The sequence below is a fragment of the Platalea leucorodia genome (assembly GCF_965183815.1).
Source record: "Platalea leucorodia genome assembly, chromosome: 5".
Classification (NCBI taxonomy): Eukaryota; Metazoa; Chordata; class Aves; order Pelecaniformes; family Threskiornithidae; genus Platalea; species Platalea leucorodia.
Window position 1 is genome coordinate 89562611 of NC_138827.1, and position 288358 is coordinate 89850968.

At 43.6% G+C, this 288358-nt stretch overlaps 1 protein-coding gene across 1 annotated transcript; it reads right to left on the reverse strand.

Moving 5' to 3' along the window:
* Positions 1-17825: 17825 nt before the first annotated feature.
* Positions 17826-151754, reverse strand: SEMA5B (semaphorin 5B; the record flags this gene model as incomplete). The annotated part of the gene is made up of 21 exons (XM_082314454.1): positions 17826-17981; positions 33896-34101; positions 37307-37351; positions 38264-38413; positions 39322-39492; positions 41261-41479; positions 42140-42365; positions 43749-43896; positions 45397-45540; positions 48658-48839; positions 54954-55071; positions 69565-69772; positions 71959-72166; positions 75807-75942; positions 80222-80507; positions 83086-83299; positions 84053-84151; positions 93851-93913; positions 118292-118337; positions 134611-134710; positions 151601-151754. The coding sequence occupies 21 exons, from the start codon at positions 151752-151754 to the stop codon at positions 17826-17828; spliced, it is 3279 nt and encodes a 1092-aa protein (XP_082170580.1).
* Positions 151755-288358: the final 136604 nt, after the last annotated feature.

Sequence of the window (288358 nt, forward strand, 5' to 3'; positions counted from 1 at the left end):
GAGTTGCATTGTCATGGCAGAACTGCAAGCTCGGATGGCTCTTCGGAGCTCTGCTTCTGCAATTTACTGTAGCTATATTAAGATTAAAATTGCACAGCTCGGGCACTGTCCCGAGTGACAGAGATTTCTAATCCTTTCACTGTCCTGACTATTTTAAGATGGAGAAGCACTTCAGGCAGTATTCAGGCTATAACCTATTCTGCCTCTGTTCCAGAAAGCATCGAACAATTCAAAATATTTGTCAGTGCTGCCAGATGCAGACGCTTCATACAGTCAGGGGAGAAGAGTGAACATCTTGTTTTAAACCCCGTTGATTGTTTTTCTGAGTCGGTGTGAAATGCTCACTGCTCTCCTGAACTCTGATGCTTTGGTGGAAGTTTCCATCTCTGTCTCGGGTGCCGCAGTGCGTGGTCTTAATGCCAGCCCTCGATGCCTCTGCACCAAAATAGAGACGTTACCCAGCACTGGGGCTGCAGGCACCGTTCTGCAGTCAGGGCTCAACCAGACGTCCCAGCAAGCCCGATGGAAATCTGCCTGAGTGAAAACCAAAGGATGGCTCGCAAATTACTTGAAGTTCTGCAGGACACTGCTGCATTCCACACAGACAATGTTCAGGCTTTAGGACTTTATTAGATTAGCAAGTCTGGCTCGGGACGGAGGTGGGCGTTGCGAATGTGCTTGCTCAAATCTCAGAAAAATATTTTATCCTCATCTGTGCCCAGCAGCAGCATCTTTCTCCGGAGGAGCAGTCTTGTTTCATGCCAGCAATCCAACTGAACCTCTGGGAATATTTTTTGGATATGAGTTATCACTAGGTCCACCTTTGGGTTTACCAAGGGTCCAAGCCGTCAGGATAACCACGCTTTATTGGAAGTTAGAGTTTGAGATGGCAGGGAGAGCCCTAAGCAATGCTGATACAATTAGCAGTAGCACCGAACAGACTCAAAACAGTTAATATCTCACTTATTAATTAGTCCCTCTGTAACTTTTGAGTCAGTAACAACAGGGTTTTTATCGAAATGAGGCATTACCTTGCGCTGCCACAGAGTAGCCGACGTTGGCTGCTGCTTGGCCTGTGACTTGCCAGCAGAGGAAGGTGCCCTGGGAAGTCACAATATTTGCTTCTCTTCATGATACGTCCCTGAAGAACGTTTGTTTTTTTTTTTCCCAGCAGTTCAGAGCCCTCTAAAACACAAATAACTGTGCTAGGTTTTATATCAAAGATGCTAGGAAGGGTGCTCTGTAGTGACCGCTCTTTCTTAATAGTTCTTCATTTTAAGTATGGGCTGCTCCTCGGGTCTCTGCTTGGCTTGGTAGCAGCTCTCAGTTCAGCTTCCAGTGCTGCTGGCCTTTCTTCTTGCACGCTGTGGAGCTGTCCTAGCTTTCATGCTGCTAATGAGGAAGCTCAGGGTTAGTAGACGTAGGCTTCGCTTACGGCACTGTTTACTGTCTCTTGTCACTGCTGTTACCCATTAATTTCCTTTTGATTCCTTCACCTTCCCGTGTGGCTGCCCGCTCCCCTGAGCCGGAGTCCGTGCAGGAGGTATGGAGAAGAGCTTCCCCATTCCCAAGCCAATTTTAGAGGGATGGGCTGCTGGACCTTCTACTTAATATGCATAAAACAAGTGATTTTTAGAAAATCAGGCAAGCTTCCAAGCTTCCAGAAAGCGTGGACCCAAAGGATTTTGCACATATGTGAGCAGATAGTCAGTTATGGGCAGACTATAATTTGCCTGAAACTTAGCATTTTAGATCCCACACCTAGAGAGGCCGAGCTGACAGGCACCGTGCACGTTACGTATTCCGGTTCACAGCATCACGGAGTTACTCCCAACCATCTGACAGAGCTGAAATGAATGGGAGCGGGATGTCTTTAATCTTGGAGTGAGTTGGAAAGCCCCAGGCTGCGTCAGTGTTTGCATTGGTGACTCAGGGAAGCCCCAGGCTGATGGATTGAGTAAGGGGAAGGGGGGTTTCCAGAGGGCATTTCAACACTGAAATATTGCGTTGACTTCATCAAATCCATATAAAATTTGAAGTTTTGTGATGACAGGGATGTTAATGTGTGGCTTGTTCTGCAGTAAGCTTAACAAGTGACTGCGTAGCCTTACACTGCAATATAAACGAGCTGTATTGATTGATATGCATATATTGGCTGTTACTAGGAAGGGAAGTGCTATTTAATTGTGAGGATTGACTGAAATATGGGAATTCCACAGTTTGCACAGTGGATATCACTATCCTGTAATGCTATGACAGCAGGGTTTTAATTTTTCATCTTCATTTCTTTTGTTGGGTCACTTGCAAATATTAATAGTTGTCTATGATGAAGGCATTTTTATGTTTCATTAGTTTTGGGGGGGTTTCTTTTAGACTAAGTCTGGATCATTGTAATAATTTGGCAAGACAACTGCTGCACTGGTATGAAAGAATACATTAGTATTTGGTAGTATTTGATGTTGGTGCCGCTGTTCTCAGTGTTGTTAAAGTGCGGGGCTCGGGGAGCGGGGACGTGGTGTGTGTGAGCAGGCAGCCGTGCTCGTGGATGCGCTGTGGCGCAGGGCCGAGCCTGCCAAAGTGAACAAGAACTTCATCGTCCTCGTCAGTGGGTCCGGGATGTGGGTCCCAGCGTCGGGGCTGGGAGGAGGAAGGGAGCACGTGCAGGGGGGCAAAGCCTCGGCATGGTTGCTGCCTCCCTGCTGACGGAGAGACAGCCGCGAGGCTTACGGCCGTGCGTGTGAGAGATCGCAGGTATCAGCCCGGGCTTCCTTCGTTTCCCTGCAGCCAGTACTGCTGCGGGCCGGGTTGTAGGCAGCACAGGAATATCTGCCTTGTTTCCTCCAGCAGTGTCGTTTCAGACAGCAGAGGAGAATTGCCGCAGGCAGCAGCCCCAGTAAAGTCACAAGATGATGTCAATCCACTTACAATTTTTGCAGTTTGTGCTTCAAGACAGACGAAACTAATAAATAGAGGAAGAAATGTAACTCTGTCCAGAGTTTTGACAAGGAAAAGCAAGTATTTGCACAGATGTGCTGGCTCCTGCCTTTTACTTGGGATCGCAATGTGAAGCTTCGTGCCCGGGCCGGGGGGGCAGCGATGGTGCAGAGGGGAGAAGGGAAGCGCCGCGGCCAGGATGCCCAGAAGGTGCAACCTTGGTGGGCGCCTGGGTTATTTGCGCAGGAGGGCAGTCTTCTGCAGCCCAATTTTAGCAGAGTCTCATTTTTTACTTCCTCAAGGATGAGGTTCTGACCTTCGTTTTATGTTTGTGATGCGATTTGTGCCGCAGGAGCAGCTATGGCTGTGGCACACGGCGTAGAGGCGCTGGTTCTCCAAGGTGCGGCCGAGGAGGCAGGTGGGACGCGGTCTCTGCAATAACAGCTTTTCCTTCTGCGTTGTCTCTCCCCGCTATCTTCCCCGATGCAATTTCTCTGCTTGTTAGATCTGGACAGACTCGTTGCGCTCACTTTGTATCGCTACATGAAAAAAATACCATGAGCGAATCCTTTTTTTCTTTATGGGGAGCTTTTCCCTTTAGGCTCAGGCCACTTCTCCAACCTTAGTCCACTTGTTTGTAAAAGCCAAGGAAGCCCCAAACCCCATGTTTTCCTTTGCAGAGGGGATGTGCAGGTTTGTGTGATGCCGGGATGAGTAACGAGAGCCTGGGCGCTGCCCTTGCTCCCTTACGGAGCTGCGGGGGGGCTTGGGGAAGGGGTGCTCGCGCACGGGGTGCCTCGCTCTCCCCACCTGTAAAAGGGGAGGGGGGCACCCCATGTACCTCCGCCGGCAGGGACACACTGCGGTGGGGGCTGGGAGGTGCTTTGGGATCCCGTGAGGGACAGGGGCTGGAGCAGGGCCTGGGAAATGCCCTGTTTAACAGGCTGTGTGTCCTCAGCCTTGAGACTGCTGTGGGGAACGCAGACCCTGGTTTTCTGTCCCTGGGCAGAGTAAGTGGTGAGCCATAGACAGTACGTACTGTACAGACAGAAAACCCCTCTGGCAGGACAGGTTACATGAACAAACTGGTGGGAAATGGTTATGTTTAGGGAAGGGATGCTCAGAGAGCTGGTCTGCCTGGGGCGGTCGGGGGGTGCGGTGCCCCTGGGCTGTATCCAGCTCTCTCTGGACGTGCAATCAAAGCCATGATGCAAAAACGGAGTTGGCTGCCTCGCCCCTGCCTGCACCTTTCCTGCCTGCACCTCTCCTGCCTTCACTTCTGCATGCCCCGATCTTTCTGCTCCCACCCATCGCCTGGGCTGAGCAAGGCTGGCAAAGCCGCAGGGCATCCCCGCGGGTGGGCGGCCGCCAGCTGCTGCTTCCCCCAGGACAAAGATATGTTTTCCAGATACATTTATTTTCTCTGCCTGTGATATTTACTAGGTTAAAATCGCTTTTTCCCCTACCAAGTTTAACGTCTTCTGCTGTGCATTTTAGAAACAAGTACTTGATAAGGTGGAAAAAACAGCTTTTAATTATGTGATGCACCTAACGGTTGGGGATTTTGGAACATCATGAACATATGGAGAAAGAAGAGGGTTTTACGTGTTGGAGAGCATCTTTGTAAACTATCCTCAGCTGTAAGACTGTTCAATTTTACTGGAGTTTGTATGCATTTTACTTTTGTAATTTTTTTAATGATTTGATAGAATTTTATTTTAGGGCAAATTCTACTTTTTGTATGCGATATTCTGATGTGATGTATTTTTATTTTTAAGAAAATAATGTTGAAACCACTATATACTTGTCAATGTAACACATCCACCGTGTCATTTCTTTTTAAAACTGGAATCTGACCATGAAGTGCGTGTTACTTTACGTACTGGTTGTTGCACATTAAAGAGGTTACTCAGATGTGCTGCCATCACTGTTCATTAATTCCAAAAAAATAGAGGGGAATAGTTTATCTCTAATACAATACTGCTGAAAAACACTGGAGCTACTGCTATGAAACGGAGGGTGCTTAGTCTAAATGAACGTAGCCTCCCCCAAAGCCCAACCCGGCCAACAGAAAAGTTCCCATCGCTTTCAGTGGGGTTTTAGGGCGGGGGTCTGGCCCCGCTGCTGGACCGAGGGTCCCTGCAGAGGGCGGGACGCAGGGGTGGGCTGGGACAGAGGGGCACCCAGCAGGCGGGGACCGAGGGAGGGGAAGCCCCCGCTGCCCCACAGCACCGTCCCGACTCCGATTTCACATCCCGCCTCATCTGGGCTCACGGCTCAGTGTGCTGCAAGCCGGCCGATTTTGCTGGTTCCCATCGTTAACATCTCTGTTCATGCTTTTGGAAAGGAGACCCTTTGTAATAACCTTCCTTGTGTTTATTCTGCATTTAATTGAAGCGGACCCAACTGGGGATCTCTTGATCCATGTTTATTTTCTAGGATCAGCTCTTCAGTAACGCCCTGACTACTTACCAGGGTAAGTTTAAAATAGCCTCGCATCCCATTAGTGCTGGGAAGAAATCTGTCAACTCTCATATTGTGGAATATCTGGGCCCCACTATTCTTAGCAACAGTCTCTTTCCAGGCTATATATGGGAGCTTAAGTCTCCTCTAATGATACAGTTCCCAGTTGTATTTATCTTTGCAGTGTTACGGAAATCTCCGTCCCTGGGGGGATGAGAGCTGATCCATCCCTCATCTCAGATCCCTGCCACAGTTGTGTGTGTTGGTGAACCCTCGATGCTCATCCTTTCTTGAAGAGGTTTTTTTAACCTGGTTTCTATTTTATCTTTCCTGTTGTTGAAATCTGCCATCTCCCTGGCATATAAATAACATTTATTCTCTCTTTCCCAATCAGCACATCCTCGTTGGGTGCTCAGTCTCCGATCATGCTGGAATTGCACATGGCAGACAGGACCTGTGGGAGCAGCGGGGCTGGGGGCCAGGCTGGGTGCAGGCACTCTGTGGTGTGCCCAGATGTGCCCAGATGTGGAGGAGTCACTCACAGATACCTCGTGTCTAATGGCTGCGGGACCAGCAGAAGCCTGGGAAAAAGTCGGGACCACGTGTAGATGCCAGGTATGGGTGTTTTGGCATCTCTGGGGTGAAGCCCGGCGCCGGGGGATGCTGACACTGGGGAAGAGCAGCAGCAGCACCCAAATGCAGGTGGCCCTGCCTTTACTCTCCTGCTGGGGGTCACAAAGGCCGAGCGGCCGCGGTGCATTAGTTGCTGCAGGAGCATGGTTTGGGCCAGTGAATTTTGTCAGGAACGAAGGCATTAGCCTTTACACGCCACTGCCATTACTCTGTACCCACCACCATATGAACACAAACTTGCAACCAAGGGAATTTTTTTTTTTGCTACAGCTTGGGCTTGAGCAGGCAGAGGGGAAGCCCCGGAGCGTGCACCGTGCCAGCACGCCTCGCGCAAGCTGCCAGGAGCAGCACGCTCTCCTCTCCCGGCACACCAGTCACCCAGTGAAGTCATCCTTGCATAAGGGCTACAAAAACCACCTTAACTCTTCGGGAGCCAAACGAGCATGGGAGCACGGCCCCACGGCGGTGGGGCAGGCCCGAGTTGTCCCCGACTCTCAACAGGAGGCTTTGCAGCAGGTCCCACAGCCGCAGCAAGGTTTCTTTCGGGGAGCTTTCTGCTTTGCTCCATATCTGCAGGCAGGTCCCAAGGCTGGAGGGGCTCTGCCGGTGGCACCAGGATGGGCTGGACCCCTTCCCTGGGGGCTGTAAGGGCTGTGCTGTGAGTAAGCCTGTCCATCCATCTGTCTGTCCATCTGTCTGCTTGGCCATAGACCTATAGCCACGATAAGTACCCAGCTCAGGCACTAAAAGGTAGCGGGAAGGGGGTGCAAACCTCACCTCGGTGGGACCGCGGTGAGCGGGACTCAGGCGAGCGCAGGCAGAGGAAACGCCAGCAGCCGACGAACTGACCCCACCGTGTCCTGAACCTCAACCTCTCCCCGGTGCTCTCCTAAACCTGCCTTTGATTGCAGCACCAAGGGTCGGGATTACGGATGTAGCTTCGTGGTGCTGAAAGAGCATCTCTGGCGGGCAAAGGAGAGGGCGGCTCTGAAGGTTTGTGGTGAGCAGATGAGCAGCAGAAGTGTGAACTAAAACAGCACAACCTCATACAGAAATGACTTCAACTGCCACTGAAGTGCAGAAAAGACCTTTTTGAGAGAGATTTTTCAGAATAGGTCTTAGCCTTTGCTAAAGCATCGCAGCTTGTCCTACCTTGTACACTCATGTGGTACTTAAAGAAGATTTTTGTCTTGGCAGGGGTGGGACTGTGGGTTTCTGGGCTGGTGCACCGAAGTGATGCTCAGAGCACGAGTCCGTACCTATTAGCTCCAGACCCTCTTTGGCTGCGATAGCAGCCGGCGTGGCGGGGGCTGCCAGGGACCGAGCTGCTCGCCAGGACGGGCTGCCTGCGCCAGGCAGCGGGTTTGTCTCCTCCAGCGCCAGAGCAGTGATGGATCAGCAGAAGACAGTGGTAATTGCCAGGAGGCTTTCAGGCAGAAAGCAAGGCTCTCGCTTGTGGACAGGCTGATGTACGTCAGCATGTAAATTGGGTACAACATAAAAATAATTTCAGCCGAGCTCCCATGAAGAAACCTACGAACAAAAAAATGTTGTTGCTAAGAAATGTGAAAACAGAAAACAATAATGTGGCTCCTGCCAGGGTAATAAAAGTGTATCAGCGTTATGCCTGCTCTCTTGTACAGATCGCTTGCTAGTGACAGTAAATTAAGTACTGCAAAAATGGGTGCAGTTTTCTCTGTGGCCATTGATGCTTCACATCATGGAAATATCAAAAGTTTCTGAAGGCTGTTCATTACCCTGCGCGTGAGAGGGGAGCAATCCATTGCTGGCTCCATTATTTCCACGACAGCAAGGAAATGAGGTTTATGGGAGGTTTACAAATGAAAGAATACAGCAAGGTTAGATGGATCGAACCTCAACAGCCTGTTGCTGCTCACCAGGGTTGATGCTAACCCCAGGTCTGGGAGACACCACGCTGTCTCCAGAGTGATGGAAAACGGGGACTACTTTTTGCTTCTAGCTAATTGCTGGTTCATCAACTGTGAAGTTTGACCTTGAAAAATCTCCAAAAAACTTATTTTGAAGTGTGGCAGTGGTACAGCACAGCTCTTCAGCCAGGAGACACCTCTGCCCCACAGCCAGAAGGAGCTTTAAGCGTTTGCTGGACACCAGACCTGCCTCAGTTGGTGCAAGGATCCGATGAGCTGAATCTTCCATGTTTGGTAGAGATGCACACCATGGAGGTGAGGGGTGGACGTGGCCAGTGTCTGAGTACAGCATGCTAGCTTTTCCTTGTCATCTTTATAGTTTTAAAACTACAAAGAGCAAACTAATCTTACGTGCATCTGAGTTGATGCGATGTCAACGTAGGGTCAGGCACAACAAAAAATAAAGGGTGATAAAACTCTGGGTGGCAGTAGAAACCTGCCCTGTGAGCACCCCAGGGCAAATCAGGAAAAGGCGGGAGTCTACCCAGCTGCCGAGAGCCAGCTTCGCATTTTCATCTCAGCAAAGAAAAGGATCTTAGCCTGATTCAGTCCTTTCTCCAGAGGAAAACTCTTTGGTTTGGGGAAAATCATAAGCAGACTGAAGGGCTGAAACCTGACCAAAGCTGGGCTCGGGCGGGGGGGTGTCCTGGGAAATGGGCTGCTGTTGTACCCTCATAGCCTGCGTCTCTCCACGTGTGAGAGTGTACGGGGTTCATTGTCTGTCCTTACCTCGCACGCTGGGAGCGGGGGGTGTGTGGTGTGTGGTGTGGGTGTGGGTGTGTGTGTGGGTGGGGGGGTGTGTGTGTGTGTGTGGCAGGGTTGTGTGGGGTTTGTTTTCTTCTTTTGGAAACAGGCTTGGGCAGTGCTGAACTCTGCCCTCCTCTTGGTTAATTTGAAAGTCAGCTTTTTAAACAGAAAGTGCAGTGACAACCCCACGAGTGGCTTTTGATGAATGAGCAAACCAAACCATGTCAAAATGCATTTCAGCTGTTAGCAAAACAGCATTTTTAATGACTCTCCAAAGCTTTCAGTAATTGAGCTGTGTGTTTGAGAGCCTGCGGCCTCTTGGCTGTACACTCAAGGGGAAAAAAACACACGAGACGCCACAGGCACCGATGCCTTTGCAGCAGAAAGTGTTGACTCTCATGCATGTTGAGGTGGAGCTTGCTCCGTGCTGAGCTCTGCGCCGGCGTGGCTGCACCGAGCCGATTTAAACTGACTCAGGGACTGCCCCTGAGCTTGGGGACCATCCCCGGGCCCAGCCACAGCGGCACGGCCACGTGGGCTCTTACAGCTGAACAAAATGCCTGCACGGGCAGAGGGAAGTGCAAGAGTCAGAGCCAGGGCTTGTGGTCATGTCATGATGGGGGGACTGGGCGCACTGGTGGGGCTGGGCACACTGGTGGGGGTCTGGGCACAGCAGTAGTAAACTCACTTGGGGCTTTATTCCATCGCCGCAGCCTGACTGCTTTCCGAGGAGGGTGTCTGCGTGGTGCTCTGCCTGAGCGCCGCTCCAGGCAGCGTATGAGGATCACGGATGAGACAGTTGCAAGCCTTCCTAAATACCAGTCTGTAGGATATTTCTTATTTCTGCGCTATCCGCAGGACCTGGTGCCTGTTCAGAGGAGGAAATTAACTTGGTCAGACATGACGTGCTCTTGATAACGCCCTGGTGCCGATACACAGCTGCTCAGCCGCTCTGTGGTGGTCACAGCTCATTCATCCGAGTCCCTGCTCCAGCGTTTTCACAGGCATTGACGTTTACTGGGCTGGGCAGCAATTCCCTGCCCCTTGTTTCGTCCATAATGCCGAGTTTGGGCTGTGCCATTGCCCAGGCAAGTGCCCCACTGGCCACAGACCTTTCCAGCCCTTGATGGAGAAGAAAACACCAGCAAAAGGGCTTCATACGGAGGACAGGTTCGTCACTGCAACATCTGGCTCAGGGCATCCCTAAAGCATTTATTGCAGGGAGCTGGGAGGAAACACGTAGAAACAAATCACAGGGATTTCTGTTTTTTTCTTTTCCTCCATTTCCTACACTGAGCCTCCCGAGCGCTGCCGAAGGCAGGCTGGAGGGGGCCGCGGCAGCGGCTGTGGTCCCGGCAGAGAGCTCCGCGCCCTGGCCCGGGGCCCCGCGCAGCCCGCGCGCCGCCGGTGCTCCCCAGCAAACCCCGTGGGCCGCGGGTGCCGCTCGGCAGCCCACCGCCCGCAGCGCAGCCCTGAGGCTTTGGCTTAATAAAAAGTCGATGGGGAACCCGCAAGGTAACGAAATTTTTGCTGTTTACTGCACGCAGTTAAGAATTAAAGAGGAAAAAGGGTACAGCTGGGATGTGTAGTGGAGGTGAGAGAACAAAATGCACCGGGGCTACAAATGAAACTGTTATGTTAATGAATCAAATTAGCAACTAGAAAAAAATTGTTGTGGTAGGCAGATTTTAAGGAAATTGAAAATAGGTTCCAACGTGATACTTTTCCTCTAATTGTGCGCAGAGGTGTCTTGATGCAAAACAAAACCATTCAGAAATGGCCTCTTCGTGTTATCGTGCAAACTAACTGGGAAAAAAAATCCATCTTATTCACAGCAAGTTTGTTTTTACTGATCTTGTGCCTCTCAATTACTTTTTAATGGTCTGCATTGAAAAGAAATTCCTGTATGCACACTTGAGAATATGAAAACACCCAAATGATAGCTTATGATTTAGTAGGATTAAAGTATTATGTATGCAGGTGTAGCATGTTTCAGGTTATTAGTAATCCAATCTATTTTTTATGACATTATGGTGTAATTTTCTGTATGAAACTTCAATATAAGTCTTGAGCTGTATCGGAACATAAACTAAAATGTTCCTGACTGTCACTTTTCATGGTCTTTACTTTGATTAATAAAAGCAACGAGAGCTATAACGTTCTTCAGTACGAGGCTACGATCATCCCTCAGTCAAAACGTGTCCCTCAGCTTTTTATAACTTTGCACATCAATATGTAAGGCTTGAGAAGGAGCAGCAATATGATTTCATTGCAGCCGAACACGTACACCTCAAAGGCTCTGCAGAAGACGAGCGTATTTTTGCTCGCTGCAGCCAGCCATCTCCTTGGCACGGCGAGGAGTTGTGTCCTTGGAGACTCGGTGTCACGTGCAGAGAGCTGGGGAGCAGAGGCGAGCCGTGTACTGCAAAACTGGACGTGGATGTGGCACCCCGAATTTCAGACAGATTTGATCTTACCTCTTGGGGCACTTTACTCAGAAATACCACTTTTGAAATGCGCCCAAAGTTTGGTGCGGAGCTGTACGCCAGCACTCAGGCTTGTGTGGGAGGGGAGGTGAATCGCAGCGAGAGACTTTGGCGTTACACTCAGTAACACAATTTTGTAACCACCCAGTCTACAACTCGTGACAAATACAATCCACACCGGGGCCTCGGGATGCAGCCGGAGTGCAGACAGGGAGGAAGGAGGTACGCTGCCATTCCCCATCCCCGCACAAGCGGACAGTGAATTTTGCGGTGCCCTTGGCCCCCGCGCCAGGACGAGGCCCCTCGGCGTTCCCGCTCGCCCGTCCTGCCAGCGCGGCTCAGCAGCCCCGGCCCACTGCGCATCGGCCACGGAGGGGAAATAACTCACAGGTTTGCCAGGTTGGTCTGTTTTATTTCTGAATTACTCTTTACATTGTACAATATATAAAAATACAGAATACCCCAAAAAAATTCACAGTGTCTAAAGGCAGTGATTACAGTCTAGGTCACCTTTATACTAAAGTACCATCAAGTTCAATTGCATAGGAAGGGTGATGTGCCTTCACAACAGAGTCCAATAATACTCTCCAGGTTTTGCTGTTTTGGGGCAAGCATTCTGTGTTCGCATAATAATTTCGCATGTATCCGAGATCCAGTATTGCATCTGTCACTCTCCCACCTCAATTACAAATCCTGTCATTTCCATCTCACGTACCGTTCATCCTCCCTAAACCTTCCTCTGTGGGCATGCTCCTAATGAACCGCATCGCTTGTAACTATGCGCAGGTTTGGATGTTATCTAAGGAGGGGTGTGTGGATGGAAACCACACTGTCATGCAGCTGGCTGGCTTTTACGTTGTTTGACATTTTGGTACTAAAAACATTTTTGCTTCGGATATTAATGGCCCATCCACGCTGACCTCTGCTTGACTCCATGGCACGCGAATTAACAGCACCCCGCTCACGGAGGTTTCAGAACTGGAGTGCAGTATTAATACTTCTCATGATCTGATTTGTTTAAACCAAATCGCAGCTGGGACTTGCAGCAAGCCAAATGCTGCTCTTACAGCACTGAACCCTCTCGAATAGCAGGGGGGAGTTTGCAGCTGAGGTTAGACAACAGAAAAAAAATCAAGTTCAAGACCCAAACTTGTGTTGAATGATATTGAGCATTTATATTTGTGGCTATCTAAATAGAGGGTTGCTGGTTTTGCTTCTCCAGCCATGACTAATGCAGACACTAAAATTTCCCAAAGGGCCCAAAGGAGGAATTTCCAGGCAGAATGGCTGAGACTGGATAAGCCCCACAAGGACCCAGCTCCAGAGGGGTTTCCGTCCAGTTTTGAAGGCTCTGGCAATCAGGCAGCATCAACATTTGTGGATTTGCTCACCTAACCCAAATCTGCTCTTGAAGCTGCCTGAAGTTTTCTCCTAACAAGCCTAGGGGGAAGATTCACCTGTCTGGGCCTCGGTCACCAGGGCTTTAAAGTGATGAAAAAAACCCCAAATCCTTCCAACCCAATTTACCGGGTATCCTCTGTTATGCCGGACAGCACCAAGGGCGGCCGTGCCCTGCCGTGCACGCGGGCTGGCTTCTGGTGGGGACGGGGCGAGGGATGGATAGCTGCAGAGCCGTCAGTGCCAACGCTGGAAGCTCCGGAGACACCCGGACACCAGGTGCCTGACTGCCATGGCCTGGTGGCTTTTTTGGACCCCTCTGAAAACCAAAAGCCATGGGCTTGCAGGGTTTCTCTTCCTTAAATTTTGGACTAAAACCTCCTAGTGTGACTATAAGGCAAGGCTTATAATGCCGATCAATAACTCAGAAAGCAGCTGCTAACTTCTTTAACATGGAAGATGACATTTTTCACATTCTAATAGATGATGTCTTTTTCTCTAACGGTACAATATTTGTTACTCCTACTTGCTATTTTAATTTTCTTTGCACAATTACTCCCTACTTATAATTACAAAAACAATGGAGTGATATACATGAGCGATTTGGGAGGCTTATTCAGAAAATATAAGCAGTAACAAGAATCTTTTTCTTAATCATTCTTAACCAGAATGATTTAGAGGAGAATCAGCATCTAACTAGAAAAATCAATTTTCTTTTCAATTAAAAAATTATATTTCATTTACCTCGACTGTTTTTTTAACCCTAATGGAAAGGATACTAGATTTTTACAGTTTTTTTTCTTCACTTTGTCCCTGTGGAATTTGAATACCAGCACTGCCTTTCTTATTCTAAGTTTCCTCTGCAGGCATTTTGCTAAATATATATATTGTGTGTGTATATATTATAAATATATACTGTATCTATCCACTGATAGATGTATACACTATTACAAAAAAAGAGTAAGTTGTTACACAAACATTACATTTACATTTTTTATATATATATATATTTATATATATAAAACTCTCCCCCCACTACATTTGGTACAAAGAATAAATCAACCTCAGTGGACAGCAATTTCCTCTCCAGGTGGGCTTAACATCAGATTAACACTGGAGGCGTCAAATTGTCTGCATCAGACGTGGACTCCATTGCTACTCTCTGTTGATTTCAAACCAACCATTTCATCTTCTGAACGTAAGGCATTAGGAACAGTGGTGGTAAGACAATACACATTCTTCTCCTATAGTATCTGTACAGTTCATACATTTAAGAGCAGCCCGGGCTCATATGCTGAACATTCAAGTGCACCTTTAGAGCAACAGCACCTCTTACGCTGTGGGTTCATCGTCAAGTGGTTTGCCTGTTAGTGAGCCGCACGAGTTATTTCTGGTGGGTGACTGATAGCTGATCAAGTAAAGCCCAACAGCAACTGCACAACACAGCCTGGATAACGCCGTAATGCACACCCCTTCTGGAGCGAGAAAGGCAGCCAATTCCATGGAAAAAGAAAGAAGAACGGCCTAATGAAAGATGTTTCCGCTACATACTTGGCTGTAAGATTTCCATAATATTTTACATACTGTATACCTGAATCCTATCCAAAGGGTTTGCAGAGAGCCAATGTCTCTAGACCAACACAGGAACTGCCCAGGGTCCCCCTTCTCTATCTTAGACGTGGAAGAAAAAAAACCATATATATAGCAAGATGAGTCTTTTGGAAAGCAATGCTCCCGAACTAAATGAATTTCCAGTGTACTTTAAGATGGCCTTAGGAATAGGAAATTTTAGCAAGTTTAACATTCAGCCGCAGGAGCAATTCAAGCTGCTACAGATATTACAGACCTGATGATGATCAAGCTGCCGAATTACCTGGACTGCAAGAATATCACTGTACATGGTGTCATTAACCTGCCACACATTAGAGAGCCCATAAAAAAATGCAACCTTCACTGCATTAACATCATCCTTAAAAAACGGCACTCTCATGCAAACATTAATTGAGTAATAAGCGTTCTGATTTCTTTCTTTCTCTCTCTCTCACTCTCTCCTGGATGCTACTTTCTGCTCGAATGGAGTCTACAGACCCTCGCTGTGATTGCCAATTATATGAAAAAGGGCTGAATCTATTTGGATGGCTGGTAACAAGGAATGTCTTGATGAAACTATAACCACATGCACCACCCTCAAAGCATCTGCCCTCCAATAGCCTACAAAATATCCACCTCCGGAGTGCAATGGCAGTAATGACCTATCTTGGTGAGCTGAACATTTAAATCATTTCAGCTGCAATGTGGCACTTTGGGGAAAAAAAAAAAATCAGTTTACATCATGTTATTCTGTGAAGCCGAAAATGGAAAAATGTTTAAGGAGGGGGAAAAAAAAAGAAAAAGAAAAAGAAAGGCAAAATAGAAAATTAAAATAATTGCGAGGTCTGATTCACTCACATCCCCCCAAACTCCAGCTGCAACCCTGCCACGTGCATGGCAATTGCAGAATGTGTCGATACAGGGAATCTTCTGAAGGGGAAGCTTGGTGATGGCTTTAGTTTTACAATGGCTAGAGTGATCCTGGGAGCCAATGTTTTCTTCTGAATTACAAAAATTAAAGCTGGGAAATCCCATCCTGATAGTCTAATGTAATAATTTTCAACTCCTGGGCTACATACTTGTTAGAACTACTTTAAGTGATTTTCAGCGTTGCTGAAGGGGACGTGGAAATTCAGTGAGACAGGGTGAACTCGTTACTGCATGAAGCACAAAGGCATCGCTCCTCAAATGGCGTTTAGGGGCCTGGGGAGAGCCCCCCTGCAGGTGCTGGTACCTGCTCCCAGTGCTCTCCTGCTTCCCTGGCGATCCCGCTTCACTCCTGCCACCCTCGCCTGCTGCCAGGCAGGGTTAGGGCCGCCGGGCCGCTGTGCCTACTTGGAGGGTTGCAGCAGGTTGCTTCAGACAGAGCTTCGAGGTCTGCATCCACTCCTGACCCCGTTGCTTCAAATGCGAGTACATCTATTCAAGGGCACCTCTCTCTCTCTTCCTCTGTTCCCTCTCTTTCACCCACTGAGACCAGAGTAGAAGCAGGATGAGCTGCTAAATTAGAAAAACAACTGCAGGAGATGATGGGCACTGAACCTAAGGCGTCCTCGTGGCAGTGCTAATGACCCCACTTTATTAAAAGTATCCCTGCAGCCTTCAATCACTGCAAACTGAAGTCGAACAAAGTAATTTAAAAATGGGAGCCTACTTTATTCTTGCCTTCTGGTCAAACCACCGTAACACAGGCTTACAGAGCCATGTTGGCTTTTCCTCGCAGGAAAAGCAATATACTTGTCACGAGCAACACAGTCTTTCTTCATTTCCTACCAGCTGCCTACGTGAAAGAGCTGAGCACACAGCCCAAACTGGGCTTCCGAACAAGCAACTGCAAAGGAATAGCACCAAGAAACGATTGGCGTCGGCTTACAGCAAAATCTGAAATCAAGCGAAGACAAACGGGACTGCTGGGAACACGGCCGAGCCAATGGCCAAGCATGGGCATGGCAATTGCTCGAGTTAAGATGCAGACGACACAGCCAAGCTCGGGACCACGTGGAGCTCATGCGCGTTTCGGGGTGTACTTTTATCTCATGCTCAGTATTGCGACATTCTAAAATCCTTAGCATCAGGAGTTCATTATAAATATTTAGAAACACTGAATGATAACAGCGGTGAACTTGTTCACGTTGCTAACACATTGGATGTAATTGTACATTAAGCACCAGCAATAAGTTTCCTTTTTGCCAAACAATTATGTCAGACAAACATCTGGTTGTAGACAACATGGCTTCTGCATCAAACTAATACAGTTCTTATAGACACAGTTACACACATACACAAAATTACATTTCAAGGCTGGATATAGTGTTTAATAATGCTACCGCCCCAATTTACTTCAATAGCTGCAGCAGCATTTGTTTGTTGGGTTGTTTGTGTTCAGGAAAATTAAAGAAATACTGGCAAACAACGCACATTACTCAGCTGTGTTACTATTTCATAGAGTACTGACTGGAAGACGCTATAAGAATGTGCAGCAGACTTTCTGGGTCATGTCAGACTATGGAAACATTCCTTACAAAAATATCCTCCCCCTGCAAAGTCAGAATTATTCACTCTTTGAAAGTAAATGAACTAAAAACCAACAATAACGCAAGAGGAAAAATTAGCCCAAAGCATGGTGATTTCCCACAAGAAGAGTGTGGCCTCTAAAGTTGCCTTTCCTGGCAGACGCAATCAGGATCAAAGCTAGAACAAAAAGAGTTAACGCTGTCTCAGAAAAAAAAAGAAAAAGGAAGAAAGAAAAAAAGCCCATGGCTCTTGTGCGGCAATCATCACATCTTTTTTTTCCAGTGATATAAACATCTTTGTTTGTTAGGCACTCCAAGTTCATGTCTCCGATGTTATTTCAACATTTACTTTTCTCAATGTCTCACTGCCTGTATAATTTTCTTTTAATTAAGACTGGAAACATTCTGGAAAGCTTCTTTGGGTAACGCACTTTGTTTGTGTGTTGTTTCTCATCAGCTGAACTGCATATTACCAAAGAAGGCTGCGGAGAGTATTTCCTGTAATATGAAAAGATTCTGTTGAAGATATAGGGAACGCTGCCCTAGAAAGTTACTTTTCTTTTTCAGAAACATAAAAAAATCAAAAATAAAAAAAGGAAAAGAAAAATAAAACGTTCTTCAAGTTGTTGGCACGATGGAGTCCCGCTCGGCCTGTCTCGTGAGCTGCGTGTCATCCAGTGCACCGTTGCTACCCTGTCTCGGGAAGGATGCTCCTCACCAGACACCCCTGCCCCAGGAGGCCACCTCTTGCCTTGCTTAGAGTGCACCCATGTGTCGTGCGCTGCTGCATGGTGGCCACGGAGCCCAGCACACAGCCACCTCCTTGACAATGTTGGCCTTGGACAGCAACGCTGATCTTCCAGCCATAAACAGTTGCAGTAGTGAGAGCCATCTCCAGCCAAATATCCACAAAAGCTCTGCAGAATGGTCCATATGCATTTTTGTCCTTGTAAGGAGATGTGCTGTTTACAAGAAATACAATTAACCAAAGGAAAAAAAGACTCTACTGTACAATATTTACATCTAGAGGCTGGGCCAGTATTTGGTCCATAAAATCAATTAAAAAAAAATTCATATAGGAAGTGATCCAGTCCTGTAGGATCCGTCCATCATCAGCTGTTGGTAAAGGTCCTTCCAGGGGAGGCCTCAGGCCTGTAGTCATATTTATTCAGTGTACTGGGATAATAGGTTGTCGTGTACACATTGGTTTGCTGCAACGGGTAGAAGTTGGTCCTGTCATCTGGTATCAAATTGTTCTTGTTAAGTGTCTGTAAAAGAGAAGAGGAGATGACAGGCATGGCAATGGTGCCACATAATTACTCTTTGCTACCTGCAGACACCTCCCTCTCACCTGCCTTCTCCATCACGGTCTCTGCTGCAGCCACCACCGCCTTCCCTCCGGCTGGGAGAGTAAGACGGTACATCGTACTCGCTATGGGGCTAGTCTGCGGGGGACCACAGCTCCTGCCAGGTCTCCTTCGGTGGACCTGTGCTCAGCTACTGCTAGGGCCAGAACCCAGAGCCTTCTCCAGGGACCCGGAGTCTCCTGGTAGATGGCATGTTGTCTGAACATCATTGTCACACAAAACCATGCTGGGCCTACACAAAAGTTGGTGATTAATGGCAGCGCTCAATCTAATCTCTTCCAAAATGCTCATGTTATAGCCTGCAGCTCCCTCTCAAACCAGTTGCCAAATGGCAGCTTTTTCTCTTTGGAAGAGCAGGTGTGCATTTACCTGATCTCCATCTCCATTGGTAGATATCCAGGTTTGGACCCCCCGATATTAAGTGTGTCACTTCTGTAAGCTACAGTATAAGTAACAAATCATGGTCACTTTTGGAAAAACTAAAATGACTTAAAAAATTTTAACAACCACGTAACAATTGTTGGCAACAACATAAAAAATGAGAACCACAAACACCCCTTTTACCATAAAACTTTAGAGATGGGGCTTTTCTCCCTCCCCTCTTCCCCCCTCCCCCCTTTGCTTTTTGCAAGAATTACTATTACTCTTCCCACCAGCAAGCAGATGTCCCCCTCCCCCCAGATTAAAGCCCATTGCTATGCCAGCCATCCCCTGTGCATAAGGGTGAACTTCCATTTTGGCAGGGGGATGCAATAATTTTATGCAACTTTCTCCTTCATCTTTATAGTCACCCGATTTCTGTGAATTTGGCTGAGGAACATTTATCACAGTTTTTTCAACTAACCCCTGGCTTAAATTTCTTACGCATATCTCTGGCCTACGTCGCTCCTACATGCACCTTTAATGGTTGTCATGGAGGGAACTCACTCCTTTGATTTGGGAGTCAACCCTAGGCGTGTTTGCTAGAGCATCCTCATGATCAGGGCACAGCACATTCAAAGAGGGCATGAGCATCTCTCCTGTCTTGAGTAGGGAGATGGAGAGGTCTAATGAGGCAGCTAGTCCTGGGACCTGATGGTTGTTCTGCCACAACCCAGTGCTCCTGGGGGAACCACTTTATCTCAGTTTCCCCTTGAGACAAACAGCTCATACCCGACCGAGCTCAGGGAAAGATGAAAATTAATTAACCAATGCTCAAGCTCATGAGCTCCTTTAGCCTTACTCAACTCATCTAACTTCAGCCACCTAAACTTCAGGCATTGGGGCTCCATCAGCAAGCCAGGGAGAAGCCTCCTTCCCGCATGAAGGCAGGTGTGGATGAAAATTGCCTTCTGGGGGAGAGCCCCTGTCCCCCCCAGCCCCGGTGGCAGCAGGGCAGCCTGCTGACAGCGGGTGCCCGACTTTTAGGAGGCTACAGGTAGGTGAGAGGGGTCTCGCCCTGTGCACGTGCCCATGGCACAGTCAGGGCTTAGCCACATCCCGGCTGTGACTGCTGAAATGATCAGAGCTACCCCTAGGCTCGAAGACAAGACCACAGGCAGTACATTTATCTTCCAATTTCTTTGTAATCAAGTAATTTTACTGCATGGGGAGGGGGAGAGGAGGAGGAAGAAAATAAAATGCTTTCTTCTAATCCGATAGCAGACTGACAGCTACAGCTACCCTGGGAGCTGCGACTCCCAGTTTCATACAAGACATTAGGAGGAAAGGCTTTCCTATGGCAAAAGCACCCTGGCAAAGAAATTTCCCAACTGCTGAACTACTGAATAACTTTTTTGGGCACTACCTGAAACATCTTATACATGAAACCTGGAGGAGACTCAGCCTCCTCCTGGTCTGACTGTGATCCTTCCCTGCCTGGACTCTCTAAAATGACTCACAGCATGTCACTTGTAGGAGAGAATTTGTACAGGCATGCTCAAAGTGACAAATATTTCCAAGGAATGAGAATCTGTGCCCTTCAATGTGGAAGGAAGAAAAGAAACGTGGTGCTTTGCTCCCAGTCACCGAAAGAAATATTAAAACAGTGTGGGCAACAGTCTCCTGTTTTGTGCTGGAGGGTGGGAAACAAGGAAGCCAGGCTCGGTCCTCCACTGCTTGCTACGCTTCTTTGGGAAATCCAATTAACTTGCTCTCTGCTTCAATGTCTTCTGACCCAGCTTGATAAAAACAATTGAGATCCCCTGTAGAAATGCACTTTGCTAAGTACTACCACTGAGTATGTGGGAGAACTGCTCTCTGGCGAACACCACAGGTGTTCATACCAGCTGTACACGATGACTGCTATTTCCTATCGGTGTCTCTAGCCCAGGATACCCACTGCAGGCAGCGTAACCCCACGGCCACGGTCCAGCACAGCAGGAGGAAAAGGCTGATTCCCACTGCCGCATTCCCTGGGCTCTCTTGAAGGTGGTCCAGCACCCAGGCCTCATTTGGGTCACTTTTCAGGACGGTTAAGATTCACGACATGCCAGGATTACCACCTCTGAAATTTGGTGACATCAAAATCCTGACTTGGGATGGCTGAGGACCATCTTGATCTGAGGACAAAGACCTCAGGACTCTACTTTTTGGCTTTCAGTTGGAAAATCTGTATGAGTTTCAACATGTCTCACGGTGTTTAAAACTAGCCCCTTACAGCAGACTTAGCATTTAATTAACACAATTTGCATTTTTTTCCTCTCTCTCTTGTCTTACTTTCATATAACATTTAATTAGGAAAAAAACCCACAACTGCTCCTTTGCTCTTTTTGGTTTTATTTTTGATGGAGGGCCTATACCTTAGGAAAATACCTTATGAAAATGGTTTGCAAGAATTTATAATGTAATTAGCTGCAAAGAATTTGTCTCCGGAAACGCTGCGATGGCAGTACACTCCTAAATCAGCACGATCAATGTGCACTGCCTTAACATTTCCCCACACAAACTTATCGTCTGCCTCGTTTTAATAAATAGATTAGGTTTCTTGGCACTAGAAATTGGTTGATATGTTGAAGTAAGGAAATTAGGCAGCAGTGAATTTTAGAGATGTACACATACACACTCATGCATGCACTGCAGGAGAAGAGGCGCACAGTTCCATCTCTCTGGGTGGGCTCCTGTGCTCGTTTTACTCACAGCTTTAACCCTTGCTCTTGTCCTGCAATTCTTCGCCGTGAGAGTATAGAGCTGGCCAGTGACTTTCCCTTTGGAAGATATTCCCTCAACGCTATATGGATTTTGCCCTTAAGGTCAGAGCCTCCTGACAACTTGAACTCCCTGGAGTTACTGTGAGGATGAAAACGGCCTGCTTGCGCCCATAGGCGTTCCCACCAATATTTATCAGTCCCAACGGGAAAGGCCAAGAGTCGTCACCGCAGCGCAACTACAGTCGCTCACAAAAACTAACACAGAACAGACCCTCGCTCACAGCCCAACTCCTACGAGTGCCTCGTTGCCTCAGCCACCCCTGAGCCAAGTCTCCAACATTACAGTGGCCAGAAGTGGTTGCCATATGCCTACATTTAGTTTTGTTCAGCTTTCTCCATTGATACTTTTAGCCTAAGTCATCATTCAGATTTTCCATTTGTTACTTTTTCTCCAGCAAGGCCTTGCCACTACTCCCCCAAATTCTTCCTCTGCTCCAAATCATTAAGTCATAATCCACTGACCTACTTGCTTACATTCTCCCAGATGTATCAAAACATCTTCATGTGTAACACTATGGGACTTTCAGTACTACTCCCATCCTACAGCTGCATGTACAAGCTGTATAAACATTTTTTTACACACATAAACAGATTGAATGTTTCAATTTTCAATAAATAGTCATGAAAATTTCAAAACTTGATTTAAAAAGGGAATGAACATCTCCCCACCCCCAATTAAAAGAAATTCCATATAGTTTTTGAGGAGCTAAAGTGAAAAGGATGCTTCTAAAAGCATCTGATACACATACAACTAATACCAAAACAAGGGATATAAAGCAGTTCCCATTGGGTGACATGCAATGGCAAGATTTTCTTAATCTTCTCACACAGAAAGCACTCGGCTTTCTGGAGCTCAGCATTCTCTTTGAGCTCCAGATCTTCTCATCTATTTTGGGGGTGGTGTGGGGGAAGAGTCAGCAAGTTTCCCAAGAGTTTTTTAGGTTAATCTTCACCAGCTACGCAACACTACGGTCCCCGTGAAGTCAGTGAGCAAGGACAGTTTTCCCCAGCCTCACAGTTTCTCTGCTATTTCTCTGTCGACAGGTGTAATTTCAGTTCTTCCACCTCCCACCCATGACACTTTCCTCTTTAAAAAGGTAAAAAGAAGAAAGAAAAAGTTGGGTGACCTTCCTTGGCAGCTTCAAACCACTCTGTCTAGCATTTTTGGTGAACTTATCATCCCTTTAACCTCTGCAGAGGCTGAACAACGCAGTGCACGCCTTTCCAACGGGCATGACTCATCATCAGAGGTGTGTCGCCTGTGCCAGGACTGACTGCACAGTTGGACGTTTCCATCGTACAAGTTTGTTTGTAATATTGAACGTCCCAGTGTACTACAAAGAAAAACTTCCCCTTTCCTTCATCACAAAGTGAGCGCAGGCACTAAGGAACCAAGGGTAACAACTCCGATCGCTGCTAACCCTGGTCATCCACTGTGGACACAGGCAAAGGTCTAAGATTAGGGTCCTGATAGCAGACGGCAACTTTGTAGTCAACCCGTTCCTCTTAGCAATATCCAAGTCAAGCCTATGTGCATCCTGCATCCTGCCTCTGCAGAAATCAGGGACAGAATTCCCACTGAACTCAACCACACAATTAGCCCTAAAGGAATTAAAGTAGTGTTTCCAGTTTTCCTTGGAACAGCATCCAACAGACTTCCTGTAGCAACAGTGGGATGGCCATTACTCCCCCTCATCCCCCAGGAAAATGGTAGGATAAGGGAATTGTGCAATGATGTAAGAAAGCCAAGTTCCAACATTTAGCTTCTTTTGCGCTCCTTTTAAGTTGTTTGTTTCTTGCAGTGAAATCAGGTTGAGCAAAATGCATTTTCGATGCAGATCAGCTGTTTATGGAGCTAGCCTTGCCTTCTTGTTAAATGATGTTACTTTTTGTGTCCCAGGAACATTAGCCAAATGACTTAGGGTTGTGGAAATATTAATATTATGAAACATTTCCCACAGCTTGTACATCTCTGGAAGTACCAAGGCAGCAATCTCAGAATTACAATTAACCAGTAAATTTGGAAATAATTAGCATAATAATGACATTTCAACAAAATAAACCATACAACTAAAATAACCTCTTTTGGCAATAATTGACACGAGGAAAATAAATGACGTCTGGCCCACCCACATGCTCCCTTTCTTCTGATCGACCGGATGCCACAACACTGCTGTGCCTCTCCAGCTATGCATTACAAATGACCCTGGAAAGACAGAAAGTTGCCAGAAAGACCTTATGAGACCCGTGTATTTACTGCAAGCTAAGAGTGATTTTTAAGACTTTAATGATTCTTCTTTCTGATCTTTCTTAAAAATTTCCTTAGTGTCTTACACTAAACAAACTATCTCACCTGATGCTTTTATGAAATCTCTTGAGCTCTGCCTACACTGAAGTCAAAGGCAGCAGTGGCCAGGGTTTGTGTGTTGAGTTTTTTCTAATGAATTCCATAAGGCTGTTCGCAGGATTTACAGTGAAGTGTAGATGTACAGATGAGGAACCTATTTTCTATATGAGAAGGTTTTTTCCTCTCAAAAAGAGATACAAAAAAATCCCACTGGGACATTAAACTTATGATTGCATGTTCTTTTTGGATGGAAGCTTACCATATTTTTAGACTGGAAATTCTTTGTTCACTGTTATTGGTAAATAAATTAAACAACCCCCAAATGACGGCAGCATCTGTAGATGTGCTTGGGTTGACAATGGAACTAACATTCAATTATAAGAAAATGAATAGCTACAGTTTTCTATAGCTGTTTGAAAATAGCTATTTTATCCTTATACTTAGGAGGGAGTGAGGTTATATTACTGCCATTTTAAACTTATAAAAACCTTCAGAGCTGGCAACATAAAGGACTGTTGTCAGAAAGATGCTTTGGCACATCTCTGACTTTAAGCACATGAGTAAGATGACAAAACAAACTGTATGTAATAGTAAGGCAAACTGAAGTGAGTCCCCGCTTAGAGCTAAATCCAGGTTTAAGTATTTTTCTGAACTGGAAACTGAAGCCCGAGGAGTTGATGGAAATCTTCCCACTGGCAAGCGCAGGTGTCTAGCCTAAAGCTTGCTATTTATCCCTGGCTTGCCAATAATTTGGTGGTGGCAACACCCATGACGTGGCGTCCAGACACAAAAGAAGAATTCAGGGCTGCCCCAAGCTGCTTCCCAATATAGCTGGTGCACAGGATATTGCAGACATGATCTCAGCTGTGTGGGAAGGTGTAAACTGTCTCCTTGCTGCACTACTACGCTTCAATGTATGCCCTTCCTGGGTCCCTCACGTATACTATAGTGTTACTACAGGGGCTCATGCCTTGAGCTACAGCACCTGCCCTCGTGCATGCTCTAGTGCTCAGACTAACTCAGCAGAGGTATAATCACTGCCTTGTAAAACTAAGTTTAGTAATCTGCAATGGGTGCAGATGATCATCTAGAGCAACTGGGCTAGACTGGGCTTCCACTGACGGTAACTAGTAAGGCCACAGTGACCGGCTGTAGGTCTGTCCAGGGAAGGCAGTTCTCGTTGCCTCGTTGCAGTTATATTGGAGCAAGCAGCCCTGAGTTTTCAGAGGGCCTCAGAGCTGCTTATTCTGTGAATTACCACCACAAGTCATGCAGCCTGGTGCCAGCCCACAGCGCTACATTTAGACTCAGAGTTGCAAAGGTGTAACTGCAGTGGTGCAAAAAAAAAAAAAAAAAAGTAGTAAAAATAGAAATAAAAGTAAAAACTGGCCTAATTTGCCATCTGCTAACTCCATTCAGTTTCTTATAGTCTTATTGCTTTCCAAGTATCTGCCACCCTCTAAATAGCTGCCTTTTGGTTATGTTCCTCAAGACTGCTTTGTTTTCTCTCCATGCTGCATCTCACTTCGTTATTTCCTCTCTACATTTATAATCTCCCCAGGTCATTTTCTATTATTTCTATAGCAATGGCTGTTTTTTTTGACACACCTCCCAATTTAATATCTTCTGCTAGTTTAATTAACACACTGACTGCACCCTCTCCAGGCTCATTAATGAAGTATTAAATAAAGCCAAACCTTGCACTACTGCTTGCGGTGCCCCACACAACCCCTCCCCATAGCCCCGTATGTTCCCATTAACGATTGCCTGATGTTCACAGTCCATTAGCCAGGTTTCAATCTCTGCAGCAGTGTTCCTGTCCAAGCCAATTTCTACTTACACGTCACAAGATTATTTAAGACACCAATATCATCCGCTTTTCTTTAGGTGTATGGACCAGTGAAGCTATATTTTTAAGCAGCTGAGAATCTGCCCTTATGCAGCTCAGTCTTGTGCTTTCCTTTCATCCTCTAATGCTGAAACTCTGTGGAAAAAGTGATTGTGTTTGATTTCTTCCTGCTCAGCGTTAGGTCCCGGCTCAGCTGTCAGTTCAGCCCAACCACCTTTCATTTCATCAGTGTATGTGACATGTTGCCTCTCAAATATTAATTCAGATTTGCCTGCATATTAACACTGACACAGATTTGTTTCAATGAGCTTCCATCGCTGTAACTGAAAGCACAGCCGACTCAATGCCATTTGTTTCTTCTGGTTTCACTCTCTAGTATGGCCCCAACTCTGTCAAATTTTGAAGAGCAGGCGGGATTTAACACCCCATTGATACGCTTTGTTGAATGGGGAAGGTCCAGGTGTACTCTATCGATTGGGGGCCTGTATGATTACAGATAGTTTCTCTTATCCCCAAATCCAACCAGCGTTTCTCACACAGGCTTACTGGAGCTACTTGTGTGACTTCAGTGCATTGGACTTTGGTAGCTCAACAGTGACTCAATTAGCTGGGAGGAAATTGGCCTGCTTTCTTACAAACACTTTTGTATTACCTTTGCATTTCATGGCACTGGGGGTTTGCCCAAGATCCACGATATTTATAAAGGTAATTGGAGTTGTTCATTAGCTGGTTCTCACAGACTCTGGGATACAGTCCATCTAGATTCCTTCATCCGCAGATTTTCAGTTCTTTCGTTTATTCATGTGCTTTCTGCCAAATGTCAGAACGATGTTAGAGCTGACTTAATGAGGATTCCCCCAGCTATAGGGGAATGCAGGCAGAGCTACTCCTGCTTCCCCTACGCCAAACCTATTGTGCATATATAAATGATGCACCAGGGAAAGGTGGCAACGGGTGCAGTGCTGCTGCAGGGTGTGCAGCCTGCGTGGAGGCAGCAGCCAGCACGTCCTGAGCAGCCCTGCGCTCTCAATTGCTCTTTAGGACAGGCTGGTCATGGTTCAGGAAAAAACAGCTCAGGTATTTCGTCTGTCCTCTCTCAGAGCTGCCAAACATGTTCTGGACATTGAGCTCTAGTTCTGCATACTGACACAGTTATCTTTATTCTGAATGTATGCAACGAGATTCCTTTATAATTCTACTTAAAAATCCATTATTCACGAGTGGAGCCATTCCAGATGAATAGTGAGGCAGCTCCCCTCCAAATGTACCACAAAGGTTATATGTTGTCTGGTATTTATTGTTTGTCTAATATTATCCTCTCCCTTTACTTTAGCTCCCTGCCTCTGTCATGGCTCCCTTTAAACTCTTCTGCAAACACATAATTAATTCCTCCTGCATATCTTGGAGGCACTGAGGATTTCCTAGTTCAGCTAATGCACATAACACTGCCAGCCAGAGCTTCGAGGAGACAAGGAGGTAAGAACTACCTCAAGCACCTGGACCAAGGGAGAACCATTAAGTTTTAGCAAATGAGGCTAGGGTATATTTGAAATATTCCTCTTCTGACCAGTAGAGGGAAGTCATGTAAATACACAGCAGTCAGTGCGGTGTGATTTTGTTATTGCCATTCCTGCAGTTCTTTATTCAATTCTCCTTCTTCCAGCACAGGTGGGTGGGTGGGGGCAGATACATGTCAACCTCAGATAAATTAGAAAAAGCAAAAATTGCAAGAAAAAAAGTAATATCAATTATTAGATCAATTAGTGTAGCTGGAAAAATCAGATAAACTTTTGAACACAACTGCCTGTCTTCAGGTCTGAAATAGTTCACATGTTTAAAAACCTGCCAGCTTTTTTCAGCTATGCTCATTGATCTAATTAAAAACAAAACAAAATAAAACTTTGTCTGCCTACAAACCTGTCTTGCCTGCATCCACACATTATCACAGCTGCAGTAATACAACCCCAAAGAAAGATTAGTGTGAGCATCCAGGATGACCAGCCTAGCCTGTAAGAAGGCAGAGCATGGACCATATCCTGACCTGGGTGTAGAGGAGATACGCCTGGTCATACAGGGAGAAAGAGAGAAGGCTGAGTCAATAGAGGAAAACATGGCAGGATAAATATGAAGCATCTACCCCCAGCCACTTAAAACTTCTCAGTATGGCTTACAGAGGAAAATAAAAAATCATCCCAAAAGCTGGACTCTCTCAAAATGGTGGGGGAGGAGGAACAATGTGGATTCCCACCCCACGGTGAGCAGCAACAGCCCTGCGAAGTAATGAAGGGTTTGTATAAAAAACGGATGGAGCGGGGACCAGTTCCCATTGGGGACCATTGTGAGCAGCTGCTTCGCACCCCAGGGGGAACAGGCGCAAGGAAGCATTCCGATCCGAAGTGGCAGTTTCCCCTACTCTTAAATAATGTATCTATGAGAGGGAGATATCTGTGACTTGCACACAGCAACCTGCTGAGCCACTGCTGCCATGGGGTGAGGACACCTCCAAGAGATGCACATCACTCTGCAGGCACAATCATCCTAGGACAGCCACACCTCCAGGCATGCTTGACTGCTCAATTTGCCTCGACCCAATGATATAAAGGGGAGAAAAGACACTAATAGATTTTGACTGAGACGCACCACTTAATCCTTTTTTCCCCATCAGTAAGCTCTCTTGCTTTCCCTTCCTAGCAGGCATTATGTAAATTGAGAGTCCCCTGAAGTGATATTTGCAACTGCAGGATCATACAAGAAAGGGCACAATGCTCCTTTGCCAATACAACCCCCTGCCCGTACTATTCTTTTTCAAATAATACTATACTCATGGTAAGTACTAAAAATATGTACTCTACCATCCAAGCACTTAATGTTCTTAAATGCCACTTTGTTCAGGGGAAATAGTCTTTGTTAAACATGAAATTCACTGGGAACAAAACTTATGTTTCAATATGATTTACTATATTTTTTCTATATATATATATATTTTTTTTTCCAGCTGATTACATCAGCTAAATCTCTCTCTAAAATGCCATAAAGCTAAAGCAAATACTTAAGGAAGGCTGTTGATAACTTATTGACAATGTTGGGTATCATCAACTGCTGGCTTATGTCTGAACTTTACAGCCACTTCCTGGGGCTTAAATGATGCACAGTGAAAGGGTCACCAGGAAAAGAAAAAAGCTTATATCACAGTGCTATCAGTGTATGTGCTGCGACCACTACAAATAAATGTGTTAGCCAATTTTAGTTGAAGTAGCAACATTCAAATTAAGCACAGGACACCGAAGCCCTAAGTTTTCCATGGCAGAGAGAAACAAACATCCTCAGAGACCAAGGCTGACTTAGACAAACAGTCCTCTAGGCCACTTGACAGTAGTTAAAGCTCATTTAAACTTGAACCACTGGCTGTCTCCCCACTATAAAAAAGGTGTGATTTTCAGCAGCAATGAAAATGACCATCACCAAGAGAGAGACATTTAAAATCCATAGAGGGATCCACTTTCCTGTACCCTGAGCTTTATTTCTTTTTTCAATGTTGAAAGCCACACTAAACACCCAGCTTGTATTATTCAGAAGGATTCTTCATCCAAAGACAGAATTGGTTTCTCTTTCATAACCCTCCACGTTGGTATTTTATTGCCATGAATTATTTGGGATTAGTAATGAAGTGTGGATCACAGCATCCTCAGTTCTTCGCACGGGGTGTCTGCTCTGCACTGTTATTCGATTCTCAACAGCGGTGTTCTCACTTTATTAAAAAATATTCATTGTAGTTTCTAATTTATACAGAGTCCCAAGTGATCTACTCAATATTCCCCCCATTTTCTGGTAGCTGCATTTATATTTGCTGTATAACTTTGGGCAAGTGCAGGACTTGCAGTCCTACTGAAGTTAATGTGTATTGTTCTGATGCCCTCCTAGAAACCAGCTATCAGGTGATACATCAAATATTTAGTTTCCCTCTTTCATTGCCATATCCTGCAATCTCACTCAGTTCTCACCTCATCTTCCCCCACAATAAATGTGCTCATTGACATAAATGACTGTTTTGCTTGAGCACAACTTCAGCGTTTGGCCCCTAGCTTCTACCAGAGCAGCAGTGATGCTCCAGGGCAGATGCAACGCTCAGGTGCTTCCTCAGCTTATTTGAGGCATCAGTACAGATAGAGTTTGACTGTGTGACTCATGACTAAAGCTGCGTTTAAGGAAGGAAGGACAGAGGGAGGTCTGTCCAGCCCAACTGAGAAGAAAATCTGCAGAATCATCATCATCATAACCATCCTGCAAACTTACATTTCTCACTAATCCCATCTGGCCTGATCCAAAGGCCATTGGATTTTGGATTTGGACCAATGTGCAGGCACCTTTGTCTGTCCAAATCCTGTGTAGAATAAAATGTTGGCTCTCTTTATTGGCAGAGGATTTAGCAATAGGAAGAAGTTCAGTCCAAAGCCTTTCTCCATGTGTGGCTCTTCCAAGAGCTCCTAATTCACACGGGCTCAACCTTGACTGTACATCCTCCTGCTTCTACTGCAGGATCATCTGGCTTTCCATCAGCGTGACTCTAATAAGTAACTCACATGAGTAAGTCACTGAGTAGCTGGAGCAAAATGTTAAAAAAGAGGATCTCCTCTCTGCTTTGATAGCCAGTTATTAATTAATCGGCATGGCAGTACTGGGAAGGTTGTAGGTGGTTCTGTAACCCATCATGCCAAAATGTGAAGAGCAGATAATTTTTATTTCATTATGCTCTTGTTCTGCACAGTCTTCAATATTGTCAGAGTGTTGTATGAACTTTAACCAATTAATGAAACATGAACTGCTTATTAGGTGACCCAAAAGGTCTTTCCCCTACGATCTGTGAATAACAAATCAAAATCAACGTGTGGCTGGTAAATGCATATGCATGAAATCTTTTAAGACATCATGGCTAAAATGGCTAATAATAAACCTCACAGCACTCTTGAGAAAGCAAAACAGGAAGTGAAAAGAAGCCAGCAAAAATAAAACACTCTTCTGCAAAACACTGCCTAGGCAAGTTAGCGTCAGCTAAATGATCAATAGGTCACCATTATGTATGATATTTACATCTGATCTGCATTACTGCATTGCTGTGCTGAAATGTCCAACAAGGCTCATATCAGCTAGCACTTCCTTCATTAAAATCTGCCTTCATATAAAATTCACCTTGATTTATGAGTTTGCATTCAGTGCTGTACATTTGAATGTAACACTGCCAAACTTTCTACTGTGTTCACCTGCTGGTTGGAGAGCAGAGATATTTCAAGATGAAAACAAACTAAAGATGGTTGCTGAAGGCTTATTATTATCAAAGAATGGAAAATAATAGATTTGTGCATATGCTCAGCCTTCTGCTACCATCATGTCACTGTGTATTATCATTTTCTGTTACTGAAAATAGTCTACACACCGCATATTTCCTTAATTGTGGATTTATTGTCTTTCACAGACACACACACACACACCCCCACCCACCTACCATGATTCCTTTGCTTTCATTACCTAAAAAATGTTGGGGGCAGTTTTCTTGGTATATCTGCTGAATATAAACTTACTTGGGTATAGAATCTGGAATTTCAGGTGTTTTCACTTTCTTTCATACATACACTTTTAAATTGAGATGGGCCCATAGCCAAGCTCAGTCCAACCCTCATTTTCCAGAAGGTGAATTTTAGCTCCTTCATCATTTGAATGTTAATTGTGTAGCATCACAATAAAACCACACATGTTCCTTGAAGGCATGAAAAACTCCCTCCTGACCCTTAGAAAAATCTGCCAGTTATTCCTAAATATAAAGCTGGCTAATAACAAGTTCTGTAAGTAATTACACAGCACAGAGCACACACAGCCTTCCTCTTACTGCGCTAATGCTATATTCTTCAAGGGAACACTGAGGAGTGGCAAATTTGTAGCATTAAATGAGACATTTTCAGGCAAGAGTTTCAGAAAGGAGTGCCGATAGCGAAGATGAACATAAGGAAATATCCAACAGGAATAGAGAAAAGAGGCTTCACTTGATAAACAGATTTTACCTTTTCTGTAAATTTCTTTGCCTCATTCACCACTCTGAAAGTGTATGACTTCGAGTTCTTCTCAGCAAGTAGCCCCTTGCTCCTAAACATTTAGTTTTGGTCTGTCCAATGACTGCAGATTTATGCACTTGAACTCTTTCACTTCCTAACATTCTATAAATAAGCCCCATCTGGTCTATCTCTCCTTGTGTGCGAGTCCCTTCTCCCCCCAGCCTAACTCATACAGTCCCAGTTAGATAATGCCTTCCTTTAAATAAACGAGACTTCTCAAAACTTGATCTAATGCCTAGGCTCTTTATGTCCCTCGAAAGAAGGTTCTAACAGCTGCTCACTGTTACTACACACTAGATCAAGTATTCAGAGACACATCTATCAAAGAGGTCAACTCCCTCCTGATACTACATTAACTAACCTGCTGCTATTTTAAACTTTGCTTAGCTTTGTTTTTACTTCTACTCCACTGCACCATTCAGCACAGACATATTGCATTTCATAATCTGCTTACCCAATTGACCAAGATCGTTCTGCAAACAACTTCATCTTTCTGAATTTTAACCATTCTTCTTATTTTAGCATCATCTGATAACGTATGATAGCACAATATAAATCTTGAAGAAAATGTTAACACAAAGCCAACCCTGCAACTACCTGCTTTTGGCCACAAAAATAAATTTGTCTCTTTTCTTCATTATTTGTTATGTGAGAAACAAGGGGATACTCTTGCTCATCTCTATTCCTGCAAGTTTTTCTCATCTGGGTCTTCCTATTGACTTTTCCACAACTGCTCACATAACTGAAAGGATTACTTTCATAGTTTGAAGCTTCCAGGATCAGGTCCCAGTTCTTTACCTGTCTTAATAATTTATTACCTAACCCATATATGCAGAGTGTGTAGAATAATACATCCTGTGAAACTTTGTTAAAAGCCTCTGAAAATCCCAATATGTCTGCTGCTTCCCTCCTATCTAGATCAATATTTATTTAATTTAAAAAAGGAATCCAATTTGCTTGACATGATTTACTTTCCACAAATCCATGCTGACTTGCATTATGATGCTGCACCCTTATTAAACTGTATGCAACTGTAGCCTTATGCTGCTAGGAAATGTATTTTTGAGACTGCATTTATAGGCAGCGGGATCCTCTGAGGGACTGCAATGCCCAACACAAGGGATTCAGCACATGCTTACTGGCAAACTGGTTTGTTATTTTCCAGCTCAAACTGGTTTCCTTTAAAACACCAAAATAACATTGACTTTTTTCAAATTATTTGATGTAAGCTCTTAGTTCTGATGCATATTCACATTGCAAATCACAGCCATGCATCAGGATTCATCCTGTGCCCAGCATTATAAAATCCCTATGTAGAAACAGTCCCCAACACCCAGGGAGTTTAGACTATGGCAACGATCCCACCGTTGATCTTATTGTTGGGTCTCAGTCAGAGGCCGGGCCAGATCAGCAGAAACAGACAATCAAAATGTCAACAGCACATAGCTATGCGAAGGAGCAAGCAGCTGCAGGGTTTCCTTCTGTTTTGTGTTTGTGTCCCAAATAATGCTCCACACTGTTCAAGAGACCTTAGGCAGGCTGTTCCTCCCGCGGTGACATGAAGCCCCTTCAACCCATCATCCCACTGCTCCCTTCTCCGATCCCACACTTCACCTGGAGACTGATGCTCAAATACAATGATGTGCTACTGTCTCAGCATATTGTCTCTTGCACCCTTAGTCCTATCTGCTCAGATAATGGGTGATGTTCTCTTTAGCAAGCAGACATGCCAACAGAGTATGCCACTTCAACACATATCTTCTCCTAAGGCTTCAACTCCCAATTCTGCTGCTATCATTGAATTCTGCATGGCTGCCTGGGTTAAGTTCTGTCCAGTACTGATAGAGGGGGCAGAACCCTCTCTGCTTTCTCCTTCTCTCCAATTTGGCAGTTCCCAAAGCATTTCCAGAATCTCAACCTACCAAAAAGCATTTTCCCAGCTACTTGTCTAATGAAGTTTCCATTTTTATTCTTCCTCCCCTCCGTTTCCTCTTACCATGCACTAACAATGCACTGAACTGAGCTCTTACTGATTTCTGAGAGGACAATTTGTACGCATACAATAGTCAGAATGGGCTGGAGTATCTTGATATGTACTTGCCAGACTGGCATTCATCAGGACTGTGAAACAGAACAAAATCCCATTGCAGTAATGGGACTTTTTAACCCCTTTGTGACAGTACAGCTAAATACCCCTTCAACCCCACGGGTAATGCCAAAAGCTGGGCACAGAGACACAAACCTACCCAATTCCAACCATGACAGAAATACAGAATTTGTTCAGGTAGTATCAAGCTGTTTGTGGTATTTCTCATCAAGTACCCTACCTTGAACTCCATAGGGGTGTACTTCTCGTTCTTGGGGGTTGTGTTGCCCTTGTAATGGAGATGGTTGGGAGTGGTTGGGTGGATAACGGTTGACTCCTGGGACTGCCTCTGACAGCGCTGGCAGTACACGTAAATCACAAACGTTAAGAGGCTAGAGCCGAAGAAACAGGAGACCCCAGTGGCAATCAGATGGATGAGACTAAAACCTGCAAGGGAAATGACAAGAGATGCTATTTTTAAAGAACAGCCTTTTTCCCTCTCCCAACAAGACCACAGGTGCAAATCAGAGCTATGACATCTCGGGATCAACATTAATACGCTGTTGAAGCCAGAGTCTTACGTTCTAACATAAACTGACATAATCTCCCTGCAAATCGGTCTCCCCACTGCAGCTCTGCCTTGTGCGGTTTAACAGGTTCATGCATTGTTTTCTCAAAGCTCCCTCCCTGTCTCTCCTCGCTCCCCTCTATTGATATTGAAACTAAACATTATGTTAAGCTGACAGCTAAAGAAATGAGCCGTACAAACAATGCACATTAATGGATTCCAAAGCATGTGCGTGCCATGGAAATAAGGGGATAAAAATGCTCAGTGTTTCTCTGAAGGGGAAGGAAGGGAGGGGAAAGCCCTTTTTGTTGGCTGTCCAAAATGCCTATGGGACTGTGTGTGGGGTGGGGGAGATACACATTCCTCCCCCATGTAATCCAAGTGTGCTCAGCATTCTTGCTTATTCACAGGGCAGCATTGCCTTGGCCATGTCTGCACTACCTCTGAGGTGTATTTGTACCGCTATCAGTGAAACAGGGGTCCTCAGGGGAACAGGAAAGATAAAGTGGAAAAAGGAATGGGAGGAACTACTTGAAAACCGCTTCTTTGTTGGCTTTCTCCACAAACTGCAAAGATAGATAGGAAGCCAGTTGCAGGCAGGTGCTGGCGGGTAGCTACAGTGCAAATATTTCAAAAAGAAAAGCTTTTGGACTATAAAAGCCTCCTACAGAGATGTCTCCACATGAGATTGCAGCAGCACCCTCCAAGCACAGCGCTGACCTCTGGAAGGAGCTGTAGTTGTGCATCCCATGCTCTGGGAGGCACTTAACTCACAGCTCCGGCTGGTGGGGGGAAGACAAAGTCAAAGAGTACTCTTCATTCCTCCCTCACCTCAGAAAGTCTCAAACCCCATGGTAAAACCAACCACCAACAGATCTCCGCTGACAACAGAACAAACAGTAGTGACCTTTACAGCCACCAAGTTAACGAAGCAACCAGAAGCAATCTTGGGTGGCAAAACTTTATGATCGCTATTGTCTTTTGCTATGTGCGGGGGGGGGGATCTACAGAAAAAGAATCAGCGATGATGACTCCAAATGCTACTGCCTTTCCTCTGCCTTTGCTCTGTCATCTTTCAAAGAGGAGTAACAGGGGCCCTGGTGCCTGGGGGGGTGATCCCTGACTGCCTCCCCCAGGGCAGCTGTCCCAAGGGACAGCCACAGCGGCTCAGTGGCGACTGCAGTGGTAAAATTCCTGTAATACTTAAAAAGCCAATTCATTTGGAAAGACTGCTGCGTGGACTTGACTGGGTGCAGAGAACTGGAAGGGACTACGCAGAGAGTGGCTTTAAGTGAGGTTCATTCTTAGTCCGATCACGGCGTGCATTTTTTTGGTGCCATCTTACATTTTAACTGATATGCTTTTCAAATAGAGAATTCTGCCCATTAATCTACTGCTCTTCTCTAATCTTTAGTTAAAAAATATCCTCCTGAGTTTAAAAAGAACAAAACCAATAGAGTTCTACAGCAAAGTAATGCACTTCAATCATAATTACAGTAAGGAACATACAGAATTTATTAGACTGACGAGCTACATTTATTTTTTAAACCACACTATAAAATTCTATTGCAAGATTACCACTTTCTATTGTGTTTTGGATGATGGTCCAAAAAACCAGCAGAAAGATGATAATTTCCTACTAAATGTTATGAGACTTTTCCAAAAAGACATTTCCTTTCTAAAAACCTCTGCCTGCTTCACATCACTCATGAGATCTAAAACACAGAACATGCAATCGTGCTCAGTGAAGCCACATGACACTGTCACATTCTCCTCCTGTCCAGCTTTGCTCATATTGCAGTGAATGTTTCATTTCACAGCTACATTACCAATTCACTACAGTAAGAAATCTGTTCTAAAACATAAAGCTCTTACATTTCCCTCTCACCTTTGAAAGACCGATCTGATTTTTCAGGTGACTTTTACCCCCATCTTAGAGAAAAAACAAATTATTTTGTTTGCAGCATGTGAGTCCCCAGGGGGAAAGCTTTCTGGTTCATCACTCTGAAAATATAGATTTTCTGAGATGCATCAACAGAATTTCTATTGATTGGCTTCTTTGCCAAATATTGTAGAACACTAAGTAATAAATAATATTAGCTATGCTAAAATGGAGATTGCAACTGCAATACAATGGTGGTGGTAAAAGAAGGGAATGTGGATACAGTGCACAACAGCAGAGTGCAAGCCGTAGCAAGGAGTCCTGGAACTGAAGCAGATACGTTGCACCCTCTGAGGGAGAAGGAGTGACGCAGAAAGCCAACTGTTACAGTGCAGGTGCTGAAATCTTAATTCCATTGATTGCCCCACAGTCACAGACTGAGAGGCCACATTTCTGTGCCACAGGTGGCATGCCTTTTTTTGCCACGATCTCCACAGGGAGAAGAGATTTTGGCAGCCTGCAGATCATCTAGATTTCAGGAAAGCAGGGATGCGATGCTAGCCAGGACTGACGTGGTCATTAGTGTGAAACTAGCATTTTAAGATGTTGAAGGAACCTGACATTTTCTTCAGTCTGCATTTTCATCACAGGGGCTCCTAGGGCAGTGGAAAAGTGACACTAATGACTGGATCTTTCCAAGTTACAGGCAGAAAGGAGACACAACTTCTGTGAGAGGTGAGGACTCGAATGAAAGGAAAGGCTTGGAGGACAAGTATAAACTCTAATTTTATCCTATATCAGCAAAGGCTGTGTCTAAGAGACCCTAATCACTGAAATCTTTATAGGTTATTTAAAAACACCTGCCTCCAAACAGCTGGAGGCTTCCAGTAGTGGAATAAGGAATATCCCTTCCTTTCTCCTGAACCATTTACCCTGTGGGTAGACAGAGACAAGCAATGTGCTCCCTGGTAATTAACGACCCTCAGTGGCCAACCCAAGCACCAAAATAAATAAAAATCTTGGAACTGACAAATGGACATGCGATACATTCCTCCAGTCTGACTCAGACAGCAAGACTCCAGTGGAATTAAGGCTATCAGTGGGATATGAGCTGTATAGATTAATGGTTTGGTTGATACTACACAGGGAGAGAAGAAGCCAGGTTAAGATAAAAATAAGATATATAGTTAGTGGTACCCTACCTCCACAGTTCGTGCTCTCATCAATGCTGGAGGCTGGCAGGATCACTAAACAAAGAAAAGAATTGGAAAAGAAAAGAAAAGATTGGAGAAAGTTGTCATTTTGCCATCACTTTACTTCTTTAAGTAATTAAACCCCCTGTGCTCCAGACACGAGAAGCTGCTCACGTGTTCTGCAGCAAGCTGAGACTCCCTCTAAATTGAATGATAAGCTCCGAGTGTGAAACACATGCAACAAAACCTCTCCAAAGACCTGACAATTCCAGTACTGTTACCTGATCATTGTTTAGCTTCTTCAATTTAGGGGAAAGACGATAGCTGAGAAACCCATGAAAAAGAAAAGTATCATTGCCTAGAGATTTTTTAAGTCAGGGCACTGTAATCCAGAAAAGAACATGTGGAAAGGGGTTATTCAGTCTAGAGCCATATCAAATATTTGCCTGAGAGATTCAATTTCCACAAAACACAGGGTGGAAGATGTTGATGACCTGTCCATCAACAGTGTCGCTCTGTTAGACCCTTGGTTAATCTCCCCACTTCACACACCAGTTTTCTCCATCTGCCTCACCTTATTTCTTCATTCTTTTGGGATACTTCTTTTGATACCTGAACTTAAGGACCTTCTGTTGCCCATATCCATACTGAGAACAGAGATAATTTTTATAACCCAGCCTAAGATGAACTATGCAATGTTAAAATTCAGGTGAAGCTATACTAGATATTTATTACAGATCTAGGTAATTCTGTTTTAAAGAAAAGCCAACCTGCCTTAAAGGAATGCCAGTTACCCTGTGCCTGCCACAAGAGAGTTTATAACATGTTTGGTTTTTTGCTTGTTTTTCTAGAAGCATCCAAACCCAATTTATAGTACAGAAAACCTCAGCCTAGTTTGACAGTCAGGGCACAAGCTGCTCTCCTGAATTGGCCCACCCTCTCCCTGCTCCATGACACTGTACATACCAGGAATTTCATTATACAGGCAATCTTGGTACTGTGTGCTGTTTCCAACGCACTGAGAAGAGTCTGGGCTGTGTACCTCGCAGTAACGGCTGCGGTATTGGACGCCCTCTTCATTACACAAGCTCCACTCTGACCACTCTGACCAGCCACCTGAAACCCAAGATCAGGAAAACACACAGACAACGTCACCAAGAAGGAAAAGGATCCCTTGTACATACAAAACTTCTCCCATGCCAAAGGATGTCTAGATCCTGGCCGCAGCCTCTCTTGCACATCTAATCCAGGGGCTTTAATTTTCTCAATACAAATAACAATGCAAGCATCATAGCCTACTTGTCAGGTTGTATTTTTCTTAATATGGACTGAACACACCCTTGGCAGAGCACTGCGCACCACGGAATTTTCTTAAAAGCTCCTGTATCAGCTCTTTGGTTAAAGATGTAAAAGGAGTTGGATGGGGCAACACTGCATCAGGACCTCCAAGTTTTGAGGTGGCCTCCCAGGGACACCCCAAGCAGCCAGCACAAGTTACAGCAGTAAGAGAGTTTTGCTGATGTTCCTAAGGACAGGAGTCATTCTGCACTGGCTCAGAAATACACAAAGGCAGTTCAAAACCAGCACAGATCTAAACCCTGTCCTCTGAGTTGTAGCACATGCTCATCTGCTCGTCTGTGTAAGAAAAAGGAAGGATTGTCCTTTCAGCAACAGTACAGATTGATGCTTCATGACTCCTTTTGTTTGTCTTGTAAGCTTCCACATTGAAGAACCAAAACCTCCTGCTTTTTCAATTACTTTAAATGGATCAGCTGTTAACAGGATTTTGCCTGTCCGGCACCAGAATGACAGAGCATGGGCTAGTGAGCAGGTAAACAGAAAGGTGATGCAGTGCAGTTGAACACTGGGATGTCTCCTTTGTACCTGGCTCAGTAGACATTTACTGAATGGACAGAAAAGCTTCTAACTGGTGGTGTTTCTGATTTATTTTTTAAACATTTTGCAAATGTGTCTTGCTCCCACCACCACCCAAGCCAAGTGGAGCAGGGACGAGAACTGGCTACCTTCACATGGGTGCGTGTTGCAAAGGGCCTCCTCAGTGTGCAGACCAATGCAGATATCCTCTCCGCTAGACGGAGCTGGATTGGTGCAAGTCCGCGTGCGCTGGTAGTGTCCTCCTCCACAGGTTGCTGAGCAGTGAGACCAAGGAGTCCAGCAAGACCATGAGCCTTTCACTGAAGGACATTGAAAAGCAAGGAGAGAGAGGTAGATGCCGTTGATTATTCCTCTTACTGTGACAAAGCAGGAGAGCCCCAGTATCTCACCTTCCAGATCCACCCTGCCCAGACTAGCTAGCAGTTTCTTGCACCCCAGGACATTTGGGCCTGACAACAAGAACTTTATATCAAGAGAGGGTACAAATGTGCTGCACTCTGCAGATGCAGAATGAAGTCTGTGCACAAAACCACTCTGTGTAAAGTGCCAAAATAGAAATGATTCTTTAGGGTAGTCACTGAAATATTCTATTCTATTCTATTCTATTCTGTTCTGTTCTGTTCTGTTCTGTTCTGTTCTGTTCTACATCTTTCTATAAACCAGCACTGTCATTGTTATTATACTGTCTCCTGATGCTTCACCTACAGCAACAGCAGCTTTACTTGGGAAAAAAGAGCTGTACAACCTAAGTGGAGCTTATATGGCACCTTTCTGTGGGGGTCCCGAGTCCTCTAGTTCCAGCCTTCGGGAAACAGAAACTCAGAGGTTTTATCTGAGCACAGCCCCATAACAGGTTAATAGTAAAACTAGGGAGGGATTTAAGATCCCTGATTCCCACCCCCCCTTGTCAGGCTACTAGACTGCCTGATTTGCAGGTCCACATGCCATTACTTCAGAAGATAATAACCTGATGACTTAGTGCAAGATAAACCCAGGATTTGTGTATACACATTGAGTGAGGCAGGAAGGAGGGAGACACAGAGAAATAGTAATCATGCACTCAGAACAGATTGTAAAACATCATAGTGTCCAAGGGGAGAAAACAGCACAGAAGAAGAGCACAGACATTAGTGAAAAGCCACTGAGAGCTTCCAAAATAGTACTAATAGCTGCCGTTATAGTGCTAGAGTTATTTTCTTTTTATAGGCCATAGAGTGCAATATTTGACACTCCTGCTATGCTCTTGCTGCACATTCTGATCATATTTTCCTATCTGCATTGGAATTTTATCTTTGTATTGAATTTTAGAATCACAATAATACTATTATAATATAGCATTTTCAAGTCTAGGCCACAAACTATATTGCCAGAGGTCGATAATTGCTAGAACTGCAAAGAGGCAAGGTAATTTCTGTAAGATCACTTAAGTTTAGTTTAGATAGTTATTACAGAGCAAGGAGAAGGATAAGTGAGAGAGAATACAGTAGTCAATGGTCTATTATTACTATTCTGGACCAGGAGTGCAACATAAACATGAGGACAAACTCGAAAACCAGGAAACCAGGCAAGAATACTCCCTGCTGGCTGTGCAGGAAATGGTAACTGATGTCAAGAGTAGATGCCCATCGCAAGAACAATACGTAAGCAGGAGAGGGGGAAGAAACAAGTGTTCACAAGAAGAACCTCCACATCAAGCATCTCTACACAGTATTAAGCCACATTTATCAAGCCTGTCTCCTCATCAAGGTGCAGATGCACAGCAATGCCCTCCACTGGATGGAGCATCAAACCTTGAAGCCAAAAATTACTAGAGAAGCCACAATACTACTTCCTCTAGAGGATGTGGCTGTGTTACCCTCTGAGCCTAGGTGAAACAAGTCATAGCGCTAAAGATCACATACATGGGTCATTACAATAGCTTTAAAAAAAATTAAGGAAAAATCCCCCAAATTAAAAAAAAAAAAAAAGTAGCTTGGAAATACCAATTTTTTTTTTTTTTTTGTGGCTCTACCATTAAGATGGGGAAGTACAACTCTGAATTTCACACAGGAAGATGATCATGGTTACCTGGGCAGGGATGCGGATTGCAGTCTTGGTACTCCATCGCTGACCCCACGCAGGGCAAGCCACCATTTTTAGGTTCAGGGTTTGTGCATGTTCTCTTCCTGATCCTAAAGCCCAACTCACAGTCCCTGGAACAGGAAGACCAGGCCCCCCAAAAGGACCAGCCCCCATTGATAATCCGTGCAGAGGTCTTACCAGTCTTGAGGAGGTCATCAACAAGAGCTTCAAGGAAAACAAACAAGACATCACATGATCACAAATTAATCAGTTGCTGGGCTTTTAAAAAGGGCTTCAGCTCATGAATAAAATCAGGATTTATGGGCCCTGAAGAAGAGTTTCTGTTATGTGCCCTTAGCAAGAGTTTTGTTCCACAGGGTTACAGCTAAGCTAGACACAAAATGAAATCTGTACACACACAAACCGAGTCTACTGATAACTTTGATAAATGACCCTTCTGGGCAGCAAATTGTGGCAGTTGAGGCTGTGCCCTCAGGACACTGCCTTGCATCACAGCAGTAGTGAAGGGAATAACCCCAGAGGCAGTGCAGAAGGGGACCTCCAAAGAGAAAGAAGAGTAAAGACATACTGTTCTGTAGAATGGATCTTCCCTTCTTCTCTACACCTTCATTACTTGCCTGTTCTCTTTCAGGCAGCCTGGCAGTACCAAGAACAAATCTATACACTGCCATAAGCACAGAGCTCACAACTGTGTTGACCTCTAAGTCACAGGACTCTCTCCATCCCTGCTATTCTGCAGTGATACTAGTCATACATGCCGAGACTTAGGTAGACACAATCAGGTTCTGGTTGTTCTGAGAGGATCCCCTTTCCACCATCAAATCTAGGCTTGCCCTACGGTCCCCCAGAGCTGGCAAGACGTACAGTCAGTATCACACACTGCTGAGCCATCATTGGGGCAGAATCGACTCTCGGTCTTCTTCCTCCCAAACTGCAGCTCATGGGGATCGGACAGCTGGGCACGACACGTGTAGCGGAAGCGCTGCTCCTGGCGGGCACCATTCTGGGTGATGTTGACAGGCATCCAAGGGGTCCAGGGTGTGTTCCTGCGCACCTCCGGGCAGCTCTCTGGGTTGCAGGTCTTATATTCCTGCCAAGAAAGAAACCCACTCTCTCCTTACTTATTAAACAGGAGCAGCCTAACTAACAGAGATTTATTTACGCCCCAGAAAATAAGAGGGTACCCTCTGCATCTAAAACAACCTCTATCCACCTTATCTGACCTCAAAGACACAAGACAGTGCTGGGCACAGCACAAAATGTGGTGACTATGGAGACAGTGGTGGTGCATAGCTTCAGGTGGACTTCAAGGGTGAACTATGCTTGCTATTTTTATGTGTCCCTCAGGTTTGTGTTTCTTTGCTGACTCAAAGTCCTGTGGGGCTTCGAAAGCTTGGCACATTATGGGCAGGAGAATAATTCAGGCAATAGATAATAATAACAGCAAACAAGTTTTTTCTGCTGTGACCCTGAGATGCTGCCCTCAGGTCAGCCTAGAGGAGCCCCATGAGGACAAAATGCCAGTAAGATTTATTCCTTGAAAAGTTTATTGTTTTATTTTTAAGATGGGTTTAGATTATCTCTTTTTACAGCTATTTTTGTTTGGTTGGCTTTTTGAACTCTCTAGTGAGGGCTACAAACCATTAGCCATCCTTAGTGTAGAGCATCCATTGACTACAGACAGCATTCTGGTTGGATGGGGATGGGGTGATTTGGGGTCTTTACAATTCTTGCCACTAGTGGGAGGAATTCCAGTGACAAACATTGCGTTCTTGTTTATAAATAAATTAATAAACCGGTCTTTTCTGGCAGAGGGAAAGAAATGTAATGCTTCAGGACTTTATGATTCTAGAGTAAATGCCAAACAGCTTGTGAACAGATGGGAGGTTCCAGATCAAATCTGCTTACACTGAAAGAAAACTCTTCATAAAACTAATTAAAACAGCTGCATGAAACAGCTGCCAGAATAGGAAAGGGAAAATAAAGAGAGCAAATGGGTAGCCATTGCCTCACTGATGGGTTAACTAGGTGTTTGACCTGTCGTTTACTCAAGTACGACAATGAGACTCATTTCTGATGCATGTAGGGCCTCCTTGACTCAATAGGGTCATCCTTGGGAGTGGGACAGGAAAAAAAAAATGTATAGCGCTTTCAGGTAAAGGACTTGATATCTACGCTTACAGAGGCCTGAAGGAAGTCCTCTGTACACCAGTCTGTCCTTACTTGCGTGCGCATGTGCGCACACACACACACACTGATACACACACTCTCACACCAACTTCATTGACTTTGGGAGTCTGCCACCTCTCTGTTTCCCAGTTCATTTCAGCATCCTCTCCAGCAAAAGCTGAGGATATCATTTTCTTTTAACTTGAGAAATAAAACCAAGATGCAGAGAGGAGTTAAATACCAAGTCCCTAGATACTAGATGTCAATAGGTGCCCCTTACACAATGTCAGTAAACAATACCTACCACAGCACAGCCTGGACATGTATTTCCATTTTCACAGGACCTTTGCCTTGAATGAATCCCTCCACCACAATTCACGCTACATTTATTCCAAGGACCCCACGAAGACCAAAAAATCGGTAATGGACATGGACTGTTCTCATTACAGAATCTGAAAGAAGAAAGTGCATTGCTCAAAAAACATCCACGTCAGCACAGCCGACAAAACTGTAATGGACACAAGACTGCACGCTGCATTTGGGTGCAATTCATGCATGAACAGAAAGCCAGCAGAAGGCTGACACAACAGTCAGATTAGCAATATTCCTGTCCATTGCAAAGAACTGCACCCTTTGTACAGAACAGGGAGAGCTTACTGAGACAGTTGGAATAAACGGTGAAGATTAGGTTTTTGAAAGCGCTCTACAGTCATAACTTTTATGCACTGAATTCACAAAAGAGCTCATAAGCTGAAGCCCATGTGTCATAAAGAGAGAGAGTGGATGGTAAATATTTTCAATGGGATGACTAATGGGAGGTCAACTCAAGAGTGATCTGTCACTAATGGCAGGTGCTAAACACTTGACAATCTGCTCTTCACAACATCTGGCCCTTACTGCTGCTTGGACCCTAAAAAACTAGCGTTTGCAACTGGAACTGAACTAGATGCTATATGCATCTAAAAGCAGGCCCTAAATTAATGCTATTTCATGTTGCCTTTTCAAAAGGTAACTTTAATTTTGTTCAGCTTTTTAGTCAATATTGTTCTCAAATTGAATCATACAGGACTGCAATTAACTCAAATGTATTTTTTAAAACACAAAAAGGAACGTTCTGAATGGCCACAAATCAAAATAAACATGAAAATGTCCTGAATCAAGGAATTTAAATGAATTGCCCTTTGTATTCTGAGAAATGCAGAGATATCTGTCTAAAGTGACCACTCAAGGGACATGCAACAGCCTACTGCCGAGCAGAGGTGGCCTTTAATGAAATGTCAAATCTGGAAACCAAATTGGGGATGCCTTGAAGCACATGTTTAATGAGGGGCTGTGCTCGAAGAAGTGTAATAGTGCAGATGGCTCTGTAGGTTCAAAAAGTATTATCTTTTAGTGATTTTACATGAAATTTGCTTAGTTCAGAGGGGGAAAAAAAAGATGTTTTTCTGATGCAAAGTCCTGCAAAAACTCAACTCTGAATCTGTGAGTTAAGCTATATTCTGTCTTGAACTTCTTTTGGTGCATCAGCACAATTAATACAGACTTAGGAATGGTGCAACCGGCAATGAAAGCTGCACATATTCAACTGCCTCCTCAGGGACGGATCAGAACAGTGTAACTGCATCTATAAACTCTAAGCTGCTAACAGCAGGCACAGCTTCTCCTTTCATTGAGGAGGTCAGCCCTCTGTTTGGGGGACAGGAATACTTGTGAAGGTCTGAAAGGTCCTGCCTGAGAGGGGAGGCAGCTCTGAAGTCTCTGATGGTCGCACGCCCATTGAAAAAGCATGGCCATGCATGTGAGAAACCTCATCCCTCCCAGGCTCTGGAATTCCTTCCGCTTTGTGCATTCAGCCGAACAGCCTTAATCTGCATTCAGAGAAGAGCCACCACTTCCAGCTGCCGACATTATAACCACAGACGCGAACACCCAGCACTATGAACGCCTCTTACCTTTCTTCCCTGCTCTGTCCAACGCAGACCCTGCCCCCATACCGTGGTGCTGGGTTGCTGCAGGATCGCTGGCGGACCTGAAAGCCTATCCCGCAGGAGGTGCTACACGGGGCCCAGGAAGACCAGGGTGTCCAAGCGCCATTTCTAACAAAGGGGGTGAGAGAGAACAGGTTACCTAATGATCTGCCCACGTCATGCCGTGCTTAACAACTAAACACATAAGGCACTGACGGGGGAATCATTGAACTCATTGGAGAAGAGATTATTCATTTCAAACAGGCTTTACATCAGCAGAGATCTAGAAAAGGGAGTTTCAAAAGTGCTTAGCATTGGCCTAACTTTCCTTCCATTGAAGTCTCTAAGAATTGGAAAGGAAAAGAATGAAGCCAATATTGAATGATTTTGAAAATGCCTCCTAGGATTTGCTGGGCAACTGTGTGGTTGCTATAACTCTCACTGACTATTCCTCCATCATCTCCTCCATGTTTCATAACCCCCTTTTCTGAGCCAATAGCTGATCCAAAGTTGTATCTCCTGGACTCTTCTGCACAAAGAGAGCAGGTTTTGAGGCTCACCAATACTAGTTGTGCCAAAGGATGTAAAAAATCTACCCTCTGCTAATTCAGTAGGTACTGATGCTTTAAATCTCTTACAGCATTACTACTGCCAGCTCCCACGTTTTATCACAAACCTCGTAGTATTTGGTGTTTTCCTAAAGCCTTCAGCACTGAATCCTATTAAGTGAAAATCTCAAATTTCATTAAAAATAACAATAATTGCTTCTAGCTTTCATGGCCGCCTGCAGACGTCACTGTGGTGTGACCTTAAATCTGTAGAAACCAGAAGGCAATTAAGAGCTCAGAGGCAGGATCGAGTTTCACGGTTTAATGAGTGATCACATCTCTGCTGAGCAGTGGTAACTTAGCCTGAAGCAAATGTGATGTAAAACCCCTTAGTTCACACCTCAGCGACAGAGATGTCAGCAAATGCTCTGTGCCTCACTCCAGCGACAGGCTGAGCATGTGCAGGCGGCCGGCTCCTGTGACGACTCAACCGCGTGCTTACACTGAAGCCAACATTTTCATCTTTAAAATCTTCCATTTATTAAAGCTCACCTTCCTCTGATTTGGCAGCACTGCTGAACCTTGGAGCAGGAGAGGAGGAACTGTATCTCATCTCTTCTGTGCTGCAGGTTTCATTTTGTATGGAGCCAGTGGCAATGCTCTGTCTTACAGAACTGCCTAATCCTGACACTTCACTGCCTTAAGCCAAAAAATCTCATTTGTTTTTGTGTTTTTTTTTTTTAATAAAGAAAAACCTTTCGAAAAAGTCTAGTCAAAAAACAACTCAGGTGCTCTTTGGTTCTTGAAAGCTAAGCTTGAAAACAGATGTTAATTTTCAAAGCATTTGCTGAACTAATAACACTGCTGGCAAGAAATATTTTCTGGCATAGCACCAATCAGGGCAGAGGATGAAAGTTAAAACCCACATTGCCCTTCACAGTTTTTGTATTTGTTATCAACTCTTGCCTGTTCTTGGCAGCTTTATTTCAGAACCCTGTTAGATATTTCTCCCCTCCTCCTCTTGTTCTCTCATCCCTCTCCCTCCTTCCCTTCCCCTCTCCCACCCCAAACAAGGTCAAAGAACAAGAAACTCACTTATATAAAAATCCTACTATTCCATCTTATTCTGCCATGTTTTAACCCACCTACTACCTCCCCACTCCTTAACCCAAAAGACAGATTATATGTAAAATCACAAAAAGAAAAAATCAAATGGACGGTTGCTGTTATTGCACCAAAAAAGGGAAAGTAATTTCTACTAAAAATTCCTCAAAAACCCAACAATTCTCAGTATCTATTTGCATTTCAGGATTTTTAACAGAAATAAAGACACCTTCCATTTTCAGACCTCCAGCTTTCTAATAGAACTCATCTTTAAGCATCCTGCTCCCTCTTTGCAAAAAGAAATCTCAATGCCATATGAAGTCAATTAAAGGAAATTTGAGGGCTGAGGCGGATGTAGGATGACCAGATGTCCCTATTTTTCAAACCATGCTGTTTTCCTATGTCTTAAGAGTGAATAATCTATTTTTCATCCCCTTCTTAGAAGCTGTTCCTGCTCTTTTGCCATCAGAGCAGCGCTGAGAAACCCATCCCACTGGCATGCTTTCCATTTGCCACTGACATAAAAAGCCTGCCTTGGGGAAGGCTCCACTCACTCAGCCCACGGTGGCAGCACAGGGGCAGGAATGACTGCAGGCCTTTTGAGCAGCACAGCCCACAACTGGAAGGAGAGATGCCAATTAAAACATGAGTATTGCTGAATTTTTGGTGCCAAGATCAGCACTGATCTCCAGGGAGGAGTCAAGAGACAGCTGTCCTTAATGGAATGAACTTTTATAGAGAAGATAAAGCAGATAAAAACCGTATTGACCCAATATTTACCAAAATATTGGCTGGCCCCACCCTGGTTAAGTAGTGCTTACACTAATGCATCGTCTTTCCTTGAGTCATGACATGATGTAGTCAGGGTGGTGGGGTAACATGGACACAAACACCGTGGCTATGTCTGGGCACCCGATCGGAGGACATTAAGCTTCCATACCACTCAAGCACAAGCTTCAGGCTTCCCTGGAAAGGCAGCACTTCGACAGAGCTGAGCTACATGCGTTGTTTAAGTGCTGTCCCCGGCAGGCATGCCTCCTAAGCACCGTGCGCTGCCAGATGATGATCTCTTGCTTTCACCTAGCCAGCGTGCTGCAGACAGTTCACAGACTCGCAGAACAAGGCAAACAAGCCTTGCTCGGAGCTAGGCTAGGGCCTGTCTTTACAAGCATTGCTCTGAAGGAGCTCTGCTCGCTTTTGACAATGCAACCTTGGAATCCAAACTCCGAAAAATGATGAGCTTACTGGATTTTTTTTAGGTTATTGCTGTTCAGTTGGCTAACAACTACTTCTGCCTTATTTGCCTCCTCCTGATGGGTCACTACTCACTGTATGGTTGAGGGAAACCGAGGCACAGTGTAGGGAAGGTTAATGTGCACACTAATTTGGGGTGCTTATCTTCCAAGAGCCCTGGCTGAAGGCCCTTCTCTCAGAGCCCTTGAGCTCCTTCATTTTGCACTGACTTCAAGCTGGACCTCACATACTGCAGTTTGGCTGGGATACAACATGGTCACAGAAACACAAGGAAGGAGCTAAGCTGTGGACAGGCACAACTCTTGTTCCCTTCCCAAAAAGCACAAAGATGCTGAGGTACCTTGAGCAATTTGCGACCTCAATCCTGGCCCCTTCGCAGCCGCGACCTCCGCAGCGAGGACGAGGGCTGTCACATGAACGTGACCTACACATGCAGGAGCCTGTGCTGTCCCCATCCGAATGCTCACACGGTTGCCATGGGGACCAAGGCCCCAGTCTTCCATTTGTTGTCAGGTTCTTCACCTAATTTTAAAAGAAAAAAGGTCATTAGTAGCAAGTTTACATTTCTGGAGACAGCCCCACAATAGTAATGCCAAACAAAGCTGCCGGGGGGATTAGGATGCAGCTTAGATGGGAGCTGTCTGTGCTTGTGAGCAGGCTTCAAAACAGAGGGTTTTTTTCAGACAATGCTGCATCAATATTTACCCTCCAAATTCCACCCCGCATACCTAATGTGTGCGCACAGGCACCCGAGCCGACCCAGCCAGCACCACACCAGGCACAAGCATCCATCTGCCACACCACAAAACCGCCACGCTCCCTCGTCCCACACTGCGCAGCTTCAGCCTTTCAAGTAACGCAACAGCCGGTGCCGACTGTCCCCACGCCATTATGCTCCTGCCCCTGCAGTGCTTGGGACTGCTCCCGCAGAATATTTTCCAAGTTAGCATTCATATAACCACAGTGACCAGCTGAGCCCAGGGCCTCGCTGACTTTGGCCGTGTCCACACACACAGTAAGAACTGGCTCCCTTTCCAAACACAGCCGTAGCCTAAATGGCTAAGCTGGGTGAAGGATCGAAAGTGAAGGAGATGGTGGTGCCTGGAATTAATGCTGAGGATCACAGAGCGGGCTAAAGAGCAAGAATTCATCTCAAGGCAATTTATAGACCAGACCACACTGCTATCTGTCTCCTCTGCCCTTTGCTTCATGCCTGTACAGCTGCAAACAGGCTGGGGCTTGAGCTTTCTGTGTGCTGTAATGCAGAAGCAAAAATATGGCAGTTCTGGCAGAGCAAAAGCATGAGAAACAGAACTATTTCAGCCTAGGACTAGTGAAGACCTTCCAGAAGACAGGGTGTCAGAGCTTGCTCTGCCTTGTTTTTACCAGTGCTGCTAGGCAGGCCCCAAGCCGAGGGCCGGGGAGCAAGCTGCTAGGTCCCTCGCAGCAAGGCTGACTTGAGAAAGCGAGTGCTGCCTACGCCTCCTGGGATCGCTCCCAGGCCACCGCTGCCTTCTCGTGCCCGCTCCACCACTGCCGCTTGCACCAGCTCTGACGGCAAAATCCAGCAACTCCAGGACCATGTCTGGGAGGCTGCCCTGAACACCCCTGCCCTGGCTTCCCCTCTGCTCCTGACTTCAGAAACACAAGGCAGAAAGACATCCAAGCTGGCCCTCCCTAGGTACAGCTATTTCCTTGCTACAGTGCAGCACCATGATGCACTCTCCCCGGCAGCAACCTCTGTCCTCCCCACCCCATGTCCCAAAGCGCAGGGTCTCGCAGGTGGGGTGGCACTGATGGCAGCTGCCTGCAAGTGGCTCATCCCCACTCGTGTCACCCATGGGGTGGTGGGATGCTCAGCAGCTTTGGTAAAACCGCTGGCAAAGGCAATTCTGGATTTGGCCTTGGTATCCACACAACCAAGGGTGAAGAAAGGAAGAGGCTGGGGCCCTGGCCCCAAATCTGAGCCAGCTACTGCTGGCAAACCCCACTGCACCATGCTTCACTGAGCTCTGCAGTCAGCAGGATCAGTCCCCTGGGCCGCCCCACGGGGGAAATAATTTCTTCTGCTCTACAGACAGGGATACCAAGGCACAGAGAGGCTGCGAGCCTGCTCAGGAGCCCCGGAGGGAGCCAACCAAAGCCACAGAAGCAGTGCTTTCAAACACTCATCCTCTGAAACACGCTGTTCTGTGCTTATTCTCCAAGTCTGGCACTACGTTAAACACTCACAATGCACCTCTGGTGGGATGTCATCTTCCCCTCTCACCCATCTACAGCAGCGTCAAAAATACGGAGCAGTGGCACGGAAGTACTTTAGATCTGTTACTGCGCTCGTCAGACTGTAGTTGGGGGGTTTCAAGCATCTGTTGCAAACCTTTTTTTGCCATAGATTATCATGTCATGGTAAAAATTTGCTCTGGGCTGCAGGTTACAAGGCAAGATGCCCAGAGAAGAGAACACTGAGTTTTGTTGTTGTTGTTGTTGAGTTTGTTGTTTTAAACATGCATGCAGTCAAAAATCAATACAGTTGGGTTGCTAAAAGTCAGAGGGAAAAAAAATCAAAAGAACTACTTTGAGATATTTAATACTAGATTTTTATCTCCTTTTTCCTCCTGCCTTACAAAAGTCATAATCCAAGTATTGGATCATTTCTATTCATTTTTGAGCCAGAAAGCCTTGCTGATTCCAGCAGGGAGTTCTGTTCAGAAATCAATGGTATGATATGGCCCATGGCTTCAATTAAAAAAAAAAAGCTGACAAATAATTATTGGCTCATAAGTGATACTGGGAAGCAACCCAAAAATTAAACAAACAAGCAGCCATAACTGAAATGCTGAGATTTATGAACATGTCATGTTGCGAGTGTGGGAAGTTTTTATACTTAAGAAATTACATATGGATTATTATTCCATCTTTAAATTCATAAAAATATCTTCAAAAGAGCAAACTTGGGAAGTGGCATAAAAACCCATATGCACTGATCTTTTTCAGGAATATCTTTACAAGGCAAATCCTTTGTAGCCAACACAGTGCCCATCAGACAGAGAGGACATCTTTAAAAACTTCTGTGATCAAATGCCCTTCTCTCACCTGGCAATATTACCAATTCCAGAGTTCTCATATTTTGTAAACTGCCATACTCCCAGCAAAGGCATCATTTTTTCATTTCCTCCTCGTACCATCTCAAGGCTCATGTACAGGATCTAAAAATTCGGACTGACCATTCCTACCCCCCACTGCCAGGATATTTTCAATATTTATTCTGATATTACAGATAAGGCTAGAAGCATTCCTTGTTCTTTCCATTCATCTATGCTTCCTCTTAGGATTTAGATGTCAACTGCTTATAACTTTGCCAAGCTTCAGTTATTTCAGCTGGAAGTTTCCATGTTGGCTGTCTGATAGAAGCTGAAAATTCTTGCAAAGTTTCAGTCAAAATATTTCAAACATTTCTAAAATCAAATCTAGGGAAAAAGAATGTCCATAAGTAGCAACCTTTTCCTTGAAACAAGCTAGTGTTCAGAGCAAGGAACAGAGCTTTATGTCATTGTAACACCTTTTCACAATTTCCATGAAAAGCGATTCAGATCTGTCTAGGGTATAAAACCCTCGGGAGGTGGGGAGGAAAATTCGCAGCTTTCAGAGACTCACAGATTTTGATCTTGGCACCTGAAGTCCTCTCCGTGTACTGGGCATGCTCCAGTGTGGGCCAGAGCAGGATTATCCCAGACACTGCAGCTCTGAGTGGCTGAGCCCACATGAATCGAGAGCAGGTACAAGTCCGCTAGACGCCCCGAAAAAGGAGTGGGGAGATTGGCACTGATCAGCAAGAAAATGGGGTAGCATGGAGCAGATGTCAGATGACAGGGGTGGACACACAGAGTGGGACTGGGGTGAAAACCTGTGAGGAAGAGCATCATTTGGCTCGGGATAAGGAGGACTGAACACTTCATTGGGAATACTCAATTCCTCACCATCAACAGTGACCCCATGAGCTTGGCTAATGGAGTTTGTTAACCAAATCTAAAGTTCCTTTCCTCTTGGTGGTTCATGTTGGCATCAGTAAGATATTATAAAGTAGGATGTGACTTTTTTTCAATTTTCCTAAAACCAAAAAGCATCTCACTCCCTTCTCCCAAGTCTAAGAAGAAACATCACACAGTCATGTATTCAGGACTCCCTGATATGACACATGCACACACAGGGAAAAGAAGAGAAGCATGTGCAATTTGTGCCCTATCATTTCTTAGTATTAAAATGTTTGACATCATTGCAACCTTAGCAACAAACCTTTAGGAGGTTTTGGGTGTTACCTGCTAATAACGTATATTAACCATTGCCCAAGGTACTACGTTAACACTATATGATTAACCCTCTATCTAAGGTCCCTTAATATTAAAGCTGGAGACTGGGAATCTGTGGTACAATGTAGCGCTGTACAAAGATGTTCAGACTAGCTCTGAACAAGCATGTTTGCACAAGAGCAGCAGTCAAGTTGTGTTAGTGTTGTGGTTGACTCTCACTAATGCCTGGTCCCTGTAGGATATAATTCAATAATATGCCAGTTCTGGCTTTAAAAGTTGCTGCATGCCAGTCTCTCAGCTATGCCAGGACATCTGTTTGTGGGCTAGGCTGCAGAAGAACTCAGTGTCACTATCTGGGTTAGGAAAGGTTTATTTGGGAGGGGTGCTTTTAATCTACACCATGTCACACTGGAGTGTGATCTCACATACAGCTGTACCAGCACAGCTGAGCGCCTGGTGCTCAGCCCAGGAAAGTGGGATGAGAAAAGCCAGGACTTCTTGAGACAGTAACTCATCCAACTAAACTCCCAAACAGGCCTTTTTCAAGAGAGAAACCTGACACTGGGTCACTGCATTCCCCTACCTTTCAAGTGGTCATTTGTGCATGCTGCCCTAGACTCTTGCCTTTGTTGATCACAACCTTTATCCTGCACTGAACACAAGGAAATACTCAGATATTGCCGATGTAGGTGCTTAAATGAGCTACCCTACTCCACGCCAGAGGTTAATTCATTCCAGTGAGGGACAGGGGAGAACGAAAAAGAAAGCACTTGCATGTGGATTTTAAACAGCTTGGCAGCCCGTCAGTCGAAGAGCACAAGGCTGATGTATGCACCAGAATGAGAGCACCTAAACTGAAAATAATCTAAAATCGAAATGCTAAAACAAACGTAGAAGTAGCACCCCAAGAACAGCCAAAGCTCCTGAATATTCTGCGCTGGATTTTTATGACCTTGAAACAATGATCTGGAGTAGCCAGTTCCCTAGTGTGCACCACAGCAGACATGTTCAAACTAGAGGATTAACACCTCACACACCTATCAACAGACACAGGCATTAAGCAGGACGAGATAACAGCATGGGCAATCAAGAAGCACTGCATCCCAGTTCAACACAGGAGGGTTATAAACACACAAGCCTCTGAATCCAGCAGTGAAAAACTTAAGCCTGCCAAGCTGAGGATGGATTGAAGTAATGACTAATATTTCCTGGGAAAATATCTGAGAAGTAAGGAAGATAAGGGGAATAAACGTCCCAGCACCTCCAGACAGAAATAGCATACTGAAGATATAACCCAGCCAGTCCACTCTCTCTACTGGACTTAGCAGTATTAACACGCTAATTGATGTTAGATAATAACAATGGACATTAATGAGAATTTCTCCTCCCCTCCCCACCCCCCCAATTTATTTAACAAGACTGGTTTTCCTTCCCAGCCACCTTGCAGGTACAGTTCAAGCAGCAGGAATTAAATTTGGCCAGACGGCTTCTAGGGATCACAGCCAGGAACTGGATATTGTCGTCAGAGGAGGGTAGGTGGGTGGGTGGGAAGGGAGATGGAGAGCCAACTCAAACTGATTCAAGCAGAGACACTTTTTTTTAACTGCTGCATCTCATGGAGACCAGGGCAAGGAAAGAAGACCATCTCCTTGAAATACCACATAGATTTGGTCTTTGGTCTGCTAAGCTGAGGTTAGAACGGAACACTTTTTCTCATGCTCCCTCTCTTAGATACATTCTCCCCTTCCCTCTTGTTCTGTAGCACCCACTGCATCTTTTTGTTCCCTCTGCAAACCATCCATGCATGCCCTGTTTCTCTGCTGCTCCCTAGACGCCTCTTCCTGCCAGTGCAACACTTCACCACCAGTGTTTGGCTCAGCTCAGGGATCCAAGAGGAAAATTAACTGGATGCTGCCCGAGGATGCTGTACATCAGCTATTCCGATTTCCCTGACCTGCAGGGAAGCCAAGGAAATGGTGCAGACAGTGGAGCAGCCCTGAGAAAGCTCATTTAATCTGGGCTTACACTGTTCTCAGCAGAAACCCAACAACATGATCCAATATTCTTAAGGTACAGGCGGGCATGAGGAGGATGCTTACTTTGTGATCCCCCTTTTGGAGCAAACAAATACATTTGGGGTCTCTGTGCTCTAAACAAGAGGCTGTGCACAGATGTCAGGGTGTGCCACCTAACATCCAGTTAACATCCATGCTCTCCTAACATCCAGTCCTCATCAGGCTGCCACACACTCACTTTCTCTCTCCCTTCTACACATATGCACACACTCACACACCAGTATATATAAAATATTTCCACTCCTTCCACTTACTGGGCACTCAGTAATATTTTGAGTCCACAGGCTCATGTTGGAGCTGTCCTCAATGGTGGTGCATCGCTTCTGCTTGTTATCCCAGCCGCAATAGGGGTCTCTGGCTCCTAGGCATTCCCTGCATGTGCAAAGAGAAAAGATTAAAGCTCTTTAAGACTGTCTAGCTCTAAAGACACGTATTCAAGTATAGCGCTTGTATATGACAGCTGTCAACTGCACTGAGGCTCAGCAGAAGAAACAATTTCTTCTAAGCAGAGGTTTACCTGCTTGGAAGGGGAGAATGGCTGAATAAAAGGGTGATAGGACACAAAGCAAATATCACTCATAGAAGCTGTAGATTAAAAATCAGTTCACTCCTCTCCAAGGCCTAGGGAAAGAAAATGACTTTACAAATTTTAGTCAAAGAACACTTGTCATTGAGATATCTTTGTGCCCCCATGTAATCACTCAGCAGGCCAAATCTCACACAAAGCAACCTCTGTGAGTATGTTTTCTGACACTGTGTCCATCCAAAGGGGTTAGACAAGCAGAATTAGCCAATGGACCAGTAATAAAGGCTTTCTATTAGTCTTGGCCTTTGCTGGAACAATAGTTTCATTTATAATCCCAACATCAAGATGTCAGTTTGGAAAAGTCACAGCAGAACGTTATTTCTAAGTTTGGCTGCTTTGAACACTGCTGTATTCATTTTCCTCCTGAATCCATATTTACAGGCTAAGTGTGTGTTCCCAACATGTGAGCTGCTAAAGAAAAATAACTAGGGTTACTACTGCTGCTAAACAGAGTTGGTCAGTCACAGAATTAGTCTGTACCGATAAAATTCAGCTGTATTGGTTGTTCCCATGAGTTGCTTTCAAATTGTTAATTTTCATTAAGAAAACATAACAGTACAAGCCACATCATGCATGTATTAATGAAAGACAAAGAGAGGACTAAACCTAAAAAGATTCACAATGTTATTTTTTATTCCAGTGATCCATTCTCTTCTATCACACAAAAGGCTGATAGGATCTTTCCAAAAGTCCCAAATGATTTGAAAACTGCCAATTAGACAGCAGCAAGGGACCAAGGGGAAAAATTCAGTTCAAGAAGTTAAACAGGAGAGTAATAAAATTTATTCTAAGGGTACGTATCAGTATGATAAATGAAACATAAAAAAAAAAAAGAATCAAATGCAATGAGATGTGAACTGTTCCCTCCCAGAAATCTTTGAAATCCTATTAGCCGGTAATCAGCCGCAAATGAAAAAGCAAGTCCCTTAAGCACAGCTGAAAACACTCTATCAGTCTGTACTGACTCCGCAGCGATTTGTCCCAAAGCAAACCCTAGACTGTTCTGCTGTCTGGTACCCATTGCTTTATATATATATGTGTGTGTGTGTGTGTGTGTGTGTGTGTATATGTACACACACATGTACATATTTATATTTTAATTATGAGTTTCCAGTTTGCTCCTACATGGCAGCTCCTACATTTCCTCTACTAAAGATTTCACACACAGAGTTGTAAGGAACATAACTTTATCTTTCATGCTTTAGGAAGGTAGTTACAATGACTGTCTCGACTACATTCTTTCCTTCAGCTGCTTCAGCACACCCAAGAAAAAGGCAAAGATGATTTTGTCCCAGCCCTAGGCAACAGAACATCAAATATTTGCCTAGAAAAGACTTGGGATCCTCAGTCCAAGGACACAGAAGGGGCACGTGCTGCTTTGCTCGTTATTCTCGCTAAGGACCCCCATCCTGCTGCTTTGGCAGCCCACACCGCCCTCATCCATGAAGTGGGGCTGCCGCCACGTCCAGAGCTGCCTTTGCCGGCCAGCAGCCCCTCAGCAAGGGCAGCACCCAGTTAATGACTGAGCAGACGCAGGGGCATCTGCCCACCCTCTCGGTAACTCGGCCCTTCAGGAGGAAACTGGGCAGTTTCTATAGAGAAGAATAAGAATAAGAGAAGCAATGGGGGGCGGGGTGAAGAAAAAAGCCCCTGCTTTTAGTTAGAGAGCCTTTTGGTCAGGCTTTCAGACCCTGATACCGCATACATGCTATTGTTTCCAACTGCATGAAGCCATATCACTGGGCACCCAGTGAGCTGAGAGAGGTCATTGTAATTCATAACAGGGAAGGCTGTTGTGAGCATCACCCTATTATGATACACATTTTCTCTGAATTTAATTTATAGGAAAACATGTGCTGCATAAATTCAGGAAATAATCTCCATATGTTCTGTGCTGCAGCCCTCAGCCACTCCGCAGGCTGCAATATATCCCGGTTAGGCACTGACCACTTTGCTGGCACTATCATAATGTATGTCATGTAGCTAATGTGCTGCTCTTGGCTGAGAGCGGCGAGCTACAGATCCCTAACGGTGCACTCAATGAATCACAGCCTACGGTCCCCTGCCGCCGCCGCTGACCCCGGGCTGACGGGCCATCAGTAACCGAGCTGCGGAGCCACCAGAAGGCCGTGATGCTGGGCCCCGGGAAAAGCCCGGTGCAGTGCTCGTTGGTGGGGAGCTACGGCCGTCCCGCGCTGCGCCGTCCCTGCGCTCTGCATCCTGGGCGTAATGAATTCCTACCCAGCCTGGGCTCCGCTGGGTTGTCAAAACACATGCTCTGTAATTTAACAACCATCAAAGCCCAGGACTTCTCCCCGTCTGACGGCAGGCCCTCAAAACCATTTGAAATCTAAAAACAAAATAGCTACGCTGTCTGCTTCCCTTCAGGATTCGGAGCCCACTCATCTGCCTCAACTCTGGTGGGAAACCTATTATATCAGCTGACAGCGATACACTTACGGGAGAGGAGGAATGTATTTACTTACACACAATTTGCTCCATTTTTTGTCCTTTTGTAAGCAGGAAAAGCATTACAATGTGCATTACTGCAAGAGAACAACATTTCTGGCAAATACTTTAAGTGAACACTTCAAAATCCACCCTAATTTATATCCTTGCAATATCTTTAGAATATATATCCCTATTTATGTCATTAAAAGATAAAATGACACCAGCAAACACACACCAAAAGACGAATATATGTATTCATACATGCACACACAGATCAAAATGCTTCAGAAATATGCTGTCATTCTTACTAGATCAGGCACCATGGTGTGGAAAATGTAAAGGTATCACAGCATTTCCCTGTGCTCAGAACACAAAATAAATTGAAATGTTTATGTGTAAATACCATTTTGTACTATGATATTGCTGAAAAGTCTCACACAGGCTGTGGGACCCGGAGCCTTGCAAGGAAGTATGTAAATTCTGTGAAATAAGACACAAAGGAGTTTACATGCTATAATGAAATTCTGATGTTTCAAAGGCAATGGGACTTCTGCCACTGGCTCAGTGGGGCTGGATTTCATACCATACATACAGGGAGCACCGCACTTAGGTCTCCTGAGCGGCAGGCTGGGAATGCCTCAAGGAACTAACGACACACTATCGTTTCCCATCATAATTCACACAGGTAGAGGGAACCCATTATCCCAGAAGACTACCCAAGCATAGCAGGTTAACACTGGCTATATTAATGCTAATGACTTAGTTAATGAAATCCCATAAAGTGGGATGCTTGTGGAAGTAAGATCGTGATGACACCACATGGTCCATGCTCCCAGTTCCCCTCTGGCCATCTACTACCCGTAGCGCATTCGGTGAGGACTCAGGAGAATACCTCTTGATGGATATCTAAGAGGTTGGATTTATTATGACAGGCCATTACTATCAATAGTGATTCACTTTAATTCATTGCCGCGCAATAAATGTCTTATCTGAGGCATAAAGGCATACACTGAAAATGCTCAATTGAAAAAACAATTCCATTTGTATCTCCTATTCAAGGTATTTTTTTCTCCGGTTCCTTGTTCTCACTTACCAAGGACATTTGCATGAAAATAAGATCTTACTCATAAGAGCTCACCTGCTGACTGCTGTTTGGGAGCTGTAAGACTCCCTGTTGTTGGCTGTTGCAATCATTTCTACAGCAGTGATCTGGGATAACACAAAGGATTAAGACTTTGCAAGTGGGGCACTATCCACAGCCCACTGAAGTCAATGGAAACTCTTACCTATGACTCAAAAGAGTTTTTATGGGGCCTTTGAAGCCTGGTGCTGCTGAGCCTTCACTAATAGCATGTGCTGTAAAAAAGGTTTCTGCTTCCAAGATGTTGGTCCTGCCCAAGATCTCCTTTTTTGTAATAGGCTGAATGACATCTTCTTTCAGAATCTTCATTAAAGCTTAAACATCTGTAGTTCAAAAGTTTTTCATTCCCAATTTAATTTGCCAGAGCAAACAGGTCTAGATAACTTCATCTTTTGGTCATTTTTTCCCTGAGAGTTAAAACTTTAGACTGTATAATAAATGGATCATCAAATCAATAGAACCAGACCCAAGAGATTAGGCTTCAACAGACCAAAGGAAAGAAAGAATTACTAGAGTTTCTTCCCATTCTTACTACGAGACAGAAGACACACAAAAATGCCATTTTGTACCAAAAGCCACAAAACTGTCATCCAGAGCATTCACATGAAGGACTCTGCTCCTCTCATCTGCCAGGACATGCTTGCTTTCCCAGTTTTCATCCCCTCTCTTTACATTTACCTCTTTCTCACTCCTTTTTGATGACTAAAAGCAAACAGGAATGGAATACCAGGACGTGATGATCTGCAGAGGCAGAGCTCTAGACCCAAAGACTGATAAGCTCCCTTCCCAAACTGTGTTTGTTCACAAACCCCTGCCACTGCACCAGGAGAGGGTTCTGCATTTTTGCTGATGAGTTTGGAACCTGCAGCGAACATCACGTTTGCCAGGGAGATACGGTAACTGCCATAGCACCTAGTCCTTTAAACCCCCAGGAGCATCACCAGGTAGTTCATCAGAGGCACAGAGACAGCAGCGCTATCAACTGGTGCGGTGCAAACCTTTATAAGCCTGATCCTGCTAGGCACTGATCAACGCTCATCTGTGCTCAGCATCTCAGGAGCACGGGCAGCACAGGAGTTCACCTTGCTCTTTTGGGGAATAAGACCTCAAAATTTCACACAGGTTTGTTGCAGTTTTCGAGCAGTTAACTCCGAGGGAACAGCCCATTGCAAGCAATGAGGGGGTTTTAGCTGTGGCTGTTAGTTGCAAGCATGAGGCTGTGTTTGGCAGACAGGCATTTCCTGACAAGGTTAGCTTACTGTCCCATTGCTATCAACCTGCAGAGGGGATGAACTAAACAAATAATCGTATTAGCTTCCAGCCAACCAAATCATAATTACTGACAACCTCAATAGCCCGTGCAAGGAAGAGCAGACTTCTGTCTTCCCGAAAGCCAGATGGGCATGAAAAGAGAAGAATAAGAATCAAAAGGATGTTTGTGGCTTAAGAAAATAAGATTAGAAAAGGAGAAAAAGCACCAGACCTTCAAACAATCCCTCTAATTTTGATACCTTTAAAAATTCAAACTGCAGAGATGAGTTAGTGATCTGTACAAATCCATTATCTTTCCCCACTGAGAAGAGAAGCCAAGTGGAACTGAGCTGCTTTAGTCAGACGCTGGTCAAGTAGCAGCTTCATTTCTCAGCTGGTGAATACAACACATTCCGTGCCAGATGCTACTGCCCTTTCCTCAAGACAAGTAGCCACGTACTTCATAAGCAAATAACGGGGCTATTTGGGGAGCAGGGCACAACTTGGGAAGAGCACACTACAGCTCACAGGTACCACCACTGTGAGGGCTACAGCTGATGTTAATCTGGACAGACAAGGCTTGGTATTTTGGCATTTGATGTTGGACGTAGAGGCAGAGAAGCTGAAGTGTGCGTGTGTTGTGTGCGTGTGTAATTTATCACCCACACATGCTTAGCATCAGTGATTGCTGCTCTGCACATGATTTGTTTTGAACGCATAAATTAAAGCCATGGTGTAAAACGACCTCTAAAACTGAAGTCCATTTATGAGCCAAACACATGTAACTTATTTAAAAGAAACAGTGCACAGACAGAGGATTTTCAGAGGCAGTTTCACCTCATTTTCCTTTCCACATCAGGGACCTTGCCTTGCTAGTTTCCACCTCCTGCCCTACCATTTTCAATATCACTTTAATCGATTGTGGTTTATAGATTATGGCCTCGCACAATCTACACAACAAACTATTCCATTTCTTACTTTCTGACATCCCATTCCATCATCTTTTAGCAACAGTGATTTCTTTATTGGATAGGTGTTTATTTTTATTTTTAAAGCCGTGAAATAAAACAACATTGCATTCATTCAAATATGAAGATTAATGCCATCCCGAGAAAAATTCTGATTAAATCTGGATTTATGTTTACATCAGTAAAGCAGGTTATTAAAAAAAAAATGAATAAGTGTTCCTCCACAAACACTGTTAGAAACTCTTGTCACTGTGCCAAACAAAACTGACCTCTAATAAAAACAGAAGTACAGAGGGCCTCTGACTACCAGTGATGGGATCAGTCATCCACAAGAAAACTCGGATACTATTAAAGTCCTAATGAAAGGAATAGCCAGAAGGAATTCCTGAATGCAGGGCATGTTTGTCTGGATTGCAAAGCACAACTGTTTCCTAGCCTGGGCTGGCTTTTGAGCCTTAAGAAAACATGCGCCCCAGGGCTGCCATATGGAAAGAGGCAGAGGGGACGAGACATCCTTTTGGAAAGGCAGCTTGGGCAAATCAGTGCACTCAAGTGTTATTCCCTGTCTCTGCCCTGTGTCAGTCAGTGTCTGGAGGCGGCTGTCAGATTAAAATGTGCTCTGCTCCTGTGTTTCTGCTCTGTGGTCGCAGATCTGAGACTTCTGTGTGAACATGGCAAATTCCTGTGGTCTGGTGGCGTAGGTGGGTATGGGAAAAAGGGTGGTTTAGGCAAGAGCAAATCCACTGCAAGCAACACAGACAGGTGCTTTACGTAGCCTCTGCAAGATGCTCATGATTTAAGAACACAAATTATGCTAAAATGGGAACTTAGGAAGGGAAAGAAAACTGCAAAGGCAGAAAACTTAGAAAGAAATGTGAGTGATGATAAAGAAACCTGAAAACAGTCTACAGTTGTCAGCCAGGCTGCACAAAGTAATCCATATTCAAGCAGCTCCTTTGTGAAAGTTGGATTTTGTTAAGCTCTGGGTAATTATTTTCTGCTCAATAAGATGCAGATTCAACTAGACAGAGCCTTTGTAGATTAATGTATGTTGGAAAAGGCAAATAAATATTAGACCACCTGCTACACCCTGAGGATCTAATACATCTCCTGTCCAATGCAGGGCTATTTTAACATTGCATAAGGAGCAAAATGGTCCTGCCAACATAGTCTCCATTGCTTTTTCCCATGTAGTTATAAAAATGCCATCAAACAATGTCCATTCCGCTTCTTAACAAGAGACAACATCACTTAAGTAAATGGATATTCTTGAAATCCAGCCCTACCCCTTTGCAGACTGGAGTGTTCCCGTAGACCTATAGTACTTTGGTATTTTTACAGGTAAAAGACACTAGGCAGTACAATATTATGTTTTTCTACAACCCATACATATTTTACATGCTTATACGTACTTAAATTTTAAACTTAAACCAACAATAACAAATTTGCTTTGGCTCCAGATACTTCCTCCTCCACAAACAGGTAAAACAGCACATCTCCTAATAAAAAGTTAATGACGCATCTGTAGCAATATATTCATTCAGTATTAACATTGGGCATATTTGTGTTTTACACTGCAAATGCTGCCTGGAAGCTTGAGACATGAAGCAAACCAGCCATGGCAGCAGTAAGGCTGTAGACTCTTTGCATCAGGAGCCATGTCGCTGAGTATGACCACTGCCTAGAATACAAATCTTATGACATAATAGTAGCAAATTGCAAGAATTGACAGATGCAATGGATATCTGCCCTGGGGCTTGCTGGTAGCTTTAGTTATTAATCTTGTTTGTATAACAATAGCATCAATGTCATCCTAATATTACATATTCCAAGAAAACTACCTGCTTTCCTGTCAGTCACCACTGTGCTGAAACTAATTTCACATAGCCCACCTAGCAGGTGTCAGATGGTAATGACTTTTAGACATCATTGATCTGAGTTGGCCTAAAGCCAGCCTCCTAGAGGTAAAAGGATCCATACGCTAAACCGTTCCCTATTTTGCGGGCTAAGTCATGTTGGCAGTACGCTTTAAAAATAAGGAGCAAACAAAAGCCCTCAGCACGTTCAGCCTCCCTGCTTTTTCCTCCCTCCTAGCAAATCCAAAGCCCCCCAAAACAAACTGGCTACCTAGTCATGCTAGTAAGGAGACAAAAGCCAGTGAGCTCCGAAATTAGCTGATTTTGTTTGGCTTTTTCTGAAGTGACCTTCATCTGTTTCCGCAGTTGTATAACCCCTGACTCTGGCTACTGCTAAATTCCCCTTCTGCCACAGTACCATTCACTTGGGGCCATTTACATAGTTTGGTGCTAAAAGTGGGAGGCTAAAAGTGTACAGGCAGATTAAAAAGAATGTAAAGCATGTCATTGGTTTGAGCATTTAATAGAAATGGGAAAAACTAATAATTCATCTGGTTGAGAGCAGAGCCCCTTTCCACTCTTTCATCCCGTGTCCTCTCTTTTTCAGTGACGAAAACACCAGCAATCTCAGCATGGGCCTATTCCTCAAACTAAGCCTCTTGCTGGTCTCCCCACTGGCCCCACATTGCATTTCTCTCCTCACTGTTATTTGTGATTCCTTTATACTTAAATGCCATCTACAAAGTATACTATTTTCTTTCTTCCGTGCCATTAAAGATAATGTCAAATAAGACGAAACTGAAAACCAGTCTCTCTGGTATCTTACTGGAAACATGCCCCTGCTCACTACATTGCCGCTTATCCTTGCCTTTTTTTTTCCAATTTCAGACACACGTGGCCACGTCCCTTTCCCAGACCATTCAAATGAAGCTCTTCAACTGCTATCCTGAAATCCAGGTTTCTTAGACCTGTACCATCCCCTCGAATCTTAAAGGTCCGTATCCTGCAAATGGTATGGATGCGCTTAACTCTACATATATAAGCAGCTACATTAAAGAAAATGGGAGTAATTGCCTGCTACAGCAGATGCAAATGTGTTTTCAGGATAGATAAAATGGTATAATTTTGTACTTCTATTTAAAGAACACAGATCCATTTCATCTACCAAACTTCATTCTTTCCAAGAGCTTTAGTGATCATGGTTCTGTTTGATGTCTTCATTCTCTGTCAGTGGGAGTCTCGCTATTTACTTAAATGTAACCAGAATGCCAAACCAGATGTTTAGTGATTTATTCTGATGTATTATTGGATACTGTGGATGACAAAAGACTGGGCTGAGCACTCTCCTTTCTGCCTATGAAGTCTTCCAAAGCTTTTCAGCATTATTGGTGGTACAATAATTAGCTAATTCCCTTAATTTTGGAGAGGCCATATCAGCCAAAGCAGATGGAAATTGATGATTAAGCTTTATCACAACATTTTTGTAGGCTGTTACCTTTCCTTTTGCCTCTATTTTTAAAAGGATGTTCAATGCACTGGATATTTTTTAAAACTTTCAGGGAAAAGATTTTCAAAACAAAATCTGGGCCAGATTTTCAACAGTCTCAGCTCAGAAGAAGGGGCTGGATTTTCAAGGGCTTTGATGAACAATCTGGCATCAACATCGCCTCAGCGATCTGCTGGATGCTGGGGTCCACTAAACAAGAGTCTCTGCTTTGTTCCTTCCCCTACCTTGTTTACCATTTTCTCTCCCGCGCTTTTTTTACCCAACAATAGTTCCTTGTTTGTCCTTTGATGAAATATCGTCATTCTGATGAAGAGGTCAGAGGATTTCCAGCCCATATTCAATTCACTCTTTCTCCAAAACTGGTAAATTTTTAGATCTCTTCCCAGGCTGTATTATTCCTCCAATTAAAGTTCCCCAACAGTTTCACTCCTGAAATCTGGTAATCCTGTAATTCTGGTTTTGCAACCCTAAATTCAAGTGCTTCATTCCTTTGTTACAGAGGATTTTGCACCATATAAGGAGTAAAAAAAAAAAAAGAAGAAAATAACAATAACTACCAAAGCAATCCTCCATGCCATATCTCAGCCCCTTTAAAGTGTAGTGTGGATGAGGTACAGGGACCATGCTTGGAGCTCCAGTTTTGCACTTTGGAGAGAGAAAGAGGGCAGAAAACTCTCTGCTTCTTTACTGCTGACCCTTTTCTTCCGAAAACTCCCTGAAGCCATTTCAGGAGTTACTCACCTATATGTACTTAGTTGTCTGATCACTGGCCCAGCGCTATTTAGAAGTGCATTGTGTTTCTCACACAGATCTCAAGTCAGCAAATGAGAGTACTTGTCAGCTGAGTCATTTCTGCTAGCTTTGCATTAACCACCATGGCCAGAGGGGATGTACGGCAGAATTTAGGCCAAGAAGGAGGGCAAAAGCTCAGCATCACCCAACAGCAAACTCCCTGCAACCGGGTCAAAAAAGCAGGCAGAGTTCAAATGAGAGCGTGTCATAGCCGCACGCAAGAGGATCTGGCTCTCCCCATAGCCTCGGAAGCAGGAGTATCATCTCCACTGGCATGAGGCTGACCTGAGGTGGCACTCACACAACCTGATGGGACACCCACACGTGAGCACAGCACAACAGGGAGAGGACAGGCAAGCCAAAATGTTCTCAGAACCACACTGTACATCCCAAAATTGCAACCTGCATCATGCAAACTGCAAATTTTGTGCAGAAAACCGAAGGGAGGAAGAGGACAGAATGAATATCAACATAAAGTGCATTAAAAGAAACTGCTCAGGACAGGGAGAAAAGGTGGGTATTCAAGAGACCCTCTGGTCTCATTCCCAAACACATTTTCTTTTCCTCATTTGAATGTGTAATCAAAAAATGGCTACAAAATCACTCCACGGCCTGCCTCAGGGCTTCTGTCTGCTCAAAGGCCCATGGTCCTGATGCCGCAAAGGGGCAATACAAAGAGATCACAAAGTGTTCCCTACAACAACCAGCTTCATTTTCCTCCCTGTTTGATTGCAATTCCTAAAACGAATAATCTCATCCCACTCTTTGAAAAAATGACTAAACTACCCCCACAGATAGGCCCCACCTGAAAATAATGGTCCAGATCTGAAGTCCTCACCTCTCTAAAATTCAGATTCGGGATTTTGTTCAGACATATTCTAGAGATATGGTGGTATTCGTGATAAAGCTGCAGTGCTGGCTCTCCAAATATCCCTTCCCAAAGCTTGGGGGCAACTTGAGGTAAAAATCCAAGCTCATTTGAAAATTGCAGGGAGGTTACAAAGATTTCAAAGCCATGCAAAATCCAGCAGCAAGCACAGCCAAGCTACCAACCAGCAAAGCAGCCTTCAAAACACACTGCACGTTCAAAGGGCTTGTAGGTTTTGCTCGCCTTGGACATCTTCCTAATAGTCTCCAGCGAGAGTGGGGAACAGCAGCACTGAAGCACAACAGGAAAACACATGCACAAGGCAAGGTCCCTGCAGCCAAGTCCAGCCTGTAAATTTGGGCAGCTGACATTACAGATGTCTTCCCGTTGCCCTGTTGCTAAGACTGGCTGTTCTGAAAAGACAGATTGAGACGGGTCAGTGGGCACACACAAAACACTGCTCAGACACCCAGAAATATATTGGGTCAACGAACTACATCAAGACATGGGGCTGAGTTACTGGTCACCATTTAAGAAATTAAATTGGTGCTGTGTCAATAAACAAACAGTAAAGGAGATGGCAGAAATCCTTTTCCCTTTCCATCTCTTCCCTTCACTGCTGTTTTTCCTTCTGTCCCATTTCTGAGCCTCGGTACCAAGCCCCAAGGTTTTAAAGCAGCAGAGCAGCAAGGATAGCTGGAGGGGATCAATGCTAGGATCAATTTTCTCTTGACACATGATCACCCATTCCAGGGAGAAGGGAGGGTGAAGGCAAGAGCTCTAAGTCAGCAATCGAGAACCCACATCAGCCCCCAGGGTGTAAAAGGCTGCAAAGTTTCCTGATAACATGAGGCACAGCCAAAGAAAACAAACAGTGTTGTGGTATTCCTGCCTGGGAGGCACAAATTCTCCATCACCTCTAAGCTTCCTCAGCCCCCATCAAAACGATTAGATTATAAAAACTGCTGAAACCAGAGCTTTTCAGGGAGGCCAGTCGAGAAGTCACAGCACGACAAAAAAGTAAGCGGGAGGTGTTGTAGGGGTGGGAGCCCTTCTTCCCGTGGTGGCTGTATATTGGCATGTATTAAACATAGACACAACAATAAGCAATAAATCACAGCCCAGGAGAAGTGCCAGGTGGAATGCACTGGAGGAAATTAAAACATCCTTCTCGATATAGTTCAGTGTTGAAAGAAATACAAAGGAGGCCAAGTTGACTTATCACCTACATAGCCAGGATGCTAAGGGGAAAAAGGGTTCCAACATTTGCAGCTGAAAAATTTGCAGTTGAATAATTTCCTACAAAAAAAAAGCTTAGCTTAAAAATTGATAATAATATCACAGATATGTTTTTAAACAAATATATAAATAATTCCCTTCCTTGGCTTTCCTAAGTTTTCTTCATTTTTCCTCCTTCTTTCAAATGCACAGTCCCTCCACAAGACTCAGCCATGGGCAAAGATCCATTACAATGCACACAAGTACACTACCTGGCCAGCACCGAAATTCAACAAATTCTGACCTCCCACATAGCCAAACGTATATACTCGCCATGCTGTCAGGAGACCCTATCTTGTGTACTTTGGTATAGCCCAGCAGCTAGCTTTAATTGCCTAAAAGTAGCATGAAACTAGTTAATGGAGGGAGAGTTTGAGTCTCCACCCCCAAAGAGCTGGACTGCTTCCTTATTGCACTGAAAAATGCCTCCAGAAAGTTAGTTTTAGGAAAAAAAAAAAAAACAGCATTGGTATACAAGCATCCCAGTAATTTCAGCCAGGACCCAGTGCTGTACAATGCATAAAACTGAGGCTGCTTGTGGCCACCAGCGTGCAAGGGAACCTCTTTGGAGCCAGGTTTGTTTTGCTGGGATAAGGTTATAGGAGCAGGGGACTGTGCGGTGGCCCTCAGGTGCTCCCGTGAGGTACCCCCACCGCCTGCCCTCCAGCCGCTGCTGCTTTTTCCCTGCCTGTCCCTTTTTTAGGCAGTTGAGCAAACCTCCACCATTTGAGTTTTAATGGAAGTGTCACACAAAGTACTTACACAGGCTGAAACTGGGACACGATCTATAAATTACCAGAAAGCTGAACTCAGGATTAGGAAAGAAAGAAAAGGAAGAACTCATTTCTTTTGAAACTGGATCGTATATATGTATACACACATAAATATTCTCAAACTGAAACTCTCCAGGACAGCCTGAAGAGGACAGCTGTTATGTTCTACCTTTTAAAATCTCTGCTTTTAAGGGCTGAGGACAGGATGGCATTTTCCAGCTGTGGTTCTCTTTCTCTTACTAAACACTTCTGTGTCAGCCTGTCTGTATAAGCAACTAAACCTTTACACACTAAACCTTTCTGTGTCAAACTTACAGTAACAACCAAGTTATATTTTTGAAAGAGATAATTAAGAGGTTCAGCAAAAATAGAAAGAGCTGGCATTTTTATATTTAGACAGACATGAATTTAGTACAAGCTGATAGATAAAACTCTACTTGTTGAAAATAAAATGATGGTGACATCTTCTATATCAATTTTTTTTGCAAGAGAACAGGGACATCTTGAAGTAGGCCATGAAAGAGGGAATCCATTTAGACATTGATAACAAATTCCTTCCTCTTGTCTAGCACAGAGGACATCAGTTTCAGACAGAACTCTTGTCAAGGAAAGCAAGGCAAAAGCAAGAGAGGAGAAGGAAGAACGTTTTTAAGAGATGTAAATAAGCAATTACCCGCAGCAGACCGTACTACACACCCAGAGAGATAATTTGAGCGTATGTCTCAATCAGTTGGTATCACGCTCTTTCACATGCTTAAATGGGGGGGATACCATTTGGATGCAAAAACCTTCTACACGCATTTCGGGGTGGAAAACTGCTCTGACAACTAAAAAAAGTCTTTCTTCCTACTCCCTTTAAAAGGTACAATCAAGGCACAGAATCTATCCAGGTGTAAGAGGTGTCACACATAGTTGAGATGAGCTATTGGGTTCCAAAAGCAGTTACAAGTTGCCACGCAGCCCAGCCCTGCCTCATCCGGTGTTTCAGAGGTGATCACTCAGATAAGCCAGGATAGACTGGCTGCAACCCAAATTCAGAAATCTGCAGCCATGCTGCCAATAAGAACCAACAGCAAAACACATGGAGTTAATCAAAGCAACACTGAAATGTCAAATAAAAAAAAAAAAAAGAAGTAGTAAATATTGCGAGTCCTTCCATGGTAAACACACAATTAATTCCTGATGAGGATTAATTAATATTTACAAAAAAACCATTGCTCATTCTCATTGCTCCTGTCATGAATGTATCTATCAGGAGATGCACTTCCAACAGTGTCTTTTGTCTTGTAGTGATGAAAAAAAGCATTTGAAACCAAATCAGACTGGAGTATGTTTCCCTGGTGCTTTTCTTTTTAGGCTGAAGTGGAATATATCAGAGCTGTAAATTTGCTTACCCTTCTGTTCTGTACATGGAGCATCTCTCCAGAGGAATTTTTAGCACTCCATTATTTAAGCCCACAAAGAGCGACCTGTCGCTGTGCAGGATTTGGAGACTCTTGATTGCTTCCCGTTGACCGTCAGGAAGGATCTGCATTTCCTCTAAATAACAGCTCCTCAGGCTCCTGTTGGTGGTAGAAAGGGCCTTCAAGATGGTGCCATACTCTAATGGAACAAGAAACAAGGCACAAGTAAATCTTGGAGGCGTTGACTTCATTTCATATCTGCCTAAGAGTGAAATATTAACGTCATCTTTACCCAGCTGCTTTAAACCTAATTCTGGGTCACCTGCTGCCCATGGTAGAGAGCTCCAGCTACATGGTTACAATCCTCAGCAGTTCTCAGACACTACAGAAACTGTCTGCGAATGCATTTTAATGGGAAACCAGAAGGATGTGAACCATCTGGAGAATGAGTACCTGGAGAAATTTCCCAGTTGGAGCACTGAGGCAGAAAAGAGTCTGGTCCCATTACCCATGAGTTATACAGCAAGGTGACCTGGGATAGCAGGGATCATTTCTGGTGCCTTGAATCTATATTTCTTTTGGTTTATGGAGCAGATCGGTGAGATTTGATGACATGACAAATGACAACAGATGCAGCAGCTCTGCTGGAAATCTCAGAGGCCCCTGTAATGACTGCATGGGTCACGGATCTAATTGATCCTCTTCCTGGAAGAAGCCATCCTGCCAGCTTGACAAGGGGATGTTATGGCATGAGCAGTGCATACACAGAAACATATATGTTTGTGCTCACAGTGCTCTTACCTAAACAATTTAAAGATCTGATAAATTGTGGAAGATTTATGCTGGGGAAAAGGGGGCAACCACACCATTTTTCATTAAAATCCCAAAGAGGTCTGTCAGCCCCGATTGTTCCTGAAGCTTAATCTTTCTATCCTGATAACTTCCGTACTGGTGCCAAAGCTCAGCAATTTACAGTGGTGGGGTTGGCTGCCATGCAACGCTGCTCTTTCACTTAGGAGGGAGGGCTTTAAGTGTGGAACAAGACTGAGGCCCACGTTTGGGCTTGGTTTGTCTCAGGACTGGGTTTGTATTCAGGACTGCCTCTGGGCAGGGCTGTCTCTGCTGAAGCATTTGACTGGTTTAAATGTTTCAGGTCCAGCAGAGCTTACTCTTCAGTCACCACTAACCAGGGCCAGAATGCAAACACAAATATGGAGGTAAGGTTATGGCAGTGGACCTTTCTACACAAATGATACGAGGCAGAAAGTATCCCAGCTTGCTCTCAGGCTTTGTAGCTGGGACTCCTCACTTAAAATATCAAGATATCAAAATGGCAGAACCATGTTGCATTTCCATTTAAGTACAATCTTCTCATCATAATCAATGTCCGTGGAGGCTCCCACAGTGAGAATGTTACTAGAACACATCCAAGATGATCACTTTTGAAGTAAGTGGTGGTAAAAGTTAGATAAATTATGACACAGTGCTGGAAGGTGGTAACACAAGAATGAGGCAATGTCTCTGCATTCAGATGCGAGATTAAACTAACACTTATGGAGGCCATCCATCTTATTCTAAAGTCAAAGCTTCTGCAATAGAGGATAACAACATTATACCCATGAGGCTGGCCATATACTCTGATTAATCAAACTATTTAATTTAACCTCTATCATTAGTGTGAATATGGGCTAAGACAACCATTTATAACACTTTGCCCTTCTTCAGCATCTTTCATTTATCCAAGATATCTGTGCTTTTCAGAAGAGGCAATGTGTCCTGCTAATTAGAGGATGGCAGTAGAAATCAGGAGACTAAATCATATACTTAATTCTACCACTGGCTCGCTATGCTAGCACAAAAAGGCACTTGCCTCAGCTTCCCCATCTGCATTACATTTCAGTGCGCATGCCCATTCCCAAAAGCACTGGGAGTCATACACCAGTAGGCACACGGAAGTGCAAAGAAAGAAATAATTAAAACCTTGGGCAAGCCTGGAGGTTAAGTATTATTATTGCTTATTTAGAGATTAGTATGTCATAGTGCAGATAGGCAACTTACGTGCACAAAACCACAGAGCATTTCAGCGACCTTTGCTCTTCTCCACTGTTACGTATTAGTCTGATTAGTTGAAACATGCTTTTATAAAAGGGAAAAAAATGTTACTGTTGTTTTTAAACACAATGTAGATTTATGGTCTGCTCACTTGGGACTCTGCCTCAAGTCCTCCATCCTGCTTTTAATTTGCTCAGGCAAACTAATTTCCATTTAGTTTTGTGCCAAAATGATATTGAATGACAACTGTGTAATGATGTCACGACTGGGCTACTAGGGCTGCTATTTCTATGAGCAAGTGGAGGGAACTTTCTTAAGCCCTGATGCTCTTACCTGTCCCAATATACATCACGTGGTAGAGAGTATCCTTCCCCTGAACAATATCAACCACCAGTTTGGAAAATCGAATGCTGTCCTGCGTCACGTAGGGATCTACTGTCACCGGCTGCACGACATCGTTCATCAGGAACAAGCGCTGTGCATCCTGCAGGACTCTCTCCGTCAGGTTCTCGTTTGGGCTGTCATCACTCAGCGTCCCACACTAAACATGGAAGATTGAACTTCAGCACCTGCATTTTCTCCCCACTCCAGCAGCCCAAGACCAAATCCTGAAATTCTTCTGGAAACCCATGTCCTGTTGATTTCCTGCAGAGGTGTGCCTGTGTGGGGGTCACAGGATCAGGCCCTTAGCCTGATCGTAGGTCCTTAGCCTAGCTTTGGCCTGTGGCCCGCTCTTTATAAATGTTTCTCCCAGCTGGTCCACTGCCCAGTGATGTGGTATTTCATTCCCTTGTGATACCCCGGAGCTAGCACACCAGAAGGGCATTAACAAACCAAGGAGGAAAAGAAAGAATTAATGCTAGCTGTACAAAGATGTAAAGCTAGCAGTGGAAAGAAAATTTTTGTGGTAATCCTTGAAGCATTTCAAATCATCTTCAGACTCTACCCCACATCTCAGTCTGTACAATGCACGAAAACTGGAGGTTAAAAAACCTGAAAAATGAGTTGGTTTTGCATCAAAGAACTCAACTCATCACATTGCTTTCCTCTTATGTGCTCCCTTTTGAACAGACCCCTCTGGCTTCATCTGAAGCAAGGCAGGTTAGTCACTAGCTCCCCCCTCCCCACCCACAGCTCTTCTATCCTCGCAGTGAATGGCAGGTCAACCGGTGTCCATCCATCCTCCAGTACCAAAGTGTGCACTGAGATAGGACTCAATGCCCTTGTCCATCCAGAATAGGGGGGAAGAAAAGAGCTCATCTTTTGTCTTTTAAACACCAGCCTAAGTCCTACCAGATGGACAATGCATTTTAAGGCCTGAGTTTTTATCTCATGCTAATCTCTAGAATCCAGCATTTTCAAAAGCCAGTGCAGGATTATACGCTCCATGCAGTTTTGTGGTCCATGTCGGTAGCCAGGGCTGGATCTTCACTCTTCCCCAAAATGCCATGCATGGTGGGCAGAAGATTTATAACTCCAAAAGGCAGCTGGGTAACTGATTATTTATCTTACCCAAGGCCATGTGGATGTGACCATCCAACCAATTCCTCATCCACTGAACAGTCCATCCATCAAATCCCTATCGCTCCAATTTAGAGTGAAGGATGTTGTGGGGGACCGTGTCAAAGGCCTTACAGACGCCCAGATAGATGACATCACTAAGTGATGCCCACACATGAACAATTTCACTAGAAAAAAAATCCACAAATTTCTTTTCCCTCATTTTGGGTCCAGATGTTTGGGCTTTCCTTGGAAGAGAAATTAGTATACTGTGAATTAGGACGTCAATTTACAGCATTTCAGCTACAGTGTACAAATTTCCCATGTGCATACCCTCAATATGCATCAAAGCAACTCTTTGCAGTGTGGCTGCCTTTCCGAGGTGCACCATGCAGAGCTTCTCTTACAACGTGCTAAAATGAGTTGACAGGAATTTAGCTCACATTTACACAATAAATATGGATCCTAACAGCTGGTGTACTAAGCCCTACAATATTTTGGAGCTTGCGTGAACTAGGTGAACAGGGTGTTACTCATTCCCACCACCTATAAATATGGCCACTTTTTTATCAACTTTAGCATCTTCCTGAGTAGCCAGACTAAGGAAACATCAGTGGTTTTTTGATGTGTCCTCAGGCAGGTTTTAATGTTTTTTCTGTTGCAGTGGTCTTTTTAATTTCATGACTGCCTCATCCCAAGTTCTAAACAGTTTTTAGATCTCTCTCTTCTGCTGTCTCCTATACTCCTGGTTTACACTACTGTCTTGCTTTGGATGCTTTTCTCCCCACTCACTTTCCTTTCTAGAGCATCACTGAAGGAGGGGTCCCAGTGGCAGGAATGTCATTGTTGGTTTTGTTTTCTGTTCTTGTCAAGTCACAGATAATCCTTTTGGTCTATTGGCAGCCTGTGTGCTGACACAGCATCCCTCTGGTTTGGTTTTATTTTGTTTTGTTCTAATTTCCTGATTATCTGCACTGCCCTGATCCTCTATATCCTTCACTATTTCTCTTTCCTCTCGGCAAGAAGAAGAACTTCTGGCATCCTTCCCTCATCTTCCTTTGTGAACACTGAGGCAAAAAAAATTAATTTAATTTTTTTTGCAATATCTGCCACTTCTGTTGCTAAATTACCCTTGTCATCTCCTAAAGGCCCTTCACTGACCTCTTGTTCCTCCTGTACTTGAAAAACATCTTAATCTCTTCTTGCAATCTTCCTTTTGTCTGCCACATACCTCCTTTTCCTTTCCTTATTTTCCTCTGACTCTTTTCTTTCATCTTGCTGCTGCAATCTTTGCACTCCACATTTTATCTCATACTTTTCACTACATGGAAATGCTTTCCAAAGTCCTTTTCTATTCCTCCTGGGTTAGCTCAGCAAGGAACAGAAAGCCCTTAATTCTCAGTTAACCTTAATATTCCCTTTAAACTCAAAAAAAAAAAAAAAAAAAAAAAAAAAAAGCCTGACCGTGTTTGCCATGGCTGGGCCTTCAGCGAAGCTTTGGTTCTTGGTTTGGAGGGCACCAAGCTGAGGGGGTGATTGAAAGTCCAATCCTGTCCCACCTTCTGCAGGCAGAAGCCCTCACTCAGGTGCCATGGGGGAATTCAGGGGGAGAAATCAGGTTCCTCAGCAGGAGCTCAAGCACATCTCTGCCTGCAGCATGGGCCTGCTGCCCATCTGCTCTTGCTGTGATTTCAGGCAACTGCAGGGTCTTTTTTGGAAGGACCTTGACATCATCAGCTTGAAGGCAGATGGCATTTGCAGGCAGCTTCAGCACCTTTGTCATAATAAAGGAGAGCTGGATGCATACAATCGGGCTGAAAAGGTTCACCATGGGGAAGCGAGGACAGGAAGACAAGTCCATCCTCCTTAGCATTCCCCAGGTGGGAAGGGACTGAGCTGTAAAATGGGCTCATGCTTCAGAAGACTCAGGGTTGCTGGGGCTGTCACACACATAATCTGCACTGCACTGACTGAATCTGGGCATAAAGCAGCTGAAGTTGTTTTATAATTTTCAAATTGGCCTTAACTCATAATCCTGGAAAACTGCTCATTCATTAAAAAAAAGATTTTTTAAGATGAGAAGGAACCACTGTGACCATCCTCACGTGTCCTCTTCCACCAGTTACTGCTGCAATGTGTCCATAATTTCTGCCTGAGCTACTGTGTCTCGGGAAAGACATCCATCTTGCACTGAAACACTGGTAGCCTTAGGGGCCCCATCAAGTGACAGAAAATTCATCACATCCTTACACAGTCACAGTGGTTAATTACCTTTCTCGTTTAAAAATATAGGTTGTCTCCATTCTAGTTTGACTTTGCCCAGCTTCAGCTTTCAGTCCTTCCCAGTTTCGGTGGGGACATGCCTCTATGTCCCCTTGTGAGGATCATGTTCTCAGAGTTCATGTGTCAGTGATGAGCGTAACAGAGATTTAAATTATTCATTATTATAAAAAATCTGAACATTCTTATTATCGTTAAAGCCATTCAATTTTTGCCGTGAATCCTGTGGTCTCGATAACACGTGGCAAGGAGTTCCACAGACTAAAACACTCATAAATGTGAAGAAATACAATTTATCTGCACCATGGGCCTACCTGGAAAAATGAGCCCCACACAAATCAAACCACTGGAGTGACAGAATGTAAAAGGGACTGGAGTAAACTGAAGAGCAGCAGCAGTACCTGGAAATTAGGGATGGGGTTTAACGTTGGCAGCCAGGCTGATCTTGGGTTTTCTTGGTAACGGAAAGGGCCATTAAATGCCTGAGTAATGGCACTCAGATTGAAGGCACACACTGCTGAGGCAGCTATGCTGTTTCTGGAAAAGGGGAGAAAAAAATCAATTTAATCATTAGAACATTGACATTTTCATCATAACAGACATCAAACTCCACTCAAATAAAATACATGTAAATTGCTAGGTAGATGTACAGTGATACCAATCTCACAGGGAGTAAAAATAAATAAATAAATTGTAAAATGCAGATGGCTTGCATGACAATTTTGAGAATGAATTTTAAGCTTGCTTTTAAAATGTCTGTGATTTAAGGGCTACGGAAGCAGTTCTGACAAGAAAGGTGAATACAGTTTAATTTGCATGGATTATTTGTGTCTGGTTTTTTTTTTTTTTTACAACCCATCTATCTTTATTGATTACAAACAACCTAATTTTTAATCTCTTGGTGGTTCTCAAGGTGAAATTCTGTTTCTACAGGCTTCTGAAATCTTCAGCTATAAAATATATCCCCTATTATTTTTATATATATATATATATATTTATATATATATATATAAAAATACACCATGCACACGCATACAGGGGAAGGGAAAGGGTGACAGCGCAAACCAGGCTGGTTGTTACAGCAGCCCAGTATGCAAAAAGGTCTTGCTAATACGTGAAAGCCTCTGTTTTCAATGATCACAGTTCACTTCTTTGTGTTCCCAGCTGGGAACAGCATCTGTCTCGGGCAGGCTGCTCACCAGGCACGCATCATCCAGGGGAGGCACGGCTAGGGAAACGCCACTGTAGGAAGGACTCTTTGGGAGGGAATTTGTTTTAGGGATGCTCTGCTGTGCAGTCAGACTCGCACACAGATCAGTCGGCCTTTGCTGTCCCATTTCAGTCACGGAGGACCCATTTCTGCAAGGTCCTGAGCAGGCTCAGCTCCTTTTGCCTCAAGAGGGTTGGGGGGCACCTGCCAGATGGTGAGGGCACCTCAGGGCAGCCAGCCCAAAGAGGGACGTTTGCTGAGTGCTAACCTGAAATTCAAACCTGCTCCCAGCTCTCCCCTTCCCCCCTGCTTTTTTATTTAAAGGAAAAGAACAGCATTTAGAGAAAAAGATATCAGAATAAAACTAAAAATAGGGCTAGCACAAGAGACTGACTCGTCACGGTGCCTTTTAAATAACCCAAGCCCTTCTGTATGTATCTTTCTGCTAATTAAAGCAATTTGAATTCTCTGAAAAGAACACTTTTTTTTTTTTTTTTACTAAAGCAATAATTACACTCTCTTGCACAAAAAAAGCCTTGCTCCACAATCCCAGGCTGGAAAGCAGAAGAACAGATTATTTCACAGCATATTTCTTCCAAGCAATACAACATCAGGAAGAATTTCTTGCTTTGCCTCCCATTCTCCGCTCCTGCCCCTGCCCCTTCCATCCCCGGAGTGATGGAGTAGCTCACTTTGAACACGCCAAAGCAACGCTGGGCAACCCTTTCTCCACTTTTGTCTGAACACCACTGACACAGTGCATGCTCACAGACAGCAGCTCTTAAGACAAAGCTAATGATGGATGACAAGTAAATGCCTTGAGGCACACATGGGAAAAAAAAAGAGAATGAGAAGGAAAATGAAAAAGGAAAAGAAAGAATAAAACCCCACTAGTCTAACAAAAACACTTCTTTAAAAAAATGAAAGGATATTTTTAAGGCCCTGCTAAGGACTCCACAGTTTAGCCCTTTCCCCTTGCTAGAGAGGAGAAAGGAAAGAGGTTTTCCATGAATCTGTGGCCCGTTTTCCTTTCCATCTGTGGCCTGGCGTATTTCCCACCCCTTCCTATGAAAAGTTTGATCCCAGTCTCAGGCCAGCGACATCAACTTGTGCAGCTGGCCCCTGTGTTGTCGTGGTGTGAAGTGCAACCTCCTTTATTCCCACCTCCTACTTCCAGTGATTAACTAGGTGCTTTAGAGAATGGGCTAAGTTCAAGGAGGTTGTGACATTGTCACTATTACCTCCCAGAAAAAATTTAATAAAAGCTTCTTAAATATTTCATCAGCAGCTTCCCCAAAAAGCTCTCTTTCCCACTGATTCAGCTGGGTATAACATAACATGAAGCGATAAATCTATGTGTGGGTGTTACCACAACCACTAATGCCCCTTTGTTATAAGATGACCCTAAATGCATTAAACATGATCTTTCCAAAATAAAAATACCTTTAAACAAAAAAATCATAGTTTTGTGGTGCATTGGTATTCTGTTATAAAGAAACTCAGACTGGAGCATACATCACCTCTCTTTGGTATGCAGAGCTCATGCAGCATGATATAAGTCCCAGTGGAAGTTAAAATAATAATTACCATTATTTCTCTAGTCGGATGACAAATTGGAACATTTTCTCTTTGAACTCTGAAAAAACCATCATGTTGTAGACCCAAAACGCTACTTGATCTAACTTCAGCTATTATCAATAACTCATTTCTTCAATTACACAATCGTTACATATTATATTGTCCTCTGAAGATACAAGAGAGAACATACACCTGCAATGTATGAGGAGTGACTTAAGTGTAACCCAAAGGAGACAGGTAACACTCATCATGTCTCACGTTAAACCTGGGAGACAGAAAGAGCAGACAAGAACTCTTCCAACCAGAGGTAACCTATTATCTGCCCCCTTATATTCAAAAAACTATATCAATTTGATAAATATAATACAGTTATTAATAATTTTCCCATTTCCAACTTCTGTTCTTGGCTGGATGAATGAACAAATGGATAAATAAAACATTATCACTATGGGCACAGAAGTCCTCTCTGAAAAAAAATAAAAAAGTATAATCTCAAATGCCTGAAGCAGTAGCCAGGCTTCTTTTTAATGCTCAGGAAGTTTGTCTAACATCCTTTAAATGTCTTCAGAGAATGACTCATGCTCTTTTCAATCCCAAGACAGATTTTCTCCAGAGTCCACAGTCAAGGTGCAGTGCTCAATCATGTTTGTTTTTTCTAGTTGCTTCTCCAGTGGCCCACTTTTGGCTGATGTTGGCAATGGTAGTGCAGAAACAAAACATGGAAGATGAATGAGGGTGGCCAAACACTTACCTACTTCTTGGCATTTATAGAGCAGGAATAACATTTGGGCTCTGTTGACTCTCATAGTGAAACTCTCAACAGTGCTATAGCTCAAGAAGTTGGGGCTGATGCTTTGTGACTTCAAGGGCTGAAGTTCAAGCCCCGTAACACCAGCAAGTGACACATTAAAATAGGAAGGCCTGTACTTCAGTGGGGCTTCACTTCTTTGCTTTGCTGCGGGCTTCTTGGGATCAGACCCTTATTCATATTGAACAGTACCCCATCGCACAAAAGAAACCCCAAAGAAGCTGGCTACCCAGCATGAGAAAGGCACTTTGAGTGTTTGTCGTGTGGAGTAAGATTTTCATTCCCTAGTTTACACGTCAGGATAACACCCCCCTGGAGAACATGTATTATTGAAACTCAATACCATGCAGACTGGTTACAGCTTGAAACTTATCATCCTAGCCTTGGGCTTCGGAGAAAAAGTTATTTGAGTTTTCCTGACTTAAAAATATACATTATGAGGTTTTTAATATATTTTTTAATTAACTTCTCTTCTTCTTTCTGCTTTCACAGCTACACTAAATCATTCCAATTACAACTTTTTTCAATATCAAGCCAAGAAGAGGTGATTATGAAGTTTCAGAACTCATGCCTTCCCCTCGGAGTTCCAACACTGCTTTCGATTTCTGGACCTGAAACAGTCTGTAGCAGAGGTACAGTCCCCCTTGGAAATGTCAAATGCTGTGTAGCCCGCATGACCTTGCTTCTATAAAGTGCTGTTCGACAGAAATTTATGTTGATTTCAGGCTAGGCTGTTGTGACCCCATCTGCCTCATTCTCCTCCTTCCAGTCCTTCTCTCCCAAGCATATGCACCTGTTCATCTCATGGGCCAGCCCCAATGTTCACACAATTGTGTCAGATCATCCAGGCAGTTAACCTGGCTGAAAATTAATTACGTTTTTCTGTTGGGTCATTTTTAGACCAGCTCTCTGAATTACACAAGTAGCATTGCCACTACAAAAAAAGTCAGAAGTCTGTCAGAGCCTAGGTTTATATCAAATTAAGTTACCCTAAAACTGCACAGTCACTTTTTATGGACTCCAGGAATCCACGAACTATGGATTAAAAACATTGTCCTAAAGGTTATGTTGCCGTGATGGATTACACAGACCTATCTATTCCTTCACATTAACCAAAGGATCTTTCAAAAATGAATCCTCAGACTGTCTAAGAAATCGGGATACTGTCAGTCTCAGACTGCTGGGGTTAGAAGAAGGGCAGTAAAACCAGTGCAACTTACACATTAGTAGTGAAGACACCATAGATCAGATCTTGCTCAGGAAGGTAGAAGGTGCTTTGCAATTCATTATAATAGAAAGGGATTTCTCCAGCACGGGAGCAGTTCAGCCTGGCCTTCATGAAAGTTGTCCATGTGTCCTCCAGCAAAAATCTCCCTCCGATATCATTTTTGCAAACCCTTGCCACACGAGAATACACTGTTTTCCCACAGTCATGTTCTACTGCATTCTCACGGAAGAAGAAGTAGGTGAACAAACCGATGTCGTAGGCGGCAATAAAGTTAGGCTCTGAAAAACAAACATTTGAAGAGATTTATACAGGTCAGAAATCAATCCATGCTCACTGACTTGCTCAATGCATTGCGCTGCCAGCTCGCTTTACGCAGGCTGTCAAATCTGGGACCACAGGGAGTTTGGAGTCATCAGAGGACATAAAAACAGTAGATGGGAATAATGATATATGGGGATACAGCTCTAGTTCCATTTTTCAGATCTTGGAAAGACCCCATTGTTTCTCCACTTTATTGGCAAAGCTACTACCGATTTCAGTGAAAGCAGAGTTCAACACCTTGCATATGCATGACTATTCTCTGTACCTATACTCATTTTACAACATAAAGCCTTCCCATTGGGTTCCTTCACCTATTCACTTCTGAAGTGCACCTTATGATGTGTTAAATATGCTGCGTGCATCCGCCTGATTCCCCAGACTGCTTCATTGAAACATTCAACCTACTCTCCCAGCGCAATCACATCTGGCTTTTATCACAAAGCCTTTCCAGTTTCTAGGCACAAAAGATTATCTTATGTCCGTAAAACAAAACCAAGCCACAGACTGACAGTATTGAAGTAAGCTCTCCTTGATTCTTTTTCTCCTAGAATTATTGTTATTATTTTCACAAGAATTGAAAAGAACCTGGAATTGGTTTTGGAGTGAATATTTTAATTGGGTATTTAACAAAGCTTTAAAGTGTACGGTCTTTTATCCCAACAGTTTCTTTGGCAAAGGGAAAAGATTGGCCAATGAATAATATTTGACTAAACAAAAAAAACCCCTCTTGGTTTTATAGGGTGCTTTTACAATGTTCATTTCTGAGTAATGCTCAAAGGAAGAAGAAAAAAAGAAAGTACAGAATTCCTTTAATGCTGCAGCCCAGGAGTGAAAGGAGAACAGAGCTGTGGCGGAGGGAGAGGAGGCAAGCTGCTGCTGCTGCAAGGCAGGTTTGGGAGGCAGACAGTGGTACAGAGGGGAGGGCACTGCAAAGCATCTCCCATCAAACCTTCTCCTCCAAACAAACAGTGAAACTTAAAGGGACTGTTGTGATCACCAATCTGACCTTCTGTCTAACACGAACCAAAGAATTTCACCCTGTAATTCCACCACTGGATCCTGTAACTAACAGGTGAATTAGACCACATCTTTTGAAAGAGATTTGACCTTACTGGACAATGCCACGTGGTTTTACATCCATCTTTTTCCTCAGTGGCTTGTTCAAATGACTAAAGACTGCCCCAGCTGCAAACTGCACTTCTTTTTCCATTTGACATTATCTGGTTTCAGCTTCCAATCACAGGCTCTTGTCATGACTTGTCTGCTAGATTAAAGAACTTTTTATCCTTCCAGAAATCTTTTCTTGATGTAAGTACTTCCATATCGTGAACAAAACACCTTTTATCTCCTTTTCAGAAAGATAAATAAATTGAGCTCCTTAAGTCTCTCACTGTGAGGCAGGCTTTCCAAGCTTCAAATCACTTCATGGCTCTTCTCTGAATCATGTTCAAGTTTTCTGTTTCTTGTTGAAAAGTGGCCAGAAAAGGATGAAATTATTTCAATGTCACCAATGCTGCACAAGGTTATAAATCGAAGAGTCATGTTAGTTTTTCCAATCACATACTAGAAATTCAGTTTCTGTTTGTCTTTCCTTAAACTCCCCTGTTGCAATATGACTTCCTTCTGAATTCTTCATTCATGCGCAGACAAGAGGTGCATATCTCTAATGAATGTATACGGGTTATGCTGCTTCTTGGTCCTAATTCACAGTCTTGCCTGATGACATCCTTCTCCTAAAACTCCGGATCTCCATACTGACTTCAATATGCCTGCAGAAGCCTAGTTCAGTCTCATTAAGCTCCGGAGAGTACACAGTCCCACTGCTCATATCTTTGATTGAAAGGTCCTGAAATCCAATGGAAAGATTCTGAATACCTTGTCAACTTACCTGGGTCAAAGGAGAGAAGGGGAATATTGGTATCTCAATCACTACAGTCTATTCAGACAAGATGCGCTTTGCCCCAGTCAGAAGGTGTGGACTCAGTGCAGGAATTACGGGTTGAAATTCTATAGCTTGCTTGATGCAGGGTATTATTACGTTGGGGTAACAGCTGCTTTTAATAACTATAAATCCACAACAGCATGGGTTTACATGGAACATAACTCGCTGTGAAATTTCTCATTTTTGGACTGATCTCGCACTGAAACCAACCATCTTCAGCTGAGTCAGTGGAAGTAGAGGGTGCTTAACACTGTGCAGAACTGGGTCAACAATATGATGCTTTAAGTTTGTTTTGATCTTCAAATCTTTGAGTGGTTTTCTTGTTAAAAGGATATATTGGGTCATCTCACAAGACAGAGACCCATATATATGTTAAGTAGCCTGTAAGACCCACTTTCCATATTCTAAATCAACTTCTCTGAAATACTTCCAGGCTATTTTTAAACATCTTCTAAGCTGCATCAATTATTGCACCGGAAGCCCTTTCCCATCGTAACTCTGGATCCCAATATGAAAACAGAGGAAAAGATTTACAAGCCTGCCAAGTTGACTTTAATACACCTCTTGCTCAGATATGACCCACATGACTTTACCATTGAGCCATTTGGAGTTGTATTGTGCTGTCCTAAGTGGGGGAACATTTCCAAGGCTGCGGTAAATAGCAGGATCCCGTCCAGAGAAATCAATTACAGTCGCAGCATAGAGTTCTCCTCGTGATGTAATCACAGCTGTCGAGTTATGCCGGGGGTCGTACGGGCACCGAGCCACTCCATTAATTCTGTCAATGATTTTGCTAAGATTTCCTACCTGTATTTAAAAGGAGAGAGGAGAGAATTTAAAGAGCACCTGGCTTTCTCACTAGTATAGAGAATTCAGTTTGCCCATGACTACCTACCAGCAAAACCCCGATTTTAAAAAAACAGGCAGCTCTAAGAAAGTAATGCCAACGATGACTGTAAATTGATCTTTACATCCATCGTTTGCCAATGTAAGGAGGTGTGCCTGAGCCTCACTGATCCTATTGCTTTGTAAGAAGGGTAATGCCCCTGCCAATAAAGCCTGTAGGCCCCAATCTACTTGGTATAATCAGGCGCTCCTGCTGCTAGCACAGGTTTCTAATCTTCCATAGACACCTCCTGAATGTATACTGGCATTAAAAAATATAAAAATAAACATTGCTCTGGACCTGCTCCTGCCTCCCTTGAATCCAAAGAGAGTTTTGCCATTTATTTTAAGGAAACATTTCAGTAGTCAGCTCAGGAGGTGCTCACAGCTAAGCCTGTCTGTATTCCCCATTTTCTGCAGCACACCCAAGGTTTACACAAGCAACACTTCATCCAGATCCAGCTTACCCATAACATGAGTTTTCTGCTCCCTGCCTGCAGGTACACCCATTGCCCCAAAGCAGCCCAAAGGGGCCCAAAGAACAAACCCAAAACTATTTCAGATCTGCTACATTTGAAACATATTCTCTGCAGCCAGGATGCCCTGCCAAATGACTGGCCTTCCCCAGAGCACGTACCCAGCCCTCTCCATCACTGCAAAAGAGGCAAAACAGACCTGTCGACTGGAACACACTGGTGAAAAGGCATTGGTACCACAGGTAAAAACCTTCTTGCCATAAACAATCAGCACACGGACATAGTTCTGGCACTCTTCCTGTGGGGACACAAGACAGAAACAAAGGATTTTTGAAAAGGAGCCTGTGGGGTTATTTATTACATTAAAAAAATTACCTGTATGGCAGCTGGAATACACCTTTCTTAGCTCTAACTCAGACTGAGGTTTGTTGCATCAAGCAGTGCACAGCTGTAGGGAGCTAGCAGTCTAAGCGAGCAAGCCCAATTTGCTGGCTATTTCTCTAATCATAGCCCTGCACAGTCCCTGGATAGGATGTTATCCATCAGGTTGACTCTGTATTAGCTACACAAGTGCTTCTTTCTGTGCTCTGCTTAGATTGGAGGAGGAATCATCCTTCTTTTCATGATGATACTTCTGACCTATTTTACCCAGTAATGCTGCAGCTTAGAAAACATTACCCAGACACAAACTCCAGTGAAGTACAACAGGTCCGTCTGCACTATAATTCACACCAGTGCCAGCAGGAAAATAGCAGGAACTTCTCTTTAATAGGCCAGGCTGGTCAGGAGAATCTCGTGCTTGAACAGGTTGTTCCGTCCTGCCTCCCACAAGGATTGTGTGCTCAGGATTTTCCATGGTAGAAGGAGTTTCTCTTTCAGGCCAAGCCAGTGAGAAATAGCAAATCTCCTCGTCTCAGCTGCATGACCACTGCTGGTACAAATAGGCAACTCCCTCCACATGCCAGTCCCCAAAGGTGTGGGGCTCCAGATGTCCCACGCTGGAGTAGGGGTGCCAGCACAAGGCTGCACTTGGCTTTCTTTTTTTCAGAAAATCTCCTTCATGTTGTTGGAGAGAGCCACAGTCTCTCTTTTTCTCCACAGCCTTGTACCCAGGGAATGGGAAGTGTGAGACTAGCGTGCTCGAGGGCCACCTGCCCCAAGGTTCATCCGAACAGCCCCGATGAGAGAGGTACTGCGAGCCTGGCACCAGCCTGCCTGCCCTGGGCTCTGGGGCTACCTCAGAGGAAAGGATATGAGCAACAGCTAATGACTGGCACCCACAGGGCTCCAAGCGAAGAAAGTCTATTGTATTCTACTGTAAATAGAAAAGGAAACTTGTTAAAAAAATAACAACCTCGGCTGGGTTATCCTGGCCGCTTTGCTTTCCTCCCTCCAATAGCTCATAATTTGCCACTAAGCTGAGCCTACAGCTGCAGACACCGCTTCTTCTTCTGTAAGCAGCAATCACTCTGCAAGCTTCCCTGTCTCACAGTGCTCCACGCTGTTGATCATTTCCCTGAAGACTTCATTTGCAAGATTCAGCAGTGTAAAAATGCTCCTTATCATCTGGAAAGGAAGAGGCTTGCTTAGCTGGATTAGGTGTTATCTTCTTTCATTTGCTGTATGGAAATCAACTCGTTGAAGGATGGCATTTAGCGAAAACCCACCAGCGTTAACCACAGACAAGGGACTGCATGGGCATGATATGTGGGGCTTGCTTTTGAATGGAGAAGATCAGAGGGACTGCACTCCAGAGCCAGCCCAGGAGCACTCGCCCAGCCCGGGCAGAGGCTACAGAGTGCCACGGAGCAGGTCCTGCCAGTCTTGAGTCTCAGCAGGGCTATCGGGGATCAGATACGTAATGCCTGGCACCCAAAAATGAGAGGTCGAATTCATAGCTGGGTCGATTCAGCACTTCTTATTTCAGAAGATCAGTCATGGTGACTGTGCATCAGCCTATCAAACAGGACCTTGAGAAGCACCGTCCCACCTGCTGTGTGTTGAGAATAGAGGTCTCATTGCTTCCTTTAATAAAACAAAGGGCTTGCCAGCCTCTCTGCCCTCTCCCATCATTGTTAAATGGTGCTGTGAGCCTTGTTATTCCCGGCCCTAGAGATGTCTGCATTTCATGAGTGGGTTAAGTAATTCTTTTTTCTGTAGAGCACAGTTATTCAATCCCACATAATATTAGGACCGCTATATATTTAACTGCAAAGTACTAGAAATTCTTGAGGGGATGCTATAAAAAAAAGGTATGGGCTCCTCTCTCAACAGGGTTTTGTTTTCAGAATATGATTGATTTGGCATCTAACCCAGAATGCAGCTCTGTACCCAAATTTCACACAATAAAAGAGTACCCATCTGCTCCCCTTCCACTTCCACCTTTCTCGGCTTTGTGCAGGGTCTAAGCATAGCTTCTGACCTAAACCAGTTAATACCGTACATGTTGCTGGACATTTTCCTGCCTAGGTACTTCAATATATTCCTAATTACAACTCTGTCCTGCAGAAATCTAAAATCCTAATTTGCAGAATGCCCTTCTTTGCACAGAGCTATATTACAGATTAACAAACTCCTATTTCTACAAAAGTCTTCCCAGCTGAGAAGATAGCACACAAAGAAGAATTTATCTTCGAGGTCATGTGCTGGATGGTCTTCTGGAGTCTACTGGCAGTGATACATCTGTTGCACACTTTACTCCAAGGCACAGTAGCCTGGGTTGGTAAGGATGCTGGAAGCTGGTAAAATATCGTGTTATTTTAGCCTAATTAAGCATGGTTTTATTTGTACCCATTCAGTCCAAAGCAGAAGTTATTTATTGAAACAGAGGAGAAACCATACTGAGCAAATATATAGCTGCTGTCTGAACCTGCACCAGAATATTTAATCTGTGACTTCCAGCCCATTCCCAACTGCTCTAGTGAAGCACAAAAGATCATAGTCAGTATGGGTGAGGTGTTAGATTGGAAACATTTGACAGCTGATACTTTCAGGGAACTGGATGCACCAAGCCCACTAATTATTTCATTGGCTGTAGGAGGCAGAAATTGGGGTGACTAGTGGATGCTTTCCACTCTGCTTAGATAACGATGCCTCTAGGCCTGGGCCATATCCAACCGTAGTTATTCCTATGAATTATTTGAGGAGGCATTTTCCCTGGAGATGCCTTACTGATGGTGGTAACAGCGTGCCATGCTCCTGGAGCAAGAACAACGATAATACATACATTTCATCCACTGGTCTCAAAGCAATTTATACAGCTTTAAGGAATGTTCTGAAACAGATGTGCGTTATCTGCCCTGTTCTCTCAGCTGGGTGAATCAAAACACACAGGTGCTAAAGGATTTGCCGTGGTGACACACTGAGTCAGAGGAGACCCTGAAGGACGGCAACAAAGGTCTAACACCAGACCCCACCTCTAGCCTGCCTGGCCTGAAGAGGAATACTGTGCTCATCTGGCATTTCTTATTGCTGTACCCGCTATCAGTCATGTCAGTCTATGAAAACCTCCAACAAAAGCAAAGAAGAAACCAAACCACTTAAATACTCCAGCTTGCAGGAGTTTTCTCAAGACACTGTTGGTGAGATTTACATTAGATCCTCTTTCTACCCTATTCTCAAAATAACTAGCAAGGAACAGCCTCCTCTTTGTGTTCTTTAAACCAGCCTGGATTTGCTCCGAAAAGTCATTCAACACGCTGCTCTCTGCAACAATTCGTAGCTGAGGCAACTGGTTAGTAAGATGATCTCACAAACCCCTACAGAAAATAGGAGCTATTTAGTGCAGTTTCTTCCATGTGGCTGGAAAACTCTAGGCGTGCAGGAGGCAAAATTCAGACGGGCTTTAATATAGCTGGAAAATCTGGCAAGCTTGAACCCAACTCTGTCCAGACGAGACAATACTTGGATCTTGCTCTCACATTATGGAGCAGACAGTTAGATCTGTGTATGATCAGTCTGCAAATCTCATCACCAGAAGATATTATTGGGATCAAGAGATTAAGGATTTAAATAAAGGGGGAAGACTGGGTATTTATATGGTTAATGAGAATAACTCAGTTATATTAGTTGGGATTATTATTAAATATATGGCAGAGCTGATAAAAACCTGTGGCTCATCGCCAGAGCATTAAGCATAGATCAGATTTTCCTACGAATTGCATGTTATCCACTTTGGACTTCTTGCTCCTTCCTCAAAATTACCTAGTACTGGTCCCTTTTTTTTGAGATAAGGCCTTAAATTGAGCAGATGATACCACTTTTCCCCAGTCTAATGACCCCTGTTTTCCTGGAAAGGAAGAGTACATGTCTTCTAATGCTCAACCCTACGGGGCACAGGGTCTCACAGTCATCAAGAGAATGAACTTCACTGCAGCCCCTCCCTCCCTCCCACCCCCCCCACCCCGCAGTTGAAGCCTACCCTCGTTTATTGCAGTTTTTGCAACATTCAGATTTAAATGAGTCTGTCTGTGAGTGCTGTAATGTCCACAATTGTAGACAGGACCAGGCCTCTTTCTAGCTCATACAGATGTCAGGTTGCCTTGAAAGCACATTTCAAACCTGAGAACCAAGAGTGGTGCCCTGTTACTCCCCTCATTCATGTGGACAAATCAGCAAATGGAGGGGCTGAACTCTTGCTGGCTTCGGTTTGAGGTAAAATTCAAAAAGACATTTTCAGGATGCTGCAAATAAGCCAGCTGTAGGTGCTTCTTGAGTTGTTTCATCTGTCATCTCTGAACACTGGAGTTCTGAAATGTTATAAGCCCTTAATCTCATTGTACAGATGTATTTTTCTTTGAAAGCATAACCATATATAGGCACTACTTTAATTGCCCTTTTACTTCGAATAAGCCACTCAAGTCCTATTTTCAGAGGTCTCCTTCTTAATTCTTTTGGGGTTTTTTTTAGGCTAACACTATTTCATCACATACTGATATATTTTAATCATAGATTAAAAACACAGTTACATGCTGTATGAGAAAAATAGCTGCTTCATATGGTCTGTTGTCCTCAGTAAAGAAACACAAACTCCTGGAGCACAACCTGCAGTTCAGAGATCAGCCAGCAGAACTCCATGTTACCCCTTCAATGACATTTTAGAGTGCAGCAAACATTCATCTGTTGCAGTTCATCCCAATTTGTTAAAAAATAATCAAGACCTAACATGTTCTCGAGCACTGTTATTAACACGCTTTCAGATATCTATATTTATTTCTTTGGACAAACAATTCTATTAATCAGTTTAAGCCAATACCCTGACCAAGCTGTCTTTCTCCTTTGAGTGCAATAGATAGCAAAGAGAATTGCTAATGATTTTTCCAGCCAAGTTTCTTTAATGGACTTCAAATCAAATCTGGGGACTGATTCTGCATTGATAGCTTAGCAGAAGTACTAGCAATGTAGGTTCAGATCTCTAGGGACAGTTACAAAGGGGGAAAAAATACCTGACCGCCTCCCAGTTATTTCTGTTTGCCTGGGGATTTATATAGTGCCTGTTCTACCTGGATGCCTTTTATTTGTAAGTGGCGTGGAGATTCCCAGCTCCTCTAGGTAACCGGAGGGCACATCCTCGGCGTGAGACAGAGCCACTTGAAGGCCTGAAACAGTAGATTCCTCCGTTAGCTCCAAACCCATTTAGGTGAGCTCTAGTTTCGGGCTAGGGTTTCCCTGTAATCTTGTGTGAATCATAAGACCCCCCAGTATCAGGACATCATAGATGAAAAGGAAGAAACTATACTGGCAATACAGTGGGACAACCGGTAGCTGGATGCCTATCAATCAGACATTTCTCTTGGTTCTTTCTTGCTCCAGAAGCGTTATTAGTGCATCATCTTTCTCCTGGCTAGACAAAGCTCTGAGGACAGCATGTAAGAGCTGGATCACTGCCATTTTCACAAACAGTTCCCCTTCACTTTTTGAAACGGCAGTGTGCTGCTTTTGGAAAGTTAACAAATAATTCTGCACTTAGACAAGAGGAAGACCAAAAAGCTCTTGTTTAGAAAGCCACAGCTTTCCATGCCAGGCAAAATTCCTTAGATGTGGTGGATGTGGACCGTTATGCAGAGACAAACCAATTACAAACCAGAAGCTGAGCAACTCCTAATGAAATTAAATACACCTCTTCCCCTTCTGCTCTATCCATCACTCACTTTAACTACAACCTCTGGTGATATCATTTGGAAGACAGAAAGGCAGCATAACACTGACTTTGTTCTCTGCATTGTCTCTCAGTAATGTGGATGTTTTCCAGGGGACGGTTTTAAGGTGCTGATCGGGATACATTTTACAAATGCTGCAAAAATAAGAATGATTACTAGTGGAAGCCCGCATGGATCTCCAGAGATATGGCAAATAAAGCATATACAATTCTTTCAGGAAACCACAAGTTTTGGTTGATAAATATGACATCAATGAAGGAGACTTTTCAGAGGTGTTTGTTTTAACATCACATGACATATATCAGAGAGCTAATTTTAAAATCAGGTTCAAGAACATATACATTAATGGATTAAAATCTGATGAATTACTGGACTGAAAAAAGTCCTCAGAGTGAAATCATTCACAAACTTGCTACTCTAGCAGGGTCCCAGATGGGCTGGTACTAGCCCAGTATCAACATTTTTCTTAACGAATATTTGTGGATAACCCAAATATTATGAAAATAGTAATTACCAGTGAGGCCAAAGCCTCACTATATATATATAGTTATATACATAGGCTGGTGAGCTGGACCCAACAAACAAAATAAATTTTTGTAAGATATTATGCATTAAAGAGCAAGGAACAAAAGGGCTCTATGTATAGACTGGGAGATTACATCCCAAGACTAGCAACTGTGAAAAGGATTTAGTGGTCACAGTGGCTAGGCAATTCTGCATGATCTCCTATGACAGAAGAGCTTATGAAACTGCCAGGTGTATGAACAGAGGAGGGTCAATAAGAGGTGGAAGACTGTTTTAATCACACTCAGGCATTAGAGAGATTGACAAGGGAATACAGGTGAAAAATTGGAGTGTGCAGAAAACAGACACAAAAAATATTCAAGGGCAGTAGAAAAATGACTTAGAGAAAGAGGCTTGGAGAACTTAGCTTTTTACTTTATCAAAAAGCCTAAGTACTGATTTGACAAGAGCATATAAGTGCCTTTGTAAAAAATAAATATTGGTAACTAAAGGGCTCTTTAATCTAGCAGAGAAGGGCAAGATGAGACCCAGCCACTCAAAACTGAAGCCAGATGCAAAGAGGAAATAAAGTGCATGTTGTTAACAGGGAGGGTGATCTGCCATTAGAACAAGCCAGCAAAGCACATGGTGAGCCCATTTGCTTCAGGCCTTCAGTTCAAAACTTCTTGCCTTCCTCAAAAAGGTACAGCAGCCAAACACAAGTTACTGAGCCCAATTTACAAATAAGCAGGTGAAATTTGTGGCCAGAGCTACACAGGGTGTCAGAAGAAAATGACCTAATGGCACGTTCTAACCTCAAGTCTGGCACCCAGATTTCTCATCTCCCTTTTCTCTGGCCAGTGGGTACTCAAATGTGGAGCAACCATCATGCTATAATAATTATATTTCTGTGATACACATTTTGTGGCTTTTATTCTTGTACTTTTTATTTTCCTTATGGTAAAGCTCTAAGAATTTTAGAAGATATTTTCTAAGCAGCAGGAAGAAGCTGATTTAGATACTTAACAGGCGTAAGAATTAAAGGGAAAAAGGCATTTTAATACACTACATGGCTTTGAAAACCTCACCCTAAAATACATACATTATTAAATCGGCAAGGAAATTGGACCAGTCATATAACTTACACAAACTACACTGTAAATTAATATAAGAGCCAAAGGTCTTCCTTATTTCTAGCCTCTGTCACCACATATCTAAGTGCCTGACAATCCATAACATATTTATCATCAAATCATCTGTGCTAGGTAGAAAACTGCCATTAGTTAAGTTTTGACAAAGCAGAGCTGAGACAGGCAGAGCTCTGGATCTTGTGCCACCATTGCACAGCAAAATCAGAGATGTTCACATTAGTGCTGCCCTCATTTGCTGCATTTACCCAGCCAAGGGCAGAGATGCTGGGTCAGAGCTGGACTTCTGAGCTGGAGTAGAGCACTTCACCAGCTGGCTAGGCTAAACTTGGTATTTTTGGAGCTAGTGCTAAGTCATTTCTCTGCAGTGTAACAAACAATGAATGTGTAGACTCCCCCACAAGAGGGACTCAGCCATGGACACGCAGGTTAGAGTAGATACAGACTTGGGAGATCTGGGTTTACTTAGCTACTGCAGAATCCTTCTGCCTTTGTAGCTTCATGTCTTCTTGTCAGACTCTTAGTCAACACCTCTGTTTGCCATTAATTGTATGTCAAGAAGTGTCTAACAATCTGTGTAATTATTGTTCCTCAGAACTTCACACCCATGGCCACTGCACCCACCAAAAGATTTCAGGCTCTGGATCACAACCAGCATAAACTCAGCTGTTCAGAGCATTATCTTCATGAAATTTTTGGCAAACTCTTTGCAGTGTGAGGAGGCAGCAGCAGCGAAGATACTCAGACCATCGCTTTCTTTTGGCATGACAGTAAAAAAGATAAATTGAAATTATCCTAGAATTTGTTCAGTCAAATGCATGGTTTTATCCAGGGGTTGACAAAATAATTCTAGGTTATAAATTCAAATTCTTCATGAACAATGGGATACAATTTAAATCTCACAAACTTTACAATGGAAGAAAAGAGCAAAATTCTTTCTCTATACATTTTAAAGTAGAAAGACTACAAATTCAAAAATTTCTCATGTCTTGGGTTTTGGAGGCTTTTAATTTTGTCCAACTTCTGTTGGGTTCTTCTTTTAGTGGCTGGCCATATTTAGTGTTCACCTAACGCAGACCATTTCGCCTTCATGGTGTTTTCCTGCATAACGTAGATCCTACAGGGAACTCTAACATATGTTCTAGGATACTCATATTCCTGTTCTCCACAGCTACATGAAGCAAATTGTTGCCTATTCGGCAAAATTCAAGCTAGGTTTTTTGTGTATATACAAGTTAATACAGTAATCACATAAAGTTTATTATATAAAATGAACGTGTCAATGGAAGATCATGTAATCCTGTGTTTAAAGCACTGAACTGGAACTTGGCAGAATGCCAGCATTTTGAGTCAGCCACACAATCACTCTCTGCTTGACTGTCCAACTCTAAGCAAAGATCATGCTTATCCTCTCCTATCTTTTGTCTAACTCCTTTGGTTTAGACTGAGAACTCTTTGGGGTGTAGTATTAAGGACAATAGGACACCCTCTCAGTTGAGGCCTGAAGATTTTTGAACAGTACCAACATCACATTTGAAAAATCAAAATAGTTCCTGCTTTTAGATAGATGGCTTTGCTTTAGCTTCTCAGAAGAGAGGCAGAAAGGACCTGTGTTTGGATCAGAAATGTCTGCAAACTCCGGACTTCGGGGACAGCATGCCTTTGTTCAAGCAATTCTTGCTTTAAACTGCATTTTAGCAGACTACACCTGCCTTCGAAGGAGCTCTGTGATATTCCACCTGAACAGACTGCAGTATGCTAGCAGATTCAATTCTCATGTTCAAGTGAATTACAGAAAGATGAACTCTAACTGCAAACAAGCATCGAAGTCCACGTGGCTAAATGCCAGCGGCTCACTGCTGAGTACTGAGACTAAGCCAACCACTCCAGCCTCAGACCCCACCGCAAGATGTTACCTCTGGCTTGCCACCACTGCTCCTTGATGTGTCACAAATCGTGTCCTCTCCAGCACTGAAATCACCTTTAAATTTCATGCAGAGCAATTCTAATAACTTGGATGGGGGGGCCTTTGAAATGGCTTGCTCGGTGGTGCTTATACACTTGTGATGGTGGATCTCAACTGCTGCAAATTTACAAGCTCAAGCTGGTGTCAGATGCTCCCTGTGTGGATTTCACATGATGCAAACAAATTTACCCATAGCATCACTGTAGCAAAGCAAAACTTACCTCTGTTTTCCCTTTACTTTGACAGGACCTCCTGGTGTCTTCATCTGAACCCCATGCTGTCGCCTGAGAAACCAAAATGCACAAGTCACATGACAATGCCACCAACCACCACATCTGGAGACTCCCAAAGCAAGAGCAAGTATCTCCAGCCAATTTACACAGCCCAATTTAAAAGCAGCACAGTGATGGTAAACATGTATCTCGCTCCCACTGTGCTCACAGTGCACACAAATGATAAATAGATGAGAAGTCCAGAGGCAGAAGCAACTGGAATGTTAACAGAGGACAGACTTTAATTTACATGTAAATACAACTTCTGAATCATCATTCAACTGGAAGGTCCAAGACACAAGCCCCGTACGCCAAGCCATCACCTTTTTTCAAAGAGGACAGCGCTGTACAAAATCGCCAGCTTGCATCACCAAAATGAAAACCTTCCCTACAGCGATGTCCAGTGGTTCTGCACAAATCTGCTGGTCTCCTTAAATCTACCCACAAGATTATCACCTTCTAAGTAAACCTGCAGCAAAGTGAGCTGGATAAAACAACAACTGGGAGCTGACAGGCGAAACCCGGAGAGACGAGAAGCGGGGAGAAAGGCTGGATGGCGATTTGTGATGCCAGACAAGTGGGGTCAGATCCCGACATGGAGTAAAACACATTAGGGCTGAGGGCACTATTGACTGGGGGCTGCGAGACCTGGACCAAGAGCACATGGGATCCCCAGTCAGCTCTGACTGACTCCTTCGCAGCAAAGAGGCCCCTTCCTTCGCAAGAAAAGTTAAGACCAGTAAAGCTGCATTAGAGAGAACTTTTAGATTTAAAATATTCAGCAACATACCCAACCATTCAGTGCCCTTTGCAATTTTCCTCCCTTCAGCACTTTTTTAAAATAGTCCTAACAAATTCAAGCAGGTATTGTTAGCTGGAGGTGAAAATACATATAAACATCCATACTATACATAATACATCATTCTGAGTACAAGAAAAATAGCTCTGTTACATAGGGAAAGGCCAGGCTTGAAAAGTTCAGATACAGATCCAAAGCTCCCCTAAAAGAGCCAGGATTTCTTTTTTTTTCCCCCAGTCCATTACCAACGCAGGAAATGGCTTCAAAGTTCGGTCCGGATCTGAACTCTTCTTGAACCTTCTCACTGCAGCCAATATATTTTTTTAAACTCTGGGCTTCCATAGAAATTGTCCCCTTGATACATGATAAATCCTGGTTTTTGCAGGAGAAAGATGGGAGACCAGTAAGAAGACAGGATCAATTTTCCCTCCCCCAGCTCAGGTCCATGAAGACACTTGCTCAGAACCGCAAGAAATACCAGAACCGAGGAAATGCATTTATACAGAACATTGGGGGAAGGGATATTTCCACCTCACTCAGAAAAAATGGTATCTTCTCCATTAGCTGAACATTCAGTTCAATTTGGCTTGAAGTAGGACTTTATGAGCACAGGCAAAGACCTGGTGGGAGAAGGGAAGAGCACAGATCTTTCCCTGGGAGTCGCTTGGGAAATACCTCCCATGTACTGCAGTCCAATCCAGGCTGAAGGCCAAAAGCTTGTGCCTCAGAAGTGTTTTTGTGAGAGCTGGAATAAGTCTTTGCTGGAAAGGATCATTTAGCCATATCCTGAGAGGGGATATGTCACTGGATGAGAGAGCTCACGTCGATAAGCCATCACAGGAGAGCAAGGAATTTTGACTGGTGACTCCCAGGAGCCCTTGACATCTGCAAAACAACTGCAGAGCAGCATTTTGATCCCCAGTCCTGAATCTAGCCCATATTCATCTAACCACGGTATCCTTGCACCTTGGGTCAATTTTTGACAACCTTAATTAAAAAAAAAAATCCAGAAAAGAGACAGGTTATTAGGTGGCTCTTCTTCCCATTTCAAAAACAGAGACAGAGCGCTCTCCACTATACAGCCCAGTTTACCTTAACAGTGCTTGACATGACAAAATGAAAACAAAAATCCCTTGTTACTTCAGCAATCAATGCTGCTTCTCTGCAAGTACTCTGGGTCTTCTGGGATTGCAGCAACGCAAGAGAAGAATTTGGCCTCCTAGGGGACACCTAGCTCTTCCTGCCAGACACCTGCACCGCTGAGCTTTGAGGCATGTTGTAAACAGGGCTCATGTCAGAGCACTGGTCCCCTCCAGCTATGTTCTCCGTGCCTAAATGTTTTCTTTTATTAGGCAACGCTGCCCTTCAGCTTTCTGAAGCACTACCTTGATGAGTCTAGTGATAACAGAAGTTCTTGGTGATGGCTCAAATTATAGGAACATGTTGTTTGTGTCTGCACCATTAGTCAGGGTGCACTTCATTAGAGCTAAGAGGATAATTAAGCAATATGGCAATCCAGAGCATGCTTTACAAGTCCCACACATGTCTTTGGCGGGACAGGGAGGAGCTAGTTTGAGGGCTGAGTAACTCCAATGACCTCTAGTGACTCAAAGAAAATATTCATGACCCTGCAAAGGAGAACATCTTGTCAATAATAAAAACATAATTGCAAAGCCAAGGAGCTAATGTGTGTTTAAATAATTGTACTGCAAGGTATGAATATTCACCAGTCGGCTGACCTACAGCCTAGACAAGTCCTTCTGCTGGGCTCCCAGTAGCCCCCACACATCTGTGGTCATGGCCTTTGGGTTGGATCTGGTACAAGGTCCTGGGCAGTCTCAGACCTCTGAGCTTGGGGCTTTCACATGAGCTTTCCAGCATTGTTTGGTTTCTTTACTTGACTGATCAGCTGTCTTTTCAGATCAAAATGTCCCACTCTTTTCACCTCTGTTGTCTTGGGCTTCTCTGTGCAAACTCCCTGTGTAATGCTGGTGCTCTACTTTCTGCATCTCACTGGTATGTCCAACCCAAGCCCCTCCTTCCCAGATGAAGTTTTCTTCCTCTGCCTTAGATTCATTTTGCCCCAGTAGCAAACTACAACCTGGACATTTGACAGAGAAACCTTCAGAAAGACCTCTCTCTTCTGGAGTACATCTGTCTGTACCCGTGTTTCTCAGTGAGGCAGACACCTAACACTTGTATAACACTACAGCACTGTAAGGGATGCTTTGTACTTTTGCCTCCTTACCCGATCATAATGCTTCTCCATAGCCAGCTTCTTGCACACTGACTTAGGTACCTCCCCTCCCTTTCCTCATCTCCCTCAATAAACCAAATTAATACTATTTCTTTTTACTGCTGCAAGCTGCCTCTGCACACTTGGATGAGGTACAAACTGTATCCACCAGAAGTTTTTGGTCACTCAGTTGGGTCATCATCCTGAATTTATGATACATTTTCTCAGTTGTCTGAGAAATTTAAGTTTCCCAGCTCCAGAAAACACATCTGGGATTATTTTTGTACCTCCTGCTACACATGTCAGTCAAAAGTAGTAGAGTAGACACCTCTGGACCCATGTGGCAATAAAACAACTTTCATGGCATGGGTCATGGAAAACAGATCCTGGATGAAGATGTGACAAATTTGGGAACAAAGCTACATACAAACACAGGACAGTATGTATTTTCTCCTAGCTGTTTCCCTACTTGCCATGTGCTTAAGCAACCAAGCAAACACTTTCTTAGGCTGTCAGGATGTCAGCAATTCCTCCCCTTACATCCTTACCAAGGGCACTCCAGCTCCTCATGCTACCTCCTTACAAGCATTCCAGCATCACTTCCCTCCTGTATTTCCAGAAGAAATGCGGTTTCTAACTGTGCTCCCAGCCACTTTGAGGACCTCCGCTACAGCCACGTGGCCCACGTGCAGAATGGGGGAAGACGAGATTCATATGCCGTACAAATGAAACAACCAGCTCAGGGCTGCAGCTGCTGTGTAAGACAAAAGCCACGCAAATCACGAGCAGGACTGCCCAGCCACCCGTGCAGACAGGCAAGAGAGTACTAGCAACTTTGTCCCTGAACTGGAAATGCAATTAAATGTGCCTGCCTTCAGCCTACTTGCATGGACACCTGGTTCTTCACATCTCTATTTCTGTTCTTGAGTTCTATGCATGCAGATTTTCTCAATTAGAAAAAAGGGAGGGGAGTTGTGTGTTATTTCTGCATCTTTAGGAAGTCACATGAAGGAGAACAATCACAGAAGCAGCAGTGGTGTACAACCACGTGTACCTGGTGCAACACTGCCCAACTAGAAATTAACAGAAATGGGCCACGATGGCTAAGCTCAGTGCATATGTGGATATTCAAATGTCACACTCAGACACAGAAAGAAAGAGTTAATGTCTCTTCTAATAAATTATAAGCATTACAGTTTGCCTCCAGTTCAGACTGCAGATGAACAGTGCTCTAGAAATTCTAGCTCGTCGTGTGCTGTCAAATCAGTTATTCAGCACGCGCTGCTGAGAGGAGCTTTCTAGATACCGTTATTTAATTACCTGCACAAACCCAGTGTTGGCATGCAAAGTACCTGCCCGTCACTAGCAAGTCCTGTTGTCAATAGTTATGTGCATCCTCAAATGCTGATGTGAAAATCTCTCTGACTTCTATGGACCAGATTTAACATTCAGGCCAGCAATTTATAATTACTTCAAACACCACATATGAATTTAATAGATTAAGCATATGCTAATCCCTGCACTGTACTTGCACAACAGGGGTTGCAGGTTTTTGTGCAAGACCAGAACATTGCTTTAAAATTGGAAAGTGAAGACTGGAAGAGAATAGGTTACAAGCATATTTATTGGGTAAATTAAACCCTTTCTTAATTTCCAAAAAGTCTTTTATTACAAACCTATCCATCTGTTACCAACCTCGCTTCCATTAAATAAGTACTCCATGCAAGCTCCTGGCAGCCTTGCACACCTGCAGACAGACCCAGAATTATGTTGTTCTCTCCTATTAGGGGAAAAAAGTGTAACACAAAAATGTGCATTGTGTATGTTTGGAAGGAGATGAAAAAAAACAAGTACAGACTTACTGCAAAAAACCAAAACAAAACAGGGACTGATTCTGTGAGATGCCCAGCATTTCCTAAAAGGTACTGAGTTCCCCAGGTTTCTGCTAACATCAGCAGAAGCAGCAGCAGCACGTTGTGTCCCAGGCTTGGGTCTGCAGGGATTGCTAATGGCAGGAGCTTCCATTTCCATCAGCTCTCCGCAGTACCCACAGGAGACTTCTCAATCTGCCCACGGAGTAAGAAGTGATTTTGGTTCTTCGCTTGTGCCGTGCAGGGCACCCCAAGCAGAGCCTGCCAGTCACATCACCCTTTGCTGAGTTATGCATGAGGAAGGAGGGCAGGAGGTGTTGTGATATGACAGTTATTGTTCGCTAGAGATCTGCGCTGGCAGAGTCATTTCTTTCCCTGTGTATTTATTTACATCTTCCTTTCCGTAACTGTACAAGGCACTAGTATGTTCGGAGAAATGTACCTCTGGAAAAAAAAGACTTGCTTTGAAGGCAGCTTCCTGGATTCCTTATACTGGCCCCAAATCTCTGCATTTCTTATTTACATTTATAAATTTTTTGGGGATCAGCTCATTTCACAGCAAGGTATGGAAACTTTTCTCCAAATCTGGGGAGAGAGGAACATGAAGGGACCATATTTCTGCACTGCATTTAATATCTGCCAACTTTAATGGAAATAAAGCACATATTTACATACCCTACCGGACCAGTTTAGCTTAACCACGTGCTTAAGGACTTTGCTAAATTGAGGTGCAGACCAAGTCCTTCACGCAGTGGCTGCCCAGAGGCCATTTCATTCCCCTACAAGATGTCAGCCTCAATTTTTTCATCCATACTGATGAACAGATTTCAGACCTCTAAAATATCACCCATAGATTCTTGCTGATAATGACAAATCCATTTCATAAGTTTCTTTCAATGTTTCGATATACTTTGCAGTCTCTACACAAGATAGCACCAGTGTAAATCTACCCTCCCCTGGGCAAATTCTACATCATTTAAAAGAAACTGGTAAGTGCTGGGTCTTACAGCACTTAGAAGAAAAAAATCTTTGAAAGAAGTTCTACAGGCTGGATCCAGAAAATCCATGAAAAGGCTCTTGTTTAACTTAGGTTTCTATGATGTGTACTGTAAAAACATTTCTACAACACTTTAGCTATTTCTTCCCTATTTAATCCTCCAGGACTTCTCCATAAAGACTTGCTGCCTTAGTCTAAAAGTGGAAAGTTAAATTCCCTTTTTGAAGCATCGGCTTTTGTCTCTCGAGGACAAGGCACATTTACAGTGCTCTATAAAAAATAACTTACTGAAATCTAACTTCTTAATAATAAAGCACAGTAGCTTAATACCCTAGAGGCCATTTCTGAAGTTCCAACACTGGTAATTTATTAAAACTGTGATAAACATGTCTGATAAACAGATAGCTAATACCAAAAGAACATAATGCCAAGCTTCAATAAATAGTTCTGCTGCATACTGCAGTATACAAACTACAGATCACTGCTGTGTGCGGTGACAGGTATGAAGAATGATCACAGGATTCAGTCAATTCATTGCGGGGAGTGGAAGGGGCTTGGATGAAAGGAATTGCATTGTGTTTTATCAAACTATTAATTGATTTCCCTTAAGTGATCTCAGATCCTTCGAGATGTGGTAAAACTCAAGCTGTTTGCTTCATTTAAACTAAGTACCCTCAGTGCCTATCAAGAGACTGGCCCAGTCGCACAGCTCTTCTGGAGCAGCTGGACAGTAAGTCGGCTGCAGAAGACCTCAAAATGTAACACTTAGAAGATGGAGGTTGGCAAACACGGAAAAAAATCCATCACTGGGTTCCAGTTCCCATAACATTAATCTCTGAATCACACCTTCTCTCTATAAACACAAGTCAGCCTCTTACTATACTGGGATTGATTTTGGCCTGGCATTTATTGGCTGCTGAAGACGATCGCTCACTCTGTTCATGTCAGAGCAGAAGCGGATGCTACATACTGGCATAGTAAGGATGGAATAATTCATCAGAAAGAAGGACTTATTTTAAGAATGCATCTTTAACTCAGCTCCCAATAATACCATCTTTGGATACTCATGTTCCTCTATCTCACAACTCTTACCATAGTCTGAAGGAAGTTCCTCTGCCCTGGCTCACCTATTTTACAAAAATTACATAAATGGTGTACCTCTGCACCCACTAGGCAGGGAGGACAATTTCCAGGAGGTCTGATTATGTTCTCTTTGTTGGTTTCATTCTTAAGCCTCACTAATTTAGAGTCGAGTCTGTCCTCCCACCTTATGTTTTCAGACTGTATGCACAGCCAGATGAGCATCACTGTAACAGCCGGCAGAACAGGGCCTCAGCCTCCAGCTATTGGGGCTCTACTTTCTCTGATCAAGTTATCCCAGCCCGATGAGCTACTGTACGTCAGCTGAGTTGTGGTAGCCCACTCTGTTCATGGTTCTGTCTTATCTCGGACGCAAGGTAAAATACTTGTTTAAATCCTTCACAGTCTTCCTCCCGCGCAGAGAGCACATCCCAGTAACGCAGCTCTGCGGTGAGCAGTAAGCTCCTGTACCTCCGCTGTGTGTCTGCGCGCACAGACACAACCTGTTTTCAACTGCAAATGGTACCAACTCCTGTTCGAGGGAGAGTTTTCAGCTGCTTTGAGTTCTTCTTGGATGGTCAATGCTACTGATTTTCTCTCTTTCACAGCTTCAAAACCCCTTCTTATTTACTTGTATTATAGGAGCGCATAAAGGCATGAACTGAGATTGTGACCCCATATTTCTAGGCAATATACAAACATGCTGTGGGAGAGAATTGCTATCTGAGAGCACTTACAAGCTAAACAGACAACACAGGCATATGGGAGGAAAGGAAAACCAGAAGCACAGAGAGGTCAGCTGACTAGGAAAAGCCACCGAGCATGTCAGAGGCAGAGATGAGCACTGGACTTTGCTCTCTTGAAGACTAAAAACTTTCCTGTCTAGCACAAAATGAGTTCTTAGATAGCATTTTTTTTGCTAGTATCACAAAACGCATCCACTGAATCGGTGGTGTGCAGAGGGAGCAGGTTTAGAGAGTAGAACAACGGGCGAGATGCCACGCATCCCGTTCTCTTCTTGCTGACATCTTCGGGCACAGTCACAGCCCAATGTACAAAACCAAATTTAGTTTTGGTGCCTTTGACTTCCATTTGTCCTGCAGAAGATTCTGTTAAACAACATAGGGTGCGCAAATCAGACATTCCCCCCTCTCTGCAGTGTCAGGTAGGAATTTACAACTCCAGAGCATGCATTTCCTTATCTGAAAGGAGCATTGTGTGAGGCTTAACAGATCGTTGTTCCTACAGTGTACCCAGATGGAAAGTACTGTACAAGTACAAAGTTTTATTATTAAAGACAATTGTCTAAAGCTTTAGTAAAGAACATTTGATACCAAGTACTAAAACTAAAACAGTGTTTTCTAAGATAAACAATACATACAGTCACATCCAGGCTACAACCTGTACTTTTCAGCTCTTGGGAGTTTTAGTGTACAAAGGACAGCTTACAATGGAGCAGCCAGCCCAACCTTGAGGAGGTACTGTCAAATTAAAATTCATATCTGTAGCAAGCAGATTGACTTGCCTGTGCTTTAAGCATACTTTCAGTAACCCTGACGTAAAACATTTGTACCTTGATGCTGAATTCCACGCAGAGGAGAATTCGAGCTTTTTTACATAATGGAACTTTTTTTGTCATCCAGATTTGCAGTTTTCATAGTGCCTGTGAGCCTCCATTATAGCCCAGGACTCCCTGTGCAAGCCTGTGTAGGTAGAGCCTTGCCAAAATGCATTATAAGTAAAGCGTAGTAATATACGAGGCATCAGGTAGCAGTGGATGGCAGAGCATACCCACACAAGAGGGAAAGGTTTCGCCTCACCAGCCACATAACTCATTGCGAGGTTTTGGTAACCAGAAAAGTTTTAGTATACCAAGGATGGGATTCTTCCGAGGCACAAAGAGGACAGAAGAGCAGAAGGCACATTAACCACGGGGATGCTGGCTTCATGGGCTGATTCAAAGTGGGGTGGGAAGTGATAAACAGGTCTGTGAAAGACCCATAAAATTAATACAAGCACTAATGCAATGTAACAAGGATACACCCCAAAGACAGAGGAATCAGTGGAAGGGTGCAAAGACACCGGTGATCCAGCAATACGAGGAGCTATGGATGGGATGCTACACCTGAACAGAAGGCTTGTGGAAGCCAGGAATGATGCCCAGATTACAGCTTTTAGCAAGAGGTCAGATTGCACTGCTGTCCACAAGGGTAAAGAAAGAAGGAGTGCGTGCTCTGCTGTGGCTATATGCCGAGCTTAGACTGACAGCTACGTATTTATGCAGCAATGTGCGATGAACATGCCAACATGTTACTTTGGAAGAAAGATACAGCTCTGAAGAAGAGAGAGAAAGATGGTACTGGATTTCTGTTTCCACTATCTAGTGTTTGTATTTTTATCATTCTATGTAAAGAAAAATGTCAGTCTGTGACAATGATTTCATTTTGCTCATGATCTACCTCATTTTGCTTGAAAGTGCGTAACACCAGAATGATTTAGTTGCAAGTACTATATGGGAATGCTTATCTTCTTCTGAAAGCAACTTAATCCATTGGATATTTCTATTGCTTTTAAGCGTGCAAAAGCATGGACAGGGCCAAATGCAAACTGATATTCTTAGTTAACTGGGACATTTGGTGTGCTAGTAAAAAAAAGACCTTAAAGCTCTCACCTGTAGCCAGTTTAGAATGAATGACAACATCGAGAACTGGAGGATAGCACAGATGATGTTAAGGAAGGATGACTTACAGTGCTTCCTATTACTGAAGATCAAAAGCGTACAGAAACTGAGACAAGACTTCTAGCATACTGGGTAATTAAGAACCACAGTGGAATTTGGTTTCTTGCCATGTCACATTCAGTTTATAGCTTATGACAACAAACATTTACTAAATGTACTGGAGATTACAGACACATAAGATTATATGATAAATCAATAAAATAACTAAATAAAGAGGTTAAAATACACTCAGTCGAAAATGATTAAAGAAAAATTCCACTGCAGGCAAGCACTGGTCGGGAATACAAGCACAGCCGATGCACATGCAGATGCAGTTGACGCTGGCCAGGTGGGTACCACACAACACACTTTCTCACACCACCAGCATTGTTTATTCTGTAAAGAACAGGGCTTTTTGTGGTTTTGTTTTTTCCTTCAGTTGCTACAAACAAGGTACAACAAGCTATTCCTAAGAAGCAAGCCGATGAACGGAGTCACAGCAATGGTCGCCCTTGATAAAGTGGAGGCAATTCTTCCTTCGAGGCCCCTCTACCGCCAAAAGATGTCCATCTCCACCCCTTTATGTTCTTTGGCAGAGTCGCCATTCAGAACAAAATCCCTCCTTCCTCTTTGTGGGCTCCACTGATGGATGTGACAAGACTTCTAAGCAGTCTCCTCTTACTGTTTTGCACAATGATTTCTGGAGTAGGAGGTTCAAAACCCCTGCCAATGGACCAGCCCATATTCAGCACAAAATCAATTTACCATGGCTATAGTCTCCTTTGTATTTCTGCATCAAGCAAGGCAATTTTATTCTCCTTCATTTTTCTGCCCTGGGTTTCCTTCTCATTGTGCCTCTTTGAAGCTCACTGCTATGTAGAGATGTTAAGGGTTCTCCACTATACATTTTTTTGTGTTCCCTCCCCCCCGGCTTCCGAGACAGACTGTACAAATCCTGCACAGTCAAGTGAGTGCATTTTTGTGCACCCACATTATGAAAAGCAATCTTCCCATATATGCTTCAAACCAAAAATGTAATCACTAAAGCACATGTGAAACCTCTGTGTATTATCAGCTTTCTAAAGTGGGGAAGTCTTGCATTCTTTATTCCTCTCCAGGTTATATCATTGAATATACTTGTTCAGCATTTATTTGTTTGCTTTGAGAAGGAGCTAACATAAGTTTGAGGAAATACCCAATTTGGATCTGATTCTCCCAACAATTAGGCTGAGATTCAGCAATCAAAATCAGCACATCCTGCAGTATTAGAGACTAATGAAGAACTCAAGATGACATTTTCCCTGTTCTGTGCCTCCTGTTTTTCTTTAGGGAAATCACATCCATTGCATTGCGGGGGACGGGGGGGGGTGTTTATACTCTTTCAGATGACAAACACTGCAATATATTCTCATTAAAATCATATAAGAGGTTGAACATGGTTTGAGTCCTGGCTTGGCTTGAACAAAGGGGGCAGCGCGCAATTAAACAAATAAACGTGCATGCGATTCCTGGTTGTACACTTAAGCTTGGTGTAGTACAACCCAAAGGGAAAAAAGGCACTTGAAATCTTTAATTAAGTGAAAGATTCATTACTGAGACCAAATGAAAGCTTTGAGATTATTTTAATTAGCCAAGGCCAGTTTTGTGCAAGCCAGAGAGACTGGGAAAGTTTTGCAAGGCAGGCTGAAAACAGAGATCCCGCCTGAGCCTCCCTGTACCACGGGAACTTAAGTGAAACCAGACTCTCTCTCCTGCTCTTCCCCATTTTAAAGTAATAGTTTTTGAGCTTGAAGAATATGGGCAAAAATTTCTAAATCCTCAGCTAAAAAGGAGTCTTTATATTTTCCCTGTTCAATACAGCAGATGTACGCCTGAACTTCCATTTGTTTCGCACACCTAGAGAAAGGATCCAGACTCCTGTTCCTAGACATCAGGATTTTGACATGGACTGTGGAAGCACATGAAATACTCAGCTGCACTCTGTTAGGCATTTCTGCTTAAAATTAAATGGCAATCCTTGCCCCAGTGAGCTGGAATCCTAGGGTTAAGGTGAAAGACAATGCGTGGCTGCAAAAAACAGGCAGAGAGAACAAGAGCGAGCAGTGAGATGACTGATATTTGCAATCAGGGAGTACACATGGCGTGCAGGCAAGTGTGGCGCAAGCTTCCCAGGAAAGGTTTTGGCAACACACCTAGATTTTGACCTTTAGACTCCCTGGCTTCTACGGGGTTTGGTGCTCAGCATCACAAACTGTCAGGAAATGTCATTTCTGATAAATCACTAATAACCAAGAATAAGTAGGACCTTTCAGATGTTACCAGGCTGGGCTAGAAGAGGAATTCAGCGATAAAAAGTCCCCCATGTTTCATAAAACAGATTTCAGTATTTTTTTAATTGTTCTATAGCTACATTGTGCATTATATCTGCTTTCCTCTGCCAGGTGCTCTTGATAAGCTAATTACAGCCTTCTGCTTATTTCATGTCAAGCTTAACTCCCCAGTCTGAGCCTAGCCTGCAGTTCTGGCATGTTTTTTCCTTAATCTAAGACCATCTGTGCTCCATCAGCAAGGAACACTTAAATACAGAGAAAGTGAAGAACCAACAGGGTTGAATTCCCTGTACGCTGCCCCCAACTCCTCTCCCCAGCATTTCCAATTAAGTGTGAAGCCAACATCCATCCAGTCCTAAATACACCGGAAGGTTTTGGGCAGGCTACAGTTATCTACAGATGCAGCAACACTTTCAGTGGTCAGTGGGGAAATGACAAGCCAGAGAGGACCTGAATCTCTTCATTCTTTACATCAAAACCTTCACATTTCAAATACCATCACATTACCAGCAATACATGCAGTGGTTGAGTTCAGCACTTGATCAACGTAAAATCAAATACTTGTCTTAGAGGAGCAGAAGGAGTTAGTTTGGGAAAAAAAGTGATGCTGTTGATTTATCAAGAATCCAAAAGATATTTCTCAAGTCTTATGTTTATTGCTGCAAAATGGAAGTGCACAACAGTTTAAATCAAAACTGGACTGCAACGTTAGGGAAGGTGGGTCTCCGCCCTCTCCTGTCCCATCACCAAAAGTTCCAAGTGTTTCTAACCCCTACTGCCCGGCTGGACGCAGTCGCTGCCTGCTGCCGCTGTAAGCGGCCAGAGCCCCACCGCTGCACGTAGCATCAATCCACCTAGCTTCCTCCGAAGGCTGGGAAACAGATGCCTTCAGACTCCCTGCTTGGTCTGTCACAGTTTGCCCTGCTTCTGCCTCCTTTTTTCCAACACCAGACGTCAGCACCTGATGCCGCAGTGAGCTCTGCCAAGCTTCATCTCTACAAGGAATTTATTTGCTCCTTCCCCTGCAAAGAAGACTCTGATGCAGTGTCTTTTATTCCTTCCTCCCAGCTCCTCTGTTCTGTTCTCCAGTCTGCGCTCTCCTGCCAACCCAGGATTTATTTTCCAATTTCCTTCAGTTTGAGTCCTGCCCTTACGTTCCCCCTGCCACCTGTCTCTTCCCTCCCCTCCCCTCCTTCCCGTTTGCATTTGACCTCTACCAAGGTCAAAGATTCCACAAATGGGGTCTAAGAATATGCCTTATAATTAAAACGAGGGAATACAAAATGATTCTCCAACAGAATTAATGCAGCATACTTCTTCATGCTTCTTCTTTCTAACTCCTTTTTGGTGGTTTTCACATTTATCTTGTACTGAAAAAAATAATATTTTTCTTTTTTTCTGCCTTGTTCTTAAATCCTCAGTAACTGATCTCACAGCAAAAGCTACTAAATTTATAACAATTATAGTAGCCACATACATTTTTTTTTCCTGTCACTGTGTTTACTACTATTATATTTATGAACTATTGATCATTCCTTTCTGCCCCATGCATCAAAACCCTCTCCTCTTAGGCAACTGCAGTTTGTGTCTTAATACTCCCAGGCTAACTTAAGAACTTTTTTGTCATTCTTAATAAAGCTTAAATCACTTCTCTTTGAGCAACCTTGCAGTCTATTCAAATGGCTGCAGCCCTGTTATTCCTTTTTGTTTACTTATAAGGTATTAAAACACTCTGTTTCAAAAACCTCAAAACCGTGTGTTGTCTCCTGTCTGAAGTGATCAATTAGTAATTAATGTATGGAATTTGATCCACATTCTTGACACAGTGTTTGCAATGAAAACATTTTTATTAACCCTCCCCCCCAAAGCTGTTCTTTTTTAAACAAATTTACAGTATTATTTATATTTTAAGTATTTTTATCTGAAGGGATGCATTTTTATTGCATTTTTCCCCTGCCAGACCCCAACTACTCTATTTTTACATTAAACAGTTTTCATTTAAGAAGTTTAGAAAAAAGTAGTGAAAAATGGATCCATTTTAAACATGCAGACATGCTGAAGTTGCATAATTGCTTACCTAGAAAGCAGGGGTGAAGAGAACAACTGCTTAATATCACATGTACTATGAATCAGAATATAACAACTTTGCAGACTCAAGATTAAGGCAAATGCCCTACATTTACACGTACACATCATCATGTATAATACTTAGATCTTAAACAGAAAGCCACGTATTTCAAAGCACTTCAAGAGGACAAGTATCATTATCTCAGGTTCATGTGTGGAGGAAGCAAAGCACAGACTGGAGGTGGCTGGAAACCGCCTCACCTCCCCACAGCTGTCTACAAGTGAGGCAGCTAGTCTGTGCTATCCAAACTCTCCTTATAGGGAATGGAAAGGAATATGTGATTGTTCTGCATATCTCCTTCTACTGACTCCCCATGCTTGGTCTCCCCAATCTCAGAATAGCTTAGTCTCTACTCGGTCACGTTACCAATAAAAATGTATCAGATATAGCTATAACCATGGTGTGGTAACTTTTAGATGAAAGACGCATTTCAGTGACAGTAGAATACCTGTAAGATCATTGTTCCCATTGACTGTCCAAGCTGTGGTGGCATCCAGCACCTCGTTTATACCCCACATCCCTCACCCTCCTCCAGTGGTACAACCCAACCCAACCTTCCTCTCCCATCGCCCACCCATTAGCAGGTAACTCACAGCAGCTGTTGCCTGCTGTTGTTTAGCCAGGGGTTTGCTACTCCTCCTGCAGCCTTGAAGAAAGGCTTCTGAGCCTGAAAACTTGCCATCCTCCTCCAGTCAAAGTGGCTGGAGATGCCGTAGGTATAGTCAAGTTTATGCCTGTTTACTCGCCTGTCCTCTTAGGACATGGGTTGTGCTTTCCTTGAGCTCAGCCTGGGGAACCTCAGCCAAAGCTCTTTGAGGCTCTCAAAGGATTCAGGGAAGCTGCGCCTGCCATGCTGAGACAGGATCGATGTCCTGTGGGAGCGATGAGCAAACTGTTCCCGTCTCTGCTCCCCAGCTCCGGGTCCCTGGCAACAGCTGTGCAGGCCACGTTAGTGACTGCTGTGCAGCTCCAGGCTCCAATAATCCCCTCGTATTAGTCATTCAGAACTGTTGCGTTTAAAAGAAGCTGTAAAACACACATTAGCTAAACTGTTACTAACAGAGAAAAGCAGGATTATTTATCTAGGGAAAAAATGCACACACTGACATGAAATGTATTTACTATAAAACAATTCTTTTTTTCTAAGAGCTCAATAGTTGGTTTTAAAGGAAACATATGAGGTCATTCATGGGCCCTTTTAGAGAGGTGCAAATCAATAAATGGTGATTTTTTAATGCTCTCATTATAAATGACTGGATGCTATTAGGGTCAAACTTAATCCTGTGCAGAGAGCCAGTGCAAGGGACGTGAATCATTTAAATCTCACTTAAGCTCTGCTTTGAGAAAAAAAGCTAGCTATTTCTCTGTATTCTCAGTCTTAAAAGAAGAAACTGCTGCTTTTTTGCAGTAATTGGTCCAGACACTCCATTGTTTGTCTTGTAAGATGCAGTCCTTTGCACTGTCAAGGACTTCTCTTACTTCTGACTTTCCGGCACGTGCAGCTCCACTCCCACGCCAGGGACGGGTCAGGGCGCTGGGTCCCCGGTAGGAAGAGCACTTCGCTGAGCCCACAGCCCTGAGAAGCGGCAAAGCGCAGCGCCGGCTGCAGCAGGGTGCCAGGACCTCTCCCCAGGCTCCACCGATCGGCCCCGCACCACCTCCACAAACCCGGGCTTGCTGAACGGGAGGTATCACCTCATCTCCAGGAGAGCTTGAAGCAGGAGCTGACTGCATGAACCCTGCGCTCGGCCTCTGAAACTCAATAGGTCGCTGTTGCCACATCGACTGCTCTTAGCGAAGGTGCTGCATTAAACCCGTCCTGCGTTAGAGCCTTCGCTAATGATCGCATCAGAGCACCCTAATTGGGACAGCAGCAACTAGGAAACGCTTTCTGTGCCTTGTGGTAAGCCAGCATTCGCAGGTAGAGAATAAACCTCTCCCATGTCTAAACATATCCCACATCCCTAAAGTCATAATAATAAAAAAGCAGCATATTTTTATATAAATGTCAGTTTAGCTAAGGTGTAGTCTACAACAGGAGGCTGATGTGCCTCTCAGGAACACCTGCAGAGCTGGATTTGTTGGCAGCAGCGGCAGATGAACGCGTGTGTCAGGGCAGGGGACAGCGGGGCGTCAGTACACACAGATCCCCAAGAGCCTCCTGGAGCTGGTGGAGTGGGGAGCAGCCCACAGAGAAAAAGGGGTAAATAGGCAAACCAAAATACAATTTGCAAAGATACAGAAGCAACATTGGTGACAAGAAAGGAGACGTCCAAGGGATTTTCTTTTTTTCATTTTCATTTTTTTCCCTCCCCTTTCTAAAGGATGTTTAATGGTCCTGACTGTAAGTTGCAAGGAATAAGAACATTAGTCTTCATTCCCTACACATAAAATGCCTGACAGGGTTTTATCAAATAAAGAGCCCAATATGCTAGTTATCAGTAAGTGACTCCAGCAGCTAATTAAATTCTCAGTTTCTGAATCCTGCTCATAATGTTTGCTGACAAAGACCAAAAGCCCTGTAGTAATTTTGGCTTTTAGGTGAGGCGAGGCAGGGAAGGAGGGAATGACGACTAGCAAATTACCCAGGAAAGCAGGCTGGCAATCCATGTCTGACAGTCATCACACAAACCTCGTTTCGCCATGTGAGCGTAACAGGGGGGTTCCCCTCCAGATGTAAGTCAGCTCCGTGGCCTTCACCGACTCCAAGAAGGCTGCCCTGCTTAATGCCAAGTATGGTCCAAACAGGTATAGCACATGAACCTCCTATACATGCTATACAACCCTATGTATATGATCCTCCTGTGTATGTGTACATACATATGTGTATATATAAAAATACATACATAAATATATATACGAGGACTTCCTATACCATGCCTAAATACTCACTATAGAGGGCAATTACATTGATCACAACTAGGCAGTGCACTCTGAGCCAGTTTAGCAACTCTATGAATGCACATATTGAAATGTATTCTCACTCAGTAGAGCATGCAGCATGTTCTTAACTCGGACAATTCTCAAAGGAAAACAGGCATTTATTTAAAGCTAAACCTGGGCTTAAAAGCTTAGCTGGCTATAAATGGACTCCTGAGTTGGGTTCTCTCAGACAGGGGGGATGTTGTGTTCAGAAGTTACTCAACGCTACGGAGTGTGAGAAGGGATTTGCTTTCTCTGCTCTCTGAATTTCAGCTGATGAGTAGCATCAGCACAAGGTTGGTTCCCAACAGCATATGCTGGAGCCTCTTAAAGAGTACAGTTCCCTGCAGCGAGGAGCTGGAGAAGTGCATCCTTGGAGGATGAAGTGCGGCCTTCAGACATGGTCACCTCCAGTCTGACATGCCTTGTTTTCTTCCCCCATCTCCCACTCCAGGTAGAAATTTCTCTCTTAGATAAATCCTGGGAAGGCAGACCTGCACCTGAAAGTTGCAATCTAGTTCCTGATCAGTCATTTTGAGGAAGGGTGTATTCAGTGAGTAGATTTGATTTGGGAACCTGAAACCATAAGAATAAAAAGCTGAATTTGCCAGAAAGTTTGTTTAGCCAATATAAGCTTTATTATGGAATAGCTTTAAACCTCTAGGCTGAGAGCAAGAGGTTTTAGGTGCAGCTTTGGAAGGTGATTTATGAATAGATTTATATGTTAATCTGTTAATAAAAAATGTAGCGTACTGATAAAATATGTGACAATCATAACTCAGCTATGAGCTACATATTAAAGACTGCATCTGCTCTAGTAGAGGTTTTGATTATGTTTTTAAATGAGGGAACTGCATTGGCCTGAAAATAAAGAAATAAATGTTTTATCTAGAAATATGTGTCATATAATTCAAAGACGTATCTGGGAATCTGCAAGAAACAAATAATAAACTGCTTTTAAGAAAATGACTTCTGGAAAGTGAAGCTTATTCGCTAACATTTCAAAATGGAGTTCCTGTCCGGCCTCTCAGTGGTACATAAAGATACGCAAAGTATTCTCACTCTTTCCCAAAATTACTTCCTAAACTGGATTTTAAATTGGATGATAATCTTGACACTCCAAATAGATTGAATAAATAAATATCTTCAGCAAGCTGGGCCAGCTTCTGAGCACCCATGGGTTTGCGCTATCATATCAATGCCTGGTTTCCTCATGATTTTTGCAAGGATATTTTGAAAAATGGCAATGGCTCTGGCTCAAGGATGTTTCTGCAAGTAAATCTGAAATACAATATTTTTACCACTTTTTATTGACAAAAACACCCAGCACTTTATAAAGGAGTGCTATATCCCAATTTCGCATGCGAACAAACACCAGGCAGATAAACTGGGCAGATTAACTTTCCCTCAGGCAACCGCGGGCAGAACCAGCAGTACAGATTTGGGCCCTCCAAGCCCTGTCTGGTGCCTGCCCAGCATCTCTTGGGGATGTAAGATTTATCTATTATTTGTAAGTTTTTTGATGAGTGCCAGGGTTTTGTGAACATATTCTGAATCCTTAAAATTGCCCAGTGAAGTATTTTCACCAAGAAAGATTACTTGAGTGACAATTTGTTCTGTAAACTATATTACTCACTGCTCCCCGTTGGTTTTGTTTATCGTATTTTATTCAGCTATACAGAGAAAAACCAAGTTAAACTCTGCCACCTCTCCTCTCACTTTTATACACTTGCAGAGCATGTTTCTCATCAGCACACATAAATGTGGCACTACTGAGCCTTAAGTAAGTACAAAATAATGCATTTAATGATCGGTTTGATTCAAAGTGCAAAATATGAAACCTGTTCCATTTGTTGCTATGTGACATATCAAGGACTGATAGGCAATTTTTATTATTATTAACTATACTTTGTTGATAGGTACTGTTGATTTACCAGTGATTATGCCACAGAGTTAAAGATCCCTCCAGGGGCTAGCAGGGAGGGAAGTGTGTCTTCAGGAGCAGCTGTGCAGTTTAAGAACCTCATCTCTGTAGCAGGGATGTTTCTGTTTCTTAGATTAAGGGAAGAAAAATTGGAGTAAAACTGTCCTTACCAGAAATGCACTGGATATGTAGCTGCAGTTCATCTGCTACAGGACTATACAGAAATGTTTTGTCCCTTTTTTGGGTTAGAAAAAATACCCATCCCAAAGCCCCCCGATAGAAACAGAAAAAAAAATATTTCAATAAGCTTCATATCAAGCCTTAAGAGCTGCTGCTGCTTAAGCATACTGCTAACTTTAAGCTTGGGTTTAAGTAAGTCTTACACCTTCAGTGGGACTGAGAAGTTCATCAAGTTATGCCCTTGAGACTGGCTAACATTCTCTGAAGTGCCCACATGAATGTCCATGCTCTTGATTTATAAATTTGGAGCAAAATTTAAAAAGCAAATAAAGTCATGTGTTTTGTAGCATTTTCATGTTTTGCAGTGGGGTAATTGTAGATATGTAATTGGAGATCTAGATTCTGGCAGCCCAGGTGGTACCAGACAGTGTGTAACTCCACAGGCAATCCCACCAAATTCAGGGTTATGACTATTGGGGAACTAACACACTCTTTCTCTGAACTTAGTCCTCACTCAATTTTTTCGTCCTCAGGAAAAAATATTAGATTGTTAATTAAAGCATACTTTAATCTCAAAATTTTGTGTCTTTATTAATGGATTAAATAACTTATGTCCTCCAAATGGTTTTGCAGTAGGTGCACCCATTTATTCTTTCCTATTCTGTTAAAATACAGTTTATTTTTAAGAAAGGGAATACATACGTACTATTAAGATGATATAAAAAAACTGGTCAGCATACAAACTTCACAGGGCTGGTTAGAAACCTTTTCACAAGAGATCTTCCATTAAAAAAAAATTGAAATAAAAACATTTTACAAAATCCTAACAGTTTCTGTTAAACTTATCAGACAAGAGTCCAGAAGGGAACCTTGGATCCAGAAGGAAATTTTTGGTCACAAACATAAAGGAAAGGAAAGGAAAAAAGATGCCCCAAACAAACAAGGTCAATTGCTTGAGATGAGAGAATAGCACATTCAAATCCTCTCTCCTGATGCTTCAGAAAATAACTTGACCCAGAATTTTTGCATCCCAAGTAACCATGTGTCTGTCTCCTTCTCTTTCAGATTTTACAAAGACGTCAAAAAGTCTTGTTTTCATTTCACTGCAAAATATCTTGGCATCTCAGAAAGGCTGGAAAAATCATTTCCCACTCAGTTCTATTGAGAACTCTAAGTTCCAGGTAAAATCAGGGTGAACAGAGGGTAGGCACTGCACCGGGATTTATGAAATGCCTGCCAAGTAGCCTGTTTTTAATGCACACCAGAGAATAGCAATCCTTGCTAAGAAGTCCTAATCAGCATCGTGCATTTTTTAAAATTTGCTCAAAGGCTTATGTTTTTAAAATGACCCTTCCACCTACTCTATTAATTACAACCTCCAGTATAAAATGGACTTTTCTATGGCCTCACTGTGAAAGCTGCAGATTAGGAGCTAACCTTGTTTCAAGCCCATGTGTAAATTAAACAGCATGTGTTCCAAGTGTACATCATTTTAAAAATGTTTTCTATAAAATGTCTAATAATTAAAGCTTACAATGCATACAAGAGGACCGTTTAAAGATGGGAGATGAAACATGTTGCAGGGATTTTGTTTAAAAAGATGCTAAAAGATTAAGAACAGTAACCATTTTAAAATTACATTTCTTGACTACTGCAAGACTTCGAATGCTACATGCTAAAGTTTCCAAAATTAACAGGTGCTTTTGGATACCCCACCTGGGGCATCTCAAGATGCTGATTTTCAGAAATTCTTTAACAATGTGCCTCAATTTTGGCAAGAAAGACAGGTAGAAAAAATTGCAAGTGATCCCCAAAATGCCTTGGCCCCAATTTCCTTCTGGATATTGACATTCTGCCAAAACAAAAAAAAAATCTAACCACCACCAGAGTTCCTCATGCAACTAAAACTCATTTGGTGAAAGGTTTCTCAGGTCCCAAATGGAACTTCTGAAACACATTATAGAAATGGGGAGGGGGGGAGAAATCTCAGAGAAGTTGAGACATTTTGTTCCGCGAAGCAGGAAACGAGCTTGTTCTGCTTCAGTTTCTGCTCCATTCCACTCACTAGTTCTCATGTAAAATCTCAGTGCTACAGTCCTGGAGAAACAACCTCAGCAGAACCAACAGAAAATTCAAAGTCAGGAGCAAACTTTGGCACATGGTAGAGCAGCAGGGACAAAAGCATCTAGTGCTAGAGAAGCAATCCAAGACAAAGAGCTAGGAGCTAAGAAAGGAAAAGAAATTACCCCTTTATGAAAGTATAACATGGGCCAAGAGCTGACACATCCTCAAGTCTACATCTCTTCCTCCCCTCCCCTGAGATCTCAACTGCTCGATAGGGTAATGCTATCTTTTTACACAGCTTTTATCCAGCAACTTGCCCCCATAATGCTAAATTTTGTCTTTTAGTCTACTGCAATTCCAAGACACTAACTTCCTACCCCAACTACGCGGAGTGGCTACATGACACTCCAGAGTGTTCTTTGCTGTGGAGACTACAAAATTAAGTTTATACTAATGGCAGTCCAACACAGATTCAGGAGTAATACCATAACTTTAGCTTCTGGAACTAAAGACTCGTAAAATGTATTTTCAGGAGTGACGGGTTCACAAAATGATCCTTGAAGAAGTTGATGGAGAACTCTTGCTCATTTTAATTGATTTCGCATTGGGCTTAAATGAAAGGCATCCACAGTCATTCAACAGGCAGAAGGAAAGAACACAGTCTTTTAAAGTCTGGGAGCTTAAAACCTTTCTAAAATCAGAGAGTAACAACATAGTTAACACTGGGTTTGTGATACGCAATATTCATAAAGGGGATTATAATCCAGAAAAAGAAGAATTTATTCACATTGGAAAGCAATGGATAAAGTAATGCTGTGATGAAAAACATTATGGCCTGCTCAATGGCAGGAAATATTCATTTTCTGGTTAAAGAATAGATATCTGTCAAGGAAAACATGCATTAGGTAGAGTGAGCTAGTAAATCTACCCATTACAGAATGAGAGACTAAAGTACTGAATTTGCTGTGCTAGCAAGCGGTGGCACAGGGATATTGCTCCTGTGAGGTGCTGTTGCCACCTTTGCTGAAAAGACAAGAGTCATCTCCTTCACAGGAACACCCTTTCCATGACAGCTGTGGGGCTGAAATGTGCCCTTGCCTTCTCCCCACAGGGACAGTGCAGCCTAGGGATATAGCTGATTGCACAAGAACACTCAGTGAAAAACAGCTTTTAACTTCACCCAGCCCTGCTGTAGAGAGGTATATTCCTCACACTACCAGGCTTTGCCCCACAACCAGCATATCTTGCTGTCTCTGTAGACTATGCCCCTCATGTTCTTGCCCTCACCTCATGGAAGTACAAATGCAAGGAAGCAGACATCTGTCAACACAATCCTGCACCTTGAAGCAGATTTAGCACCTCTGGCAACCTGAAGAGTAAGTCCCATGAGCAGAAATAAATCAGACCACAATCTCAAGATGAAAAAGTATCCCCAGATCAGGCCTGACAAGATTGACACTGTATTTTACTTACAAGCAAAGAGGAGATACAAAACAACCCAAATTAGCATTGCGATTGCTTCTTAAACTGCACTCTCACCCCCTATAGAACTAACTGCAAATTCCTTGCATTTCTCATCTCGCTTTCTGATCTGATCTTTAAAATGATGCACGGCAAAGGGAAGGTGGGAGGGGGTGCCTCTAAGCCGCATCATGTGCTTTATGGAGACAAGCCAAGCAGCTACTTAGGCAACCATTAGGTCGGGAAACAATCGCTTCCATCATTCCCAACACGTGTGTCAACATAATTCCATGCTCTCTTTGTCATGCAAAAAGTCTTGGCAAAGTGACCGGATACACCCAGAAAGCAGGAGCAAACTAAGCTCATTATGTTAACCGGAGATCCCACAGCATCCTCCAGTGCCATAGAAGGAGACTTCCCATGTTTTGCAGTGTAGGAAAGGAAACTGGCTGCACTGAAAAGGGCCCAAGCCAAGCCTGGCTTCAGAAGTGTATAAGGGAGATTCACAATTGGGTTACGTGGAAGGGGATCCCTCATCTGACAAGCACAAGAGGCTGTGTCAGGCAGTGTGATAACAGGCATTGCAGAAGGTATGACACCTCGCATAACTACAGAGACTTCCCTCTCCTGTGTGCTCGCTGGAAACCTTCCAGCCATGCTAATATGGCTCTGCAAAGGGAAACTCCTGCCAAATGAGAGTATCAGCTTCTCTCACTCTTTATTGTTGTCATTGGTAACTCTGGACTTTGTTTTCCATTTAAAGGAAGATTCAATACATTTTACAACCATTAAACATCTTTTCTTCTCTCTATCTATACTTGTACTCCTACTAGCAGCAAAAGGCTTGTGCTCATGGGAATGGCTGTCAATATTAGTCTAATGGCTTCTTTGCCTGGTCAGGTACAGGAGGAAAGCCCTTTAGTCTGTCTGAAAAATGATGAATCTTTGGTGCTCTAGCAACTGCAGAAGATGGTAAATATATCCCAGAGCACAGGCATTTATTTATTTAAAGATAAGCAGTTGGGGTTTTCACTAACAATTTTTGCTGCAGCTCTCAATTCCAGATTCAGGGCAGTGGGAGGAAAGTCCTAATGCTGCTGGATATGTGCAAGTCCTTTCAAACTTTAGCTGCTTTCCCTCCATCCTGCCATGAGTAACATACATTTTCTACTCATTTTGCCTCCTGAATGTTTGCAAGTCCAATCTTGGTGTTAGTAATGCATTCAGCAAGACACAGCTCCTCAACAATCCATGTTCACAAAGGCCAACAATGGCTAAAAATAAGGATGGACAAGAATAGTAAAAGCTTCTCCTACGTGTTGCTGACATGTCCTCTAATGAAAGCCAAGCATTTCTATTGATTGTTGTGTTTAAGCCTGTATCAATCACACTACATGCTTTGTTCCTTAAGATGCCATATTTTTTGGCAGATCCCGTTACCACCTAAACACTCAAGAATCAAGAGCAGAGCGAGCTGTCCAAATGGGCAAGTCTAGAAGAGCCCATCCCCCAGCATTATCTTTGGAGTGGGAATAAGCACCTGGTTCTGACTTTGCCTTCTCCCTGCTCCATCACTCTGGGCAAATTTACACTATACAGCCTTTGGAAAACATACATCAAATATTACAGAATATTCATTAGCAAGTCAAATAAAACAAGAGAGTAAAAAGTGAACATACCTGAATAAGAGAAACGTTGTGTAGACTAAGTCTGAAGAGGTAGTTCCTGCATAAACAAGAAGAAAAATTACAAACCATTAGGCTACCAAAAGAAGGGAAAAGTTATAAAAGCAAGTCATAGTTTTTGGTCATTCATTTCTACAGACAATGAGCTTTTCTTAGACTCCTCTCCACAGAATGCAAAAATAGTTATATGCCCCTTGTTCATCAGTGTCTTAGTGAAGCTCATAACAAAATTCTGAGCAGGTCTGGAGTAAAATATTCCAGAACTTACAATGAAGAACCACAATGAAATCCCAACAACACAGGGACTGTTTCCAAACCCTCAAAGGGCTTTGGTTGAAGTCCTGTATGGTCTGTGCTCATGTTTTTCTCTGCATTCTGAGAAAACTGGGGTTGGACAGAAGCCAGCTGGAGCAAGGCTGACTCCTGTAGTATGCTCCCCCCAAGCCTGTCCTCGTCAGCGCTCCCATTCAGGACTTTGTGGAAAAGCAGAAGAAGAGGACAGATACTTCTCAGCAGAATCTCTCTGCACAGAAAACCAGCAGGGAAATCAAGGCAGTGACTGCAGATACTCCCAGTCCTCCTGTCATCGTATCTCCACAGGCAAAGCAAGGGAATTCCTGACAGAAGTCACTGTAGCATGAGATACCACACATAAGCTGAGCTCCTGCAGCCCTCCTTCTGCATGTTCGTATCCCATCACAAATAGGAGGGAACACACATTTGCATAAACTTCTATGGGTAAAGCTTAGTTAACAGGATTTATCTCACATTTTTGCTTGCTAAGACAATGCAGTTACCAGGAATCAGCTGACATATTAAGCCATACGGATTTGATTGCATGCTTGAGGGTTTTGGCCACATCTAACTTCATATTTTTGCATCCCATCTGTCAGGGGGTCTGAAGAGCTGTGGTCCTTTTCCAACACCCCTATCACCACAATCTCCCAGAGAAGACACAATTACATTATACCAGGTGAACTATGTTTTTGGAGGTGGCTCTATTTAAATAGTAGAAATTGCAGCTTTGATGATATAGCTTCATCTGCTCTAGAAGTGCCAGTATACAGACATTCCCCTACCTAGTAGAAAAGCAAGTTCCAGTGTTAGGTCAGTGAAGTCAGAGAAGTCAGTGGAAAGCTCCTATAGCGATGAAAAGGTCCTAAGGACTCTTCTGAAGAGCCTTGTTTAGGGTCTGTAGTCAGCAGCACACTCTGCCCAAGCAAGAAAGTTATTCAAACTTTGACATATGAGAAATTCATATTGGGTCACACTGACCACTACAAGGCTTGAGCAATTTTCCTTCTTCTGTTATCTCTCACTTGTATATCACCTAAGTCAGAATCATAGAGTTGCCTGTATACTTTGTCCCAGTTCTATAAATAAATCAAAAGGTCTCAACTGCTGCTGACTGTCAATAAAGCAGAATGGGAACAAGGATGATGGGGAACTTGGGAAGTCAAACTCCTAGTACCAAATCTTCAGCTGATGTAGCTCCGATTTGGTCTGATTTACACCATCCTGTTCTACACTGGGACTGCTTACTGTGCTGGTTTTGGTTGGGATAGAGTTCATTTTCTTCATAATCGCTAATATGGGGCTATGTTTTGGGTTTGTGCTGGAAACAGTGTTGATAACGCAGGGATGTTTTAGTTACTGCTGAGCAGTGCTCACACAGAGTCAAGGCCTTTTCTGCTCCTCACCCCACCCCACCAGCGAGGAGGCTGGGGGTGCACAAGAAGCTGGGAGGGGACACAGCTGGGACACCTCACCCCAACTGACCAAAGGGATATTCCATACCATATGGCATCATGCTCAGCATATAAAGCTGGGGGAAGAAGAAGGAAAGGAAGGACGTTTGGAGTGATGGTGTTTGTCTTCCCAAGTAACCGTTACACGTGATGGAGCCCTGCTTTCCTGGAGATGGCTGAACACCTGCCTGCCGATGGGAAGTAGTGAATGAATTCCTTGTTTTGCTTTGCTTGTGTGCGCGGCTTTTGCTTTACCTATTAAACTGTCTGTATCTCAACCCACAAGTTTTCTCACTTTTACCCTTCCGATTCTCTCCCCCATCCCACCACGGAGGAGTGAGCGAACAGCTGTGAGGGGCGTAGTTGCCAGCTGGGGTTAAACCACAACAGCTACCTAGAGAAGAATGATACCCATTAGCATTATCTGAACAAAATATATCAGTAATTATCATACCTCCTGTAAGTATGCAGAGAAGTACACACACACACAAAATCTCCATCTTCTCTCCTACTCCTATCACTGGAGATCCAGCAGTTCTTTTGTACAGTCTGAAACCCTATTCTGTCTCAAAGGGCTGCATACTTTCCCAAGTAATTTGTTATTAACTCTTTAGTATCAGCTACAGACTTAAATATCATGTCCTGCGGGTGCATGCAGCAGACCAGAGGCACTAAGCTTACATACAGCTAAAATTTCAAAATGGAGGTAAATTGTCATCCAGTGACGGATCTGACTTGGCTCCCTTAGAAAAGCACATGCTATTCTCACCAAAATACTAATGCAATTCCAGAACATGAGATATCATGGAATAAGCCTTCTCCTGGAGAAGTTAAGCATGTCACTGGCCTCCAATCTTACAACACCCTAAGGAGAAATTCTCATAACTAGGGACTTGAAGTTGCGATCCTGTTGTTAAGCATGCTATTTAAATGCATTGATTTTGGAAGCCTAATAATGCAGATTTCAGCTCCTTGTTTTAGTCTTGTAAAAAGCTGGACAGTTTGACTGAGTAATAAATTTTAATATTAGGGTTTTTTCCATGATAGCTCTGCAGAGCAAATTCAACCAAAATACCTTTAATGGAAGAGACGTATCTAAAAGACACAATTTTCGTTGCACTCAGCCAAAACACATGCAGACAGGAAAAGTGTCTATTTAAATAAAGCCAGGCTCTGTCCTCTCAGTGACTGCTGTGTAGCACCTGGAGAAAGCATTAGCGGTGAGATCACTCAGGTGGCTGAGACCTAAACCAGGCAGGAACGTAGTACTAATGTGAATAGCACAACGATCTTCCAAAGGCTTCATACTAACCTCAGCTCTCCAAGTCTGACCTTTTGGCTTTCTTACAGAAAGGAGGGTTTCCCTACATTTTTCATCAGCTTGCCTCACCTGGTGTCTGCGCAGCCACTGGCAGTTTCTTTTAGTTTGTTTGATCCGTCTCACATCTCATCAGCAGTAATACGAACACTGGTAGGCAGACCAGGCTATCAGAGACACCTCCAGACTCCAGTTGACCTGCCCAGCTAGAATTGACTAATCCTTAATTAATAACATGCTCTTTTAACCATACTTGTTCTGTAAAGCTATACCAGGAGTAAAAAGCCAAGGGGAAAGATCTGCTGAATAAGACAGTGCCATTTTTATGAATTCCATTTTAACTGCAATTTCAGTCTAAGAATGAGCAAGGTCTCTGAATGACAGGCATGGTTTATTGTACCTAGAATTGCCCCATTTGTGTCCTTTTTTCTGCTTGTGTTTGAAGTTATGTCTGTTTAATACCTTGCTGAACTATAATTTAAAGCAGCTGAAAGAGTAGGATTAAGAAATATATGAGAACACTGAGACCTCTGCATGAATGGGTGAGGTGCCTTCGTGGTCTTTTTTTTTGGTTTTTTTTTTGGTCCCACTTTGTCTTGTAAGTGAACATTGGCTAATTTCTTTCTCTCTTAAATTAAATCCACCTGGACTAGGCCAGAATAGCGATTGCCTGGTGCAACCAGCTATTCTAATAACCTTCTTCTCCTGTATAAAAAGCCGGTGCACAAGCTTGGAGGGATAAGACAACCTGCTTACTCACTTTCTGTCCTAAAAGGTCAGGCAGCTTCATTCCATGGTATTAAAACACGAGCTTTGTTTCATCCCAGAGTTGGCTGCCTTTCAGCCATCTCCAGAGCAAGGAACTACACTCCTCTAAGTACTCTGGGACAAATGGTATTATACACATTAAAAAGGTGCCTCAAACTACTGATCATTATTACTACTAACCTTATTATTCATGAACATCAGTGCAGTTCTGAAAACACCCATGTTAAACAGTAATACCCTGAAGTCTCAGCCAAGACTGTGGTTTTGTTGTGTTAAGACACAGAGTGGGTTAATGGTGAGACCTCTCTGGAGACTGATTCACAGCAGATGCCCATTTAAACAACCTGAGGGTGGATCCTCTCTCTGTCACCTCTGATTGCAAGGGGATATTATCCCCCAGCTCAGATATATGAAGTCAGCTGCTGTAAAGACCCTCCTGCTCTATGCAACCTAGTCTTGAAGAATTTGCCATCTAAATATATACAGAAGAGTGAAAAAGAGACATCGTTCTCATTTAAATTTAAAGCACAGATTGAGCAACTTAGCCAACATCACAGAGCATATCTGCAGCACAACCAGGAGCTGATCTCGTGGTCCATTAGTCTATGCCCTGGTTAGGAGAATAACTTGCCCCCAAAGTTCGGGCCAGCATGTAAACCTGTGCTGAAGTGCCATTTACTCTCATGGAAATCAAGTAGACATTGAATTACTTTCCCAAACTGGGCCCTCTATGCTAGTCTGCGTATGAACAGAGCCAGCTGCAGTATAAATCCTGTAGATGAAAGTATTTGTTAATTGGCTTTGTAATTTGTATTTGGCTGCCTTGTAAAATGATTAAGTTCTCACTGTGCCTGGTACCACAAAGCATACGTACCAGAACAGCGGGAGAGCAGCGGAGATGTGTTTCAAAAGCAGTGGAAGAATATATCCACTTAAATCTGCTTGCCATGACATTCCCAAGTCAAAGCTGCTTATTAAGTGTTTATTTCCTATAGCCAAGCGCACCTTGGATGAACTTTGTAACATGATGCCCATGCACTTGTTCACACATTGCCTGGCCTTGAAACAATCTACAGTGAAGGCATAAAGTACTTCATCTACGATGCCATGGAGCAACAGAGCTACAAGACAAATTAAGCCTTTCCAATGGGAAGCCACATAACGAGTGCTTGAATAATAGCAGAGACCCTTCCTCTTAGGAGTTCTGAAATTACAAGGGTTGCAACACGCTTCAGACATTCGTTCAGGCCTCTTTTTCAGTGCCTCCTTTCAGGCACTACATCTGTCAGCACTGTGCTAGCTGATTAAAAGGTGCTTCCTTCTAATTAAAAGAGAGCACGCTTTTCAGTTTTACTGTGGTAGATCAGGAGGAACATCCTTGCAGTCAATGGACTGAATAGGTGTAAATGAAAGGCTACTCTAGCTTCAGATTCTTTTTTCTATTTAAATGAGCGAGGTTTGTTCACATTTCCCAACTCTGTCCCCCTCCACACACACCAAGCAGGTAAGATAACGCCCCTGTGCTTCAGAACAACCCCTGCTAGAAATCGGGAGCCACGAGACTTCTAACGCTGACCACCACCAGAACCTCTCAGGCCTCTGACACATGCACAGAGACCAACAATATGCCGCCTTATTGCAGCTGGTCTGTATCACTACAAGACATGTACACCTGCTCGCGTGTTGCCACTTGCCTGCACCTTACAGTAGACATGAGAAGCTCACCCCTCCCTCATTACAGGGCAGGCTATCTCAAGCCCCCTCTCTTTGTACACAGACAATTACCCTGCAAGTAGAAACAAAGCCAACAGAAGCTGATAATAATGTTGGATCATGCAAAAAAAATACATTTAGGGAAAGCTGAAGAGAACTGAGTGAAGAGTTATTCTCCCTTTTGGGGGCAATTATTGCACTGAAACAGGCATCCAGCATAGCCCAGGTGAGGTACTGGAGACTCAGGTAGGCTCGTGGTGCTCTGGGAAGACATTCCCTGTGCTTGTAGAATAGAATAGAACAGAACTGAACAGAACAGAACAGAACAATATAAACTACTTCAGTTGGAAGGGACCTACCATGATCATCCAGTCCAACTGCCTGACCAATTCAGGGCTGACCAAAAGTTAAACCATGTTGTTAAAGGCATTGTCCAAATGCCTTTTAAACACTGACAGGCTTGGGGCATCAACCACCTCACTAGGAAGCCTGTTCCAGTGTTTGACCACCCTCTCAGTAAAGAAATGCTTCCTAACATCCAGTCTAAACCTCCCCTGGTGCAGCTTTGAACCATTCCCACACATCCTATCACTGGATCCCAGGGAGAAGAGATCAGCACCTCCCTCTCCCCTTCCCCTCCTCAGGGAGGGGATTGCACTGCAATCAGGAGCCAGGTCTGCAAGAGGGACTCACAACTCACAGCATAGATAATAAGAAAAATAATTAACAGAACAGAGTCCTTTGGGCAATACGAAACAAGACACAGAATTATGCATGTGACAAACCTAATGCTCCCTTCTGGCACTCCTGGAAGCCAAGTGCTGGGGCTGAGCCTCGGGCTAGGAGCCAGCAACTCCTGTCAGCTCTTCCTATCTTTGCTCCTGGAGGCCTTAGATATACTTTGTATGTCCACAGTACATGACAAACACAGCTTAGTCATGCTTCACGACTCCCCGGGAGCTGGTTAGTATCATTCCTCCCTTATACTAATGGAGAAAATGAGCCAGAGAAAGGTTAAATGACCTTCTCCAAAGCACACAGCAAGTCAGTGATGGAATCGAGATCAGACCCCAGGGCTCTTGGCTACCAAATCTCATGCTAGATTAACACACAGTGCCTCTACGCAGGTCCAGCTGTGGCTGAACTTCTCAGATGGTTATCTACATTTCTGAACTAGTCAACCATCCCAAGAAACCCAGCTCCTGAAGGATGATTCTGGCCTTTGCTCTCAGAAGGAGTTAATTACAAGCCTGCCCTGGAGTGTGATGTGATGATCCATTTGCAAATGCTACTCCAGTGATTCATTTGAAGGGCCTGGCATACACATGCTGGAGAAAAAGTGGAGAGCCAGCATCTCCCTTACAAGGTGAATCCTTATTCACCAGTAATTTTGTTTCTATTGAAGAAAAACTTGTCTGGTACATCATTCTTCCTTAAAAATCAATAGATGTTCAACAGAGAACCATACTAAACAGCATACAGTAATATGATGCAGTTGCTGTATGAGCAATTGCTTTTCCCAAAGCAACATTTCTCAGTGATAAATCCAGCCAGAGCTAGAAGAGCATCCTCTTAGAAGAGGCTCCTTATGCAAGCAGCATATCATTCTGATTAAGCAGCTTCCAAATTAAGCCAGGGTCCCAGCTACTGTTTCTGGGTTGCCACTGAGGCCCATTTAGTACTTCTCAGTGGAAACAAGGATGCAAATCAAATCCTCTATATTACAGTCAATGGAGGAGAATGACCATCAGCTTTAATGGCACAGGGTGCATGGCACGGATCTGCTCAGGCTCAATGCTGTATACTCAGGGCCAGCTCTAGGGAGAGTCAAAAGAGGCAGATGCTTATAGCTGCAGAGCACGCAGGACAACGGCATAGCTGTGGCACCCTTCGCCTATACCAGTATTCAGAAATCTAGACGGATGGCTGCCATGGGAGCGAGAAGCGGGAGGGGGATCGGCCCTTGGACCGCAGCCATGTCCCCTCTTCCGTCGGCTCTCAAGGGGAGCAGCAAGCTGGCTCTGGTGTCTCTGGCCCTTCTCCTTCCCCAGGGCAGGAGAGGAACAGCCTCACTCCAACGTGATCCCACCTCCCTGGGGGTGACAGTGTTTGCCACGCTCCCTTGAACCAGCTGTTTTCTGGAGGGTAGCCATATGTACACACTTCAGAGAACGGGCACTGGGATTTTTTTGGTAATATTGTTTGAATGTATTTATGAAATGCGGGCCAATTTCCATATTTTTTTGGTTACATTTCCCTCCCTCTGTTTCACTAGATGAGTTTCTTCAAAACCTCAGAGATGGAAACTGAGCCAAATTTTCAAAACTCATGTGTGGGTTTGTTCCTATTTTCCTGGAAGAGTGAGTCCATCTCTCAGACCATCACGTATTATCCCACATGCCACCTCAAGTCTCTCTTGACGTGCAGCTGACAGCTCTTCTCTCCCCCTCTCATCCACTTGGCAGAGTCATAGAGCACTTACAGCACCTTGATACGGCCCCTAGCCATACAGGGACCTTTGATCTCCTATTTGCCCATCACTTTTAGTTGTGCTTTCATAAGCCAAAGTGTATAATTCCTCTTCTTCTGATGCACTGATTATCGTTCAAATATTCCCTGGCACCCCCCGCACCTGCCTACTTAGGCTGATAAACATGCTCAGTTCTGTCAGGCTTTCCTCAAACTCTGGATGAGTTCAACACGACTTGTATGCAAATACTGATAGAGTTGGCTGGTGAGCTTAAGTTATTGCCAACCAATCCCTTCTCTTTGCTGTGGTTTTTATACCTTTGCACTGCACAGAACAGTAGGCTTAGCACCTAAACATCTGGATATAAAGTGATATGCAAGTCACTGTGGTGAGCCCTGCCATATAAAACTGACATATCACCAACTTAACCAGAGCAAGAGAGAGTATTTTCAGTAATGCAAAAGGATACTGCTCTGCAGCCCCGTCCTGTGATGCTGTAAAACACATTAGGTTCAAGCCTCCAAGGCTTTTGCCAAAATACCCTGACCTTGTGTTTGCTTGCATCCCACTCTCTGAAATACAATCTTCAAACTTAATTATTCTCAGTGTGTTACTAAAGCAAGCGAGCCTCTCATGGGTGGCTGCTTTTGTGATAGGGTATCACCAATTTTCATTTATCTGGAATATGAGATATTTTTCCAGTCAGGCCTGCAATTCGCTGTGTAAGGATGCTTCCTATCAGCTTGCGCTGTGCCAAGATTGCCTTTCACACAGCACTGGCTGCGCAGGCACTGGCCATGAGTCAGCCGATAGCCTGGTTCCTCCGATGATGGGCAAAAGTGCATGGACTACCACGCCGGTGAGTTCATTTGCAGAGAGGTAGATGGTACTGCCTTGCAGGCGATTTGAAGGACCAGCTATTTTCTCTGCCAGCAAAGATGACAGACCAGAGACTGCCCCTGCTTCACCCTCTTCTCCACGTACAACACCCAGGGCAAAGCTGTCTCTTTGCTCTCCTACAGCTGTGGCTTCTTCTGTGCATTGGTCCGGCCCAGCAACCTGACAGTGCCACAGCATAGCATTTTATTTTATTTATTTATTCTGAGTTAATTAAAATTCACATTCTGTGCTCAAGCAAATGCACAAATTTTAACTAAGAAAAAAAAATTACACTTTGAACAAAATTTGGGCCAGGGTCCAAAGTTCCCAGAATCCCATAATTACAAAAATTCTCCTTCCATCCTTTCCCGTCCACACCTCTTCCCCTCCTCCCCAAGGCATATAAGTCAGGGACAGCACACGCTTGGGGTACGGCAAATTCAGACTCCTTGCAGATCAGCAGAAGAAAGCAAACTCTACAGGTGAGAACAGACACCCCAGTGGGGCTTCACCTCTCCACGCTTACACAAGGGCTGAGCTGACCTCACCTGGCACAGTATCAGAGAGGAAAATCTGCCTCTGAACTGTCCCAGGCTCAACTAGAGAGGTTAAAACCCACACTTTAAATCACACTTTTGTTCCCCATGTAAAGAAACCGTGCACCCCCAATTACGGATTTAACTAGCTGCAATGTCTAATCACAGGTTTCTCACCTCACCATATTCTTTACCATGCAGGTCAGGCAGCTTCTTTAAAAAACATCAATGGTCCTTTGAAAGTTTCTGTTAATTTCAGAGACTGATTCTCCCTTTTTTTCTCACATCACCACGTTATCTGCCCCCCTCCAGCCCCCGATACAAGGATGCTACTTTAATTAGAGCATTCTTTTGTCTGCTAGGAAAAATCACAGTGAGAAAGGATGGTATTTGTTTTTCTAGGTTTCTCTGCAGCAGCGCTTTCAGCTACCCTCCTACGATCTGGATATAATCAAAAATATTATCATGCTCTTTGCTTGCTCACGTCCTCATTAATACCTCAACTGGCAAGGTAATTTCTCAGCCAAACGTGACTTAGTAGGGGGTAAAGCTGGCGTAAGACAGTGTGATACTAATGTGAGCCATCAGAAATGGCAGTAACTCAGCTCAGTCATTTTGTCTCAGAAAAGTATCGAGTCAAATCCTGTAGTCAGGGATGAATGGCATGTCATTCCTGGCTGATAACAGGACAAGCCTGTGGACTATTTAAACCTTTGGCTATGCCCATGTGGTTGTGGCCAATGTTAACTTGTTTGCATGTTAGCCTCTCCATGCTATATGAGACTTCACTTTTTCAGCCATGCCGGAGCCCTACTGTCCCAGTGTGAGTGTATGGGACTCACAGACCTTCATGAGCATTTTGAAGGCTTATGTCTTCTTTGGAGGTGCAAGGCTGAGAGCAAATGATTAAACCACCAGGTGGAAATACAACAGTAAAGGGTCCAAATCCCACCTCTGCCACAGGTTTTCTGTGAGTCCATAGAAGAGCTTTGGCTACGTCCACCTCAGCCAAGTGCAGAGACCTCTGAGGCTGTGCAGACTTTGACTGGTACCTTCAGAAAGAGTAGTCTCGCTGCGGGAGTAGCTGTGCTAGGTGCAGCACTGCACTACCTTTCAGATCTACTATAAACTCACTTGTCTCAGCATCACAGCCTTTTCACGGGGCAGGCTTGCTCTTAATCCCTCGGGGCCTTGGATTCCCATCTATAGTGTGAAATTATTAGTGCTTTCCTGCCTCACAGAAGCCCTGTGAGGATAAATGTTGGTGAGGGGCCCTGGTCATTTGGCAACAGAAAGTATTCTTGACAGACCCAACGCCGATACTCTAAATCTGTGGATCAACTCTGACCCGACTTCTGCCACTGAATTTCCTGGTTTGCAAAATGCTTTTTACCCAGGCAACATAACCTGCAGAGACTTATCCTCTTCAGGGTTCAGTGGCAGTCCAGATCTGGACAGAATTGAAGGTGCCCAAGGGTAAGAGTGATATTTTCCAAGCAGCACAGGTTTTGAGAGTTTTACTGCAGTGCTCTGGAGCTTTCTGCCAAGCAGGCAGGAAAGAGCCTATGTTCAGCCAGAAATCTGCATGAAACCTGGTGTCTGACAGACTAATCTATCACACACCAGAGACTTTCAATAAACTCAGGGTGCCAAACCTGCTGGTTGAGGGTCCTAGAGTATATTTACAATTTGCCGTATTTCTGCAAGCTGCAACTTGAAGCAACTCTTTTGGGACATCAGTCACTCCATTCAGTCTTCAGCTCCTAAGCCTGCATGATCCAGAGTTGTTTTAATGTTTATACAGCCAGAAGCAATAATAGCCAGGAAGGGGTGCGCCCAAGCTGAGCTGCTCCCCCTAAAACAACTTTTGTAAGTTCATATAGCACCTTCCCTGCTCCCCAAAGTAACCATATCTCCTTTCTTGCATCTACCTACTTGGCATTAACAAGCACATTCAGTTCAGCTCTAAATCAAGTAGGAAAATCACCCCCACCAAAGCATCCAGCCTTGCATCACCAGCAGCTTAGTCGCTTGACATTTATTGCAGAGAAGTCTGGCAGTCTGGAATGACGTGCACTTTACTTGCCAGTTTTGAGTCCATTGATGCAGCCATTGCTCACTATCCTCCACCTCCAGGCTCTTCTTGGTAATGACTATTTGTGACAAGGGTTCCTGAGCTGCAGTTCCCCGTACAACAGCCATGAGAGATGATCCTTTCCCGTCTCCTGATGGAGCTGACAGCCCCCTTGGCAGGTAGAACTATGAGGATTTCTGGTCCTGATGCTTTCTGGCTGGTTTTCTACAGTAACACCTCCACTCACTGCGAATGGCCAGCCCTTGTAGCCATGCCGCTCACATCCGCAGCCCCAGCAGGCTACTGCCCTGAGCTGACACCCCCACAGTTTCCTTCTGGGAAAAGTCAAATGTTTCCCTTAGGGCTTCCCAGCCACTCTCTGTGCAGCCATTTGTTTGGGTACCGTCCTCCTGTTGTCCAAGCTGTTTCCCTTCAGCTTGCTGTCATGCCAGATTGTCACACAGTGTCTCAACCATCCTCCTTTAAGCCTTTTATGTTCTCCTCGCCAGCGAGCTCTTCTGAGGCATGCTTTTTGGCTTGACTCCAAGCAGGGTCTTTCATATCATCATTTCTTTACTGGCTCCTGTCTCTGCCCAGCCAGTAATGAGAGAGTCTCAAGGAGTACGTCTCCTCGAGAAGGTGGGATGTCACAGCTACGCATTGTACCTCCTCTGCCAAACCCACCCTCCCCGGGGACTGGGCACCCTGCCTACAGCACAGGTTAGAGAGCAGAGCACTGCTTCTCCAATATGCAGGTGAGATCGCTGCCGTGGGGATGGGAGAAGGCCAGCATGTCTCTGCTATGGATGGGGAAGGGAAGGAGGGAGGGGAAAGGGCAAAGGAAGAACGCTGGAGAGTTCAGCTGGGACATCCTGCGGGAATGGGGATGGAGGCTTCCTCTTGCCCCACCACCATCGCCTCCAGCATCCCCATCACAGCACGAGCAGACTGGCGTAGGCAAAGGGTCTGAGGCTGTCTGGCTGCCAGGCAGGCTGCTGCTCTCCATGGTTTCTGACGGTGTCTAGATCTGACCTTGAGCTACAGCAAGCAGATACCATCCATTCAAAGAGCTGCATCTTTTAAGTCACCACTTTTTAACACAGGTCTCTTTTGCTTGCCCATCGAGTTAGGAAATTCAGCTTATCTCCTTTGTTAAACCATTTATTATACAGCAGCTCATTCAAGCTGTTCTTCCCAGTCCATTCACCAGCTGTATTACTGACAAAAGAGCAGTGTCCCAGTCTCCTAGCCTTTGTTCTGGTACCAGAATAATCTCCTCTGTGGCTCTTCTGCCGTGGCGGCATATGTACAACTTGTGTCTATAATTCAAAACGATAGCTCATTATGTGACACTAATCTGCGAGAAACTGCCACCCATTTCCTCACCATTACTCTTTGATTTCAGATGTTTAGGTAGAGCAAATAGACCCTCAGTTAATAAAACCAAACTGCTCACTAGGAATGCTTTATAGCAGAGTTAAATTTGAAATCTAATAATGGGAAAGAGATTGAAAGTAAAGACAATAAGCATTCCAGATCATGCTATTAGAGAGGGATGGAAGTTTCTACATAGTCAAGGCTGCAATCAGTTTCCATTTCAGCTCCTTTATTGGCTTTGACTTGGAAGGTTTCTCAGGTCTGAAAAATTCAAAGCTTATTTTTGATGAAAAGAAGAAAGTGTTTTGCAAAAAGCAGGACAATTGGACAAAAATGGCATTGCTGATAGCTAGCACGGAAAAAGCAGGGTTCAAGTTCCCCAAATCACCAGTTTTTTAATGCATGGGGGGATTTATGTGTCTTATTTTTCGAGCTGTTCAGATCATATTTTCAAGTTTTTTCTCAGTAATAATGAGGCCTAGAAAATTGTTTTTTCTCCCATTAAAATAAGCTCAAATAGTAATCACATGCACTGAAAAAGCTGAAAAAAGCAGCAAATATTTCAAAACAATCACTCATTCACAGAAGAAAAACAGTACATTAAAATACTAACACTACATTTAAAGCAAAAACAAAACATGAAAACTATGAGTCAAAATGAAGGTTATGAATTTTTGAAATGTGTGTTTTTATACTTAATGAAATGTGGCTCATAATATGGGTAGTGTGAGATTTACAATGTTCTAAACTATTCATATCCTTACTTGCAAGTGTTTGGATTTTACAAATGATGTGACAAGTAAATACGTTGCTTAGAAACCATGGTGGGCTTTTGAAACTAATTCTTTTGTTTCTGGGATTTTGACTTGGCAGGTGTTTGGTCAGCGGAGTTATCAAACTCCTCTGGTTTGCACTCAGACAGTACCAGTCATCTGGGGAGGGCTCTCAGATAAGGATAAAGCTTAAAAAGCTTTGAGGCTCGTGTTATTCCAGCTCCCTGTCTGCATGGCATGTCCTCAATACCTCTTACAGTTTCAGTCACGCTGTGTCCAATTCCTGAAACCAAAAACCCTCGTGAGCCCCAGGATCTTCTTTTCTTCTAGGAAGCATTTTCTGTGAAGCTTTGAAACGCAGGATGAACTAAGCCAAAGAGATGCTGTGGTGAGGTCATACTGCTTTTAAATAGAGACAGAAAGAACTAGTCTGAAATAATTTATAACGCTATCACCTAAGAGAATGATGTTAACCAGGAAATTGAGAAGTGGGAGTACTTATAAACTCCACCCTGATCCCAAACTCCTTCCACAACCCCAGAATAGCTGGCATTACTACTAATATGATCTACAGTAGCACATTTAAACATGGTTAACATTTAAATTTAGGTTTCATAAATTACACCCTGTAGAGATGGATAGAGACAGCTCCTATCTCTTTGAGGTATTGTTTCATTTGCAAATTCAAGCAGATGGTGCACGAGCAACTAATGACTCAAAAAATCACCCCTAAAAATAGTCCAGAACAAGGTGTGGATTTATCAGGGAAGAAGGGAACAGAAAAGGCTTTCCTTCCCGTTCCCCTTTTTTCTGGCACAGCTCCAGGAGCTCAGCATGCCCAGAGCTGTGCAGCACTGAGGACCCCATCCACACCCCCGTATTCACGCACCTCTCCCTGTCACCTCGCACAGGGTGGAAATGAGATGGTGAAGAGGGAAAGGGCTCAGCACTCCCCGCTTTCCCCACAGCAAGCCTGCGTCCAACCCAAAAAAACCACCCTGGCAAATGACATCTCCCTTAACTCTATCAAGAATTGCTCGGCAGAGTTGTGTGGCACCATCGAAACTTTCAGTCTCCCAGTCAGGTGGGTAGTGCTTCATAAAAACTGACTTTTCCAAGCAAATTCTATAAATACTTGTTACTGCTTCCTCATGAGGCAATGCACTGCAATATATTTTACCTCCAGCGGGAAGCCAAATTTGCTGTCATTCCCCTGTTTATAATGATATTGTAGCCTCGTGTCTAACCACGCTCGTACAAAAACTCTTGCGGAGACAGAGACTCCCTCCAGGATGTGTCGCTGGGGTTTGAGCAGGGGTGAAGCGTGTCAGCGTTAGCAGCGGCTGCGCGGGGGAAACACGCCGTGCGGCTGAATTATGTAAACCATAAATTCCTCAGAGCGACGTGCCTGTGTTTGTGCAATGCCTGGCAGAAGGCACTGTTCATGGCCGTCCCCAAAGCAATGCCATTCTGAAGTAATAAATATTAATAATTGCTGGTTAAAGATTCCAGCACAGGTAAAGCCACGGCTTGAAAAGTAAAATGTTTCTGTATGAAAAGCAGGAGAGCCTCTGGCAATTTGAACAGCTACAGGAAGGTAAGTCTTATTATTTACTGCACAAAACACACAGAAAATGTATATTAAATCACACTTCAGTTGTCCCTGTGGAGCAAAAATCTCTCCCTCTGCTACACGTCTTGCTCTTTTCTCTTGTTCGTATCATGAGTTCTTCCAGCTCTGCTCCTCACCTCCCTGTCCTCTAATGCTGAATAACCCAGGAAGAAGGCAGTCTCTTCCTCCATTTTCATTACTAGCAGAGACTGCTACCACAATGTTATCTGATTCTAAATGTTATACTTAAACTGATTTGTTAGACCATGCTTAGTCTTTTCTTTTTGGGTTGTCTTATCTGTTTATTATGCAATAAAAAATAGTTGCTGTTGGGGCTCATGATTCAGCCACTCCTGACGTACATTATTTCACCGAACCATAGTTCTTTTCCCTGTTACAAATGCAGCTCTAAATTTGTTAGAGCTTGCCTATGCTTATCTGGTGCGTTTCCACCCTCCTCTTATGGCATCCTAAATAAAAATAATGTTTAAAAATAAAGAAAAATATATGCTAATTATATACAATGGGCCAGAACAACAGAGTTGCACCAAAATGCATTAGGTGAGGATCTGGCTGTATCAGCAAGATGAAGCGAACAGGTTGTGGAGTGAATTCTAAAAGAGAAGAAAGCAATCATTTACATTGCCACTACGAGTTATAGAAAGGTGTGTAGGTGAACCTAGTACAGAGGGAAAATCTGGCCATGGAAAATAAACCATAAAGTCAAATTCTGTGCTGGCAGAAGGATGGTGCAGAATGATTTACTATAACTCTTCTAACATTCACGATACCGAGGGAGGTGCCAGCATTCTGCTTCATTAACCAGTCATTTTGATTGCATCTTTTTTTAAAAAAAAAAAAATTCTAGTAATTTTCTCTTCTTTGCAATTATACTAGGAGTCTAAATCCCTCTACATAAATTATAGCTTTCTTTTTGAGGGGGACACTGGCCACATAAGCTGGAAACACACTCTCCTCTGAAGCGAGAACCTGAAGGGAAAGAGCTTGAGCAGCCACCCTGGACTAATTAAAAGATTATCTTTACCTTGCTCCCACAATGAGCTGGTTCCTGTTGGCATCCAGTGCAAGCTGAGAAAAGTCACGCACACCTGGATAGGTGAAATTCGACATCCAGGGCTTCAGATCTGCAAGGAAAATGAGAAAGCAGAAAACAATAAAGCTGCTCTGGAAGCAGTGAGTTCACCCGGACCTCCACTAATGGATTTCCTACTGAGTTATCTGTCAGAGGAAGGCTAATTAATAATCTATTTAAAGGGTTTCTATTTATTCTGATTCTCTGCAGAATGTGCAAAAAACCGCACATAAACACAGGGCTGTCTCAGCAGTTATTTTCACATCCAAGATGGAGTGTCAGCATTGGCTTCAGAGACAACAGCAGCTCGGTTTTCCTGCTCTTAAAACTGGGGAACCATCTTCAGTGCCAGGGTTAAGTGGTGTGACGGGCCTAGGTTGCCTGCCGTGACACCTCCATAGCCTTGCCTGCTGTGCTAAGCAAAGGGAAGCTGCTGCCCTCCAGAAAGAGAAGGTGGGCTCAACTGAAAACCAAGGTAGAGTAGAAGTGATCTGCACTCAAGACCTGGCTGCTCCAATGACAGGTTTTACCTTCTGTTTCAGGTTTTAGGTTCTCTTCTAGGTTTCACTTTACCTAACATTTGGGATCCCTATCAGTTAAATCTTTCCTTAAATCAGATGGGAGGGTCACCACAGCATCTTTGTGGCTGAGAGACTGCACAAGCTTGAGACTGGCTCTATCATCAACTAGCTTGGATTTGCCAATCTAGGCAATTGTCCAAACTGCAATCACACAGGTTAAATGCAAAGCAATAGATTTGGCTATGTTATGCTCGTGAAGACAAAGCTCTTCCAGAAGCTACATCTATTAAAAGAATATCAATTGAGAGATCTAGGGCAGATAGTCCTGATATAATAAAAAATACACCTGTTGAAAGAAAAAGCTAAATTACTATTTTTAGGGTACTCTTGGGCATGATGGTAGGGCATTCAAAGAATTCCAGCTTTCAGTACAGTTACCAGCTTTGACCTTGTCTCTATCACAGATCACAGAATTTCAATCTCTCACCTTACACCTTTACTGCACGAAATAACTGGGGATAGATTCATATGTATCTTTCAGAAAGTCATCCAGCTTTACTATGAGGATGGATAGATTCATGTGAATCTTTCAGAAAGTAATCCAGCTTTACTGCAAGGACTTCTCTTGAGAATTTATTCCACCTGTTAACTACTCTGGCTGTTAAATACATGGAGAATACCAAATATCTGAGGGAGCAAGGCACAAATGAGACCAAATCAGTATATCTGTAACACCTCTGTGACCTTTTGAGAAGGAACCCTGCCTCATTCAAGGAGTGGATGTTGAAGATCCAGGAGGCTCAACAAGAAAGGTAATATCTTCTGGCCTCATGTCAACAGGATACCAATACACAGGCCAGTGACCTGATGACTCATAACAATAATGATGCAGTTCAGATCAGTTCAAAAGAGCTCTGAAAAAACATGCTCCATTGTCATTTTATATCCCCAATGATAAACTGAGAAGTCTCACTGAAGGCAGTCAGGTTTGAATGTTTTGTTGTAGGCATTAGTTCCCCTTTCCACAGCGGTGAGATGACAATGCTGATGAGGAAGCTCATTAAGGCCTTCGGCATCTTGGCATGCTTTGTAGGATTACAGATGTGCAGCGGTTTAAAACCTTTGACGTAGGGATATTTGTTGAGCAATTTCAAGTCCCTTCTCCCTCCAGGGATGGATGAAACCTAATCAAGCCCTTCAGTTACCAAGATCTTAAGAAAACACATATAAAAATCCCTACATTCCACTCATCCTGCCTCTCTTCCCAAAGCAGAACCTTGTTGTGGAGCTTCTGCCTCTGCGCTGAACACCACCATGTTTCATAACAGCTCCTAAGCCCCCTCACCGTGGAGCTGGACACCATCAGGCCCAGTCCCATGCCCTGCCTCACTGGACACTGCCAGGGCCTCTCCAACGATGAGACCTCCATCCTCGCAATCTAAAAACCCTGTCGCCAGGAGCTGGCGGCTTCCAGCCCTTCTCAGCATTCCTGTCACACTGCATAACCACACACAACACGTGTACCTTCCTCTGCTCTTCAAGGAAAAGGCATGAGTTAAGGAATAACTCAGCCCGTCCAACCTTCAAGCATCTCCACCTCCTACACTCCTCTGGGACCCTTAATGATGTACTAGCACCAGGGAGGCACCGCAGTTTCACCTCTGGCATTCTCCTAACTAATGGGGCTCTGTCTTCTTTTCCTGTAGCTCTTTAGCTGCAGAGACATTTCTGAGCCAAGCAGCAGAACCAGCAACAATAACACCTTTCAGGCAGGTTAGCTGGCTGACATGTGCTGCAGATCTCCTGGCATTTCTGTTGGCTGACGGGGGTGGGATTAAGGGATTGCTATATAATGATGATACCTTTTAAGGACCCTGCTTTTAGGCCATAATTTCTCTTGTCATTTTACCTCCTCTCCTACCAACTCTTTCCTACTAACTAACCCACTATTACAGTGCAGTGGCAGGAAGAATATTTCTTCATCTGCTGCTCTAAGCAAAAGCTCCTCACTTCAGAGAGGTGCACTCATCAGTTCTTCCTTTTAATAGCAAGCTCTGACAAATTACAGGTAAAAATAATTAAAAAAAAATTAAAGGCAGTAGGTGGCTTGAATCTTTCCATGTTGGCTGAAATGTCTATCAAGCCCAAGAAATAACAGGCGGTGTCTTGATTTCTATTACTACTGCAGGTGGTACAACTTACAAAGAAACCCTTCCCAGTTATTAAATTAAAGGCTGCAAGGCATGCATCCTCATAGCAAAATTAAGCTTTTATAGGCATGTAGTTGGAGATTATTAAACCCAGCATGGTCCCAGATAAGAATGTCTAAATGTGAGTTGTCAGAATTAATGCCAAATGGCACATTTTCCTTCCCAACCTTCTTTCTTCCTTTTAAGAGGGAAGGGACAAAGTGGAATGGAAATGCGACGAAGAGTCAGGACATGGGCCTTTTTTCATTTGACACGTTCAAATCTACTGCTCAGACCACAGGCATCCCTAAGGACAGTTCCAGCCTTTCATTCTGAAACTGGCTCAGTTCTGCAAGGGAAGTGCTGCCCTGCGTCTATCCCGGATTAGCTGAAGTTTACACATATGGACCCAATGAACTCCAGAGTTTGCTTGTTTTTGACCTCTCTCAGAAAGCTGATTTTTCCAGTGCTGACTCTTTAATTTGGCTGGAAACCTTCAGTGCTGGGGCATGTTTGCATTTGCAAAAGTATCTGTTTAAAAACAGTATGAAAAATTAAAAACCAAGGCACTGACTTTGAATGTCAGCAGCAGGAGCCGGAAAGCTAGGAACCGCATGGCTTAGGGGCAAAATGTTCATCAAGGCCTCCTTTGTGCTCCTCATCTCTAATCATTTCCAGGGGGTTAAAGATCCATGCTCTCACTTCCTCCACATGAGGACCAACGAACAAAAGTTTAATAGTTTCCAACACTGTCCATCGCCAGACATCTGATTCAGAGCCTCTAAAGCCCTGCAAGTCCCTCCACAGCTCCAGGTGGTTCAGGTATCCAGCTGCAAAGAAGACAAAGCTTTGCAGGAAATGTAAGTCTGCAGACACAGCTGTGCTCAAGCTATTATGCATGCATAAGACAAGGTGAAAAGAGGCCCTCTGCCATTTCGGAGGGTGGTCCCTACAGCCTGCTAGCACGCTGCTCTGCACCAGCTTCCTGAGAGTACAGGACTGGGACGAGGATTAGTCAGCTGCACAAAGGATGGCGTGCCAAATTGCAGGAGCTGGGTTTAAAGGCCTGATCCAGGGGCTCTTCAAATCATTGGCGGTTTTCCACTGAGCTTGATGGGGTTTGGATCAGCTTCTAAAGATGTGGTAAACCTGGTAATACTTGAGCCTTCATCTCCTCAAAACCAGCTGCTCCCCACCTCACCCTTACACTGTGTGTTTTGGAGGAAAGAAGCATGTAAACACTGAGTTGAGACTTCCCTCTGAAGGACAGCATTCACTGCTTCATCTCACTTGAGCCCACTTGTAGCTCGCATCTCCAGCAGGCTGTAACAGCTTTGTGCATCCAGCACACACCACGCAAGAGCAGAGAGGTTAAATGCCCATGCCTTGAAATTGCAAAGCCAATGCTAGGTGCACAGAGCATGGCTAACCACTGTGTTATTCAAGAACATCTCTTCCAGAATAATTCTCAGCATGGATTTCCTAGTCTGGAGCAAAAGAAGCTAAACTAAACAGGACCAAGGATTCTTTGTGCAAAATAAGGGTATACCCACATACAAACTATCCATGCTTCTATCTGAGCTAGCTTTGAATACCAGTGAGGCTGCATGAGCAAAAACCTCGGCTTGAATTACTCGTCCAAGTATTTCTCCTGTGTTTTTGGCAGAGCTTGCAGCCCAACATGAATACCACACTGCCAGTTGGAAAGTCATTATCTATACGGGAGCTGGGTAGCTGAAAGCCAACTCAGGCATGTCTGTATGAGCCCTGTTCATACTTTTGAGTAGCAGTGTAGTCACTGCTCAAGGTGTCCACACATCGAGTTATTCTGGAATAGCTCCTCATGACTAGTGCCAGGTATAGTCACTAGTTGTGCCACCATGCAGAAACATGCATCTCCTGCTGAAACAGGAGGATTGCACAGAAAAGCTTCAAAGATATCATAAAAAGACCTTAAGGGAGGAAGATAGGCAAGTTAAACAAGAAGGAAGATCCAGGGACCTCATTCCAGAAAAGACAACCTGAACCACATACATTACAAAAAGCCCCTGTAAAATAAGAAAAGGCTTGTGCAATGAAGCAGAGCATACATAGAGCACTGGGGGCCTGCCAAACTCAGTGGGAATAAATAAATACCTGTTCTGCAGATATTCAGACCTACTTTTGTGCAGTGTTAACTTGACCACACATTGAGTGCTTCCCTTACTGCCTCAGTATGATCTCTTATAAGTTCTCTCAACTCAGCTTACAAGTTCATGGCGTGTTTAATTACTGTGTGTATTTCAGCATTCCTGGGGAGTCACAGATGACAGCCATGACTTCTGTAACTGTACAATCTCTTGCCCTTTTGGTTTGCTTCAGCCCTGGCACAGGGCAAACCATGCATAGCAACTGGCAGATACTCCAGTTTCCAAGTACTCAACGACTTAGATCTTTTTCAGACCACCCACTAGCCTGGAGGACTCTCAGTGCTGGAACCCAACAATGACCAACAGATGCTAATCACTTTGTAACTTAAGGTAAGGTCTCAGGCTGTCTTCTTGGTACAGACTGATGAAATGTCCCCTTTTCAGAATCAGACCTATCATCTCACACCATCCTCTGCTTCAATTATCCTCAGCATTCAGAGCATTCTTCGCGAAGTAAACAGTTGCCTGCTAAGACTGAGGCCACAGTTTCCATTCTGTGTGGACCACCGACTAGAATCCATCAGAAACAAAGCAAGCAAGGCTGTAACCAAAGATCGGAAGGCTAATGACTACCCATGCTACCACCTGTCTTCTCAAATGCAGCAATTGTGGACACATCCAAGGATGCACAGAGGTTAAAGTCTACTTACAGTGTTATCTTTATTAGACTGACAATGAATCATATTTTAATATCAGCCTTATTTTAAATTTTAGCTCTCTGTTGTAGGTCACACCACAGGTTAGTGCAATAGTCTTTGGAAAATAACTTTCACTCCTACCCCATGCTGAGATGTAAAAGTAGCCTCCACAACGCAAAACCCCTCCACAATTCAGCAAATTTATCGGGGGAAGGAGAAACCTTTTGCCGTACAGACAGAGCTGAGCAAACAAATGTGTCAGCACTCAGCGCTCAACTTTACTCACGAGGCCAAAAAACTCAAACTGGCTTTACCCCAAAAGCCCTCCTACACGTACATATCACCCCACTGTCTTGTCTTCCCATCACCACCTCCACCTCATTACTGATATACCCTCTTTCTTTAACCTGATGCGTTGAAATCTTTAATTGTACATTAAATATGTCCTCATCCCAACTGCTGCCATTTCTAGTTTCATTGCCTTCTTAAATCTCTGATCTCCACTCACAGTTATGAGGACTCAGAGGGCTGTTGGTACAGTACAACCCTTTCTACAAAATGGGCCAAACCAGCAGTTGCTTTCTCTCTCCCCTCAATACCCAAATCCAACTCGGATGTTCTTCCAGCTGTCTCATTTTCATGGTTTCACTCAGTTTACCCCTCTGACCCCACATTCACCTCCCCTCCCACTCCTGCTTTCTTTTCTAGCGGTCTTCACCTCCCAGCCATGTTTCTACTTCATTTCCTGCCCACTCAATTAATTTTTCCCATCTTGGCCAACTACGACTCCTCCTCAGATGACAAACAATGAGCTAACCCATGAGTGGCCTGAGAGTCACTGTGACAGCTGCTTGCAGTGAGCCATTCCCTTGCAAAGAGATCCAAGGAGCAAAAGAGTTGCTAATGTCCCTCTCCAGCCTGTCCAAGAACATGTGGATAGGAGATGACTGGAAGAAGAAAGAATAAGACTTTTTCTCTCTTGGTATCATGAAAAAGGGAATAGTCCCATCTCTCAGCTACCAAGGAATAGAAGGAGACAGAAGAAAAGGCTCTGCTCTTTACCACCTTGAAGGGAAAAAAAAAAGAACCAAAGACTCAGCTCATACCTTCACAGAGCCATAGGAATCACAATAATCATAGTAACCTAGACATGTTATCATTTAAAGTTATCATAGAATCATAGAACCGTTAAGGTTGGAAAAGAACCTTAAGATCACAGAGTCCAACTGTTCACCTATCACTGCCAAGTCCACCACTAAACCATGTCCTCGAGCACCACGTCTACCCATCTTTTAAATACCTCCAGGGATGGAGACTCACCCACTTCCCTGGGCAGCCTGTGCCAGTGCCTGACTACCCTTTCGATGAAGAGTTTTTTTCTAATATCCAACCTAAACTTCCCCTGGCGCAGCTTGAGGCCGTTTCCTCTTGTCCTATCCCTTGTTACTTGGCAGAAGAGACCAACCCCCACCTCGCTACAACCTCCTTTCAGGCAGTTGTAGAGAGCAATAAGGTCTCCCCTCAGCCTCCTCTTCTCCAGACTAAACAACCCCAGCTCCCTCAGCTGCTCCTCATAAGACTTGTGCTCCAGACCCTTCACCAGCTTCATTGCCCTTCTCTGGCCACGCTCCAGCACCTCCATGTCCTTCTTGGAGTGAGGGGCCCAAAACTGAACACAGGACTCGAGGTGCGGCCTCACCAGTGCCGGGTCCAGGGGCACTATCACCTCCCTGGTCCTGCTGGCCACACTATTCCTGATACAAGCCAAGATGCCATTGGCCCTCTTGGCCACCTGAGCACACTGCTGGCTCATGTTTAGGCAGCTGCCAACCAACACCCCCAGGTCCTTTTCTGCCAGGCAGCTCTCCAGCCACTCCTCCCCAAGCCTGTAGCGTTGCATGGGGTTGTTATGACCAAAGTGCAGGACCCGGCACGGAGCCTTGTTATGTGAAATCTAGATTGTTTTGTGCCTCTCCCCTCACTGCCTACAGCTCCTCCTTGAACTGACCTTGCTGAGCTTCTTCCATCCCAAGACAGAAATGACATCTGGAGAAGTAGGCATGGTCCCAAGTGCCCAATGGCGCTGACATTGGAGTCCTCTCTGCCTTGGGCAAATCATGAAAATATTTAGTGTCTCAGTGCTTTAAATTGTTAAATGGGTTTAGAGATACTGGCTAGTGCATCGAAGCCTAATTATCTGTAAAATACATGAGGTACATGAGGCACTAACTGTTGCTAGTGCATACCGAGCACCTTGGCTCTTTGTTTCCTAAATTTTAATCATTTCTTCAAAACAAGTGCTGCTAAATCATTTCAATACGGAGAAAAAATAACTTAGTCCAAACCTAATTTTTGCAAAAGTACAATTATGACTGCTTGTTTATTTACTTTTTTTATTATTAGCATGGAGCAGCTGGCAAAACACACTGGTCTATCAGGAAGAACCCAAGGATTCAATCCCAGATAAAGAAAACACCAGATAATAAGCATGAACTAGAGCTCACTCCCAGTATGGGACAGTGTGCTGTTAAGTTGTCCTGGGCCACCCCCAAGGAAGGAGATCGAAGGACTGCAAGCCACATTCCCAACTCTGCACATTTCTACAGTTCTTCAGCATTTCTGCTCCATCAGAGAGGCCAGTCTTGGCCCATTCTCTGTTTCACTTGGGTTTCTATTTGCAGATGGTGAAGAGCAGGCAGAAGCTCAATCAAGACCTGCCCCAGGGGAGAGACAGGAGACTTCCACTCCGTGAGTCTGCAGGCATCAGGCTGGAGGATTGGGAAAGAAGTCTTGTAACATGAGAGAGCCTCTTCCCTCTTCAGCATGGCTCCTGTTGCTCAGACCTCCACAAGACCTGAAACCCCAGCTAACATCCAGCATTGCAGATCCTCACTGGCAATGGCTGATCAAGAGCAAGAGGAGACGCCACAGTGCTGCAAGACTATAGGATACGGATGCATGTCCATGAGTCATGAGCGTGTCCGTTTGCCACGCCTGAGATCGACAGGACCAAAGGTTTGTGTCTACACAGCACAGGACTTCGTGGAAAGAATGGATCTGGCTTTCCTCAGCAGGCTGCCAACTGGGGCAAACAGTACCCTAACACTGCCCCCCCTCCTCAACAGCCCTCCTTGAAAACCTTGCCTGCAACCCCACGTGGCACTGCACGGTGTCACGCAGCCATAGCTCTGTGCCCCACCACCACCTTCTGAAACTCGGCTAACCAGTGCCACACACAGCCCCACTGTCAGCGAACCCAGAGCTTTCTTGTTTTCTTAAGGATGTTGCAGGGTGTTTAAGTACTGTGATCCATTGTTTACTGAGACAAGCCCTGCAGCTGTCACGCAATCTCCCTCGCTGAGAAAGATAAGGTAAGTGTTCATGCATCACCTGCAGCTTCCTATGACATTCTGATCAGTATTATCCCTTTTCTCAGACAGGAAAGCAAGCTGCATCTTGGCTCCTATAGCCACTGCAGTCTGATGGAAAAAACACTCCTTTTCAACCATCATTCAGTCTGCCTCCTCCACATCTGGGGGCAAATTTTTTAAATTATCCTTACAGTTACATGTCTAAACCAGCCACATGTGCCAGCAGAGATGGTGCAAGATTCAGGACAACTGTTTTACTAGTGAGAATGCAGGACGGAGCAGAGAAAGCATGGCTAAACTCTCCGTGAATTTCACCTGCAGGTAGCCAGACCTGCTACAGAAGCAGATGCATCTGATTTTGATGAACATCTGAAACAGAAGTTGACCCTCTTTGCTGGCTCGCCAGAGAACTGGAAATGCCAAGTCAAATGCACAGTTTGTACTTTTTAGCCAGCCAGGCCTATGAGGACTCCTGTCTTCGTGGACAAAGGTCCCACTGTGAGTCAGTTACACCAATGAATCGGAGCAGAGGCTGTAAAATCCTGAAAGACTTTTGAAATGAACCTGTTCTCATAAGGATCAGTGTTTTTAAATTGGAAGCTGGCTAATAATAGTAAAGGATTATCAAAGACCACATTTCACCCATGACCTCCACCTCTTTTATTAATGCGCTGTAAAACAGAGAAATACCCATGTATAAAACACAAATCTGAATTTTGCAGCTCAAGCACTTTCATTAAAATACATTCTAAAGATCGCCCAGTGTTATAAAAAGGAAAGAATGGATCACCTATGAAGTCAGAGCTTTTTAAGCCAAAGCACAAGAGTTTCTTCAGGATTTTATCTGCGCCTCCCAAAGCTAGAAGTGATCATAAAAACCTCTAACCTAGTCTACTGTGTATTGCAGATCACAGACTCTCATCCAGCTAATCCTATACAAAGCCCAGGAACATGTGGGATTTCTTAACCGCTCGAGTCCTGTGTTCAGTTTTGGGCCCCTCACTCCAAGAAGGACATGGGGGTGCTGGAGCGTGGCCAGAGAAGGGCAACGAAGCTGGTGAAGGGTCTGGAGCACAAGTCTTATGAGGAGCGGCTGAGGGAGCTGGGGTTGTTTAGCCTGGAGAAGAGGAGGCTGAGGGGAGACCTTATCGCTCTCTACAGCTGCCTGAAAGGAGGTTGTAGCGAGGTGGGGGTTGGTCTCTTCTGCCAAGTAACAAGGGATAGGATGAGAGGAAATGGCCTCAAGCTGCACCAGGGGAAGTTTAGGTTAGACATTAGGAAAAATTTCTTCACCGAAAGGGTGGTCAAGCATTGGAACAGGCTGCCCAGGGAAGTGGGTAAGTCTCCATCCCTGGAGGTATTTAAAGAGTGGATAGATGTGGTGCTCGAGGACATGGTATAGATGGACTTGGCAGTGATAGGTGAACAGTTGGACTCTGTGATCTTAAGGTTCTTTTCCAATCTTGACGATTCTATGATTCAGCCATGTTAGAGGAACAACTTGGCCATTGGGACCTATGGTAGCAGAACTCTCCAGAAACAACATGATATGCTAGGTTTTCCATTTACAGATTTGATGTTTCAGTGCTGTGCATTTTGACTGTGGCCTAGCTCAGCACATAAGCATATGCTTGGTTTCAAGTACGCAATCCCATTGACTTCAAGGTAAGTACATATTAAGTGCTTGACTGAGCTGAGACTGTTTGTGGCTTTCCAGGGTGAACCCCACATGATTAAACAAGAATATCTCTTACGAGATTGTTAGTACTAAAGTGAACTTTATCAAAGCTTAATGACATCCTTGAATGGAAGGTTTTAGGAGAATGCGATATATTAACACTCATCAGAAGCAGATGTGCTAAATAAATGAGGTCTGCCATACCACTGCCTCACAAACTTATTGTTAGGGAACTAAGCTAAGTAAACTTTAAAATTGAGAATGAGGTCTCTGTAAGGCATGTCTTTGTTTGCACTGAGCCACAGAAAAAGAAGAAAAGCACTTTGCTTTGCTTTCCACCCTGTTTCCTTTCTTTGAGGTGCTGCCTGGGATCTGAAAAGAGGCAGCCCACTTCTATGTCCTAGATCCAACCACTGGGCCAAAGAAAGGACCATGCACATGCTTCTCTTAACTGCTGCTGTTAGCCCCAGTTACACCAGCGGTACCTGTGGAAAATATAAATAAGCTACTCTGCTGTGGACTGGAGTTCTTCATGGCCTTGGCTCATGCATACTACGCTGGTGACCTTCCGAGTACCTGTTCCTACACATCGGGAGCCCACCTCACTCAGTCCTGCTGCTGAGCATGCCTGCCCTCTCATCATCACCACCACTCATGGTCAGAGGCTGCTCCCTCACTTGAGCTATTGTACCTCTTTAAAGTTTTACCTTCCCTCACTCCAATATGTAAGAGTTACTCAATCACTTTACTTCCTGAAGCTTCACTGTAAGGTCTTCGTTTTCTCTCCTGCTTGTCATGATTTGCTCTGTCTAAAGCATTTTGTGAATGAAGGGCACTCTTCCAAGACCCCTTTTCTTCTTGAGGCCCCAAGGAACAGAACACGGAATAATTTTTTCAATCAAATATCATTGCGATTATTTGTGAAGTGCCTTGGACACCATGAATGGGGAAGTGTCAAAGAACTAGCATCATTATTGTTATAATTATTATTATGGAATTAAAAATATATTGAGAGCTGTTGGGTGTAAATTTCAGAAGTTTTGCCCGAGAGAAAATTACTTCCCTAACCACTGTATATTTATGGCTTTATTAGTCATAATTTTCAAACAAATTCTAAATCAACCCTAAAGAAAAAAATATCAGCTTAATTTGCCACAGTTCCATTTTTCAAGATTAAAAAGAAAATCACCACAAGCCTTGCTTAATGGAAACAAAAACTGTACTGAAACGCAGTGAAGGTCAAATATTCTGTAGCGCCCACAGGATGCCACCAGTTTCCAGTCAACACTCCATCATTAGTTAATGATGTTTGGACTCCCTGTATGGAGATTCAAGGGCAGCAAGGCTATGAGCTAGAAGACAATTCTCCCGTAATGTATTTTGCCTTCCCTTTGATGTTTAGCCAGATATACCTCTCATACTTCACCCCACAATCTTCATCCTTCGTTAACTAAAATTGCGGTTTGGATTGTCAAAATCTCACTTGCTCAAGAAAAGCGTAAATCTTTATCAGAATTTCCTGCGGGGCTGTCCTAGCTGGCTTGTGGAATTGATGGGTGCTAATGTGCTTTTTTCCCATCAATATACAGTAAAGGGAATAATGTATCAGTGACCAGTTCAACAATAGTGGGGGTGTTTGGTAAAACGTCAAGAACCTTCAAAAGAAATAAATCATACCCTATTATCCTTCAGCCCACAAAGTTAAAACAGTTTTTGCTTTCAATACAACAAGTGAACACTTAACTGCTCCCCACAGATTTCAGTGTTTGAAGCTGGCCACATTTCAATAAAATGTTGTTTAAAGAAAGAAAATATTGAGAAAATATATAGCAAGCTACATTCAAGCAACCTGAATCATATTCATCTGGTAGGAGGGAATAATTACAGACAGTCTGAAGTAAAATCCCAGATTTAAACACTCCCAAACTAATTCATTTTGAAAACTTGAGGCAACAGACAGAGCAACTTGTCTGCATCTAGGAGAGACTGAGGATTAGACAATGGGTCAAATGCTGCGCACCGAGAACTCACACCAGCCGAGCTGATACAGTCTGCAGAGCTGAGATTTGCAGTCCTGAGAAGATCTGGGATATAAGCGATTTAAGCAAGTCCACCTCTCTCCTGTGATTCAGCATGGGATCAGCTGAGGTATTTCTGTGGACAGGATGTAATTATTAAAGCAGGGAGAAATTCTTCCAGCTTACACTAACTGCCATGACCCAGGGGAGAAAGCCCTGGGAGACAGAACAGAGAAGAACCTGGGAACTCTATCATACTTTTTCCTGAGCATAGCGATTTAGCGGATAAAACTAATGAGAAATAAATAATGGTAGAAACTGCAAGTGGAAACCTGTCTACAACTCATTTCCAGTAAAGAAGTTCTGAACATCCAAGTGATTCATATAACACAGATGAGTTTGCAAACTTTTAAGCACTTCCTTGGTAAACAAGCTGAAACCAAGGACTCTGCACCCATTGCAAACCTATATGCATGTCAGTCATGGCTCTGGCTCTCGAAATAACAAATCTTACATAGTATTGCTGTGGCAGAAGATGTTTCTGGCTTTCCCAAGGGGCATGTTACAAAGGAGCTCCGAATGTCTTTAATGAATAGCAAAGGTGCTTCATGTCTAAGAAACAGCTGTATAACAACGAAGGATACTGCTAAGAACCAGGACAGTATGGCAAGGACATAGCCCAGCTGCGAATGCAGGGACCGATCTATTGGTTATAAGATATGTATGGAAAAGACAAGAAAAATGAGCATGACTGACAGGAACTAGAAACAGTTTCTCCAGTGTTTGACTTACCAGAGTGGTCCACAGTGGAGCTGTGCTGGCACAACATACTGTTTATTGAAACGGGACTTGTATGCGTGTGTACATGCATGTATAAATGAAAAAGGATGCACTAAGAATATACCTGACTTGTTTCACTAATTTCTCAACTCACCGAAAAACAAACAAGCATGCAAGAGCCTTAATGTAGCTACCCACTCACAACCAAATAGGTAATAAGACACCAGAAACAGGCTCCTGGGAAGTAAAAGATCATTTTCTTATTGATCTAACAAGGGAAATCAAACTTTAACTGGATTTCCTATAAACACAGAGTAGAAGAATCTAATTACGAAAAGCCCAAACTGGGTACGTTATTATTGTTGGTGAACTGTACAATGAGCATCATTTATAAGCCCGAGGGAAATTGGGGCACCGTTGTGTTAGTTTGGTACTGTGCAAACACACAGGACAGCACTCACAGCACAAATTCCTAGCGTGTCCCTCACAATCTCTATGTAGTCTGCCAAGATAAATCATTCAGCCCACAGCCCCTTCCCAGCCCCCATCTCTCCTGGCAGCACAAGGTTTATCCTAAGCATGCACACCTAAATAAGCACATTTAGGACCAGAATTTAGGTCCCTCAACTTGTCTAGACCATTTTCTCTAGGTCACAAGTAATGGCAGGTGGTTTGGGGAATGGAGTCTGTAAGGAAACAGGCATTTCTTCAGGTCCGAACACAGACAAAGTAAAAGCATTTTGCATAAGCAGACTTCTTTCTGCTTAAATGAGTAGGTCATGTACTATATTCTCTCTTTCTTACCCCTCCCATAGCAATACAAAGAGATATCAATTCAAACAGATGGTTGACAAGTGTGGATGAGATACAATAAGCATGATATGAGGCACAGCAAATACAGAATTTCTCAGGAAATAAGTTAAAAAGTAGACAGAAAGGAGTTTTACTTGGATTCTTCCATGACAAGGATATTATCCAGCCAACTGGATGTTAAGAATATCGTAATCTGGAGGAAAAGTAGAATAAAAAGAGAGGCTGAGGACAAGCAAGGTGGGAACTGAAGACTGGAGAACACAAAACGTGTTACGGCATGCCATTTGTCTTGCCATGCGAAGCCTGGCTAGCAAGGTTGTGAAAAACAAGCTATTCAACCCCTTTGTAACATAAACTGTTCTGTTCATCTATTCATTCTGGCAGTAAATTAATGCGTCCTGTATGACTGAATGGGCTGGGGCCTTACTTACTATTACTGCCCATCCATTGAAAATTGCTGGTGTAACATAATCCTCTCCCCTGGCAGCGGGAGCATCAGAAGAGCTGCTGCTGGGGTCACTCTTCAAGTCATTAGCTCGGCATTCCCACTGTCCAGCAGGTTGTGATCCCTGGGACGATGCATTTGGAGACACTCAGAAAGCCCATGAGCCATGCTGTTAAGAGGAGACATCCTCAGAGCAATTTGGAACAGCACATAAGATGTAGATTCCCCTGCTTTTCTCCCCTTGCAGCCTAAACCTGCTTGTGCTGGCATCAGAACAGGGTATACCTTTAAGGTGAATTATATTATGAACTGAGATGTGTTTTTGGAGGTGTGAGCCCTCTTCCATAGAACTTAAATACTATGTGCAGAGGAAATAAAGTGCCTTTAATTTTATTCCTGGGTATTTTCCAGCTGAGCTTTGCAGTAGAAAATACAAGACTGAACTGCATCATTAACAATCACGAGGAAACAGGTGCTGAGAAAAAAAAAATAACTCTGAATCTAACTTGGGTTTAAGAGACCCAAATGATAATACAGGTCATTTTTTTGATGTGTCTGCAATTTTAAATCTTTATTTCTTGTATAATTGTCAAGTTCTAATTAAGTCATACCAGTTTTTGCCCTTTATCATTAAAGAGAGAAAGGGAACAAGAACAGTGAAAGGGAAGGAGAGATTATTTTTTTCTGTGAAAAATTCATGCCTCATTAAAACAAAGCAGATTATGAGTGTGTTTACGTAGCCATCACTTCTGCAGAGAAGCACTCATTGAGTGCCAAAAAATGCCCACTAATTCCTCAGCATCAGGAATTGAGGCTCTCATGTTCTCAGCAGAACAATTTGTCTCAGTGCTGGATCCCGCAAACACATCCTCTGTAAACTCAAAGTTTGGTGCTCCTGGTTAATAGAAAGAGCACACACTTTTTCCCTTTTCTGTATCTATAACATCCTCGCTGTGGTGTTATCTATTTAAATATCCAACGGAGTTCCACCAAGTTTTTAACTGCAACGGTTTCTCCTTTCATCCCTCCCCAGTTAAACAGATGGTTAGACTTATTTAGCAATTAAAATCAAGGTTTATTTACCCATTCCACCAGAGCAAGGTTAGAGCCAGCGCCATAGCATGTAGGCTTAAAGATTTTGCTAATTTACTTTAATCCACCTAAACCTTTAAAGCACAGATAATGGAAAACAGACAAGAAATCTCTTACACTTTCCAAATTAAGAGACAAGAGTTTCCTCCTCTGTGAAGAAGAGTAAAGCTCTCTAGAAGAACCCTGAAAGGTCAGCAAGGAAGCCTTTGACTACTTTCTTCCTGGAAACCCTATCTCAAAGGTCACAAAACCACAACTAAATTGCCTTTAGCAAAGAACCTAACTAGAGACACGTTGCAAGGTACTTAATTGCCTTTAGCAAAGAATGTAACTGGAGATGCATTGCAAAGCCTTAAATGGGAACCAAAATCGATATTTCAGCATTTAGGAGGAAACCATTTTTAGCAAGGAGATTCAGCAGCCGGTGATGATGGCACACTGAGCTTAACACACTAGTCTGGGGTGAATTCAGAAATAACAGTGGTACCAATATAATGATCTAACTGTCGTGGGGGTAAGCGGACAGACTGGACAGACAGCAACTTAGGAGTGCATGCACACTCATGGAAAATCCACCTGCGATAAGGACAAGAGAAATTCCATGTTGCAAAAGAACAGTAAAAAGATTGCCCACACTTGGCAGGATGCTGCAACACAAAGGCCCCCTCTCACATTCTTAAGACCTTGTCAAGTTAAATGCTCAGATGAAAGACAGAAAAACTACTAGCAGAGGTGATAAATACATAACAAAAACAAACAAAAAGGCAGCCACTCCCTGCAATTTTAAAACAATTTACTTCTCTTGCATTCAGGTATGTCCAAATTCTCTATCACTTTTCACCTGTTGTCTGGATCCAGCCAGGCAGGTGAGGTATATAAGCATTACTGAACCCAGTTAGAGAAAAGGAAACTGAAACACCGTTTCAGTGTGGCACAAGATTACAGGAACCCTGTAGCAGCACTGGAAATGGAGACTCTCAGACCAGTAGTCCCAAAACTGCCTGATTTAAGTGACTGCTGTGAAACCTCAGAGTTAAAGCACTGTAAAGCATCAAAGGGAATACGATTCATCAGGCCACTTGCACTGGCCTGTGGATCGCAGGTGTAAGGAAAACAGCACAGACTAAACCACCATCCATAACAACACCAGGAATGACTTCAAAATGGATCATCCTACTGGAACTTGAAACAGGAATAGAAGCTCTTACCTTCAAAAGCAATTGTGGGGTGTTCTTTCCTGACACATTGCTGATGTTCAGCTTCAGAGTATTCAGGTACATTCTGTGATGCTGAGAGATGAAAAGCAAGAAGAAAAAGGCTTGGCAATGACAGGGAAATGGCCTTTAATCTTGAAACAACCATGACTGAAGGGCGGCTGCAGATCTAGCTTCCAACGTAGGCCCAGGGAGGATACCTGAAATACAAATAATTCCACTATCAGAAGGATGAATGCTTATCCAAAGTGTGTAACATGGGTAGAGAAGGGTGGAGGTTCCTCTTTCATCCCAACCCCACTTGTGCTAAGTACACATGATAATATTCCACAAACAGCATCTAAAAAAAACCAAATGACCCAATTTCCAACTGTATTTGGGTTTCTGACTTCAAAGAGAATGGAAGTGCACAGCTCCCTAAATATATATCTCCGTGTGCCTTTGGGGTATATGTCCTTATACATTAGCTGGTGTGCAATGGCCAGCGCTGACAACATGAAATCTCAAATACTCCAGATATAAATGTGTCCCCCAGTGCGGACACCTCACTCCTCGGCTTCATGACGTGTCCGTGTTCAAATGTCATGTTACATTCAAGAGATCGCTAAGGAAAGGCCAACATCAGACATCACCAGAAAACATGTGCAATTAATACTGTTCTAATAGGAGATTTGTACATTTTACCACTGCTGTTTTAAATGTCTTGAAACAAGAAAAACCAATTAAAAGGTGTTGCCAGGAAAGTGCTAATTAAGGTAACACAAAAATTAAAAGAGCTTAATGGGGAGAATGGTGAGAAGTGAGTCAATTGCCTGCATTATCCTGGGATGCTATAGTACCCAGTCACAAGAGCTGAGGCACAGCTAAAGAGGAGAAGCACTCACTCTCAGGCTAGGAGATGGGAAAGTCATGCCTTTTTTACCTGAACAGTTTTTAACAATAGCAGCAGAAAAGATATAGCTCTAAAAACTCTCCTGGGCCCACCAGGCCTCAGGCAGGGGATGGAGGATTAATTAGCCCATGCCACAAGCTCCCCAAGATGCTGCTGCAGCTTAGGAAAATCTGCATTGCCAAATTTAATCTTACTGATGTGCATATGTAACTTTGTTTAATTATTGCAAACACGTGTTTTCAAACAAATGGAGTCTCCTACCCTTAAATCTTATCTAGTGATAAAGCTGATTCTGATTAACTTCACATATAATGAGATTTTCAATTCCTGCGAGTGTTGTGATTCCTAAAGGGAGTGTAACAGTCAACACCTGCAGTGCCCAACACCTCTATATTTTTGTTCGGAGTCTCCAAAACATCTTCAGTGAGCTGAAGTGGCCAGGCTGGTGGCTGGTAACATGAGGCACTGATATACAACAACAGGCTCGTGGCATGGAGTGAACCCCAATATAGGGGAAGGAGCTGGAAGAAGTTCGTAAAGGTTTTTGGGAGTTGTAGGAGCAACAAGGGACTGCTTACAGCAGCAATGGGAGACAGCTGGTTTGAAAGATGGATCCTATGTTTTATTCTTATCTGTATTTCTCTGTGATTTTAAACACTGGCATAAAGATGAGTTGCCGGCACATCCATTATGCGTGTCCTCAGCAGCAGCTACATACCATTGACTGAAAATAGCGTTGGCATTCAGGATTTGGGGTAGTTCTAGGGACTTGGTTTCCTAACTAGTGTGAGTGAGAGATTACAGCATTTCACATTTTTTCCAGCCCCATATACATGCAGATTTTATGCAGGGATGTATAAAATCCCCTTCCAGTTCTCTAAAGGAGGTTCTACAGCACTTCACTACAGTGTTGTTTGGTTTTTGTTTTTTTTTTAAAACACAGCAAGTATCATGTTAAATTAAAAAAATAGGACTGACAGAAGTGAGATATATGAAATCATTCAAAGCTAAGGCCAGCACAGCATTTAGTCATTAAGCACAAGCGTACTGGCGGGCATACACAACTGGGTACTGTGGCATCTCAGATGACGGAGGTGTTGTGCAAGTCGTGCTGTAGTGAAAATTATTGATGATGAAGCATCAGATGATTATATTTTCACCCATTGGTTTAAATGGTCATTTTTTTCAGTACAGATCCAGAAGTAAAACACAGCACAAAGATGTGAACCCCAGGGAAACGCATTTTGCTTAGCTCTTGGATCCGCTAAAAGTTCCAGAAGAGACAAAGCCAAACTTTCCTTAGATAGGTGATGATTGTTGTGGGAAAGGCACAAGAGGCAAAAGGACTTCTTCGCTGTCAGATATCCTTGTTGGAAACTGGAAGAGACAGTCATGGAAATCTCACTTTATGCATGCTCTACTCCTCCCAGTGCAGCCATCACTGGCTAATCCTGGAAATAAGGCACTAAGCTAGACAGACTTTTGGTCTGAGCCAATATGGCCATTTTCATGTACTAAGCATCCAAACAATGATCTCAAGCTAGGTGAAAAAAATTCTTAAATCAAAGACCGCAGTAGGGTTCCATGCTCCTCTAAGGCCCTATGTGGTCTAGAATCAGGAGACAAGTAAATTCAAGTTTCACACTCATCAGGGTCATGAAGTGATAAAAAGTTGCATACAGGAAAGCTTCATAACATCCCACAGCCTATTCTGTGCCAAAGCAGAGTAAATTTACTAGTGTTTTGTCTGGACTAGTTGTAAAATGTGCCAAGTAGCTGGATTTCTGCCACTTTCCCTGGGAGATTTTACCACAGTCCAAGAGGCTTCAGTGTTCCTTAGAAAGCTGTAACCAGTATTTGGAGTAAAGTTCCATCTTCTTTTTCCTTATTGTCATAGGGAAATCCAAAGTGTGCATGAAAATAATGGTTTCAAACTTGATGTGAAGTGGGAAGTAACATATGGCCAAACAAAGGTGAAAAAGAAACATTATAAAAAACTTGTATCCTTCCCTATGTATCCTGTCTCCTACATCCAATGGCATCCATCAAATGTGTGGAGCTCTCATGTGCTGGGAAGTTGAACAAAATCAGTGTTATGTGCAGCCCTGAATTGGTGGCTATGGGAGTCAATGAGTCAATGGGTAAATGCCAGCTTGATCAAGGGTGACAAAAACCAGAGCCCTAGAGCACCAGCTGAACAAGATTCAGACAGTGGATAGCATTGCAAAAGGTTACTCCTTCAACCTGCCCCTTCCCAGGCTGCCTTGATTATTTTTTTCTCAATATTTTAAGAGAGACTCCAACCCAGTAATTGCTATTCTCAGTTACTGCAACTTTATTTCTGGAAAAAACATACTCTGAATATGAAGCAGTGCCATGTGCAAGAGGAGGTCAATTGTATGCCAAGAACAAACTAGTAACTGCCTGCAAGAATCCAGCAGCTAGTTTTGAAGTGTAAATGTTTTCATTCTACTGGAGATGGCCAAACTCAAGCCTCCAATTTTGCCCAAACTGCAGATTTTCACTGCAAGGGCTGGAGTATGACCAGTGCTTAAGAGCAGTCTTATCCAGACTGCTAAAACACTGCACATTCCGAGCAGAGCCCAGGCTAGCGGCGGTTTGCACTGCTGGAACTTGCCCTAGCGTTAAGCCATTTAGATACAGTTAAATGCTATAAAAAGAGCTGTTCTTATTAGACTCCCTGCTCAAAATGGCTTAGGGCTCAAGAAATCAGCTGTCAAGTTTTCAGTGCAGATGAGAGACAAGAGCTCAAATCCCTGGTTAAACTCAAATCTCAGACAGGACATATCGTTTCAATTCTTTATTTGCTCATCTTGATGGATCTTTACCACCTTAGCTATTCCCCCCCACATCCAATGCAGACACATTAAAAAAAAAGGATAAAAATGTCCAATAAGATTATCTGTCCTCTCCCTCACGAAAGCCTGTCCTCTGCGCCTCTGCACAGCCCCAAGGCCCAGTGATGGGGCGTCTCTCTCCCTTCTCCTACTCTGCACTGTGAATCCCTCTGGCCCTCTGCCAAAAAAAGGTCAACAAATTCAGGCTCCATTGGATTCGGTGAAATATGCTCCAGAGACAGGTATTTTGTAGAGCACTACTTCTGCCACCATCCCCTTGTCTCTTAAATCAGGCTCTCTGAGCTCACGGGCCTCCCTGACTGTAGCGGCGATGGCAGGGGACGGGCAAAGAGCTGCTCCTTCTGGGCAATGCAGGAGGTCTGCATGCTCAGTGCATCCCTGACGCTGAGATTTGCAACCGCAGCACCCATGCAAGTACAAACCCACTGCTGCATGACCATTTCTCACCCAGTCCCTTTCCTGGCAGCCCGATAGGGACAGCATATAATTCTGCTCTGCCTCGTGGCTTCGCCCCCTCACACAAGCGCAGCATTCAGGGGATCACCCACAGTCCCTCCCTTATTCATTCTCGGGGCATGAGTCTTTTCCAACTCGCCCTGTATTGTATCATTGTAACTCCATTGATTTCACAGGAACTAATCCTGATTTACAGAGGGTAACTCAGATCAGGCCCCCTTTGACTAAAGCTCCACATCTAAAAGAAAAATACCTTCAATCAATCTTCAGGGCTTTAAAACAAAGCACACTTTAAAAATGGCTGTACCAGGAATTCATATCCTGCTTTCCTCTGACTGTAACTATCATTTTGACTTAATAAAACGTGACAGTAAGTTTAAGGATAAAAGAAAATGCTTCATCTTTCATTTTAAAGAAAAGAGATGCCTTTAAAAAAAGACTAAAAAAGGAACCTCCTGTAAAAGCATTAATTCTTCTGTTCAGGATCTTTTGTGATTGGCACAGTTATGATTTTATTAGAATGGGATATCAGAGGCAAGAAGAGCAATGGAAAGAGGTGGACATCAAAGTATTCAAAAAAGTACTGGAAGAATAAGGGAAATAAATATAAACATTATAAAGCAAGACAGCTCAGCAATGCGGCTATGACAAGCTGGCACAGGCAGCTCTGCCCTAGAAAACTCCAAGGCCAACAAAACCACGGTCCTTTATTCATGTGCTGCTCCTTGCCCTCCCCTCCCACCCTCACCAGCTGGAATTCATCCCACCGGACTGGCTCCAAGGGCCGTTTCACACTATCGAAGAAAAGGCACAACTTTTCCCTCTGCCCCTGGCCACATCCATACGCCTAGCCCTCAGCCATGCCTGCGCTGGGGAGACGGATCTGTCTCACAGCTGAAACATGGCATGCTGCACTTGCACGTCCACACCTCAGATCTCATGTGCACCCTTACACCAGGCTCCCGCATAATGAGGTTTTCTCATTTATTTACCTTTGGGGCAAACATATGGGAATGGTCAAACTACTGTTCAGATGAGAAACTGTGAAGACATCTTGTTTTGCTTCAATTAAATTGTCCTACAGTCTCCTGAAGAATCAGCAAGCTCACCTCTAATTTCACAATGGCTACACACTGTAGCTTTTGTTCTGGCTGGGTTTCACCGTGCTCTCGTGTGCCCACCTTGTTCAGAGCTTCTCATGGCCTCCACTACAACAGCATCTAAAAGCCTCACACTGAACTCACTCTCGCAACACCCCAGGAAGACAGAGCCACATTTTCATGCCTATAATCCAAGGGTTATCTTTTAAAAAACCTCTACAGTTCAGCAGCAGGGTGGATTGCAAGAGTGTGCAGGTAATATGCTCTCCTGTGGCAAAGCAGAAGCTGGAGCTCCATGCTGGGCACTGGGGCACTCTCACAGCTCCTGCCTCGCGCAGTCTGCAAGGCACCAGTTGCGGTATCACAGTAGGCTTTATATCAGGAATAAACAATCAAGATCTCGCAACACAGGTCATTTTATTGCAACCTTTCTGCTACCTATATAAATAATTCAGGTAAATCTTTGCAAAGGAGAAATTGGTTTAACCTAATATACTGTTAGGTTCATGGTTCGTGAAGCCTGTAGTGGAGCTGAATATTAATGGTCTATAGTTTGGTCTTCTTAGGACTACATCCCACAAAAGATTGACAGTGCACTTTTCTAGAGCGCTTTCTGATTGCTGTTCAGACCCACCCGGGACTGCTCAAGGTCCCAAACCAAGCCCACAAAATGCAATGGGATGTGCTCATTCAGATCAGGTAACAGAGACAAAACTCTTAGTAACGGCTCGGTACAAAATGAATTGGTTGGTGTCAGTCAGCTTCCTTATAAACTGGTGTAAGCCCTCAGTGAGCCATCATCAGCCACCACTTGGTTATTTGGCCTCCACAGTCAATGGCTGCATGGTCCTGGAAACTGAACTGTTTCCTCACCTTTAGAGGAGGCCCTCCAGAACAGGAACTTATTATAGAAAGCTCCAATTAAATAAACCTGATTCAACAATAAAAGCCTGTGTAATAGAGCAAAATATACTGTACCGCTGGGTTCCTGCCAAACCCAGTGGGCATAAATAAATACGTCCTCTGTTGACACTCAGACCTGCTTTTGAATAGCGCTAACCTGACCACACATTGACTGCGCCCCCAAGTGCTTCAAGAGGCTCTCCCCGAAGGGCTCTAGATCTTTTATTTACTGGCTACACATAATATAAAGACATGAGAAGTTTTGTTAGCGTTTTTTGGGGTATGACTTTAGCACTTGTGAAAAGGTACCTTGGAGTCTGAAGTCTTCTGTTTATCCAAAGATTGTATTTGGCAATGAAGGCTTACACTCATTTATTTCCCTGGTGGTATGTCTCCACCATTCTCTAGAAGACTACCTCTACTGTGTGGATGGAAAGACCTTCTATCTGCTGGACACAGAATGGTCGCTCTGAGAGGCTGTCAACAGAGAGGTCAAAGTGGAGGTATTTTTGGTAATTCTGGGACCTGGACTGACTATGGAATTATGTTTCATGTGCTCCATCTGTGAAACACAGAGATGAAGGCAGAGACTAACACAACAGAAGAATGCAATGGATGTTATGTTACTTAGCATGACTGCAATTTAGACACAAAGTTTACTACAGCCTAGATTAGAAATCAGGAGCTCCTGGCTCCCAGTCAAAGCCTCTGGATGCTCCATCAAAAGGAGAGGATGAATGAGTGTAACACAGCCCAAGAGAGGAGCCATCGCAGGGCTCACAGGACAGCAACAACACAGCAAGAATAACTCTTCCAGAGGCCCTGCCTGCAGCAGAGGAGTGTGCGCAGGGCTCGGCATCCCTTGCAGTGCAGTTGCCTTTCTCACTATACGCATGATGTAGAGTCCTCTGCATGGGTGCTGTAAATCCAAGGTGACAGATGTGCTGTTTACATGCAGATCAGCTACATAATGCAAGTACAGTAGATCCAGCATCAGACTTACTGCAAACAGTCACCTGGCTGCAAGGGCTCTTTCTGGCTTGAGGTTTGGTACTCAAGCCCATAGACCTGTGCCTTAAGCCTATGGCTGTTGTAGAAACACTAATACAGCAGCTTTTCTTCAAGTTGCTCCCCTGCACAATGTGGGAATGGTTTGTAAATGTGCCAGTTAGCAGAGTCACAGCCCCTGAGACCACACTGCCAGCCAATATCATTCCAACACGCTCTGGTGCCTGACAGTCTGGAGACGCTCCTCTGTTTGCAATGGTTTCCAGAGGTGTGGTGCTCCTGCTCACACACCTCCCCGCTGCAGCTGTGACGCTACAGCTGGGGCAACCGAGGCATGACACAACTCTGTGACTCGGTCACTAGTAACTGCAGCCAGTTTTTTGGCAGAGACAGAAAGAGAAGTAAACTCCTCCTGGCTCCTCCAAATGCTTTTGGTACGGGGCTTTCTTTTGTCTCACAGTTTAATATGAAAACCATAAGTGTTCTTGAATTTTTGACTTACTAGAGTACTAACCGTTGTTTTACTGACACTAGTTTTTTATTCAACTCTAATTAGAGGGTCCACTGGAGACATCCCATGGGATTTTTAGTAAGGAAGTTAGCAACAATGGTTCCAAATTGTATCAGACTTAATATAGGTTGGTAACTTGCAAGGTTTCTCTCTTCAACACTGTGAGGGCAAGCTGGGGACAACTGCAGTCCCCAGATTGTGTGAAGCAGATGATAGGCAATCCTGATAAACTATGTAGCAGTCACTACAATGACCCTGTGACCACATAGTTGAGAAAACAGAAAGAAGATGAAATTAAAAAAAACAAAACCAAAACACTTAATTCTCCTTTGACGTGAAGCAATCTCAGAATTCAAGTCTCCAGCAGACGAAAACTGAGCCATGAAATCATCACACCAATCAACCCCCAGCCTGAGAGTCAGCCGTAACATATGAGCTTGACTTTCCCTAGAGCCTTGTTTTTCCAGTTTAAAGACTCCAGCGCTAGCTCCAGGGCTACAGCTCCTGCCACCCGCCCCCCTTCTGCTCCATCCCACAAATCCTCCTGCATCACTGACGCCGCCCCATGTGCCGGGCTCCAAGGCAGCTGCTGCACGTCACAAGCCCATCTCATCCCTCCCAGCAGCTCCGTCCTCTATTGCTGCATTGCAACAACAGGATGAGAAGAACTTTTTCTTTTAATGCTTGCCCATGCAGGAGACAGATACCACAGCTTGTTTGGTTTTGTCAAAGATTTGTGATTACCCGGTGCCACATAACACATACTCACAGTTTAATTGTAACTCTAGGAGAATAAGCATAAAGCATCACTGGAGTGCAACTCCAAGTTTCAGCCTGCTTGGAAACAAGAATATGTTTCGCTGCAGTGTCTTCTTGGCACTGCACAGCATCATTTATCATATGGAAACCTTTGGCCAGAAGGCATTTAAATGGCCTACATATGCCCCAAATCCGAACAGACAAAATATTAATTGTCAGCCAGACTCTTTTTTTCTCCTGCCATGCCCAGCTTTTCTCATATTTCTTGCAGCAGCAGTTACCTGTTGGGCTCTGTTAACTCTTCCCCTCGTTGGAGCAGCAGGGCTGCTTTGGTCTGCCCTGACCCTCGTGTTGCACTTGAGATCCTGTAGAGGAGAGCGGCTCTTCCCAGAGCTACCCAGCTGCAGGAGAGCACTGAAGGGAAGCAGTGCAGAAAATACACGGCTCACAAATGACAGGTTATTACTGACTGCTGTGTGTAAAGAAAATGGGACTGATTCCTCATCTGCTGAAAACAGTGACATCAATTTTCCCCCAAAAAATATGTGGTGATCAACAGTTTCTGAAAAGGCTGAGCTGAATTTTCCTCTTCCTCCAAACATCCTACACAACTTCTCTGATACCAGGAGCATGGTACTGCATTACCAGCTAACTGAAGCTCACCAGCCTAAGAACACAGGTATTACTTTGCTGGGTCACAGCAACATCCTTTTAGAGCTTTTCTCAAAAATGGTATTTAGGCAAAGAGAAAGTGAAGCAGGACAGGTGACCTTCAAAAAGCCCCTGGCTGCATTCTTTTAATGAACTGCGGTCATAATTTTCACTGTCCATAGATTTACTTTACCTAAACAGTACCCAGCACAGTCCCCATCCTGTATGGTGCCCCTCTCCCTAAATTCCCAAAGACACCAAGGTGATCCAGGGTTTAATACAAACCCCTAAGATCTCTGACTTAGCTAAGCAGCTCCATGCTGGAATGGAAGGGAGGAATATCTGGACTGAAAGCTGGGCTCATCCTCCACACTCACGTTTTTGACAAATTCAGATGTCCAGCCAAAACTGGTCATCCGAATCTTCTCCCATCAGGCGGGAGAAGCAGCCGCCTGCCAGCGGACGCCCCGGCCCCGGGGTGCCAGCTCTCCTCCTCAGAAATGCTTTAAAAAGCCCAAACAAGCCCTCGGACAGAAACCTTGTCGTCATCTTCCAGGAGGCAGGGTCTGAGCAAGTGTTTGGGGCTGATATCATTTTAATACACTCGGAGGCCAGGCTTTCTGGAGAAGATGAATTATTTGTAATGAATTCCAATCACATGGCGCTCCAACCCCCACACCTTCATCCTGCATATATAACCAAATTAGTTTAGGAGATGTAAGTTATTCAGGGACTTAGCTGTTCAGTCTGGCCTTGGAGGATTTGCTCTCATTATGGCTTTTATGCAAATTCTGTCCTCCAAATCTCTTCTGAATCAATTATTACTAGATTAATTTAAACATGTCCACCTGGGGTGCCTGTATATCATGTGCCTCATGTTAAAAAGTAAAAAGGATGATAATGAATTCAGGAGGTGACTGAAACAGATTCCTGCTTTGTGGAAATGTGACCTTTTTGCATAATGTCATAAAAGAAAGAAGTTCCCTCAAGAAACATGGCAGATAGGGTCGTTTGTTGGATCAGCTGGGCTTTCAATCACTCTTTGGAAATTAGCATGATACAATAAAAAATTAATAAGAAATTAAAAAAAAAATCACTTTAATGCTCCAGACTATTAAAGTCTTCGATGGACTACTAATTGAAATGTAATGCTTAATTTTAAGCAATGCCATTTTATTAATGGTAAAAACTTGAATTAATGTCATTAACCAATGTTAATATTACAAATCCCCTGAGGGATAACAAAGCAATTATGTTATTCACAGAAGTGAAAGGGGTGAAGAAGATGTAGTCAGTACATGACTGCACTAAGGCAGAAGAGACTGCTTCCATCTGCATTTCCTCTGCTGAGAAAGGGGGTTTGTTTGTTTTTTTGAGCAAAGAGGAGGGAGAGGAAGAGAAGAATTTGTGCTAAGTTAATTACTGCTGATTTTCAGGCACTTAATAGCTAGGAAATTATTCTGTTACTCAAACACCATACTGTGGGGATCCTGGAAAAATAATTTGGGAATGAGAAATTGATTACAAACCCTCCTTCTTGGAGGTCTCCCCTGTGTGCGCTTGGATCCTAACACGTACACCTTCACCTGATGGAAAAGCCTGATGTAAACAGACAGCCCCCGCCTGGCAGTAAATGGCTTTATGGAGCTGTGCTGGTTTGCAACTGCCAGGGATGACCAAGGAGATCACCTTCTGTGGTACTGAATGCCCTCAAGTCCATGCTAGGGCAGGTGCTTTTATTTTACATAGTTCAGCAAGTTCAGCATCTTCTCAGATCCACTGCTCCTACAGCAGGATAGATGGGCTTAGCTTTAATTAAAAAAACAAAACCAATAACCTTGCCAACTGGCAGAAGTCACATTGCCCAGAGGGAATAAGAACCTCGTATGACATTGGTATAATACTGCATTTACCCCAGAATAACCATGTTTGAGATAAAACCTTGATTAACTATTGTTTTATTGTCTGGCTGATAATTCAGGGACAATGGGGAGATTCAGCAAGCCAGAGCATGAAGATCTCCCCAAGGAGCTACAAACCTTGTTGTTACTCCTCAGAATCCCAAAGACTTTTGCTTTGTATTTACACAAAGTGAAAGTACTCCAAGGCACCCAACACACCATTGCCAAAATCCACGACTAACACAAATGCCTCTTTCAGTGTGCACTTTTCAAGGCAACCAGTCAAATGTGTCACAAATTCACAAACGGTATTAATCCATGGGAAGAGATACAAAAATTAGTTTCCTCTGTTTCCTGTAACATGCCAATGCTCTGCTGTAAACCAGCTCTCTGGATGCCCAGGAGATTCTGCTGACACTGTCCAGCCAAGCGCTTTTTAAAAATTAAGTTCATCTCCTTCTTAGGGGAAAAAGAAAATCATTGACACTAATTACTACCAGGCTTTCCATTTACATTGCACAAGGTGTAAAATCTCAATGCTAACCCAAAAGAAATCAACTGAAAAAAGACCAGGGCTTTCAGTGGAGTGAGAATGTCTTCCTGAATTTGGCTGGATATAATAACAGGGACACATACTTGGTGGCTGGGACCAGGGTATCATTCTTTCTTTGTAGCCCAAGCACAGAGCACCCAAGTGGCTCTTTATGTTTCCGTTCAGGATATAGATACAGCTGTAAAACACAATGAGATTTGGGGGTCTTACTTAAATTGATACATTACTTAGCAATCATCTTATAAATGGGAGAGTGAGCAAGAGGAAGAATTACTGCAAGGTTTCCATCGTGCTTACCAATGAGGTCCAGCATACAGCAGGCTTCAGTCTGTGGAGCCAGTTATGCTCGACAGCAGGATGCTTTTCCTGCAAATTTGCAAGTCAGTGCGTTTTGTCTTCCAGTAATGATTTCTCTCTTACCTCTACTCTCCCCCATTTCCTCAAAGCACAACATTAAACCTCCTGTGAAATATCTCCAAAGTCCATTCTGACTCTCTTCCATTTTCTCTCCCAACTCCCCACTCCCGATATGAAAACGGAGGGAGGGGAAGCCACTGAAGACACCAAGGTCAAGGCAGAGTGAGACAAAGTCAAATTCATGCAATCATTTAAAACCGCACGCCATCAGACCATTACAGGGACACGAGACGTTATGGATTGCAGCTTAATAGATCGCAATGGAGGATGATGGGGGAGAGAGGAAGAGAGAAATGTTCCTTCTGGGTTGAGACTTACTGATTAAAGTGCACGAGTGGGCAGGGGACTGCGACAGCATTTGTGTTCATAAAGCCGAGACTTACTTCTCGATATTAATGGACACACCGTTGTTGCCAGATGCAATGTTTTGTTATTGTGTGATTAATTGAAAGTCACACGCAATGACATATTACAGGCAGGATAAAGCTGTCACTGGAAAGCAATTCTTCACAGTAATTCCTGCCAGTCTCTACAATCTGAAATTGCATACCCTGTTACAGACGACCCCTCAAGCACCGACGCATTACATATCTTTATATAAATAACAGTGACTAACAACAGCAGTCTGAGGTAATCTCTGCGGGATATGAAATAGAGAAAAAGGTAAGACAGAGAAATTGTCTTCAAATATTAGTAAGCTTGTCCGTGCTAATCTCCATCAAATGAGCCATTTCTCTTTTCCTCTAAAATAAAAACTGTTCCTGCTGGAGACATACAAAGTATGATAAAAGGACATGTTGTGGCATAAATGACAACTAAAAGCCTTTCTTCTTCAAAAGGCCACTAGTTCTAAATCTTAAAAACGTATCTTGATCAAGACTAATTAAACTTCGACACAGTTGCTTTATCACTTTCTTAGGTCAGTAAGTATCAGTAACTGGTCCAGCTCACTTTTTTAAAGCCCCCAGATCAAAGACTCTTTTATATTTCTTTTGGCAGCAGCAAGAAGATATCAAATCATTAATTTTCTCCATGCATTTTATTCCAGTCAGAATCACTGCATTCAAAATACAATGTAGAAAAAAAAAAATCTACAGTGCTCAAGGGAAAGGACACAGCCCAGGGGAATATAGGTGCCCAGGAAATAGCTCGTGTCGCTTACATTTTGTGTACAACAAATTCACAGCTGAATTGCCAGTAATGGTACACAGTTGTCTAATCTTCGGTTGGCATTTAGCGCTCCATTTCCCGTACCATTGGCTAACGGTTAGATCTGTCGCAGTGCTCGATTTATTTTCTTGCTATCTGAACATAAATTGGAGGCAACACCCCACTACTCACATGAGCGATATTTTAAAGACTCATCATCAGATAGGGTGGCATCATCCAAAACCAAGCAGTACTCTCTCTTTTGCAACTTCTCCATTAAAGACCTCCATTTCACACCCCCACGGAGATGGTCAGGTGTTTTAAACCCTTTCAAGCTCGCCCACTTGGACTTTCTGTTACCAACCACTTGTAAAAGAAGGAAAAGAGAGGCAAAGGTCTTTACCTGCTCAGAAGACGGTCTCTTGCAGGCTCTTGTATATCTGCCAGTGACAGGAGCCAAGAGAAATGGGGACAGGAAAGCACAAAGCCTGGGCTGTCCTGTGGCCTGGAGGCAAATAGCAATCTCTGTCTTCACCTAACCCAACCAGAGCCCTGCAAGAGAGTAAATCTGTGTCCACTGGCCTTTTTAACAGTCCCTTAATGACCGTTAACTTTTTTCAGCCAGCCATTGATTCTAATGGCATGTGCATTCACACACAATAATACCTCAGGCGGCCTTCATTAATTTACCATGCATAATTTCTCTGAAAGCTTTTGCCAATAGAATACCCCTAAACTGACTCACTAACTCGTGAAGATAAAGCACTTTCTGTGTGAGACCATTATGCAGATGCACAGCATTCTCCTCAAATAAGTTAAAAAGTAGGTATTGTTCGGTGTCTACCCATTTTTTGGACGAAGCAAAGTACCAGGGCTCGCAAATGTAAAGCTGCTGCTGGAGTATCCGGTGTGACAATGAATATGTAAGATACTCCGGCTGGGGAAGGAACAACAAGAAAAAAGGCAACTCATATGAAAAAGCCTTTCTGCTGTGAAGTTCCTGAAATCTCTTACAAATTTCAACAATAGGAAGTCCTAAAAATGAAAGGCTGTTAAAATACCAAGGGAAAATGCAGCAACATAGATACTCACCAGCCTAAGTCCCTTCATCCGGGGGGGGGGGGGGGGGGGGGGGAGATGCAGCAAAGGGAGTGGATTAGAAACAAACTATCCCAGAGAACAAGGGTTTGGAGCTGTCAGGAGCTACAGTGCTGCCCGTTAGCCCTCCAATAAATTACGGAGCTGTCAGCGTTTTCCCATTATAAATCTCTCAAGTCTCCTCTTAGGTACACTGATGCAAGATTCAGACCTTAGTCCCGTGGCGGCAATGAAATTGCAGACAAAAGCGCCGCAGCCCTCTTTGGAGGTATAAGAGCCATAAATATAACCAGTGGTCTTATAAACTTTACAGGATGTTGGTTTTAGGGAATAAAAAAGGATTTTTTTTTTTTTATTACAATTAGTTTGGCTTTAAGCAAAGTCACAGGATGGCAGGTGAAAAGCTGATTGAAAAGGTGATTGGGAATAGGCTCCTCTTCTGCACTACACTCAAGTCTTTTATCGACTTGCAAGTCTCTTATCCCTTTCTGGAGGATTGATCACAGAGCCCACGAACGCTGCGACTCCACTTCCAAGGTTATAGGTGGCAACCTGACTTATGTAAAAAAACACCTTCCGTAGACATATTAATCTCCTCTAATATTAAACGTGGAGGTAAAATGAAGATTAAAAAAAAAATTAGATCTGAAACTTAATTTAATCTGCCTCAAATTTATGAGTCGTGGGACTCAGGGTTTTGGGTTCTCGTCAATGAGGAGTGAACCACTTGCAGAGAGCACAGGAGCAAATGTAGCCACAGAGCAGGTGGATTAAGAGCAGAGCTCTTCAAAAAACCTGTTAAAAGAAAGCTTCCTATTTTTAAGAAGTGGCTTTTTTGTTGTTATTTCAAAATACAGACTGCAAAAGAGGCCCCACATACTTCAGTGCAAAAAAGATAATGAAGACTGGCAGCATATGTGGGGGAAATATGCTCACATGGAGATACTTTTTAAAGTGAAACCACCAGAAGGACTTTGGCAACATGGATTTAGTACAAAGGATGTAAGCCATTATCAACATAAAGGTAATGAAAACTCAGGGAAAACACCACTGCCTGGAGTTAGTATCATTAAAGACCATTAATATTGCTGCTAATTACACATGCTTAACTACAGCTTTGCCTGCAACTGTAACATCACAAAATTGCCAATAAACTGGTCTGTCTAGGGAGTAACAGATTTCTTCACAAGCCCCTAAATATGTGTTTGCAGATGATATGGGGAAAAGCGATCTAACACACCTGAATATCTCCCCTCTCCCCTCTTTTTTCATACATTTGACTTGCTCCCAACAACTAACTCTTCCCCCTTCCTCTGACACAACAGGCTGGTCAGTGATGCTGGCACCCTGACCCTGGCCCATCAAACCAGGCAAAACACCAGCATGGGCTACAGTTCTCCAATTATTCAAGCGGTAGTAGTAAATCTTAGCACAACACGCATGACTGTACTAGACATCGAGTAGTGCATATGCTGGAGGATTTGGGACTGGAAGCAGTCTGTCTGCTCCAGATACAAGTAATGACTCAAACACAAGGCAGGAGACACTCGAGGCTCCTGGTGTGTGCGACAGCCCAGAGTTACAGCCACCCCAGCCCGCCATTCAGCAGTAATAGCAAATCACTCTCTACTTTTTTCTAACCCTTTAACAGTGTTTCCATGCAATACCATCCTTTGCTCTTGGCTTCTGTATTAGAGGGAAAAAGTAGGACGACGTTTCACTTTTTAACCCTTGATTTTTACATTAATTTTTTTATTGTATAGGGCTTTTACTGAAATCTTGCAGTATATCTGCTCATAAAGTAAACGGCATGGCACTCTGCTTCAGAGAGAATATATAACAGCAGAATAAAATTCTATCCATATGTCCGAAGTACAAGAGGTTCACAGTCAGAGCTGGCAAATGGTGCAATTAATCCTGACTGCATTTCAGCGAAGACAAATCTAGAAATAATGTACAATTTCTCTCTTTGTGAATTACCACTTGAGAAAACTTCCTGCCTGTATCGTATACACCCAAAGCAATTTTTGAAGATTGTTTACAATAAATCAAATTTGGGACAGTGCTTGACTGATGAAATTTCAAACACCATCTCTTTATTCTTTGGGTGCTCCTTTTATAATGTCAAGTTAACAGGAAAAACACAGCGGATACACAGACGCCAGACACATTCAAAGGTTTCCATCTGGGCTTTAATTACTATCACAGTTGCCTCACTAAATTGAATACGTTCCTCCCCCTCCTAAGGGCTTCGCCTTGTATCTGATTTAGCTTACTTTGCCTTGATGAACAAAATCTGGTATAATCATTTTCTATAATGCCCCAGAGGAGCATCATCCCATGTATAAACTTGCTGCCCCATAAGTCAGCTTTTTACGTTTCTCTCTTCAGACATTACTCTGAACTTTACTCAGAGAGATTTTTCTTTCCTTCAGGAAATTATTCTGGAAAAGTCCTAGAGCAGATTTTCTCCAACGGCCACACTTAGATTAGATTAAGTCACTGCCATTATCATAAAGTTAAAAAAGAGACAACAATGTTTAACCCACTTCTTCCAAATGCAGAAGACAAAGAAAACCCTCTTTCTCCCCCTCCACACAGCATCACCTGTTCCTGACCCCACTGACCAGTTCATTATTGCTTTCAGATGGTAATTAGTGAGCCCAGACAGCCTGAGCTTTGCCTTTACTCCTGACCTATCAGGCTTGGCCTCTCTCAGTTATTATCAGTGTCTTTCTATAGGTGTTCTCAGAGAGCAGTAACAAGTACACCATCTGTTTTAGCTCTCCTGACTTGAGCTGTTAAATAAAAACACGTAACATCATCCACAAAAATACCTTTGTTAGGGTTCTGCAGCGAGCTCTGATCCCTTTATAATTAACTGCAGACCTACTTGTTGGTTTCCAATAAGGTCACTCTTTCAGTAATCAGAGGTGGTCCCAGGAGGTAGTACATAAATAGCCTATATTGAAGCCTAAATTAGGCTAACTCAGAACTTCCTGTACTCTTCACAGCAAATAAAGCAAATATTTATAGACTCTTGCGATCTTTGAGGTTCCTGCCTACAGAATTAGGATCAGAGCAGCTCTTCTTGCTCACGGTAAATCAGAACCCAAGCAAATGTCCCAAAGCTTGGATTCCTCAGGGTATCATTTTTGCTTGAAACTCCCCACGCCATTCTTTAGATATCCTTTAAAAAAATAAAAAGACAACCAAAAGATAATTCAAAAGGGAGATGAAAACAGACTTTAAAGGCAAACATCTCTCTCTTAAATTCTTATTAAGGCATATTGTCACAGACTCGGAACATCCGGCTCCCATTCTGGGCTCTGCCACTGACTCTCTACATGGCCTCAGGCAAGTCTTTTCAGCATTATGTCTCCATCTTTTCTTTCTTTTCAAACAAATAAGAGTTTTCCTTTCTCCTCGCTTTGCTTTCTGTCTTGACCATCCAGAGACGTGCATAATTTTAAAGAAGACAAGTAACAACATCTTCTCACTGGACAACATCATATAAGTAGACACTTCTCTGAAGGATGGAGGCTTTGGACTGTAAACACTTCAGGGTAAAGACCATCTCCTAACATTTGTCAAGTCTTCTGTTTTATAGACTATTTAGAGAAGGCTAATGGTATGCTGTAGGAGTTTCTGGAAGCAGCTGGCTGAGTTTCTGCTGGAATCATCACTTTAAACACTGTTGGGATGTCATTGTTTTATTCAGAGGTGTCAGAACGCCTAGAGCTTTGGCCAGCCATCTTTTCTCATTAGTAATTTTCACACAAGTCTAAATAAACGTGTTTGTACTGTGCTCAGCGTAATGCAGCTCCTATGTGCCACATTAACACAGCTAATAAATAAAAAATCCTATTCATGATATTCTTACACCAAGCCAGCAGTAGAAAATGGACACTCATCAGGGAAGCAGGAAGCATTAGCGGCTGGGGTGGATGGTGTTAGCAAACAGGCTCCAGCTGGAAGTGTAAGCATTATAAGTTACTTTATCATTTATTTTCAACAGCTAACTCTGCATTTCCTTGCCCCTCTACCACCTCATAGAGAAGGTCTGATGAAAAGCATGGTACCCATTTATCCTCGGCTAGCTGATGAGCCAGCAAGCCTCTTTTTGTTACATTTTGGCCTGGAAACCAGGAGCAGACCTGAATGACCAATGCTGTTCGGCTTCTGCCTCTACACAGCCCATAGTGCAGGAAGAATGATACCAATGGGCAATGAAGAATACTGCTTCCTAATAGCTGCCACCAACACGCTAGATGCTTTTCAAATACACAATACCCAGCCTAAAAGTGTTGTCAAAGAGCTTTCAGACATCACTGGAACACAAAATTAAGACACAGGGGAACATCTCTGTGAATACATCAGTGCAACTCCATGCCTCTTGTCTTGACTGCACCCAGCTGTGGTGCAGCTTCCTAACACCTCTTTATCACTATCCATCCATCTTACATGGAATGATAAAATGATCATGTTGCACAAGAAAGTGTTTTAAGTATAGAGACTTGACTTTGGAGCCAAACATAGCTCATTATCGTAACATGTATACACATTATCGCCCAGAATCTGGAAATTCAGACTAATCAGATTATTTATTTCTTCCAGGTAGCATGGTTAATGGTTTTCCTGATCCACAGGATAAATATATTTGAACAAGCATTCTGCAACCACAGCGTCCCATTGAACTCCCCCCAGACTGTGGACTTACAGAGCAAAGGTTCCAGTCTCCTTTAGCCAGGAAACTACCTCCTCTCCTTTTAGGGCCAGGTTCTACCAAAACAAATAATCCCATATCAGCTTACTGAGATTCAATGAGTCTTTGATAGAAGCAGTTTCATGGATAGTCTGCAGAAGCTCCCCCTCTCTGCAGCCCCAGCCCAGAGCTCTTTCTTTCCACTGCCTTTCTCTTCACCTCTCTTGTTCCTCAGACGAGAAGCCCAGCTCCCAGGCTGAGACAACTCCATTTTTCCAGAGCAGTGAAGCTAATGTTACTCCCAACAAAGTTCAAGAGTTACAAGTAATATTCTTGGCTAAGACCCCTCGCCTATGAAGACAACTGACAGAGGAGAAAGCTGAAGCCTTCCTAACCCTCAGCCTTGCAAAAATCCAAGACAAGAAATCATTCACCTGCACTCATAAATTTATAATAACAATACTTTGCTGTTGTGATTTTAGAAATTGAGCTACTGAAATCTATGAGTGCTAAAGGAAAAGGAGCCTCTAAGAGCAGCCTTCTGTGAATCCTGAGAATACGCTGGGTGGTTCACTATGAAGATGTCAGTTGCCCTAGAAACCTCATAAGCTGGAGTGGCAGATAGCTGAAGTAGACAAGATCTGTCAGAAAAAGTTTGGCACCATCAAACCAATGCTTTGAAAGCATAAAAATGACTAATTGTCTGTGTTTTCTTCTCCACATCAGACAAAAGGTTCTCCTGGCAACAGAGGGACAGCTCTTCGAGTTGTGTTTCGCTATTCACTCATCTGTTTAAATTCAGAGTGTAGGATTTAAAGCTTATTTACATTTTTTAAAAAGCTTATTTCATTTAAATGAAAGCTAAGTAAGTAATGGGCCTGCATTTGTTCCCCTTCTCTTTCAAAGACCAGAGTTCAGACAACCTTCTGAAAAAGACTGGTGTCCTGCTGGCCCTAAACCTTACTTAACACCACTATAAAGATGCCACGTAACTGGGCACGAGTCTCATTTTCTGGCCAGGAGGCTATCAAGATGAAAAAAAATTCAAGGTCTGACCTGCGATGCATTGAAGCACACCCCCTATATTTCACCAGATTCTGACTTGTCACACCAAAGTAGATGAACTACTCAAGGTAGTGGGTGAACACAGAGGCAATAGAAATCAAGGTTTGGTTTACAAAACCAAAGCACCAGAAGACATTGACTTTTGCCAAGCCTACTGATCCAAATCTTTCATCAGCAGTAAATAAGCAACAACATTGAAAAAGAGAAAGATGAGCTTTAAAAAAACAAAGATTAGCTATAATGTATTTAGACTCACGTTTCCTTATTTGGCCTCCTTGCGTATGTTTCTCATTCCCTCTCCCTCCCTTTAACTGGCCAGTTGCCAAAAGAGGAGAAAAGAAGAGAAAAGGAACAAAAATTAATTATAAGCAATAAAAGTCTTTCTAAACTTTCTTAAGGACTGGTGCCAGAGCAGGAGGGGAAACTCAGGAACTCTGGATTTGCTACACTCTTCTTCGCGGGTCCCCAGCGATGCCGGTGTATCTTTGTAACCGGCACACAGCAAACAGCACAGCTGTTTGCATTCTCTCTGTGCACAGGAAAGCAATTTTTCCGTTTCATACATTATTCACAACTTGCTGCAGCCATTCTGCAAATTCAGTACATCTCCTTTAACGCAACGATGAGATTGAGATGCAGATTCTTTCCCTTGGTTTTTTTTTCCTTGAATATTGAGAACACTGGATATGGGTTTTCTTTCTATTTAAATTTCTCTTTTCAATTTGGAGCTGATTTAACCTATGCATAATGCAGACAGGCAACAAGTAAGGATTTCCTGCTCTGATCCATGCCTTCTCGTCCAGGCAAGCCTGCAGAAATAACCCTCCAAGCTTGGACATAGACACATCCCCTACAGTTTAGAGAAGAGAGAGTTCCAACTCCCCCAAACTTTCAAAATGGTTTGGGAATTGAACGTCTTCAGAGAAAATACTGTCTCTTTTTCCTCTCTACAGTGACTAGTACAAATCGCAGTCAACTCCTTTGCAAAAAGCAAACATTTAATACTAACAGCCATTACTATTAATAACTCCCTGCTTTTGAAAAACCCTTAGACTGCAGCCACCAAAATTTATTCTCACTTGACATTAAGATGACAGATTTGCCAACAGAGTTGGGAGGTGAAATAACATCACTGGGCCACCTGCTCCCTTGGAGTTTAGCTTTAATAATGTAATGCAATACCATAAGCTGAAGTCATTTGATGCACTTGATGCAGGAGGGAAATGTAGACTTTCTTGCTTTCTCTGAAAGTTTTGGTTTAGGCGCCACAGTAAGCTGTATCATTCTGCTCCCACATCCCCAGAACAAACAGGGCAAAGAGTCAGATCCATCCCTGGTGTCAGCCTTGGCTTGGCATGAGGCCAAAAAGAAAAAGAAACTGTGATTTTATTGCCATTTCTAAAAGACCTAGTTGAGCACAATGAGCACAGATTCCTTTCCACAGTTCAGGTTTGGCAGCCACCTTGCATTTCTTCTCCAGATAAAGTGGAGTATCTTTGTTTTGCTTTGAAAAGTTAATCCTTTTATCATCAAGGCTTCATAACATACTGCATAGGAGTATCTCTGGAAAACATCCATCTTGCAGCTCGACATGGTTGGTTACCTGTTCACTCACTACAGCATCACTGCAGTATCTACGTTGTCAAGGTTGCTAGACACAAATTGGATTTCATATCAATATTGCATTGATGCCGTACCCTGAACACAAAACACCAATTTGCACACAACATTGTAGGAGCCAGTTTCGCACACTTGTAACTCAGTCCAAGTCCACTGACAAGAGCAGAAGCGTATCATTCACATCAGCAGATCACCTGGTGCAGGTCTGATGTTTAGGGGCAGGACTGGCCAGCAAGAACTCTAGATTTGAATCTCAGCACAGTCTGGGCAGTTGTTTTAACCGCTCTAAACAACAACTTGCTTTTTGGTAACATGGTGCTTATATTGCCTGTTCACTTTATCAAAATACCTTAGTTACTTAGGTTTGTGAAATACTTTGATATTTTAGGGTGAAATAAGCTGTGGGGACTCAGAGCATTGCTGCAGACATGATCAAATGCACTGTACACTGTGGAGGACATTACGGTTCTGCTGCCTTAAGAACTACAGCGGAGTTCCGCCCTTCGTAGCTTGATATGATTGCCTACATGGGATACGAAAGACTAAGCTTAAGAGGAAAAGTAAGCAGTGTAAGCCCCATCATCTTGCTTGCTATCCACATGACTGGTGTTAGCTTAGGTGGATTGTTGCAGAAACCCATCTGCAATATTCACACTTCCTAGCAGAGATTATCGCTCCTGTATAGGAGGTACCCTATAAGTCAGTCCTCTGTTCTCACCGATGTGAAATCCCTTTAGGAAAAGTCGCTAAGCTTTAGACTACCTGCAAGCTAACCCAGAAAGCAAGGGACCCTGCTATAAAGAAGTGTGTGCGCCTGGGTTCTTCACCATCAGTGAGGCTCAGGGCTGAGATGAAAGCCCTCCTTTTTGTACATAGGCTTACATGTTAAATATGAGAGTCTTGACAGTGAGGTCAGCTCCAGGTTTAAATTACAAGGCAGAAAATCCCTGAGTAATTTCAGTAGCGCTGTATTCACTGAGTAAATGCTTACACCAAGTTCAGGTCAAACCAAATGCGACCTGCACAGGCTGGTATGACATGCAATGAGTAAGGGTTTCTCTGCCAGAAGTAGGTACATGTAGGGTTGTTTCCTACATTTGCAGGGGAACAAGAACCAATCATTTAGAGTCATAAATAACACTTAAGTGTCATCTGAGGCAGAGCCTCTATGAGAACAGAGTGTTACCAGTTACAGGGGCTCATGTTGTTCTTCCTCCTCCATTGAACAGGCTGTTAAATGAACAAAACCAATTTGATCTCACACATCCAACTAGCATACAAAAAAAACTCAAGAGCAGCTGCTGCCTACCTACAACTCTCTAATTCCAGCCCAAACAATCTGTTTCCCAGTTGTGGGAGAGCAATCCGCAAAAGGACCCAACAATCAGACAGAGTCAGCAGAGACGTGACGTTGTGCCTCCAGCTCCGGCGCGCAGCTAATTACGAAGGACAATTATTATAATTAATGCCAGTGGATGTGGCCAAGTCTCCCTGCAACTACTGTGGGGAATTTCTACCCCTGCTTCAACCAAAAACCATCTGTCAGACAGGAAAAGCACAAAATAAAACCCCTCCTTGCCAAATATTCTCAGTAAAATGTGTTATTGCCACTAACCTGGCAGCACAGGGAGGTCACGCAAGTTTCAAATAGGAACCACACTGTGAAGTGAAAATCCCTGACTTCATATTCTCCGCCTCATCAGGTAAACAGTCCATTGATTTGTGCACCAAAAGGCTATTGCTGGAGAGGTGCAGGGATGGATAAGTTACACACTCCTGTTTTTGTCCCAAGCTGGTTTGGTTTATATAGTAGGGCTGGCAGCAGGGATAAGCTAGAGAAAATGGACTGGAAATGCTGCTACTGCACAGCTCTATCAAGGTAGTGAATTTTGCCAAAGCTGCTTGTTATTGGCCACTCGCTCATTTAAATTTTCTTGTCCTTGTACCTCAGTGACCACTTGAAAGGCAATAGGAATAACGAAAAATTATTAAAGCAGACATTATGTTCCTGACTGATCCATGCACAGACTGCTAAAAGGAAAATTTTGCTATGCAGGAAAGTTGTTGGCTGTGTCAAACTACTTTCTGTGCAACTAGGAGACAAAGCCCACATAATTGTCTGCCACGGCGCTCTGATTGCTTCTCATCTCTCCTCCTCTTGCTGCAGCACTGGTGGTGAGCTCTCATCACAAAATACCCACCCATGGACCTCTTTAGGCACTTGCTTCAGGCACCAGGCTCTTAATTCTGTGCAGAAACCTTCACTTGCTAAGTACAGGCATGCAGGCCACGGCAAGAACTTTGGTGGTGGTACTCAGGGATATCTGAACCAGCTGAGACTGACAGAGACTCAACCACTTGTCCTCCACTAGAGGAAAAAGCAAATGGTGAAGACAAAACTGTAGCAAAACAGAAGAAATGTTTTCAAAAATGTTACGCAGTGAATAGTATTGGGGCTTTTTTCTTCCCGAAGTGTAGTTCTTACTGGAATACAAAAGTAACAGCTTATAAACTTTCAATACCACCTTTTTCTGGACAGCACAATCGTGTTCCGCAGTCTTATCAGCTCAAGTGAGGAGCTCCTCACATTTTAGGGCTGATCTACGCTGGAATCCCTGCACCAGATGCAGTACACTCACACCATCTTCAAACCCTTTACTACAGGTATCGTTAGCAACTTAGGCACAGCAGAATGGAGCCCAGCTACACAACCTGCCTCAGAATATTTGGGTCATAATGCTGCTGAAAAGATCCAAACTCATAGCATATAGCTACGCATTTACACTGCCTGGTAGACAGGCTCTGAGGAGTTGAAAAGGCAAAACCAGAGTCTGCTGAAGAAAGAGACACCCTCAGATTAATCTAAAGCTCAGGTCCATGTCATTCACTTCCATCAAGCCATTACAAGATCAAAGGAGAACGTTAATTTGGGCTAATACAGCTGGACCACCTGGTTCGGCTCCTAGCTCTGCAGAGGTAGCTCATACAATTTAATGCAAGCAGATAGATGACATGTAGGCACCATTAAGTGCTACTACGTGCCAAAGCATCTGAGGGTATATTCCTATTCATCCCTGTTACTGCAATAATTATTAAAATAGACATCTGCTGTCTGCAAAGCCTCATGGGTCAGAGTTAAGGTGTCTTTGTAGGATATTTCTGTGCAGGTGTAATGAATTATGTACATGTATTGATCTGAGCTGAATGAAGATTTGTTCTTCTCGTAAGTTCTTGTTGATGTACTGCTATGCAACGTTTGACATAAGTTAATTAAAAACTGCTTAGTAGTCTTCACACACAGGCTAATGGTGAATACATCTGTAAAACTGAAAGCATTACACAGGACAGTTGTTTTGAGCTGGAATGTACACATGTAGGTTTGTGACATATTAGAGAATGCTGAAATATTACTATTTAATTTGAACACTTTCATACTCATGACAATTATATATTTTTCAGCCCATTTGAAATGTTTTCATTATTTCCCATCAATATTTAATTCTTTGCTTGATAATGATTAGCCCCAAAAGAGAATAAAAGGCTCCAGAGGAATAAGGAAAGCAATTCATAACTTTCAAGAATAATCTTCTATGGCTTCCAGCTAAGTAAACCAAGCTCTTGTATGATATCATGTGGGCAAGACAATATATCAGTGAGGCGTGTTTATTCTAAGGATTTAAATGTGAAAGTGTTCACAAAAATCTAACTCGTCTTTTTACATTTGAAATCACTCTTGCTCAGACTAGTCAGAGAAAATAATCTTCTCAGTTTTTAAAAAAACATCTGAAGTAAAAGGCTTCTCACTGTGCTGGTGATTCAAATGTTGGCGTGTTTTTTTAATGTCTAAAATTACTTTAGTTTTGATTTTGATTTCTGAAACAACTATGAGAAAATAATCTTCATATCAATGGTAGGAATCCCCTGGACTACCTGAGCCTGCCAAGAGAAGAAAAATAGAGACGTCCAAGCCAAGGAAAGTAGTTTAGTGTAATAATTAAGCACGTGTTGCAGCAATTGTTTTTAAACCCGCCTTCCTGTCAGATAACATACTCATAAATCCATCAGCACCAGGTCACTGCTGTGTCCCTCTGGGGTGCAAATGTAATTGAAACCTCACAGCCACTTAGAGCTGTTGTTTTTCCATGTTTAAAAGGCTATAGAGGTTAGACTCAACTGCACTAATAGATCAGATCAGGCTGGCATTTATACCACCACTGTCTAACTGAAAAGCTCCTTATAAGTCTACGGGCAAATGTTTTGCCTATGATTTGCATTGACTTGCTGTACGCACATCCAGATCGCTCGGCCTGTGAGGGTCGGGGGAGATGAGCCTTTGGAAGAATATAATAAGACAATCAGGTAACGGTGCTTAACATCTGTTGCTTAACTACATTATGTCTCATCAATCAGTTTTCATTCTACTTCCCATTGGTGTTTTTCTTTATCACTCTATCTTCTTTCCATTATTTCTGTTCAATGGAGTAAAGACAGCAGATGAAATGTTAAAATGACTTAGGATTTTCAACTGCAAGAAGAGTGCATAAGCAACATTAAGAGTCTGATTTCAGTGTAAGAGAGGATATTTGGGTAAATCAGAGATCCCAGCGCAATTCAGCAGCTTGGAATTGCAGAGGAAAGAAAGATTTGCCATTCCCTTCCAAGAACGGTGAAAAATTGTGCATGCAACTGACCTAGCTATGTTCTTTTTATTTCCTTTCCCGTTCTTTCCTTTTTCTCTCCTTTTTTGAAAGTTGCCTTTTTAATTCTTTTAAGCATCATTTTGCACCCAGAATAGGTGCTATCATCATCACAGACTCTAATGCAACTGCAAGAGTGTTAGCAGCACAGTGTAGGCAAAAGCAAGCCAGCTCCCATCTAGCTACACCTGGAAAAGAAAGCAGCCAAGCTGGGACAGCATGGACATCAGTACAGGTTAGCCACCAAATTCAGGCAATTCAGTACAAGGTGATTTCTGCATTATCGCAGCTTTACTGATGCTGGAGGTCTTTAAAAGAAGGGTAGACGTGGTGCTCGAGGACATGGTTTAGTGGTGGGCTTGGCAGTGCTAGGTTAACGGTTGGACTCGATGATCTTAAGTGTCTTTCCAACCTTAATGATTCTATGATTCTATGATTCTATATGCAGATCCCCCAAACGGCAAAGTTCCCAGAAAACCAGAATATATGAATTCAACGTAGAGGGCAATAAGCATTGTCCCTGTGTCAACAGTGTTCTACAGGGGAGTATTTTGTATCCAAAACCAGGAGATGTGCTGAAGCTTTGACACAGAAGAGAAAAACTCCAAACCCCCAAAGTCAAGTTGATTACTTTCTGCAGAGAGCAAGAGGTGGAATCACGGTGCCTGCAAGTCTGCCTGGGCAGCAACGTCTGCCGTGTCCCTGAGGGCAGCAGTGTGAAATTGGCTGCTACACCAAGGGCCAAGGAACTCCACAATTTGCAGTCCTACTCAGTTTCTGGTAGTGCTGGATGAAAATGGATTTGTCCACAAAACCACAGCTAAAGCTGCTGCAATTCTGCAGCTTGTGCAGGTCTTTCTCCAGCAAATGCTCTCTTAAAAATGCAGGAGCGGAGCCTCGCCACCACGACGGCGTCTGTGCCTCCCGCACCTATGAAACCAGCCAGCAACGCCTGGCGTCCTGTCATTATGCGGCCAGAGAGCAAGTAACACACAAACCTTATTTGAAAGTTCTTTTTAATAATGTTTTACACAGCTGGGTAAAATTCTTTGGGATATTTAATCTCTCTCTGTTCCAGAGAACCACCTGCCAGAATAACTGATACAGCGCGGCCTCCCTAGGCAGGTGATGTCAGGGTTGGCAATGCTCACATCTCACGATCTCCAGGCAGGATATTTCAGGCTGATGCTGACATCCTATATATTGAGATCTTATAGCCAAGTCATCTGTATCAATTCTGTGTTACTTCTCTGTTCAATAGGTGGTGGGTCAAGAAATTACAGGAAGTCAAGTGGCCCCCGTCTCCCACATCGTTATTAGATCAAAACTGAGTGATCGCTCTGCTGGCTCAAACACATGGGCAAAGAGCAAAATCCCAGGCACTCAAACGTGTAAAAGCAGTTAAAAGTGAAAGCAGAATTAGGTTAGTTAAGTCATGAGGAAAAAAGCACACCTATTTTTCATTCAAGTTCTATGGTAATTCAGAGACTCATAAGTCTTCGCCGCTTCATGATAGACTATAAGAACTCACTAGCAACACTTATTTTAATTCTGAGCAAACTAAGACACACATTATTGTAATATTTGCCTATCAACTTGCACAAATTATTTATTTAACTTACCCAATTAAACGGTATGGATTGTAAGTGATAAATGTAATGAAAATGGAGAACATCCACTGCACTATTTCAATTTACCCTGACCTTCCCCGGTACCGCACTTGACCAAGCCGTACCACTCCAGCTACCTTTGCTTCCATCACTGCTCTGCTCTGTAACATTGACGACTCACTCCTAACGTCAGTCATGAGCTAAAAATCACTGTCTACGCTACATCAACACGCTTCGGGGCGCCAGCCAGCTCTGATGGGTGTGAGTCAGAGGAAGCTCCTTTATGGCACATCGTACTTTCTTGCATCTTCCCTAAAGCATCCAACATCGGATACTGTCCCTGGCAGCACATCGGAGAAGAATGATTACCAGTTTCATTTGGCATGGCAATTCCTATTCTCCTAACAAGTAACAAGAGTTGTAAGCATCCCTTGAAAGCACTGCTTAAAATATGCACCCTTAATTGCTCTGCCAGTAGCCTTCTGGAATCCTGCAGGGATGCACTACCCACAAGAAGGATACAGTGTGTCAAATAACCAGCTTCCTGCTGAATAAAAGTTATCTTCAGAAAAGTATTAAAAAAGCATGCTGGATACCAGACGCAGCTATGCTCACTTTTTCATCTGCACAGTATTTGCATCATTCGCACACAAATGCCTCGCGCTGCACAACCAAAGTAACTCTGGGGAATAGACTTTGTCCTGTTCAACCCTGTCTACAATGTGCGAAGTTACCAGCCAGCTTCCTGATCCAGCCTCCTTACTGCTACTGCATCCCTTTAAAAAGCAAGAGGAAAACATGTTTTCTCTTCTACATAAAAGGAAGAGTTTGCAATGGTCAGAAACAGAGAAAAAAAATGTTCTGACTTGGAAACTGGCTGGCTTGAGTGTATGAACATTAATCAGAAATAAAGAAGAAATATCAAGGTATGTATTGCACTGTTGGCCTGGACCATGCTCTGATGTTTATTACTGCCAAGCGTATTCACTAAAATAGGAAACGCCTCAAAGCTGAGGATATCTCAGTGCCAAAAGAAGGAGTCGAGGCAACAAAGATAAAAGGCTGTGATGGGAGGGAAAAAAACAAGCATAAAAAAATGCAAGGGTATGAAAAAAAAGTGGTAATTTACTTTGGGGAATAAGGGGAGAGTGAAGCAGAGCGCACTCAGGGTCTGTGACGAAAGAGCTTCGGTGACTCCCCCTTCCTTTCCACTCATCCAGTCCTGACAGACAGGGACAAAATGAATAAAAATCAAATCCACTGAAGGAAAAGGAGAAACAACATTTTTCCTTAGCTTTCATATCCGACAGTGCAGTGGGAATCCCTGGAGAAGGAGTGCAGCGTGCAATAGCCAGGATGCAGAGCTGCAGTCCGTGCCCACAGACTGGGTGAAAGTCATTTAGAGGCAGGACAGAGCGAGCGACCTGTTAAATGGAAAACCAAAAGATCAAACAAGTAGGCAAGTGTTAGAATCTTAAAAATCAACCAGTTGCTTTATTGGGAATCAATTCTGCTCCCTTAGGAAAGAAATAAGATAATGGAAAGACTTAGATCCGGAAAAGAGCCCTGCTCCTGAATTCTGTACAGGAGGGCAGCATTAAAGGACACCCTCTGGCAGTGACTCAGAGTAAAAATGGCCCAAACCAGGTTGAGATGGAATAAAAGCAGACAGCACATTTCTGTGCTACCACTGAAGTGAATAGTCTTAATTCATGTGATCAGTTAGTCTGCCTCTCAGACACAGTATTTCTCTTTAACATCACCCTCTGTTTCAAATCAGATTATTTTGCCTCCTTCTTTGCAAAAATGCAGGTTCTGCCTTTCTCCTGCTTCTACCAGGTCCTGTCCCAATGCTTTTCTAGGCCAATTCCTCCACTATCACCCTTGGCACTGATCTCACAGGTTTCCCTCCAACAGCAATTATCTAACCAATATTCCTTTAGAATTAGCCATAAAACAACACAGCAAGCAAAACCATAACTTCCAGATGCGCGAAGCCACATCCTTCCTCTTTCCCCCTTCCTTGCCTGCTTCCACGCCCCCTCCTGTCTGCTGCGTCTCCACCACATGCATACTTGGTCCATCTCTTTTCCAGGCTGGAGAGTCCTGGTCCGTTCTACTCAATCACCAAAAGATACAGACACACCTGGTGATAAACTTCACTTGCTTTCTTACAACTGAAGTCAGTAGTTTCTCTCCTCAAGATCAGGCCTGAAACGCACTGAAGGCTGATACAATGCTCCCCATCCTCCCAGATGAGAGTTTATCCACAGGTAGCCAAGACTTCACTGCACGTGATGCCCTACAAACAGCCCCCAGCCCAGCTCAGCTCCAGGCATGACGGTATCCATCAGCAACATGTCAAAAGTACCAGTATACCTTGAAAGGACCAAAGCAAAGATGATAAAGGTTTTATGTTCAAGAGTCTAGCATGTTATTTTGACTCTGCAACAGGCACCAGCCAGGAGAGATCTCCTTCCAAGGCCCAGTCTCGTTAAACTGCAACAGAATTTCACTGAACATTCATTCAGTTCTCTGTGCTTTTTGCCCTTTTTGGCAGGAAAAGGCGCTTTTGATAGCTCAGCTGTTTAATAAGGAAATTCCTCAGAGGGTCTTTGCCGAGAACATACAAAAATCCACTGACAGCTGCTGTGACGGTTGCTCATTTTTGGGTTAGCGCACAGTATTTAGACAGGAAGCATTTGAGGAAAAGGTACAATTTATTAAAAACAGGCCCGGTTCCAAAACTCACATTACGATACAACACATGGCACAGAGACAGCACACTCCCACCGCAGCTACCTGCACGGACGGGCATCCCCAAATCCCCGATCCCCATTATTGTGTGGGTCAGGACCCGGAGCTGCAGTTACACCAGGGGAGAATAGGACCCACACCACTTGCAGTCCTTCAACACTATAACACTATGATAAATTCCTTTTTTGAAAGACACATCCTGCTTTTCCACATGGTGCAAAGCGAAGCCAAATCTTTGCATTTCTTTTTACATCTTTAAAGCAGCTGCCAGACAGAAAGCTGTCTCTCTGAAGGACTCGTACAGTCCCTCACACCACAGCATCGCTGTAACGTAATCATTTTTACAGAATCTTTGGGAAAGATCTTCTCCAATTCATGTGAGGGGAAACTGAGTCAGAAAGCCACTCAGTGATTTTGCACAACGTGCCCCACTGCAGAGCAGAATGATGATGGCTCTGGCTCTTACAGACCCCCCAACACTTACCTCACTGAAAAAGGTGTTTGCACATCGTCCCGTCTGCTCCAGCAGTGGGGTGGAGGTGGGATTTTGCCCCCTGCCCACATGGTGGCTGCAGCCCCATCATGGGCAGCCTCCCCCCTTCCGCTCTTCTGCTGCCCCCAGGGTGGCTGCATTGCTTTGGTGGGATGATTTCTATATGTTACAGCCTATGAACCCCCATGGACCCTCGCATTGAGAGCACTGTAAAATGCACATCTCCCTTGGGGCAGAGAAACGACCCGGTCCACCCTGCCAAGCAACACCGCTGCCAGGCAGCCGCAGTTCACACCGGCACAAGGTTTGTGCTCCGGACATGTGGTCCCGCTCTCTTCAAGCAGCCAGCAAAGAAAACCTTTGAAACAGGGTTCATAAAGCACCTGATGTCAGTCTAAACAAAATAGCAACAAAACGATCAGTTCCAAAAAACGGTTGCTATAAAAAAAAAAAAAAAAAAAGAAGATGAGATTTTGCCATCCCCTTCAGAAATTCCTGCCACCCGGTTGGTGACTATTTCACTTGCTTTACAAAAACACAAGAATTCCCATCTCCGCCCCTCCCTGCCTGTGTCAGCAGGCTCGCTTGGATGTTTTCATGTACACCCACATTTGCCTTTCCTTGCATGATATTACAGAAGCATTTCGTTTTGCTCTTTTCATATGCTACATTCCAAAGCATTTCTGTCAAGAGCAAGCTGCATCCCCGGCGTAAACTCATGTGTGTAGTCAACTGGTAGGCAGTCATCAAATCCCACATACAGCCAGAGCCCGGTGGTAAAGAAGAGGATCAGCACAAAGCGATGACACACACGAGCACACAGGCACACACATGCCTTTCCTGCCCTCACTGCCAAGGCATTTTGCCCACTGTAAGCCCCACATAAACCCTTAAGGTGTATAATAAAATTTCAATGAAATTTCATGAAGGTTCACGCAAAGATGCATGCACCAACAGCTCGGTCGTGCGGATCTTGGGGTGGCTGGCTGCTGTACCCACCAGCGCCGTGCACCCTGAGGATTAATGTTAACATATAGGTGGAGGAACTGGTCACTGGTCACAGCCACCATGAAAGTCAGAGGTTTTGTGCACTTCGGAACTGAGCCCTGGCTGCTGCACTGGACACAAGACCTTCAGCAGGGGCACCGAACCACGGAGGGGGAAGAGAAGCAGTGCTTGCCTGGAAGAGGTAGTACTTTGCATTTTTTCACAATTAGAAAACTCAGCAGTGGCTGAATGGATTTATATCTTAAGCATCAAAAAGAATATTTTTTCTGCTTCTAGAGAAAATAGCATCCCAAGCGCTAATTTTTATTTAAGCAACTGTAGAAAGCAGTCTAGAATGAAATTGCCATCTGAATCTTAATTATACCTTCACATTGAAACACTGTACAAATTACATGTAAGATTAAAAAAAGGAGTGATATTAACATATAATGAGCCTCATCAATTACTATGGATCAGGAAAAGTAGCCCTCATATTATTGAAATAGTTTAATTTGCATGACTGGATGATTCAGATTCTTCTTGGTCATTCATTCAAATCTCTCCAGAAGTCATAGCCACAGACAAATGTTCCATAGCAGGATTGGCCTCAAATAACTAAATTAAATACACTGTTAGTTATCCTCTCATTTTGCAGCAGGGAAATTGAAAAGATTTCCTACAGCAAGTCTAGGGAGGAACACAGATCTCTATGCATTACTGAGCTAACTGGATATGTATATAAAATTAGTAGGATTTTTATAGTGCAGCAGTATGTAAAATGACTTGCATATTTGAGTTTAGCATCTCATGGACCAAGGTTCAGCCCCATGCTGGAAGCAGGAAATGTATTTCAGCAGTATAGCAAGGGATGGACTTAAGGACAGGGATCTGTGTTCCCATCGTTTGCACAGGAGCCCAACAACTAATTAACCATCCAGAAAACAAACTATACTCAGAACTAAGGCTGTGTGTGCACTCGGGTTTAGTCCCGATTCAGCCACTGGCAACGAGCAGTTGACAGGTCGGAATACAAAAGCGCATACAACGGAAGCCATGCTGAGGTGTTTCCTCCAATTTTGCCAAACCCTGGCTTTTCTTGGGCATCCTTGGGAGCTTTCCCCAGCTGTAACTGCACCGGTTGATGATGACAAACAGCAGGATAACAGGTACAAAAATACAAGTCAGGAGTGGCTTGGCATTGCTTTGGACATCGCATTTATCCTCTCTGCTTTAATATTCCTGTTCAAGAGTTACATGATTTCCCCGCGTTGCAGGGACGTTGGGAAAATCCATTTAATGCTGTTGAGCAGATTAAGATGTTGGATGAATATCGATCACTGAGCTCATTCTGACTTTAGTACCGTATACATATATAGGCCAATCTTCAAGACACTTTTGATGATCAGCACTGACCGATTATATTTAATGAAAACTATTTTAGAAACACATTTGAGTCGGGTATCATTCATTCATTTCCAGATTCAATCAGCAAAGGAGCGGGGGAAAGTTTGTTTCCTTTTCTGCAGATTAAAGGTTGTGTCTGCTTTGAAAATTAATCACTTTCTGCTGTCATAAAGTGCTCCAAGAGGCAAACTGATGGATTGGCATGAGGTTGACTCACAATAAACAGATACCCACATGCCTGCAAGCGCTTGTAAAGATTAAGGATGGAAAGGGATTTTTCAGAGGTACATGGAGATACCATCATGAGTAATGAAATGAGGAAAACAAAGGCAAAATCTTAATTTTAAAATGCACTGTGGAATGTTTATTAGAGAATGGGGCAGGGATAAACTTCCAAAGGAAGCTCCAAAAATTTCATCACTTTCAACTGGATATAAATGAATCACACAAAGCACCTGAGAACATACTGTCAGGTGTACTCATGTTTTGGCAGGCAGATCATTTAGATGAACTAAAAAGCTTATTTTCCACCTGATATTCCATGAAGGCCCAGAGCTGAAATTATTACAAGCCCCTGGTCCAGACAGGCCTCCCAGTGAGCCTGGGCTCTTAGAGGGGGAGAGGAGAGGGGAGGAAGGACCAGCATGTCCCTGGGACACCAACATTTCTCACAAGCACAACGCAGCCACACACCGTGCCCACCCTTTCCCACCTCAGTCACCCTGCACAGAGAAGAGCCTGAAGTCATTTATTGCCTTTAAAAACTATCTGTCTGACAAAGAGACTGCCTGGCCATGTCCTGGCTTTAAATCAGAAAGATGGCAGGACATTCACTACATCCCTATGTATCCCTTGTGGTCCACAGGCATCCTTCTGCCCTACCGGTGTCACCGCTGTCCCGGCAATGCCCTTGTTGTGGGCAGCACGATAACAAAGTACAGATAACGATGCAAATTAGGAGGTGTGAATGTCATTCCTCTCCCCCTGCTCTCTTCCAGGTCACTATGAATGTGTTTGAAAACTACTGGCACAGCAATTTAACGATAATTCAGATTTAATTTGCACTCTGTCATCTCTGTTTTTCCTATAGGCTTTAATAGTTTAATTTAACAGTCTTAAGCACTGTCTATATTACCGAGACATAATGTGTATTTCAGATTTGAGCAGCTGCATGGCACAAAATAATATTTCACATTTATATTGTGCCTTTCATACCAAATATGCTTTAAAATGCCTTGATTACTATATCCACACAAGAATCAACTCATCCATCACTGAAATGCAGCCACTTCTAGGTTGGAAACCTCATCAGTCTTTAATAATTTAGGCAAAATAGAGCAGAATATTCCACTGAAATGAGGAGGCAAGTTGAGCAGGTACAATTAAGTTATCCAAAACCGCAGTTGGGCAGGGCTGCCTGATACGCTCACTCTCGTAACAGGAAGTTTTTTATGACTCCCAGCTACCTAATCAAAAGGCAGTACCTGCGGGAACAGTTTCCCTGAGACCAGCATCAGTTTATTACCGGTGGAGAGGAGGAAGGCACTACCGTCTGCTGCACGGCTCGGCAGCACGGCTCCGTGCAGTGCCCTGCCTCTCCCTCTGCCACCTCCCCTCCAGGTCTGTAAGTCCCAATCTGACGACAGTCAGAACTAACCCTCGGAAAGATAAAGAAGCAGTGAAATGATTGTCAAAGTAAGTTCCTCGCTCCAGCACTGCCCAGGCTACCTCTTCAAGGCAGTGGGAAGGCACCCACCGATGTCAATATGTTCTGAATCAGGCCCTAACGAGGCACAGCTCGGCTCTGCCCATCAGCCCCAACGCCTGCTAGCATCACCAGCTGCCGAGTTTCTAACCGAACCGCTGTCCAGCGAGAGCAACTTTCATGTCTCAGTGAGCTCTCTGCTTAACCTTTCAACGATCGGCGTAGGAGAGATCTCTTACGCACGTAGATGGAAACCATCCGGCAATGAATTTGGCTCCAGAAGCGGAGTCCCACCTGCTTTAGCTGCCTCATGGCTCTTGCTCTGATCAGCAGGAATCCATGGTGTTACAGCCTCTCCCCAAAATGTCATGTTCTCCAGGCCCTGGCAGCCATGGAAGGTGGTGCTTTCCCATGTAGTTTCCCAGCTAAAGCTTTGCCTCCCTGGCGCATTTTTGTGATAGTGATCCAGGGACCAAGTAAAGTAGCAGGGAAGTGGGTGGATGGAGAACAAATGTGTCAAACTTAATAAAGATTCTCTCTATTTTCAAGCGCATTATCATCCATGTTCATCACTTATTAAAAGCCTTTCATTTATAAAGTCTTTAAAGCCTAGTTTAATAACCTGCAATCATTACTTGAATCACAAAATTTGCTTTTTATTATATTGTGTAAATGAAGCACTGCAGCATTTAATGTAAATTATTTTTTTCTCTCCCTCTTTTATCACTGTTTTTCAAGCCATTATGATCAGGTGCTTTGCTCAACCTACCCTAAAAATGCACAGCGCAATATCTATGGCCCAAAATAACGCTGTTCCTGGGATTTGAGTATAGCAACGAAAGAACAAAGATAATAAACCGCCTTTCCCATGTGCTTGCTGCCTCTGAGGTTTCTAACTGGGCTGTTCAGACCATTCTCTCTCCCCAGGGAGAGGCTCGAGGTCCTCTTATATCCAGGAGACATAAAAAGGAATTTGTTCATTATTAATACACTGTCTCCAAGAGGCTTTTCTTTTTAATCAAAGCATAAATTCTGCAATGGAATTGATATATGTGCAAACTGAGAACACTGCACCGTCAATGGGGTCTTCTGGCGTTACGGGCGAAGGCATGGTAACAAACCATCAATCAATCAGATTTGCGGCTGGGGAACTGGTCAAGAGTCGTGGCTGTTTCAGGCCAGAGAGAAAGACATTTGCCATTTAACCAAAGGAGGACTTCCCAGGGACGGTATTTTACTGAGCTGTCAGAGTGCCCATAGGGGCAGCCACCTGCCTGCGTAGATGGCACAGAAATGTTTGTCATCCCAAAGTCTGGTACATGCTCCCCCAGTGTGTATCAGAGCACCCTGCTACCAAATCATGCCTCTGCAGCCCCAGCGAGACTTGTGGGAGCAGGTCTCATGTCTGTCACCAAGGCCAGTCTTTCACAGAGACAAAATGAAAGCATTAAAACACCTGGAGTAAAACCAGAAGGAAAAATAAAACGGGAAGAGAATTAAACACTGGAAACTGGTCCAAACTGCGAAGCTGAGAGATGGGGATCCAAAATCTGGAGCAATTCTAATCAGCGTTTTGGTTCTGGCTCATCTGTAATTAAAATGAAGTACAAATCTGCCTGAGACAGTCAACAATCTCAGCTGTTTCCGAGATCTGGCTTTCATTAATTTCATTAACATCTTAAATGCATTCTTATTGCTTGTTCTTATGCTGAAGAGCAAGTGAAATAACAACACACCATGAACCAGTTTATCTTTGTCTTCGCAGAGGAGCAGATGTGGTATCAGTCTCAGGGGCACGCAGGCCCTTTGCATGGAAAATGGCAGTGAAGGGAGTTGTGCAAGTGTGGAAATCTTTGGCCTGAAAAATAAATAAATTGAAACCAGCACTTTCATCAGTGCCTCATGCACTTTGGGGAGCTGCACCAGCATTATCGGTATTAATCAGTGTGACAATCTCAAGCTATAATTCGCCAGTCTTGTTCCAGAGAAACAGTCAAAAAGTCAGAACTCGTATGGAGCCCTCCTAAGTACCTGTGCTCCAGGAGGCCAGATCTGGGGATGCTGCAGGAGCCTCACAGCCCTTCCTGATGCTCGCAGAGAGCGAAATACCACAGACCAAGTTCCTGCTCAGTGGCATGCATTAAACACGCTATAGGTAGGTCTGTGACCCAGGGTGTAATAGCACTTCTGTCCCTTCCTTCAGTTCAGATATTTAAGATTGGGGTGAAAATAGGAATTGGGAGGCGGGTTCCCCATCTCCCTGACACAAAGCTGCAGCAGCCAACAAGATCAATCTCGCGCGGGCTCCCCGCTGCTCTGCGTGTGTTACAACCTCAGCCCGGCTGGCAGAACAGGTAGCGTGTGGACACAGCCCACTTCGGCCCCAGAACGCTCAGTGGCAAAGTGCACCCCATCCGTAAGCTCTGCCGTGGCAGCAGGACAGGCAGCGGCAAGAGAAACCCTGCATTCACCAAAGCCAAATCCAGCAGGGCTCTGGGGCACGCACCACCATTTGGGAGGGGGAAGGAAGCCACTTTCAACCTATATAGATAGTATATCAGGACACAGAAACTCTGGACAAACTTTTAATCAACTTTCACTTGATCTAAATTCTTTTGGCAGACTTCGTCTCTCCTCTAGAGTGAGACAAGTTACCAACGGAGCGACTAGAGGGTGCTACAACACATATGGGCCTCAGACTCTGACCGCCTGGCATTCAGAAATTCCTGGCATAAATTAACTGTTCAGCTCTGTGATGATGCCGAGCTGCTCCACTTGGCATATGCTGATATTTTGATACAAGAGGGACAATACTTTCTGAGACCTCTCATCCTCAGGTTTCCAAATCCACCGGCATGTTTAATAGCAAAAAAGATGAAAGACAAAAATAGCCTCGTACAGATAAAGACCTCCCTGTCACAAATGAAAATTCAGTTTAATTAAGCCAACTCACATACATTATATTCCGCCCATAAAACTTAATATCACCTAAAAATTCCCATCAAATGCAAATTTTCCTCAGTGATTTATTTGTGCAATTGTGAGACGGGGAGAAAGCACACAAAGCAGTGGGAGCTGCAGGCTGAAGTAAACAGTGTTGTCAGAATATGCAAAACAAGGGAAGAACACAAAAAAGAGAGAGAGAAGGAAGGGACAAACATTCTCTGGCTGGAAAGTTATTGAGTGTTTAGAGCCAAAGAGGAGTGGAAAGCTTGGAGAGGAATTTCTACACGTAACCTACAGACTCTACCCTATTTTCAATCCCAGCATCTCTCCCATTTAGCTAACAGATGAAAAATCTTTTTGGGGGTAGATGTAGGGTTAGGTTTGTGCTTTTAAAGGTCACTGCCTAAAATCAGCACCACAGTGAGCAGAAAGGAGCTTTGCAGTTGGGTCGGCTTGGCGTATCCCACACTTTGAGGAGCGCTGGCAGTGAGGTAATCCCCTAGGAATGTGTGTGCGGTTGGATGGCTGTGAAAAGAGAGCGGTCAGCTACCAAAGCTCTGCGCTGAATATTCACGTCACACACACACAATCATTTTTCTTGTTAAGTATTGAGAAGAATGGGAACATTATAAATGCAGTATCTTTTTTGGCTACAAGTTTAGCTGCTTTAAAAAGATCTGCTCCCTCCCTGCTCCTCCACTCCACCAGCTGTGTTCCACCTCCGTCCCCAAACCAAATCTGCACACACTGAACTTTATAAGACATAAAAAACCAGGGGGAAAATTAAATACAACTGAACTAAAGCTAAAGAGTAAGAAGTTTAAAAGATGACGATGCAGCAAACTGGTATAAGCATTTTAAGGTCACTTGTTTATCTAAAAATGACAGCTTATTGAACACAACCCCACGCCACGCACTTAGGTTATATCCACACCCATATCCATATCCATGTCATATTACTCAAAGCAACTGTTTTCTTCTCTACATGTTGAAGAGTCATTACAGCCACAGCAGATTAAGTTTGCTTTGTCAGTGCCAGGTAGTGTTGGTAGTGCTAGCTATTGAAAATATCTTTATTTGCCTGAGGCACTTGGCAATTTGTTGCAGTGAGACAGAGTAAGTGAGGATCAGGTGTCCCAGCCCAAAGCTCAAGCTTGTGAAAAGTTTCCCACTCATTTTGGTGAGTTTTGGATCAAGCCCTAAGCAAGAAAAAATGCAATATAAGACTTCCAGTCACTTTTCTAATTATTTGCCAATAAGGCTAGACGCATAATCTTCTCTCCTTTTTTTTTTTTTTTTTTTTTTGCCTGTTTCAAATGCTCCTGCGTTGACATTTATCTGTCCACTTCCATATGTACTTGCTCATCCCGTGCTTAGCTCAGTGGGCTCATACTCATGCAGTTTGCCTGCACAGAAGCAAGACAATGGCACCACACAGAAGTAATTTTCAAATTAATGATATCTACAAAAGAAGAGGGAATTAGACCAATCACATCCCTCATTTGAATATAATTTTTTTTCTGTTTTCTAAAAAAATTGCACATACTCGTACTCACAAGACTACATTAAGTTTCTAGGTCACTAGACGCCTGATTATGAGATGATTGGCTTGAATGGCATGTTTAAATGCCAATCCCTGTTCTCTTGCAGGAAACAACCAATTCAAACATGCAGTTCTTGACCCACACTAGTACTTTTAAACTTATTATTTAACAAAAAGGAAGAAAGAAGGGTGGCAAAAAGTTGCCAGTCCACTTCAAAACTTCTACTATATTTGTGGGTAAGCAAAGTCCAAAGAGCATTAATGCATGTGCTCAGAGAGATGAAAACTCATTGGGAACAAACTTTCTAGAACTAAGCAGCAAAAGACTCAAACAGGTGCTCTGTACCAGAGGCCAGAATACAAATTTACTGCAAATTTATTACAAATTTTAGCCTTCAATGTCCAAACATGCACATAGAAATGTCCTTACAGCTCTAACTAACTCCAGCACAGAGGTCTTTAACAAGGTATAGCATTGGGAAAGGTCCTGGACAGCATCTGGTACTGTTTACTTCCAGCTGAGGACAGCCCCGCAGTGTACCACCTCTCCCTCAGAAGATACCAACTCTCCACAGATACTAACTGACCAAGCCTGAAAATCCTACTGTGTTCCATTAACTCAAAGCCCTCCACTTTACCAGTGGGAAAAGTGAGATACAGTGTCGCCAAGGGACTTCTCAGGGTCCTTCCACAAATCTGTGACTCTCAGGTGCAATTCCCTTGTGTGTTGGGGAATTTAACTCCTATGAGACCATATCTGACCACTATCTCCGAGTACTTCACAACAGGATGCAAACTGCCCACTTCAAACAAGGAGGACCACTTTTTCACACCACGTTAATGAAGGTCATTCATTAACTCACATAGACAAAAGGTGCTTTCTGGGTTTCTATTATTACCACCATGACTACAGCAAAGTCTGCTCATGCTTCAGGTTCCAGAATGGCTGCCTCGACTGGAATTTCTGCAGACGGTCCATCTCCCATGCAAGGCATCCAGGAAGCTGATTTAAAAAATGTCCATATGAAATGATGTTCGTAATTTCAAAACTGGCCCAATTACACGTGTTTGGAAGGAGACAATCAGGGGCTATGGCTAAAAAAATTACACTACTAAAAAGTTATTTTCCTTTCAACTATCTTATCAAGTTCGTTAATACCTTCTGCTGTTGGTGAAATGATCCCACATTAACATTTCAATTTATTATTGCTGTTCCATTAATGAGACCACAAAAAATGGAAATGAGGCCTATAAATATGCTAAGAGTTAAAGTCAGGAATCGTAACAGTGTGTGCACTTTATGAGTAATGTTTCGGTACCGCTAGCATTCAAAACAGCATGGAAGGATGGCTCTGCAGCATAAGCATCTGGCTTAACAAACAAAACCCCCAAAAGCCCAAACAAATAAACACCACAATTCCTGAAACTATAGGTTAAAATACCAGCAGAGTCAACTCAGTCTTAACCCCTGCTGCAGCAGACGGATGAACTCCATGCCGTTCACTGTTAAAATGTCTTTGGAGAAGGACTTTCTCAGTGAAGGTCACTGGGACTGTTAAACTTCACAAAGCAAATTCTGCAGGAGGAAGGATTTGTCTCCATGTCCTTTCTTAAAAAACCCTCTCTCCATGCTAATGTCTACTTACTGCCACCACACCCAGCGCTGGGGGGAATTGATTCTCTCGATAGTATCTCAGGTCCTCCAGGAAAAAGGGCAGGCTATAAATAGAGAACTCCAGTCTTGGGAACCACATTAAGATTCATCTGAGAAACATGTTTATTGCTAGATAGCCTTTCAGATCCATCAGGCTCCCACAGCTCCTCTGCTGATCTTTTCTCCAACAAATAGTGAATATCCTCCGTGGGTCAAGAAACATCCTTATGCAAATGGCATTACTGCAACTTGCATTATCAATTATTAATATTTCACTTCTTGTCTTTCTTACAAACTTTTTCAGAAAAGGAGGAAAGCAGCAGCTTGGCCCCCTGGGAACAAAAACACAAAATGCGGTACCTCGCTGAGCCACAAAAGGAACGGTCCCTTCAGCACAGGGATGTCATATCGTGCTACTAACATTTTTGTTTCCGCATTTTATTTCTCTCTAGTGATTAACACGATCGATCCTACCCCGTTTTCTGTGCATAGCTGATGGCACTAGGCTTATGCTAAATGAAATGTGTAGCCACACTTCCACTAGCACTATCATCTTGCAAGGAACAAACTTATAATTATTACATTGATTTTATAATTTATTTTCCAGGAAGCTCAGATTTCATGACAGGGATTGGCTTTGTGCTGAGGTCCCGCTATGTCAGCGAGAAGAGAACACGGCAGTCTGTGCTTCTTTTAAGCATTAACAGAAGAAATGATCTAAATTAGCCAGTTTGCCATGGCACTAATAGTAGGTTTGAAAAAAACCCGGGCACCTTCAGTAAGATGAAATAAAACAAAAACATAAAAAGCAAATTATTTAATGAGAGCACAAGCTATTTCAGTAAATCTAGTTATTTGATAAGCAGACTGCCACTGTCAGCCTTTTATCATCTGTGAAAACGCATGATGGATCTTCTCTGTTTGCTTACAATTTCAAACCTTCCCCTTCTGATCAACATTAGCATTTTTGCTCCAGTGCCTCTAACGACACGGATTGCTAGCAACCAGCCCAGATTCCACCTTTCAGGGAGAGTCTAAGCACTGACAAGCCAGGCATGGCTCAGTGGCACATACATATGGCACACAGACTGGGCGGTTCAAGGCTGTTAAATGTTTTTCCTCCTCTGAGTTTGCCTAAAGGGAAGGAAAACGGCCCCTGCTGAGACTGCACGAACATAAAGCTGTAACAAACATTTCACTTTAGCTGCTCTGAAAGAGAATTAGTCTGTGCATTCTGCATTGCCAGTTCCTACTGCAGCTGCTCAAAAGGGATGGCTTTGGAGGGTTATTAATTCCCATATTAACGGTCAGTCTCTTCCTCGTTACTGAAATATAGGCTCCCGAGTGTGTTTCAGTCTTACTTTCCCACATCTCTTTCAGCTCTTCCATTATAAGCAGATAAAGTCATTATTTGGCTGAAAAGGACCTCAATCCAACACAGGCTCACAGTACTTTATCTAGCTTTACGATTCAACTACACGCTTACCCTTCTGTGTAAAAAAAGCTTGTTTAAAAAAAAAAAAAAAGAATTAAAAATGTACAGCAAGTTCCAGGGAAACTGCTGAAATGGCTACTGCCTGTGTGCATTGTTTGTGCTAAACCAGTCAGCAGCCACAGGAGGGAAAGGCTCAGATATGATTTTTAAACTAGGCTAGTGAAAAACATTTCACTCTCCATCGGAGCTGATTTGAAAGGATTATTTCTCTGCTACACTTTGAGAGGGCAATGCTGCCAAATGTCATGAATCTAAAAGCACTTCATGCAAAACTTAAGGCATCATAAGAAATCATGTGTACCTTACATACCGCGCAGCCTCTTTCTGTCCCTTTGCTGAGGTTTAGGTACCAGGCTTAGGGGTGCTACTGGAACAACCCCCAAAACTCCATGGAGATTTGACTCTGCTTGAACTGGAGCAAAGCTGAAGTTAGTCCATCAAAGTCAGCTCTTCAGCACTGAAGTTCAGCTCTTTCATGCTGGCTAAGGATCTAACTTTACTATCTACAGATTGAAAGATGCTAAAAAAGGGCTATTTTTATATGCTTTACCAAATATAAAACATGTGATTGAAATGCAGGCGGAGATTCATCTCACCCTACTTTATGCACCTGAAAGCTGGGCTAGGCTAGGCAGCGAGGCACTTGGTACGTCAGCGCAAGGAGATCAGCGCTCCCAAAGGTCGGCTCTTGTCGCCTGTGGGAACGCCCTTCTGATGAGTCACCCTCTGGAGATGCTCATCTCCTTCCTCCACTACACAACAAAACTGGATTATGATAGATCGGCCCAAGCAGTTGTAACAAAATAATCTGATAGTTATGCAAAATCCTGATCCTCCTCCTTTTCTTCACCCACTGTTCTTGTGCCAGCATGAACCCACTGACTTTTGCAAGGTTATTCAAACTCAAATCCATCTAGTCATCATACCCGCTCCAAAGTCACGTTCACCTGAACTGAAAGCTGCTGAGGGCACTGAATTCAATTGTCCTAACTTCTTCAGAAAAGGTGCCCAAAAAGCAAGGGAGTCACAGACTGTCCTTTACATATGGCTTTTCATTTTTTTCGTCCAGGTTTTGCCTCAAGAACAAGCTCTCACAACAAGTTTGGTCTGACACAAGACAACTCTACCACAAACCAACTGAGAAATATAAATCGCTGTAACAGCCCCTCGCCACAGGATGAATTGCCCTGGATGCAGAGCAAAAGCAGATATTGTTCACACTTCACTGCATAACTTCCAGTGAATTTTGCTGAAGTTTTTGGGAGTTAATAAGCTGCCTGCTTCTCTTTCAGTCTTCAACAGTGTCAAGGCTGTATACAGAGAGATGCATAGAAACAGTATCTGATCTAAAGGTAGAAACAAAAGAGCTTATTTCCCCTTATCTGGTGAAAAATCCAGTAAGCCTCTTGGGTAGTTGAAACCACAGTAAGGACAGTAAAACCCTTCCTGGAATTGAAGGATCAGGATGAAAGCAAGAAACAAGAGGAAAATGAGTTGTTAAATACACTATACTTGAGGAGAGCTTTAATCAAAGGTCACGCATGGTGTAGGTTCCTTAGCAGACACTCCAGCGCTCACGAGCAGGAGATACTTGGGACAGGGAGCAGACTGGGGCTATTTCTGTTCTTGACTCAACCGGGGCTGCATTTCCACCTTTGGGCACCTCTCTCTTCCCCACCTGCAAAATGGTGATAACTCCTTATGAATAAAATTTAGTAGATGAGAGCTAAGCCTTATTAGTAATAGGAGGCCACATCCTCCGTGTCTTCAGGCAGGCAACACCCCAGGGAAATCAGTGTGGGATTCCCAGCCAAAGGGCTAGAGGACAGAGCCCAAAGCTGTGGGACAAAATCTGTATAAGGAAGAAGAGATGACTGAGTGCCATGCCCTTCACCTATCTCCAGAGCAGTGCAAAGTAATTCCCAAGTTTATTGTTGCAAAGCAAAGCTGAGATATATTGCTCCTTTACAAACACAGACATTTCATCAGAGGACATCAAGACAAGTTTTGCCTTTGTTTTGCCCTTCATAACTAAAAAAGGCATTCCACAAAATAAACAAAATCCCTTCTTCTTTCATTGTCTCCAAACACGCTGCTTCCACCAGGAGCCAGCCGCTGCAGCAGCTATCACTTTGCTCCAATCTGGTAAACGTCCTCTCCTCCCTTCCCCCTCCTCTCCTCTTTCCTACCTGGGGAATTCAGCTGCTTGCAGAAAAACTTGAAAAGAGAAAAAAGGAATAAAAAAGTTGGCTTGCATGGCCCAGAAATAAGAACTGAAAAAAAGTGAAACCGTATGCCTTGCCCCTGGTGGCTCTGGGACTTGGAGCCAAACCAAGGCCATGAAAACAGAATATTGCTCTTTGTTAACCATAAATAAATAAATAAAGGACTACTCACTCTTGCCCTTTGGGATATGTTTTCTAAGGATGAAGAAATTCCCTGTGGAGTTTATTATGTGTAGACGGGAAGTGTGCCTCCTAGGGAAAAGCAGTGGGGGTAGTTTTTCCCTTGGTGATTTCTTTCCCGCCTTTCCGTCACTCCTTTATTCATTTTGCAAGTCTCCCTCCCCTCCCTTCTGCAATAAGTGAAGCCACACAAAGGAACATGCAGGTAATTCAGCCACTCAAAACTACACAGCATCTCCTTTCCTATATAAACGATCAGTGTGTGGCCTGGGTTTCATTTGCAACTGTAAATGAAACAGGCCTACAGCTGTGTTCATAATCCTCCTTAATTGAATTTCTGTGACAAAACCCAGACAAAATTATTACCCTCAAGTTAACAGTTTGCGCGAAGTAGCCAAGGGTTCCTGGGAAGCTTTAAAACAAATGCAGGACAAAACTGGATACCACAAAGCGGTTATTTGGTGTTGGTACCATTTGTTTGAATCGGGGGGAGGTTTCCCTGGAGGAACACGGTCATTTTAATATGAGGGACAGCCTAGGAATTCAACAAAGGCCAAAAAAAAGTGAGAATTAAATAAGCAGTGGAAGAGCTTGGATGTAAACCTGCACATGCTGGTGACACCACAGCTACTGGAAGGAGGTGTTGGGCTGTCCTGGCTTTTTGAACGGGCAGCATCATTCACAACTTGGTGTGGCTAATTGAGAGAGTTTCACAAATCCAGGAGGACCTGAAGCAACCGTTTGGTTTGTGTTGAAGTTCACACCCCACTGAAGGGGGTATCTCCTTTAAAGCCCTCCATGTAATCATTTCCTTCAACTAGATCACCAGTTATATCATAAATACACAGAGCATTAGTAATGATGTCAGGCTGCTGGTAAAATTAGATCTAGACTTATTTTTAAAATGTGAGAACCACTGCTAAATGGAAGCGGGGATGCAAAAAGGGCACTGCCCTGCAGGGCACTCCCATTGCTTGCGGAAGAAGAGAATCAAAGCCTTTCCAATTACCCAAAGTTAGTGTTTGTTATTCTTTCAGATGATACAGATGTTTTCTTGAAGGATTGGGCAAAGCTGGTGTGAACAGAGATGTGTTTGCAACAGCTAATTTTGTATGTCATGTGCCATGTACTTGGACAGACACCCTGTTTTACACCAAAGTACCATGTTTTAGTCATCTCTGTATCAGCTGGTAACTAAAGCAAACTAGCAAAGTTATTAGGGATCAAAGCAGACTCTTTATGCTTCAGTTTACACAGAGCTGGTCAGAGCAGGGAAAACCATGTCATCCCAAGGCGATGCCTGCCTGGGTTACCGCCCCACATGCTCATAGAAGTTAATATCCTTTGCAATTTAAGCAGAAGGCAAGGCTACGAGGGAATGGGGAAGGCTGAGGTAATGGAAAGAGAAATGCTGTAGTTCCTCAGCATGTGCCCATGTCCTGTGTGTCACCCAGCCCTCTCGCAGGCAGAGAGTTGATGGAAATTTAGGGGTAGAGGAGGCTGGCGGCGCCTCATATTAAAATTCCCTCCAATTTAATTACTCAGAATGGAAGTAAAATATCGCTAGAGATGATTAAATGAGCAATGCTGTTCAGAGACAGGCAGGCAGAGACCAGACCTCATTTCCACAGACCTCCACGCCACTGCGGGACGGTGTGTCCCCGTCCCCACCCTCACTTGCAAGGCAAAGCTGGCGTAATGAGGGACCTCAGAAGAGTTTCCAAGAGACGTTTCCTCTCCCAGGGATGCAGTGGGGTAACAACCAGGTGCTACTGCCTTCCTCAACGTCTCTGCTGCGCCAAATGTTTCAGCAGTTGCATTAACACCTGGTTTTGAGAGATATTGCTCATTAGCCCGTGGGTCCTGTGCCACTTTAAGTAACCTTTAAGAACACCTTTTTATAGCTTGTGTGCTCTGTTTTTCCTCAGGCCACAAGTTAAACGCACTGAACAACACCGGGGGCAAAGTGAGACAGAAATAAATAGATGCATATGCACAGCCTACAACCCCCCACATACACACACAAGATCGGGGCCAGAGATCAATGTCTTCAGGAAAAGGCATGAGGGGATAAATTCATCACAGTGCTTTGTCACTGGTGGCAAAGGAAAGAAAAAGGAACTTTTAAAAGGGTGATGAAATGTTTCAAGAAAAAGCAATATATTTTTATGTACTTGTAAAATCCATTGGCAATGACTTTTCTGGTTAATTGGTTTCATCTTATTAAACTAAAAACCTATTTGTAAAATCCAGACATATTCAAGCATAAGTCCAATTTCTTCATGAAAAGCCAATACGCCATTTCAAAGAAGAAAATTAAGCAATACAAACCAGTTTCCATTAGTCTGAAAGCACACCACTTGGTATGGGGAAGAGAAATGGAATAGACTGCTTGACTTTTCTAAAATGCACTTTGGAAAAATCATGTTACTCATTTACCCCAAAACTGCAACTCCCTTCTTCCCTGGCCCTGTGAAAATGGATGAATATTTTGGCCCAATTATGGAGTGATTTATAAATCAGCCTTCTGCTATCTTTCCCTGCACTTGTCAGGTTCAACTTCTTCCCTCTTATTAGACCACTCTTCTTCTCATTAAATAGTCCCTCTGTCTCACTTGCCAAAGAACTGCCAATGGGCCCCTCATTTTACAGAAGAATAGACTCAGCTTTACCAATGGGAAAGGGCCTCTAATGTACCATGGACACAGCACAGTGAAGCATGGTAATTTGCCTGTGTTAATGATGCTACTTCACAATGATCAGGAAAACAAAAATCTTTAATAGCTAAATGACACCCAGTCCTTCTGCAGCCTGTTGAATTCAAAAACAGTGGAAGCAAAACTCAATGTCCTTTAAGAGATGAGCTAAAAGTGGCTGCAATGTTCTTTTTTTTCCAAATTCCTAATCTGCGTGGAATCATTAAAATGGGTGGTTTGGTGGTGGGAGCAGGACAGAAAAACCAATCCAAGGGTTTGAAAATATTTTAGTGGCTTAAAAGCAAGGGATATTAGGGGAAAAAAATTAATGAACATTTATGTAAACATTTTTGGACATACTATACACATGCATGTTTCTCAACGCCCCAGTTATTCTGCTCTGTGGAAGGGATTTTGTGCAAAATACCACTGAAAAGTGGGACTAAAGCATAATTACTTATTTTCTCCTTTTTAGGTGAAAAGAGGAAGGCATTATTGTGGGAAGGACAGAGGGGCAGTCTGCATGTGCCATTGCTTATTTCTGAGGATGCTCCAATTCCACAAAGCACTGAGCTCTTGAGTGCTAAATCAACCCCGAGAAATGCTTTCAACCTCAGTTCTCATCAGAAGCTTTTCATTTCTTACAGCTGGGTCCCCTAGGCTGCCTGGCTAGGCAAAACACTGATTGCTTTGGCCAAAGTCTGGTTGCTCCAAAAAGTCAATCTTCAAATACAGCACATTAAGCTACTCAGTGGGAGAAATTCTGCTTTCATATTTGGCCAAACACGACAGGCAGAACGGCACCGACTTCGATGACATTATTTGGTGTGCACCAGAAGGAACCAGGGATCATAAGGAATCATATGGTGCATGTTTGGTAATCCTTTGGCACTGTTGAAAGGTTGGGGAATAGACTTAAAGTTAGGTTTATGAAAAAAAGATTAACCAATATTTACAATATTGCCCATACAAGAAAAGGCTTCTATGATATTTTCCAAGGGCAGAGGGAGTGATTTGTCAGAAGTTGGCCAGTTGCAGTTTTGTAGATTTTGCAGCCATCTGATTGGCACACTTCACACATTCCTTGTCCAAAACTTTCTGGTACAGCTATGCAAAACAGGAGCAGGACTTGAATTCAAGAGGGCTGCAGGAAGGCAGAATCACTGAGAAATTAGGACCAAGCCATTTCAATGTAGCACTTGTCCAGGCATTCTTCAATTCATGATGTTCAACACTTAACAAACCTTGAGGTAAGTCTCTATCACAATTAAGCGATAGCTTCTGCTGTAGAGTGTGTGGGGTGGGTTTTTTTAAGATTATTCACTGCAGAGCTCATCAGTTGATTATCTTATTGTCTTATGAAATTATGTGCTTACCACAGGAAAAGTTTGTCAACCCAGGTTGAAAATAAGCACCTAAAGACTCTCTAAATACCTGTTTACTCAATCTGGAGTAGCACTTAAGGGGAGCACTAAAATCTTCGAGACAAATGCCACACACAGCATGTTAAAAATCCCCCAAAATGTTGTATTCTTAAGCCTTTCTTTACTAATGTGTCTGCTTCAATTAAAAAACATGTTCCAAAAATCCCCCAAGGTGTGTGTTTCAATGGCTGGCTCAACATTTCATTTGCAGAAAATGTGGCTACAGCGCTAGCAACAGGGCTTTGGGAGGGACATAAACAAATAAGCATTCTGATGTCCCTTAAAGACCAAATTATTTACTGTAATTTTAAATCTTAACATTTTCTGAATGAATAATTTTGATACCTTTCATCTTAAGTTCTGTGGACCTTGCCAAGTTGAGACCATAACATTTATCAGCAATTTATCAGCAAAACTATGGGTGACGCTTCAGAGGCCTGATATTTGAGAACTGTCCAGGCAATCTCCCTCTGAAGTCATGGAGCCAAGGAAAGATTCCCAGCTGTGACCCAGCACAAGTACTTCTCCAGTGGGGCATTCAATCTCCCTCCCAGGCCTTGCTCAAAGCTGCTTGGCAGTGTGAAAAAACTATGTTGCCTTCCAGGGGCTGAGAGCAAAATAAACCTTCATCCTTGGGACAAAATTCACTTCTGCAGCAGAACTGGCAGAGATGCTCTTCCGGACACTGCACTTCTCAAATTGACCAGGGCATGAAACCAAGAGAGCTCTCACTGCTAGTCATGAATAGCCATCCCCGCATCCTGCCAAGCCAGTGCAGTACCACCTCCTCTGGGGCAGCAGAAGCAGTGGAAGCAAACACAGAGCAGGTACACAGGCCACAGCCACCTTTTACTGAGGCCAGGGAGAAAACCCTGTGCTGCAAAGCCTTGAGCCGTTCAGTGAGCACATCAAGAGTGGCCTGATGCCATGGCTACTCCCTCCTCTGCGCTTGTCTAAAGCAACAGCAATGCAACAAAGGCACGTGAACAGAAAGGCTGGAGGATCTCGCATAGCACAGAGTTTCATCTCTTGGTGTCTCTTTTAATATCAAAGTGCTAGTGTGAACACTACTGCTCTTGTACAGGGTTGCTGACACCATTCAGTGTGGTGGAGTTGATACAAGGTACTTGTCATAGCAACTTAAGTGACATCCATGATTTTCCCTCTAGATTTTGCAAGATGAGTGCATAGGTGTAATCATTAGATTCCTTAATTCTAAAGTAGTGGTATCTCTTTTGCTTGCTACTTGCCAGGCAGATATAGACACCAGGGTGTGCAGCTAGTAAGTGCAAACCACAGTTCCTATCACCCTTTTTTGTTCTTCACCTTCCTTTTACCGTGCATTTTCCTTGAGCTCTTTCTCTTTTGATCTCCTTGAGAAAAATGGCCTCCTTTATTGATTAAATTACAAATTCCAATGGCGGATGATTGAGTTATATGGTAACACCTGACGAAAGCCATCGACTACAATTGAAATAAAAGGAAAAATTAGCACTCTCTTTTTTACAAGAGGTTTGGATGTTGAGTAGCTGACTGAATTAAATGGAGATTGAGCAGATCTGAGAGAATTGATTAAGAAAAACAATGCAGAATTCAGAAAAGAGGTACCAAAATTAACAGCTCACTAATTCACCTTAGAAAAAGATGGGGAAAGTTGAGGAAGAGAAGGAAATTGTATTTTTTTCCAAGCATTAACAGCCAGGAATTGCACAAAAGCTTGCCTCTGTGATAAGACACCTCAGATACGCAACTCTGACACGAAGTTACCAAAGGCCAACAAATAAATGACCAGGGCAGCAGCCCCTCGGCTTTATTCATTCAGCTTCTAGTAGGCCTTTTTAATTAGCAGTATCACAAGCAAAATAAGGTTCTTGGCATTTGTTCTGTGCCTGGGAACCAACTGCATGCCAGCTTTTGGTAATGTGTCATTGCATTTTATTCACTGCTCATCTACGTTAATGAGGTTTGGGGGTTTTTTTTGTGTGTTTGTGGCATTTCCTGCAATACTGACAGATGTCTTCAGCTTTCCTCCTGCAGATTAAGCAACCATTATTGGAGTTCTTAAATGAGACAAGAAGCTGATAAAGCAAAGTGTCTAAAATGGCATGATCCACTTTAGCACTGTGTCATCTTCCAGTCACTTCCTTGCAAGCTGGTTGCAAGGTGGAGTCTAGCAGAGATGCGTTCTAGCAAAGCTCTGGAACAAGTGTAAATACAGCTGTTAAAGAAGGGTTGCAAACATTATATTATTTACTTACAGCCTCTGCATTACTGAAGTGTCATATTCGAAGTCACGCTCCAGGCAAAATCCTTAGTAACCTGTGGAAACATCAGAAAAAGAGTCATCAGTGGATGTTTCTAACTACATCTTCTATCTGATAAGGAAGAGAATTTAATGTCAAATTTTGACATTGTTTTGGAAACAAAATGTAAAGAACGTACTATTTAAGTTTAACCACAAAACAGTGTAAAAATTTTCCTTAATGCTCACTGAAGGTTGCTTCAAAACTTGCCTCAGCTACAATCTTTTTTCTTCAGATTTGCTTTCTACAAAAATCCTAACCCACAGATTTGCTAGCAGCAAATGTTTGTAGAAACAATAAATATTTTAACACACTCAATCTAACTTAGAAATTGTGCAGCCCTGCCTGAACTTTTCACAATCCTGAATGCTTCATCCTCACTGAAGAGACAAGGAATCGCTCTTGTCCCAGTTTCCACGTGGGAGATTTGCACCAGTGAGAAATGTAGGCTGTGAACACACATCTTATTCCTCACTGCAGTGCTCTGCTTGGGGACATTCCTGTCCCCACCACCTATCCCCCTGCCTCAGCATTCACCCCTGCCGGAGCTCATTGCGCCCTCCATTCTGTCAGCAGAACTACTCACAAATGCAGTCAGATATGGGTTAGTAAAGACCTATTTAAACTGTTCCAGTCAATCCAGGAGCTGCAGCCAGATGAAGACGTGTGAACACAGCCTACATGATTTGCCCCAGGTCTCACAGTAAGCCTGTCAGGGCAGACAGCGAGCACGCTAGCTGTGAGCTCATATCCCCCCCTTTCAAACACTGAGAGCACGGATCCCAAAGCAAAGCACAGAATGAACAAATCTGCTCAAGAAACCCACACCTCAAAGGTTATTTTCATTTTCACCCTTCTGTGTTATCCAAAATCCCCAATTCCACCAAAACCTGATGAAAGTAAAGAGGCAAAAATTGTAACAAATTATAACAAATTCTAGATTCTTTTCTACTCATTTATTCTTTAGCTTCACATGATGGCAGCACCCCAAAACCTACCCTATGCCTGAACTCTTTGGGCTAAGCACTGTGCAGGCGTCGGCCGTGGTAGTCTCTGCTCCCTGAAGCTTACCGTCAAGAGATCAAGGAGCTCAGTGTGTAGGCAGGGAAAAGACAGAGACGGCAAAAATCAGAGGACGCTTCTGCACAACGGCTTGTGAGCACAAATCCCACTCAGCCAGTAAGAAATGATTCACTGTGAAGAGATTCTGACCCTGCTACCTATTATGCTCGACAGACGATCTCACTGAAATCATTTATCTAGTTATTTACATGGCTTCCATTAGAGCAATGTCTGAGCATTCACAAACCAGATGGGATTTTCCTCACTGCACTCCTGAGAAGGAGCACATGGTGTTAACTCTGCATCACAGACAAGGAATGGAGGTACTAAAAAGACAAAATGTTTTTTCCAGGGAAACTAAAATCTGATCTGCCAAAACCCTCTATCATGCCAGAGCGCTCCCATGGGTTAAGATGCTGTACTCAGGGACTGCCCATCAGACTTTAGCCATAGGCAGACCTCTCACCACCCTGGTAATTCTTCCTTGAACAATGGCTGCTAAATAGTGTGAATCAGGAAAAGGAAAAGGGAAAGGGAAAAATGGAAAGGGGAAAGGGAGAGAGAAAAAGGAAAATAAAAATAAAAAAGAATAAAGAAAAAGTCATAATAAACGTAGCAACATCTGAAAAAAGCAAACTGCAGCAACAGAGGAACCAGTCACCCAGTTCACTGAGAGGACTGAAGCAATTGTTTTCTACAAGAAGCCTCATTCATCACATTTCCATAGCCCAGAAAATGCTCCCACAGTCCGTTCTTTCGACAGTTTAAGACTAACATGCATATGCACTCTCACATTTCCTTCCTTCTCCTATCAGTCTTCCCTTGTGGAAGAAATCATAGGAAAGGGACGAAGATGTGAAAATTTCTGGAGCTGTTCTGCCAGGGCTGAATGCTGAAGGTGGGAAACGCAAGGGAACCCGGGGGTGACAGAGCACCTGACAAAAGGACTCAGTCTTCACTGCCAGTTGGCTCTTGCTCTTTAAAATTATAACAGTGGAAATGCTTTTTTGGTGATATCCCAGGAGGCAGTTCAGAGCCCAGCATACCAGGTTGTAAGAAAATAAGATGTATCTGTTAGGTCAAACCTCCAGGACTGGTAGTCTTTTCTAAAAAGTAAGCCACCGGTCAGCACAAACTCTAAAGTTTGATCCCCAGAAGGATTTTTGGTCTGCAAACTGCCTGACTCTCTAAACATAATAGCTCCCTTCTGGCCAGAGAATAGAGGATTTCCTAAACTCACCCTTTGATCTGCAAGAAACTGAGCCTTCTCCTGAAATTACTTCTCAGATGTTTGAATTCCCTCTCAGGTTACAGCATGAAACCTTTCCTATCTCTCCATTAAAGCAGCAGATAGACAGATGGGATAGTCTTCATCTTTCAGGACTCTGGAAGTGCGTTTCACATTAATTTTAACAGGAACGGGATGCTCAGAGCTCCTCATGAAGTTAAAAGAACCAGACCTGTAGACTGTGCTCAGTCAAAGCCAGGAAAATCCCAAGCCTGGTAGTCTCTCCATAGTGCTGTCATCAGTTAAAAAGAAGCAGGATAATATAAGTAGCATAGCATAATGGTCAAAATTCCCACTCCACACACCCCTCCAAATCCATGCTCTCTTAGCAAAAAGCAGGGAATTCCAAAATTAAAAGAACAAACTGCCCATCCTGAGGCAAGGAACCTGTGGGACTAGTGCAATAGCCAGCTCACAACCTTTGCGGAGCAGAAGAAAGCAGGTACCTCCGCTCTCCTCAAGGCTATGCTTGCATCTCCAGGGCTGCCAGCTGAGCTCCACTAAGTGGGATCTGCTGGCAGGGGCATGACTGCCACCTTGTCACTGACTGGCCAAGCCACATTGCCTTCCTCTGACCATGCACAAGAAGAGTATAAAAATGCTCACAACCACTTTTGAAAAATCTTCGAGCACTGCAGATAAAACGCCCGGTGACTGCTGTAACGGAGGTGGAGCTGTACCAGAACCACCAGAGGATCTGAATGTCTTCTCTTTATTCATGGGTTTTATCCTCTCTTCACCCTCAGTCTAAGGCAGGAGGTGTTACTGCCCTTTTGCAAGCTATAAAAAACCCAGCACAGCGGATGGATTAAACACCTCGCCCAAGGTCCCTCGGGACACACACATCTGCACTGCGAACTGATCCCAAACTGCCACAAACCCTACTGCCCTTCCCTCTAGCCCAGCCTAATTCCCTGAATTTCATGATGATTCAAAGCTCTATTTAAAGTCCCTACAGCTATGGGTGTGTGCAAGGAATTAAGGCTGAGCCAAAAAGTTTGAATTTAGCAGCTCCGGCGGGGATTCTTTTCAGTGACACACAGAGTTGTGGGGTTTTAACATGAAATGGAAAAAAAGGTGGTATACATTATTTGGGCTATGACGTAAACCCCCAAGAAGATACAGTAACAATGCCAATGTCTTCTCCTTCCAAATTAACCTGTCTCCTAAACAGTCCAGTGGTGGCCACCCAGCCTAGCACAGCCTTCCCAAGCCTGCTGCTTGCTTCTATAGCAAAGGCTGCTATGAAACAGGAAAAAAAAGATTCAGAAGAAGAGCTACTAACATCTCTTGCAGCCTCCCAGCGTAAGGGAAGTGGCCAGGCACAGTTACACACTGAAAGGAAGGGCAGCCAGGATAGCTGACAAGGTTCAGAGACACACAGCCATGGTTTACTACTCAAACCATGCTAAGCTCTTTAGGTAAGCTTTATTATTACAGATGGTATTGCTTGCCCTAGATCTGATGACCAAAATGGGGTTGCTCTCTGTAATCCTTCAGAGGCTGCTTATAAATCAGGGAGCACTTCACCTCTGGACATATGGCACTAGTAGATAATGATGTATATGGTCCAATGTTTTAACCTTAACAGGCATTTGCTTGGATTATGGTAGACAAAAATGAGGTCAGGACCTCTGGTCACAAGCCTGAAGTTAGAAACCCTCGGTCTGGGGTCATCTGGACCACCCTGGCCTTTATAGCACTGTGCACATAGCTGACACGTAACAGCAACCTACAGGCTGGAGTCGCAAAGGTGAGAGTGGGCCATACTGCTCCTTACCCCTACGCAGCTGCACCCCACAGGCTCCAGTCACCTCCGCCTCCTGGCCCCCGTCAAAGTCATTATGTCTATTAAGAAACAGCAACAGCAGTAACATGATTGCTGTGAAAATAATTTTGAAGACATCAACCCCTAAACACACAGAGGAAATAAAATCTGCTTCTATATGAGCCTTTCCACTTTTCTCAGGCATCTGAGGGATGTCCTTTATAAAACATGAGATAAGAGCAGACTTGTTGTTCAGACTGCATATCTGTATGGTTCCTTAGATACCAAAGAAAGCCCAAAGGCAGGTCTTGGCATCTCATCCCCTTGTTATAAACTCTTTCAGAAAGTTAGAGCTGACTTTGACACGAACATGATGAGAAATGGGGAGCTATCATCTGTGCCATTCTGGGGAACATGCCAAACCCTATATTAACACCCCCTACCCCGCTAAAAACAAAACAAAGCAAAAAACAACGAAAAACAGCCCTCCTGTTTGCTGCTGATTAGGCAGCCGAATTAAAACTGATGAAGTGATTGGATAGGATCCAAAGCTGTTTATCTGCACATAAATCACAGACATGCTTTACTCAGCCAGTATGGATTTACTGAGCTAGGGGAAAGACCTCTTATTCAGAATGCTGATTATTACAGCAATTAAAATATCAATGAAGCAAACATTTGGGGTAGAAAGCTGTGAGGGGCTCCTGGAGAAAGCATTCCATTAAATATGAATTCAAATACATTTCTAATAAAAAAAAAATAAAAGGAAGTTTTAATAGAGAGTTGGTTTGTTTCTTCTGGTTAAGTATATGAAGTTAGAAAAATGAAAATCTAAAGGAGGAAGGAAAGACGCAAATTAACTAGCTGGACATGCCAAAGGAGATTAAAAAGGAAGGCTGATACATATTTTATGATCGCAAGGGAATAAAAAAAAAAAATTAAGAGAGATGTACTGTCAAACCAGACACAGTGTTAATAGCTAAAGTATATGGCAATAAGAACTGCTGTTCCCACAGCTATTAATGTAAACTGAAAATTGGGAGCCGGCTGCAGCAAAAGAAAATAAATCACACTTTTTTTTTTCAGTTTGAAAATCTGTGTAAAATAAATCCCTACCCCCAGCATTCACTCTCTGCATCCCAACCCCCCAACAGCAAGACAAGGACTGTCATTTCAGCAAGCTACAACTTCCAAGCAAGTGAGACAAGTGACAATTTCTTACTATTAATCATGGCTAATTTATTTATGTCATTTTTCTACTTACCAGAATCATTGGCCTGGAGATTATCTCCCCCTTCTCCTTTGAGTCCTGAGAAACTATTTAACATGGGAAGTGGCTAAGGGGGGCAAAGAGGGGAGAGTGTCATGTAGCCAAGTTATGCATCCCAGCTGGAATTTGGGATGATGTCTTGCAGTTCTGACTTCTTCAGCCAAGTTTCATACAGGAAGCACGAATGCGCCAAGGGCGCAGTGAAATACACTGGAGCCAATAAATAGCACTTGACTCCATTAACACACTCATGCTATGGATCCCATCACGAAACCCTTAGTCACCTTGCAACATGTTTGCTCATGAGGTAGCCAACGACTTGCACAAGGGAAAGGTTCAGCAGCCAAGAGGATCCTCTGATGAAGCCTTACAGATGCAGAGCGTGTATGTATGTGGGATGTATATGCAGAGCCCTTCTGGAAGAGGCTCATTTATAAGACTTATATGGAAATACTGGCCATGGAAGGTCATGGTGTCACCAATGAGGTAAAGGGCAAATTGCTGTGAGGAACATCACCAGCCCCAGGAAGACAACCCACTCTTGGCGCAGAGGCTCCTCTCCAAGCCTGGGAGGGGTAAGGGGGTACCAGAGAGGAGCAGGCGACCCCATCAGTTCATGCAGTTTCACCCGTACACAGCAATCTGTTCCAGCTGTGCTGCAGAACAGGAATTTGTCACCAAGTGACTGTCAGAAGGGGATCTTTCTAAGACCCTGGTTTTGTCTTCAGTCTTGTATTATTTATCTTTTTTTTCCCCAGTTAGTTACCCACAGCACACACACAGAGCTGATCCTCTCCTGCTCAGCCCACCTCATGCACCAGTTCCCCCCCCCCCGGCCTCACTGAAACAAGAAGGTGGCTTTGTGTTTAATTAAATACCCTTAGATGACCAGGAAAAAGTTTCTGAAATTCTTAGATTAAAATTTTGTAATGCATGCATTACAAGTCTGATGGTTACTTTAAAAAGCTATTAGTAGCAAGAATAATGTCACCCAGCATAGAAATACCTCCATTTTTGTGCTGGAGTAAGAGATAACTTTTGAGGAAAGTAGTTGACAAATTACTTGACAAATTCGTCAACTACTTTGGAGCCATCAAGATGAAGGGCTTTTTATAAATGTTGTATGCTTTTTTATGTATACATATAAAACACTTTTACTGGACTGTTGATAAAAGCCTGAGCTACAAAGGAACTCTTTCCCCCAGTTGAGAAAAGGCAAGCTGCTAGACAAATCAGTTCAATCTCTGCCTTTCAAACAATATAAAGCAGTATAACTTTCAGGAGCAACACCTCATCTGTTTTTTTTTCCAGACTGCCTATCAGGAATCAAGCAGTAAGTAAACATTTGAAAAGTGTTCCTCTGAGAGCAAAGGTTTAGATTTGAGTCACAGGATCCATTGAAAAGAAAAATTGCTTCTGTGCATTGGGACGGTGCCTTCCCTTCTGAAAACTTTATAAAAAGAATAAATTGAGATAATCTTTTTACAAGGTATAGCCCATATGGAAATTCATTATTGCTTTCCTTTAAAAAAAGCCAAGATAGTTCAGAAAGTGAGAATGAGGTCACTATTAAAAAAAAAAATCCAACGTATGCAGAAGATTTCCTAATGACTATATCCAGTAAAAGTATGGTTAAAAAGCTTTATCGTGGTCTAAAATGGAGCTCCTGTTGATGAGAACATGAGATAAACAAAAGAGGAAAAGACATAATAAAGCCCTAAATCACTAAGAGTATTTCATGCAGAAGTGGGGGTATATATACCCAGAGATTGTTGATTAAATATTTTAAGGATCCATTCTTCTCCTAGTACAAAACACTCGCTAGAGCAGCTTCAGCGCTGCTGCTCCCTGAAGACTGCATTACTGCTTGTTAGCCCCGCTCAATCACTGCTGTGGAGGCGCAGCTGAAAGGAAGCATTGTTCCGGCTTTACAAAAGCCAAACTGAACCTCCAGAGAAGGTGAGTGATTTGCAAAGGATTTTACGGCAAGCCAGTGGCACAGCTGGGAGAAGGGAGGAACCCCAAGTTATGGGCCGGTGCCTCCCAAACTCTAGACCCAATTGCTTGTGATATTTCTAGCGAGAACACCATGGAGTTAGGCACTATTTTCATTCCTGCCAATTCCACATCCAGCCGTGACTATTAATTTAAGGCTGTCACTAAAAGCATGTATATATAAACGGAAGGTCACAGATTCAGGGCCCAGGATACTGCTTGAAGACAACATTTAGGTCTAGATTCTACTTTCAACAGGTGTGCATCTAAATAAACTCTTTCCTTCAGTGGATTTATACTGGAGATGAAAATTTGATCCTAAAACGCCTAAATTAAAATTACAGCTGCTTGGAAATAGTTTCCTGTTGTAGCCAACATTCATCCCAAATTCAGTTTGATTACATAGCGTAAGTGTGGCAGGCACCTGAGGACAGAGCATAAGCCCGCACCATATGCATGCTGTGATACCCAGACAAAGCAAGGTAAGTCATGGAGCCAGACAGAGCCCCGGGTGGTCGCACCAAGCTGCACACTTTTCTTTAACACTGATTAATTTAGGTGATTGGATGAGTCAAAGACTCAGAGGGAGCTTTAGTTCATTACTTTTTTTTGTCTTTGGCTATTCCAAGAGAAGTTTTAAGGGACAGAGGATCTTTTAGCGTATAGTCATGATTCTTATTAGTAATGAAAATATGGATATGAAAAGAGTAGAAGGGGAGACAGGAAATAACTGCAAACATCTTTAGTCAAAGAAAATGCCTTTCTTCCTCCAAAGAGTACAGCTGCTGAGCACCATTCTGGGCAATGAAGATCAGAGAAGTAAAACCCATTGACCAAACTTCACTCTTTGCAATTGTTTCTAAACCAGACCCAGGATGCAGTAAGCAGATCTGCCCAGGAAATTCCCAATACAACTCTTCTGACAGTAAAGCTTGATTTGTCAACATTGACACCAGTTTTCTGGTTTCACCAGGTTTATAAAAAAAAGAGGTGTGAGGGGACCAAGCTTGTCTTGTTGGTCTCTATCAGCACCCTGCACGGCTCCCCGCCAGCTCACGCTGCAGGACGGCAGGGACACAGCTTACAGGGCCTGTGCTTTTACAGCACTGACAGCCACAGGCCAGCAACCCCAAGCTTGCAGCAGCCATGCCACAAACCAAAGTACTGGAAGCCCAAGCAGATTTTAAGATCAGACTCACAGGGCTTCTAGGATCCCCGATGAGCAGTCAAGCAGCTGTGACTAAACAACATTCCTCTGCCTCTAGACTGCCGACAGTACAGGAGGGACTTGCCTGAGCAGGCCTCCAGAGCATAGGGAGCATGAAACTATTCCTTTTTCTCTAGGGACAGTGGCACTCGGTCCTTCCAGCTGCGTATCTTTTTCCAGCAGCAGGATTGGGCCATATGGTCCTGTCCTCCCTTGTCAGATGACCAAACCTATGCTCAGCATATTAACCTGCAAAGGAACGGTGTATCTGGGAATTTCTGGGGTTTACTGAACACCTTTCCGCAGACTGTTCTCTGCAAATGGCACCACCTGATCAATTCCTGATGCCTCCTTCACACCTCCTCTTTTTCAGAGGACTCCCAGGCTGGGAGCTGCCTGCAGGACCAACACTGCCACTTCCCCTGGAACAATTTTGTGTGGACCCCATCTCTCTGCCAGACAGTCCAAAGGGAAATGGATCACCAGGCTGGGACCGGATTGGTTATTCTGGCAAACTCTCTGTTGGGTTGATCATTCTACAAAACCAGAGCGAAACATTTTCTATTTCTGTCAAAATAAAAAATTAATTTTCCATAAGGAACTTAAAAATGCTCTGCTATTTTCCAAACAGAAGCTCCAGCCTTTCCGAAGTAGAAACTTTTCCTAGTTTCAGAGAGCACAAACTGGGCACAATCTTTAAATAGTATCTTCTTGTAATGCTACAGTGGAAAAGCAGTACTACAAAGCTAACCCCTTGCAATGTTATTTACTAAGTCTGGGATATATTCTAGGACGAAATCAATCAATTTCCATTCACCATTCCCCTGCCCATACTGCATCACATGTACCTATACGGAGTGATTGTGAAGTAGTAGGTATTTGTGTAACAATGAATTCTGGCTAAACACACCAACATTATTTTGGATTTGAACTGGTATAACTAGGGACTGAATGTGAGCTACCTTTTCAGTTAAACTGTGCTTCCCCCGCCCACTAAACAGCATCTGCAAAGTTGCATCAGTTCCCTGCACTGCAGCAGACACACATTTGTTGTATCCAAATGATTACAGAAACCTACCTACTTCACACACAGTCTGAAATATAAGGTCCTGGTTCCCAACAGTCAAGGGAGAAAGTCCCATTGAGTCCAATAACAGCAGAGTTAAGAGAGCCCTGAGCCATTTGGAAAACCCTACATCTAACGTCTGTCATTCCTTGCCTTGTCCAAAATCACAAATAGACTGTGGCAGCCTCAGAAACAGAGGCCAAGTCTTCCAGCTCCCAGATTTGTGCTTTAACTACTTGACACATCCTCTCATCACTGGAGCAGGAGAAACAGAATGATCAGAGCCCAAAACTTCTCACACTGAGCAATCTGAAAACATCGTGTTTCAGCACAACAGAGACGTGTGTCATTCCGTCACTAACTCACCAGCCCAGAGGCCAAGTCCAAGACAAATGTCCCGGCAGCAGTCCAAGGTCGGAGTCCCAGAAGGTAAACTTGTCAAGAATTAGTGATGTAAACGCTCCCTCTCAGAGGCAGTCCCACTGCAGTCTTCTCTGAACCCCTTGGACTCTGCAAACTTCCTTCTCTGGCATGCCTCTTTGGCGTTCTTCCTTCTATTTTTCTCATAAGCTTGTTTGTGGATGATTTATCTAAAAAAAAAATAAAGGCATTTTTTTCCTTTATTAAAAAGAAGTGTGCCTGCATTTGGCTGATACAGTAATGATGTTATAAAGTCCTCCTTGAGGAAGCCCTCTCTACTTCTGTCAGGTCCTTCCTCTTTCCTGAGTTATGTGACTAAGATCTTGGGAAAATAGCTTATAACCTTCATGGTAAGCATCGCCTCCCCTTCTCCCTCCTCACAACATTTTTTGAAAAAACTTAAATCATCCCATGCCTGGTCTAAGCGTCGAGTCTGATATAGTCATCATCTCCAAAGGCCCTAATTTTCATCCATCACTGACCAGGACACAGAATCCCTATTCAGTGTAAACGTGACTCAGTTCAATTTTTCCAAAGACCATTTGTTTACTTTCTGGTAGAGACTAATGAGTAAATATTATTTGGTAAGCTAGAATTTCATGAAGCCCAACTAAAATGAGGGCTCCAGATCACCAGATGCAGCATAAACATATGGTAAAAAGTTTGTAATCATCCCCAAGACTACAGAGGCATCCTGTGAGGCAGCCAGGAAAGGAACTGAAGTCAATTTTCTGAGTCTCAGTGTAGAGTCTTAAACATAAAGCCATCTTCCCTCCCTATCTCTGCTCTCAGAAAACACTTATTTTCTGAGTTTCTGCCTAGCTAGCAAATATCTAAAGCTAGCAGTTACCCGTCTCCAGTATCAACTCGGTTACAATTTTAATTGTAATTGGTTTCCTAAGTCATCGTCTCATAGTAATTTTTGCTGAAAATATACCTCCCGTCGTTGCATGGGCTCCATTCTAATCAAGCTACGCTGCTCTCTCCACATGTTTGGCACCGCATTTAAAAACCAAAGTGCCAAATTCCTCTGTGAACTACTCAGATGCAGCACTTATATATGCCTATCAAATTCAGAGAGAAGCCAAACTTTGACCCTAAATAAGTTGATATATGAAAACATGACAGTGTTTCTTTGGCTAGAAGAAAAGAGAGATTATTTATAAAGCCTTTACTTAATTCTTTGTGGCTCTATTACAAAACAAGCAATTATAAATCTCCTCAGATTGTTCTAAACAGTACAAGTAAACCTAACAAAATGAGATACACATGCCAACATCATAAATGCTTTTCCAAACAGAAATGTTAGGCACGGTTACAGCACCACTTCAGGTCAGTCCAGTCCAGCAGTAATTACAAGTGTTAAGAACATACAAAGCGAAGACCAGATTCAGAGCAGAACCCAGCCTTTTTCACCTATAAAGAAAATAAAGTTCAAAGAAAACCCAAGAAAGAGTGAACAAAACTTCAGAGAAGTAATAAAATCCCTGAGCCTGCCCTATATGCAGAGGTAATGACGGCTCTGTTAGCGAGCTGAAGAGGAATGGCGTAAAGGATGGAGAATCTGCCAGACACTGACAAGCCGAGATAAAATGAAGAGAAACAGTTATAAAGAAAGACTTGTTTTCCCTTGGTGATGAACTACTCTGTTCAACTACAGACCCAGAGCAGAGACAGGAATTAGTCTGTGGTAGCTAACCAAAAAAAGGCAACTGACACCTACTTAAAGGAGGGAAGATCCTGGAAATAAGTCTTTAGTTTATCCACACAGGAAAGAGTTTTCTCATCCCACAAAGCTTCTCCCATTTTACATGGGGATCCCCATTACATGGGGATAAAAATGAGACTTTCTAGGGAGGACCTGGCATCTGCACCCCAAGGAACAACCCAATGCCCCAGCGTAAAAGACTGAAGTTTAAACCTCCACACTGCCCAATTTAACCAGACCCTCTAACATTTGTCTTTCACTGCTCAGCCAAAAGTCTAAGCCACAGTTACAGGCTGTTCAGAGAGATGTACATACCTGTATCCTAAATAGTGACCAGCAACTACTAGCACATTCCCAGCCAACTCTGCTTTCTAATAACACATAACAGCAGCCTGCCTAAGCTATATAAAATATGCCAACAAATTCTGAAACATCCGTGCTTTCACCTTTCAACAACACAGAGGACTGTCTGCATGAAGGCATGTTTTAATGCTCGTCACACAGCTTTCTGCAGCTCCATGCTTCCTCTGCTCAGCGCAAACACACACATGCTTGTGGGTATTAACAGGGGCACCTAGGACCGTTATTCAGAGAAGCGAAGGCAAGAAGGAACCAACAGATCATTTTCTCTGACCTCCTGCTGACAACTCAACTTCCCCAGTTACACAGCTGGGTCCAGTAAGTGCTACATATTAGTTGATGAACACTGGTAATGTGCTATATAGGTCCAAAAAATATTCCCATGAAACACCCAGGGAGCATTACCTTTCCTAGGGTCCTGGAACAACTCTATTAGTATAAATTTTATGGATTATTCAACAACTTCAACGACTCATATGAGGGATGGATTAAATCTGTGATTGTTGTTCTCTGACCCCAGCCAAAACGATGAGTTATTTCAGAAAAATGTCTTGCACTTACTCTGAATAATTTGCATCTACTTTCCTCAGCCTTTACAGCTTCTCTCTTTGACATTTACTGCCAGTGCAACTGCTGCCATTGCTTTCACTGAACATCACAAACACCTTATTACTAATTTTCAGCTCATCTGCGAAGAGTAGAGAAGATCTGAGAGCAGCTGGGATGACAAGCCCTCAGAGCACCTTACAAACTTACGACTGGAACAGAAACTTAGAAACCAAAACTTAGAAACTCACAACTGGAATAAGGAGCTAGCAGCTAAGGCAGCCTGTACATCCAGTAGAGGATGTAGCAGAACCAAGAGACAAAACAGAATAGATATTGCAAAAATAGATTCATTTCTGCTGTAGAAGAAACAATGTACACACCAGTAAAGATGGCTACTCCCGCAAGCGTTTATGTGTTTGCACTGGGGAAAAAAACTTGACCAGAAAGGAGGTCTCCATCTGAAGCTTTCTGGTAGCTGGAAACTGGTAATCTTCAATTTTTTCTAATGAAAATCTCAAAGCTTAAAGAAAGATTTCCATAAAAGCAATGTTTCTACAGGAATAATTTTCCAACCAGCTCTCCAACATACACATCTATAGTAGCATGTAACAACCAACGCTAGTATTTAGGCTGACTTATTTTCCTCACAAAAAGCAACACTGCTTTATTTCTCTTTGGGACACCACCCATTTGCATCTCAGATAAATTATGGAATAAAAATCTACTGTCTTCTCCACTTCCATTGCTGCTGGCAGAGACCATTGCCTTATGATTTTTTTTCTTTTTCAGTGTACAGTTAGGTCCCTAGCAAGCTCTGCCTATCAGATTATTCCATTAACTTTCCAAATGACATGAGATCACAGTTTTACATTCACTTCCTGATCATTATCAAGGTCCTGGAAAAATTGCATTAATTTTTGAGCAGCTCAAATCCTTATGAGAATTCTGTTACTTAAACACAGTAATCATCTGCTGTGTTGGACAATACGAGCCATTTCCATGCACCAAATGGTATCATTTAATTTCATTTTCAGACATTGCAAAAACCACCAGTTGGTGACCGTTAACTGTTAACTGGGATCCGTACGAAACCTCATTAATTAGGTACTTTGTGCCCATCAATATATTTAAAATAAAGCAAGAAACATCAACTGTATATCTGTGCCACAAAGAGATTAACATTTTTGTTAATCACTTTTCTTCATCATATTAGAATCGTTATCAGTTCTTGCATTGTTCACTAATTCCAGTATCAGTTCTTGCATTGTTCACTAATTCCAGTAATTTACACTGCAAATACATTTGGTCCACTTTTACTCAGATGTGAGGTTCCGGCAGCATGCATTCACAGTCTTTTTTTCATAAAGTCTTCTTGGCAACACAGATATGAGGTTGTTTTCAGACATACCCCTAAAAAGTTCTGTAGCAGGCAGGAGACTAAGAGCCCATTTGGAGCAGCGAGACCTGTAGGTGGTTAATTAAGATCAACCGTTGCATTACTGAGAGCCATCAGGTCAGCTCTGCTTCAAGGAAACCGTGGAAGTGGAATACAAGAGTAGGATTTTGAACAGGCAACTCTGGGGTGTCCAGTTGTCTCCACAACACAGTGAAGAGCAAAGCACCCAAGTCCCACGCACCCCTAGGAAAAGTCCCCACCAGCCTTTCTATAACACGGTTCTAACCAGACATAAATGCTGTGAGGCTGTAAATCTCCATGCGGTACATAAATCTCAGCTCGTACAATCACAGCACACTTAACTTTTTGTTTCATATTGTGCAGCCACAAAAAAACTGATTTCTTTTTTCACTGTTAGAGATGGAAGAAGGATTCTCAACATGGACCGATGCTACTGTAGTGTCTTTATTCAAATACGGATTATTAATGCAACTAATGGTCATGATGGACAAGGCTGACAAACCACCACTGGGCTCCCCAGTTGAACCCACTGCATCAGGCAGGAAAGATTCAACTCCACACTTGCTGAATTCGGAAACCAGAGTATTTCTACCTAGTTTGTCATAACTACCTCATTAAGCAAACGATTTCCCTTTCTGCCTGCCCTTAAACATCTAAAAGTTTAGCCTCATTTCCAATGTGAATTTGCCCTTTATTAAGTTGAATTCATTGTTCTTTGTGTTACTACTTGTGTTACGTGCCATTTCCTTTTCCCGGTATTAAATGACCCTTAAGATGATCATCCTGCCATTAAACATTTCTTTACATGAAATTGGCTAAATTCATTCCCACTCTTGTATCTCCTTTAATGTTGTGGTCTTCCTGTGGAGACTGGTTTCTGATGTTAAGAGCATGATCTTGGTGCATGATAGTATGGGTGTGATGCAGCAAAATAACAGATTTGTAAATTCTCTTATCCTGACAAAGCTGTTTCTCAACCTTCAGACCTTATGAGTGATTTTGTTGTTCTCAAACGCATTACACTAAAATGAGAGGTGTTTTGTTAACTTCCATGAACGAATCCTTCTTTCCCTGACTGCTTTCATTTTGCATCACTCCGGATACATCTGCTGAAGGCTCTGGTTCAGACCAGACTCTCCCCCTGTAGCACTGCAAATATCTATACGTGGAATTAGCTGCCATTAAAAATTCGTGGGGTCTCAGTGTTGCCCCAAGCCTCATGAGAGTTGGCAACCAGGTTCACAGTGGTGCAACAGGCACTGGATCATGCTGCCAAACGGGGATGAAGTTAAGAACTTGTATGTTTTCCTGAATCTGAATCTTCAGCTTTGGTGTATGGGATTTATTGTGGAGGCAGGCACTGTCCAACATCAGTAAGGTTAATGCAGTTGTGAGTTTCAACTGAATTACCTCTCCCTTCATTTGTGTATTTTTTTAACTCAGCTGTATTCTTTCATATGCATACTACCTTCTCACTTTTCACATGCAATTTGACACAGTCATTTCCTCACTTTTGATCTTTTCCTGTATGTCTTTCTCTGGATCTGGACCAAAACCCACCTTTTGTTCCAGAAAACTGCTGGGTAACGATCCATTTTTCAATGCATCTGTGTGAACAAACGCAGCAAATGCTGAGGGGAGCAGATTTTGAAGTGAATCAAGGAAGTAAATGAGTGTGGGAACCAGGGCCCAAAAGCCATTTTGGAAAGACGTTTCTGAGCTACCTTAATAGGACCAGCCTGCCATATTTCAAAACAGCATCGATGGACAGAAGTAATAAACCTTGTCTGATCAGTTTAAGCACAGGCATCCCTCACAGTCGCTTTCTGCATGCGTGCACATGCACTCACGCAAACACACACGCTTCTTCACCCGTAGGATCAAACCTCTTAAATTTCTTCCATGATTAATTTGCAAATAGCTTATAACACAACTGGAGACCCACCTAGAAGACTGAGTTACAGTATGTACATTCTGCCCTCTGATTTATAAGGATTTTTTTAAAAAATATGTATATGGATATAAACAGAATCTGCACATCTAAATATATGTATGTATATCTACACAGACACTTATTTATTTATAATTTTGGCCTCATATGCCCCCAGAGAGCAAAACACTTGGAAATTACTCTTTCAATGGGGCTGTGGCAGCGTGCTGAAAATCTCTCTGCTCTTAATTAGTCAAAGGCTCTTAAACTCATGGAGATATAAACTGCCAGAAGTAGAAATCTATTGAATGCAAGAAATGTGCTTTAGGTAAACAGCAGGGAATAAAGTACAAGATGGCCCGGTGTTATTTGGCTTGATGAAGTTTTACTTTCCCTGGATCAGCAGCAGAGCTTTTAGTGTTTCTCCTTTACTTTTAATGAAACTTTACCATGGAATCTCCCCTGTCTCATGACCTGGGATTCATAAAAAACAATGCAACAGCCCATATATTTTTCTGACTATATTTTTCTAAAGCCAGTTTTACACAGGCTGTTTATAAGTCACTCACCAGAAAACAGAAGAGAAGAAAAGAATGATCTCCATCTCTTCAATAAAAGGCAAAAAGCCTCAAACCAAACAAAAAGCAAAAAGCAGCAACTCCATTTCCTGCATTGTACACAGCTGTGTGACACCCGCAGTAACTTTTATGATAACACATGCCCTGCTGAATGGTGTTTCACCCAGCTGACGTAGCCTTATTGGAAGGTTAATAAAGAGGCATGATCTTTGGCTAATAAAGGCTGAGTCCGTTATAGAGGAGATACATTTCCACGTGCAAGGAGAAAGAAGGGGGGAAAAAAGACAGGCAGGAGAAATCTCTGCTGAGGGCACTGTTGGCGTGCCATAATTTGCAAAGCAGGGTTTATGGGGTTTCACTATGACAGCACATGGGGCAAGCAAAGCCAGGAATTGCTCCAAAGGCACCTGCAAGGTTCCTTCCCCACAGCCACGCAGTAAACCCAGAGCTTGTTTCTCAGCTTGAGGATAACAGAAACCAATGTCCCAGCTCTCATCTGCTTCTATATTTGATGCTACTTATCCCTTTGATGGACTGTGTCGCAATCAAAAAGACAAGAGGGGGTTGCCAGCCTGGGGGGCTTTTTTTCCTCCAGGATGAGAAAGAAGGAAGGTCTCAGATGCAAACCAAAGAGCCTCCATGGAAAAGAGGAATCCTCGCCTGCTCTTTCTACCACTGCTGAGAAAGCGGGAAGCAAAGTTTGGTTTTATTGAGGCAAGCCATCCTTTCACATATGCGCCCATTTCTGCAGACCCTAAGCCTGGCCGGCTTCTTCCAGCCTCCCAGGAAAGCATTTCCAGCACACCCTGTCCCGAGACCCTCCCTCCCTCTGTTCCCCACACACACACACTCAAACCCCATTGAGGTAAACAAGTGGTAAGACTTCAGGATTAGGTCTACTGACCTCAGAAGGAATTTTGCTCAAACAAGAATTAAGCCTGGAAGGATTTTGTCCTTACTGAGAGGCTTCTAAAGGTTTCCCACGTAAGAGCTTCAGGAAAATGACTTGTGGAATTTACATCCCGCTTTGCTCCCTCAGTCACTTTGGCAGCTTATCCTGGAGGGCACCGGAGCTGGCACTCAGACAAGCCATCAGCGCACAGCCTAACAAATTATTGATTCTCTCCTCACTTTGAAGCAGACAACAACAAACTCCTAAATGCACTGCATCCTTCAATATCTCCCTCTGGAGAAATACCTGTTTGTAACATTGGCAGTAAGGGGGCATTTCCATCTCTCAGGCCATGACAGGTGGATGGAGCACTGCGCTTTATGTATTTTGTTCTTCTGCCTTCAACCAAGGATTGGTGACTAGGGGAGATTTTTGCACAGAGCGTGGCTTCCAAATCCACACTCAGACACAGCGAGACATATGTACAAACGTTCAAGTGCACATATATAAAATTGATTGAATTTGGAATGCAGAAGGTGTCCAACAGAAAATGGGGTTAAGAGCTTGCTTTTCCCAGTGTTACATTATTAAGAGGCAAACACAGTTTTCCATGCGTCATGCACTTAATGAGCTCCAGATTGCAGGATACAAAAAGATCTTGACATTGGCTTGAAGAAACAAAATGTTCAAAATGATCTGGATACATTGAGGCACTTCATCATAAATGGCACATCACCACATAGAGTATCAGTTTTGCAAAATTCCTGTTATTTTTCTGCAACTCATAGTGATGTATCCCAAGCTTTCGTGTTCTCCTCCTGCCTTCTGCAGTGCCCAGTCACTAGGGATGTAGGTTCTCCCTTGACCCACTGCTTTGGAGGGGCTGAGCCTTCTGCTGCTGCTGGTATCCCAACTCTGCAGCCCCCAAATGCTGAAACCAGCGTGCAGCCATCAAAAAGTGCTGGGGACTCATCACTAGACTCATGTCAAGAGCAGCATCTACTTCTACCTCTCTGCTTGTAGTCATGGGAGCAGCTGTCCCTCGTGTAAAGGGCTAGAAATGAGGGCATCGAGGGAGTCCACCACAGACTGCCTCGTTGGGGTATACGGGACAGACCCAGGAGCCGAACCCAGGAGCTGCAGCGCTCAGTCTTTCATTACGTCTTGTATGCAGTGCCTCCCACTGCCTTGCGCTGTCTCACATTAGGACTACAAGGGGTCCCTTGGGCAAATTCTGCCTGCTCCTGGCTTAGAATACAGATAAATCCAGCAGCCCATCTATTCTGCATTGAAATGCGTCCTCTGCACCTGAAATCGATATGGTTTTCATGCAAATTTTTACTACATGTGCTGCACTGATTCTAAACATTCATTCAGTCAACACACCTAAATAGCTTTGAAAAGGATATTATGGCTTATCAGGTCAATATGATCTACAATTTTATATCTCCCTAAACACATATTTATAAACAGCACTATAAACATTGTTAAGGTTATTGTGTGAAGTCTTATACCATTTCTAAGTGTATTTTTTTGCAAATGCTAATTTTATCAGAAACCTGAAACAGCAAAACCAGAAACCTGAAACAGCAAAAAAATGACTTTTTGCTTCAGCCACTCCTTTTCTGATTAGGACTGATAGAACAGAGATTTCAAATGTGCAAGAAATACTCTGTACCACAAATACTTTTCATTGTCCCTGTGTATTGCAGTACGTCCCAATTTCAAGAGTCTGCTTTGCTTTAGATAACGTTGCCAAGTTACTAAAAAAAAAACCCCTCAGCAATGGGCTGTTTGCATCCCAGGGTCATAATAATGTATCCTGGTGACACCGAAACATCAAGATGTAAACAACAAAGAGACAGAAGGACGTTGACCCAAGTGGCTAAATCTAAAACACTGCAATTCCAAAACAATGTGGTATTTAGACCACTGGATACATTATCGGTATAGGTACTTGCAGAACTAGGTGCCAGTTTCAGCAGTTCTCAGATGAACTTGCAAACTGAGTTCATATGTTGGGCTCACTGCAGAATAGAGACCTCTAACAGAGGCACATTCATATACACTGAAGAGGCTGAAATAATCACTCCTAGCCCCAAGGCAGAGAAATAGGAAAACATTTGTTTTCAATATTTAAAACTACTAATGCTACGGGATAGCTCATCATTAATACAAACATATATAATAACAGGCAGAGGACTGCACTGAGACAGACATCTATCCTGGCTCGATGGTTTTGCAGCCTTAAAATACACTGGATACAAATCAAATATGAGCCACCATTAGCTGCAGCAACATTTTAGGTGATGGACTGATAGTGAGACAAGGTAGATCATGTGTATCTTTTATTGGACTAATATATAAGCTGTTCCACATGAGCCTTCAGGCCAAAAAAGTCTTCTGGGGGCTGGCAGCAGAAAGAATATTTCTGGCCTGAAAGCATCTCACTGTTTCGAGCCAACAGAGAGCCTCCACCTCTGTCCATTTTATCTCAAGCAGCTGAAAATATTTTTTGCAGTCTGTTTGTGACAGTCACAATGACAACTTGCACAAACCCAGCAGGCCCAACAGAAAAGTCCTTACCGCTGAAGTGCTCTGTTTGCTTTTTGCACTGTCTCTATCCATCCAGGATATTTATAGAGCACAGTCACTGGGATGTTCACAGCCCAAGCACGGTGACTTGGCAAGTTTCGCAAGAAGCACAGTCACGAAAGGAGCAATTCTCTGTGAAAACACACAAATACTTTCACCCGTCACTAGTACTTGGGTGTCCCTGGAACTGATATTGCAAATCTCTTGGGATTACAGTAAAACTTAAGGAAGGAAAAATTCTGTCGCCAAGGTGTTTCTCAGAGACAGCCAAATGGGGTTTGGCCAGGAGTGACTTCCATGTTCTTTTGATAATGTTTCCATACAAACACAAGGGCCACTTAGCAGTGACTTGAACAAGGTGTTTCCAAACTAAAAGCCTGACGGGGTGTTGGCTGAGTTAAAAAGCTGGACTCTGAAATTAGGGACTGCAATAACTCCGACCCTGCCTAGACAATCATAGAACCCACAAAGAAAAACAACTTTATTGTTGTTCACATAGTATCAAGAAACATGTGCAGCACAGAGCCTTTCAGTGATCCGGCCACCACGATCTTAACTGTGATCTCTTACATTTGCAAAACACTTTCTGCACCAGACCATGGGCTGGATTTTTCAGGTCTCTAGGAAGCACATGAATACCAAAATAGGGTTTTCAGCAGCACCAAGACTGAAGTGGTCAGAAAATCTTTGGAAGCTTTTTTTTCCTTGAGCCAAAACAATTTGGGAAATCATCTCAGTTCTGCTGAAATTGTGTCTGAAAGGAAAAAAAGGAAGAAAACTGGAAAAGTTCTAAAAATGGGAAAATCAGACGTGGAAAACCTTGAGAAGCATAAAATATTCTGAAATAAGGTTTTGCTTCAGCATGTTCTGTATAATGCATCTGAAGATAATCATTTCTTAAAACAAAGCTTTTCTGTAAACCCCAAACAAAGCTTTTTTCCCCCTCAGAATCTCCTTTCCAGTTTTGAAGTTTTCTGGTTTTGCTCCTACTCAGAATAAGTGCAAACACTAAAATCCTACATAAAACATAGCTTTTGTCCATCCCACAACCTACACCTGAAACTCCATTCCTCTCTTTAGGGACAACGTACCCGAGCACGTCACAAAAAACCTCTGTTCTGTGCCTCTTGGTATTGTTAGACATCTAAATATTTTTTAAAATGTAAACTCAGCTCGTTGGCAAGAAATGAAGCCAGATAGCCCTAAAGCGTACACCAAACTGCATTTCCAGACAAGTCAGTTAGTTAGAAGCATAAGGCTATGAATAATCTGAGCACAACTCTCCCAAAAAAAAGAAAAATAATAAAGGCAAAGGGGAGAGGGGAGGAATTCAAACCAGCAGCGTCCCTGTGATAATGACAGTGCCGGAGCATCGCTGTAGTGTAGCCGGGCTGTGGCAGGCGATAACATTCTTTCCCCAGAGGAACCTTTAGGTTTATGACAAATCAGGGATGATGCTCAACAGCTATTTGATGAGCTCCGCAACAGCTGCTGAGGTCTGCGTGCCACTGCAACACAGCTGGAAATGCACAGTGCCGCAGCATTAACTGGATAATAACTCAGGGCTTGCCAAGCACCGAGTATCACTAACTTTTTCTGATGAGTTATTTGTGTCCATAATCAGCTGTGAAACTCTTTAAGAAAGATGTTCTCTGAAAAGGAGGATTTATCCAAAAAGGAACCCACTGTCATTAATAAAGTTGTCTGGCCTCAAAAACTCAACAAATCACACTCAAACCCATGGTGCGGTCTGAAGGCAGTTAAATGTTTTCCCAGTGACGGAAATTTAAGGAGTTTTTAAAAGAGACAAAAAATGGCAAATAAATAAATCGGCAAACCTTTGTCTATCAGAAAGGATGATTTGCTGGGGAAGCAGAAGAACTACCATGTGCTCATCACAGTATGATCAGGGATGAAAAATTTTACATTATTGGAGAGCCATTTTTGACTTAGGAAAAAATCCTAATAGTGCAATCACTTACATGATTGTAAGACATCATCAGACTGCTCTGAGTAAAGGCTGGCACCAGCTCTCCCAGTGAGCAGGACCCAGGGAACAAATTGTGGCACAGGCAGTTCCAGTTCCTTCAGTCCTGCCAGAGAAAAGCTGTATCCACTTCGCTGCAAGAAACATTAAACATCAGGCTGTGTGCAGCCACCCTACAGGGAAAACAAGGGGCAGAAGCAAGCTTGTTGCTTCCCCTTGCTCTGACATGGTGAAATGAGTCAGAGCAGGAGGAAATATTGTGTAGGGCGCAGCAGGGGACTGGACTCTGCTCCCTCTTGCACAGGGACAGGTCAGGCCAACCTAGCTCTTCTAGTTTGGCTTGTTTGTGTATAGTACAAGAAAGTCCCTAGCACAGCTCTCAGCCAAAAGATCTCTCCTTTCCCTGAGTGATTGCTCCGGCCAGTTATGGGAGCGTCTCTCGGCTGGTGGTGGAGCAGCATGGCAGTTGTCGTCACCGTTTCTGGAACCGGGATGCTCTGCAGCTGCTATGTTCTTGGTGAGCCCATGAATCACTGCTCACAAAGAGGCGACCAGGGAGGGTATGGCAGGTGAGGGCGATCTGCGGAAGGAAGGCAGGGGGCACATTCCTGTCTTTCTCTAAATAAATGAAAGATCAGCCCTCAGTCCAGGCTTAGTCATTCACACGTTGCCACACTGACCAGTCTTTTCCCAAGGCATCTGCCTTAAAGAATGTAAATTAAATAAGAATCATTGCCTTCTCCTTCATTATACTAATGCCTAGAGCATGAAAAGGGGGGAAAAAAACCCAGCAGAATCTTACTCTGATTTACATCAAATGCCATTTGTATTTTTCACTGGCTGCCTGAGGGGGAGGGAATCCACAGAATGAATATGGGGGGTCTTTATCATCACCAAAGGAACAGAAACACAAGAAATGAGCAGATGGGAGAGGATGAAAAGAGGGAAAGAAAGTGAGACAGAAATTTCAGAGAAGTGAGTTTATAGCCGTTGTTTCTTGGGCATTTCACAGGTTCACACTAAGCACGTATACTGAGGAAGGAGAGGAGGTTTCTACAGCTGACAGCAAAGCCTGTGATTTTCTTCCAGAGGTTTCTACTGCGCCACAGCCGAGTCCCGTGCACTGCTCCGTAACAGCCTTTTTAGGCACGATGACAGCAAGACTCTCCTTGTAGCAGCACTGATATTGCCAGCATTAGAGGAAAAGGACTCATTTTAATGGATCTCAGCATGTTTGACACGCCTAGTCTTTTACTGAGGGTAGGAACAGAGCCCACACAGACTGCAAAGACAAAGGCTGGGCATCCCCTACAGACTCCTGCTCATATAGTTGTATCAATGAGCAACTGCAAGGAGCCTGTTGGTGCAGAAGAACCCCCCAGCAGGAGCTACAACGCTGAGAAGATATGTGTTAGCCGTATTCTCCATGGACAACCTGATAATGACTGCACAGAGCACAAACTCCTCTTACTCTCCCCACGTGACACCCTGGACATGCCACGCTGAGCTCACATGGAGGAGGCGGCAATCAAGCAGAACAAAACAACACCCAGCCTGGCTATATTGTCTCCCCAAGCAGTCTCAGTGGTAATCAGGCCTTTTATTCCCTTGCACATGATGGCCGATCAGGAGAAACCATCATTTTCAACTCTCAATTTTATCCCAAGTCTTGCACTGGACGGTCATTTCTTTAAAGCGCTAGTTCCTATAGTTACACAAAAACCAGCACTGTTCCTGGTTCCTAAGGCAATGAGACTCAACGTTCAGTCTGGCTGTCTCTTCTTCCTAATAACTTGGGAACTCATGGACTAGTTTTAATCCAGACCAGAGAAAAGTGGAGGTTTCCGGTGTAAGTAAGTTCTTACAAACCTCACGAACACAAGCTCTGGAGAGGACATAGATCTAGCAGCTCCAGGAAAGGCTGAAATGTGAACTCATGCCATATTAAGCTAAACCACATAGGAAATAGCCTTATATATGAGACCTAACTACATTCATCAGGGTTCACAACCAAGAACGAGACACAAACGTGCAGGAAACCAGGCTTAACTTCTTCCAGTATTCATTTGGAACTAGAGATGGAGAGAGAATACTGAAAATCTGAACAAGAAAAGATTATCCTCCATCCCCATAAAATATATAAGTCAAAACAAAAAGAACCTCTAGTCACTTTTTCAGTTTTCAGGCTCTATAAGACACATCAAGCCTCTCTAGGCCTGATCTCACAAGGTCTGAAAACCAGTCCAGCAATATGACACTTGGTTCAATGTCTGCAGCTTAACTGTAATTAAAACAAGAATCCAAACCAGGGTAGACACAGCTTTGCCTAGGCTACAGAAAGCAAAGCCAAAACCCCCAAATTAGCCAATTTAATTGCAGAGAAACTACCCTCCCCTAACATAAGGTTTAAAAAGCATTTGTTTCTGAGGACCGTTAAATTAATAATCATGAAAAACAATCATTTTTCCAAAAGCTATTTTACTTCCCATCATTAATTCAGCTTCTTTGAACTGCTGAAGAGATGTGGATAGGAATGGCAAACCTTCACATGTCCTACATGTGCCACATCAAGATGGTGCTATTGTAGAGCACTACAGCACCCTCCGTCCCCTCGCTGAATCTGCCTCAGGGACAAATCCATCCCATCCTGTTGGGATTCAGCCAGAACCACCACTGCAGACCACAACAGTGATAACGCTGACATTTCTGGTACTGCATTAACTAACATGGTTTAAGATGCTGGTATTTCAGCCTTCCTGAACAGATCTATCATTCGGCTCCCATTTACGCTGTCACTGACGGAGGGGGCACCCGCAGGGAATTAGAGCTCTGAAAATATCTCCATGCAGACAGGGCCAGCGAGGCCTCCTCCTCATGGTGATTTACTTCACTGCAGCAATGAAAATTCCTGTCTGGAACCAAGTGCCTGACTGCAAACTTACCACAGCTCCAGGGCTAGCAGAGTCAAAAGGTCACAGTATTTATTTGTTGCTCTTCCAAGATCACTTTCCCATGAACTTGATGGATTTGCAAATGCCTTCTATGGCACAGAAGACTGTGATTAATCTAAATCTTCGTTCAGTTTGGGACCAGCAGTGTTTTCCCCCAAAAATTCATTCTTAAATTCACTCCTCAGCTTCTCAGCAGTTTTAAAAGTCAACAATTAGTTTTAAACTAAAATATATAAAGGTCTTCTTTTTCTAAGCAAGTATAATGACTGCAGAAAATAAATTACTCTAGTTCTTAATGTAATACTTTGCCCAGCAGAGGAAGAATTCCATGCTCAGGATCTTCAGCTGCTCTCTTTTTCCCCCTCTCTGTGTTAAGACATGGAAGTCAGTTCTGCTCCCAGCCCTGCTACCCACCTTTTGTGATGGTGCATGTAAAACTTCAATTTCATGTGTGTTTTCTCAGCTAATAAATGCACTTCTTTCTGTCTCTGAAGTATGGTATTATTTAATTTTTATGTAATATAACAGAACATGATGATTTTATACAGTCTCTCATAACTTTCTCTTCCTTATAAAGCCACAGTTCCTGGAGCCATGTTGTTACATGAAATTCTTATTACACACAAAAAAAATGCTTTTAGTGCTCAGGGTAAGAAAGAGGAGATTGCAAAGGTGAATACTATAGGTTCAAAAACCAGATGAGCCCTAGCTAATCATGTTACAGGAGTTTAAGGCATCACCATCCCCAGATGTCTGCCACAACCATTTGCCAGAGGTTACCACTGCTTGAAGCAATGGGCAGAGTAGAACATGTGTCTGCACTTAAACGTAATCGCTTACAGCCAGAGAGCTCAGTTCATGCCCAGCATCCTCACTGGTTTGAGCTAAAAGCTGGGTTTTGCACAGGAGCTGGAGGCAGCACAGGCTTAGCCACCCCTCTGCCTATCCTGCTGTGAAACAGGGGCCCTGACAGATGGGGCAGGGCAGACAGCTGGGGCCACATCTCCAGCCCCAGGTTCATCAGCCCTCATTTTGGACCCCAGCATTTCAAGTAAGCTGTTTTGGAAGCAGTAATGCTAATGCTACCATGGGATACAGGTTGGGTGTCCCTCCCTGCCCAGCCACTCCTGTAACCCCAATTCTCATGTGTCCCCTGTAATCCCACCCTGGCCTTCCAACATCCCTCTTCCAAATCTCCTGACATCCCCACATCACAAACTCCCTCCCACACCCCCAGCCAGGACCCTCACTTTCTCCCCATATACCCTCACTAGTGGCCGGATGTTTGCTGAGCTGAATGCTGCCCATCCGCCGTGCTGACAGTCCAGCCACTGCGGGCCTAAGGTGACTGCTCCTCCATAGAGGCATGGATTTGGCTCTCTGTCCTCCACCCATCCATAGTATCTTCATTTGCCAGTGGCAGTAATGCTTTTTGTCCCTTTTCATGGGAATATCTGTGCATCAGGACAGCAATGATACAGCGTGTCTCCAATTGCTCTGCAAAAGGAGCAAGGGGATACAGATGTTTGCTACACATAACCTAGCCACAGTTTAAACTCACGACCTTTGAGTCTTACCCCCCCAAATACAACACTTAATGTCTAGTCCTGAGATCGCCTTTCTACCCTGAACACTCACCAAAATTAATAAGGCATGAGGTCTTATATGCTAAAACGGGCACATTCCCGGTGGGAAAACAGCCGTCCCAAAAGTCTCAAGCCTGGCAGGAAACTCTGGCTTTCCAAGAGCCTGGAGTTATGTGGGACAAGTTAAGTGATGCTACTCAGCAACTGTTTCCCAGAGAAATACAGCAAGGGCCATGACAAGGCCAACGAAGACTAAAAATATCCCAGAGTTTAGCCCACGCTTTACATACTGTTTCATTTAACGTGCCATAATTAAGGCTTTTTGTACACACACAGCGACATATGAAGTGCAACAGCATCACACGACCGGGAACAGCAATGCCTAAAAGACACCTAAAAGACACAAAGACAGGAGGATAGCGGTGCTGTTCAGCGCGGAAGACAGACTGGAGTCTCAGGGATAAGAGCAAATCGAGAGGAATACCTTGGAAGGAAAAGGTCTGCTCAAGGGGTGATGGGAAGTAGGAGTAAAAATTCATCTGTTTAGCTGGATCCCAGCAATTTGGTGAATGTAGCTGCCTTCAACATTTAAATTTCTCTTCGAGTTATGTCTACAAATTGTACTTATTTGAGACTGCAAAGCATCTTTTTAAAGCAAGCTCTAATTTGAGACATTTTTCCCTTTGATAAGATGACGGCATCAAATTCCAAAGTGCTAAAAACCAGACAAAAATCAAGAGCTGAGATCCTGCAAGATTTGACATTTTTCATGTAGCAGCAAGCCAGTCTGACACTCTCTCATGGATTCCAGTGTGCTGTTACTACGTGAAGCTCTAATGCCATTGATAATAGTTAAAGCATGGCAGTTATGTTTCAGGAGCCAAAAATAAAAAAAAAAAAAAAAAAAAAAAACCAACCCTTGAAGTGCCTTTAAACAAATGTTATTGAAACCTCTCCTTTTGGCCCTTGAATTCCCATCGGGTGGACACCATACCCTTCATGTAACCCCTAGCTGTTGATTAACGAAACTTGGCAAATGGTAGCAAAACCATGCCAAAGGCAGCACAAAATCCCAAGTTTCTACAAATCCCAGAGGTGAAAATGCAGAGACAACAACAGCACCCCCCAATCGTTTCCTGACTTCACTTAGCCTCAGGTTTGAGATAAGAGCGCTCAAATAGGCTATGCTTTTCACTCTGTGTTCCTGACAATGGCTCCACATTCAAAGCAATCACAGCCATCTCCTGTGTACAATTACTGGCCTTTTACAGTCTCACCTTGTCTAACTTCCCACTATGGACCACAGCTCTAGTCAGACACTACGTGCATTTGCAGTAACTTTTCATGTAGTTGCCTGGATCTCTGGCTCTTGTAGGAAACCTGCTGTCTGCAAAGTTAACAGGCATGAAAACATTGGATATAATTCTCACGTAAGCTAAAACTGAGCTTTTTGGATCATTAGTGTTCATAGCACCTAATCATGCTACTTCTAGAATAACTAACCCTTTACGTTCTGCAAATACTGGCTTGAGCTGTGAAAGCCGAACATCCAGACTTGCTGGGTGTTCGTGTTCTACATCACATCTCAGTTTTCATGCTTTGTTTCATTTATGATTAAAAAGTAATAATCCACATGCCACGTGATCAGAGAATCTAGGCCCTGGATGGCTCCCAAACCAAAGCAGCATCTCTCCCAGGGTCCAGACACCCCTCAGCAGCAAGATTCAAAAGACAATATACAGCAAGCAGCAGCATCCCGGCTTCTTGCCTACAAACCAGCAGCTTGGGACCACCGGCACACAGACAGGTCAGAGCAACACACTGCAGCAACGATCAAAAATATCCAAGGTGACCTTAAACAGGCTAGCCCAGGTCCCAGGTCTCTCCCAGAACACGGAGGCATGCTTGTTCAGCCACGGCGCTGCAGCACTCGAGGTACCCCCAACACACCCTACACAGCAGAGAAGAGAGGCAAGCCGGTGTCAGGGAGGGAGCGTGACACGCTGCTAGTCCTGGTTTGCTGCTGCACCGTGGCGGTGCTTCCAGAGAGGCAAAGCCCAGGAAAGCACAGTCGTGTCTCGTCGCCTGGCCAGTTGGGGACATCGAGATGGGTTTGCACGCACCATGACAAATGAGTCCTAAAAATGATCCACATCGATTTCCCACCCTGTGCAAAGCCACTGTGCTTCATATCAATGCTGGGGAGTGAGGGGAAGCAGCTTGCTGACTACTTCACAGCAATTTACTTTTATACTGTTTGGCTGTTTGCAAACAGAAAGACTTTCAAGCAGGGATCTCGAATGCAAGTAATTGATTTTTTAGTCAGCTAAAAGCGACATTTCACAAAATGTATCTTATGTGTAATGTATCATAATATGTACCATGTATCATAATAAACCCATGCTTCTCCCAAACCCATGCTTCAGTCCTACTGCTCTTCCTGCATCAAAGTTTGTTAGCTGTCCATGCCTGGTGCCAATTCCCATTGCACGTGGTAGAGGGTAGGTGGTTGCATGCACTGGGGCAGCAGAAGAACTGTCGAAGACCTTCCAAGAACACACCTGGAGGCACCAGTGCAAAAATCCCAATCCCAGATGTACTTTTGATTTCCTCCTGTGACCCTGGTTAAGTGACTGTGTGCCAGCTTTCCTATCTGTGCAAGACCCCAGTCCCTGGGGCTCGTGTGAAGTTTAGCTTCTGTAAGGCTCTTAGGAGAAGAAAAATAAAGTATATTTCCCTTGTGGTTGCACGGCTGTCCTTGTGGAAGAGTCCTGGGCTTCTCAACAGAAAGGCAACCAATGGCTTCTGCAGCACTGCAACCACATTCTACAGAAGGGACTCTAAAAGTATATTTAAGAAGAATGAAGGGCTTCTTGAAATATTTTTTAGCCAGCACCTAGAATGCTGCTGCTGGGAGCTTGCGCTCTGCTCAGCTTTGCAGGATGATTTAGAAACACTCCAAACTCCATTTTGCTGTATAAAAGAGTGAAACTGGGAAACCAAAAAACAAGGCCAAGAAGACAAAATGCAGAGAGAAAATATCAGACAGGGACTATAAATGAAATGTAAAGTGTTAAGTGTCTAGGGAGGATAGGGCAAGAGGGGAAATAATATTCCAGGTATGAAAACTGAGAAAGCCCGGGGGTAAGAAATGCTTATATATCAGTGAGCGAGCAGTAGCTCCTCCGGGATGAGGTCTGAAAGAATTAATTCAACGGTGAAGTGGGGAAAAAGGTAATGAAGAAAGGGCTGGTGTGACATTTACAGACTGCTCAGAAAAGTCATGGTGGCAGTGGTAATGAAGCGTTCATTGTTAATTACTGCTGAGCTAGCCCCCCACCACGCCAAGGTGCAGGATCACAGAGCCTGAGCAGACGGGCTTGTTGACCATCCCATCACAAGCCATGGGTGGAGAGCAGAAAAGCCAGGGGGCTCATAGGGCAAGTGGTGAAAAAGGATCTCGGGCTGGGTGATGGGGAGAGAAAGAAGGATGTGTAAGCTGCTTAGAGGAGGTGATGAGATGCCAAGCCTCTTCTCCCCATGGAGCTACACGCTGTCCTTGCCACGATGACTGTATGGGCCACCAATGCATCAGTAACAGTGCAGATCCAGGTGTCATGCCCAGCACCAGTGACACAGACCCACAGTTTCTCGGTTGTCTCATGTCCAGCACAGGGGCATAGCAGGAAGCTGGCCACACAGCACCCCACAGACCGAGCTCCAAGCAGCCAGACGTCGGGAAACACTGATCATTCAGACGGCGGGATAACAATATATGGCACTGATGGAATACCTGTGATTACCAAAGCACTTTGTGAGTATGAACGCAACCTCTCTCTGTCACTAGGAGACAAATTAATATTTGTCCTCATTATACGGGAAGGAACTGAGACACAGAAAGGTTATGTGATTTGTTCTACACAGCAAAAGTGAACAGCGGAGCAAGGAAGATGATGACTGGCAGACAGTTAGCCGCTGATTTTCCTCCACTATTGGTTTTGCCAAACTGCAACGCACTATGGAGAGAAAATACAACACACAAAGCTGGGACTGGGCATTCATATTGGTAATAAGTTTATCCAGCATTGTGATAGCAAACTATAACTGCTGAGAGGCAAAAGCTTTTGACAAAATAGTCCACATTTCAGAGCCAATCTCTGGATATTAGGAGCTAGGACAAGACGTTCACAAAGGCCAGCTTATTGCACACAGAGACCCCACACAGCAGCAGGTTTCAGCCAGTGTCAGACCCAGCAGATACACAGCCCAGGTAGGAATCCCAGACAAGGCTGCTTTTCCCAAAATTCCCACCAAAATCAGAAAAGAGACAGAAGTGCAGAGTGGACTTGTTACTAGCTGATACATATGAACAGACAACTTGAGACAATTCAGTTCCTGGCTGACATATCCTGCTTTGGGGCTATTTTCAACCAGCGAGAAAAAGAGAATAAAAATATTTCCTCCATGGATCTCGACTTCTCTCCCTTCCTGTAATACTTTCGTTGTGCTTGCCAGATTGGAAACTGCTTCTGGCCAAAATGTCCCCACCAGGAACAGAACAGAAAATGAGCTGTCTGCTAATAGGTATCACCTAATAACAGGGAAAGGAGTTAGTTATTTCACTTACAGTCCATGCCGATATCTCTGAAGGACCTGGAGAGCAAGGCATTAAGAAGGTGAATTCACAAACCCTAAGTATGGGTTTGAACTTCTGACATCTCCTTCACTGCCTCACTGCTGGCTAAGGCTGGGTGCCCCATTCACCTTGGCCTTGCACCCTGTGAATTCACTAAGCCTGTGGTGCCCACCAGCAGCTTTTTAGCTGCACACTCATAACTAGTTCAAACGCAGCCCCCATGCTGAGCTGGTTACATTACCAGCAGCGCAGCGGGTATAGGCCTAAGTCACTGCTGTAGGGAAAGTGAGCTGATGAAGGTCATTAACTTCTCACCCTGAAACCCCATTGCATGCCCAGTCCAGCCTCATCTTGCCGCAGAATGGTCGCTCCTTTGCAGAGCTTGTCTCTTCTCCCATCTCTGAATTTAGCTTGGTTCCCCCTCCAGCTCCCCAAGGGATGCTCTATGTATTTCATGGCCTTCAGCCACATGGAGAGTTCAGACTGCCCAGAACTTGTAGGGTCAGGAATCTTGGCCATCCCTACGTTCAGCTAATGAAAAGGAAAGGAGCCATGCTAGATCTGGAGACAGCTGCGCTGCTCTGGAAGGGAACTGCACAGAAGCACAGCTGCTCCTTCCCCACGTGAGAGTGGCAGCAGGCAGGGACCTGCAGCCCCCTCAGGCTGCCCACAAATCCCTGCCCTGCTCACACCTCGTATCCTTTTTGCATTAGTATAACTAACTGCAGAAAGCAAGCAGCAAAAGAGGATCCCACCCCAAGGGATAATAAAGGTTTTCAATGAAAAAAAGCTGCAAAAACGTCAGGGTGCATATTAGGGGACAGGGAAGCACACACAGGTGGCTACTATTTTAAAGTCAGCATTTGTGAACTCAACGCTGCTGATCTTATTTTGTTGCTGTCTCTCCTCTTCCCCTCTGCACACGGTGAATTCTGAATGGGAAACATGCACCGCACTTGCTGGGAGACCCTGACAACCTATAAAACCAGTTCCATTCCCAAGAAACAGCAGTTTTGTAATCATTTGTGCAAGTCAGGTAGAGGCTTACAGTGCTGGACAGGAGGAACTCCCAGAGCACCTGAGAAGCAAAAACGATTCAACCTGCATGTCTAGAGCGAGCTCCAGAAAATTCACACAAATTTCCCTTGCTGAAAACCAGCCCCTGCTGCCGGGCTCCCGCAGGGCAGCTGCTCCAGCCTCCAGCCCTCCCCACGGTCACCCACAACAGGGGTGGAAACCTCGGGGAAATACCAGTGGGCCAGCTCAGAGTGTGGAGGCAGCCCCGTGAAAATCAGCGGGGCAGGAGCTCTGCAGCTGCCGGTGGGGTTTTGCTAGCCACGCTCCCCGGGGCAGGAGGAGAGGCTGTGGGAAGCACAAGCCTGAGGGCCTGATGGGGAGAAAAGGAAAATTCCCCCGACGGTTAATGTGTCTCCAAGCAGGGCAAAATCCACCTCCCTCCACGGTGTAAAGGTGAAACGTGGCTCCACGCAGCTCCACGCAGCCCTCCACGGCGGTGAGAACGCTGCGTCAGCACAGACACTTCTACCTCTCCTCTGAGCATATGAAAACTATTGCGCCTTATCGGCTCTCCTCCCGCAATCCCATGCTGGGGGCTTAGGAAGAGGTCAGGGAGGGAGAGTTTTACACGCTGAATCATTCCCAGACAAATCGTTTCCTTATTATACATGGCAGCCTCCCACGGACGGACTGCCAGAGGGCTCTCTGAAATCGTATTAGGTCCCTTTCCCTCGCTCCTCTTTATCCCCCCTGTCATCCCTCTCTCACTTGAAACATTATAGCTTACAGTCCCACCGGAGAGGGTCCCGGGGGTCACGAGCACTCAAACAGTCCGAGGGGCCCGAGGAAGGGAACGGCACGAGGGCCCAGTGTAAATCGCTCCAGGCCCAGCAACTCCCGCCCGGCTCTCCGCATGGGGCGGCCACGCTCCCAGCTCACGTTCCCAGCCCTTTGCGGGACTTGCAGCCAGATGTCAGGATCCAACGAGCCCAGCAGCAGAGCTGCTCTCCAGGCCCACGAGGCCATTGCTCTGGCACGCTGCCGACCGTGCCTGGAGGTTAGGTGTGTGCGCTCCTACCATGTCTACCTGTGCCCTGGGCTTGCTGGATGCAAACCAGGAGCCACAGAAGTGTTTTTGCAGAAAGCATCAAAGAGGAGTTAATAAGCCCCAAGGAGGCACTTAGCTCCGCGCCATGCCAAGGCTCCAGTTACAGCCTCCGGGCTGGAGCTGACTTGCACCCAGCCAGCCAGGAGCGTGGAGGGATGGGGGTAATTCCCCCCACCAAACCACAACGGCTCGTGTGGGGGATGACTTGTGCTGGGAGGCACAGGGCTTTGTGCTGGAAGGGCTGCGTGCCCGTGCCTCCCGCGCTGCGGCTGCTGGCTGCCAGCGAGAGGAGGGCGGGCGATGAAGGAGCGCGAGCTGCGGCTGCAAGCCCCTCTGTGAGGCCTGGGGAGATTAACAAGACACTGAAACTTCACACAGGCGGTTTCTGATGTCAGCAGAGCGCCTTGATGGAATTACAGCAGCATTATTGTGCGCTGCTGGGGGTAAATTATTCTGTATGTAACTTTTATTTAACATAGTAAATTCCCTTGTAAATCATGCTGCTTGGGCCCCAGTTGCTGCAGGGACGCTGCCGATAGAGGCTGTGACAGAAGTCATGCCACATCTGAATCAAACACACAAACCCTTCCGAGGTTCCTCAAATTGCGCTCAAGGGCTTTTCAGCAGGGCTGGATCCGACAGCTCACAGCATGTCCCTGGGCCACTTCTGGTTTGGTACTCAGATGTAGCGATTCTCCTGCAGAAGAAGGGCTGGGGCTGTCATGCAGCAGTACAAGGTTTCCATTTATTCCCGCAGAACTGAATAGCAGTTCTCATGGTGCCTCTCCACTCAAATGCCTCGGAGCCACAAGAATCACTAGACTGTCAGGGAAAACAGAAATCTTCTCTACGCACTCACAATTTCCTAAAAATTGTATCATCATCAAACCTGGCCACTGGCCATCTCTCTGTGTTGTCGTTTGTTTTCTCCTACCCTCTGTGCTCTGCTTTATCTTGCTGGGGAGCAGCCGCCCTGTAGAGCTTTCTTCTTTTCCAGAAGTGTTCAGCAGCAACTTACTGACAGCCCCACGATGTCGCAATAGGTACAACAACATATAAGGCTAACCTAGCATCACTGGACCATTTAAAATTCAGCCACAGCAGGACACAGGGATTTGTGACAAACTATTTCAGGTTCCAGCTTGGGGGTGACTTGTCCCCTTAAGGACCCACAGCCACTTGGTGCGGTGTCCAGCATGAGGTTGAACTCAAATGGAGGCTGTCCTACAGAGTTACAAATCCCATCTTGGCCTCCAGGTTCCTCCGAACCTTACTAGAGGTGCTGTGAACCTCAGGTAAGTAAAGCAAGTCCCAGGTCCGGGAAATGAAACAAGAACTACAAGTGGAATTTTATTGCTTTGAAACAGCTCTGGTATCTGGACGCACAGGAATTTGCAGAGCACGCACATAGTTTCTCCTATCAGCAGAGCACCTCGTTATCCCTCGTGGCTGACGTGGCACTGCAACGTCACCGTGCAGAGCCCTCGTCTCCAGCACACATCAGCACAGAAACATTTAGCACAGCTGTGAGAGCTCTCCGAAGAGACGCGGGTGCCCCACTCCTGCAGGCGCTCACGAGGCACAGCCCCGCTCCCAAAGCTGGCAAGCACCAGCCCTCCACCCTTCAATTTCATTTGCCCCAGGCCTGAACCAGCTCAGGGCGGCCTGGGTTATTGTTTTATTTTTCCTGCAGCCTATGGAGTCCCACTGTCCAGTTACTGCATTACACAAAAGAAAAGGAGACAGCAATTGCCCTGAACAGCACATACACTAGACAAGAAAGGAAAAGGCTGGGGGAGGATTGTCCTACAACTGCAGTACTGAAAGGAGATGGAGATTAACTGCCTTGCTCAGGGTTACACAAGCAGTCCGTGGCAGAGGCAAGATTAAACCAAACTCCTCCAAGTCCCATGCTAGTGCCTTTACTACAGGCCTGTCCTTTCTGCCTGTGAAGGAGTGTTTTCGCCTTTCAAGGGTAAAGTAGGGAAAATGGCAGTGCTGCTTTGTTTCCTTCCTGCAGCACAAGCACAAAATGAGAGTTACAGCATAGCCAGGTGGGACTGAAGACAGAGCACTTGGAGCAGCAGTGTCAAGTGGGTAATCTTTTTTGGCAATTAATGGAGATGTGCTACAGCCAGAGACCTCCTTTCCCCCAGTTGCGAGCTGCTTCCACCTCCTGAACTGTTTGGACCGCTTCCCTACCCGCTCCCCGCAGCGTACCTGGTGGAGTTACGGAGAGGTGGACACTTGGGCTAGCAGAACTGATTTACCTTCACTTGCTTTGCTTCTCACCAATGCCTGCATCACCACAGAACATCTGCTTCATGTTTTATAGCAGCTTTAATTGGGAGCAATGATGAATGCTCAGTAACCGGCTCTTTCTTCGGGTACCACAGTCAGGCTCCAACACTATTTTATACTCCTAATTGGACAATTCTGCCAGGGCAAATCCAAAAGCACAACCAAAGCAAGTAACTGCTGAGACTCTGCATGTGTTTTGAGAGAGAGTCCCCATGCAATCCTTACTTCTCAGTTTCCTCCTTGAGCAGTGGGACAAAAAGGAGAAGATGCATTTGACCTTCCTAAATTGGGAGGCTATGATGATTTGTGCCTACATCTCTCTTCCAGCAGAATGCACCAACCTTATTCTTAAAATCAGACTTGAAATATCAAATCAAGAAAATCAAGTCATAAAATCAGAGCGGAGACTGACCTGTGCATCCCTGAGTAACTTTTGTCAGGGCCAGATATTTCAGATGACAACCGCTCTCTCTCCGCTGTCTCTCTGCTGACAGAATTAAGCCGCCACATCTCAATGTTTAGAACCACATGAACAAGCCTACTGTAATACTCTAGAAATGAAACAAAGCTTCTCTGATTTCTGTTTTGATTTCCATCCTGAAACACAGATAAAGGTTACTGAAAGACCAGTGCAGGCTCAGCATAGGGTGATCACAATGTCCATTTTCAGAATCCTGAAACTCCTGATAATAAGAATAAATAAACCAATTTCTCTGTGAAGTGGTAAAGAACAATACTTCACTAAAGAAACAAAGAAATTGGCATCCTGCATTCTCCACACAGAGAAAACAGACTGTTTCCAAACAAAACCGCTTTCCAAGCCTGCCACAACAGCCCTGCTTCGTGCTTTAAAAAATGTCTGCATGAGCCCAAGCCTCCTTATGCACTTTGGGGGAAATCTTATACTGCTCATCATATAGACTGAACTTGAAACCAAGCGAGTTTTCAAACTTTGTCTTGAGACACCAGCTTCATACAATACCAGGGTTCCAGGCAACGGCCCCTCCAAGTGTAAGCCAGCCAGATTTAAGACTGGTTATCACCCTTTATACGAGCCCAAGCGCGGCAGAAACAACGAGCTTTGAATTAAAAACAGGGAAACGATCATGGCAGTGAAAATCTGAAATGCCATCAGAGTCATCAGTACAGTTTTTCATATATCACTATGTTATTAAATCACAGTTTGGTGTACAGGAGATGGGGTGAGGACCGAGTCTAATTCCAGTTCTAACTCTCCCTCTTTGGACTGAATTCAGTCTTCATTTAAGGAGCTGCAGTTTTAATGATTTATATTCAAGTATGCCAAGTCTCTATTTGGCTTTTTATGTGGCTTGAGGCATATGTTAAATAGGATCATAATATTTACTTACCTCACCAAAGTGGAGGGAGACTTAATGCACCGGCTTGCATTTTAATGTAATACAAAAAGATACTGTCTGAAGTAGTTTCAGGCACTATCTTGAACCCCCCGCATTCAGTTTTTAAGGCTCTAAAAATCACATATTTTTGTGATGTTCTCTCTACTTTGTTCTGCACAAAAAGGTAATAAACAAAAGGTAAATGCACTAGAATCCAAACAGACCCAATTTCCAGTACTGCAAATTCACAGCAGAAGCAGGCTGGAAGGAAGGTAGCTAATTTTTCTCTTGTTCTTTTGTGATTCATGCCAGTTAATAAAGAAAAAAGGAATTAAAACTTCGTCAATCACAGCTTTGACCAGAAAAAGAAGAGAGAAAGAAACCCACGAAATTTTCCTTTCCTTCCTCTATGAAGAGCATTTATTACAACGTTCAGGTGTTTTTGTAACATAGTAAGTTAAAAATCAAAAAGACAAAACTGCGATGTCTTGGTTGACAACAATTCTTCAATTAGCTTGTGTTGGCAAAGAGCTTTGGCAATGTAAATGATTATTGTAAGTGTTAAAACATTATTTACTGACTTTGCTGGGACAGAACTTCAGCGCAGGTGATCCACCAGGGAGGAACAAAACAAACTGGCTGGCAGTTCTGAAAAGCCATAACCCAAGAAGCACCCACGATGTGCTCTGATCCTGCACGCAGGTGGATCTTCTACAAAGACTGTATTACTTCAAGCAGTAAACTTGATGCACATCCACAGTAAGCAAGCTGAACTCTTATACAGCCATTTTCATCCTCATACTTACAAGCAATATTTACCCAGAGCTCTGCGTTACTAGATCTGTTTTCCATGATGGGAGATGGATGGGAAACATGCAGAAACCCAGGCAAAAGACTTAAGGCTGTAACTGGATGACCCAAGTCCCAGCTCAACACTGTAAGCATGTAGCTGTGCTGCCTCCCCTGGGTCACACCAGGGAGTTCAAACACGCAGAAAGCCTTGCCAGAATCACTGAGCATTTGAGCTCCATCGCTCAATGGGAACAAGCCCTACAGGAAAAACAGTAACCTGTCTTCTGCTCAAAAAGGAGACAAGACTAGGAGGACCATGCCCCACCAGCAACTTTGACTTGGATGGGAAAACATGCCTCAGGCTGCCTGAACCAATCCCTCCCTGAGTGTTCATGAGTCCTTTCACCCACCCCCAACTCACCGCCTGCCACAAGGCTCTTTGCTTGCTTTAATACCACCAGTAAAACATTAATGTAGGAGCACTCAGAACAGAAGTCAATCAAATGGGAACCATTCACTCCTCTCCATGCCTTCTCAACTACAAACAACTTTTCCCCAGTGCTCAGTCAACATCCCAAACACTTCTCCCTTTCTTCAGGAAACACCTGAGTAAACACGTGTGTCTAACAGACTGCTCTCAAGTTCAGCAAATCCCCTGGGAAGCAGCTCATGGCTAAGCTGTCCTGTCTACCTGTTGGTCCCTTTTTCCATCCTTGGGTGAAGATAGGATTCATGAGAGACCTGGTAGGCAGTATGGTTTTGTGGCTCGGACAAAAGGCTGCGTGGATCAGAAGCTTTGGTTTCATTTTCAGATCTGGTTTGTTGACCTGGGATGCATTAGCACAGGTCTGTCAGCCTCCACCTCCCAAAGTGCATTCAGCATTTACACAGCAAGCTCTTGGGAGAGATACCACTGCTATCTAAATGGGGCAGAAGAAGCTGTGACTACATCAGGCAATTTAGGAGCGCAGCATTAAAGTGCGGGAAGGCCAGAAGAGCTGCTAATGCCTTTTTAGCTTTCTCCCATCCTGGAAAATCTGCAACTGTCTTAAGCCACCTCCCAGGACGTGTTTGTAGCCTGCCTATCACGACAGGTCCCTGATCTCTGCCAGACCTTCCTGGATATTGCTGAAAGAAGCATAAATGCTAGAAAGGCCGAGAGCTGTCTGCTAGCCCCAATCATTTCCATCTGTGACTCAACAGAGTATTTGAACCCAAGGCTATTGAAATGAATGGCTGGTCTCAGCCATCCACTGCACGACCTGCATCGCTCTCCCACACTGCTTTGACCTCAACTGAGACCATTTGCATTTTTACTCCTTCCGCAGTGGCATGAATTAATGATTGATCATGGACCTTCACCATGAATCTCCAGGCTTCTGTCAGCCAGTGTCACAAACTTAACATTATCTAATTGTAAGTTTTCCCATTTAATTGCAATATACACCTGCTCAATGTCCCTCTGTGTGTGGAAAAGCATCATACTTCATTTAAAAAGCCCTCATTTAAATTCAACAGCTAGCTGCACAGATTTAACCATTAAACTGATTTATGTTGCATAAAAGATCAAACCAGATCACACCTTGTGGCCAAATAACCATAAAAGGTTTCTGTAAAGATCATTAATTCACCTCCCTGGGCAGTTAGTTTAGCAGTAAATATGACTTAGATGACTTTATCCAGTTAACCTTAATCAATTTGTTATTATGATTAGTCACCCTAAATAACACAAATGTGAGAGGGGAAGGTGCGACAGTTCAGACCCTGGTAATGAACAGTCCGGTGGTGTGCTGACCCTGGATCCCCAGACTCCTGGCAAACGGGCACCCGTCCTCCGCCCGCGCCCCGGGGGACCGCAGCCAGCCTGTGCCGGGGAGAGCATCCCAGAGGCTGGGCTTTGCCTGATGCTTTTCACTGGCTCACAGGCAAGCAGCTCCCGCCACTGCAACACGAGAAAGGGAGGAAGATGAGGGCAGAGGGGGACAGAAGGCAAGGGCAGCCCATTCGCCCCATGCTAGCAGGAAAGCTGGCCCAGCCATCCACATACCAGCTTGAGATCTGGCAAGGTTTTATTTGGCAGACCCTGCTCTGTCACAGACTTCCAGAGCGACCTTGGCCAAGGTATTTCATCTTACTGTATCTCAGCTCCCCAGCTGTTAAGCAGGGATGACACTGCTTCCCTCTCTCACAGGAGTGGTCTTAAAGTTTGTGAGGCATTCAAACATCACGGCCCTGGGAGCCATAAAAACTCCTTAAGCAGGCAGATCCATCACGCTCAATGCTCCATTCTCCTCTCACCCCAGCACGGCTCCATTGACTTCAACCCATTTACCCTGTCACGGAGGACACAAAATCAGAGTCAGGCCCTGGATCTGGCAAAGGGATTGCCTCTTCCTCGGCGTCACTGCAATAACCTGCAGAATGGGACCCAGCGGGGGCTATAGCAACGTAAGTCATCATCAGTACTAAAGGAAACAGGCCCATATCTCGGCCACCAAAGTCATTCACACCTGAGCAAAGCACATTATGCTGACAGCCCAGCACTCCCTATGCAAACTGCTGATATCACCTCATAGCTTTTTACACCAGTTTAGAAATATAGGGTAGAGAAGACGAGAAGGGGCTTAAATTTTAATGTACATACTGGTATAGGTCAGCAGTAAATTCATGCAGTCAGTGGAACAATATTGGTGTAAAGAAGAAAACAGGATTCAAGGTGTTTGGGTGTTAGCCGCCCCGGGCTCCCGAGGGGCAGAGCCTTGCTCCTGTCACAGGGCTGCACTTGGTATGCAGTTAGCGCATCAGTAAATCATGACTCCCCGCATGAAAGGGCTCATTCTGCCTGTGCGCATTTCTCTGTCTGTGTGTTCAGTCTCTCCAGGGCAAGGAAAGCACTTTATCCTTCATTTTCATGCTCAGCCACATGCTTCTCCAGCCTTCCCACATTGTGTCCGCGACTGCAAGAATGTGGAATACTTCTCTTTCCAAAATGCATACATCTCCACCTCCCAGGAAAAGGACCCCAAACCCACACCTACGTTCAGCATGAAGTGCTGGACATTTTCTCCTAAACGCAGCTCCTACTTCAGGAGGTGTTTGATCCGAACAGAAAACAAGGGCGTGATCAAACCCAGTCAGTAAGGACCTTTACACTGACCCCAGTGGGCTTTAGTTGAGGTTCTCTGTGTTCACTTGCTTACTGTCATTATTACTACAGAAGAGGCTTGAGCATACCTTGCAACCTGCAAAGCTGCTAATGTGGAACACAGCACATGAGAATAGACAATGTAATTCATCTGGGAAGCTTAACATGCTAATAGAGATCCCTTCCTTCAATGACAGTGATCTTTTCCATGAGCTTGGTTGCATGATCATTTGTTCTTGGATATAAGTTTAGCTTTCTACAAGTGAAGAAAGGGGATTGTAAATTTGCACAGCATACAGGAAACCTCTGTTCCTAGGATAACACTTTGCACTCCTCTGGATCTGGCTGCAGGACTGTGGCCAACGCAATATTATGGAAACTGAATAGTCTATCCCCATTCTTAGCAACATTCCAAAATCCACAGAAGTAAGAGCACCAATAAAGTCTGAAAAGAAAATCTGATGAATTTTAAGAAAAGTGGGGCCTGACTTTGTGCAGCATTTAAGAAGCACGTGCTTAAAATTAAGCATATACCTAGGGGTCATCGACTTCAGTGGCACTTATTCATGGGCCTAAGTTATGTCTTGATTTGGGATCTGAAAGCTTCAACATTAGAAAGCAAATACACAGAAGACTTTTCATTTTTATGATTAAAGGCATATCATCAATCTCGTATCAACAAGGAGACTTTATTTATAGAATATGATATTAAATCTGAATTCCTTTCAAATATTGAGAGTATTTTGTTACATTACACATCCAGGTGCTACATGTGATTTTGACAGACAGGCTCATCGGAGAGGTGCCAATTAACAAACACACTCAGAAGCAGAGCGTGACAAAAGTCACAACATCATCAGAGAAGGAATGTGTTTTCTCTCACAGGAGGAAATAGCAATGAGGAAAAAAGTTTGTTCACCTCCTCCAACAATATGTGAATAGTTCCCCTCAATTACCCCATTACTCTTTTACTAACTGTAAAGAGGCATCACAAAGAATTTTAACAGCAGGATGAAGAAATTATTATATATTCCATTTCTATTTTATGCAATACATCTCCGTTGTTACTAATGAGTCAGAGAGAGTTAAAACTCAATGAAAAGGCTGTTGATTTTTTATCTCCATGTTTGCTTTTAAATTCATTGGAGTGCTTAAGCGAGCTGGTGAGTTCCACATTTGTTCCTAATCTGCTCTGAAGGAAGGGGGCCAGTGGCAGGGCAAAACAGGCAGTGTCTGGCACTTCTGCTTATTTTCAGATAGGGTTTAAGGCAGGAGTCCAGACCTGGAGGGTGTTTTAAAATACTGATCTCGAATTTCTACAGTACTTTTCTTCTTGGGAGGATATAATGGTGTCTTACACACTACGGCCACAATTCTACACTGAATTTATTCAGGCTTCATGTACGAAAAAGAGGATGAATTTTAAGAGGATTGGGGCTAGAGGTCACCATGGCCACTGCTTGATGCACACAGTTGCTGTTTAATGGTACACAGAAGAAAATCCTACATGACTTCTTATTCTATTAAATCTGCCAAGAAATAACCATGCAAAACGGAACTGGCACCTCTTCACCTCTGAAAAGCGCCAAGTGATAATTAATGATTTCAAATGTCAGAAACTTCATTTAATATCTTTCCTAGAAGACTAGTGACACCGTGCACGACCAAATCAACAGGAACAACTCTCTCATCCGAGTCATCATCTGCCAACCCTAAGAGTCTTTCTTTAGGACCAGGCCTGCTCAAACATCATTTCCTATACAAGATCTGGCAAGAGCACAACGTGCCCAAGGCTATGACTGCACGCTGCTAGTAGGTGAGGCTTTCTGTCCTACTGGTAACCCAAAATGGCCCAAGTCACCCTTCCAGTCATGTCGTTGTAGACATTACCTGTTGCTGACTCACATCCTGCCAAAGAAGTAACAACCTCCTACAAGACCCAGCTCTGATCCTCAAGTTGCTTCCTGCCAAGCGCGTACAACCAGAGGACTCCCAAACCTCCTCTACGGCATGAGGTGCTGAGGTGCATGTTTATGCTAATGAATTCATTGAGCAAGAAGCTTAGCAATTCAAGCCTATTTTTACATATTTAGTCTACATCATAATGTAATGAAAAGAGAAGATTTTTAGCAATAATGCAATCAATGTGTTTTCAAGTTACTTGGCGCAAGCCCCCTGGATGGTTAGTTTTTCTTTTGATCTCAGTGAACTGCCTTTGAAACTTCCCTATTTCTGAGAGAGAGAAAAAGATCTCATTTTGCTGGGCAACAACTTTAATTTGTATGCAACTTTCTTCCCTGTTTTGTCAACCTCAGACAAGGCTAACAGGTTAATTGCTGTTTTTATTGGTATAACGGATGCCAATTATAAGGATCGTGTTGAACTCCTATGTTCTAGTTAAGTAAGTGAAAAAAACAGATCACGCATACTATCCACACTCTGCTATCCAAAGTAACGAGAAGTTGGAATATCCCAGGTAACAGAAAACAAAAAAATATAACGAAAATAGTAAAGAGACACCTCATTACAGTGAGTCAGCACAGATCTAGCACGGCCGGCTCTGAGACAAAGCTGAAAAGCCCTGCCTGATCTGAGCCAACTCCCCAGCTCTCATTAGGCTGAGAGCTTACGTGCTCAGTCTCTGCACCGGTCCTGAGCATTCACTGCGCCTGAGCAAATCCTTCCGGACCCCGGGGCTGTGGGGGCTGCAGCCACAGAGCTCCCCGAGCGCCCCGTTGGTTTGGCCCCAGCCCCAGCCACGTTTGCACGTTCCAGCTGTGCCAGAGCCATCGCTGACCCCATGATCAGTGTGGTGGTTACAGCGCGGGTCCTCCCGTCTCCTGTGGGAAACGCGAGTGCCTTGTGGGCCTCACTACTCACGCCTGTAACATGCTTATGGCCTGAAAGAATCCACAGAGCTACATGCTAGTTTAAGAAGCTTACTAATGGACTTGGCAAACAAGAAAAAGAAAATGTGTAGGATTTAACATTTTTCTTCTTTCTTTAAGTCTGGAAACACTTGGCAGATGCAATTAACCTTGTGTGGTCATCTCTTCCCACGGCTTCACGCGGCTGCGTAACATTCTCATCCAAATTGCTCATTCGGTGCAAAGTTCCTCTTCAGAGAGTTTTCTTCCAATTTTCTCACCCCCTCTTCGAGTGGTCTTAAAGAAAGGACTTGGGCACGCTGGACTTCAAATGACCCTTGAATGCTGCGCTTACTTTCACAGCAGGATGCATCAACTGCCTCATCAAATAAGTCTCAAGCAGACAGGTTTGTTGATGAGGAAAGCAAAGTCTCAAGCTGAGGGTAAAGGGTATGTCACAAATATTAGTGTAAGTACAGTGAAGGCCCTATATTCTTGCAGAGAACAGTGTTCGCCCTAGGCTAAAGTCTGTGCTAATATTTTGAATTTATATCGCATCTTCTCAGCTGATCTTAAGGGAAAAAGGACGATTGGATTTTATAGCTCAACAGTTAATAGGATTCTACAGGATTTGTTAAAGAAAGAAACTACTGTCACAGGTTTAACTATCCTACAACAAGGAATATGGAGCTGTGTTAAATTTCAATATTTTATAAATATCTGAAAGTAGAGCTGCAAATCCATGTTTTGTGTTAATAGTTTAAAATGAAATACCTGGATGTGTAGTTGCTGATGAACTCCATACTGAGAAAAATAGATATCCTATCATTTTATAGCCTAAATCTCTGACATCTGCAGTATCTTCCACTCCAGGTGTTCCCTTTGCTTTGGGAATTTGGATTCAGAGAAAGAAGAAAATTGGGAGTCTGCAAAAGCTTAATCCAGAACCAAAGTAAATCAAAATGAATTTAGGCACTGCTGCTTACAGAAATATCCACTGAGGTGTATGGCACACTAATAGACCCTGGGTTGCTATTACCAGTTATCCCCTCTGCAACATCCAGACTCTCCCCAGGCGTGCGTGAGCCTCCTTTTTTTAGTACCGCTGGTGCTTGCAGACAGGGATATGGCAGCCTGAGCTTCTTCCCCGACACTGAGAGCTCCCACGGGCAGCCAGCTCTGAAGCTGCCCAGAGATGAGTGCTAACACCACAGGGCACCAACAGCTTGGTGTTTTTACCAAACTGGTTTTGAGGAGAACTCAACGGGACTACCAGAGAAGGACAGAATCAGTAACAATTTGTATGCAGGCACAAGGGTGGGATTGACTAGAAAGGAAACAAAATCTTGAAGGAAGCCTATGAAGGACCACAAAGTCCCAGCAGACTAGATACTGAATCTGGGATTGAACCCAGCTGATTTTGACAGCTCTCTATGAACAAGAGCCTTAGGAAGCTAGGTCCCCCCTGATGAACTGACTGGGATGAAAAGAGCTGCTCTGCAAATTGCCCTTGCCAGAGAAGAGCCAGATAAGTGTATGACAAGGACCATACCCGATCCTAGGGAGCAGATCTGACAAGTCAGACTCGGGAGCCAGAAGCTATTTATGATGGCAGCAAAAAAATAAACTCTCAACTATAACCTTGGAAGCAACAGGCTTGCTGAGCCAAGCATCATCTCCTAGATAAAAATCTAATGAGAAATCTCTCCCCAGCTCCCTCCCTCCTTCCCCTCCTCCATGTGTGCATCCCTTTGATGTACAGCTGCAAGGGCTGGCCAGGTGCAATCTGTTTTATTGAGTAATATGCATATAGCTTTGTAAAATATTCTCAAGACTTCAGATGAACCTGGATTCAATGTTTTATGTCTATGGGTTTCAGCTCCTGATAGGGAAGTTCAGCAGCTGCTGGCTGAGCACATCTCCTCACTTGGAAGGCACTGAACCTCCCCGTTTCAGCTTGGAGGCACCTGAGTGAAGAAGCTGAGGTGCAGGACAACGCCACGTCTTTCTACAGGAAAAGGCAGGGCAGGGAGCTGGCTCTTGTGGAGGGGAAGGTAACTGAATGTGAATTTGCAGGGGATTCACTCACTTGCAGTCTCTCTGAACCAAACCTGCAGGGTTCTGCCTGTGAACTGAGGACTGCAGGGAGGGAAGGGGCTGGGGATTTTTTATGCACTGGCTGCTATGTTCTGGGCCACCGCACGCAGATGTACTTCTCCATTATTCAGCTTCCAAGTGAGGCCAGATTGCTCATCCTGGCTTTGACTCCTCCTCTGCACAAGTCCAGCCATGTGCTGTGGAGCTGGTTTGGATAATTCCCTTCTCTTCACCACGCAAGGACAAGGCTGTTTAAACCTGCCTCCATCCCCAAGAGTAGGTGTCTGGAGTGCACTGCTGGGCAGACACCCAAGACAGCTCTCAACAAGCTAGGCTGAGCCTTGAGAGCAGCATAACCACTTTTCGTTTGGCACTTGGGAGCAACGTAACCACTCTGCCAACCTAATGCAACCTGCTTCCAAGGAAGACTGATTAACCCAAAAAGGCATCACACCAGTGTCATCACCTGGCTCTGGATTGCTAAACAAGCACCTCCGGGGCTCACCTGGGCATTTCCAAGAAATGCTGCTCTGTACCACGTAAGCGTACCGTAACATACCACCTGCTGCTGCCCACAGCTGAAAGCTCCCACCTGACGTGCAGGCAGAGATGTACGTGCTGTCCCACCCACCCCAATAGACACAGCCAGCAAGAAGACAGGCAGCATCCAGAGACACTAAGCGAGTACAACTCAGAGATGGCAAAAAGGCAACAGTAAGACAGTTAGATGTAGTAGGAGGTCATTATAACGCACCCGGTTTCTCAGTGTTCATGACAGTCTTGCTCACTGGAGCTATTCTCCTCTGTCCACACATGCCTCTGCCTGGCCCTTGACCCTCAATCAGTGCCAGCAGTAGAGAGGTGTCTGACTCCAAAGCCAAGTGCTAGACCCACACAGCATGTACAAAGGATCAAGAAACACACATTCCCCTCTTCCTTTGCCAGGGAACCCGCGGGTGCTGGATTCCATCTACAGGTTTTTTCCTCTCACCACACACACAACGAGCAATTTCCAATATACATGCTCATTATGCTCCAGTGGAGCATACGATAAAGTAAAGGTAAGCGGCAGCCAGAAGACTGCCCACAGCAGCCAATGATGGGGAAGCTGTTCTCAGCTATCAAAATTGACTCAGACACTTCCAGAAATTCACATCAGATATCCACCCTCTCTGAATGGATAATAAATACGTCTGACCCAATAATCCAAGTGTTATCTGCGTTCCAACTACCAAATCATACAATACAGCTACACACCTGATGTAATTTTAATAACATAAGACCACAAAGAGCAATGGAGCACAATGGCGAAAGCAGACAAGGGAACATTGATTTTCAGATTGCATTCCACTATAAACATCAAACTGCTGGTGGTTTATCTGAAATATAAGCAGACCTAAGCAGAGCAAAGGAGGCTGAAGTTCATGCATTTAGGCTGAACAGTGCTTAATGTGCCAGCCCCAGCAAATCCTGCAGGCAAGCTGTCTCTGCCAGCCATAAACAGATATTCTTCATTCAGGATCAATACAACTTCAACTATAGTTGTACTAATTGTTATGGCTGGATTTTGACAGTGTTCGTGCATGTGTTATGCAACACCGGTTCCTGCCTACAGGGGGAGAATTTAAACTTCTTTAAATTATACCTTATCTTAAGGCCTTGACCAAACTCCTCATGCTCATGTAACATACGTTTTAACACCCTGAATGCCTTCAGCTCTCACCGTCTTCTTGTAGTCCCACGAAGCTCTTCAAGAGCTCTGGGGAACAGGTCCATAGGAGAGGGAAGCTCACTGCTAGCTTTTGCTCTCATTTACTTGGTTATCAATCAGGTATAACTTCCCTGACATCAGCTGAATTATTCCTTTTTACAACCAGGAAATCACAAGCACGATTTCGTACACTGTACTTTGACTTTATTCGAGTCAGATAAGGGATCTGAGTTTCCTTTCAGAAGCTGCTTTCCACCTAACACATTTGGGAGCACACATACTACGTTTCTTTCTATGTACCATAAGCCATTAATCCTTCTCCCCATTCAGAACGCGTAAGCTTCCAAACCACACACCAGATGGCACTGAGTTTAGACAAAAAGGAGTTAAAATTTTAACCTACTTCTCAACAGGTGGATTGGACAGACCTGTATTCCTAAATCTAACACTGGCATGAGCTAGGAAATCTGGATTTATCTTCTGGCGAAGATGAGCTCAAATGATATAACTTAAAAAGGGCTAAGTTAGGAACATTAAAGAAGATATCATCCCTGGATGCAGGGAGAGCTTTCTAGGGATGAATTCTCTATATACTGATGCACTGCATGCTGCATAGGTTCTGCCCTAAGCATCTGTTGCTGCCTGCTGTCAAAGGCAGACACCAGGAGACACGGGGTTTAGTGTGACAGATCCAGCAAATGACACAGAGGAGAATTTCTCCTAGATTCTGATGGCTTTGATGGCTGTCAGTTTTGACCCTGTGTCACTGCAGTCAACAGACAACTTTCCTTCTTTACTGGCACACAGAACAAACATGTGAGGGCCCTCCTTCTGTCTGGGCCAGCAAAATCTGCAGCCAGACCTCAGCTGAAAGTCATGACTTATTATAGTACAGTATTACTGTAATGCTCAGATTACCCAAGGAATGCAGTGGCCGCAGAAAAGAGATGACTGGATTGAGCAGGTACAGCCTCCAAGGAGATGACAGTGTTTAGGTACTCTCTTGCTTCCACGGGAGTCTGTGGAGGACTCCCTACTGATTTCAGTAGCAACAGGATCATGAAGACAGACAATTCAGTTACATAGCTGATAAAAACATAATATCGGCATGGCTATCACATTGGTCCCAACCATAACATTTCCTGGTCCTTTCAGAAGCTTTTCAAGCACCATTTGGGGCTCAGTGAGCATTACTTCACCATCACCACCTCGCTGAAGTGCTGCAGAAACATTTACCAGTATGCACATACTTACAATTGTGAGTTTACACAAGAAGGGGAGATGCTTCTAGACTACTGTCTGTTTTTTTTTGGCAGAAATACAGAGCTGGTCACATTTTGGAAGGTATTTAAAGCCTAATACTTTTCAAAGAACAAGAGCCTCTACAAAATAAATAAAGCAACAGAGCTTGATTCTCCACTGGACACCTCCAATTTCACACCAGTGCAACAGTATCAAACAAATGGTCAAGAATGATTCATGGTCTGGAAAACACGCTTTTCTGTAGGAGATTTAGAGAATTCAATCTTGTTAGCTTATCAAAGAGCAGGTTAAGAGGAGATTTGATCACAGTCTGTAAGCACCTACACAGTATCTGGTATCTGACCCTAGGCAGTTCTTTAATCTGGCAGACAAAGGTACAACAAGATCAAAGCGTTAGAAGGTGAAATTAGACAAACAAACTGGAAAAAGCTTTTTACTCTTTACCTAGCCCTTCAACCTGGGATGTCATAGATTGCCCATTTCTTGCATGCTCTAAGTTTGAATTTCTTCCTACTATAGGTATGTTTTAGCACAGTCCTATATTATTGGATTTGATGCTGGAATTAGCAGGTGAAATTCCATGTTCTGTAGTTTAACAGAAAATCAGGCTAGATGCTCATAGGCCATTCTGGCTTTAAAAATAAATATGAAATAGAGTTATACAAACAATATGAAATAGAGTTATACAAACATGCAATGTAATAATGCCACTTATCAAATTATTTTTTGACATTTAGAACATATTTTTGCAACAAAAGCTGTGCTGATTATGAAACAGCAGGTAAGACCTTTTTTCCTTTTGTCTGTAAGGAAGTTGGCTCCCTCACTCCTTACACTCATGCAATTTATTTTGAGGCAAAGTGAGGAAGTTTGGGATTTGTTTGGGTGGATTTCTTGTTATTATTAATTTCTCCCGTATATAATTAATATAGGGGCATCTTCAAAACTCCTACACATGGAAAAAGCACATTCATAACCATGAAGATCTTCAGGCTTTAGCCTGGAATGCAGCTGACCTTTCCTTTCTCAGCCGTTACAGCTTCTTAGCTTCCACAAATGGATATTTACTCTTTTTTCTTTTTTTTTTTTTTTTTGGAAATCTTCCATTCACAGTGTGCTAGGGGATTTCACTCAAAGTAACACATGCTCCACAGATTAGCAGGCTCTTAAAAATACGCTTGTCTTCTCTTTATGGGCCTGGTCTATTAAAAAGAAGTTAACGGAAAGACACCCATTAGCTTCTGTGGGTATTGGATTGGGGCCTAAATTATTGCTAGTGCTGAACATGCACAGTCAGAAAGTATTTCTGAAAACATGTGCTATGTACTGTTCTCGGAGTCTAAAGTGGATTTCCCTGAGATCCTTTCCAAACTCTAGTGACTAGCTCTGAAGAAGACATCTGCTCTCCCATGGAGCATCTCCCTCTAATGATGGGCAGGAACCAGGCATTCCCTGTGTACTCAGAGCGGGTTTTTATATCACTTATCTCAGGCTTTATCCCTACACACACACACGCAGCTCTTCTATACGCCAGGTTCTCTCCTCTCCATTCTACACTGTCAGCTTCTCCTTTCTAGGCCATCAATGGGAACAGTAGTTGCAGCTCACAAAAACTGAACTGTTAGCGAACCACCGATTTTGGTATCGTCACATTCTTCTAAGCAGCCGCACCATACCCCATATAGGCACCACATCTGTATATAGGCACCACATGCACCTTGTGAGCTGAGGAGAAATGTCTTAACGGATCGAACAATTGCGTGAGGTACAAAGTACATTTTGCAGACTCCTAAACATTTCCCTGGCAAGACCATCAGTGGGCTCGCCAGCTCATTACAGAATGCTAATTACATCCCATCAAGTGACCTGAAACTGCCGAACAGCACTGAGTTATGTATGCTTTCATGGGAAACACCAGAAAGCTAAAGCTCTCCACAGTTGGCTTAGAAAAGATTAGTTTACGGAGACGTCTGTTCCTTGTCAAAAAATTCCTTCGATTTCTTTCTTTCATATTGTACACGGACAGATCATTATTGGCTTGAAATTGCAGAATCCATTTCTTCCCCTTAAGAAAATCCATGGTAAATCTTACTGGGTTAAACTAGTAATTTAAAAAAACTAAATTAAAACAGGCAGAAAAACGTTTCTGAAGATAAACAGAGGTTTAAAAAATAGTTTTCCTTTTAAATGGAAGCAGAAGCGCAGGCATAGAGAGCTGAATTTTTCTAACTAAATGAAACCAGAATTTGAAATCCAGTTGTGTGCAATCTAGACTGCTCAGCTCCCACTTATTCCAGTTACCTCCCTATCTCCCCACTACTGCGATGCTCACTTGTTACCTCTTCTCTTTAATTAGGCATCCATCCCACAAGCTGTTTATAGCAGTAGTGTCCCATTCACTGCAACAGGGCACGAGGTCTAGCTGTACGGAGCACTTCTTTGCCATCTGTTCAGGGCTGGGTCTGACTTACAACGCGTGTTTGAAAAGCATCCCGTATGCTGAAGCCCCACTCCTAACAGAGGCCTCTCAGACAGGGCAGAACAGGAGCCTGCTTAGATATTAGTACAAAAATCAGAAATTACAGATTTTTTCCAGTGCCAAGCAGGTTCTTCATTCCTACAGCTCTCCCAGGACTTTCCTCAACTGGTTTTAAAGCTCTCCTGAAGGAGATAAGTGTCTGTATTTACAAACAGGGAAACTTGTGCACGGGAAAAACTGATAGCAGAGCCAGAAATAGTACCTCAGCTCCCCAGTCCGAGGCCAGGGCCAAACACACCAGGCGACACTTGTCTTTCACGAAGCTGCTATGGTCAACGCCCTTTAACTGCTGCATTAGTGCTTCCGAATGTGCAGGGTTTATTTTAAACATCTCCTACCTGGGGAGAGAGAGAGAGCTAGCTTGTGCGTAAAATATGCTAGTATGCCTTTCTGACTTGATGTCTATAATATTCTGCATGTTTTATGCTAGAGAGAAAGAAGGAAAAAAGCTTCAGGATACTATCTGCTTCCACCACACTGCTGAAATGGCAGAGGATAAAGACATGCATGGGGAAGTCAGGAATTGATTCACAAATATGTCCTATCTGTTCCAGTTCTGGTTGCATTAACAGCGAGGCTCCTGTGAGTTATCTCTGCTGGGTGTGCTCAACGCCAGTTTAGAGAAAGGAAAACTATTCATCTCCAGCTCCTAAAGAAGTTCCTACTGTACCAACATTGTTGTGACACTGCTGAAAATGCCAGAGACACATCGGAGCTACACAGTTTAGAGCTAAACTCGTCAATATGGAGAGAGGAGACAGACACCTCTCAAATCTGCACACTCATCAGGTCTCTTTTTCTCTGACAGTTTTGATTCAGCCCATCTCAAAGATGCACTTTTGACCACTGCAGCATTTGAGCTCTGCTCTCCTCACAGCATGTGAGCTGTCTGACCGCAAGGGCCCAGAGCTGATCGGGGTGACAAGCGACATCTGACAAAGAGCGACAAGAGAGAACATCTGCAGAGCTAAGATATGCCAAAGAGGACCCTGGAACATGGAGCTGAGCCCCTACCTGGAATAGTAGCTCTTAGGGCCTAAGATATTAACTGTTTGAATTTGATCATCTTCTCAGGAAGAGGAACAGACTGGGACCTTCTTGAGGAACAAATTGGGACCAAAGCCAAAAAAGGAACCTAGCTAAGGAATACGAAGAAAGTAGGAGCTGCCTTTAAGAAGGGATGTGTTCAGTTGGTCTCCACAGTCTAGGCAAGTGTACAATGTGCTCCAGACTTCTTTATATGCTGGCTCCACTCAAAAAAATTACAGTTAATTTAGTCGGGGGGGGGGGGGGGGGGTGTCATTCATCTAGAGACAAGAATGCAGTCCATCCCTGAAGGCTAAAGAACTGGTTGCAGAGCCACTGCTTTAAAGGAATTAGGGGGTCAGAGCAAACAAGGAACTCAACATGAGTTCCCAGTGCAATGGGACCAGCAAAGCCATACATCAACAACAAACAGAGAGCTGAAGGAGAAAGGTCATTTAACTTCAGTTGAAACAGTATATACCCTAACCCAGTTCATCTGCACTAACAGCAGGGAGCATTCGCAGCACCTAATGAGCAGCTGACCTAAGAGGGCAGCAATCCCAACACAGCTACAGCCCAAAGAGAACATGGGAACACAGATCTGACATTTACAAGCTGGAGAGAACCTAGTGAAAATGATGAAGACAGCTTTGTATTTTCTGAATTGTCTCAGGAGGGTGGAAGATGGGAAGCAGCAGTACCGTGGGAATGTCCTCTACATTTCTGAGCAATACGAGAGAACGTGCTTCTAACTTTGGCGCTTGCAGACTTCTTGTTTCCTCTGCTCCGGCAATTAACACGGGGGATATGCCTGACACACCGGATCACACTACAGGAAAAAGCTCTGGAGCCCTTTGGGAAGCACACAGCCATGCTGGGGTGCAACACTGCACCCACCCCGTGCTCCCCGCACGGCCCCTTGGTGAGCTGAAGGATCCACTGACAAGCTGCACCTTCAATATGGGCTGCACCTTCAATATGGGCTCACCGAATGGGACAGAGGCCACAGCACTCCACAGCAAGTGGATGGTGGATGGCTCTCAGGGATTAAGGGAGCTCTGTGTAGACGCCCAGCCAGTATGGACGTGACCAGTACAGCCCACGCTCCTTACTAGTCCAAGTATTTTCTCACACAGCACCTAAAATTTTTACATCTCCAGTCATTTACATCAAAGCACCTACTATGAAGCAGAAAGAACACCAGATTTCCCACATCCACAGAGCCATCTCTCTGTGGCCTGGAAAGCCCACAGTGAGGGTGCAAAATAAAAACCTGCCAGCACAGCTTGATGTAAGCACGTGCAAATGCATGCAGGATACACACGTATCCCACACAGGGGCGGCGGGCTAAGCTACCATTGCAGTGTGTGCATACTAAGTGGAGGCTTTGCAGTGCTACCAATGAGAATGCACGAGGTGCCTATTTACACAGACAAACACAATAGTCAGATTCAGTTATTCTCTGTGGATGGCTCTGAAACAAAATGCTAACACAGCAAACAGAGTTTTAATGAGAGGGTCCCATCCCTGAAGGCCTGGTAGTTCAACTTATATAGCAGAAGAAACAGGGACAGTCTTGTCTGCGTAATTGGAAAATAAGCTGGCATACTTAAAATGTTCAGAATTGCAATATGGTTTCACTTGCCATGTGGTTTTCCATGTCTTTTTCCTTTCCTTGGCTTTGTTCTGTTGTCTGACAACAGAAGGTGAAAAAGAAATTTCTATTGGCAGCCCCCAACATACACCATATTCTAAAAATGTTCAGGGTTAATGAGGGGAAAGAAGGCTTTTCTAAAAAATGCTGTTTTCTCCACACAGGTAACTCAGACGACTTGGGAGCCCTTTGAGGTTAGAGCAAGCTGCAAATTTAAAATGCAGATCAGCAACCTGCAGGGTGGTCTCTATGATTAAACACTGCAACATATACAATCCAGGTTCAATACTGGCTCTGCCACTGATACCTGCTCAGTCCCTCAGCCTCTGAGCCCCAGGTCATCATCTTGAAAACAGAGTTCAAAAACAGAGTTCATAATAGCCCTTCAGCAACATGATTTGTGCATGTGCTACGGCTAGTTCTAGAGGGTACTGATAATTTAGGGCAACAACAACAATACCTCTCTGTGGATCTTGCTCTGGATTCAACTTTTTTGCTAGACTAACCAGAGTAACACGCCAGCTGAGACAGCCACTCCCCTGGTAGAGTAACCCAACTGTAAACCTAGAAACGTGTCCCAGAGTCTTGGGTTTAGGATCCAACATTTCAGCTTGGACTCATCTTTAGTTTAAATCACCAAGGAAGAAAATTCAGCAGTTGATTGAAACCATTGATGTACAGAGCTCTCCTTACTGATCGAAGAAAAGTGATTATCTGCTCTTTTTTGAGAAGGAAAATGACTGTTCCTAAAGAAGAGATCAGAAACGCCAATGTGCATTTTCTATAGAATTCTGAATTATATTTCACAGCCCCAGATAAAAATTAATGACCTTTGCGGTGTGGAGAATGCTCCAACTGGGATCACTTTTTCTTTTATTTCTCATGCCTTACGGCACAGACACAGAGTAAAATGTCTTCACAGATATAATTGCGTTGTATCACGATACTAGACAGACACGGTGCTGAGACCAGACAGTAATTTACTCACTAAGGCTCTGATCCAGTTTCCATTGAAATCAATGTAAAGGTTTCCTCTGACTTGAATGGCTATTGACTGGATCAATCTTTTTGTCTTCATAGCTGGAACACAGCAATTTTCCCTTATTGTTCTGTGACCTTGGTTTCTCATTAAACTTCACTCAGGGGATTCATAAGATACAGAATACTGCATGTGGAAGATAACTCGAGAGATTTATTATACCCAGTCATGTCTAAATAGAGTAGTGACAAGCAGGCGAACATACTTCTTTTCCAACCGTGCATTCTGCTGGCCATCATGAGAATGTCAAGTTTTACTTTATGCAAGGTAAGATCTTACACATAATATCCAGATCTCACCCCCTACAAAGTCATGGAAATATGTGCAATGGGGTAAACTAAGGACGATTTGAACTGTAACATTGCTGGGGTTTGCTGACGTCGATCTGAATTGGACACTTAAATGCATATAACAAAAGTTTGGCTGTTTCTGCTCTTTTATTGAACTCTGCCGGGTCATCCAGTCTCTTGCTCTCGCACACAACCACATCACTGATCCCTTTCATAAGCAACCATGATCCATATTAAACATTCCCCTTTTCAAAAGCTGTGACAGAAGCCTGCCCCTCACTTCTCTAGTGGCCAGAACATTACAGTTTCCAGGCTGAACTTACTCACAACCAATGCATACATATCTAATCCTGTGCCAGCCTAGTCCTTTGGCATAAATAGTTCTTTTCCTTCCCTGGTGTTAACACCGGTGATATATTTATGGACACTCATATCCCCTTTCCACCTCAGCTTTGCTGGGCTAAGCAAGCCAGGCTATTTTCATTTCCTCTCTAATGACAGCTCTTCACTCTGTTTAGAATATTTTGCACCTTGCGGTACTTTAAAGTACTTGCAAAGGTTTAGACAAATTATTATCTTTTACAGCCAGATTTGGCCATTATGACCTCCTGAACTACCCTGGGTACAGAATACCACCTGTAATTCCTGCATTTTGGCCATAATTTCAGGTCGAACTAGGGTGCATATTTAATAGGCAGCAGAGAAACAAATCCCTAATACTCTAATGCATCAAGCCCCAATTGTGCTCAGGTACCAAAATGATCAGAGACTCAGTAAAGGACGTACAGAGGGTAGAGCAGTAAAAACCAGAGGCCATGAAAAATGCTGCATTGTTTTAACAAATACATGTTCTATGACACAGTGACCATCACAAAGTGTTTTCAAAGTTAAAGTATAAACTTGTTGTTCGTCCAACATTTATAATGATATCAAGCTTTTCTTTACAAGGAAGACTCCTAAAAACAGTTCCACTTGTTTTTATTTCTGTGCAAATATTTAAAAATCTTTCCAGGAGTGCAGAGGGAAGACAATAAAGAAGGAAGCACAGAGCTGGAAAGGGAAATTGATTTAAGATAAAAGCAAAACTAGCTTTGGGGTTTTGGTCCAAACCAAAAAATACATGGAAAACGTAACGGCAACATTGGGTTTTACATTCTATTTTGTAAACAATAACATAACGTAATAATAGGTCTTCCCACAGCAGAGTATGTTAATCAGCTTGGCCAGCAGATCTTTAGCTGGTGCAGGTCAGCAGCATGCAGCAATGTCAGCCCCATCAGGATCCCTCCTGACACCCTCGGACTGACCCTTTCACAAAGAGCTGAGGCATCCCCGGGAGGCTCACGCTCCTTTATCCTAAGGACTCCAGTCGTCTGGCCCTAAGGCTCATTCCTACTGCAAAGTGCCTTCTTCGATTCATGATTGCTTTGAAGCAAGTGGAACTATTTGCAGATACGGTACTAATTTTGTATGAGCAAATACAGCACAACCTGTGGCTTAGCTTTAAGAGGTCCTGAGCACCCACAGCTTCCATTAGCTTCCTCTGAAGCTCGGAGTCTTCAAAAGCAGAGCCAGCATGCCCTCAGGGCCTGATTTTTCCCCAGCCCCAGAAGCACTGAAAACTAAAGCATAAGGGTTATCAAAGGAGTGTGTGAAAATGTACTAGATTGTATAGTGTACATTAAATTAATACTAAATGTGCATCTATCTAGTGCTCCCTGCAGCTGGTCTGCCAGCGAGACACCAATCAGGACAGCTCCACAATTGGAAAAGCAGATGGGCTGTGATATTTTCATTATGAAGAACCAGACAAGGTCTCACTGCTCACAGGTCCATGAACATATGCTTCCCCAGGACTGATGCTTTAGGAGCTAAAAAAGGCAATGCACTGGTTAAACCTGTGAAGGTGTTCTAGTCTAAAAAAGAGGATCTGTGAACACTGGGATTTTTCCATCACTGGCCATGTAAACACTGCTGCATTAAGGAACATGAGTGTTGTTAAGTCTGAATCTACAGCTTTCCTGTGATGCCTGGATTTAATTTCCAGTAAGCATACACTTTATAAGAACATATTTTTTTTCCAGTTTTCTTTGGCTCTATTTTTCAGGCCTTGTATTTTGATACAGAGGAGAGAAAGCAGTCCATAAAGTGTTTTAGAAACAGTATATCCTATGGATTTAGGGTAAGACATACCTTAAAGACATGACCTGAACCATCACTTCTATCTCTGCACCTCCATAGGCTTTTGCAAATACTGCGGCTATCATCCTGTCTTCATTTCTGAAAACAATGCTGCTATAAGATCTGGTCAGCCCTTCTTGGTATCAGCTTAATTAAAAGCTTTATTAAATGAACTGTTTCACTTTGTACTGAAACAAATTAGGAATACTTACATGATCAGTCAGCTGAGCAGCAGATAATGAACAGCTGAGAGACAGTAACAACCTAAATCAGCACAGCTGTTTAAAAGGCATGGGCATGACTATCTTTCAAAATTTGCCATATCCTTGTGAAATAGATAAATATGCTAATAGATATGCCCCTCCCACACCTAGATTTCCTAATTACCGTTGTGTGGTCTTCTGTAGCCATATGGGTTCCAGAATGGACCTGAAGGCAGAAACCAGAGCCTTTCCTTACTGCATCCACTTCTCAGCCGATCTCACCCCTCGGGTGTTGGCAGTAGCACCGAGCAGGTTCCCTTTTTATCTGATCTCCCCCCAGCAAGTTCCTCCTGACAAACACTGCGAACACATTTTTGCCTACAAACAGCTGTGAGGCTGATTTTATTGTTGTCCATAAAGCAACTGCATTTGCAAAAAAAACTTAGGCAAAGATACACCACAGAAGAAGTCCTAGTAGTTTCATGAATGCTCATGTAAATACACTTTGGCATGAGCGTCTGCACAACTGACTCATTCAAGCCCCCCCCGTCTTTACTGAACGCTTCTGCCATTCACTCAGACTGTTGACAGACTCACGTGTGACTTGTCTACACTGCACCATTGGCCACCAACAGACGATAGCCGTGCAAAACCATGATGAATTACTCTCAAGGAACTCTAAAACTGAAATTTGTCTGCATAAAAGCCGATGTGAACACTTACTTTAAGTAACAAACAAATTTATTAAGACTCAAATCCTTCTGTGAAGACAAAACCAGAGCTATTTTGGTGAAAGCAGTTGCTGTGATTTAGGTAAGCGATACAGAACCACAAAGAAGCTACCTGTTCAGCACAAGCCACTGATTTATGGACACAGTGGCCGAAGCAATACATTGTATTTCCTAAAAGGGTCATCTCGCCCCAACTACCAAAGCAGGCAATATGAGGTGACATCACACACAAGAACAGATTCTCTGTATGTACATACAGATGCATATGATAATCTTTAACACAAATCCACTCCAGAGATACAGGTGAACAAGATAGACTCTGAAACAAACTCCTACTTATTTCTAATCCAGGAAATCAGACTAAAATTCATCAGTGGGGTTTGGGTTTTCTATTTGTTTTGTTTTGTTTTGTTTTACAGAGGAAGAAAATCCATGCTCCCAGGATGAGGAGATGCTGTATGCCAAATGTCAGCATGGAGCACATTTTTACAGCCAGCTTCTAAACCCATGAATAAAGAGAAGGGCTTAGCGGAAATACTGACAGAAGTTTAACCACAGTGGGCCAAAGTTAGCCTTGTGTAGGTGCAGGCAGCTCCACTGATGTTAATGGACTTACACCAAGGCTAGAGTTGGCCCAATGCCTCTAGCTGGCACAGTTAAAATCGGCAGGCATGATACGGAAAGACCACAGCCTGGATGGACTGGATGCTTCCCCCTGAACCTGTTGGGATTCGTGATCATCGGAATGGATTGCGTCAGTTCCTTCATGAATGAGCACCTGCAGATTCACCCATGATCAGCTCTAAACAAACTCGATGCCAGCTTTTCATGGGGCAGTGATTATGGATTACAGTGCTCCTAGTAAATTGTAAAGCTTGAGGGATGATAATGTGCCCCTCACTGGTAGAAACCTCCGTCAGGCCTCCTTTTCCACACAGCGCTGTGCTTTGGGGTTTTTTTAAGAGAAAGACCACACAGGGATTTTGACATCCTGTAAATAGAAAGCTGTAGCTGGTTTCTAAATGTGATGAATCTCATCCTGAGGGCCTTAGCTCCAGCAGGGAATGAATGACCAAGCTCAGGGAAAACAATGGTGCATTATCAAATTAATTTCACAGTGCAGATCACGTGAGATTCCCCAGAGTCCCTCCAATGCCAAAACACAATCCTATTGTGTAGATCAGCGGCACAACTGCTGTCATCAAGGGTAAATTAACTGGCCAGACTCATCCCCTGGTGTAACCTCACTTGAATCACTGAGTAGGTCAGTGGGATCCTGCAATAGATAATTTTAACGTGGAATTTGACCAGCTTCAGGTTTTGCCAATAAGTGGAATTTCCACTCTGTGTCTAGATTAGTAGATTCAGTAACATTGCAGAAAATCCTGCTCCAGTGAGGAGCTCCACATAGGCATAAATTTTGTCCATATGGAGTCCCACTGCTTTGAAGTAAATCATGCTGGCTCCAGTTTCATTAAGGGAATGACAGCGGGTCACAGCAGGCGACCTCCAAATCCTACACACAGAGGGAAGTGTAAATACCCATACGCAGGCTGACATAGACTGCATCTGTATCATAATCAAATTGAAAGTGATTTAGGCTACAGTCTTGCAAACAATTCTGCATGAGCACATCTAGAAATGTATCTTTTGAAACATTTGTTGAAAAGCTGTCCTGAGCAAAGCAGCTTTATCTTAGCGAACGCTGAGTACCTTGAAGCGTGCACACACTGAAATAGTTCAGCACAGCACAAGGTCTTGCAACACTGTGGAAACCAACATGACAGATACGTCAGGGATTTAACTAAAGACATTCAGAGTTCAATCCATGGTCTGCTACCATGAGCTGAAAGATGAAGACTTTCCAACTGCAACTTCTGTAGCTTCATTACAGCCTAGGTCCCTGCAGATGAGGCAGGCACTCACCAAGAGCTACACAAGCAACTTGCAGCCGGAGTTCTGTATTTCACACGCTTTTAATTCGTTGGCACGTTTTAATGAAAGGTGATGCTGATTCACAGTTCAAACAAATTGATGATACAGAAGAGAACAGTGATATCATACATGACATAAGAGATGTGGAGCAAGAAGTGCAATAACGCAAAGGGCAAGATCCCGTATTTAAAAAACAGCAAGAATATTGTAGATATCGCTAGCTAGAAACAGGAAGATAAGGACCTGGGTTTATAACTTGCATTCATGAGCACCTGAGCCATTAACAGGGCATAGTTGTTAAAAAGACAAATGGAACTACATCATTGTATTAAAACACATTTTTCTAGCAGAGGTGGGAAAGCATTAACGGAGCTGTACAGTACAGTTCTATCCTGTACCCAAAGAAGAGGAATTCAAACGTGAGTAGGTCCAGAGAAAAGCTACTCATGCTATCATCAGACACTTTATGAATCTCATGAGCTTAGACTGTTTAGCCTAGTAAAACAAAAGCTGAGAGGGGAGGTGATAACTGACTATAAATATATCAGGTATAAAAGAGCTATTTAGGTTAAGAGAAAGTGTTCATACAAGAAAATAAATTATATAAGCTATCTCTGAATAGAATTAGCATACACCTTAGGAAATATTTCTGACTATCAAAGGACTGAGTTTCTTTAACAGTTTTCCAGTGAGAATAGTGGGGACAAGACACCTACGCGCTTTAAAAAATGGGTCTTGCTAGAGATATTAAGGACTTCACAACGTACCATCTCTCAAGAGCAGGGAGCAGAGTCAATCGTCTGGAGATGTCATCCCAGTCTTGCATCTCTGTGGGGTACTTGAAACTCCACAGCCCTGGTGAGGAACCAGGGTCCCACTGTGCTTGGCACTATACATGGGCTTATCAGAAAATGATGGACTCTTAATATACTGTAGTTTTTCTATGTCTTGTCTTAACCTGATAGATTCAAAGGGCATCTTAGTTAAAAATTAATAAAACATTCTGGCCAAAATTTAAGTCAAGACTACAAGATTTGAGGAGAGAAGGATTGGAGGGGAGTAGCAGCTGAGGAAGAAAAGTCTTCAAAAACCCGAGTGTTAATATGGGGCAAATAAAAACCTACAACAACTACAATCTAAGCAATAGCTATGCCTAGGCAATAAAAAAACAACAGTAAACCTTGTGGTAGCATGTTACCACTTGTCAGACAAACATAAAAATTGACTCTATGAGTGCTCCTACCCCATTGCAAATGAGAAGTGAAGCATGTTAACCTAAATAAAACAACCTCCAGCAAGATTTTGGAGATGAGCAGCTGGAGTGATAACATCTTACTCCAGCTCAGCTCCAACTACAGCACCACATTTGATGGCAGCCTCCACTGCACAGAGAATCATTGACCAAAGAGGAACTCATTACACTGTGGTCCCATGATGTAAGTAGTCACATCAGCGTACTGCAGGCAGCTGCAGCAATAAGCCTTCCCCGACACTTATAAATTCTATATGGTATATGTATTTGGGGGTGTAATGCATAATTTGCATGACATATTTAGAAAGCTCTAATTAATTTTGTGATCGATGCTCTAAAACTACTGAGTGAAGTTAAGATTTTTTTTTTTAAATTGTTAAATTACATTTGTGAATTAACACGAGCAGGGCTGAGTAATCACCACTTCATGTTCATGTATAGTTCATTCAGTTCAATTAAGTTCTGCTGTATAATGAAGAGGAGAAAATAGCCAGACAAAATGCTATTGCAAGAATCTGGGTGACAACTAATATAGTTTACAAAAGAGTAAGAAAAATGGTAGATTTTCTTTAAATCTTTTAAAGAAAATAAGTCTGAGATTTATTAAGGAGGCAAGATATGTACTATTACTGGTAGAATTATCTCACACTCAGAGTGAGGAAGTATTTTGTGAACTATCCTCAGGAGACATTCCACTCCGTCCAGCAATACAGTCACATCTGGAGTGGAAAACAGTACCTGTTTAACAGCATATCATACAGATGCACAAATATTTTAGGAGAGACGATAAGGAATACTATAACCAATTGAAATGCTATGGAGAATTACATGCAGACGCAAATACAGGGTGTCTTGAACATTCCTTGCATAGGGAACATCTGGAACTCTTCCTCCTGGAGAGGAAGCTAAATATTCCTTGTATCTTGTTTGGGTTTTACCTTACCACCTACCACTATGGTAGGAGAGAATCAGTGAAAAAATAACAATACCGTTGGCATCAAGGATTAAAAGGGATCAATTGAATTTTTAGGGCAAAAAATATATATTATTTTTTGCTGTGCCTTACTGGCTGGTTGGTGAGCTTACTTGTTAGAAGTCTGAGGAGGGTAATTTAGAAGAGAGGAGCTCGTTGATAGGCTGTATTCTCAAAACTCATCAATCCTAACTCTTTGTATGGAGAAATTTCTCCACAGACCCTCTCTCTTAGTGTAAAAGCTCAGTAAAATCAATCGATATATTACTTTTGTTATTTTCCACACACACCAGCTGTGGCTGGGGTCCCCTTACTGATGTTGCTTAGTGCCTACTCACACACAAGCCCAACACACCTTTCTCTGGAGATTTATTCTCCTCTGTAACTCACCATGGCAGCAAGAATATAAATTGCTCCAATTTGCAATCTGTCCAAGACTCAGGGGCTCAAAAGCAAAGAGCACCGAGGTATGAAATGGATGGAGACTGACCATGATAAGAGAGTTTGAATATCAGAATTACTTCTTACCTTAAAGGTAATGACGCCAGCAACATCCTACCCTTTGGCAGAGGAAGTCAGCACATGAATCATGATTATCACCCTCAATTCTGCGCTGAAGATCTGGTTGTATCTGACAATTTGTGAGAACCCGGACAATCAAGCCCCAGGTCGAGATCTGCAGAATGCTAGTCACATTCTCCTTAAGCCGTGACATAACAAGCAATGCTTTTCCACGCCATCAGCAGAGGTGCTGCTACCATGGATTCATAGCGCCAGTGGTTTCTCTGTACACATGCTGACAGATGCAACTACTGTTGATCAGTGAGCTCTTCACCTTCAGGAGTCCACATGAGAAAGACAAAACCTTTTACACATCCATCTTTCTCAGTTTGCCAGGCACACCAAGGGGAAGAGCACGAGGCGACGCGAACTGACTGGAGAGCAGATGCCGACTGTAACATTGTGCTGCACAGGAAGCGCGGTCAATTCCTGCAGCAGACACTCATTTGATCAAAAGTGGTTCTGCTGGCAATTTACTTTTCTTGATCCCACAGAAAAAGAGTTTTAGTCTCTGCTTTAAACTTGACTTCTACTTGCTGCCTTCAGGAAAATCAAGGCCAGATAAATGATTTTCAAAGACAAGACAGTTACTTTTTTTTCAGATTCAGAAAATGATTTTGTCTTGATGAATAATACAGGCTTTATTCGTTTAACTTAACTCAGCGCTACGGAGCACCTCTGCTCTCTCCAGGTAACCAAGGACACATGCATTTTTAACACACCTGTCTCAAAATGAGTTTGCAGGGCAGGCAGTCAAAAAATCCATCCTGTAACTTGGGTAATGAGATCTGGAGCCATTCGAAACCACTCAACATGCAGCTCCGTGCTGCCACTTCTGCAGATTCACTTTATTAAGGAGTGCTGCATTGTAAAGCATTTCTCTTTGGGGGCGGCGGGGGGGCGGGGTGGGGAGAAGTTATGCAAAATCAGTATTTTTAGATGCATCACGTATTTCCAGAGCTCCACAGAAACCTGAGACTTCTCCAGAAAGTATAGAGGACCATCACTGGTTACTCCACAGCATCAAACCACAGGTAATTTAACCAGAGAAAGTTACAGTCTCCTCTGAGTTTGCTAGATCTAACATCAATAGTGTCTTGACATGACCCTTTCTCTCTCATTTCTCATTCCCTCCTTGCACCCACACACCAAATTTTTCCTCTCCACGCTCTAACCACTTGTGCTTTCGACATCACATCCCAGCATGTTCCTACATCACTCAACATCTCCGCCATTCAGTTCCTGAGCAAGGCAAATAATTCAGCCCCACATCAAAGCAACAAGTAGGAGCAATCTGAAAACTGCACAGGTTTCAGTAATGGAAGACAGCAAGGAACAAGCAAGGTCTTATTGCCAAACAGCGAGGAAAATTAATGAGGCTTTCAAACGCCCAACTGGCAGTGTTAGTGCGTTAAAAGAATGTAAAAGAGGGGAAAGGACCATCTGCCTGCCAACTATGAGTACTCTCTGGCTGGTGCTAAAAACTACACTGACTGCTGGGCTTGAAATTCAGGTATTAAAGTTTAAGGGATGTGTTCAAGACTTTTATGAAATGAATGTGATTTACACCAAAAGACACAGCCAGCGGTGCTTTTTATCGTCTCTTACTTTTACTTGTATTTTTCCTCTAAATGGATGCTCTGGATCTTCAGCCACCAGTAAAATTTCAGGCTTCCAAAAAAGGATTCTTTTTAATTTACAATGAATCATAAAATATATGAAACAGGGGTTGATGTATAATTCCAGATTGCTGCTTGGTCATTGAGCTGAAATAAAAGAAAACGGTAGCCTGATCATCAAACTGAATGATGGCAAGGATTGTCTAAAAAGGAGTATTTTCCTCTGAAACCCTTTTGCTCTATGTCCAGATTCAGATCTGTCACAGCCAAAAGGAAGGGTTCCTCTAGGATTTGGTGGCAGATAAGCCTATTTTAAAGATATGGCACCATTTGACACAGTAGCAATTGTAGTATTTGGTTTCTGAAGCTTTTACAATAGCAACTACAAGTGACATTACCCCTAACTCACAGCTGGGAAGACTGAAGTATCTCAGCTACATTTGCACCATATATCCACACCCCCTACACCCCCCATACACAGTTTGGGGAAAGCAATCTGTACCTCTCATGCACAAGCCTCCATTCAGAAGCTGTCCAGACTTATCCTGACAAGCAAAATCACTTTCCTAGGGCTACCACATGAACAGGTGTTAACATTCACATTAAGAAAGGGGATTAGTGGCTTCACACTGCGTGGATTCATCTTGCTCCAAGACTGTGGTGCCACATTTTCAAAGGTATCCAGAACTGCAGTTTTATTCAGAGCACATAAGATTCACAAGTGGCTTTACCAAAGGACATGCTGGAGTTTGAGCTGAGCATTAATTAGTGGCACCGGGAGATGTACACCTCCAGAGTGAAACTTGAGGCAGCATAAACAGTAATTTATAAGAATGAAGCTTACACTGGTCATTGATCACTGACACCACATATGGTAACAACAGAGCTATCTACAAATACTGGAAAAGTGTAAAAATCTAAAAAAAGTTAGTCGGGAGAAGGAAATTAAGGAAAGTTTAGGCTGGCTGTTAGATAGAGTTCACTGTTGGTGAATGGTACACTTTCCCAAGGGAAGCAATAGATGCTTAGTTATTTAAAGCCAACAGGAGAAAATGCATTGTAGGGTACAATCCCACATTAGCAAGGGATGAACTGGATAGGCTGTCAGTCCTTTTCCAATTCTAATTAGCTTATGATTTACTAATAATTCTTCTTTGGGTCAAAAGGTCAAAAGACCCCCACCATTCTACTTACTAGTCTCCATAAATATATGTTACACAACAGACAGAGAGCACGAGTTCTCCCTGTACAATATGCCGCATCTGTCACCTTGCAATTACTGAAATATCATGCAACGAAGTCTTTTCACCAGAGATTTTACTTTCTAAATGATGGTGAGGGTCACTTTAACTAAACTTCTCCTTGCTCTTTGCAAAACAACAGAGCAGTTGCACTGTGTTTCTCTGAGACTGAGTGTGCCTGGAAGCTATGCCTGGATGAAGAAAACAGGTTGTGATTAAGATCTGCTGAGATACCTGGAGCAATTCAGGGCTCTGTCTACAAACACTGTTTGCATTTCTAGCAGCTGTAATGCACTTTCAGCTCAGGCTCCAAACTTCAAGACACCTTGCATCAGCCATAGACTAGGTGGACTAGGAGCCCATCACACATCTCATACTTCTTCTGGAAGACATGAGACAAACAAAAGACGAGGTGAGCAGTTTTGCGTTCAGACAGGACAAAAGATGTGCTGAGAGTTGGAAGAACTGGAAGAAGCCAGTTATTGGAGGTGGGCTACAAGGAGAAGCATTTGGCAAAGGGCATTTCCCCAATTGCGGAAAACAAAGAAACTTGTTGTCATTCTAGAATTAAAAGCCTAGCTGGGTTGTCAGAGATGAAGGAAACAAGGACAGGGAAAAGGAACAAAAGGAAGAAGTTTTGCAAGGATTCAATCATCAGCCATGAACTGCCTGTGTTCAAAGGGTGACTCTGGGATTCAGAAGAGAAGCCAAGCATGGGGAGGAAAGGTGCAGAGATTGCATAAGGGCATTTTTTATTCTCCCTGGTTTTCTGACTCCTATTCTGCCTGAAAGGACAGTGTTAATGGGTTAGAAATCTTCTGAAAATCCTATTTGTTTTATCTATCACACATACCTAGAGAGATAAATTGTTGTCCAGAATGAACTGGGATCTAGAAATACAAGAATACAGAACTGGAAAAGACCACATGAGCAACCAAGTTTTACCCCCTGCCCATTTACGGTGGTGGTTAAAAGCATAAAATTAAAATGCCTGCACTAGCACATTCCTAGCTTAGCCAGGCCGAGGTGAGGCCTGCTAACTAGGAAGAGCTGCGGGGCACGCAAAAGCACCAGATGTTTGCCTGCTGAATGACTAATCGTGCCCTCACCCTCAGGAAAGTGTTCGAGTGGCGTGAAGAGACACATTCTTGGCTTCATAAACAGCTACCGTTAGCATTCAGTTGAAAACGTCATTAAAAGTCTGTGTATTTCAGCCCAAGGTTGGAGTGGCTGAAAACGCCCCGTTCCCTTACCGCCCCAACCAGCCCACTGGGCAGATGCGGAGGTTTTCTTGTGAAACACAAACAGCTGTAATCACTGGATTAGGTACGGTTATGAGGATGAAAGCAAAGGACAATATCCAAGCACTACAGCCTGCAGGGACTGGGCAGAGGGAGGGAAGGGAGCTGCCAGCATCTCGTGCGGGGCCGGGGAGAGCCCTGCCCTGCCGGGAGGGCAGCAGCCCGGCCGACAGCAGCCCGGCCAGTGGCAGACGGGAGCTTGCCCATTGCTGACAATGCAGATGGGAATCAGGAAAGGAACAGAGGTTACAGGGCAAACAGCATGAGAAAGGCTGGAGCTCAGCCCATTTCCAGCCAAAAGAGCCACATAATTTACCAGCCTGTAAGAGAAACAATTCGGCTGAAGTTTGCTCTTGCCTTTGGGGGCATTTCTGACAGAGAAACAGAAGGGGCCTGCCCTCCTGCATTCAGCAGAGCAGATCCATGACCTCTGAGGACAACCTAACACAGCAGCACTTCCCCGCATCAGGAGCCCATGAACTCCAGGCTACAAAACACTGTCTTCATCCCCCTTGCCAAAGAGGGCAGCCAACACCAAAAGGCTATTTCTGAGAAGCAGTGGCACTATCATTACCCTTTGCAGACTGGTGTCAATAAACGGCAACACCCTAGAGGTCCTTCTCTCTCCAGCAGGTATAACACCCCGAGCAGAGGAGGACAAGCACGGAGATCTGTCGTTACATGAGCCCTTCCTGCTGGGAACAGGATGCCAACCAAGTGCGCTCTAGATTTTTTACTATAAGTCCTTGTCAGACTGCCAAAGGTATTAAATAACAAATCTGCTTATTTTCAACCATGACCACAGTTCAGTGCAGCCAAGTGAAAACAGTCCATTGCAGGTGGACAGCATATAAAGCACTACGCCCAGCCCCTGGAGAGGGCACCCTGCCCTTAACGACGTGTACTCCAGCTGTACCGCAGCAGATGTACAGTCCCCATTCAGCTTAAAAAAATACTGGCTTTGGTAGACTTACTAGTTTAAAGGTAAAATATGCTATTGGCTCTAACTTCAGTTGTACAACACTGATATATTCCACCTTCTGTTAAAATACAGTCTTGGTAGCTATCCATGGCTGATGCAGTAATGAAAACCAACCTGCTTCTACAGACCACGAGTCAAACTAAATGAGAGGAACTGTGAACTGGGCATGCCAGTAGGAGTGAAATGCAAAAACTTCTGAAACAGAAAAGATATGCACACTCCTCAAGAATACTTGGTTCAGATTAGAAGAGAGGACAAGTATCTTTAAAAGACAGCCTGATCCAAAGCTGATGGAAGGAATTTTAAGACACCCTCCCCCTTTTATTTCAGTGATCTTTGGATCAGGGCCATAGCAAGAGGCTCGTAGCCAATTCATAGGCTTTAAATTCAGGAGGAACAAATACAGTAACTTCTTGAGCAACTTTTAGAGGGATAGTTCTAAAGAGACAATTTGCTCTCGGCATTTCAGCCCACATCAAAGCTGGTGCCAACTAATCAAGTTGACGGGAACTTCAGTGGCAGTTGGATCCTTGCAATGTGCACTTGTAAAGGAGAGAATGGAGAGCATCTTCATTTGCAGCCCACTTCAAAGTCAAGTTAGCTAGGGTATCACGAGAACATGGACCACTGACAAGAGAGCCTTGGCAACTCTTTTGCAAAATCTCTTGGTCCTGAAAGGAATCTCAACAATTAAAGCTAGTGTGCAAGCCTAAGTGCACAGGAGAGGTCTGGCTTTCAATTCGAATGCTGAGGTTTGGAGGATCACAGCCAACAGCAGCCACAGAGTCAGCAGCTTGTTTCCAGTTCGTGAACTCCATACGCAAGCTGGATTTCCACTCCGGGAAGGGAAGGGGTGAAGGGAAATAATTCAAGTTATCATGCCTTTGGGGTCTATGTTTTTTTAATTTATTTTTTTTTCCACCCAGGCTGGCACATGTCACTAGGAGCAAAGCCAACACTAGACACACAGTGTGTCAAGTGACTCACCACTGATCACTGCTTGTTACTGGGAGCAAAGGTGTGGAGGAATCTAAGAACGGGAAATGCAAACTTCTTGCATCAGAGGAAATACGGGTGGCTAATGCCAGCTGTTCTGCAAGTAATTTGGGGAATGAAGTGGAAGAGTTAGCAGCAGCTAACTGGTGGGAATCTAGTTTTTCTGCAAGCACGGCTCCAGCAGGGTGGGTTTCAGAGATAATGCTGCCAGTTTGAACAAGAACATCTTGTTTTTAATAGCACACATCTGTCCTTTCTGTTGTTTTGATGAAAGAAAGGGTCATTTCAAACAGAAATCACCAAATGGGAGCTATGCTCCAGACTGATTTTTTTCTTAGGCATACAACTAATATGCAGAGATGAGAAACCATTTAAAATATATATCACTTTTCAGGCAATCCTTTAAAACAGTGCCTGATTAATTCTTACAACTCTACAAAATGCTGTCTGTCTTCTTCTTCTTTTTCTTATGCATTATTACTTCAACAGAGAAACTTGATACTGACTTCCCATTGTTTGCCCAAGGCAATGAGTGAGCTGCTGGTAGGGATGAGTTTAGAAGTTAAAACTTACCAATTCCCAGGTTTGTATTTAAGCAATCACAGCACATGTCTCTCTTTCTCAGTCAATTCATGTCCCTTTCTAACTGTTAACACAGACCAAAGCAGGTGACACTTACACAGGATTACTTGACTCCAAGCAATATTAATACTTGCAATTCTGTAGCTGGCCCAGACTAAGTGTTTCCAGAGCTTTACAAATCCCAATGACCAAAGCCTCACAGCATCTCTGTGAAGTACTATTTGCTTTGTAAGGGGGCCGAGTAATGAAGCATGGAGTGTTTATGGGACAGGCTCAGATACGTACAGTGAGCCTGTAACAGGACTTGATGCTAGCCATGGATGCCAGGTCGTTCACAGATGTTTCAGGAATGCTCCGAGTCTTCAACCTATGTTCAGCTCAAGAGCCCATCCTGCCCTTCCTTCAGTTCAGTTTTCATCCAGAAATATTCTCCACAAGAGGCACAGAAAAGATGTAAGAAGACCCTGTCCAGTGATCTTGAACAATCTCATCAAGGCTAGACATGCACACACAGAAACTTTGTAGGGTGAAGGGACCAGTCACAAGATACGCTATTGTTTTGGTTCTCTAAACAAATTTTTGGGCTGTGTGCAGTGTAACGTGCATACCACTTAACCTTTTAACATTGTTAGTTGCATGTGCCAATAAACTCAATAAGGGAACATTTGAAATCAGTCTCACCTAACTGTAAAATCGATGCTACCTGTCACAGCACAGTAAAACACTAAGGCTCCAGCTGTACTGTATGGTTTCAACTCCTAACTACACAAAAACACACACAATGCTCTCTAAGATACTGCAGTCCTGCTAAAACAATTTTCATTAAATGCCTCAAAGAGCTAAAGAGATTGTTATCTGAAATCAAGGAGAAAGCATTCAAACCACAAGGCGCTTGGATTTCAGATGGATTCCCCCTGCTATTTGTGTTACAGACAGGTAGAGGTTCCACATGAGTGGCACGGCACAAGTTGCTATCCACAGAGTAACTTCTCATCCCAAAAGAACTTTTGATCTCAATGAACAAAACAGATTACACGTACTCTCGTACTCATTCACAGTGGAAAGTTGAGGCAGAGAGCGCTCATCAGACATCCTCTTGGAGCTGGTTTAAACTTTCTGTCCCTGCACCATCTGACCTCTGCCTGAGTTAGAACTTCCTGCAAAAAGGAAATTATTGCCCAGCAATCCAGGATGTAAATCTAAATTGCAATAGGTATTTCCTGCTAACTCCCCGAACGGATACTGTATTACACAGTCAGAACATCTTGTGGTTAAGAGGATTACACTAAACCACATAAAGGCACTCTTTAGTTATCATTCCACCATGGGCAGGAGATGCAACCACTGCACAGGCAGGCATACCTGCACTAGCTGACAAGGCACAGGCTGTATGAGCACTACCAACATCCTAGGAACTTACTTGGGCAGCTGATGCCTTTGTTTTTAAAATAAAGCCCTCAGAGCCATGAAGGAACAGCCCTTGAGCTTTCAGAGCTAAAGTGCATAGAGAAATAAAACTCTAAACCTGTTAGCTGCTAAAGATGTTTTTGTTTAAGCGACATATTCGTTCCTTCACAGTCCATTATCTGACCAGGTTCAGCTACAGCTAATAGCTCCAGTGAGGAAAAAAACAAAACACCAACTGTAAGAAGAGAGGATTTTTGTAAGCCAGTATGTGTGTGAGTGGGGATGGTTTTATGAATTTAACCCATCCAAAGACAAGCATGCGCAAAGAGCTGTCCCCATTAACGAGGTATCACACAGCATCCAGTTGCCCCTCTCAGCTCTGACATTCCTGAGTCTCCTCCAAATGCCACCTCCGTTGCCCGCAATCCTGAAGCAAAGCCAGGAGGAAGCACAGCACATGCGGCATGCTGCGCTCTAACAGCAGAAAGGATGTTTTGGCTGTTGACTCCACAGTAAACCCTTTCTTTTCATTAAGGATATGTCCAAACAGTATTTCACTGGCAGACACGGTCTTCTGCTCAGACTCAAGACAGCCATTTACAAGCCTTGTTCACCTGCGTCCTTAATTGGGGCTCTCATTTGGCTATGGCCTCTTACCTCTCTTTCCCACATAAGAAATTCCAGCTCAAGAGAGGAAGTGCTTTAAACTCCGGCTAATTAACTCAGCAGGAGAAAGTCAGAGCTCAAAATCTACCCTCCCCTATCAGAAACTCCTTACCCTGCAGTTAGGAAACATGAAGCTGCTGACAACTCTTAAACACTCCTCCCACAGCAAATGTATTTCTCCCATAACTTCTAGGGAATTACTCCTATACAGTCTCAACATCAAAAATCCTGGGAAACAGTGACACCCACATATACACACACCTTCCCAGAGCCAAGTGCAGAAACACTAAGGACGTGCACATGGCTTTGCTATCCTACTTGTTCAGATGTAGCTTCCAGCCTCCTAGAAGAGTTGTGCAATGAAGACAAGGATACACATTTGTGACTACATTTTCTGCTCTGACACAGCAAGGCCAGGCAGCAGGACACCTGCACTCCTCTCTCAGCTCTGCCACCGACTGCACACGCCAGTCTTAAGCCACTTAACGTCAGCGGCCAAATCTGAAAATGAGGTGCCTTGCTGGAGAGGCATGGCTCCAAGATCCCCAGTGTCTTTAACTCTCCATGACTTCCATCTGCTTTGAGCTTTCAGGACCCCTGAGACCAGAAATGCACAACCAGGCATCCAAAACGGGAGGCTGTACCTCATTAGCCTGTATGAAAAGCCATGTCCTCTGCTGTTCTACATAAGTAGCGTACAACCATATACATCTCAGTACAGCTATGCCTATTAATACAACATGGGGATGTTGCGTATGGGCCCTAATCTCTCTCTGTTTCACTTTATCCTCCTCTAAAATGGAAATAAATAATACCCACACAGCATGGCAAAGCACTTTGTAATCCCCAAATGAAGCGTTCTGTAGGTGTGAAGTATTCATAAGATGTATTTATTTTCAAACTGCAAAAAAGCTTGCTGCTGTGTTCGCTGGCTGTATTTAGCACACCACTCCGCTGTGCAGATCTGAAGCAGACATCAGGGAAAGGAATGCTGTGATAATCAACTCCAAATCCCGCAATCTATTTGTTCTACTAATTAAAGGAATATTTACTCAGGAAGCAGGTTTACACTAGATGAATAGTTTCTAAGAACAAATATGATTTAATTATGTGTAGATGCAAGAAGCATACTACATATTAAGTAGATTAATTTATGCTCACTAAAAATACAGGCAAAATTGGTGCTTGGCTATTACTTTTCTATGTTGAAGAAAAGAAAGGGTAAGAAAGGGTTCACAGAGTTGTCTGCTTTAGAAGCTTATTTAAAAGTGATCTGCATTTTTTTCAAAAAGAACCAGAATAAGTCTTTTGCATAAGATAACTTCATTTATTCACCACATTTTATAAATAAGTTCTACTCTAGACTAAAAGAATAAATTTTATGGAATTAAGTAACAGAGCAAGAAAGAAGTGAGGCACCTTGAGCAAGGAATAAAGCAGGTTTTTAAGCAATGACATGATGTGTGAGTGAGGATGAACAGGTTGAAGAAGTGCCACGTAGCATAGTTACAAAGAGAGTCCTTAGAGGGGCCAAGGCAGAGCAGGCCAGTGCTGAAGTGTTTGATGATACATGAGCTTGCAGCATATTCGGCCCCTCCATTCCTGCGTTCTGTAGTGAAACCAGACACGGTATGGCTATAGGAAAACAAGAGGCAACCTACAACATGAGTTGTGTGGAAGAGTCTCTCTGCCAACAGCTATTTTCTTTAATAAACAAGACAGACCCCCAGCCTCTGGAAGGTGACACACACTTGAGCAGAAGAGTAGAGAAAAGGTCTTGGTGGAGCTTCAAACAGCAAGATGGCAACTTTGAACTCAGTCCATGGATTATAGCATACAGAATGTATTGCTTTAGTTATTGAAAGAGCCGATAGAGAAAAGCAACACAATATTTTGGTATCAAACTAATTTGTCAGAATTGTTCATTTGATGACACTGTGGATTAAAAAAAAAAATATTTTTTAACAGTTACTGTTAAGTATTCATAAGGTATCCATCAAGAGCATTTGGCCTTGCTTTATAGGAAAAAATAATTTCCCAGAAAGGGCAGGGACTATTTCAAGGCCCTTCTGCTTTAACATAAAGAATTCATCACATTTCTGCTGTCAAACAAGGAAAAGTGACTGTGCCTGCAGGACTCTCATTCACTGCCTCCCTCTACGAGCTTAGACAAGTGACTCAACTTCTCTTTGCCTCAGCTTCTTCACTGGTAAAAAGGAAATTTGTTCACTTAGGAATCATAAAGGACAATGCAATGGGTTTGATATATTACAGCTGGAAAAGGCACAAAATAACATGATTTTTTTGTAAATTCTTCTTCCTGTCCTCTACATGTGCTACTAAATATAGCGGAGCAAGACAGTTCTAGTTGATTCTTGTCTTTCTTCTTACTTCTGCCTTTCATTTTCTGCACAAGCTTCCCCCCTTTCCAATATCCTTGAAAAACAGGAAGAATTTACTGGCTTCCCACCACACTTCAATGTGCGCTTACCACCTGGTTTCATACCACCCAGAAAGTTGCCTTTTCCCATTTGCTCCTGTGTTTGCAAGTATGTAGAAGACTTCAATTCTCAAAGACAGAGACTTTAGCCTACAAGTAAAGTTTTTAGGAGTCTTGCTGAAATGGAATATAGCTAGTCTTCTGGGTGAAAATTCAGATATGAATATATTTTAAGCACATCTCCAGTTCCTATCAAGGTTTAGCTACTGCTGATTTCAGCTGAGCCTGTGTTCAGCTGAATGGTGGGGGTACAGTTGATGCTGTCTGAGGTCAGGGAATGGACTAGATGATGTGTCAAGATCTGTTCTGTGAAAGTCTGGCTGCCGATATATTAAATTAGTGTCTGACTGTTTATCAGATGCAGTTCAATATTTCATTACAATGTTTAAATCTCAGCCTTTAAAAAATACAAATCAGAAATTTAGAAGGATATGGGAGAAAGGAAACACAACCTTTGAAACCCTCTGTGAAACAGAGGGGCCAGCAAAATACAAAGTGCTTTGTAGCATTTTGGAAATTAATAGCAGCCCATTTTTGTCAAATAAATGCTGTTGTAGCTGAAACAACACAGATTGCAGACACATTTGTAGTTTTCTGTCTTACAGAGAAGCCAAAGTTTTCAGGGAAAGATCTTCCTACATCAATCTGCTTTGAAGTGCTTCCTACAATCATGATAATCTGTTCCAGAAACTGGTCATAATAGAAAACACCATTTCAAAGCAGCCTACAAAGCACATTTCTAAAAATGCTTTCAGTTACACCTCAATTGCAAATATGCCACTGAGCCACTTACTTACTTTTTCATTGGGGAGGGTTGGCTGTGATAAGCATGCGTTTTTCCTGATCTCCCGCCTTTTAATCATGTCTATCAAGTCATTGTGACTGACAGACATGTTAGCTCTGCTATTCAAAACAAATAAGAGATGCCTAAATTATACTGCTGCATTTTAAAGAGGTACTGTCATGTTGAAAACCTGGGGCCAACTCATGCAGCTCTGACTCAGGTAGTATGCCAATTTCAAAAGCAAATAGTTCTTGGATAAGAACTGCAAGACGTGAACTTTTTGGGTTTTTGTTAAATGAAAAATCCAATTTTAACTTACATAAATGGAACTTTTGCTACTGATGTCCCTTGGTGCAGGATCAGGCCCTTATTTTTTTCTACAAATATCTTGGACCATTAGAACTGCAGACATCAGGTTATTTCCAGTTCTTTATACTATTAATTTAAACCCCTGATTCTACCAGGTAGAAGTCTGCCATGCCAAATAATCCCACTGGCTCAGGTCCATGTGATAACTTCACTGAAGCACTTCAGTAGTTCATTTGGTCTGTTTGTGGAGAAAAGTCTTACTCAACCCAAGTAAAAACTTCAGAGGTTTTTTTTTCCTTCCTCAGTTGAATCAGCTTGGGAAAGGAAAAAAAAAGCAAGCCTCATTATTTTACTTCTGTTTCTAATCAATTACTTCTGCATCGCATGCTCAAACTTTTGGGAAGCTTAAAATTCAATAGAAATAGAGATCTTGTTGTTTTGGGGTTTGTTTTAATTAAAACTGCAAATGCTTCTCTTGGTGCTGTGTTTTGCAACAGCATAATCTTGCAGACCTCATTTTGGAGAGTGCCTCTGGACCAATACCATCCCTATGCAATCCTTCCCCATAGGTACAAACTTGTCTTTGAGTTTTTGGGTTCATACTACTATTCCTCAGCCAAACACAACCACAGCTCTTCAATGAGGCTGCACTAGTGTATCTGTGAGTAGAATTGGGCTCTTGCACTTTTCATGGACGTCCAAGTCCTTTGAGAGTTTTGTAAATGGATAGCAGAGTAGGCTGCCAGAAAACAAAGAGTTTTCATTAAATGATAACATCTTTCCAAACTAAAAACAGAAATTGTATTACTTATGGGAAGGTTCTAGTCCTCTCAGACCACAAGTATCACAGTTAAGGTTAGTGCAGCCCAGCCGTACACTAGTATAGCTTTTGGAAATAGTTTGAGTGTTTGCCTTGTGTTAGCAATCAAGAACTCAGGCCGGTAAATTCTCATCCACGGGTCATTTCACTGAAATGAGTAACACTTCATGTATTTGTACAGATTGCAAAAGTGAGTTTTATTCTGCAGGCTCAGATCTTACGCTTGCAAGAACAGAATGGCTTCCTCACCAGAAATTCAACATGAACTCTGCCCTCAGTTAGTTTAAACTGTCTCTTTTCTCTTTGCCTACATTGCAGTGCTCCTGAGTGAGAGTTTGGTTATGCCCAGGCCAAGTGGAGACAGATGTTTTGACGTTTCCCTGCAGAGAGCTCCTCTGATACAACGCTGCTCTGATTTACAAGCAGTGCTGCTGCTGCAGTCTGTCCTCACCTCCCAGCCATCCTCCTCTGCCAGTAAAAGCCTGCTCTTGCTTTTTACCGCTACAGCTACTCCAGTTCTTCACCAGGCATGTATCACACCAGGCTCCTCATGCCAAGAGCTCCCTATACCACTATCCCTATTTTCTGCCTTCCAACTTTATAGTCCTTATCTCCTGCTATCTATCTGCTCAGTTCTGCTCTGCAACCTCTGCTGTTCCAGTTCTCCTAAACCTTTGCAGCTATCAGTGCTACAGTCTTCTTTGGCCAGTAACATCCTTAGAAAGCATTCAGAGAAGAGCCATCAGGCAATAAGGATTGAAAAAACACAGAAGAATCCAGTATCATACTGAAATATCACAGAGAAATTAAGAGATTACTTGATTGCAGTTCACAAGTACTTCCACAGGAAGAAAATGTGATGCTCTTCTCTCCAGATGAGAGCATAACAGGACCAAGAACCTAGAAACTGAGAAACCAAGAGGCAACATAATTGCAAGGGCTGCTGAATTTTAAACACTTAACCAAGAACTGCAGGATGTGCTCTTCCTTCAGAAATATTTAAATCGAAATTGGATGCTTGTTTAGAATAGTTGACCAGCTTGAACGTGAATCAGCTCAGGGAAGTTCTGTGCCTTCAGGGAAGACAAAAAATGACTGAAAGCACCTTTCTGGAGTTACCACCCATCACTGTGGGAGGAGGGACTAGATAGGGAAGAATCCCAGGAATCAAAAGTAAAATGTAAACTAAAGGGTGAAATGCTAAAAACCCGGTTCACGTGTTCTCTCACGAGTCAACGTTCTTCATTTGAGTAAAGACCAAGTGACCACAGAAAAGACTGCTTCCCTAAAGTATATCATCTGCAAATCTGCCAGTGAGTTTTCAGTGAAAAATTAAATTGAGGTTTGTCAGCCTTGATACACTTTGTCTTTATGTAACTAGGAATGAAATATAACATTGGGAGTAATCTTATGCAGTCGTCTTAACTAATTTAGCATTTTGGATGCCATAGCTTATGAACTTTACAGAGAGATTCTTGGCAAGGAAGGATGGCATTGTAACTTCAGCCTTCTTAAAATTAACTCACACCAGCTATTCTCAGTAGCACCATCATTATCTGCGAAACTATGCTCAAATGAAGAATCAATAAATAAATACGAAGAAGAAATTTAGGGAAAAAACGAAGTGGTATTAGCATTCCAGGAGTATAATAAACTCATAATTCTCTGAGGCAAAGCAGTGAAGCCTGGATTTGCAAAGCAACCACAGACAAGGAGGTGTGCAAAGCTCATTCCAAATATAAGTTGGTTTAATATTTCAAAGACCCATTAGAGGGAACACATAGCATTAGCAATATCATAGTTTGTATTCCTGATGTACAGTCCTAGACAAATACAGAAGTTATGTAGTAAATTACTCTCTCGGGAACAATTTCTGTTGGTTAAGGGGGAAAATGTTAAATTTTAAAGACACTAATCACTTGCTTTTGTTTTAATTCAGTCTATGTAGATACATGTCCAGTGTGCATATAAAAACAGAAAATATACGAATGATCCCTAGTTCATCTTCAGAATGGTGAGATCAGGGTACTTTGTTTCTCAAACTGTAGTCACGCTAACTTGAACTGAACTGCTTAGGTGAGTAAAGGATTTGCACGATCAAGTTACCTACTGGCAATGTTTAGCAAGGAGATAAATGCATAGTCTTGTAAAGCACAAGTCTAGGGCTCTGATGCAGGAAAGCAATGAATGAGATGAAACATTTCATTCATAGGATTTAACAACGTATTTAGAATTAAGTATGCGAATAAGTGTTTTCAGGGGTTGTAACCTTGTTTCTCTACCACTAATGCACCCTATGGCCTTGAGCAAGTCACATAAGACCAGACTTTTCACAGACCTCAAAGTCTAATTTGTACTGATTTCAGTCACTGGCAATCCTACTTGGCGCCTATCTGCATCGTTCTGTTTCATGATATCTTTAACAGACGATCACAAAATTCTCCAGGCCATAGTCCTTTTATGCCTCAGTTTCTCTCCCTGATGATTATTACTTCTGATTGCTGAGCATGGTTGCCAAAACGGAAATAAAGGTAAGTTCTACTATTATACTACTTGATTATCCTCACAAAGCAGGAACTGTGGAATTCTTCATAATTTATATTATGTGTTACTTGACATCATCCTTCATCAGTACTGGAACAGCACAGTTACAGTGCAGAGTCCTATTTTGCTCATGTTGAATAAAGCATGTAACTTTATCCTACCACAAGCCCCTAATGATATTCTTTCCCCTGTTGTCTTTTATTTTAAATAGGTGGTTACTAGCTGCAATTACAACTAAAAGCTAAGCTCTCTTAGATTGGAGGAGCACCTTGAACACAGGCAGAAACTGAGTCTCAGCTTTGTATTTTTAATGAAAATGCCCTTCATATGTGGAGCGGACCCCAAAAAGGTCAGAGAGTGAAATATTAAGTGATTTATAAATATAGACTGATTGCCCTGTCCAAACCATGTGTTTGAAAATCTCCTTCTGGCAGACAATCGTCTTCAATCAGGAAGAGAGAGCAGAGAAAGGAACGTGAGGCAGGGCAGGGGGATCTGTAATCACTCTAACAAACTTTTGAAGCCTAGCCAATTTTTCCTTCCCTGCATTATATACACGGGCTCCAAAAAGCATCTCTTTCTACGTTCTTGAATTTACTATATTATCCTGTCAAACTGAGTTATCCAGAGTGAACTTCCTACCCTTTCCTTTCTTGTCTTATTTTTTTTCCCTAATCTTTGATCTATTGTAAATCAGCATCGTAAGAGATAAATAAGCAACTTTTAGCTGAAACAGCAGGCTAAACAACTTCCACGTGGCCAGGCAACACAGCAAAGCAATTAAACCTGCCCAACAGGCCATCTGTAGTCAGCATCCCCTTCCCTTAAGGGGCTGGCCCCAAAGTATTCCCAGATTTAGTTCCTAATCCTACCTCTGAGTTGTGCAGATGGTCCCAGCACCCACTCAAAACCTCTTTGAAGTTACTACGAATCTACACAGCCAGGTAAGCTCGTTGGCCCCGATTCTATTGCAAGAATGAGATGTGGCCAAGGTCTCATCGGAGTTTGTTTCCTGCCCCTTGAGAAGACAGGCAGGATCTTCCTTCTCATGTAACTAGCCATAACTGTCACAGCCATATTTTGGAAACACTAATTTGATCTCTGAGTCAGGACGCTTTCACACCGCATAAGAAATTTTCATTCTGTTATCCTTTCAAATAAAGTTAAAGCTATTTTTTCATTTTTACTCTACATCAGTAACCTGCACAAGGTTTGAACTTGAAATGAAAAATACTACTTTTAAAATGACAAACACTGAACACAGGACATTCGTTAGCACTAAAAAAAGCCCTCTCTGTCTATGGAGGAGCATAATTCATTCACTGATACACACACCCACATTTTCTCCAGGGAGTTTCACAAATTCGCATGCACTCCCAGCACTAAATTTTGCATTTCAATCTAGGCATTAGCTATAAAAGATGTGTAAAATCTTATGTAGTCAGACAGAAGCTGTTCCCTATTGGCTACATAATAAGCATCTTAGGTGGCTCCAGGGTATAAAATTATTCCAAAAGGGGTGTGGAAAAAATTACACTGCATAAATTGATTCCAGATCCACCTGTTCCAGGTGCCAGCAAATATATTTTGTTAAAGCCATCTGCTTGTCTTAAAAGCTATCAGTTTTTGAAGACTATGGCACAAGCAATCTGCAAAATATACAAACTTCAGAAGCCACAAACCCTTAAACTGCAAATGGCTTATAGATCATCTACGTAGGACTTAGCCTGGCTGTTCTGCAGGACTGCAGACAGCATCTCTGCTTAACATCTGAGCATATCCAGCATCAGGGTACGTCCTCCATAGCACGGAGGGTTCAAGGCTATTGGAGCATCCATTTGGCATCACCCGATCGTCACGTGCTATTCCCAAATTACAGAGGCTGCCTCATGGGTTTGAAGTTATGATTAAGCTTTTGAGTGCAGCACAATATTTGGCAGAGATAAAACTGATGACTATGGTTCTTCTCTGCAGGTTGCTACGCCCCAGCTGGTCACGTGTTGCTGCGCAATGGATAAAGTCAAACCTTTGAAACTGGCACTCTGCTATTTATTTGGCTTCCAGCAACAGCCTAATAGGGAGTACATTGTATATTGAGACTAGCAAGCCCATAAGCATTTAGCCTGCTCAACAAAGCAGGTGACCCACAGAGGTCAGACACTGCTACAGTTTGTGTTTATCAGGGTTGATCATGTAGGGTGCTATTTCCTGTAGACACGTTAACAAGAATGAAGAACATGTAGCACTTGTAAGATCAAGCTCCTTCGCAGCAGCTTCTGGGAAGAAAATATCCTGTGCTCTCTTCACAAATGACCCCTTACTGAAAAACAATGAAATTACACAGATAATTTATAAACTCCCAAGGTGTTCACAATTGATTTGGGGATTAAGACTAGTAATCAGCATGTTTACTTATGATCTCGTTTAAAGCTCACTAAAAAGTAAATAAAAGACACACCAGTCGTTAACCAGCACAGTGCTTTGGTATATGCTTAATTATAAACACATGAATAGCCCTGTCACCAATTCAGAGCCATACTCTGTAACTTGGTAACATCCTTCACATGCAAATTACCTCCCAGACTTATTACATTCCGAAACAAAACAAACCCATTTCGTTTGTAGATACATATTTGATAACAGTAATACTTCTAGAGTATCACGACCCGTACACTCATCATCAGAAAATCGCTTTGAGTGATTTTGTGTGGACTTTAAATGTTTGTGCCTTACACGAATGCTGAAGCAGAGGTAACTTTGGGAGTCGCAGCGCTGTAGTCAAGGAGACATTGCATACTGAAAGTTACAGTTGTGCTGTCGGAGCTCTGCTGCACTTTGCTCGCATGGTGTGAACCTGGGGTAAGGAATAACTGCTATCACGCAGTATTTTTTTGGACAACAATGAGAACAGAGGTGAAATAAATACTGAGACTAACTGTGCTTAAAGAATAATCTCCAGCAAGCAAGGCACTGTCCATGCAAGTTGCAGGCTCGAATACCCCTTGAAGCCTTGTATCTCAGACAGCTCCCACTGAAACTAACGAAAATTGCCACCATGGACAGAGATGGGATGAGTCCTGCTACTGGGCACGCTGGAGGAGCCCGCAGCCCACAGTGTAAAAGGAAGAGCAACAGTCCCTACAATAAGACTATTTATCTGATGCGCTTGCTTCAGTGAGTTGTTTTTTTCCTCCTTAAAAAGAAAAAAAGGCAACAGAACAATAACAAGCGTTGACTCGATCCTCAAAGTCACCAACACTCGCATTCAGACACAGCCCGTTTCAAGGCACAGCAGGGATCGCACTGTAATACTCCACAGTTCATCTCCTGGACTAAATCACAAGGATTCAACGTAAAATAGTGGCAGTTCACCTTCACAGTATTCAGTCTGTAAAACTTAAGTCCATCGCTTAAGACTGACTTTGCAATCTCAGCATGACTTGATACTACGTATCTGCTGCACCACCAACACCAATGAATTTCACCCCTAGAGAACTGCTTTGAACTGCCTCCACCACCACCTGAAGATGACTGCATTTCCCTTTTCCAGTCTTACACCAGAAATGATCTGGCAGGGCATGATCTGAAGCGAGGCAAATCCAGTTGCAGACTTCACACTGGACTGCACCGCAACTCTGGATCTTGGCACTGCCCCGACAGCGGGACAGCTTCACATCACTGTGACGGACCCGCTCTTCCTCGCCTCTGCCCCTCGCTCTTGGGGCCAGCCTGCACTTGCCACTGCCGCTCTTGCCGTGAAGGCAGTGAGCAACACTTAGGAGACCTGACGAAGATGGAGTCCAGTGCGTGGCTTCCCGATGACAGACCCTTGGTAAAATTACCCATGGCTCTCAGTAAAAAATGAACTGAGAAATGCTAATCTAATGATTCCAGACATATGGATAAAGAAAAGGTGAAAAGGCTTTTAAATGCGTTCTAAAACTAATATTTTATAAGACGGATCAATATATTTCTCTAGGCTGGAAACAAATGTGTTCTCAAAGAAAGTTAAATTTAGAGAAGAAAATGTTTGGTTTTCTTACTACGGAAAACAGTGATGACAATTCCTTGGAGGGCATTTATGTGAACAGCAATCCAAAGCTAGAGCTTCATCGTGATCTCCCTAAAACCAGTGGAGTGAGAACAGGTTAAGGTTACTGCTGTCAGCCTACTTAATGTGAACAAAAGTAGCTTTGCAATCAAACAGCATTGTCCTTAATTTCCAAGCTTTCACTGGTCAAACCGGCATATGGAAGTGATGCAACCATGAAGTAAAACAATGACAGCTTTGATCCTGCATCTTATACGCAGTCAGTTAACCACCCTGATGTCTTTACAAGGAATCGCCAGAATAAGGGCTACCAGATAACATCCTAAATTCCCAGATCCCAGTAAATACAGCACACATCCGTACTCAAGGCAGAAAGGCAGCCGCGCAGCCGATCGCTTTGTGGTATTGTTTGATACTGCCCCCTTTTGCCAAACAGCAAGTCAACAGCCTAGACTTCACACAGAAACTTTTCATGTCATGTATTTGTTTTCAGGAAAACATATTCAGGCAGATGGCCTTATTTAACCCTAGCATGACTGCTCACATGATTATTAATCCTGGCTAAAATAGAAATCCACTGTTCAAGCCATGTTTAATATCACAGAGTGAGACCGCTCTCCAGGAACGTTTCCTCTAACAAGGACCCATCGTGTCTCAGCCTAAGTCAAGCAGGACTTTTACAACTGACTCCCAGGTAAGAAGCAAAGGCTATAAAGTCTGGGCGTATGTTCCCCCAAGTCAGCTGTCGCCTGGAGAATAAAGGGCAATCATACCAGACGACCAAAGCTATTTTGTTTGGGCATCTTACTGCAAAGCAACTAAACTCCCATGGCACCACCTGCATCGAGTTTCTATCAGGCTACACACATTACTGCTGAACCCATCCCCATGCCGCCTTTTCAAGTCTATATGAACTGATCGGGGCCACCTTGTGACAAGTCATTCCCCACACAGACCCTCATCCCCTGCATCTCTCTGTTCAAGCCTTTTGTCTTCTGGGTTTGTGCTTTTTCACTCGCTGGAGTTTGCACATTTTCTCCTCCCTGGTTGCCCCAGCTCTTTGAGGGAAGGGAGGGAGGTCACGGAGGGCAGCCACTGCCAATTCCATCAGCCTAACGGGCTGGGGGGACAAACAAAGCAAATATCTATATTCTGAATGGCGGGATCTCTCTCCCCCCCGTGACTTCAGGACTAACATGTCCCTGACAGGGGAGGACAAAAACTTAATCTCTCTGAGAAAAGAAAGCAAGATAGTGAGAAAAAAAGGAGAAATTGCCTCCACTTCACTGAAAACGCAAGAGGCATAACATAAAATGCAGAGATCCCCTACTATAGCCTGCCTAGTGCAGTCTACTTATCATCCAATCCAATCTGAACAGAAAAGTTTTAGTCCAAAAGGGAGAAGAAATGAAAAAAGATATGGATGATTCAAGTGGCTGTTTAAAAATGAAATCTCTATTAAAAAATCTGGCTAAATATCAGCAGGATTTTTCTCTTTCTCATTGCCTTTTTCTCTGCAGTTTATGACCAGTTTTCTCCCTTGGGTGCTTACAAATCACACATACAATCAAGTGAGCACTTTTCTGTACGAGTAGCTTGTTCCAGCTACTCTCACTCCTCCTCTTTGCCTTCACTCACCCGGGATCTCTACTGATCTCAAATAGCAGCAAGAATCAAAGCCCATTATAACTTTTAGCTTAGTTGGTTTCTATTTTGTTCGCAGTGCAGTCGGCTTGGGGTCTCAGCCTACCACTGAACCCATCCAGAGGCAAAGAGAGCTAACCTCTTGCCGCTCAGACTATAATTTAGGAAAAGAAGTATTTTCTGTAATGAGAGGGAACACTTGCACAACAAAA